Source organism: Bombyx mori, chromosome 10 (assembly GCF_030269925.1).
Source record: "Bombyx mori chromosome 10, ASM3026992v2".
Classification (NCBI taxonomy): domain Eukaryota; kingdom Metazoa; phylum Arthropoda; class Insecta; order Lepidoptera; family Bombycidae; genus Bombyx; species Bombyx mori.
Window position 1 is genome coordinate 8,538,818 of NC_085116.1, and position 252,497 is coordinate 8,791,314.

Genomic DNA, 252,497 nt, shown 5'->3' on the forward strand with positions numbered 1-252,497 from the left:
TATTTTATGATTGTTTTTCGTTACGTGTATTCAGCGTGAGAATGTAATAGCAGCAGAAACATAATTCTAAGATTTTAGTGCTAAAATGTATCCAAATAGTAGACACACAAAAAAAGAAATTGGTGTTGATAAATTAACACTTTGAAAAAGCGCAGATGGTATGTATATAACAGTCATTGTTTTTGAGTCTGCATTACACCGGAATAATGGTTAATTACTACTTACTACCAATTGCTACTAATTCGAATTGGAACCCATGATTGTTTTTGCGACACAAGTAAGAGGTAATGGCATTAGCAACTCCTTCCAGCTGATACGATCGACATAAGAAGTTAATTTGAAATCGCCGAGGCCTAAGAAATAAGGTGTCCAGTGTAATTGTATCAGATACCAAATTTTCAGATAACAATTTTTTAAGAAATATGTGCTTAATAGTATTCTCACGACTGACTTCGACGATGAATGAATAGCATTGTGTAATAAAAACACACACCCGCAAACATATAGGTAAATTTGCGTAATTATTTGTTATAAAATTGAGATATCGATTTCAAGGTAGGTGACGTAATTTACGTAGTCACGTTGTCACTACATTTGTGCACCAGCAAAAATAACAGGCACCCATTCACCCATTCACCCTTCCAAAACAATTTAATATAGAAAAGGAATATAATGTGAGTGATTTTTACTGGTGTTACCACCACCCTGCCTATTTCTGCCGTGAAGCAGTAATGTGTTTCGGTTTGAAGGGTGGGCCAGCCGTTATAACTATACTTGAGACCTTAGAACTTATATCTCAAGGAGGGTGGCGCATTTACGGCGTAGATGTCTATGGGCTCCAGTAACCACTCAACACCAGGTGGCCTGTGAGCTCATACAATCATCTTAGCAATAAAAAAAAAAAATTGGACGGATAATTTTAAGACAAATAAAAACAACTCGAGGAGAACGAGGCTGCGTGATCGTTTCTTCTGATGTGTTAAGCTGGAGAGACTTCGTGGAATCGTTTAGTCTAAAAACTACTTAGTACTTTTCCATAGAGTGAGTGTTAAAAACTTAATCAAAAATGTTAGTAAAATGTAAGTATTAGGACTTCGCAGCTGAGAAGAATTATAATATTATAGTATAACATTTATAGAGTTTGGTGTTTGATATTTTTTTTTAATTACTGACACCTCAAGGTTTTTTATGTAACACCTTTTATTTTCTACTAGCGACCCGCCCTCGCTTCGCTTCGGAAACATTAAAACACACATGAAACAAAAAATAAATAAAAAAGATATTAAAAAAAGTAGCCTATGTTCATCAGGGACAATGTCGGCTTCTAATGGAAAAAGAATTTTTCAAATAGGTCCAGTAGTTTCGGAGCCTATTCGAAACAAACAAACAAACAAATCTTTCCTCTTTATAATATTAGTATAGATTAAAATTTTTCTTGTAAAGGTATAAGACAACAGTTTCTAAATTATTTTGTTGATAAGATTGTCAATAGCTACTACAAAAAAGAATAAAAACGGTTGACAAGCAAAGGACAGGAGAGAGAGAGAGAGAGAGAGAGAGAGAGAGAATAACTCAAATATTTAAATAAAATTTTTTAGATGGAAAATGCTCTAAGGAATTAAGTATTCCTGACGATTTCTTCATCACAATCACACTACACACCACCGGAACAGAATTCACCCATACTATCCGGAGCCACTTTCCAGTTTCCAGAGATTTTTTTGACATGTACTATCTGTGATTAATATTCTTCCCTTACTGACATGAGTGTGATTCTTACGTTCTACTACTTACTATCAGATGGGCACAAATAAATGAAAAAATAGATTATTTTTTACCGTAAAATAGTAAAATGAACACGTTCAGCAAGTAATTATCAAGTAACTTCTTAAGACTAAATGCCACTTATTTATGAAACTTTGTAGTAAAGAGTCCGAGGTTATATGAACTCTATTCAAATATGTATCCGCAGTGCACGTTCTTAGTGTTTACGAGGTGTGAATGAGCGATTTACAACGTGAGTTCTTATTTAGCAATAATTGTCAACGTTTTGCAGCTTCAAGTTGCCGTTGTACAGCAAGGTTGTCGTAACAAAGCTCTTGATGTTGACGACCTAGGTGTAATGATTACTCAGGAATTTTTGTGTCATAAACAATGACTGATAATGAAAGAACTTAGTGATTATATGAAAAATTTGTATTCCCTAGTTAAGCTATTACAAGACTTATGAAATAATTATTACAATAATGGTTTGTAAGCGAACCGAAGTGTTGCGAACCCGTGTGGGTTTGTTCTATAAAGCTACCATTTATGCCGCGAAGTTCATCATGTACTGCGGTCTGAAGGGCGGGATAGTTTTCTTCATAGTTCAAGCTTTGTTTTAATGTGTCAAGCTTAAGACTTAGATAAGACGCAATGTATTTCGTATCATAGGATACGATTTTTTAATATTCAGATTTCGAAGGCAGGTAATAATTTTGCCATTGTCATACGTTTCTAGTAGTCTACCTGTTGACGGCTTACATTCACATTGACGGGTTTTTTTCCTACCTATGCTGATAGCCTTGAGAAGCTATATCAGCTTCTCCTTGACGTGTAGGTAGGTAGGTAGGTAGGTGTAGCTCACGGGGCTCAAGCCGGGTGTGTTGCTAACACGCCCTAACAAGAGCAGTGCTTCGCGGAATCTACCCCCGGATCGGAAACGCGACCCACTGGAAAGATCTGGCGAGAAACTCAGTGGGCTGTGTCTATGGGTTAATTTACTTGTCGAGCCCATCGTCGCAAGCAACGAGTTCGACGAGGACGGTGACCCGTGCTTGTGGTACCTAAAGCACCGTTAATGGATCGGGAGGATCCGTAATGACGTGTTTAGGGCGACGTCGATAATTCAAGATGGATAGCGTTGTTCACCATGCATGTAACCAAAGCGTGCCTCGATTCAAATCAACTGACCTTCTATTTTCAATGAGGACACGCGAAATATATTTTTTTATAATGAAAAATCTGTGTTCTTAGTCTAGTAAATAAATAAGTATTGTTTTTTGTTACCATTATAGTTTTTCGCTTTAAGTAAGGTTCTGCTCTATTCTGTATCTTTGAGATTTGTTCAAAAGTCAGTTAACAATATCTCTATATTTGTTAATAAACTTGATGTTAATATGTTTTTCTTCTATGTCTTTCTAAATTTCTATTATGACTAGTTCTTTCTAAATGAGGAATTTACAATTAATAATAAAGGCTTTTCTTAAAGTGGAGACATCATGAATTAATGTTCTTGCTTTAAATTGACTTGATTATCGTTTTTTTATGGCACATTTGAGATATGGTAGGTATAGTAACAATCTTCAAATAGTTTCACAAAAACACAAAGTTGATTCATAGTTAAATGATGACTGTATCATTCCTTGGTAATTTAAGTTGAAATCTGTTATGGAAGAAAATTATTTACAAGTTTCCATAATTTCAAATAACACCTCCACAAAATAATATGAATCACTCGTCTTTTTACATTTACAAATGATCATTGAATTTATAATTAATCCGGTTAATAAATTTTGGTCCAAAAGTAGAAAAGTCGATTACCTTGATATGTAGAAGAGAATCTTTCAAAATGTCACAGAGCAGTTGCGTTGTTACATGAACAGTTTTGGCGGCAGGGCTAAAGTTTTGCGACTCACGAAGTATTACAACATGCAGAGAAAGTTGTCTGGCGAAATCACACCCACATGTGCCCAATACTCTAGAATAACCCACACAGCTTATACGGACCGTTCAATTGAAAGGACTGTATACATTTAAGCTCTTTGAAACAACAACGATGACGTCATTATTGACATATCACACACTACCAAGACACTACCAAGACGAAAATAAATTTTAAAGCGTAATTTCTAGGCTTTGTTACAAAAACCAACATTTTGTTTTTAAATGAATAATTAAAACTGCTTCGACCTTTATCAATTGTAGATATTATTTTGATGACGTGATAACTTATAATGACGGGACGTTAGCCGACATGGCATAATGTTACGTGTAGACACGTATGCGATGCAACCTTGCGCGATGGCGGGCCATGATTGCGATGCCAGGCCGACCATGACACTGACGTTGTGTATGATAACACTAGCTCGTGTGCGAACTATTGTTGAATTTCTAGTAAGAGCGACGCGTTCGGTACTGGCTGTTTGCCCTCCGAGTGTGAGTACTTTGATAACCGTTACCTGGTCACCGCTACGCCGGCGTCGCTTCGCATGCCACCGATCTGGCACCGTGGAAAATATTACATTCAAAAAGTTAAATACTTGGAACAAGAGCTATTCTCTTTTCATAGAACCGAGGTCCACTTAAGTTCGACTGTATCCGGGAATGAACATTTAAATATGTTTCACAGTGTACCAATACCTTCATGCTTATATTTTTACATATATTTTTTTGCGTGCTTAGGTTAACAAGCTCACGGTCCGCTTGGTCTGAAATTACCGGATAAAATATCGTAAAACCAATACAATAAAGTAATCTTTTAGTTTTGTCTGTCAATACGTAATAATATAAAACAGAAATGCCAATGATTTTTAACGTATAATTAGTGGAATGCCTAATTAAACGTTAATCATTTGTTTATTAAAATACAATGGAAAAATTCTGCGCTGACTTAAAAGCAAACTAAAAACTTTCTGGTCGATTCTATCGTGACTGTTCGGTTCTCGAGGTCTCGCTCTCCTCTCTCTTGGCTATTTACTGCATCAGTCACGTGCGTGACACTCGTTATTTTAAACAACCTACGGTACACAGAAAGTATCGGCAAAGAGACAGTATTTTAAAACTTTGTGATCATTTTTCACTTAAGTTTAAATGCAGCTCTAAGTTTTTATTTTCTTTTTCTTTTTATTGCATAGATATGTGGACGAGCTCACAGCCCACCTGGTGCTAAGTGGTTACTAGAGCCCATAAACAACTACAACGTAAATGCGCCACTCACCTTGAGATATAAGTTCTAAGGCCTCAGTATAGTTACAACGGCTACCCCAACCTTCAGACCGAAACGCACTACTGCTTCACGGCAGAAATAGGCAGGGTGGTGGTACCTACCGGTGTGGACTTACAAGAGGTCCTAACTCCAGTAGATTGATTTCGCCTTTTCCGAGAGTCTTAACGGTGTATGGATTCAAATAATATTGTAGTAACTACGTCCTGTTACATGTTTGTGACCCGCCCTGCTACCGTTAGTTCCGTAAATTTATAAATTTTGCAACTTTCATTTGAATCACACTATAGTGTAACGTTTTTTTATATTAGATTAAGAACTCTTTTCTTCTTAACAAGACATTTTAAGGAATAAATATAAAATGACAGTATTGTAAAAATACGTTATATTATTATGTACGGTTTTTGTGTAAGGGTTGAAAATATTATGTTTGTCTGTTTGGGATATTATAAGGGGCTATCGGGGAGGGAATATGTTAGTTCCATAATAATATTACAGAAATAACCAGAATGGCATTTCTTTCTCGTGAAAGCAAGTTATGTTGGGTACGTTTTAAAAAAAATGGGAACCTGTTAGTGCAATTACAAACCGGCATAGTTTTTTTTTTAATGTTTGAGAAGTTACTGGTGGCCCGGAGGCCTTTCCAGTTTTACCAGGGCAGGTACGCGAGAAAAGGCTCAGCCAGGAGAACTGGCATAGTATTTTCACTTGATACGAACACATCAGGTATCTTATCTATCAGGCCATGGCTATTTCTTCATTATGCAGAAATGATAAAAAGTGTAAAAAAAAATATAATTAAAAAAATAAACAGGATTCCTCAAAAGGATGCCCCAACCTAATATTCCCTGTGTTATGGGTACCTGAGATATACATACAAAAAAAAATTATCGCTAATAAATTAATAGCGTCATTATCTCCGCTTCTTCTATATTTTTGTTTTATGGTGGAATCTATCGCTGTACAGGAGAAACTTTCAAAATTTGAACTGTACCAGCAATAACTTTAATATATTTTGATTTTTTCTTCAGAAATAATTGTAACTGTATAAACGCGCTAAAATAGAGAGCGATCTGATATGAAAAAAAAAAGCGATTAAAATTATTATTAGAGCAAGAGTTATCAGATTTTACATCAATGCAACGCACAAGGTCCGCGCGTTGATGTCTAATACAGGGAACATTATTACAGCTTCAACGGTGTTCCCATTACATCAAACAATTTAATAACTTCAAATTTAAATAAAATTAGTTATACGTCGTGAGATTAGATAAAGCTTGTTGGACGTAAAATACTTTTAGCAGATATTTTTATAGACTAGTTTTCTAGTAGTAAGGTTAAGTTCGCAAGTCAGTTCGTCATATAGCCGTTCAGTCTTTGTGGACCGTTAAACTATCAGGATTTTATGGTAAGCAGCGGCTTGGCTCTGCCCCTGGCATTGCTGAAGTCCATGGGCGACGGTAACCACTTACCATCAGGTGGGCCGTATGCTCGTCTGCCTACAAAGGCAATAAAAAAAATAGTATAATAAATGGTATTTCAGGGTAATTCAAACTGAACATCATGTCCCAAAGTTGCTAAAAAAAACTTTTAAAATTATTGGAATCTCCACGAATACTAGAACCAATTCTGTTATTTATCTTCGTATTTCTTTCTCTTTTACACTCGTTGTAGAGAGTTAGCTATAGAGTTCTTCGCCACGGTCTGACTATTCAGACTGACTGACCAGATAAATGAAATACACACAATTAATGAATTTTGGTTTTCCACCACCAGCCTTGGTGGTAAAACCTTCCCCGAAGTCCAGTCAACTGTACAAAATTTTAGCATAATCTGCTGCGTAGACACATAGAGTTCAAGTATAGCAGATTATTTAAATATTTAAGAAAACAAATTAAATATATGACATTATATTATGTACATTGTATTTATATATAAATGTAAATATGTATTAGTGTACATATTTTTGTATGTATGTAGAATTAAATTTAATTAAAATCTAGCTATCATGTGTTTAGGATTCACACTTTTATTTACATTACAATATTATTTTAAACCTTTCTACTAGATTCAATATGTCATAATATGGTGTCTCTACAAAAGCGGTATTTGTAAGCAGATCTAGTGACTGGTTAATACGTCAGTTTATTGTATTATAGAAATCAGCAATTACCATCCAGACATTTTTTACTGTACAATTGGCTGAACAAGTTCTCTGCCCACATGATTTAAATGGCTACTGGATCCCATAGACACCACAACGTGAAATGCACCCCCACCTTGAGGCTTGGGATTGAATTCTCAAATGCATTATATTTTATAAACGCTTCAAACCGGAACGTATAACTGCTTCGCGGTAGAAACAGGAAGGACAGTGTCTATTAGCACGGGCTCACAAATACCGCGTACAGATATTTTCTTACTTTATTTCGAAGTTTGATTATATGGATATGAATTACCAGTGATGGCAATTGTGAAGGGAGTAAAAGTTGTTTCTTTATTGTTGAAACCTTCACAAAGCTTTAAAGCATAAAGCCCTCACGACTAATAAAATAAAAATATTTCCAATCTTTACTTTACTTTTTCGAGTCGTTTAGTATTTATTGTTGCTGTTATATTCTATTCAATTGAACATCGACGCCGACGCTGCCCCTTCGTACAATCGAATTGTAGAGCTATTACTACGATTGTATTTTTTCAATAGACTTACAAAAATAGATGTGGTCGTAATTGGTGATGAGAAAAAAAACGAAAAGCACTTATTGAACCCCGAGTCGGTGCGACTGCGCTCTCGAGCATGAGTTGTTAATAACCACACAGAAGCTGCGTTTTTATGCTGTAGAAATGAATTCATCAGCACGTATGTATGTATGTATGTATGTATGTACATATATCAACATCAACAATCGGTACAGCGTTCGATATTTTAATGATGGTAAACAATATTTATTCATATGGATTATATTGGTATCAACGAGCGAGGTTAAATATATTACTTTGTTTTGTAAAGAATAGTGATTATCTTATATTTTCAAGAACTCCATTTATGTAACAGTAAATGTGAATTGCAAAACATTAAGATCGATTACAGTATTGTGGTTTTGGAATAATGTAATCCACGAAAATTCACGTTTATTTCATTATGGCCAATGGTAAAACTGGTTTTGTTTCAATTGTTCTTGGCGTTTTAGTTTTTGGTATAGATCGGACAGGGCTTGCAAAAGCTTTCGACCGACGGGAAACACGTCCGAGGGTGAAGATGTGGCGGAGCGAGGGGCGCGAGAAGTCAGGCGGGTAGGGGAGAGGGGAGGTGCGGGGCGCTGCACTGCGCAACCTGCGCGGCCGCCGCCAAAGCCTGCGACTACGCGTTCAGTCATTGTCCGACCAACATTTCGGTCGCACATCCAACGTCGACCGGCTTTGTCGCTACCACAGTTGTCGTTCGAGTGTCCGCTGAACGAACGGTGAACTCTGATCTTTGGAGTATAGTTGTAGTGTTGAGTGATAGTGTGTTTTTAGCCATACAATTGCAAGTGTATTGCTAACAAGTATTACTATCGACGGTGTGTGGCGAATTCCTCGGAATTACCTAACGGCTGTTCGCCTGACAGCGAGGGAAGGCGGATCGTCGTTGCTATCGGGAGGAATGAGCCCCGTACATTACCGTTCCCGCACTCACCGATGATCTCAAGGTTGGTATTTCCTCAGCTATCGCTCCGCTTGTCTTCTGTCGTGTAGAGTGCAGTTGCACAACGACAACTATACACGACTTGACCCCACGATTGCGCTCGCATTTTACGTACACCTTGTTCTGATCTCATTACATTCATTTTCACTGACCAATACTGGCCAGCCGTTCACTTCCTTCTGTGCTGCAAAATTAACTTAAAATTGAATTATCATCAATGGAATATTCTAATTAGATTTTAAGTTATAACCTATTTTAAGTTTTTCCGTAGTTTTTGCTGACAATTTTTAATATAATATTGTATGTTATGTAATATTATATTGTATTAAAATACTGTATATAACAAATCAGTAATTCATAAAGGAAATATTTCACGATTAGCCTGATAGTTGTGTTATAAATTATAATTGTGAATGTCTATATCCTGTTTGACAGGGTCTACAAGACAAGCATTATAAAGCCAAGAAAATATTCTTTAAGCATCTAACGGTATACTGAAAGCAATATTTATTGTCGGTATGCTTTATTAAACTTGATTTGTGGAAAATTAAATATACAAAATTCTGAACTACCAAAAATTGGAGTTCTCATGAAGTTATCGATTTCGTAGTCACCGGTCATCGAGTCCTAAAAAAGATGGTTTAAGTACTGAAAAAGGAAATTTTAGTTAGTCATCAGATTGAAAGTCATGTCGGACAAAAAGTAGCCGGTTACGAAGCAGTTCTCAGTATGAAAAGGAGGGGTTATGTAACGTATGAGCTGGACCAGTTTATATTTTGTTAAAATTAATTTATACAAAATACTTGGAAGTCGTGTACATACTTTTGCATGTATCGATATTGCAAATTTTCTAGTCTTGACATCCCTAATTTGTGGCATGTGATGTCATTTTGTACTAGATTAAAAAGATACAATTAGTTGAAGATAGTTCTTCCCATTTGTTTCCATGTTAATAATCGCGGCCCTTTTCTTCAGTTTGTTGACTGTCTCTCTTTATGAGTAGACCTTCGGTAGAACTCAACTAGTTTGATGTTTATTATTCTGTTAGTATGTAAAAACAAGAAAATCTCTAATTATGATGGCGGTAAAGTTTTTGTAAGCGATGACCTTAAATTAAAACAAACGAAAACGTATAGGTAAAATTATGAAACGTATTGTTACAATTTTGTTATATCTATTTTATCATTTATACATGCTATGATATATTCCTTATTAAATCATATAAGCGATTTATGCCTTGACGAATTATGATTTCAGGAACCGATTTATTCGTGTCTTTATTTAAAAAAAATGTTCCGTGACAGGTGCTCCGGCCGTTATTCGATTAGAGTAATGGTTTGAGGCCAGAGAACTCGATATAAAAGCTTAAAAGCGTTTTGTTGTTGTAAAAATTTAGATTTCATTTGTCACTGAAATAAATGTAGGTATTTTGTAGCGTATGTTCCATGGGGAGTGCTCTGAGGAATTGTTGAGATGATACCGTCATCTCGTTTTTACCATCGCACCGCCCGCCACCGAAGTAGAGTTTATCCATACTACCTGGAGCCACTGCGGTCATCCACAGTGCGTTTCCAGAGGTCTTTTTTGCCACGTACCATCCTGCTATGGAATGAGCTCCCCTCCACGTTGTTTCCCGTGTGCTATGACATGTCCTTCTTCAAACGAGGCGTGTGGAGAGTATTAAGCGGTAGGCAGCGGCTTGGCTCTGCCTCTGGTATTGCTGAAGTCCATGGACGACGGTAACCACTCACCATCAGGTGGGTCGTATGCTCGTCTGCCTACAAGGGCAATAAAAAAATGTATGTATGTTTTCTACATTTTTTAAATGATCTTTGAAAGCAGATGTGTCTACTGCTAATGGATCGCAACTAGCCACTGTCGCTTAAGGACGTTGACAGGCATAAGGTCACCGTCGAGCAACTACCAAGTAATTCTAGTATTATATTATCGTGTTAGACGGCATGCACTCAGCAAACAAGGGGAGCTATTTACAGAGCGAGGTGATAAATGGCAAAAATGATTTCTAGAAATATTGATAAAACAGGAGGTTCCTTGAACTATACTTGAGATCTTTAGAACTTTATATCTCATGGTGGGTGGCGCATTTACGTTGTAGATGTCTATGGGCTCTGGCAACCACTTAACACCAGGTGGGCTGTGAGCTCGTCCACCCATCTAAGCAATAAAAATAAATAAAAAAAAGTACGGGTCAGAGCTTAGATAAATATTGAAAGGAAATAAATTACGAAAAACACTGTTTCGATAAAAAAAAATACATGAGTGCAATTCACACGTGGTAGAAGTGAAACCTTCCAAAATTAAAATACAATTATCCTAAACGTCTTAAGTATATGTAAAATTTTGTCATTAGGAAATAATTGTAAGGTAGCGCCCTCTGTTAATTGATATTTTAATTTCACGTATAATCCTAAATTAAAATTCACTACAAGAGCTTTCATACACACGTTAGTATTAAAAAATCTCACAGATGGCGCTGTATTAAATAGTATGTATATTTCTGTCTCATTCTTTGCTGGCTTCATCCTACACATTTTTGTATTTGTGTCTCTTACCTGTCGTTTTTTCCGTTGCATCCGGTTTGAAATCAGAACGAATCTAAAGAAGTATTCACTTCAAAAAAAAAATTAAATGCTAACTCGTACGAGCATTGTTTTTTAAGGGAAAATCATCATGCCGATCCGGATGCCGATAAATTAACAAAATTTATGTTCGAAAGCGTCCAGTTAAAAGTTGAAATTTAGTACGGTGTTAAATTTTTTTCTGTATTAAATATAAACAACTGAGTTTACAGATGACTATTATACATTTACAGAATTTGTTACAGTCCTAGTTCGTTGTTATAATTTTGCTCGGCTTGAATAATACACTTTGATGCTACTCGTAAAGAAAACATTAGAAAATATGTACAAAATCGGGAACAAATAACATGATCATCTAACCCTAAACAAGAATTCTCTTTATTCTGCGAATCGGAGACTGATATGCATACATATATACCTTTAAATGTGTATATGCATTTATAGATATTAAGCGCCCAGAAACTGACCAAGCCTCTTTCTCATACGAATATTACTCCCAAGTGAGAATCGAAACTATGCCTCTTGGACCAGCAGTCAAGGGCATTAACCACTGTGCCACCAAGTCAGTCAAATCTAATATATGTTTTATAAGCAATCATAAAAAGTTATCTGCTAGAGCTGCTAGATCGATGGTCATCTTAAACACATTCCTGAAAGAAAAAGAAAAAAAAACGCGTAACAAAAATTAGTCTAAAATATTTAAAAACCAATTTGAATAAAAAAATACATTTCATAGAATATTAACATAGTAACCAAACGTTAGCTCTGTATTTGTGAAACCAGGACAGGCAGTAATTACACGATAAACGTTTGAAACCAGCGAAAAGTCAGCCAAGGCAGTTCATTTGTAAGATGGTATTGTAGCTTTACTCAAACGAGTAGGTGTTCGAATATCTACAAAACGATAAGTGTGTGGGCAAAACTAATATATATTCAGACACCAATTGCTCAAGTAACGTTACATAGTTGAGGCGCTAAAATCACTGCGACACAAATGACGTGGTCGTTAGCCTTGGTTATTCTTTACTGTATTTGAATATTTAGTTGGAAATGTCACATTATTCTATATAGTCTAGTATTTAACGTGTTTGGAAACAATTCAATTGTTTCGATTTATGTGCTTCGTTAAAATGTAGGTAATTAGTAAAATAGTTGCTATGGTAGTTAATGTCTTGGAATCCAATGCATGTTTATACATCCTAGTGACACATCCTATATGAGAAAGTCTTCGAAGAGAATTCTATTCTTTGAAAACCTCTTTTTTCCTATAATATTATTCGGATGGGTTAATGTATGGTAGCCATTTTAAATTATAGTATACAAAGTTGGAAGCTCACCTGTTTAATATAAATCCAAGTTAAAAATACATTGATCCACTGTTATGTGTTTTTGTGTCACTTTTGGCTTCAGATGTTCACTGACGTAATCGAATAAGTTGTACAGCAATCTTTGTTCATTAGCAAATTCGAATTACTATGTAGCGTTTATGTGTTGATTATTGTTAACCAGACTTACTTTAGCATGAGTTGAAGAGACTGCACCCAACCGTGGCGGTAGTACCAAGGCCCCTTTGTTCTTAATGCAATCTATTCCCACACAGTATTTATTGTGAACAATGTACAGAGGAGTTTTTTTACCGTTTCGAAATATACACGATTCTTTAATTTACGTTCATTCGCACAGCGTACGTCCTGTAATAAAATATACAATTAGGTTGAGGCAACATAGACTTCATAAAGTAGACGGTGAAAGTGATGCACTCAATGTTTGCAAATTATGATTTAAAGTATGACTAAAATGATGCTACAGAATTGCAAAATTTAAATACCAATAGCAGTAGCTGCTTTGTTCTGCTATTTGCAGTTTTATTGTGTGGTTTTTGTTTTACAGGTAAATACGAATCCGTATAAATACGTTTCAAGTTGTTTTATATTTTATAATAATGAAATTTTATCGATAACGCCATATTTGTTTAATCCAGGTAGTAGTAAGACGTACCCTCGCACTCACACCTGTCGATTTCTTATTAGTCACTAATCCTCATATACTAAGTACGAGTATAAATTATTCATTTGTCATTTAAGCATCTATCACACGACAGATGTCAACTTACGTAGTTTTCAATGAAGTAACTATTATTGAAAGATATTAAATTTTATTGATAGGGCAAAATAGTTAATGGCTCGATGTGTGTACGCGTAAATGTCTCCAGTTTTAGTAAAGTCCCAGTTTTGTACGTTAGCAAGCTAACACATTGTCGAGCTAGTTGATTCTCGTTAATTTGACGAATGTGGTGCTCGTGCATGGTTCAACAGAAGTAAATAAAAAAAACGAATATGGTTAAAAGCGTCGTTTTTTCTCTGTACACGGACATCGTGCCCGTTCTACTTGTTCCCTCGAGTCAACATTTACATTAAGGATTATTTAATATTCGTGACACACCACCAGCACTCGGCGGTCGCGACGGTTAGTCGCCGTCACCGGAACTTGGTGCTGCATAAGCCACTGGCTCCTTCCACTTTAGTAAATGCTGCCATTGCCATATTTTGTTAGAAATTACTTTGTTATAAATGCCGTTGCTATCACTGCAAGGCGAATTATTTGTATTAAGGTGATGTCAGCAATTAAACAAAAAAAATTTAAGCAAAATTTATATTTCTGTATGAAAATTATTCGTTTATTTGGTACTTATTTAACTGTTAACGTAAAAGAAACGCTCGAGTGCTCCAGTGAATGTGCATATTCTCAGGCGAAGCATTATTCAAATGGCAACATTGTGAATTTCTTACCGTTGATTTGTACAGTATTTCAATTCAGTCAGTAGAACTGCATGTAGATGAATGTCTCATGTGAGCTAATGTTCAATACAATAGCACTATATAAATCCGCTATTATTGTTGAAACAGTTGGATTGTACCGCTAACATTACTACTGGTCCCGTTCTCAATGACACGCCCGACACGCCAATCGATTATTATCTACCAATGCAATTCTATTCTCGACCATCAGAAAGTAATTGTACCTACGCAACACCAACCCATAGCTTAAGGATCGATGTGTGATCGAGATCTATACTAATAATAAATCTACAGTGGTTTTTACGGATGTTCCGTTATAACTACTGAACAGTGTATCCCATTAACTTGAAACTTGGTATCCATGTAGAAAATACATGTACTTAATGGATAGGCTAATATTTATATGAGTGTTGGACTCCCTACACCAATTGCGGGGGCGTTAATGATGAGAATCTTTGTAGGGGTGAAAATAATAATGTTTATTTTAAATGCCCAGCGAAGCGGACGGACACAGCTATTATGAATATAATATGGTTTCTCGATAAACGAAAAAGAGAATTTTTGCGAAATCTAATTTTGAAGTCGTTATATCCTAAAGTACTTTACACGTAGTTTAGATTAACGTATCTAGGGACGCAATTTTGTTCACAAACGATAGCAAGGATGTATGAATAAAATTGTTGAATAAATATCGAAAACTGTAAAGACTTGTAAACTTGGGTATCCATTGGAAGAGTATGTAGGTAGTCCAGTCATACGTTTCGGTTTTAAGACTGGGATAGTGATTCTACATTACAATTGAAACTTTTAACATCCATCCAACGTGTCTCCATACACGTTATTATAACTGTGAATTTGCTAACACAAGAAGGATTATGAACTAGCTAAAATGTTCATAAAAAGTCTTCATTTGTTGGATTTCTAAGATGACCTTACAACAAGATTTCCGCAAATTCCACAAAAACGTATAAACTATTTTTCCTCATAGAATCATCGTATATTATAATTATTGTTTATTATCATGTTACAAGTCTGATATAATATTTAATTTACAAAGTTGCACAACATGAGATACATGTACAAGTCTTAAAGTGATAAAAATTTAAAGAAAATATTTAAATTGTTGACATTTAATTTAAGTCAACTCCTGAAGCTTATAGTATTAAATCTATTTAAGACTATTTAAGATTATTAAGTCTATTTTAACGAGTAGTAAACGATATTTATACAGGTTTAAAAATGCAGAAAATTGTAATATTAATGAATAAAAGCAATAAAAATCTAATTGAAATATTATTTTCCTTTCAAAGGCCACGTCAGTTGTCCCGCTAAATTATGAGTAAGAAAAATTTCCCAGGAAATCGCTACTTATGTACAGCAGTCACGTCAGTTTTATTTTTTCTAGACGGCAAGCATCCGCCAATATATTGAGTTATTGATTTTTAGTTATTCAATAAAACTAAATTAATTACCCATTCTATGAACGTTTATGTGTCCATGGAGCATAATGTGATGTACTGGACGATTCGAGTCTACTAGTACGTCTAGTGAATGAAAGACGGAATTTATATTATTATTTATTAGGCCGAGAGAAGTCGAAGAATAATATAAAATAAGCATATACACATTATTATAGTTTCCATGGTATTTTGAAAGCTTCAACTCTAAATTTCTCACATTAGTAACGGCTAATGATGTTGCAAATATTGTCAGTGAAGTGAATTCAATTCTTTATGAGATCGCGTTACAATTCATGTGATGGATTCAAAACATTTTAATATTCAAACAAAGCATTATCTCGATAGGCCGCCAGACCTAAAGCTTTTTTAATGCTTAAATCACAATTGGAATAATAGTATTAAATTATTACTGAAGACCGCGTTCAAATTAAGTAGGCACGATTGTTTTGTATAATTTACATAATGATGGGTTTATTGAATTGACTTGTATAAATTGATCATTTTCAACGGGCCCTTTATGTTAGTGATATATTGTGAAAGCAGCAGCAGAATTTTTAAATTAAGACCAGGTCTAAGTCTTAAATGGTTTAACGGCTCTCGTAATCCTTCAAACCAGAAAGCATGATCGCTTTGCGACAGAAATGAGCTGGGTAGTGGTACCTGCAGGTGCGGGTTTATAATTCACCCTTAGAGCGGGAAAAAAATTTAGAACCGCCTAAAATAAATGTAATTTATCACGTAAGGCTTTATATTAGGCCGGAAATCAATGAGTAAAGTAGGGATGTTCATGTACATACGGCATAATTGTGACCTTAATGAGTCAGCTCAATGACACTGTGATAAACATGTGTTTTTGTTACAGGCTCATGTTATAATTTATGTAACATCTCGTTTGCTATGTCAGTACAGGTGTCGATGTTTTATAGCTATAATAATATGCTTTATTATCGCTTCGTACTGTACTTTCAGTTGTAGGTGGGTTATGAGGTATAGCATACAATAAAGACTGGGGAATAATTCCCAAGAGAGAAACCGGCATGTGGGCATTGTTCGCAGCCTACTTTCCGTGTAAGCGAAGTGTGCAGCGGCATCGAGCGAACGCGACGTGAAAGTGAATGGCGCAACGCGAACATGCTCGCATGGACTCGTGGACGCGTTTTACGGGCGATTTGATACCACATTCGCACACGCGAGTATTTTTATATCGGAGTACGTACAAACGGACAGCTCATGACGTAAGACCCATTACTGAAGCTCTGCAGTGATATCGGACCTGTGGGTGGATTTATCCATTGGTAAAGTGTGAGTGCTAAGTCTGAGTTTTTTTTACGAATACATAATCTCTGCTTCTTTATAAAGCAAGTTATTTTAGAGTATTCATTTAATTAATTAACTGAAGCCTAAGATCTGGTCAGAGGATCTTAAATGATAATAATTGTATGTCCGATTATTTAAAAAAACTGCGGCCCTAGTCAGTTTCGAATTCCCTAAAATGCGCCTGTATTTTTTGTTAATTTTTATTTATTTATTTTTTACTGTCTAGGTGGGTGGAGGAGCTCACGGCTCACCTGGTGTTAAATGGTTACCGGAGCCTATATACATCTAAATAGAAATAGATAATAGAAGAAATAGACAAGGTGCTAGTACCTACCCGTGCGGACTCACAAGAGGTCCTACCACCTGCAACACTGTTTTGCCGTCAACCAATATGATCTTATATGTATATATGTAAAAATATATTTGTTGTATGTTTTCAGACGAACTAAAGTGATTAGTGTTTTGATATAAAAAAATACCAAGAAAATATTAAAATTCTGTTTAAGTATCCGTAAAGTATATTTATAATTAAATAAAATTTGTTGTATTTTTATTAGTTAAATAATAAAGCGTGGAACTTTGATTTTGAATTTAACATTTCTTAACGATATTTAAAAATACCATGCCAAACTAATGGCGAGTCTCTACGAGGCCGTTTCACCTGTGTGAAAACCTGCACTGTATAATGTGTAAGAATTAACAATGGCAATCTTCTGACTTGCATTTATTGCGTTTATTACCCTAATAATAATTACTTGTAGGATCTTATGTAAGTTTCTGTGTATGGTTAAGTGACATCAATACTATACTTTAATATTATAAAGCCGAAGAGTTTGTTTGTTTGAAAGTGCTAATCTCAGGAATTACAGGTTCGATTTGAAAAATTCTTTCAGAGTTAGATAGCCCATTTACTGAGGAAGGCTATAAGCTATATAACATGACGACATAAGATAAGATAAGAGCTCCAATAAAGAATGTTTCAAAATCGAGGTTTAAACAGCTCCTTAGCATTCTATAATTCAAAAATATTTTCTTTCTACGTAAATGAAGTGGGGGGTAAAATTTAGCGTTATGCCAAAGTAACTATTCCACGCGGACGGAGTCGCGGGCAAAAACTAGTATTATAATAATTATTATAATTAATACCTATGTACAACATTTTTGAGTGGCGGTCACGCACCGGAAAATGTAGCGTGGGTAGACCTCTTACAAGTGGACCCACGACCCATTGAGGTCCGCGGGGATCCGCTGGATGCAGGCAGCGCAAGACCGGTCGTTGTGGCGAGTTTTGGTGGAGGGCTAAGTCCGGCAGTGGACGTCCGTGAGCTGAAATATAGAAGACAAGCGGCTCGCTCCGGCTTCGCTCGGGTCTCTAACAAAAATTTCAACGATATTTGCCGTTGTTTTATTATTTTAAATAAAAGAACACTTATTGCGGCATAACTATAATAGTTAGACGTATGCTGTCGTGTCACTTTTTGTAAATAATCATGTGTTCTACAAAGTTGTAGTACATTATTTTATTCTATCATCAATAGTTTTCGCAGGGCGCGCGATGTAAAAAATATTTTAGGTAATTTTTTGACACCTTGGGTTACATTGTTGGAGATTTAGTAAAGATCCCTCATTTTTTTCAAAAAAGATTATAGCCTATGTCACTCGGGAATAGTGTAGCTTCCAAACAGTGAAAGAATTTTTCAAATCGGATCCGTAGTTTCAGAGCCTATTCAATACAAACAAACAAACAAATCTTTCCTCTTTATAATATTAGTATAGATAGATAGACGATAGATAAAAGATAGATGTACAATAGTTTGCTAATGTATCAATGAGCATGAAACGAAAGAAATAAATGAAACCTAAAAAGATTCAAAACTACAAATCAATAAACATTTAAAATCTAATCAGAAGCAAACGAAACGATTAATCGGAATGAGGACAAGTGTTCTTTTGCAGCACGTAAAATAACTTTATTAGTTATAGCTATTGCATGGGCTTCGTGCACGTTTGAACCATTACCGAGACGTTTAGATAAAGATTACAAAATGCGGGTTTAAATGTTAACGGACAAGAAGTTTTATTTTGTATTAACGTAAAGACAATATTTGAACGTTTACAGAAATTACGGTAATTTTTTCTGTTAATTGAAGAAAACTGTCATTAATTTCTTAATTTACTGGGAGTAGGCTGCTCATGAGCATCATGAGATCAATTTTGAAACCTGAGAAGTAAGATTAAGGTTTTTTTTTATTCCTTTGTTTGTTTAGATAGACGAGTTCACGCCTTTTATTAAGTGTTAGCACGTGTATCCGTTAGTTGCATTACAAAAGCTATCCTCTCATCTCGGAATGAAAATTGAATACGCGGACTCGTTTTAGTAAATTGGTGCCCAACTAGTTTGATATGACTGAAACCACCAGGTCTTTAATTTATGCTTTAAAAAAATATTGCTTAGGTGGGTGGAGCGCATTGCCCCCCTGGTGTTAAGTGGTTACTGGAGCCCATAGACATCTATAGCGTAAATGCGCCACCCACCTTGAGATATAAGTTCTAAGGTCTCGGTATAGTTACAACAGCTGCCCCACCCTTCAAACCGAAACGCATTACTGCTTCACGGCAGAAATAGGCGGGGCGGTGGTACCTGTACCTACCCGTGCGGTACTCACAAGAGGTCCTACCACCAGTAATTACGCAAATTATAATTTTGCGGGTTTGATTTTTATTACATGATGTTATTCCTTCACTGTGGGAGTCAATCGTGAACATTTGTTAAGTCATATTTCATTAGAAAAAATTGTACCCGCCTGTGGGATTCGAACACCGTTGCATCGCTAGATTCGAATGCACCGGACGTTTTATCCTTTAGAGCACGACGACTACAAATGTAATCTTAAATTATTACTGGGATCTTCTGTCAAGCATATCCTTCCAAGGTACCTGCGCCTTCAGATGTTAAGCCTATATTGTAGTTTATTTCTGAGATCACTTAAAAAGGAGACGATGTTTATTGTAATAAATTAAATGTATTGAACATTAATTGTAAGTATTTAGACTAAAATAGATACCAGCATTTTAGTAAGTAAAGTAGACGATCAATGTATGACTCAATATCAAAGGTGTCCAACGGCAGCTAAATGCTTTGATCTGACAAACTACTGTTATTGTTTATGTGAATACCCCTCCTCATTTTAAGATCTAAGCATGAAATAGCGACAGTGTAAAAAACGGATACAATAATTTTGAGATCCTTAAAAGAAAAGCAAGTAGGCACAGTTTGAAGAAAGATTCAAAAATCTTATAGATTTTAGTGAGTACAACAATTTAAGAATCCATTTCAAATTCAAATGGAAATAATCAAAAAATTAATCCAATTCTAATCAAAACGATAATGGTAGTGAAACTCATCGCTAATAGACTAATTATGTCAGTGACGTAATGAATATATGAAAAAATATTGGTTTATATTACTCATAGTTCGATTATAAAAATAGTTTCTAATTATTTCGTTAATGCTGTTAGCACTTCTAAACCGTACTACGGATTTTAATAATATTTGTATCATTTAATCATACTTTCTTCCGGACGATTTATCTAACATACATGCAAATTATATTCACGGAATCTATGTTCTGGATACCAGTTAATGAAATTACCTAGAAGAAATCGGCGTATGAAAAATGACACGCAAATGAAGTATAATAATATGAAATATAATGAAGACTCTTAGCTCGATATTTTTTATGAAGCCAAAGTAATATAAAAATTAAAATAATAATAAGTAAGCTCTATATAAATTTGTAAAGTAGGTAGGTGTTAGTTAGGTAGATTCTCGATTCTTTCAGACAAAGAGAATATCTTCTGCCAAGCAAGTGTCCCGTCGTCATAGTGTGAATAGCCCCTTAGATCAACATCGGATAGGTAGGGAAAAAAAGCGAGTGAAATTTCTCGGTAGAACGATAGTTCGAATATTCATATTCGGAATTTTTATATATGCGAGTTTATCTTGAAAATGTCGTTACCGCGATTCAGGCATCTTTCAAATATCTTCTATTCTATGATAGCTACCGCTATATGATACATCCGTGCAAAGCCTAGGCAGGCAGGTTAGTAGTTGCATATAAATTAATAATACGTTACCTTTCTTAAATAAACACAAGTACTTATATAGAAAAAACAGATACGCTTAGAATTTGTCTTTACGCGTAGCAAATTGATTATTGTAGTAGACTAATGAAATCACTGCTATTTTGCAATTCATGGATTTCCTACTATTGGCATTTCCTATTATGCTCAACAGAATACTCGCAATTATTGCACGCAATTAAATTAAAAACAACAAGAGAAAATCTGTAGCGTTAAATTTTCAATTGTATTAATTTCGGGGCTACATGCATTATTAATAAACATTTAACGGGTTCTTACCACGACTTTCGAACAGAGAGTTAGAAGTGCAACCTACCCCATAGATACAACCTACTGAGTTTTTCGCCGGATCTTATTAGTGGGTCGCGATTCCGATCCGGGGGTAGGTTCAGCGAAGTATCACTCTTGCTAAGGGCGAGTGTTAGAAATTGTCTGCCTGCCTGAGTACGTGAGCTCAACAGGCTCACCTACCCGATCGTGCCAAGCTGGAATAGCTCCTTAGGCTATCAGCGGCTAGATAAGGGAAAAAAAGCGCCCGCAGGATTAAGTAGTACAGCCAACGAAGGTTGGATTGTTCATTTTGCTTTCTTGTCTCGAGCCATCAGGTGGAGGCACTCACTTCACTACATCTAAAGGTTCCAGTAATGACAAATAATACGGTGATTAGATATCAGGTTTAAGTAATGCGAAAAAATAGTACATTGTGCACCAAGGGAGAAAAGTTGGACATTTCCTCCTGCGTGTAAAATGTAAAAAACACGCTGCAGGAAATGTCCAACTTTTCTCCCGCGGCGCACATACTACGCGGTGTCATCAGACAGTTCTTATTCAATTAGTAGTTTTTATTTATAAATTAAGAAACAGTTAAATTGTTTTTTATGAGTAAGGGGGGGCTCCCCCCTACCCCCGGCCAGGGCTTCGCCCCTGGACCCCGGCTCGGTACTCCACGAACTTTCGGCCTGGTAGGAGAAAAATAATATTTGGAAACCATTATAAAATGACGTTATATCTTATTACGTTTCATCTATCTGTCTATATAAATGTTTGTATGCACATATGTACATACATGTGGTCTCTATACGTTTCTAAATCTTTTTGAATTATGATGAAACGTGCTGCAGTTGTTGTTGGCAGTTCTAGAGAAGGTTTATGTTCTAGTTTTGTCGACGTATGATGTGGGGAGTACTTTCAAGAAATCGATGTTTTTCATACGATTAGCGGAGCGTGACTGGGCTTCACTAGTGTTTTATAAAAAAACATTTCGTTGGAGCACGTATGAGTAAATGATCATTAATTAATTACTCAATGCACTTAGTTTGTTGTGTATCCATAGCGCTTGGCTTGAAAAAAATCGAGTCAATCAATAAATCTTTTGAAAGGAAACCCACAGATTTTTTTTAGTTTTACTTTCACATAGCTATAAATTTGGTCGCTTCATATTATTTAAGTGAAGTTAACTTTTTTGTTAATTTTCAACTAAATTGACTTGTAAAGTATGCGAAAGGAGGGGGTCCTCGATTTGCTTGTAGGTATTTTTATGTTTGCTACTTCGAAATTTCGTCATTTATAAACCGGTTTGGAGGACTCATTTTATTATGTACATATTTAATAGTTTCAGATTGTCATTTGTTTTGTATTTTGGTTTTTAATCAAAATTAATAAATTTCTCTTTTGTTCCAGAGACCATGTATATAGACAGTCTACCGCTCGTGGTTTGGACGCTCTTAGTCACAACGACACATGTGAGTTAAATTTAGAATTTGATAATACCTAGTAGTTAGTTATTATTGAAATAAACTATTTGCCGTACGTTTGTTTAAAAAGTATCTACTATAGTATTAAATAATTTATTGAATATTTGTTTATCAACATTCTCCAACAAATAAACTCTTTAATTTTATATAAAAACTTTACGGAACTTATTACCTTTCTTTCTTTTCTTGCTGTCGATGATAGAAAATTAGGATAGCCAATTGATTTTAATTGGTTACCGACGCCCATGATCACCGCTAGTGCCGGGGTACAGCCAGACCGCTACTAGTCGTCCTCTATATTGCTTTAATATAGAAGATATATTTTAAATATTTCTTCCAAAAAGTATATTTGAAAAGAAACATGTCATAGTACTGAATACTACGGGGCGAATCATGGCAGAGTTCAAAAGTATGGAGAATAAATGACGAGGTAACCGTTATCCTATCTTTGATGGATACTTGCTCAAAATAGTTTTGAAGTTCACGGTGACATTTATGAATAAACCTAATATTTCAAATACTTTAATGATTTGTGTTTTCTGTATATGAGTCGTCTATTATCAAAGGTGGCAATCTGTGCATTTGGACAAAAAAAATTTATTGATATGTCAATACAGATTGATTTGAATATAATCGTCTCCTTCAAAGAATACGGTTCAAAACCTGCATTAAATAAAGGTTAATAGTTAACCTGTTATTTATCTAAGATGTCGTTCCGAAGAGTTTTGTGACTGCCGATGGAATACAAAGTCAATAATTCGTTTTTCTGATTTACCAATCATTGTCCAAAAGTCAGATTGCCGCCTTTGATAATAGTCGACTCACTTGTTCAGAATAGTTTTGAAGTTCACGGTGACCTTTGTGAATAAACCTAATATTTCAAATACTTTAATGATTAGTGTTTTCTGTATGTATATATAGGTAAACAGCAATGTTATCTTGGTGTCAATATTGATGGCCAAAGTTTTACGCAAATTTCTGGGTTGTATTACACTGCATTCTCTTTGATTCTCAGGTAGCGACACAAAGCCAGTATGGAATAGGCTTAGGAATAAAACGAGAAGTATTTTTCTTAAATTTAGAAGACGGCTACTTTGGTTGTCAAGTTAACGAATCAACACAAATTTTGCAATTATATGAACTATCGAAACTATGCGACGGTGTTACGGATTGTTACAAAGGCTCTGATGAGTTGAAGTCGGAGTTAAAATGTTCAGGTGAGAGCTTTTAGACTTTTTAGTTTCAGTCTGCCTGTTGAGTTTCATTGTTAAATTCAAATAAACAGCAAGAAATTTTTAATATGCCGTTTTTGTTAAAGACGATTGTACCAAAGAAGATGGCGCCCAGTGTGTGAACGGTGCCTGTCTAAACGGTGTGTGCCATTGTAATGACGGTTTCGGCGGCTGCAACTGCCAAGACCCCGGTAAGTAATTTTTACTTAGTTTCTCGTCGGATCTTCTCAGTTGCTCGCAATTCCGATCCGATGGTAGACTGCTCTTGCTAGGGCTAGTGTTAGCAAATTGTCTCAGGTTGAACCCCTGATCTCACCTAGCATACCTAGATCGCGTACCTGGAATAGCCCCTTAGGCTACCAACGAATAGACCGGAAAAAACAATGTCAAATAATACATAATTAGACCGTATTTGTATAATTGATTTCGATAGCCGCTTTAAAAAAAAAATCTAATGAGATAGGTACTTAACAAGTGCTCACGATTGACTTCCACGGTGAAGGAATAACATCGTGAAATGAAAATAAAAAAACCCCGCAAAATTATAATTTGCGTAATTACTGGTGGTAGGACCTCTTGTGAGTACCGCACGGGTAGGTACAGGTACCACCACCCTGCCTATTTCTGCCGTGAAGCAGTAATATCTTTCAGTTTGAAGGGTGGGGCAGGCGTTGTACCTATACTGAGAACTTAAAACTCATATTTCAAGGTGGGTGGTGGCAGTAGATGTCTATGGGCTCTAGAAACCACTTAACACCAGGTGGGCTGTGAGCTCGTCCAACCAGCTAAGCAATAAAAAAATAAAAATAAAAATTTAAATCGATACTTTGACATCATAAATTAAGAAGTGTGGTAGCATTCAGGTTGTATTGTCTATCGCCTTATCTAACAGTCCGTCCGTTCACTGGGTACAGACTATTAGATACTATCTCTATCTCGCGGGAACATTTCATTTTTTGTTAATTTTGTAAATTTTTTTCACAGATATAAATGAATGCAAAGACAGGCCCTGTGATGTTTTTGCACACTGTACAAACACCGTCGGCAGTTTTCAATGTTCTTGCTTTCCCGGTTATGAGGGCGACGGTTTTACTTGCAGAGGTAAGTTAGATTTATTCGACTTTAAAAGAATTTCGTGTCGAAATTGTAACTAATAAAAATATTTATATAGGAGCGTGCAACTGCGATTTCATATAGGTCGTAATATATTTATTATTATTGAAGAAATTAAATGAAACAAGAACTAGAAGTTAGCCAAAGTTTGTCTTAAAGCGCCACTGAACTGCATACGAATCGTATCAGCCATTGTGGAGTGTATTAATTTTAATAATTTTGATTCGGTTTCATTTGATTTGGTTTCATTTTGTTTGTTTATGTTTTTTAGTCATTCTGATAAATTGTAATTTTAATTTTATTGTAATTTGATTTAGATGTTATATAATTGTGTGTGAAATTTTATGGGCTTAAGTGGCCTGAAATAAACGAATTTCATTTAATTTCATTCATTATGCATAAACTGATAAAATAAGAAAATCAATTCTTTTAATACACGTTTTAGCCTTTAGTCTTGTTATTTATCAAAAAAATATTATTTATTTATTAAAAATTAGCCTATTTATTAAAAATAAATTTTGTACTTTAGTATATTCGTTTTAACATTTTGAACAGAATAATAAAATGTAATGGTTTTATAGATATAAACGAATGTGAAGACCCGGCTATAGCATCTCGTTGTGTTGAAAACGCGGAATGCTGTAATCTGCCAGCTCACTTTATCTGCAAATGCAACCGTGGCTTTGAAGGCGACGGCGAAGAAGAATGCAGAGGTAAATTTTGGATGAAAAATAAATAAATAAAAGATGTGTGGTGTCGTGGGACACCGGATAGGAACGAAGTTCCTTATTATATAATAAAAATATTAATTTTAAATTTTTTTCGAGGTATAAAGAAAATAATTATTCGTGTATACATTTTTTACTATGATTTTTTTATTGATAAAAAAAAACTACTTTACAAAGTTATCAACTTTATTTTATTGACAATGATTTATAAAAAATATATAATGATAATATACAAAGAAAAAGCTATTTATATGAATAATAATAATAGCCATCATACTAAGACTATAAATAAATAATAAAAAATTTACGTTACGGACGTTCTTTCCCGGTTAGGGTATCCCACCGCATCCGCTCCGCGGTAAGCTATGTTTTTTCTAACAAATTACATGTTTTTAGATATCGATGAATGTCGTCGACCTGGTGCTTGTGGAACGCATGCAATTTGTCGTAATTATCCTGGAAACTACACGTGCTCATGTCAAGCCGGCTACACTGGGAATCCATTCGATGGTGTACGTAATTCCTTTCGATTGTAATGTTTTTGTTAGTTTACTACTTTAACTTTATTCACAAAAAAATAATTCCTGTTGCGTTCCAAGAAATTTTATATTAATGTTTCGCGGAGAAGATATCTTAATAGACAGTTATAGTAAGACAATTTTTTCAAGTATAGGTATTTGTGGTATGGTATCTCTCACTATGTTAATTAAGATCGCTAAGTAGCTCTTGTGTTATCTATTGAAGCCCACTTACCACTTTTCTTATTTATTAGTGCGTTGATGTTGATGAATGCATCAATGAATCAACGTGTGGCGAAGTGGCCATTTGTCGCAACATAGACGGCGGCTACGAGTGCAGCTGTCCACCTGGCTACGAAGGCGATCCACGAGTCGCATGTCATGATCATGACGAGTGCGCTCGCGCTGCCTGCGGTCGCGGTGCTTTGTGTGAAAATCTTCCGGGAGCATACCGCTGCGTCTGCCCGCCAGGTTTTGATGGAAACCCCGATGTTCTCTGTTCCGGTAAGCTTAGCATCGTTACACGGCACTGGTGTGACGTCGCTATTTTATTCAGTGTGGACTAACGCTTCTTGACATTGTCTTTCGAGTGAAACGCGCTGAATCTAACTATTCGCGCTCAAACTACCGTTGAAAGACGCGCGGTAGCCTCACGCTTCTACTAATGTAACCAACTTTAACACTAATGAAATTAAAACCTTTGAACAGAGATGTCATTTTCAGCGACAGTCCACCTCGCTATCGTCGACCTTGAACAACTTCGGCGACTTTCGTTTTCATACTATCGTTTCGGTGAATCGTTTGGAAAGAAATGTTTCTTCTTCTGTTTCTTCCTGCTCACTATCGTCTGTGTGTCTTTGTTTTCTTCTTCGTAGTGGCTGTTCGTGTACGTATTGGATTTGATATACATAGATCCGCTTGCCAGCGGTATATTGAACTTGTCGTGCGTTGTTTGTTACACCAGACGTGGATGAATGTAAGAGTAGCGAGACTGTGTGCGGTGCACATGCTGTCTGCACGAACACGGCAGGCAGCTATGTGTGCACTTGCGCGCCTGAATACACCGGAGACGCATACGCGCAAGATGGTTGCCTGGACTTGGACGAATGTCAGACGCTAGAGAAGCCGTGTGGAACAAATGCTATTTGTGAAAACTCTGCGCCAGGCTACAATTGCGTCTGTCCTCAAGGATTCGCAGCACAACCAGACCCTCAAATTGCATGTGAACAGGTAAAATATGTAAAACTATATTTTTTATCAATTACGCCAGTAGTTCAATCGTGATGCAATAGTAATTTTGACTTAAACATAGTACAATAAACTCATAATACTTCATATATTAGGAGATAGGTATTGCGTACTAGATTAAAATATTTAAGAACATATAAACTTACTGATATAAGGCTAACTTCAATACCATGTTGAATACACCGGTTTTCGATCGGTTACCGAAGTCAAGCAATATCGGGCGTGGTCATTACTTGGATGGGTAACCGCCTGGGAACATTACGTGATGCTGCCTCTTTTTAAGTTCTGGTTTGGCTGTGCCCCTGGCCCATACCCATGAACGATGGTGGTGACCACCCAGGTGGGCCGCAAGCTCGACTGTCAACAATGTCAGTAAAAAGCCGGATGTATTACAAAGTTGTCATGCGTTCCTGATGCAAGTGTGGCATACCTAACCGTTAAAAAAGAAATGGGTCATAGAATTTATACTGTGGTATGTATGGGCTCCGACAAAGTTTTAATTTTAGACAGCTTTTAAGCTTGAAGAACAAATAAATGAAATGACGGTTTTCGTTAAAAATTCAATGATTTCCGTTTTAGTTTGAATCGTTAATTCCAACGTTAATTATTATTTTAGGTTGACGTCAATATTCTGTGCAAATCAAACTTTGATTGCACTAATAATGCCGAGTGTATTGATCATCAATGTTTCTGCAAGGAAGGCTTCAATGCCAAGGGCTCCATCTGCGAAGACGTTGATGAGTGTTCAAATAATAAATCAGTATGCGGTGAAAATGCTTTATGTATTAATATTCCCGGGGGCTACAATTGCCAATGTGCTGCGGGATTTGTTGGATCTCCGCCAAAGATTGGATGTCGTGCCCCTTGTGAAGATGTTAAATGTGGAAAACATGCTTATTGTAAGCCTGATGGAATGGAGGCGTATTGTGTTTGTGAAGATGGATGGACATTTAATCCCCATGATATAGCAGCTGGTTGTATTGATTTAGACGAATGCGACATATCACTGGGTCCAGTAGGCCGCTGTGGAAAAAATGCCATTTGCTCAAACACTCCTGGAAGTTTTTCATGTAATTGTCCCGAAGGATATACTGGTGATGCATACAAACAGTGTTCAGATATTGATGAATGTCAATTAGAAGGAGCATGTGGCTTAGGAGCCGATTGTTTGAATCGAGATGGATCTTATAGTTGCGAATGTCCCGACGGTACTATACCAGATCCAGACCCACACATACGATGCGCTGAAATTCTTGCTTGCAAAGGAGACAAGGACTGTCCTGGAAATGCAGTATGTGATTCTAATGCTAGGTGTTTGTGCCCCGAGCCCAATATCGGAAATGATTGCCGACGTAAGTATTCTTTTTTAATTGCTATTCCGCATTTATGCATACATATTTGTCAATTTAATATTTATATTTTTTTAACAGATCCTTGTGAATCTCTGCAATGTGGCACTAATTCAGAGTGCTTATTAAGTGATCAAGAAGCCCAATGTACTTGCAAGAGTGGATTCACAGGTGATCCATCTTCACTACTAGGGTGTCAGGATATGAATGAGTGTGATGAAAAACCATGCGGCGTAGGTGCTGTCTGTAAAAATCTACCAGGACGTTTTCAATGTGAATGTCCTGCGACGTTCACTGGAAATCCATACGTTGAAGGATGTAATCCTGGTAAAATACTAAGCGAGTGTAGCAACTTAAATCCTTGTCCAGAAGGTGAACAATGTATTTTACATGATGGTGGAAATGTTTGTATTTGCCCTCAAGGATTCACACGTAATTCTGAAACTGGATTATGTGAAGATATTAACGAATGTGTTCAACACGGACGTTCTCCATGTGGTTTAAATGCTATTTGTAAAAATCTACCTGGAAGCTATGAATGTAAATGTCCTCAGGATTATAGTGGTAACCCATATAAAATTTGCGAGCTTTGTGATGACATTTCATGCCAGTGTCAACCACCATATAAAATGATAGACGGAAGCTGTGTTCTTTCTGGTTGCGGTAAAGATAATAAATGTGGTACAGGCGCAGAATGCATTGTAATTTCTGATGAAGTTAGTTATTGTGCATGTCCAGCCGGTTACACGCAGACCAGTGACAGTACTTGTGAAGACATTAATGAATGCACCTCAGGCACACCTGTATGTGGATTTGGGGCAGAATGTATAAATACCGTGGGCTCTTTTGAATGTAAATGTCCTCCCGGATATAGTAAAGACAAGATCGAAGGACACTGTTCATTAAACCAAAAACGATGCATTAGTGATTCCGATTGTTTCCCTAACGAAAAATGCGTTCAACCAGGTAAATGTATGTGCCCTCCGCCGTTTTATTTAGATGTCACAGATGGGCAAAAGTGCAAAAGTCCTTGCGAACGTTTTACTTGTGGTATTAACGCTAAATGCACTCCAAGTGATCCACCGCGTTGCATGTGTATGGCTGGTTATGAAGGCGATCCTTACACCGGTTGCACGAAAAGAAACGAATGTCACAGTTCTCCTTGCGCATACGGAGCTATTTGTCATGATCAAAAAGGGGGTTATAAATGCGATTGTCCACCGAATATGATCGGAGATCCATACAGGAGTGGATGTGAGTATTTATTAATCTTTTATTTTTTGTATCAGCTTGAAATTATTTAAGTTAAATATTAATTTAAGACTTTTAAATTGCTAATAATAAGATATTATATTTCTGGAAACGATATTTAAATTGATTTTTTTAATATTTGCTTGGTTATTAAATTGTGCCTAGTAAATTGAATAAAGAATAAATAATAATTATCATAATCTTGTAGGCGTATTTGAAGAGGAACCAACACAAAAACATTTATGTAGCTCTGATGATCAATGCCCTAATACATTAGCATGCTTAAATCATACATGCATCTCACCATGTGCCACCATTTCTTGTGGACCAAATGCATTTTGTGAAGTTGAAAATCATGCAGCATGGTGTCGATGCGATCCAGGTTACACCAAACCTGAAGGTGGAAAATGTATTTCAGGTAATTTTGTTTTGTTTATCACTTAAATTAAATTATATTAATAATTAGTAGTATATATTTTAGTAATTGCTTGTTTTAAACGAGTAAAACATAAATTAAAAACCTAATTAAGGTAGAGATTTTATTTATTAAATTAAATTTAAAATATTATAATTAGAATAGGTATGTACACAAATTATTTAATGGCGTGAATTTAATCAAGTTTTATTAATTTTAGCATGTGACACATATAATTGTGCCCCAGGAGCTCAGTGTATTATTTCGAAAACGGGACCGACATGTGTTTGCGTTGAGGGCTTTGTAGGAAATCCGTTTCCTGGTGGTTCGTGCAGTAGAGACCAGTGTGGACCAGGGATTCCATGTGAAGATCCTTTGACCTGTGTGGCTGGACGTTGCAGACAACGATGTGAGGGAGTTCTTTGTGGTGTTGGCGCGACTTGTGACTCTCAAACCGGTAGATGTGTTTGTAATCCATTCTTCATTGGAAATCCGGATTTGTTGTGCATGCCACGTAAGTGATATCTTTCTTGTTTAGTTGTATCGAACAAAATATTTGTAAATTGTAAATATTATTACTGCAGTAGGTTATTTATTAGTAAATATTTTTATATTTCTTATTACAGCTGTCTCTCCACCAGCTTGTGAACCCAATTGTGGAACCAATGCACATTGCGTATATGGAAAAGACAACATTTGCAAATGCAATAAAGGTTTCACAGGAAATCCGTATAAAAAGTGTTTATCACGTAAACAAATAACATGCGCCACAGCCTCCTGCGGTCGAAATGCTGTGTGTCAACAAACGAAATCTTCCATAGAATGTTTATGTCCACCAGGTTATGTAGGGAATCCTAATATTCAATGTAAAGATATAGATGAATGTGGTACAAATCCATGTGGTGAGAACGCACTTTGTATTAATACGCCAGGAAGTTTTAGTTGTATATGTAGGAGCAGATACGTCGGTAACCCATATGAATTGTGCTCACAAGTTTCAGTTGCAAAATGCACTGATGGCGCTGTGTGTACTTGTTCACATAATACTACATGCCCTCATGGATTTGTTTGTGACAAATCTAAGTGTGTTGATCTTTGCGAGAAACTTGCGTGCGGACCTAAATCTGTTTGCGAAGAAGGCGTATGTCACTGTTTACCAAGTCATACTGGAGATCCTAATGACCTACGAAAAGGCTGCGTACCCGATGATAGCTGCCTAGTTGACGGAGATTGCAAAGATTCGGAAATCTGTTTTCAAGTAGCAAAAAACACTCGCAAGTGTGTTGACTCATGTAGTAAATTACAATGTGGACCAAATTCACTTTGTATTGGTGCCAACCATCAAGCCCATTGCATTTGTGCAGATGGATACATTGGAAAACCCACAGACGTTAAGGTTGGCTGTCATTTAGAACAAAGAGAGCCAAATGAATTCGAATGTAATGACAATAGCGATTGCAATGAGCCTTTTGTTTGTATGTCACTAGAAGGATCTACGAAAAGATGCATAGACTTATGTACCACCATAGCTTGTAGTGCAAATGAAGTTTGCAGAGTAGTTGCGGAAAGCGCTCGTTGTGAGTGTGATAATGGTTTTCTATGGAATCCTGTTACCTCGAATTGCGAACAACCTTCAACGCCAAATTGTCAAGAAGATGATGATTGCGATGATAATAAATCGTGTAATAAAGATGTTCTAGGTGTCAAAAAATGTGAGGATAGCTGCTCTGTTTTCAATTGTCCTGAAAATTCTAAATGTGTAACAAAAAATCATAAAAGTAAATGTGAATGTATTAATGGATTTATCGGAAATCCTAATGATCGTGATGGCTGTTTAGCGATAGATAAAAACGAGTGCTCAGATGACGCACAGTGCAGAGAAAGCGAAGTGTGTAGGACCTTTGGTGGTAATAAAAAGTGTGTATCGGCATGTCAAAACGTCGTGTGTGGTCCTAATGCTTTTTGTATTACTAAAAATCATATTGCCAGATGCCAATGTCCGTCTGGACCATTTACTGGAAGTCCTGATGATTTAGAAAAAGGATGCCAATCTGTACCATGTGTACATAATGATGATTGCTTGTCGCACCAATTGTGTAACCGTATGACATACACATGCATCAATGCTTGTACTGTAAATTCTTGTGGTGATAATGCAGTGTGTATAGCAGAAAATCATAAAATTATTTGCCAATGTCCTAATGGTTACAGTCCCGATCCGAAGCCTGAAGTAAGCTGCCAAAAAGACGATGCTTGTAATTCAAATCCTTGTCACCCGTCAGCGATTTGCGAGTCCAGCTTCTCTTCCTTTAGTTGTCAGTGTCCTAATGGATATGTAGGTGATCCAATCAAAGACGGCTGTCGAAAACAAGATATTTGTCTCAGAGATGGTGACTGTCCCAGAGAAGCTGTCTGTGTTGAAAATCGCTGCGTCAATACTTGTGATGGAGCATGCGGGCTCAATTCATTATGTCAAATTATCAATAGAAAGGCCGTTTGTATGTGTCCAGAGGGATATGAAAAAATACAAGACAATGCATGTAAAAAGAAGTTGTTGGCATGCTCGAGTGAAAAAGATTGCGGCGGAGACATTTGTAACAATGGCCAATGTTTTACGGCTTGTAAAAACTCAAGCCAGTGTGAATTTGGAGATATATGCAAAAATAACCTTTGTGTTGCTCAATGTAATAAGCATACACAATGTGGACATGGCCAGGCATGCATTGGCGGACAGTGTTTAATTGGTTGCAGAAATAATGAAGATTGTTTTTCCGAAGAAGCATGTGTAAACAACAAGTGTGTGAATCCCTGTCTGACAACAAAACCATGTGGTCCAAACGCTATTTGTTCCAGAATAAACCACAGTACAAATTGTGAATGCCCTCTAGGTTTTCAAGGTGCACCGACACCTCAACAAGGCTGCGTCCGAAAACCAAGTGTCTGTGATAGAACATCTGATTGCCCACCGGATCATATGTGCATAGGGTTTTTGTGTCAAGTACCATGCAAAGACAGTACTGGTTGTGCTATTGGAGAAAAATGTAGTGACAATAAATGTTTAAGAATTTGTCATTCGAGTACTAATTGCTTACACGGGGAACATTGCGATGCGGGCGTATGTGTACCGGGATGTAAATCAGATTTAGATTGCCTGAACAATCTAGTGTGCAATAACATGAAATGTCAATGTACTGCTGGATTCGAACTACGGAACGAAGAATGTACTAATTTAAACGAATGTTTGGAATATCCATGTCATCCATCAGCTCAATGTGTTGATACTCCAGGATCTTATAAATGTGTCTGCTCAGTAGGAGCTGCTGGTGATCCTTACAGAAGCGGTTGTTTACTGCCTAATCAATGCAGAAATGATGAACAGTGTGACAATTCATTAGCTTGTATACAAGGAAAATGTTCAAATCCCTGTCAAAACAACACTTGCGGCACAAATGCAGAATGTTCTGTTATGAATCATAATGTAATGTGTGCTTGCAAAAAAGGATATCTCGGAAATCCATTTGACAAAAACATAGGATGCTTTAAGGTGGAATGCGTGGATGATTCAGACTGCAATACTGAAAAATATTGTGATTTAAAATTCAATAAATGTTCAGGTTAGTTTTAATGCAACTTACACAAAGTTACTCAATTGTAAAAAAATTAACTATTGTTTACATGTCGTAATTATTTATAAGATCAGATGTAGGTACTTTAGTAAAACAATATATTTCAAAACATTCAAGCTTGTAAGCACAAAAACATGAAACTTATTCCTCAATTAATTTTTACAGACGTATGCGAACCGTCAATCTGCGATGGTGGCAACTGCAAAATAGAGAATCATAAAATGCTGTGTACCTGTCCAACAGGATATTTGTTCAAAGATAAAAAATGCGTAGACTTAAATGAATGTCTTAGCAGCCCATGTCCGCTTAATTCGAAGTGTTTTAATACACTCGGATCTTACAAATGCGAATGTGTAAATGGAACAGTACAAGATACAATCACGGGCAGCTGTAAGCTTCCAGGAGATTGTGTTACCGATGACGATTGTACTCAAGTAACAAAATGCTTCAACAACCATTGTGTCAATCCTTGCGAAAAATTGTCACCTTGTGGCGAAAATGCTAATTGTTTTGTAACAAAACATAAAGCTGAGTGTGAGTGTCCGTCTGATAGTCAAGGTGATCCCTACAAGAAATGCATTAAGTTTGAATGCACAAAAGACAACCACTGCCCACAAGAGGAGGCGTGTGTTAATAACAAATGCAAAAATGCATGCAGTTTGCCAAGGGCATGTGGCCGGAATGCGGATTGTTTCTCCAAAAGTCACGTTGGGAACTGTATCTGCTCGCCTGGTTATACCGGGGATCCTGTTCTTGGCTGTGTTCCAATTCAATACTGTACCACTGATGACAGATGCTCTTCAGGAACAAAATGCGTGGATAATTTATGCGTTGGTAAGTTTCGCATTTTTAGTAAGTCACATTTTTGGTAATTAATTTATGTTATCCATACTAATAGTTTAAATGTGAAGCGAAATCTGTTTGACTGTTCGTTTTTCACAACTCTACTTCTAAATTGTTATTGATGAGATTTGAGATCGGTATTCTTCGAAGGCTGAGGAGCCACACATGCTATTTTAAATTTTAATCATTACTCTTAAGGGTGATTCGGGTGAATGGTTGTACAGGAAAATAGTTTAAGTAGTCCGCTAAAAAGTATTGCAAAAAGGAATAAGGAATAAGGATACCAGCGTACTTATTTCCAATGCAAGTTTATTTAAGTCAACAACTTTATACATTTATTTTTTTCAGGCCTGTGTAAAAACTCCAGAGACTGTTTGAACAACCAAGTTTGTATAAAAAATACATGTCGAGTAAGTTGCAGTCTCAACGATACTTGTCCAGAATTTCAATATTGTTTAAATAGTATATGTACCAAAGAAGTTCAGTGCATATCTAACGATGATTGTCTGGATGACGAAAAGTGTTCGACGGGGAAAAATGGAATACCTCAATGTATTAAAGTTTGCGATAAACATCCATGCGGCCGACAGGCTGAATGTCTTGGAAAAAATCATCAACCAACTTGTTCTTGCGCTTTAGGATTCTTCGGTGATCCGTTGGAAGGATGCCAACGAAAAGAATGCGACACGGACACAGAATGCTCTGAAGATAAAGTATGTGATCGTAACATGTGTAAAATAGCCTGTCTAGTTAAAAACGAATGCCGCGAAAATTCTATTTGTTCATCAGAGAAGCATAAAAATGTATGCTATTGTCAACCTGGCTATACCGGTGATCCAATAAAAGGATGTACTGAAATAAATTGGTGTAAATTAAGCCCTTGTGCAAATGGAGCGGAATGTAAAAGTGCGCGAGACCGGGCAGAATGTACATGTCCAGCAAATACTGTGGGAAATCCGTACGAAGAAGGATGTCGGAAGGCTGAAGAGTGTAGGTTTAACCGAGATTGTCCAACTGCTGCACGTTGTACCGTTATCGATGGTACAAGGAAGTGTACAGGTAACTTTATATTGTATAAGATAAATAACAAAATTATTAATAGGATTAAATTTTTGGTCATCAAGTTCCTAAACGATATTTTCTTCGGTAGATGCCTGTGAAAATGTAAAATGTGGATTAAATGCAGAATGTTTCGCTTCGAGACATAGCGCTCAGTGCAGATGTAAAACTGGATTCATAGGAAACGCTAATAGTGAGAAAGGATGTCACCTACGTGAAATATCGTGTACTTCTAAATCGAACTGTCCCGATGATCAGTATTGCCACAAGGGAATTTGCAAAGGTAAAGATGTAAACAGTAGCGCAAATAAAAAAATTCCCTTTAAGCTGTCCATTTAGTTTAAGCAAATGCTGCAAACTTTTGTCAAGTGAATACTTTCCACCCATTCGGTAGATCGTTGGTTCCCAACTCTTGTTTGTTAAAAAATTATATGTAATTTTATAATTTGTATATGAAATTTTATTAAATTACTGCTAGTGTAATTTTAGTTTTTACTGACCGATGATACGCATACAATGCTACAAATTTAACGCACCTAAACTAAATTAGTAATATTTAACCGTATGAAATTCAACTCATCTAACGTATTCACTATTTTTTTAGCTTTATGCCTCCTGGACGAAGAATGTGCATCCAACGAGAAATGCTTCGGCGGACAGTGCCTTAATCCATGTCAGTTAGAAAAAACTTGTGGCTTAAATGCTATATGTCGGACTGATAACCACATTGTTCAATGCAGCTGTCCTCAAAGTTTTACAGGAAATCAAGACATGGAATGCATTCGAAGTAGGTGTTTCAGAATAATTTTGATATTAGGAGTGAACATTAAATATGTTGTAAATGGCTATTATTAGGATGGTCATATGTCAGCACATCAAGTGCGTTTTTCATTCGCTTGTTGAATATCCGAGAAATGTTTTCATTTTTGTTGAATTCCTCATTATTTGATTAAACTTTGTTATTATTATATTTAAAAAAAAAACTGAAATGATTTCCTATGATTTTAGTAAAGGCGTTCACGAGCACTCGTTTGTTTTTTTTTCATCGTATGGAATTAAAAAAAAAATTGTGATTGTTTCTAGTTCCGAGATTGTGCGGTTCAGCTGGTGATTGTGAAAATGGCCACATGTGCAAAGATTCCATGTGCATTCCTCGATGTAATATCGATGAAGAATGTGCTTTGAACGAAAGGTGCACGAAAGGTGGATGTTTATGTAAGTATATATTATAATTTAAAACGCATTATTATACAAAGTAGTTTGGAAATCAGGCTAAAATATTCCTTATTCACTAAAATTTGCGTTTTAATTTACAGTGACTTGTCGGGTTGATAATGATTGTTTCCCAGGACACATTTGTCTAGAACAAAGTTGTCAATATGGCTGTAGATACGACGATGATTGTGGGCCTGAAGAATTTTGCAAGAATGATGTTTGCAAAAATCCTTGTGATAGTGATGTGAATCCTTGTGGACCAAATGCTGTATGTTCAGTCTTGGAGAGAATAGCACATTGTTCGTGTATTGAGGGCTTGATACCGAATCCAACGCCAAATATTGGTTGTATCCGTGCTCCGTCATCAGAATGTCGTCAAAACACTGATTGTACAGATGGATGGACATGTGAGGACAGCCGATGCAGACCTGCATGCACAGCCGATGGCTCACAATGCTTGCAAGGAGAAAGGTGCGACGAAGGTGTCTGTCGTTATGCGTGTACCTCAGATGAACATTGTTCCGATGATGAAATATGTGACGGACGCTCATGCACCATAGGGTGCAGGTCGAATTCACATTGTTCAAGTAAATTAGCTTGTATATCAGGACAGTGTCGGGACCCATGCACCGAACCGGCAAGTTGTGGAATTAATGCGATCTGTGCCACGAAAGATCATCAACCTGTTTGTACATGTCCACGAAAGTTAGCAGGTGACCCTAAGTTAGTGTGCTCGCGAGTCACCACTTCTTGTGGTTCTAACCAAAACTGTCCAGATGGTTTTAGTTGTTATGGAGATACATGCCATCCGTCCTGCAGGAGGTGAGCGAATTTCTATGTTTTCACATAATTTTTTTTACACTTTTTTTCACTATATGTCTGCCTCTATGTAAGGTAATCATCAGGAACACTATTTGCAACTATAAGTAATGATCTTTTTTTTGGAAGATACAATAACGTTTAATAATTTTCAGCGATAATGTCTGTTTGTCTAACGAAAAATGTATACGAGGTATCTGCAGAACAATTTGTAATAGTGACACTGCCTGTAGTGAGGGTTACATTTGCGAGAATCGGATTTGTAAGCAGGGCTGTCGCGATGATAATGCTTGCGAAGAAACACATGCATGTGTCAAAGGACAATGCAAAGGTAAAATGCACAGAATATATTTTTATTTAATAATAAGTATAAAAATATTTTTATTTATTTCAAGATTACAAACCTTGGTTTCATAATCGTGGTAATTACTTGCACCCGACCAGAGCTAGCTAGCTAAAACGTCGTATTATCTCTTTCTGTCGAATCTATAAAACAAACGTACCTATTTATGTTTGTTCGTGTTTGGCTTAATATGTTTACGAGCTCTTTATACTATTAAAAGCATAAGTAGAACAGATGTTGTTTGCACCTCCGGGATAACACCAACCACCAGTTTAGGCTATTTAGAGCCTCAGATTTCTTTCAAGAAATTAGAAGCGGTAGACATCACCATGTGAATTCCCAGAACTCAGGTGTTTTTTGTGGCGTGTAGCCATCATACAACGCAAGATAATTGACAGATGCCTAAATCTCGCTTACGACATTTTCAAGATAAAGCGCATATATACAAGTTCCGAACAACAACATTCGGACCGTCGGTCTACCGAGCAATATCACCCGCTCGGTGGAAGATCTTCCCTTTCTCGTATATCTCTCCAAACTGGTGACCCCGACGTGATTTTGATATTGACGGGCCTATTTCATAAAACATTTCGCAACAACGTGTCCGAGTTTCGATAGTGATTAATGAATTTTTTTTTTCAGATCCATGTAGTCAAGGTGCATGTGGAATTTGTTCGGAATGTAAAGTTCAGAATCATCGTCCTCAGTGCAGCTGTGCCAGCAACTATACAGGCAACCCCCTTGTAGAGTGCCGAAGGAAAAAGACTTTGTGTGATGGTTTTTGTCCGTGCGATCAGAGTGGTTATTGTATTTCGTTATGCGATGAGAACTCGGACTGCCCTTGCGGTGATAAATGTATCGAAGGAGGATGCCTGACTCGATGCTCTCCTAGAAATAAATGTCCAGAGAGACAAATTTGTCAGCAAGGCGTTTGTACTCCTGGTTGTAACAACGACAAAGATTGCAGCGATGATATGTTTTGTTCTTCAAATTTATGCGTGAATGCATGCCAAGAGGAGTCTTGCGGCATAAATGCTCTTTGCCTTACTACAAGACATCGTGCTGTCTGCAGCTGTCCAAGTGGATATTCCGGTGATCCTTTAAAAGAATGTAATCAATTCGAATGCCAGAATAACGAAGACTGTGGCACCGATGAGGAGTGTTATACCGACGGCAAATGTAAAAATGTGTGTTCGGGGGCTTGTGGGCTCAATGCTTTATGTCGTTCAGTCGACCGATCACCTCAGTGTTCATGTCCACCTAATTATCAAGGTAACCCACAAATTGAGTGTACTAAACCAACAACAGGCAGTTGTCTACGTAATCCGTGCGGCGTAAATGCAAGATGTCGCGACCTGGACGACGGTAGTTATGAATGTACATGTCCACCGAATTGTGCTGGAAATCCACAGAGACAGTGTTTTTGTGGCAAAATGGAGCCGTGTGCATACAAACCGTGCGGTACTAATGCGCAATGTCGAGTGAATCGTATCGGCGAAGCACAATGCTATTGTCCCCGTAACTATCCAAATGGAGATCCCAATATTGAATGTGAGTGTTTTAGATATAACATAATTTTGCAAATTTATATCTGAAAAGTTTTCAATTCTAAGTTGAAAATATTTCCTCTTGTTCAGGTGCCCAAGAACGCAGTGTGATTGATTGTCGAACTACGGGCTGTGGTATTAATGGTGAATGTTTAAGGGAAGGTGCGGAATTTGTGTGTCGCTGCGTACCTGGAACCGAAGGTCAAGCCGATATCGAATGTCATACTAGTGAGTATTAATATAATTCGAAAACATCAACCGTTTTGACACTGTGTAAAAATGCACCGTTGTATTTAGTACCGTCTTTTAGGTACGAATACGTTCACGTCTAATTTTACAAACCAAAGTTGTGTACATAATTTCCATTCAAATATAAAAAGGCTTCTCAAACTGAGAAATTGAAGTAATCGTCGTACGTCTCTCATTTTATTTACAACGTATTTTGTTCGAGTCGTTGTAAAGAACTGTATTTTTAATGTAAAAAGTAAAATAAAAAAAACCTGTACTTTATGTAAAGTAGGAAGCATTCTCACCGTTCGTGCTTGAAGTTCAAATCGTCAGTAACATTTTGTTCGGCTTCATGTACATATTGCTTGTTTTATTTTCGTTATTTACATATTTCTGATCATAAACTATCAAAAAGCATGCACTGTCTCGTGAGAAAGTTTCCTCTTGGCGGCTGAAGGTACAGCTCTTTCGACTATGCTTTCTTCTTTCACATCTTCCTAGGTATCGAATGCACGAGTGACGTGGAATGCCCTGTCGATAAAGTGTGTCTGAGCTTACACTGTGTGGACCCGTGCACGCTGCGAGGCGCCTGTGGGGAAGATGCTCTTTGTGCACCACTGATGCACATGGCTCAATGCTCGTGTCCGCAATGTTATGTCGGCCAGCCAAGGATCTCTTGTAGACTCGATCCCAACTGCAAACCGACAACAGACTACAACTCAACATTCAGTTGTTCCGAAGATAAACCTTGTCCACCAAAACTAGCCTGTGATCTCAACAGTAATCAATGCCGAAATCCTTGTCTCGGTTATCAAAATTGTAAGCTAAATCAAAAATGTGAAGTAAGAGATCATAAGCCCGTATGTGTATGTCGTAATGGATTCGCCCTAAATGAAAAAGGTGAGCTAACATGTGCCCCAGAGCACGCAGAATGTACAAGAGATGACCAATGTCCATCAAATGCGGCCTGCCGTGATTACAAATGTGTGAATCCTTGTTTGACATCAAAAGAACCAATTTGTCCAAAAGGGAAACAGTGCGAAGTACTTGATCATCGTGCCATGTGTTTATGTGTACAAGACTGTAATCCATCCGTATCGATATGTCGGACAGACAAAGGGTGTCCAAACAATTTAGCTTGCAGAGATTATCAATGCAAGGATCCATGTAATGGTGCTTGCGGAGGTGCTCCGTGCACTGTAGAAGACCACCACCCTGTATGCAAGTTCTGTCCACATGGGTTCACACATGACGAAAAACATGGCTGTATCAAAGGTAATATTTAGTGAAAACAAAATACAATATTTAGATTTCTTTTTAGTATGAAAGTATCTGTACGACACTTAATAAACTTTTGTTCCTCATTATTACAGGAAAAATATATCAGTCTATATTCTATTTCTTGTGCAGCTCTTTCTGTTTCCTTTCTTTGTGTTCTGGCATGTTCGTATTTATCTTTTTCACAGTTTTGAACATCTACTGCAGCAGGTAGTTATAGACGTAATTTTGTACATAAATATTTTAATCATTCATAATACATGCATTTATTTCACACTGCTATTGGAAGTGCTAATCATAATTATTACTCTTACTACTAACGCTTTCCATGCTTTATCATTAATTTGAATGCAAAAAACCGCCACGAGACAGTTTGCAAAACTTATCATTAATGCCTTTATCAAAATTATTATTTACTCTTTTAAAAATAATATGGTATTGTTGGATTTGTTTTAGATTTAATTAATTCATTTTTGTTGTAGTATTTATTACTTTTGACTTCTTTGTTTTCTTTATTTGAGTATAGATTGTTTGTGAGCTCTCGAGTCAATGTCGCTATGACATGTTCTTCTCCAAACGAGGCTTGCGGAGAGTACTAAATGGTAGGCAGCGGCTTGGCTCTGCCCCGTGGCATTGCTGACGTCCATAAGCGACGGTGACCACTTAACATCAGGTGGGCCGTATGCTCGTCTGCCTACAAAGGCAATAAAAAATGATAATTACAAAACAAAATTGAATCTTGATAAATTTATTGCTAATTTGTTATATCTAAAGTAATAATGTACTTCAGAAATAGAGCTTTAATTTAATAATTGATTTAGAATTAAAAAAGTCTGGTAGATCGTGTAGTGCACAAAAGCAGAGAAATTAAATTTAATTAATGTCATAAAAGTATTACAATTTTAAAAAGGTTTAGTTGAAAATGTTAAAGCAATGTACTTTTGTGATAACCGAAGTTAAGTTTCGACGTTTTTAATATTGAGATTAAGTTTTATGTGTGTTGTTGAGATTTGTAGTGACATTCTTTTTCAATACAGCTGTAGAATGCAGCGATCACGAGCAGTGTCCCAGCAATATGGCGTGCATGGCTGATCGTTGCGCCGACCCTTGTTCTCAAGGTGGACCTTGCACTCCCGGGCAGTCTTGCACTGTTTTAAATCATCAGCCAGTATGTTCTAAAGGTAAATGAAAACTCAGTGTCATAGCTTTATAGAAGATATAGATCCTAAAAATACTATCTGAAAACGTTTCGTTAAATTTCTAGAGATATTGCAATTGACTTAGCAGATGGAATCATACTAATTAACAATTTTTTTATTGTTTAGTTTGTCAGTGTCAAACCTCATCGGATTGTGTCAGCTATTCAAATTCTGTCTGCGACGGCTGTAATTGTGTTCTGGGTAAGCATAAAATAAATTAAACAGAAATCAAAATAATTACAGTAAATAAATAATCACACAAAACTATGTAGGACACATGGGCAACTAGTATACCTCCTACTCCCACTCGATAGTCAAAATCAGTCTCTGCCTCAACGGATTTTGACTTCCAATAAACTTATTCGGTTCAATACAATATCCACTTTCATATATAACATAGTTAAGCTCTGATGTGGGAATCGAATTCACGATCTAGACCCAATAATCAAAATCGCTAATTACAATACCAGCGAATCAATCAAATTTTTTAGAGTAAAAAAGCGGAGTTAATAAATATATTACAGTTTAATCTCGTATTTTTCTTAAATATGTGTTCTTATGTACATTTTTTCATGAAGTTAATAGTTTTCTACAAAGCGACGTGCGAAGTCTTTTGATGAAGTCTTTGAATTATTGATAAATTTAATGCATATGCAATATTTTTGCAAAATAATTGACTTGATCAAACTTCAAACTCTGCTACATTCCTGGACATACGAAGCTGACTCCGTATTCAATCTGGAGAAACTTAATATATAGGCATTGAATTACTACCTTTACCACACGAGATCACAACATCTGACCGCTACATTTTTAACAGGCGATAAACCAAAGACGAACTGCGCTCATTGCAGACCAGGTGTTCCTTGCGATCCCTTCTCTGGAGCTTGTATGGAAAGTGAGTAACCACAAATAATACAGTTCTAATTAATAATTCATTCACTATTAATTAAATTTGTTTTTATATAATGAAAACTAAACAAACATAACAATCGTCGGTAAATGTAATAAGTATAATTTGTAAAGAATATGTAAATTGTATACTTTTATAAAGTTGCAGCCTTGTTTAATACACCTACAAATCGGTGTTTTATATATCATACATATTAAATGTATTGTGGAACTAGCAAAACTAACTCCAGATGAACTGGGCGTTGCTATTACTTAGTGTATATACCATTTGTCCGATAAAACGCCACAAAATACTGGCTCTGAATTTCTGGCAGACCCGAACTACGTACACACTTGTTTTACATTACATGGAAAACATTTCATGGTACCTTTCTACATTGAAACACTTTGAGACAGTGTAAGTTACTATTTCTTTTACGGTATGCAAAACATATTTAGTTAAAATGGCTTATTTAAAACAGAAATAAAATAAAATTATAAAAAATATTTATATTCTATAGACTTCAGCTGGACTATCCTATTATTTGTACATAGCATTTAGTTTATCTATCTTTTAGTTTTATACTCTGGTGTCGGCTTTTATATTCTATTCTGACATACTTGAAGTAGATTGATGTCTTACTCAAATGTTTATATCATTTAATTTATTTATTTATTATAATATCATATTGTTATGAGCTCAAGAATGCTTCAGATTATTAGTAATAGTTCAACTTAAAAATGGAATTTAATTTAATTTTGATGAAAACGCGTAATGTTTAACTATTTAAATTATTAGGAAGAATATAGAAACGTTGAATTATTAACCATGTTATTATTCCATTCCAATTAACAGATGATCAACCTAAAAATGTCCCACTAACTGATGTCACAAGTACTACAACGAGCGAAGACACCGAAACCTCTACAAAAGATGATTCTTTAAATTATCTTACGTACTCGACTAATATTGACGACGAACAAATTGATACGACATCATCCGACTTAAAACTGTCTACGGACTATCACAATATTATTACTGAAAAACCATCTACATTACATATTGACGATATAGCAACCAAAAGTACACTCGCCGATGATTTATCTACAACGGATTCGTTTGATGAAACTTATCTCACAAAAAGTATAACACGGTCAGGATTAAACGCTACGGCTGATACTAACATTTCCTTATTCAATTACACATCCACAAAGTTCCATACTACTGATAGTTTGTTAACTGACATCTACGATTTTCAAAATGTTACCGAAGCTGATCAAAAGAGCTACGCAACAATACCAATAAATACCGAAAAAATATACGACAGTGAAAAACCTGCGTTTACTACACAAAAATATATAGACACTACAATTAATGAGAAAACAACAATATTCTCCTCTTTAGTTAAAGAGCCAATTAGTAAACCACTTTATTTAGATAAAAGTGATGAACCTGTACAGAGTAGCAGTACAATTCATGAAGAAAGTACCCTTAAACCCAACGTTAAACAGACAACACAAGTTGCTGAAAAACCAATATCAATTGAAAATAAGAACACTAAAACTCCTGAAAATCAAAGAAAACTGAATGGTAATTACACAAACATTGCCGATGGATACGGTCCTGTATCACACTCGGTTAATGAGAAATCAGCAACGAAAATGACAACTCCACTACCAAAAACTAAGCCAACAAATCCATCGGAAATACCATTAACGGCTTCTGAAATTACGATCAATTATTATACAACAGAAGGTAGCAGCGTTGAGAGTACTCTTAGTGAAGAAATTACGTTGACAAATCAAGACACTGCAGCTACAAGTATGAAAACATTAACTTCAGGTATAGAAATGGATACAGGTGTCAATGCGGAAGAGAATAATAAAAGTACTAATTTTTATACTAGCACAATACAATATAGTACTCAAAATGACATGTCTGATAGCCATGAAACTGTTTCAACTGACTTTAAAGTTGCTACCACAACATCACCTACAGTTCACATCATTGACAATCAATCAGATCAGATCAATTATTCAGAAAAAAATGCCTATCAGACAACAAAAAACGCACCTAGCTTAAACCCAACTACAACAAACTATTATCATACTGTCATTACAATGGAAGAAAAATGGGATAGTTCGGAAAATGATTTAATTGAAACTACTACAGAAGCTCAGCTTAAACAAACAAATTATGAATTTAAATTAACAGACACAAATGACTTAAACAAACAAAACGATACTACAACAATACCTACCGGAGGTATAGTAGAATTTTTAACACATAAAGCAACAAAATCAGATGATACTATTGTTACTATTTCAACTGAACCCTATACAATATTCAATTCTAATGAAGAAACAACACATAAACCTGTTCAACCACTAAACAAACAGAAACCCACTCAATTTATAAAATATGAGACGACTACTGAATTTACGCAATCATCAAATGATGATATCAAACAGCTTTCTGAATATCCTAAAGAACAGTTTAATATTTTAAATGAAAGAATAACTACTGGTAGTTCACTGGCTTCTCAAACAGACGCCGAAGGTGTTGAGATTACTTCTTCACTAACGACAATGTCGAAATCAACAATATCAACTCTTGATATACATGAAACAATACCCAATTTAGGTCTATCTACACAATCTGGAAGCTATGAATTCACTTCATCAATACCACAAGTTTTCTCGACAACGAACTCTGACGTCATTTTAGATCAGGATAATTTATTTTTACACCCCAATATAGCCACAATCAACTATAAGGCGACTGATAAAAATGATAATCAAGAGACGACCTCACAATACAATGACAACGAAAACGAATTTCCTCTAACCTCTACGGTTACATATGACAATACTGGAAAATCAGAACCGGCAGAATCACAACATATGCACAGTTCGGATATTAATAAAGTCACGAATGGCAATGAAAATAATTTACTTTCAACCACCTATAGAGATGTCACTACGTCACAGTATGACAGCGAAACTGAGGATTCCAATTCAGAGTCACAAAGTATGCAGAGTGCAACCACTGACCAACCCATTAACATACAAACAAATGAAAATGAAAATAAATTACCATCAACCACATCTATCACTACGTCACATTATGACAGTGAAACTGAGGATTCCAATTCAAAATCACAAAGTACGCAGAGTGCAACCACTGACCAACTCACTAGCGTACAAATGAATGACAACGACAATAAATTACCATCAACCGTCTCTGTCACTACGTCACGTTATGACGGCGAAACTGAGAATTCCGTTTCAGAGTCACAAAGTGGGCAAAGTACAAACGTTAACCGAGCCACCAGCATGTATGCCAATGACAATGAAAATAATTTACCATCAACCACCTCTATCACTAGGTCACATTATGACAGCGAAACTGAGGATTCCAACTCAGAGTTACAAATAACACAAAGTACAACTACTACCCAAGCCACTAGCATACAACCTAATGACAATGAAAATAAATTACCATCAACCACTTTTATCACTACATCACATGATGACAGTGAAACTGAGGATTCTGATTCAGAATCACAAACAACACACAGCAGAACCACTAACCAAGCCACTAGCATGTATGCCAATGACAATGAAAACAAGTTACCATCAACCGCCTCTGTCACTACGGTACATTATGGCACTGAAACGGAGGATTATAATTCAGAATCACAAACTACGCAGAGTACAATCACTAACCAAGCCACTGGCATACAAACTAATGATAATGTAAACAAATTACCATCAACCGCTTATGGTACTACGTCACATTATGACAGTGAAACTGAGGATTCTATTTCAGAATCACAAAGTACTCAAAGTACAATCACTAACCAAGCCTCTAGCATTTATGCTAATGACAATAAAAATAAATTACCATCAACCGCCTCTGTCACTAAATCACATTATGATAGTGAAACCGAGGATTCTGATTCAGAATCACAAACAACGCACAGGAGAACCACTAACCAAGCCACTAGAATGTATGCCAATGACAATGAAAACAAATTACCATCAACCGCCTCTCCTACTACGTCATATTATGACACTGAAACGCAGGATTATAATTCGGAATCACAAAGTACACACAACGTAACCACTGATCAAGCCACTAGCATATATGCTAATGAAAACGAAAACAAGTTACCATCAACTGCCTCTATCGCTACGTCACACTATGACAGTGAAACTGAGGATTTCAATTTAGAATCACAAACTCCGCAAAGTACAATCACTAAACAAGCCACTAACACATATGCTAATGACAATGAAAATAAATTACCATCAACCGCCTCTGTCACTACATCACATTATGACAGTGAAACCGAGGAGTCTGATTCAGAATCACAAACAACGCACAGCAGAACCACTAACCAAGCCACTAGCATGTATGCCAATGACAATGAAAACAAATTACCATCAACCGCCTCTCCTACTACGTCACATTATGACACTGAAACGCAGGATTATAATTCGGAATCACAAAGTACACACAGCGTAACCACTGATCAAGCCACTAGCATATATGCTAATGAAAACGAAAACAAATTACCATCAACTGCCTCTATCGCTACGTCCCATTATGAAAGTGAAACTGAGGATTCCAATTTAGAATCACAAACTCCGCAAAGTACAATCACTAACCAAGCCACTAACACATATGCTAATGACAATGAAAATAATTTAACATCAACCGCCTCTGTCAATACGTCACATTATGACAGTGAAACTGACGATTCCAATTCAGAATCAAAAAGTACGCAACGTACAATCACTAATCAAGTGACTAGTATATATGCCAATGACAATGAAAACAAATTACCATCAACCGCCTCTGTCACTACGGTACATTATGACACTGAAACGCAAGACTATAATTCAGAATCACAAACTACGCAGAGTACAATCACTAACCAAGCCACTAGCATACAAACTAATGACAATGAAAACAAATTACCATCAACCGCCTCTGTCACTACGGTACATTATGACACTGAAACGCAGGATTATAATTCGAAATCACAAACTACGCAGAGTACAATCACTAACCAAGCCACTAGCATATATGCTAATGACAATGAAAATAATTTACCATCAACCGCCTTTGTCACTGCGTCACATTATGATAGTGAAACTGAGGATTCCAATTCAGAATCACAAACTACGCAACGTACAATCTCTAACCAAGTCACTAACATACATGCTAATGACAATGAAAACATATTAGCATCAACCGCTTCTGGTACTACGTCACATTATAACAGTGAAACTGAGGATTCTATTTCAGAATCACAAACTACGCAGAGTACAATCGCTAACCAAGCCACAAGCATACAAACTAATGACAATGAAAACAAATTACCATCAACCGCCTCTGTCACTACGGTACATTATGACACTGAAACGCAGGATTATAATTCGAAATCACAAACTACGCAGAGTACAATCACTAACCAAGCCACTAGCATATATGCTAATGACAATGAAAATAATTTACCATCAACCGCCTTTGTCACTGCGTCACATTATGATAGTGAAACTGAGGATTCCAATTCAGAATCACAAACTACGCAACGTACAATCTCTAACCAAGTCACTAACATACATGCTAATGACAATGAAAACATATTAGCATCAACCGCTTCTGGTACTACGTCACATTATAACAGTGAAACTGAGGATTCTATTTCAGAATCAAAAAGTACTCAAAGTACAATCACTAACCAAGCCACTAGCACTTATGCTAATGACAATGAAAATAAATTACTATCAACTGCCTCTGTCACTGCGTCACATTATGACAGTGAAACTGACGATTCTAATTCAGAATCACAAAGTACTCAAAGTAGAAACATTAACCGAGCCACTACCATATATGCTAATGAAAATGAAAATAATTTACCATCAACCGCCTTTGTCACTGCGTCACATTATGACAGTGAAACTGAGGATTCCATTTCAGAATCACAAACTCCGCAAAGTACAATCACTAACCAAGCCACTAGTGTACAAACTAATGACAATGAAAACATATTACCATCAACCGCCTCTGTCACTACGGTACATTATGACACTGAAACGCAAGACTATAATTCAGAATCAAAAAGTACTCAAAGTACAATCACTAACCAAGCCACTAGCATACAAACTAATGACAATGAAAACAAATTACCATCAACCGCCTCTGTCACTACGGTACATTATGACACTGAAACGCAAGACTATAATTCAGAATCACAAAGTACTCAAAGTACAATCACTAACCAAGCCACTAGCATATATGCTAATGACAATGAAAATAATTTACCATCAACCGCCTTTGTCACTGCGTCACATTATGACAGTGAAACTGAGGATTCCAATTCAGAATCACAAACTCCGCAAAGTACAATCACTAACCAAGCCACTAGCGTACAAACTAATGACAATGAAAACATATTACCATCAACCGCCTCTGTCACTACGGTACATTATGACACTGAAACGCAAGACTATAATTCAGAATCACAAAGTACTCAAAGTACAATCACTAACCAAGCCACTAGCATACAAACTAATGACAATGAAAACAAATTACCATCAACCGCCTCTGTCACCACGGTACATTATGACAGTGAAACTGACGATTCTAATTCAGAATCACAAACTCCGCAAAGTACAATCACTAACCAAGCCACTAGCATATATGCTAATGACAATGAAAATAATTTACCATCAACCGCCTTTGTCACTGCGTCACATTATGATAGTGAAACTGAGGATTCCAATTCAGAATCACAAACTACGCAACGTACAATCTCTAACCAAGTCACTAACATACATGCTAATGACAATGAAAACATATTACCATCAGCCGCCTCTGTCACTACGGTACATTATGACACTGAATCGCAAAATTCTAATTCAGAATCACAAACTACGCAAGTTACAATCACTAAACAAGCCACTAGCATACAAACTAATGACAATGAAAACAAATTACCATCAACCGCCTCTATCACTGCGTCATATTATGACAATGAAACTGAGAATTCCAATTTAGAATCACAAACTCCGCAAAATACAATCACTAACCAAGCCACTAGCACATATGCTAATGACAATGAAAACAAATTACCATCAACCGCATCTGTCACTACGGTACCTTATAACAATGAATCTGATGAGTTTAAAACAGGATCACAAAGTATCCATAGTACAGCTGCGAATCAACATTCAAGCATACAAACTAATGAAACTAGAATACCATTGACCACCCCGATCGTTGAGTCGTACCACAACACCGAAATTAAAGGTTCCCAAAGAGAATCACATAATACACAAAGTACTGATACAACGTATACAGAATCATATGACAGTAAATATGAATTGCCATTGACTACTGCTTTCACCACGTTATATTATAACAGCGAATCTGACCTTTCCCGGACAGAGTCTTTAGCTACGCAAAGAATAGCTACTGGAAAAGACACAAATATAGAATCTAATCAGGATCATTATCAGACAACAGTTGATGCTACAGAATCATTATCAACAGAAAACGTTGTTGATTCATTCACATCTACTGCAGTAACAAATTTAGCCACTTTGATCGACGAAAACGTTAACAAGTTTTCGGAGAGTCAACATTCTACAACTATATTAACAGCACAAGATGAAACCACCTTTAAACCGTATTCTGAAGTCGATTTCACTACAGTGTTTCATAATATTAAGACAGTTGAAAATGACTTTAATGCAGATAAAGATGATGATTATTTAACACAGGAAATATCTACTACAACAGAACCGTCAACGATTGATTACCTGAACGTAAATTATGAAAAAAATAATCCTCTAAGTACTATTCCACCTCCGACAGCAAAACATAGTACGATTTTGAAAAATTCGGAATACGGTCATACGGTAACATCTTCCATGTTGAATTTCAATAAAGAAAAGGTGTCTTCAACCCATACAAGTTCTTTGAGTACGGCAAAAAGTAGTAAACAAACTTCGAGTAGTTTGAGTACTTCGACAGAGAGCTTGTCATCGCGAAGAAAAAACGTTGACATTCCAGCTTGGACTGACTTATCAACTATAACAGATATAACAACTACGACGGAGTCAACTTTGACTGAAATGACGACTAGTACTGACATACCTTTTAATCTTAAATGTAGAGTAAATTCACATTGTCCGTTAAACATGACGTGTCAAGAGGGAACATGCCAGAACCCATGTGATTTGCCTGAGATGAAGTGTGCCCAGAATACTTCCTGTAAAGTTGTCAACCACGCTGCTGTTTGTGTTTGTGACTCAGCTGGAAACAACTGTGTAAGAGGTATGCTTTTGAGATGTTTTGCATACCACGTTTTACCAGACTTCTGTTATAATTAGTTGAGTAAGAGTCAATTGTGATCTAGTTCAAAGCATTATTTGAACTCGAATTTTTACAAATTGAAACTTCTAACTTATGTCTCTCGGTGGGCAACAGTATTAATATTTTCGCGTTATAGGTTCCGGTAACTGCTTCACATTAGAAGGACCGCGAGCTTGTCGATCCATAAAATATACGGTATTTAAACAAAAATACAAAAATTGTGATGGGTAAATTTTATTGAAAAGTGGCCATCTTATCGGACAAATGTGTAAATACAAAAGTAGTAATTTGTAAATAATTTGTAAAGAGTTTTTACTGTAAATAGCACTGTAACATACTAAATTTCATTAACATCTAACGCACTAGAATCATCTGGAACGCCAAAAGTACCAGAGCCGTGTCATTCCGATCGAGATTGTATAGAAATTGAAGCCTGTTTTATGGGACTATGTCAAGATCCATGTGAGTTTGATAATGTTTGTGGAATACAAGCAAACTGCCAGCGCGTAAAACACAGGCCTATGTGTTCCTGCCCTGCGGGCTACGATGGAGACCCTGCAATTAAATGTTCACCTAAAATATGTAAGCTTTAACTCATACTAATTTAAGCAATTACTTATTCATTTTATGTGTCATATGTCTAGAAATAATCTTAACAAAATAATAACGATTAAATTGTAAGTAAGAAGTCGTTGTAAATACTACTATCAGACGAAAATATTAAAAATATGATATTCATTTACTTCAAACATTAAATTACGTTATTTCAAACATAAATTTGCGCTTTCATTTCATTTAATTTTAAAAGTAAACCATATTTTACTGTATGTAGCAAATGTTTATAAGCTTTTGAATAGTACGAGTAAATGCACTATAGAATATTTGTTTTACATAGTTGGATGCACGCGAAACGACGACTGTCAATCTACAGAGGCTTGTATAAATAATGCATGTCAACACCCTTGTGCCATACACAACCCATGCGCACCTAATGCTGTATGTATAAACACAAACCATGGATCTGACTGTAGCTGTGTGGAAGGTTTTCAAGGCAACGGATACGTTGGTTGTGTACCAGGTAAATATAAAAACATACAAAAATGTGTCATGGATCGATCTAATCGAAAGTAACAAACTACGAATTGGAAATAATTCATTTAATTTTCTAGTTGTGGAATCTACATCAGTATGTCAATATAACGAGGATTGTCCACCTGAATTACTATGCGATAGATTAAATAGAAAATGCATTAATCCTTGTGCAATTAACAAATGTGGAGATAATGCTGAATGTTTACCTTCAAATCATGGTATACAATGTAAATGTGCCCCTGGTTTTACTGGTAATGCCTTCCTGGAATGCTATCAAGGTAACTATTGTTTTTGGAAAAAAATATGTAATTTCAATGATTCAGTAAAAGGCAGTGATAGAATTTAAACAGTTTTTTTTGTGTCATGCTTTAGTCTTGTTAAAGGTAGTGACTCATGGTCTACTCCGACCATGTGAAGAATATCATGTTTTAGGGGTACCGTATACCTGCCAGCTTACTTGTAAATGTCGTTGGCGTAATTTGGGCTACCGCCACAGTTTATTTCAATGTTTTTATTTATTAAAAGGCAAAATCAAGGCAAATTTTTTTTTTTTAATTAGAATTATATTGCAAACTATTCAGGCGTAATGCACGGTACATTGAATTTTCGTATGTTTCAGTTCAAGGCTGTCGTTCAGATAACGAGTGTGCCAATTCTGAAGCGTGTATAAATGGTAAATGTGGTTCTCCATGCCGTTGTGGTATAAACGCTGTCTGTGATGTAATTAACCATCGAGCATCTTGTAAATGTCTACAAGGATATACCGGTAATCCACAAATTGGTTGTGAACCACCAACAAATCCATGTAGTCCGAACCCTTGTGGAATAAATGCATTATGTGAAATCGACAACGGAAATCCAATTTGTTACTGTCCGAAAGGCTTAACCGGAAATCCTTTCAAGAATTGCAGTAAGTATAAATAATAATTTATGATGTTAAATTCTTAATCTTATTTGAAATATGTATTTATTTCGTTGAAATATTTTAGTCCCAGAAGGAAACGAATGTGAACCAAATCCATGTGGACCAAACTCAGGATGTCGACTAATAGATGATAAACCAGCCTGTTTCTGTCTACCAAATTACGAAGGGAGTCCGCCAAGAATGCCATGCAAATTACCAAACAATCCCTGTAATCCATCACCTTGCGGTCCTAACACTCAATGTACAGTACTGTCTAATGGATTTTCAAAGTGTTCTTGTTTACCTGGTTATGTCGAAAGCCCGAATACTGTTCGTGGATGTATTGAAGCACGAAACCCTTGCGAACCGAGTCCCTGCGGAGTCGGCGCTCGATGTGATCCAAACAAAACTCCATCTTGTTTCTGTCCAGAAAATACTGTTGGAAATCCATACAAATCATGCGACAGTAACCGTGGATATCTTCCACCAGTTGCGAATGTTCTCTGTCAGCCAGGACCATGTGGACCAAATGCGGATTGTTTTGTTAGTAGCAATAGAGAAGTGTGCTATTGCAAAACTGGTTTTAGTGGTGACCCATATCTGGGTTGCCAAAATCAAATAAGTCCTTGTGCTCCCAACGCTTGTGGACCACGAGCAATCTGTCAAGTAAAGTTTGATGGACAAGCCTTCTGTGTGTGTCCTGAAGGAAGTGTGGGTGATGCTTACAGCATTGAAGGCTGTATTTTACGGGAATGTGAGGTCGATGATGGCTGTCCCACAAATAAAGCATGTATTGGATATAGTTGCCAAGATCCCTGTCCTGGAGTATGTGGGTTGAATACCAAATGTCACGTAGAGGCTCATCGACCAGTATGTTTCTGTGAAGAAGGTTTCATCGGAAATCCATTAATATGTTGTCTTCCACCCGAAGATCAGAAATCAATATCACCATGTAACAAAATACAATGTGGTATTAACGCAATCTGTCAAGAAGTCGGAGATAGAGCCGTTTGCTCTTGTCCACTTGATTTCATTGGTGATCCAACAATAGAATGTAAGCCTGAATGTATGATGAACTCCGATTGTTCCTCGAACGAAGCTTGCATTAACAAAAAATGTATTGATCCTTGTGCATCTGCCAACATCTGTGGAATAAATGCTGTTTGCCTATGTTCAGATCATACTGTTTCTTGTCTGTGTCCCGATGGTTATATAGGAGATCCGTTAACTCAATGTATATACAAACGTAAGTTAATTTTTCCTACCATTAATTTTTGAAGGTGTTTTATATAATAGATTATAATTGTCTGACGTAATACTCAAAAACTTTACTATGGATAAACACATATTTAATTAAGTTTTCTTTTTTCAGCTATAATAATTGTACCAGATAATTCTACAGCGCAGCCTTGTTCACCAAATCCATGCGATCAAAATGCGCCTTGTGATACTTATGGTAACCAGTTTGCAATTTGCGACGCATGTGTTGGACTGAATTCTTTAAATAACCCATCGTGTAGACCGGAGTGCGTTTTGAATTCGGATTGTAGTTTTGATAAATCTTGCTTAAGAAACAAGTGCTTGAATCCTTGCCCTGGTTCTTGTGGTATAAATGCAGAGTGCACAGTTTATAATCACGATCCAGTTTGCCAGTGCGTTAATGGTTTCGAAGGGAATCCATACGAACATTGTAAACCAAGTGTCCGGCGTAAGTACATATTTTATAGCGTATTATTTCTTAGCTTATTATTCATACAACTTGCAGCTATATTAAACTAATAAATTTATGTTTGCAGCTATCACACATGAAACTTGCAACAATGTGCAATGCGGTGCAAATGCAATTTGTAGAGACTTCAATGGTGCTTTAGCTTGCCATTGTCTGCCCGACTTTTATGGAAATCCTTATATTTCGTGCCGACCGCAATGTGTTGTTAACAGCGACTGTTCACCGGAATTGGCTTGTTTCCACAATAAATGCGAAGACCCTTGTACAAATGTGTGTGGCATAGGAGCTTTGTGTAAAACAGTCAATCATCATGCCGTGTGCTATTGTGAATCTGGACAAATTGGAGATCCTTATGTTAGATGCCAAAACGCACCAGCGTTGCCTCCTTCTTTATCTGTATGTGATCCATCTCCTTGTGGGCCTTACAGTCGTTGTCTTGTTTCATCTAACGGTTTTGCAATGTGTTCCTGTTTACCAGGACATAAAGGGATAGCCCCTATGTGTCAACCAGAATGTGTCAGTAATGCAGATTGTCAACAGATGGAAACATGTGTTAATCAACGATGCATAAACCCTTGCCTCGGTAGTTGTGGTGTTAACGCTGACTGTGTTGTTGTTAATCACAACCCAATATGTACCTGTAGTCGAGGAAAATCTGGTGACCCCTTTGTAGCCTGTACTGATATAACAGAAGTGGTGCCTTCCGAAAGAAATCCATGTGTACCTTCTCCATGTGGGCCGAACTCCGTTTGTGAAATTAAGTCGAATCACCCAGTATGTTCATGTCGACCTAACTACTCTGGTACTCCACCGTACTGTAGACCTGAGTGTGTCATAAGTCAAGAATGTCCTTCTAACAAAGCTTGCATCAATGAAAAATGTTTAGACCCATGTACAGGGGCTTGTGGTAATAATGCCAAATGTGTTGTAATTAATCACACGCCGTTATGTAGCTGTTTAGATGGATATAAAGGCGATGCATTCGTAGGATGCAATGCAATTTCAAACGACGATACCGAGACTCTTTGTAATCCTTCACCATGCGGAGAGAACACAATCTGCAATGTAATAAACAATATTGCGCGCTGCTCATGTATTCCGCCCAACATAGGAAACCCGTATGCGGGGGGATGTCGACCAGAGTGTTCATTAAACTCAGATTGTCCGAATCATTTGGCTTGTCTGTCAAACCACTGCAGGGATCCATGTAAGGATCTATGTGGTGTTAATGCGGAATGTATAGTGACTAATCATGTACCTGTATGTACATGCTTTAGAGGTCACGAAGGAGACCCTTTTATTGCATGCAATCGTCAAGAACAAAAACCACGTAAGTCTAATTGAAAGCGAAACTTATTTTAAACTATGATAATTTTTCAAATGGAGTTCCATTCGATAACTTTGAATTTCAATTTAATCTTAAAATAGCAAGGAACATTATTCAGTCCAAATTTAATTAATGAAGACATTTTTCGTATCACAGGAAATCCAGAGAGTCCTTGTGAGCCTTCTCCGTGCGGAGCGAACAGTGACTGCCATATAGTGAGCGGTCGAGCGGCATGTTCTTGTCGTCCGGGCTACTTGGGCGCGCCACCAGCGTGTCGTCCTGAGTGTGCGGTCAACTCAGATTGTCCTGCTACTAGAGCGTGTATTAATCACAAATGCAAAGATCCATGCATAAATAGTTGCGGTATTGACGCTCGTTGCCATGTTGTTGGACACAATCCTATTTGTACGTGTCCCGAAAATCTCTCGGAAGGTGATCCATTCATTAAGTGCACCAGAAAAAGTGAGTCCTTATTATGCCTTAATTTCATGTTAATTTGAACCAATTTCAGCAATAAAATAATTTTGATCTTCTTACTGTTAAACTGGTAAATAATAGCAAAAACTCAAGAAACTGAAACAAATTTATTGATATTTTGAGATTTTCACATATTATTACCATACCCATTCAAATCGAATTACCATGTTCGTATTGCAGACAATAATTTAACATTCGCGGCCCATATTGTCCTATCCTTAGCTATTAATTATAAGATTTGGATACACGATTCTAGATGTTTCGAGTCACCAGAAATTTACTACAATATTCCGAATAAATGTTAAGTCCAATATCCGAAGGCCGAAATACTTATTAAACACGAGATCACACGAATTACTTCTACGATGAAGAAATAGCATCTTGTAAAAAGTAAAAGCCGTAAATATTTATAAATTTGCGTAATTATTGGTGGTAAAGCATATTTCATTTTGTTGAGCTAGCCTGATTGGTACCATACCAACTATTTTTGCCGCGAAGCAGTCACGCGTTTTGGTTTGAAGGATAGGACAGCCGTTATTCAATATAATACAAATTTGAGTGTTACAGCTCACGGACAGTGAAGGTATTAACGTGTTGCCTATGGGTTACGGTAAACACATAAATAACCATTAAAGTGAGCCGTATTGTTAGATCGACATCTCTTAATGCGTCTTAACACTAGATTTTTTTTTAGCCATTATGCCGACACATACTGATCCGTGCTTAATGTCACCGTGTGGACCTTACGCAACATGTAGAAATGAAGATGGACGTGCCATATGCGCATGTGAACCTGGAACTCTTGGAGCACCACCATCTTGCCGGCCACAATGTGTTATTAACCAAGATTGTCCTTTAGCGCTGGCTTGCCTCGGCGGTAATTGTGTAAATCCGTGCATTGGTTCATGCGGATTTAATGCCCGATGTTCTGTGCAAAATCATCGTCCAGTGTGTTCATGCGACGACGGATTCTCTGGTGACCCATTCGCTGGATGCAACCCAATTGAAAGTAAGTACATTTAGCAGCATGTTTAAATTATTTGTGTTATATCAAACTGCTTGCCTTTTTGTCTGTAAATCTTTTTGTACATATAAAATGCATGCTCAAATATTATTTCAGTTTCTAAAGAAGCACCTCGTCAACCTTGTCATCCTTCACCTTGCGGTGCTAATGCGATATGTCGAGAAAAGGATGGTGCTGGTTCTTGTACATGCTTAGATGATTTTTACGGTGACCCATATAGTGGTTGTCGCCCTGAGTGCCTTATGAATACAGACTGTGCTAGGGAAAAATCTTGTTTTAATAACAGATGTATAGACCCTTGTTCTGGGACTTGTGGACAAAACACTCAATGTAGAGTTGTAAATCATGCTCCTTCATGTTACTGCTTATCTGGATTTACGGGAAATCCTCTTCACGCATGTGTTCCTGTTAAACGTAAGAATATTTTTCTCTTCTTTATTTATGTACATTTTTATATTATTTTTCTATCTTTATATTCTATAATCTTTTTACCTTTTATTTCTTATGTAGCTTTTCCGGATAATCTGGATCCTTGTCACCCTTCGCCCTGTGGACCATATAGTAAATGCCGAATATCAAACGGTCATGCTGTATGCACATGTCTTGACATGTGTATCGGTTCTCCGCCTAATTGTCATCCGGAATGTATTGTTAGTTCTGATTGCCGCTCAGATAAAGCTTGTATAAATCAGAAATGTCAGGACCCTTGTTCTGGCATTTGTGGCATTAACGCGAAATGCCAAGTGGTGAATCACAATCCAATTTGCAGTTGCTTAAGTGATTATACTGGCGATCCGTTTGTCCGGTGTTATATTGATGACCGTAAGTCTTTTACTTTTTTAATTCCGTGATTAAATTCGTTTTTATTTAATATTTTTTTCCTAATGATTATGTTTTTGATAGGCCAAATGACGCCGATAAATAATTGTGTTCCAAGCCCTTGTGGTCCAAATTCACAATGTAAGGAAGTAGACGGAGTAGCAGTTTGCTCATGCATTGAAAATTATGTGGGTCGTCCCCCTAATTGTAGACCAGAATGCGTCATGAATGTTGAGTGCTCGGGGAATTTAGCATGTATAGCGGAAAGATGCAGCGATCCTTGTCCTGGTTCTTGTGGGTTCCATGCGATTTGTACTGTTGTGAATCATGTGCCGACGTGTACTTGTGATCATGGGTACACAGGTGACCCCTTCTCTGGATGTTCATCTATTCCTTGTGAGTTATATTTCAAAGCAATTCGATATTAAATTACAATGAAAAACAGCTCGCTTACTGAAACACATTTGAAATTTTAGCAATAGAACCTCAACCACAAAGTCTTTGTTCTCGTTCGCCGTGTGGAGCTAACGCAATATGTAAGGAAAGGAACGGAGTTGGATCATGTTCATGTTTACCTGATTATTACGGAGACCCATATATTGAATGTCGCCCTGAGTGTGTTTTGAACTCAGACTGTACTAAAGACAAGGCTTGTATTAACAACAAGTGTAAAGATCCATGCCCTGGTGTTTGTGGTATGAACGCCGAATGTCGCGTAAATAATCACGCGCCTTCATGTGCATGTCTACCTGGGTACGAAGGAAACCCATTTTCTTCATGTTACATAAGTAAGACATTTAATTAATATAGTAGTCGATTGAATCTATTGAATCGTGTCGGTTGAGTACATACAAAATTTAAATTTTAGGTACCTTCGAAGATCCAGTAAATCCTTGTGTACCGTCACCTTGTGGTCCTTACAGTTTATGTCGTGAAAATAACGGACACGCAATATGCTCTTGTCAGGAACATTACTTTGGTTCACCGCCTTTTTGCCGCCCCGAATGTATGGTCAGCAGCGATTGTATGCCAAATAAAGCTTGCATTAATAAAAAATGCGTGGATCCATGCTCAGGTGCATGTGGCAACAACGCTAAATGTACAGTCGTAAATCATAATCCGTTATGTAGCTGCCCAAAAGATTATACAGGCGATCCGTTTGTACACTGTTCTTATGAAACAAGTGAGTTTTTAAATGATCTTGATAAAAATAACAAAATAATCGTTTAATAAAACATAACTGTGTGATTTAATGAAATAATGCTTAGTAACAATTACAAAAGCTTCCACTTTAACTAGATGTACTCCAGATTTGGGAACAATACAATTTTCAAACACACATTTTAGGACCAGAACCAAAACCGTCAGGAAATCCGTGTATTCCTTCCCCTTGCGGACCTCACTCGCAATGTCGTGTAATAGGAGAGACGGCCGCTTGTTCTTGCCAACTCGGATTTATTGGTCGTGCTCCTAACTGTCGGCCTGAATGTATATTCGATGAAGAATGTCCTAGTAATCTAGCGTGTATCCGAGAAAAGTGTGCTAACCCTTGCGAAGGTTCATGTGGGTCAAACACTAATTGTGTTGTCATCAACCATAAAGCAGTCTGTCATTGTCGTGAGAGCTATACTGGCGATCCTTTCAGTGGATGTTACTTTATAGGTGAGTTCCTAGTAGAGAAAATATTGAAAATATAGAAAATATAAAAATATATTCGTAATTAGGTTTCATTGTGTAATTATAATAATCTGTTTATCCAGTAACCGTACCGAGTGAAGAAGAAACAAATCCATGTAATCCGTCACCATGTGGTCCAAACGCTCTATGTAAAGAACGAAATTCTGCTGGATCATGTACTTGTATACCTGATTACTTTGGAGATCCGTACTTAGGATGTAGACCCGAATGTGTCACAAATAACGACTGCACCTTCGACAAAGCCTGTTCGAATAACAAGTGCGTAGACCCGTGTCAAGGAGCTTGTGGCATAAACTCGCAATGTACAGTAGCACACCATAATCCAGTTTGTCTTTGCGTAGATGGTTATGAAGGCAATCCTGCGGTATCTTGTCATCCACAGCGTAAACGTAGGTTATTCGATATGATTTGAAGTTTAAATTATTAAATTGAAGTAACAGTTTAATTATGAGATTGATCTTCTATTTTAGCTCCACTTGCGGATACAAATCCTTGCATACCTTCGCCTTGTGGACCTTATAGTCATTGTAAAGTGGTCGATGACCACGGAGTGTGTTCATGCCAAGAGGGATATATTGGATCGCCTCCTGCATGTAGACCGGAGTGTGTAACAAGTACAGATTGTCCGCAAAATCAGGCATGCATTCGACAAAAGTGTAAGGATCCATGTCCTGGAACTTGCGGCACAAATGCACGATGCTTAGTGATAAACCATAATCCAATTTGTACGTGCAAACCTGGTTTTACTGGAGATCCGTTCAATTTCTGTCAATTAGAACAAAGTAAGAATCACCTCCACACACGCAAAAATAAAAATTTGAATAAAAAATTATTTGATTTATTTGATTTTACAAATACTATTTCAATTTTGCTTGTTTCATTATTTCAATCTATCTTGCCTGATTCATTTATTATTTTCTTTTATTTGTATATATGTATTTTCTGAACTTTATTGTTTTTCTTTCTTTCTTAGAACCTATCATAGAGGGGCCTAAAGGAAACCCATGCATTCCTTCGCCATGCGGTCCATATTCTCAATGTAAAATAATCGCAGATGCGCCTGCATGTTCATGCTTGCCCAATTATCTTGGTGTTGCACCAAACTGTAGACCTGAATGCTCGATAAATGCTGAATGTCCGGGTAGTCTTGCATGTCAAAATGAAAAATGTGTGGACCCATGTCCTGGGTCTTGTGGTTTTAACGCTGAATGCTCCGTAGCAAATCACGTAGCATTATGTAACTGTATACCCGGATACTCTGGTGATCCATTCAGTGGATGTTCATTATTTCAACGTAAGTTTTGTCAGATGTATATTAAATTTTCAATTTAATAGAATCTTAAAATTTTATGTGTATGGCATTTAAAAATTGGAAGAAACTTTTCTTATGTTTATGAAATGAAAAAATTGAAATCGATTCTACAAACAAAGCAAGGACATACTTTATTCATTTAAGTTCCAATAAAAATGTTCTTGCTGCATTCACGGGACTTTTTACATGTTTTTTTTGTGCTATTTTGATTTTACAAATCTTATTTTACTTTCACAGATATACCAGAACCCCCACCCAATCCATGCAGTCCTTCTCCATGTGGAGCTAATGCTATTTGCAAGGAAAGGAATGGAGTAGGCTCTTGTACTTGTTTACCAGAATATTTCGGAGATCCATACACTGGTTGTCGTCCAGAATGTGTTTCTAATTCTGACTGCGACCGTAATAAGGCTTGTTCAAATAACAGATGTAAAGATCCTTGCCCTGGTACTTGTGGTATTAACGCTGAATGTAGAACAGTAAACCATTCTCCAACCTGCTCTTGCTTAACGGGATACACCGGAGATCCTTTAGTGAAGTGTGACTTTGAAAGTAAGATCAAAAACTTAAGTTACTTTGTGTTTTCCTTTTTATAAAAATGTGAATTAAATAAATATTACTTAAAATCTTCAGCTATAACGGAAAAGAATGAACCAGTTCAGAATCCATGCAAACCATCGCCTTGCGGCCCCAACAGTCTTTGCAAAGTTGTGAACGGTCATAGCGTTTGCACTTGTGATACTGGTTATATTGGCACACCACCCTCTTGTCGTCCAGAATGTCTTGTGAGTGTGGAATGTTCCCAAGATAAAGCATGTATAGGGAAAAAATGTCTGGATCCGTGTCCCAATACCTGTGGCCTCAATGCTCGTTGTCAAGTAATCAATCACAATCCTGTATGCAGCTGTACGCCTGGATTTACGGGAGATCCGTTCACTAAGTGTAATCCTGAAGAACGTAAGTTTATTTTTAGTTACAAAAACACTAAAACTGGTCAATTCTACATTTATCATTTTTGTGCACTAGTTATATATTGCATATATGTATTGATACTAATATTTGATACTAATATTGATACTAATAAGCAACAATATTGTTATGGATTTACCATATTTTCAGGAATGGTACAATCAAATCCATGTCAACCATCACCATGCGGACCGAACGCAGAATGTCGAGTAATCGGTGATCAAGCAGCTTGTTCTTGTTTACCGAATTATATTGGAAGAGTACCAAACTGTAGACCTGAATGTACGATAGATGCTGAATGTCCTAGCAACGCGGCTTGTATCAATGAGCGTTGTAAAGATCCTTGCGAGCGTGCATGTGGTGTAAATGCCATGTGCTTAACTGTAAATCACAAACCGATTTGTTCTTGCCAGCAAGGTTTTACAGGTGACGCATCTATAAGTTGTGATCAACTTATCATATCATGTAGGTATCAATAAACAAATTTGAATGATGATGAGATGGTTTAGTAACAATAGAATTCATACTAAGCTAATGTTCTCTGTATTTTAGCAACCGAAATGACGCCGACATCAAGTCCATGTACTCCATCACCCTGCGGGCCTAATGCTGAATGCAGAGAACATAACGGAGCCGGAGCATGTGTTTGCTCCGAGGGCTATGAAGGAGATCCGTATAGTCCACAAGGATGTCGAAGGGAATGCGAGAGTAATGATGAATGTGCACCTAATCTAGCTTGCACCCGATATAAGTGCATTGACCCATGTCCAAGAACATGTGGACAGTTGGCGCAATGTATAGTAGAAAATCATGCACCAGTTTGCAGTTGTCCTCGTGGTTATACTGGAGATCCATTCTTCCAGTGCAAACAAATATTAATGGACCGTAAGTGTCTTTCAAACAAAAAAATTTACGTGATTTAATTTTAGAGTTCATTTAATAGAGTTTTGTCTATTCTAGCATCCCCTCCGAAGAACCCTTGTGAACCAACACCTTGCGGCCCCAACAGTCAATGTAGACAAGTAAACATGCAAGCTGTATGTTCTTGTCTTCCAAATTATATTGGATCTCCACCATCATGCAGACCACAATGTGTTGTAAACAGCGAATGTGACACATCGAAAGCTTGCATTAATCAAAAGTGTGACGATCCCTGTCCAAACACGTGCGGACTTAGAGCTCATTGTTTGGTTAAAAACCACAATCCGATATGTACTTGTCCAGTGGGAATGACAGGGGATCCATTTACACAATGTTATCGTGAGTATATTAATTGTTCAGAATTTACTATTTTATATTCTATCCATACTTTATCGGACTACTTAGTAGGACAATATAATCAATAATTTTTTTGCCCTTAGCACTTAAATTTTATGTAACTTGTTACTTTTATTATATTTTCAGAGATTCCGCCTACAACTGAACGACCTCCAACATGTACTCCATCTCCATGCGGACCACATTCTCGATGTCAGTTGCTAGCCAGTGGACCAGCCTGCTCTTGTTTACCAGGATATGTGGGTTCACCACCTTCGTGTCGTCCCGAATGTACAATTAATTCTGAATGTCCTGCTTCATTAGCTTGTGTGCGTCAGAAATGTGAAGATCCATGCCCTGGCTCATGTGGAGTAGATGCAAATTGCCATGTTCTAAATCACGTTGCCATATGTGTTTGCAATGAAGGTTTCACCGGTGATCCATTTTCAAGATGTCTACCAATAAGTGGAAGTGAGTATTCCAAATATAATTGGAAAATTTAGACATATCACACATTTATCATACACTGAATCATTTGATTTTAAGAATAAATCATGTTTTTCTGTATTGATGTAGTGTAATGTAGATTAAAGTAAATTTCATGGCATATCGTAAAATAAATGATAATTTTTTTACAATATCAAGTATTGTTTCAGCACCTACAACGCCAGAACCATCAGATCCATGTAATCCCTCACCATGCGGGCCAAATGCTCGTTGTGATAACGGATTCTGTACATGTTTACCAGACTATAGTGGAAACCCTTATGAATCATGCCGACCTGAATGTACCGGCAGTCAAGAATGTCCTAGGGATAAGGCCTGCTTTAGAAACAAATGTCGGGACCCCTGCCCTGGAGTGTGCGGGCTTAATGCTAAATGTGATGTTATAAACCACATTCCGACTTGTTCATGTATATCAGACTTTACTGGAAATCCATTTACACACTGTAACAGAATAGAAGGAAAACAAACTGATAAACCAAGAGACCCCTGCCATCCTTCGCCTTGTGGACCGAACAGTGTCTGTAAAACTGTTGATAACGCTGCAGTGTGCGCCTGTTTAGAATCTTTCCAAGGAACACCGCCAGCTTGTAGACCTGAATGTATTGTTAGTTCAGAATGTCCATCAACCAAAGCTTGTGTTAATCAAAAATGTATAAATCCCTGTATAAACGCTTGCGGCGTGTCAGCACGCTGTGAAGTTATAAATCATAGCCCTATATGCAGTTGCAGTCCTGAACAAACAGGAGATCCTTTCAAGAGCTGTTACGATGTTGTAAATACACCACCTGAACCAATCGATGCATGTAATCCTTCTCCTTGCGGACCAAATGCTCAGTGCATCCAACGTAACGAAAAAGCCAATTGTAGATGTTTGGAGAATTACATTGGCCAGCCTCCTAATTGTAGACCCGAATGTGTTATCAATCCTGACTGTCCATCTAATCAAGCATGCGTAAGAAATAAATGCATTGACCCGTGTCCAGGTTCTTGTGGTATTAATGCTGATTGTGTGATAGTAAGTCACACAGTTTCATGTATCTGTAGAGAAAAATATACTGGAAATCCCTTTATGCAATGTGTTCCACAAGAAGGTAAATATGAAATATCGGTTGACATAAATAATAATAAAAAATATACATAGTCATTAAATATATTTTTTAAATAACTCAACTTTTTTTCTAGAAATTGTCACGAAGCCTTGCGATCCCTCACCTTGTGGTGCTAATGCTCTGTGTACCCAAAGAGAAGGAGCTGGTTCCTGTTCATGTTTGGAAGGCTATCAAGGAAATCCTTACGAAGGCTGCCGTCCCGAGTGTGTGCTCAGCTCAGATTGTCCAGCTGATAAATCATGTATTAGAAATAAGTGTGCAGACCCATGCCCAGGAATTTGTGGTACTAATGCAGAATGTAACGTCATCAATCATGTACCAAGCTGCGCATGTCTTAAAGGATACTCTGGAAATCCATTTACCCAATGCTCTAAAGATGAACCTATAGAATTTAGTCGACCATGTCAACCATCACCATGTGGGCCTAATAGTGTCTGCAGAGAAAATGGAGGATTAGCATCTTGTGAATGTCTACCAGAATATATTGGTGCACCTCCAGACTGTCGACCAGAATGTACCGTTAGTAATGAATGTCCATCAGATCGCGCATGTCATAAACTGAAATGTGCGGATCCTTGCAGAGGTACATGCGGTATAGGTGCACATTGTCAAGTTGTTAATCATAGTCCATTATGCAGCTGCCCAGCTGGTACTTCTGGTGATCCCTTCAAGAGATGCTTTGAAACTGTACTTTATGAACCAGGACAGCCGGTGCAACCATGTCAACCAAATCCTTGTGGCCCATACAGTGAATGTCGTGCTCTTAATGAAAATCCATCATGCTCTTGTATGCAAGGATACGCAGGTGTACCTCCAAACTGTCACCCGGAATGTCTTGTGAATACGGACTGTCCTTCTCATCAAGCGTGCATCGCTGAAAAGTGCACAAATCCTTGTGAAGGATCATGTGGATTTAAAGCAGAATGCCGAGTGCAAGACCATATTCCGATTTGTAGTTGCCCAGTTGGATATTCCGGTGATCCATTCATCCAATGTTCTGAAGTTATAAGTAAGAAAACTAAAATATACTTGACATTTTAAAAAAGAACTCATTTTTAAAGCCATTTGAAGTTTAATAAATTTACTTTATTCATGTTTGGAAAATAAGTGAAGCTGTTAGGATTTTTTGTTATTGCATAAATGGGTGAACAGTTCAATTTCTTTTATTGCATCAATGGCCCATCTGATGGAAAGTGGTTACCGGAACCCATAGAAATCGCAACGTCAATGCCAACACCCATCTTGAGATATGAGGTCGTAGTTTCATTTTACTGTATAACAGCTGCCTGACTGCTTCGCGGTTGGAATAGGCCATCTGTTTATTATACATCCTTACGATCATTAAGTTACCTGAAAACGCTACCTGTTCAGATTTAAGTGTTAAATGTTTTTGCAGTTACACCAACACCTTCCCCAGAGCCTTGCAACCCATCACCTTGCGGAAGTAATGCTTTATGTAATGCTGGTCTCTGTACATGTGCACATGGTTATTTCGGAGATCCATACGTCGGTTGTAGGCTTGAATGCTCGACCAATGGTGAATGTTCACCTACGCGTACTTGTCAAGGAGGAAAATGTGTTGATCCATGCCCGGGAGCTTGCGGTACTAATGCTATCTGCTCAATCAACAATCATATCCCGTCTTGTACTTGCCCACCGAATACTTTCGGAGACCCGTTCACTTTCTGTACTGAAGTCGTTCACCAAGGTTGGTATTTTGCAATTTTATCAACTTCTGTATTTTTTTCCTTACCAAATGCTAGTAGATTCGAAGAAAAATTGTTAGCACTAGCCCTAGCAAGTGCAGTGCTTCACTGAATCCACCACCGGATATAAGTTGTAATAACAATCCTGATGATATTGGAGTCACCAACATCACAAGACCAATGGTGATTTGGAGCTCCAGTGTAATATCTGATAGAAACTTCGGAGAAATACTGTAGAACGAATACACATTTGACACCTTCCTCATTTTTAAGATGACCAGAGTTTCTCCTAATGTTAATTGCTCAACGGTATCCGTAACTAAATGCTGCTACCGAGATGATTTATTTCTGAAAACTATCATATTCCATTAATTTTCAGATACACCTACTTCGGCGTGTTCTCCTTCGCCATGTGGTCCATACAGTGAATGTTCCGTAAGCGCAAACGGTGCCGCTGCCTGCTCCTGTAAATCAGGTCATGTTGGGTCGCCTCCATCTTGTAGACCTGAATGCCTCGTTAGTGCGGAATGCAAACTTCAACAAGCTTGTATAGATCGCCGTTGCCGTGACCCTTGTGAAGGTGCTTGTGGCCGTGGTGCGCGCTGCCAAGTAATCGCACATTCCCCGATATGTACCTGTAATGATGGTTTTACCGGAGACCCATTCTCATATTGTTACCCGGCACCAGGTATTGTACCAAAAATGTTTAAGTTAAATAAAACAAAATTCGTTGCATACTTTAAATAAATAAAAATGTGATTTTTAGCCACCCCACCCACACCTATTGACCCTTGCCAACCATCACCATGTGGACCAAATTCGATGTGCGTTAATTCTGGTGAAACACCTGCGTGCAGTTGTCATCCAGGATTTATAGGAACGCCTCCAAACTGTCGACCTGAGTGTACAATTAGTGCAGAATGCCCTGCCACTCTGGCGTGTGTTGGACAAAAATGTAAAAACCCGTGTGAACAAGCTTGCGGTCCACGTGCTCTCTGTTCGGTGGTTGATCATCGTGCAACCTGCGCTTGTGAACCCGGATTAGAAGGTGACCCATTCCAGGGTTGTTCTCCAGCACGAGGTAAGATATTAAAATGTGAAAATATGATTTAATATTTTTTCGAGATTTAAGACCTACAGATAAAAAACAGAATTTCAAAACAAGGAGAGGACAGTTAAATTAATATGATATTTGCAAGAACTTATTTTGATTGTAAAAATGTACAATGAAGGTAAACAAAAAATAAATGTGACATTAATCCTAAAACATGTTACAAAAAAAGAATCGCATTTAACACTTAGCTTTGCAAAGCGTGATACAGGAAAATCAGGCTTGAAACATGTGCTTTTGTTAAACAAAATTAAATTGTAAAATCATGCCTCACCTGGTTACTAATTTTAATAGGCCTCCATGAATGTTATTACTTTAGGGCTTTGTGACGACCATGCCAGCCGCAGGGCCCAGTGGTTATTTCATGAATGTTGTGCCTATTTATGTGCTTCAAACATAAGGATTTTTGGAAAAATAATTACGGTTTTGTTACGATAATAAAAACGATATTTTCTTCGAAGAATTCAAACGGGTTGTAACACATTTTTAATTATATGACAAAATAATGCCTATGCTTGAGATCGGAGCACGCGGAGATAACCTAGCACTTACAGTAAGCTTGATCCATTCGTCGTGATGGTCGCTTTGGACAGTGCCGCTAGAGATAGTGACGCTGTTCCCGGACTTGGATAAGGAAGTTATTAAATGACGCCGAGCCCAGCCCAGCTTCAACTAACGCTTCGGATAAAGGAAGTGCTTCCACGGTGGTTAAAAATCTGGTAAGTGAATTTTGATTTACTTTTCAGCTCCGCCAAAGATTGAATATTTAAATCCTTGTGAACCTTCGCCTTGTGGCGCGAATGCAGTGTGTAAAATCCAAGGAAATGCCGGTTCGTGCACTTGTTTGCCTGAATATTTTGGTGATCCATATCAAGGATGTAGACCAGAATGCTTAACAGATTCTGATTGTCCACTGGTATCATCTTGCAGCAGAAACAAATGCATAAATCCTTGTCTCGGTGCATGTGGTGTTAATACTGAATGTTTCGTTAACAACCACAAGCCGATGTGCAACTGTAAGAGTGGTTTCACAGGAAATCCAATGACTATATGTTCCGCACTAAGAGGTGAGTTTCACACAAAAATTTGAGGAATACTATTTTGTATACGTTTCGTGATATCAAATGTGGCAATTTTCAGAAAATGATGTTTACATTGAAAATGTTTGTAATCCTTCACCGTGCGGTAACAATGCAATTTGTAAAAATATAAACGAACAGCCTGTGTGTTCCTGTTTGGCGAATTTCATTGGATCTCCGCCAAATTGTCGACCAGAATGTATTGTTAATTCGGAATGCAAACCTAGTAAAGCTTGTATAAATCAGAGGTGCATCAATCCGTGTCCAAAACCGTGCGGAAAGAACAGTGAATGTAAGGTAATCAACCACAGTCCCATATGCAGCTGCCGCCAAGGCTACAGTGGGAACCCATTCACAATGTGCAACCTAGTTCTTCGTAAGTATACTTTTATCATATAAACGTAAATATCTGATTCATATATTATTATAATTTTTACTGTTTTCAACGTAAAATAATACAATTCAAAATAATTTTCCATGTCTTAATTACTTAATTTTATACCTGTTATAAATGTGCATTAAATAAAATTACGCAAAAGAATGATGCTAGTTTTCATTATTTTCACAGAGACCTTACCAAGTGTAGTTGAAACGTCCAATCCATGCTCACCGTCGCCATGCGGCCCATACTCTGAATGCCGTAACAACAATGGATTAGCAAGCTGTTCTTGCTTATCAACCTACATTGGGTCTCCACCGTTTTGCAAACCAGAATGTGTTGTTAACTCGGATTGTCCGAGTAACTTGGGATGCATTTCAGAAAAATGTAGAGATCCTTGTGAGGGCTCATGCGGCTTATTTGCGAAATGCTTCGTAAATAACCACGTACCGGTTTGTTTATGCCCGGAAGGTTTTACGGGAGATCCATTCAGTCAATGTGTGGAAAAGCCTGTGAAAGGTGAGTCTTTAACTCACACCTTTCTATTCGTAACAAATTTTTTTATTGAAATCAGTTCATATAATGTATGTATTTTTAACAGAAATAACTCCAACTCTTCAATTAGACCCATGTCAACCAAGCCCTTGTGGACCTAATACTGAGTGTAGGAATGGCGTTTGTTCGTGTATAAATGGGTATCACGGAGATCCTAATTTAGGTTGCCGACCTGAATGCGTCTATAATGCCGACTGCCCCTCCGATAAAGGTTGCCAGAAAAATAAATGTATCAATCCATGTATTGGCACCTGCGGAGTGAATGCTATTTGTGATGTGATGAACCATATTCCAATGTGCTCTTGCCCCAAAGGAATGGTCGGAAATGCATTTGTGGAGTGTAGAGCTGTTGCAGGTAAAGTACACATTATTATGACTTAATATTACTGTTTCTTTTTAAATTAAAATTATTACTTGTTATCATCAAATGAGAAGTCGCTGGATCGAAAATTATCATTTTCATTTTTTTCTCAGCCTACGATAGTGGGTGTTATTATGAGATACGTGTTTTCGTATATTTCTGTTGATGACATGCTAACAATATTTTATTTAATAAGTTGCCAATATTTAATCTTAACATTAATATGTCCCTATATTATTTCAGTGACAGCTACAAGCCCGTGTAGTCCATCTCCTTGTGGACCTAATAGTCAATGTCAGCAAAGTAATGGACAAGCAGTATGTTCATGTGTACCTGGATATAAAGGCAGTCCGCCTACTTGTAGACCTGAATGCGTAGTCAGCCTGGAATGTCCTCTTAATCAAGCTTGCAACAACCAAAAATGTCTTAATCCTTGCATTGGAGCTTGTGGCGCTGGAGCTGTTTGTGATGTAATTAATCACAACCCAATATGCACCTGTCCTCCTTCGTTTACTGGAGACCCATTTGTTAGATGTTCAGTCATAGGTAATTATATTATTTACGAACGTAATTCATTTACTCTCGGCATAATTTGGTTGATCACTTTATTAATTTCTTTTGGTTATTTTCAGTTGCGGTAGAACCAACGGTAAACCCGTGTGAGCCGTCACCTTGTGGTCCTAACTCTATTTGTAAAATAAGTGGAGAGAATCCAATTTGTGCTTGTTTACAAGATTACAAAGGGACTCCTCCAAATTGTCGTCCAGAGTGTATCAGTAACAGTGAATGCGAGTATCATCTAGCCTGTCAAAATAAAAAATGCATTGATCCGTGTCTTGGTACCTGCGGGTCTAACGCAGAATGTAGAGTAGTTAGTCATGCCCCAAATTGTATCTGTCAAGTAGGATATACTGGAGACCCTTTTGCTTACTGTAGTATGTTAGCAGTAATGGATTACACAGAAATTCTGACACCGTGCAGTCCTAGTCCCTGTGGCGCTAACGCTATTTGTAGAGAACAAAAAGGAGTTGGATCATGTCAATGTTTGGACGGTTATTCGGGCAATCCCTATGAAGGTTGTCGACCAGAATGTGTCGTCAATTCCGATTGTCCTCTTAATAAAGCTTGTTCGAGGATGAAGTGCGTCGATCCTTGTCCAGGAGTATGTGGTTCAAATGCTTTATGCCTAGTTAACAATCATATGCCAACATGCATTTGTCAGCCGGGATATACCGGAAATCCGTTCGGATATTGTACTATTATGCAAGAACGTAAGTACCATTTTTTTATATTCTTCATATATTTTCTGACTTAATGGTTCTTTTGTAAATATAAAATTTAAAAAATATAGTTTTAGTATCAATAAAATCTGAAAATATTTTGCTTTATTTTCAGCTCAAGTATTGGAAACAAATCCTTGTAACCCTACGCCCTGTGGTGCCAACAGTCAGTGCAAAGAAATAAATGGACAAGCTGTATGTTCCTGTTTACCTTCATTTAGTGGTTCCCCACCGAACTGCCGACCAGAATGTGTTGTAAGCTCGGAATGCCCACCGGATTTGTCTTGCAGTTCACAAAAATGCATTAATCCCTGCGAAGGCGCATGTGGAGAAAACGCTCGCTGTAATGTTATTAATCACAGTCCTATTTGTGTATGCAAGCAAGGATTAACTGGAAATCCTTTCACAAGATGCTATCCAATAACAGGCATGTATAAATTTATTATAAAAATTATGAAATTGTTATAACAGGATAAAATTCTTGTTCCATTTTTGTTTGAAGTTTAAGTTTATGTTATTTTCTTACAGGTTCTAAACCGCCTCAAAATATACCAATACAAGATCCGTGCATCTCTTCGCCATGTGGACCATACGCAGAATGTAGAAATATAGAACATGCTCCATCTTGCGCTTGTAAATTGAATTATGTTGGAACTCCACCTAACTGTAGACCGGAGTGCACTATAAACTCTGAATGCTCTAGTAACCAAGCGTGTATTAATGAAAAGTGCCGCGACCCGTGTCTTGGTGCCTGTGGAATTAATGCTCAATGCTCTGTATTTAATCATGTCGCACAGTGTAGTTGCATTGAACAACACACTGGAGATCCTTTTACTCGTTGCTCACCTGCAATAGAACAAGACGGTGGGTGTTTTTTTTAATATGAAACCGTTAAAATACAAAATGTGAAATTTTGAAATGTTATAAAATGAAGCATGTTCGTTAATTTTGCGATATCAAACAAAATAATTGTATTGCTGAATATTTTTTCTAGAATTCTCGGAACCTGACCCATGCAACCCGTCGCCCTGTGGAGGAAACGCAGAATGCAATAATGGAATTTGTACATGTTTGCCTGATTACCAAGGTGACCCGTATTTTGGATGCAGGCCTGAATGTTTGCTCAACAACGACTGTCCTCAAGAAAAGGCTTGTGTGAAGAAAAAATGTGTGGACCCATGCTTTAATACGTGTGGCACAGACGCAATTTGCAACGTGTATAATCACTTGCCAATGTGCTCGTGTCCAAATGGATTTACAGGAAATGCTTTTCTACAATGTCGACCTATAAAGAATATTGAAGAAATAAACCCATGTAGTCCTTCGCCTTGTGGTCCAAATAGTCAGTGCCGAGAAGTTAACGGACAAGCGATTTGCTCCTGTTTCCCCGGATTTTTCGGAGCTCCTCCAACTTGCAGACCAGAATGCATATCGAGTGCTGAATGTGCATTGAACAAAGCTTGTTCTAATCAACGTTGTATTGATCCTTGCAAAGGAAATTGTGGTACAGCGGCCATATGTCAAGTTATTAACCACAATCCTATATGCTCTTGTCCACAACGATTCACCGGCGATCCATTTTCGAGATGTTCTGTTCAAGGTAGCCTTTGTTTATCAACAATATTTTTAGAGTTTGAATCACCAATAAACGCTTCAAATTTATACCTCAAGATCATTGCGTCATCATGGTGTAACACTGCAATGCCATGGATTGTAATTCGGCAAATATCTAACCGTGTAACCGCATCCAATAGCTCATTTGTTTATTTATTTATTTATTGATCTTGTCATAATATAACAATTTTTTTTGTCGCATTACAGAAGAAGAAATACCTCAATATGTAAATCCTTGTGAGCCATCACCTTGTGGACCGAACTCAATTTGCAAAGAAGTTGGTAACTCGCCATCTTGCGCATGCTTGGAAACATACTTAGGCCATCCACCAAATTGTCGACCAGAATGTATCGCAAATTCAGAATGTCCCAATAGTATGGCATGTATGAATCAAAAATGCAAGGATCCATGCCCCGGTTCTTGCGGATCTAATGCAGAATGTAAGGTTGTGAGTCACGCGCCGCAGTGTATTTGTTCCCCTGGTTATACAGGAGACCCATTCATAGCTTGTTTAGTGCAAGACATACCTTTGACGCCATGTCAACCTTCACCTTGTGGTCCGAATGCAATATGTAAGCAGCAAGGAAATGCCGGCGCTTGTGTATGTTTACCAGAATATTTAGGAAATCCATACGAGGGCTGTCGTCCAGAATGTATAGTTAATTCTGACTGTGCAACCAATCTAGCATGTATTCAAAACAAATGTAAAAATCCATGTAACAGCGCTTGTGGCCTCAACGCGATATGTAATGTCATAAATCATTCACCAAAATGTGAGTGTTTGCCGGGATTAACTGGAAATCCATACCAAAACTGCTATGAGCAAAGCGCAGGTTTGTGTTAATTGATTTTTCGTATTTGATGAATCGTACTCCATTTAAGTAGAGATTATTAAAACAATGTTTTCTTGACACAGATACTCCTTCGGTTACGAAAAATCCTTGTACGCCTTCGCGGTGTGGTCCCAACAGTATATGCAAGATTAATAATGAACAGGCTGTGTGCACTTGTCAACAAGATTTCATTGGAACACCACCATCATGCAAACCCGAATGCGTGGTCAGCTCTGAATGCTCGCAACAACAAGCTTGTATTAAAAAAAAATGCAGAAATCCTTGTGAAGGTGTTTGCGGACAGAACTCTGAGTGCAAAGTTATCAATCATAGTCCCATTTGCACATGTCGTGTACATTACACCGGCGATCCATTTAATGGTTGTTCTAAAATTGGTATGTGTTATTTTATTATAGTATAGAAAAAAATGTACTATAGTTGATAGGTTAAATATTCACGACAATTTTATTCATTTATTTTAGTTGCTGCTGAGATTATTCCTCTGCCAACAAATCCATGTCTACCATCTCCGTGTGGTCCATTTGCACAATGTCGTGATATAGGTGGATCGCCTTCATGTTCTTGTTTACCTCTTTATATTGGCCAACCTCCAAATTGTAGACCAGAATGTACTATCAACACCGATTGTCCTAGCGATAAATCGTGCATCAATGAAAGATGCATAGATCCGTGCCCTGGGTCGTGTGGAATCTACGCAGAATGCAGAGTTCAAAATCACGTTTCAATCTGCACATGTCTTGAGGGTTACACAGGAGATCCCTTTAATGCATGTATACTGAAACCACAAAAAGGCAAGTGTTTGATTCTATATACCTTTTCTTGTTTTTAACTTAGTTTTCTAAAAAAATTGTTGAATATTTCAATTTATTGTTTTTTTTTTTAAACAGACCCTGTTCCTTCTGATCTTTGTAATCCATCACCTTGTGGACCAAATGCCATTTGCAATGACGGGATATGTTCTTGTCTACCTGAATTCCAAGGTGACCCGTACTTTGAATGTCGTCCAGAGTGCACGATAAGTTCAGAATGTCCGATGAATAAAGCTTGTGTTAAAAATCATTGCGTGGATCCATGTCCGAATACATGTGGTACTAATGCCATTTGTCAAGCAATAAATCACATGGCAGTGTGTACATGTCCGGCAGGGATGTCTGGCAACGCATTTATACAATGCAACCCTATAAAAGGTAAAAATAATAGTTATTACAGTTCCACACTTAGTAGTGTCGTGTAAGATATAACAGAATTGTAAGTTTTTAACATGTGTAAAAAAAAAACATATTTTTCAGAATTTTCCATTGTAAACCCATGTCAACCAAGCCCGTGTGGAGCAAATAGTCAATGCCGAGAATTAAATGGTCAAGCAATATGTACATGTTTACCGGGATATCGCGGAACTGCGCCTTATTGTCGCCCAGAATGTGTGGCAAGCTCTGAATGCCCATCGGACAAAGCCTGTAGCAATCAGAAATGTATTAACCCATGCCAGGGAACTTGTGGTGTTGCAGCCCAATGTCAAGTAATACATCATAACCCCATTTGTACGTGTTCTACAGGTTTTACGGGAGATCCATTTACACGATGTACTGCTACGCGTAAGTAGTTAATTTTTTTTAAGTTTTCATTAAATTGAATAATGAAGAATAAGTGTGGTTGAAGTTGATGTTTTCTTATTTTAGCTCTCGAGTTACCTACGGCCCCTATAAATCCTTGTCAACCATCACCGTGTGGTCCTAATTCAATTTGTCAAGAAAACGGCAGCCAAATACCTTCTTGTCAGTGTATGCCCGAATACATTGGTGCACCGCCGAATTGTCGTCCTGAATGTCTCGCAAACAGTGAATGTGCTCCTCATTTAGCCTGTATCAATAAAAAATGCCAAAATCCATGTGAAAAAGCATGTGGTACAAACGCTGAGTGTCGAGTTGTGAGTCATACAGCGGTCTGCATTTGTCCAGAAGGATATAGCGGTGATGCAGCAATTCAGTGTTCACAAAATGCTGTTGTTCCATTCGAAACACTTTCAGCTTGTGAACCTTCGCCCTGTGGAGCAAACGCAGAGTGTATAGAACGGGCTAGTGCAGGTGCTTGCATTTGCCGAAAAGGATATATCGGAAATCCATATGATGGCTGTCATCCAGAATGTGTTGTAAGTTCGGACTGTCCGAGTAACAAGGCTTGCACAAGAAATAAGTGTATAGATCCATGTCCTGGTACATGTGCATCGAACGCTAATTGCCAAGTTGTTAACCATTCGCCTCTTTGTACATGTAAAACGGGATACATTGGAGATCCATTCACCGCATGCAAACTCGAACGTAAGTTGTAATATTTATAATATCAAGAGCAATTGCTTATTGGTATTTTTTTTATTTTCATTATTAAAATTAATAACATAATTGCAGCTCAACTCGATTTACCAGTTAATCCGTGTCAGCCATCTCCTTGTGGACCAAACAGTCAATGCAAGGTTTCGAATGGCCTGAGCATTTGCTCATGTTTACCAGAGTACAGCGGATCGCCTCCAAATTGTAGACCAGAATGTGTTGTGAGCGCAGAATGTCCTTCAGAAAAAACATGCAGAAACAAAAAATGTGTGTCACCATGTCCCGACCCTTGCGGTCAAAACACGAACTGCAAAGTTATTAATCACAGTCCAATATGCTCTTGCCAAAGCGGATACACTGGAGACCCATTCTCACGTTGTTACCGTGTAACTAGTAAGTATATTTTGAAACAATAAGTCGTTGATTGTGTATTTTCCTGATAATTTACTATAATACTAATATGTGTACTATTCTCACTTAACAACAATTATTTACCAGTATATAATAAATGTCTCGTTTCATTTTTAGTCACGGAACTTCCACCTCAACAACAAAGAGACCCTTGTGTGCCTTCCCCTTGTGGGCCGAACTCCTATTGTCAAGACCTAAGAGGTATTCCCTCGTGTTCTTGTTTACCCAACTTCGAAGGGAATCCGCCTAACTGCAGACCTGAGTGTACTATCAATGAAGACTGTGCCAGTAATTTAGCGTGCATAAATCAAAAATGTAAAGATCCATGCCCTGGTTCATGTGGTATTAATGCTAACTGTCAGACTCAAAATCATATAGCGATCTGTTCATGTATCGAAAGCTTTACCGGAGATGCTTTCACGCAATGCAAACCAATACCATTTATAGGTGAGTTTTATCAACTTTTTTTTTTAAATTCATGTTCAGATTATACACCTATTGATTTGAGATGAGATGAATTTTAATTTATTATAAAAAACAACAACAACACGTGTTTTCTTGCAGAAGAAAGTGATCCCTGTAATCCATCTCCATGTGGTATAAATGCTGAGTGCTCAAACGGAAAATGTACCTGCTTTGAGGAGTACCAAGGTGACCCATACACTGGTTGCCGACCGGAGTGCTTGGAAAGTTCAGAATGTGAACGGGATAAAGCTTGCATTAAAAATAAATGTAAAGATCCGTGTCCAGGAACCTGCGCGTCGAATGCTGAATGTAATGTCATCAATCACATACCTATGTGTAGCTGTCCTGAACGAATGACTGGCAATGCATTTGTAGAGTGCCGTCCAATAATAGGTATAACAATAACTTTGAGTTCGAACACTAATTTACTCTTTATTTATATAAAATATAATACTATTTATGAATATCTTTCACAGAAGCAGTTATAACGAATCCTTGTGAACCATCACCTTGCGGGCCTAATAGTCGCTGCAGAGATGTGAATAATCAAGCTGTTTGTTCATGTGCACCAAATAACATAGGTTCTCCGCCGTCATGTCGTCCTGAATGTACAATTAGTTCTGAATGTCCTCTCAATCAGGCCTGCAGTAATCAACGTTGTGTGGATCCTTGCATCGGTTCATGTGGTGTTAATGCAGAATGCAAAGTTGTAAATCATAATCCAATTTGTTCGTGTCCAACATTTTACACAGGAGACCCATTCTCAAGATGTATGAGGCAACGTGAGTAATCCAGTTTTACATATAAATGTAAATAAACATAATTATATTTTGCTGTTTATTCAATGAATTTTTAAACTTCCAGCTGAACGTCTTCCTGAGCCAACGAATCCGTGCGCACCATCACCATGTGGTCCAAACTCGGTTTGTCGAGAAGTAAACGGGGCGCCATCGTGTATTTGTTTAGAAGGATTCAAGGGTCAACCTCCCTATTGCAAGCCCGAATGTAGTAGTAATGAAGAATGTTCTCCACACTTGTCTTGTATTCGCAATAAATGTAAAAATCCCTGTGAAAACGTATGCGCTGTAAACGCTGAATGTAAAGTTGTGAGCCATTCGCCGGTTTGCGTGTGCCAATATGGTTTTACTGGGGACCCATTCTTCGAATGTATTCAAGAACCCTTATATACAGAACCTATCACATCTCCCTGTTCGCCATCACCTTGTGGAGCTAATGCTATCTGTAAAGAACGTGACAACGCAGGGTCCTGTTCATGTATCGATGGTTACATGGGTAATCCATATGAAGGATGTAGACCTGAATGTGTAGTTAATACTGATTGCCCGTCAAACAGAGCCTGTGTTAATTATAAATGCAATGATCCGTGTCCAGGAAGTTGTGGTACCAATGCGGAATGTCAGACTGTTAATCATGTGCCCTTATGTACTTGTATTAATGGCTATACTGGTGATCCATTTAGATACTGTGTTTATCAAGGTAAGCAATGTATTTTGTATTAGTATTTATTTATAGCCGCTGTAACCAAAGTGAGATATCGACCTCATGTCGGACAGCTCTATTGTCTACTAGCTCCAGTGACCTAAAACTACGCAGATGTACCTAATTAGGTCGATTTAAAGAAACCATGAACTTAATGATTTTCGAATATTTTCAGATTCTCCAGTACTAGCTCCGGTTGACGTATGTAACCCTTCGCCGTGTGGACCTAACAGCCAATGTAGAACTATTAACGGCCAAGCTGTGTGTTCCTGTTTGATAGAATATGTTGGATCTCCACCTAATTGTCGGCCAGAATGCATAGTCAGCTCTGAGTGTTCGCACGACAAAGCATGCGTCAACAATAAGTGTGTAAATCCTTGTCCTAAACCATGCGGAGTCAATGCTGACTGTAAAATGATTAATCACAGTCCAATTTGTTCATGTAAAAATGCTTACACTGGAGATCCATTTACTGTTTGCACCGCAATAAAACGTGAGTTAAAAAGTGATTGCCTACAACAGATACTTCAAAAATATTTATCATCGTTAACACATTTAATATTCAAAAATTATTTTTCAGATGAACCTGTACCAGATACGAGCGATCCTTGCGTACCCTCCCCATGTGGACCATATTCGCAGTGTCGAAACATTGGAAACAATCCGTCATGTTCTTGTCTTCCAACGTATACAGGCAGTCCACCTAACTGTAGACCAGAATGTATTATACATTCTGATTGCCCTGGTGATCGAGCATGTATTGGTTCCAAATGTCTAGATCCTTGTCCAGGATCATGTGGTATTTCAGCTACCTGTAACGTTCAAAATCACATACCAATTTGTACGTGCATTGAGGGATACATAGGTGATCCATTCACCGATTGTAAACCTAAACCCTTAGAAGGTAAAAACTTAAACCTTTCAATTATGACATATATATGTAATTCTCTTCTGCTTGTTTTCATTTTAATTTTAATTTTAATTTCAGTTGAACCAAGTGTGACAGATGCTTGTACAAACATAAGATGCGGTTCCAATGCTGAATGCATTAACGGTCAATGTCAATGCTTCCCGGAATACCACGGTGATCCTTACTTTAGTTGTCGACCAGAATGTGTGTTTAGTAGCGACTGTGATGAAACCAAAGCCTGTATACTAAAGAAATGTGTGGATCCTTGCATTGGAGCTTGCGGACAGAATGCTATTTGTCAAGTTTTCAATCACATTCCGATGTGTAGTTGTAATAATGGCTTCACTGGTAATGCGTTTGTCAGGTGCAATGCAGTCAGAGGTATTTTTTTGTTTTTACATATCACGTTGAAATTAAATTTTTGTATCAATAATTACATGCATAATGTAAATAAACAAAAAAATTGTTTTTTTAGAACCGACTATCAAACATCCTTGCAGTACAGCGGTATGTGGTCCAAATAGCCAATGCCGAGAGGTACACGATCAAGCAGTTTGTTCTTGTTTACCATCGTATTTGGGCACACCGCCCGCTTGCAGACCCGAATGTGTAGTTAACGCTGAATGCCCACAAAATCAAGCTTGTATGAAACAAAAATGTATTAACCCATGCGCTGGTACATGCGGTTCGAGAGCATCGTGCGATGTCATCAATCATAACCCCATTTGTACTTGTCCTGCTGGTTATTCTGGGGATCCATTTGTAGAATGCAAAGTTTTATACAGTAAGTATAATATTGGCTATACTCTTATTTAAATTTGTGCGATCTAAGTCTAAGTCTAGTCTAAGTGTTTCAGTGAATCTAACTGTTTCTTTTTATACAGATACACCGCCTGTTGTTATTGACCCATGTCAACCATCACCCTGCGGACCTAATTCTATTTGTGAAGTCAAAAATAACAATCCATCCTGTACATGCAAAGAAGAATACAATGGACAACCTCCATACTGTAAACCAGAATGTATAAGTAACAGCGAATGTGCACCACATCTTGCATGCATCAAACAAAAATGTAGAGATCCTTGTATAAAAGCGTGCGGAACAAACGCAGAGTGTCGTGTTGTCAGCCATTCGGCTATGTGTATTTGCCCACAAGGATATTTAGGTGACCCCTTCATTCAGTGTTCTGTTAAAATTGAAGATGAAATTCTTCCTCCATGTTCTCCATCACCTTGTGGACCTAATGCGATTTGCCGTGAACATCACAACATTGGTGCGTGCATTTGCAATGACGGCTACTTCGGTAATCCTTATGAAGGATGTCGTCCTGAATGTATTTCTAACTCCGACTGCCCAGGCGACAGAGCTTGTATCGGTAACAAATGTCAAGATCCATGTCCAGGAACGTGTGGTATTAACTCTGAATGCACAACAGTATATCATTCACCAACTTGCACATGTATTCAGGGTTACACTGGAGATGCTCTCCGTCGCTGCAATCCTATTTTGCGTAAGTTTTATTTTCTATTTTTAATTAGTTTTTGCCCGGTTATGAAAATTCGACCATATTTCCTGATTTATACATTTTCAGTATTTTCTGTTCTGTTTCATAAGTGAACGTTTGAGAAAAATACTGTTTCTAAATATTTTTATTTAATTAAGGTCGTTAAGCTTTATAAAATCGGTTGTCAAACAAAAGAAAATGGTATATAATATTTTATTTTTGCCTATTTAGGCATAATTGATCAGATTGAAACTTTAAACATTATTATTGGTACTTCTTGGAAAGTTTCTGGCGCCATATTTATGTATATATGTAATCACGATAGTCAGTACATAGCCATAGGATACAAATAGCAAAACTAGGCACTTTTTTGTATTATTTTTTTTTAGATAATTTATATAATTATATTTGTTTTTAGCTCAAGAAAATATTCAAGAAAACCTTTGTATTCCAAATCCATGTGGAGCACATAGTCAGTGTCGAGAAATTAACGGTCAGGCGGTTTGTAGCTGTTTGTCCAATTATATTGGAGAGCCCCCCTCATGCAAACCTGAATGCATTTTAAATTCAGATTGTAACTCAAACAAGGCCTGCGTTAATCATAAATGTATTAATCCTTGTCCGGGACCATGTGGCGAAAAAGCTGAATGCAAAGTGTTTAATCATAATCCTATCTGCAGCTGTCATTCAGGTTTCACAGGAGATCCTTTCACGCGATGCTATCCAAAACCAGGTAAGCTTGGGGCTGATTTATATTATGCTACGCTGGCTGATGAGCCAACGGCTTCTACACAGCTGTCATCTGTCAACACGTAAACATAATGACAGTGAACTATTCACATTATTAACATTTGATTAGCACCTTAGATTCCTTATAGTTTAGCGGTACGATGGTAATTTTATAAATATAATTGCCTCTGATCTTTTGGTTTTACTTTTATGCTTTTATATTGATACCTTTTCATTTTTACGGTGAATTGTTTTAGTAATACAAACCATATACGAGGAAAGAAACGACCCATGCGTACCTTCGCCTTGTGGTCCACTCTCAATATGTAGAAATGTCGGTGATCAACCTTCCTGTTCCTGTGCTCCCGGCTACATCGGTAGTCCTCCAAATTGTCGCCCTGAATGTGTTACAAATCAAGAATGTCAAAGTTCACTGGCTTGCATCAACGAAAAGTGCAAAGATCCTTGTCCAGGTTCTTGTGGTCAAAATGCGAAATGTTCAGTTATAGAACACGTATCTATTTGCACCTGTCTGGAAGGCTATAAGGGTGATCCGTTTACTTCGTGTGCACCGCAACCAATACAAGGTAGGTACTTTGAAAAGATTGTTTAAAATTAAATTATTTTTAAATGTGCTTAATATATCATTAAATTTCATATTTTTACAGACCTGGTTCCAGCTGATCTTTGTAATCCATCTCCTTGCGGATCAAATGCCGAATGCAATAACGGGGAATGCTCATGTTTACCCGATTACAGAGGTGATCCCTATCTGGGATGTCGACCTGAATGCACGATCAGTTCAGATTGTCAAAAGAATCAAATATGTGCTAAAAAGAAGTGTTTCAATCCGTGTCCTGACACGTGTGGTCAGAATGCTATTTGTGAAGTCATTAATCACGTGCCTATGTGCAGTTGCCCTGCAGGATTTACTGGAAACTCTTTTGTTACTTGCAATGCTATTCAAGGTATATATTAAAGCCCATTGTTCATTTTAACGTGTTATCATAAGTATTAGTATTAACAATGAAGACGCTAAATTATATTTTTTCTTTCTAGTACCCATAGCGATTAACCCTTGCAATCCAAGTCCTTGTGGACCGAACAGCCAGTGCAAAGAAATTAAGAATGTCGCTGTATGCTCTTGTATACCAGGCTTTTCAGGAAACCCACCTACTTGCAGGCCTGAGTGTACCACAAGTGCAGAGTGCTCTTTAGATAAAGCTTGCAATAACTATAAATGCATCAACCCATGTAATGGTGCTTGTGGCATTGGAGCATTTTGTCAAGTGGTAAATCACAATCCAATATGTTCGTGTCCAAACGAATATACGGGAGATCCATTTACTAGATGTGTACTGAAACGTAAGTATTGGCTCACTAGATTTACGGAAGATAAATGAACAATAAATAAAACATTAACTTTATAAATATTTTAGCTGCAGAAATACAACCGCAAGTTAATCCGTGCTCACCTTCGCCTTGTGGACCAAACTCAATATGCCAAAATAATAATGATTCTCCCTCATGTTCCTGCCTACCGGAATATACTGGAGTACCCCCGAATTGCCGTCCGGAATGTACAAGTAATAGTGAATGTGGAAACCATTTGGCGTGTATCAACAATAAATGTGGAGACCCTTGTGTCGGCGCTTGTGGACAAAATGCTGAATGCCGAGTAGTCAGCCACACGCCGAACTGTGTCTGCCCGTCAGGCTTTATTGGAGATCCATTTATACAATGTTCAATACAACAAATTTTACATGAAAATATCACTCCGTGTGTCCCGTCGCCTTGTGGAAGCAATGCTTTATGTAAAGAACGTAACAATGCTGGTTCGTGTGTTTGCTTACCTGGATATTTCGGGAATCCATATGAAGGATGCAGACCCGAATGCATAGTAAATACTGACTGTCCTTCGAATAGAATTTGTCAACAAAATAAATGTCAAGATCCATGTCCAGGAACATGCGCTGCAAATGCTCAGTGCAACACAGTGAACCACGCTCCGATATGCACTTGTTTACCTGGCTTCACTGGAAATCCTTTCCAAAGCTGTCTTATCATTCAAAGTAAGTATGATATTCTTTTCAACGTAAAACTGCATTATAAATTTTTTTTTATATTTTCATTAATATGTCTTTTGATTTCAGACATTGAAATTGAAACGAACCCTTGCTCACCAAATCCGTGCGGACCAAATAGTATATGTAAAGAAGTAAACGAACAAGCAGTTTGCACATGTTTGGCAGATTATCGCGGCGCTCCTCCAAATTGTAGGCCAGAATGTGTAGTCAGTGCTGAATGTCCAACAAATAAAGCTTGTGTCTCCTTGAAATGTCAAGATCCATGCATAGGACAGTGTGGTCTTAACACGAAATGTCAAGTTATAAATCATAGTCCTATATGTTCATGTATAGAAAGGTTTACAGGTGATCCTTTTAGCCGATGTTTTGCTTTAGTATCTAGCCCACCTACGCACGAGGAACAACCAAAGAATCCATGCTTACCATCGCCTTGTGGACCATTTAGTGAATGCAGAGATATCGGAGGTATATCCTCATGTATTTGTTTGCCTAATTACATTGGGGCCCCTCCAAATTGTCGCCCAGAGTGTACAATTAATGCTGATTGTCCTAGTAATTTGGCTTGTATGAACCAGAGATGCAAAGATCCTTGTCCAGGCTCTTGTGGTTTAAACGCTCAATGTTTTGTCAAGAAGCACATGCCGATTTGCACTTGTCTTGACAATTATGAAGGAGATGCATTTACTGAATGTAAACTTCAAGGTATCTATACATTTTGTCCTTTCGTCAATTTGGCATTATTATAAAAAAGTAATATATTTTAACTCTTTGAATTTTATTTCCACAGAACAAATTAATGATGAAATAGATTTGTGTAATCCATCACCCTGTGGTCCTAATGCCATTTGTAATAACGGAGAGTGTACATGCCTTCCTGAATACCAAGGAGATCCGTTCTTTGAATGCAGGCCTGAATGTGTTCTGAATTCCGATTGTCCCCAAGACAAAGCTTGCCAAAAGAATAAATGTACAAACCCATGTTTAAGCAACGCTTGTGCCGCTAATGCGATATGCGAAGTTTTCAATCATGTTGCCATGTGTAGATGCCCAGAACGTATGACAGGAAACGCATTTGTTCTATGCTCACACCTGGAAGGTACATTGATTTTATTGTAAAAATAGACTGTAAAATAATCACACTATTTAAATGATTTAATTCTTATAAGTGTATGGTATGAAACTGATGATTATTTTTTGGCTTTATTTCAGTTGTCAAACCACAGCCATGTCAACCAAGTCCTTGTGGTCCTAACAGTCAATGCCGTGAAATTAATGGGCAAGCTATATGTGCTTGTTTCATTGGATTTGTTGGAAGTCCTCCATCTTGTAGGCCTGAATGTACAGTGAGCACTGATTGTTCTCCCAACGAAGCCTGCAGCAATCAAAAATGTATCAACCCATGCCAAGGAACTTGTGGAGTGAACGCACAATGCCAAGTTATTAATCATAATCCTATTTGCTCATGTCCATCTTCTCTGACTGGAAATCCATTTGTAAGATGCTTTGTGCAAGAGTTTAAGCCTGAGTATAGTGATCCGTGCACACCATCACCTTGTGGACCAAACTCTATGTGCCAAGAAATTTCTGGAGCACCGTCATGTTCCTGTCTTGATGAATATATTGGAAAACCACCTTACTGTAAACCTGAATGTATCAGTAATACTGAATGCCCACTACACTTGGCTTGCATTAACCAGAAGTGTAAAGACCCTTGCCCAGGTTCTTGCGGATTAAACACGCAATGTCATGTAGTAAGTCACTCTCCAACCTGTTCTTGTGATTTAGAATATACAGGAAATCCATTCATAGAATGTCACCGCATACAAATAATATCTGAAGCAACAACTCCATGTCAACCTTCACCCTGTGGTGCAAATACTATTTGTAAAGAATTCAATGGTGCTGGTTCATGTGTGTGTTTGGAAGAATATTTTGGAAATCCTTATGAAGGTTGTAAACCAGAATGCATAATTAATACGGATTGTCCTTCAAACAAAGCTTGTCTGCAAAACAAATGTCAAGACCCTTGTCCAAGTGCATGCGCACCGAATGCAGTATGCCAAGTAGTGAACCATAACCCATCTTGCTCGTGCGAACGAGGATATACTGGAGATCCCTTCCGATACTGTACACCAGAACGTAAGTTATTTAAAACACATCCATTACTTTATAAATGCCATTAAAATTATTCACATGATTATGATGATTACATTGATGAACATAAATTTACAATTTTATGTTTTACCTATTAAATTTTGTAAAGTACCATAGATTGCAACTGGAATATTTGATTATTAAATTACAGAAATTTTGGAAACGCCAATTAACGTATGTCAGCCCTCACCGTGCGGGCCGAATAGTAGATGTCAAGAAGTCAACAAACAAGCTGTATGTTCTTGTCTACCAAATTACGTTGGGTCTCCTCCTGGTTGTCACCCCGAATGTGTAACTAATGGAGAATGTCCTAGAGACATGGCTTGCATTAATCAGAAATGCGGTAACCCCTGCCTGGATGCCTGTGGAATCAATGCAGAATGCAGGGTTATAAATCATAATCCAATCTGCCAATGCACAATGCATTATACTGGAGATCCATTCACAAGATGTAATCCTATACCCCGTAAGTTTATTATAATTTTTTTTTTGTTAATTTAATCAATTTTCAATAGTTGTTAATTATTCCACGTTGTCCTTTTAGCTCCAGTTGCTAATGCTGATTTAGAACCATACAGAAATCCCTGCGTTCCGTCACCCTGTGGGCCAAATTCCATATGTCACGAAATAGGAAACATTCCCTCCTGCGCTTGTATGGATAATTATATAGGAAATCCACCGAACTGTAGGCCAGAGTGTATAGTAAATTCGGAATGTCCAACATCATTAGCTTGTATACAACAAAAATGTAAAGACCCCTGTAAAGGATCATGCGGATTAGGTGCCATATGTACAGTTTCTCGTCATACACCGATTTGTGTGTGTCCTGATGGCTATATTGGAGATGCCTTTACCATATGCCAGCCAAAACCACCAGGTAATTATAATATAAAAAACTTATAAAGTGCTACCCTTAAAATATATGTTATTGGAGCAATTGCAAAAAAAATTCTAAACGAAATTATAATTACAATCTTCTTTTTAATTTTTAGAAGCAGATATTGTTGATAAATGCAATCCTTCACCATGCGGTTCAAATGCCATTTGTTCTGATGGTGTTTGTAGTTGCATAGAAGAACACCAAGGAGATCCATATATTGGATGCAGACCTGAATGTGTTCTTAGTACTGATTGTCCTAGAGATAAAGCTTGTGTTAAAAATAAATGCATAAATCCATGCGTAGACACATGTGCTTCTAATGCCATATGTGACGTGATAAACCACACGCCAATGTGCAGTTGTCCTCAAGGCATGACTGGAAATGCTTTCTACTCTTGTGATTTCATAAAAGGTATAATATCATATCAGTAAATAATCATTAAATATACAATGTACTTGATAATTTACATGTACTAAATTTTATGTCATTTCGTAGTGCCTGTTGTGACAAATCCTTGCCTTCCATCACCTTGTGGTCCGAACAGTCAATGTCGTGAAATAAATGGGCAGGCTGTATGTACCTGCATCCAAGGTTATATTGGCAGTCCTCCTTTATGTCGGCCAGAATGTGTTGTGAGTTCAGACTGTCCTTCTGACAAAGCGTGCAGCAACCAAAAATGTATTAACCCATGCGATGGATCTTGTGGAATAGAAGCAAAATGCATGGTAGTTAAACACAACCCAATTTGTACCTGTCCAAATAAATACACTGGAGATCCGTTTACAAGATGCGTGCCATTTAGTGAGTATATTCATGATTTAATGATTGGACGATAGTGTTAAAATTCACTATCCTCCAATCTTCAAAAATGTAGATATTTCGAAAAAATCAATACATTATCAACATATTAATAGCATCCAAGGTGTACTAAATTTTTTTTTTTAAAACAAACCAATTTCTAAAGCTCTGAAGTATTATAATATGAAATACTTTCCTACTAAGCTCTTCAAATACCTCTCTCTATCCTTTAAACCGTAATTGCTGTCGTCTAATATGTAATTTCTACAACAACTTATTTTAGGAGTACCTACAGCGGACGTGACGCCTTGTACGCCATCTCCATGTGGTCAAAATTCAATTTGCAAAGAAGTATCTGGAACTCCATCTTGCATGTGCATGCCAGATTTCTTTGGTACACCGCCATATTGCAAACCTGAATGCACTAGTAACAATGAATGTCCCGTTAACAAAGCTTGCATAAATCAAAAATGTGCTGATCCTTGTACCAGCGCATGTGGACTTAATGCTCTGTGTAGGACAATAAGTCATACGCCGACCTGTTTTTGTGATAACGGTTATACTGGTGATCCATTTACGAGATGCTTTATTGAAGAAATTTTATACGAACATTCGTCACCATGCGAACCCTCGCCGTGCGGACCTAATGCTTTATGCAAAGAACATAATTCAGCCGGATCGTGTGTTTGTTTACCCGATTATATTGGCAATCCGTATGAAGGTTGCAGACCAGAATGTACCATCAATACTGACTGTGAACCTAGTAAGAGTTGTATTCGCAACAAATGCCAAGACCCATGTCCAGGAACATGTGGAGCATTAGCAACGTGTGCCGTTGTAAATCATTTACCAACTTGCTCGTGTCTGGAAGGTTACACCGGAGATCCGTATAGAAGATGTGATATTATGCAAGGTATATTTAAAAAACTTTATATATATATTTTATTTATTTATTGCTTAGGTGGGTGGACGAGCTCACGGCCCACCTGTTGTTAATTGGTTACCAAAGCCCATAAACATCTACAACGTAAATGCCGCTACCTACCTTGAGATATGGTAGTTCTAAGGTCTCCGTTTTTATAGTACAACGGCTGCCCCACTCTTCAAACCGCAATGCATTACTGCTTCGCGACAGAAATAGGTAGTGTAGTGGTACGTACTCGTGCGCACTCACAAGACGTCCTACGCAAATTATAATTTTGCGGATTTAATTTTTATTACACGATGTTATTCCTTCACCGTGGAAATCAATTGTGAACATTTGTTATGTACGTATTTCATTAACAAAATTGGTACGTGCCTGCGGGAATCGAACACCGGTGCATCGCTAGATACGAATACATCGGGACGTCTTAGCCATTAGACCACGACGACTTCTTAAAATTTCTCTTCATTTGTTTTAATTTAAATTTTAAGCCACATTTATGATGTTTATAGGTCATAAATCTAATCTTAAATATATCTTCACTTATTTCAGTTCCAACAGCTATATCGATCACACCGTGCGTGCCTAATCCATGTGGCCCGAACAGTATCTGCCACACAGTTAATAATCAGAGCGCATGTTCATGTATGCCTGAATACGTGGGATCACCGCCTGGTTGCAGACCAGAATGTACAGTTAGCTCGGAATGTCCACAGAATAGAGCATGTATCAATTTAAAATGCGCAGACCCTTGTCCAAGTCATTGTGGAATAAATTCCCAATGTAAAGTCATAAACCATAGTCCTATTTGTACTTGTAAACTAGGATTTCTCGGAGACCCATTCACAAGATGTTATCCTCAACGTAAGTAGTGTACATATACTTATAAGATGTAAAACTGATAAGTCACAATTAACTAATTTACATACTTCATTATTACAGCTGAAGATATACCAGTTACTAAGAATCCGTGTTTGCCAAATCCTTGCGGTGATAACGCTATTTGTAGAGAAATAAACGGTTCGCCGTCTTGTGCATGCATACCGAATTTCCTAGGAATTCCACCAAATTGTCGACCAGAATGTGCTATAAATGAAGACTGTCCTTCTGACAAAGCCTGTTTCAATATGAAATGTGGAGATCCCTGTCCCGGAAGCTGTGGCCAAAACGCTGAGTGCTCAGTGTTCAATCATGTTCCATCCTGTGCTTGTATCCAAGGATATACCGGAAATCCATTTTCGGCTTGTTTCCTGATGAAACCTATTCAAGGTAAAGTATTGCAATTAATAAATTACGTATATATAACATAAGCTTACGTGATTTTTATTCTCACCATTGAACTAAATCAGTGAGACAGATTGATTGATTGGACTTTTTAGATTACTAAAAATAGGATAACGCTGCAACTAATGTCTTTGTATATTTCAGATGAAATACCAAAAGATCCTTGCTATCCGTCTCCGTGCGGATTCAATGCCCAATGCAATGATGGAATTTGTACATGTTTAGAAGAGTACTTCGGTGATCCTTACTTAGGTTGCAAGCCCGAATGCGTGATAAATTCAGATTGTCCCCTGAACAAAGTATGTTCAAAGAACAAATGTATGAATCCTTGTCCCGGAACATGTGCACCTACTGCCCAGTGCAGTGTTTATAACCACATACCAATTTGTACTTGTCCCGACGGTACAACGGGCAATGCTTTTGTGGAATGCCATACTATACAAGGTATTTATTTATACGTAAATGAAATATTTTTAACAACCTAGTTGATTATGAAATATACGATAAGATTTTTTTCCTATAAACTGATAATATTATTAGAGCGATCACACACAATGGTTTGTCATTGTGTCTTAACCTTTGCAATTCAAGAAGAGACGTCACATTTTCAATATAATTAGTCTATAATTTATAAATCACATTTACAGTTGTCCACGAGGAACCATGCAATCCGAGTCCGTGCGGACCAAGCAGTCAGTGTCGGTCTGTGAATAACCAAGCAGTATGCTCGTGCTTGCCATCATTCATTGGAACTCCTCCATCTTGTCGACCAGAATGCATAATTAGCGCTGAATGTCCTAGAAATGAAGCGTGTAACAACCATAAATGCATTAATCCCTGTCAAGGTAGCTGCGGATATGGAGCTAAATGTGAAGTTGTAAACCACAATCCCATATGTTCTTGTCCACCACAGTATACGGGTGATCCGTTTACAAACTGCCAGCCGATAGGTAAACTTAAAATTATAAATTTCGAAATGTATACTCTAAATATTGAATTAAATTGGATAATAAATGTTGCAATTGATTATTTACAGTGACAGCGCAATTACCTCCTGTTGATCCTTGCACGCCATCACCCTGCGGTCCATATTCTATATGTAAAGTAATCGCAGAATCACCTTCTTGCACCTGTCAGCCGGATTTCTCGGGAACGCCACCAAATTGCCGTCCAGAGTGTGTCAGTAACTCAGAGTGCCCAAGTAGTCAGGCTTGTATCAATCAGAAATGTAAAGATCCGTGTCCAGGTAGCTGTGGTTATAATGCTGACTGCAAAGTTATAAGTCATGCATTAGTTTGTTCTTGTCCAAATGGTCAAACAGGAGATCCACTTATTTCATGCAGTCCAATACGCGGTAAGTTATGATTTTAATGACCGGTTACTACGTAGCGTTGTTTTAGTAATTTAATGTTTATACTATTTATATTTTTTTATTATTATTTTAGAAACCTTCATTGAATACAGCACGCCGTGTGAGCCTTCGCCTTGCGGTCTAAACGCAGAATGCACGCAGAAAGATAACGCTGGCTCCTGTAAATGCATTGATGGCTATATGGGAAATCCATACGAAGGATGTAGGCCAGAGTGTGTTATTAATAGTGACTGCGCTCCTATGTTGGCTTGTATTCAAAACAAATGTAAAAATCCTTGTCCCGGAGTGTGTGCGCCAAACGCAATTTGTCAAGTGGTTAATCATCTGCCATCATGTCACTGTCCACCTGGCTTAGCGGGTAATGCGTATCAATACTGTGTTACTAAAGTTGAAGGTAAGAATTTACTTAAATTTATTAAAATAGAAATAAATAAAATTTTAACGAAATTGTCATTACTAATCATTCAATGACCTCTTTTTCTAGACGTTAAACCAACACCGTGTAGCCCATCGCCATGCGGTCCCAACAGTGAGTGTCGCGAAGTAAACTCACAAGCCGTATGTAGTTGTCAAGCTGATTTTATGGGAACTCCTCCAAACTGTCGCCCCGAGTGCACCATCAACAGTGAATGCTCTGTTGTGAAATCATGTATTAACCGAAAATGTGTTGATCCATGCATAGGACAATGTGGTAGAAATGCAAATTGTAGAGTTATTTCTCACAATCCGATTTGTTCTTGTCAAGATCGATTTACAGGAGATCCGTTCACTAATTGCGTCCCAAGTAAGTGTTTACAAATACGGTATTTTCCTAATTTTATATTGTGGAATTAATGTCCTTATTTTCTAACATTTTAGTTGCCATATCGAGTCTCGAAACGTATCCTGAAGTTAACCCGTGTATTCCATCACCCTGTGGACCTAATTCCATTTGTCAAGAAGTAAATGGAAATGCCCGTTGTACTTGTGTACCTAATTACAAAGGTTCTCCTCCCCGGTGCAGACCCGAGTGCACAATAAACTCCGAATGCAATGCAGCAACGGCTTGCATTAACAACATGTGCTTGGACCCCTGTCCTGGGGCATGTGGAAATAATGCTCAGTGTATTGTAAACAACCATTTGCCAATATGTTCGTGTTTGCCAGGATATACAGGAAATCCATTCAGTAGCTGTTTCCTGAAACAAGAAGGTAATTAAAAAATCTAATTTAAAAGCTGAGATTAGCTTACAAATTAATTTAAATGTACATCTATATGAAATTAATCGTGTTTTAATATACTTTATTTCAGAACATGTTGACCTATGTTCTCCCTCACCGTGCGGTTCAAATGCTATTTGCGAAGATGGACTGTGCACTTGTATACCAGAATATCATGGTGATCCGTATTTCGGATGTAAGCCAGAATGTGTCCTAAATTCGGACTGTGCTAGGGACAAGGCATGTATTAATAGTAAATGCAAAGATCCATGTATTGGAACTTGTGGAACAGACGCAATTTGTGAAACTATTAATCACATTCCCATGTGCTCATGTCCATCTGGTTTTACTGGTTCGCCTTTCAGTTATTGCACACAAATTTTAGGTAAGGGATAACAGATAATAGCATATGTATTTAAATTTGAAAATGAAGGATTTGAAGATTGAAGGATCTTGCATGATTAAAGTCGATCGAGTTTTTGAAGAACCGTGGTTTGTGGCTCTAGGTTGTACTTCCATATAAATCTTACTATTCATCTGTAACAGGAGCATTCTCTTAAGGATTACATACCTACCTGATCTCCCTACTGACATTCCTAAGTTTAAAAGAAACAACTCATATTGAAGTGGCATATGTGTATTTTTTCTAAATATCTGGATACGTATCATAGTCGTGTTTATTTTCTAAAAGTTAGTAGATTACATTTTATAATTTTTATAATCATTAAAACGTTTTCAGAGCTACCCACGCCTGTCAATCTTTGTGTACCGTCACCTTGCGGACCAAACAGTCAATGCAGAGAGTTGAATGGACATGCCGTGTGTGTTTGTGTGAGTGGCTATCTCGGAAGTCCTCCAAATTGTCGCCCGGAGTGCATATTGAGCTCTGATTGTAAATTAAATGAAGCCTGTTCCAACCAAAAATGCATAGACCCGTGTCCTGGAGCATGTGGTCGCAATACAAAATGCATTGTTGTCAATCATAACCCCATATGCACGTGTTCGCCTGGATTTTCTGGAGATCCATTCTCATCATGCCAAATTATCCGTAAGTATTACAAATCTATGTGCACGGTATTATTACAAACGATTGACAAAATAGATTGGAAAGTTTACAAATACCTCGCTTATCTTTTAGCTGCCACACCGCCTGCGAAGGTCACTCCGTGCCTACCTTCACCGTGTGGTCCAAATTCAGAATGTACAGAGAATGGTGAAAATGCAGAATGCAAATGTTTATTAGAATATATTGGCTCACCTCCTAATTGTCGACCGGAGTGTACAAGTAACACTGAATGTTCTCAAAATATGGCTTGTATTAACAGAAAATGTCAAAACCCCTGCGCAGGGGCATGTGGTATAAACGCTGAATGCAGGGTAGTAAGCCATACTCCCATATGCTTGTGTGAAAATGGATACTCAGGAGATCCATTCCTTAGCTGTAATATAATAGTATCATCCGCAGTGGTGGAACGTCCGACACCTTGTATACCATCACCATGTGGTGTTAATGCTGAATGCAGAGAACGGAATGGTGTTGGATCTTGTATTTGTTTACCTGACTATTTCGGAAACCCATACGAAGCGTGTAAGCCAGAATGCATTCAAAATTCTGACTGCCCTTCGAACCTTGCATGCTACAATAACAAATGCAAAGATCCATGCCCGGGCACTTGTGGAATTAACGCTCAGTGTAACGTCGTTAATCACAATCCTTCGTGTTCGTGTATTGAGAAATATCATGGAGATCCATACAAGATGTGCGCATTTAAAGCTGAATGTAAGTATAACTTGAATAAAATAAAATAGCTCCATTTCAATAAATAAAATAAAATATGCTACTATTGTTTTATCATTCTGTTTACACTAGCTCTTTATTATTTTATTTCCAAATTTGCAATCCTGTTTTTTTCACTTACAGCGGAAATTTTAGACCCTTGCGAACCTTCGCCGTGTGGACCTAACAGCCAATGTAAATCTCAAAACGGCTTGGCGATATGTACTTGCATGCTTGGCTATCAAGGAACACCACCTTCTTGTCGCCCAGAATGTATCACTAGTTCAGAGTGCTCTCTAGATAAAGTCTGTGAGAACTTTAAATGCAAATCGCCCTGTGAAAGAGCTTGTGGATTAAATACAGAATGTAAAGTGATAAACCACAATCCTATATGTGTGTGTAAACCAAAATACACAGGAGATCCATTCACAATATGTTATGCATTACCTGAGCAACAGCCACCCTTAATGGAACCAACAGATCCGTGTGTTCCTTCACCGTGTGGATTAAATGCGGAGTGTAGGGAAATCGGTGGAGTTCCGTCTTGTTCCTGTTTGAATGGATTTTTCGGAAGTCCACCTAACTGTAAACCAGAATGCATACTCAATTCGGATTGTAGTAATGACAAATCGTGCATAAATATGAAATGTCAAAATCCTTGCATTGGTTCATGTGGGCTAGACGCTTTGTGCAATGTTGTGAAGCACGTTCCTGTTTGCTCTTGTCCTAGTGGTTACGAAGGAGATCCATTTTCCATCTGTCACATCAAGCTTCCAGGTAATAATCATATTTTGCAACTTTAGTAAATAAGTTTTAATCTAACTACGCGAAGAATCGAAACCGATCGCTCTTTAACCAGAGAGATGTATTTATGCCAATTCTAAAATAAGTTTTCAATTGTCGGATTTGTTCATCAATCTGTTCAGTAGTTTTTGCATATTGCCCGAAAGAGCTAAAGATTAAACAAGCAGTCAATATAATAGTTTAATTTGGTATTAGATTAAAATATCTTAATTGACTAAAAAATAGTTTACTTTGAATTCAAGCCAAGTTATAGATTTATTTAATTTTGATTTACGAATCTACTGAAACTTTATTTTCTTTACTTTTAGAATTACCACAATCAGTAGATCCATGTCAGCCAACTCCATGTGGACCCAATGCTGTATGCCACAATGGCGTATGTTCCTGCTTACCAGAGTATCAAGGGGACCCCTATTTTGGCTGTCGGCCTGAATGTGTATTGAGCACCGATTGTCCTCTGGATAAGGCTTGTTTCCGTTCAAAGTGTGTTGATCCTTGTCGTGACATGTGCGGAGTCAATGCAGAATGTAATGTCTACAACCATGTCGCTATATGTAGCTGCCCAATGGGACATACCGGAGATGCATTTACCCATTGTAAAATAATTGAAAGTAAGTAAGACATGAAATCTATTCATTTTATTCAATTTTGGTAGTAATCACGTTCTAATGTTAATAGAATTTGTATCTACAGAACCTTATCTTATCTTATCTACAGCATTTATAATGAAATGTTTTATTACAGAACCAGCCAATAAACCTTGTGAGCCTTCGCCTTGTGGACCTAACAGTGTTTGCAGAGAAGTAAATGGACAGGCAATCTGCGCTTGCATCGAATCTTTTATTGGTAATCCGCCAAACTGCCGACCTGAGTGTATTCAAAGTACAGATTGCTCTCCCTCAAAAGCTTGTATAAATAGAAAGTGCCAAGATCCATGTCCAGGATCGTGTGGTCGAAACGCTATATGCATTGTTAACAAGCATAATCCTATATGCAGCTGTCCTGCAAAGTACACAGGATCTCCATTCACTTATTGTTACGGTAAATATGTTTTTATTCTTTAAAGTGCGTTTAAATAATCAGAATCTTAAAAGTATTTTCAAATAAGTTCACAATAAAATGCAGATACTTACCAGCTCAATATCCAATAACTAGTGTTATAACTACTGTTATAAAAAATACTCACTAATAAAAATAAGAAAACATAGCAATTTTAATCTTTTTAACAACGAAATTTTGTTTATTTTTAGTTCAATTAGAAGAAGAGCCACAGTCTAATCCATGCGTACCATCGCCTTGTGGACCAAATAGTCTATGTAAACCAACAGCTGACGGGAAATCTTATGTGTGCACATGCCAACCATCTTTTGAAGGAACTCCACCTCTATGTCGTCGCGAATGTACAACAAGTGATGATTGTTCGTCTGACAAAGCTTGCATTAATTACAAATGTTCGGATCCTTGCCCTGGCTCCTGCGGTTTGAACACGCTTTGCGTCGTTCGACTGCACACACCTATGTGCTCATGTGAAAACGGGTACACTGGAGATCCATTTTTATCATGCTATCTGATGCAGCCAGCACATGAACCAGTTGATCCTTGCAATCCTTCACCTTGTGGCGCCAATGCTCAATGCAAAGAAACACGTAGCGGCGCAGTTGCTTGTATTTGTGAAACTGGATATTTCGGAAATCCTTACGAATCTTGCCGACCAGAGTGTGTGGTTAATACTGATTGCCCATTTAACAAAGCGTGCCTAAGAAACAAGTGTGATGACCCGTGTCCCGGTGTTTGCGGCTCTACAGCAAATTGTGAAGTTATTAATCATGTACCATCTTGCACGTGCGCGCCAGGTTACACCGGAAATCCGTACACGTACTGTCATATCATCATTAATGAACCAGGTAATTGAACTGAATAGTAAATTTTGTTTATTGTTATTTAATTATATAACAAAATTCAAAACGCCATTAAAATGAGGCGCGAAACACATTTTGATTTACTAATCTTTTTTCAGTACCGAAACCGAAAAATCCTTGTTTACCGAACCTCTGTGGCAGTAATACTATATGTAACTACTCCAATGGCCAAGTATCGTGCTCATGTATGCCTGAGTTCTACGGCTCACCACCGAATTGTCGTCCAGAATGTACTGTCAATGCTGAATGTGATAAATCGAAAAGTTGCATAAGACAAAAATGTATTGATCCTTGCATTGGAGTGTGCGGACAAAATGCAGAATGTAGAGTTATTAACCACGCACCTATATGCTCGTGTAGTCTTGGATTTGAAGGTGATCCGTTTATTAGGTGCATGGAAAAGGAAAGTAAGTAAATTAAAACATCATAAATTTGTTAATGAATTTCTGTTATTTTTATTTTATTATACAATCAAATAGATCACAAAAATCATTTATATTAAATTGGTTTATTTAAATTTTAGAAACACCTACGCCAATTACCAATCCTTGTATACCATCTCCTTGTGGATCCAATTCTATTTGTCAAGCTGTAAATGAAATACCGATGTGTTCGTGTGTAGAAAAATATATTGGTTCGCCGCCGAACTGCAGAGCGGAATGTGTCATTAATTCTGATTGTCCAAGCACTGAAGCTTGCATTAACCAGAAATGTAGAGATCCATGCCCTGGCTCTTGTGGTCTTTACACAGAATGTCACGTTTATCAACATTCAGCCATATGTAGTTGCAATGAAGGGTACACCGGAAATCCTTTCCAGAGCTGTCAAATCAAGCAAAATATTGGTAAGAAGCATTGTTACTCTTTTGAAACATTCTTGCTGATGGAGGTAAAAAATCGAAAGAAGTATGACATTTTGTAATTTTTTCAGAACCTGTTCCAAGTACATATGATAATTGTAATCCAAATCCATGTGGCGCAAATGCTGATTGCAATGATGGAGTTTGTAAATGTAGAAATAATTACTTCGGTAATCCCTATCTTAGCTGCCGACCAGAATGTACTCACAGTTCGGAATGCGCAAAATCTTTAACATGTATTAACAACAAATGTACAAATCCATGTATTAATATATGTGGTGAAAATGCCTTGTGTGAAGTATACAATCATATGCCTATGTGTAGCTGCCCTCCAAATACAACTGGGAATGCATTTTTCTCGTGTACACCGATTAAAGGTAGGATATTATTGTGATTACTTTAAGTTACTTTCAGATGAACATGAAATTAATTTTATTATTAACAATTGATTACATTGTTTCAGTAGTAATCCAGGATACGAACCCTTGCCAACCATCTCCTTGTGGTCCAAACAGCGTATGCCGTGCACTTTCAGGACAAGTAATGTGCTCTTGTATAACTGGTTACATCGGTACGCCACCATCTTGTAGACCAGAATGTTTAGTGGATTCTGATTGCACGATTCTTTTGTCTTGTTCGAATCAAAAATGTGTAGATCCATGTCAAGGTTCATGTGGAATGAACGCTGAGTGTAGAGTTCACAACCACAAACCAATATGCTACTGTAGGAATGGACTTACTGGTGATCCTTTCTCTTACTGTAGAGTTATTCAAAGTAAGTTAAAAAATTATTTAAACATCTTAAAGTTCGTTATGATATAACTACAAACTTTAACTAAATTATCATTTTAGAAGAACCACCAAAAACCGCACCATGTGAACCATCGCCATGTGGACCAAACTCTGTTTGTAAATCAAACGGCGAAGAGCCACAGTGCCTATGTCAAACTGGATTTATTGGGTCTCCTCCATACTGTCGTCCAGAGTGTATTTCTAATAGCGAATGCAGCTTCAATAAGGCGTGCATCAACAATAAGTGCGACGATCCCTGTCTTGGAGCATGCGGTCCTAACGCTGAATGTCGAGTTATCAGTCATTCACCACAATGCACTTGCCAATCTGGCTATGAAGGAGATGCATTCAATTTGTGCCACCCTAAACGAGGTATTTATTATATTTTTTTGTGTGATTACTAAAAGACTCGAGATGAAGTTTAAAAGAGGAGAATATATGTGGGTGAAATCACACAGCCAAAAAACCTCCTAAAAGATATGGGAGGGTTTGGCCTATGTACATGTATATATGTAAATGCATTTGTATATAGAGAAACTTATATGTGTCTATAGAGAGAGAAAGAGAAATGTTATTTCCGCTACCAGTATATTTAGTACCTATTTTCTAAATATCTATTACTAAATATGATGAAAAAACTAAAATTTGAATCATGAATATCTGTCTCCGTTTTTAACTTTAATTATTGTTTTTTGTATCTTTAGACCACGAACCAGTCACACCTTCCGAACCTTGTGTTCCAAATCCCTGCGGTCCGAATGCTATCTGTCAAGAACGTTATAATATCGGCAGTTGTACTTGTGCGAATGGTTTCTTCGGTGATCCTTACGAAGGTTGCAGACCTGAATGTATTGTTAATTCTGATTGTGCCGAAAGCAGAGCTTGTATAAACAAAAAATGCCAAGATCCTTGCCCAGGGCTTTGTGGAGTAAACGCTCAATGCCAAACAACTAACCACGTTCCATCATGTACTTGTATACATGGATATGTGGGAAATGCTTACGAAAGCTGTATACTCAGAGAAGGTAGGTCGTATATACCTATGTAAATATTTATAGTCTCTTTTTAGGTACTTAAAAAAAAATAAAAATGTTATTATTTCTGGAATGCGCCAAAAAATATCTTTATAAATAGAAGATTCATTTTATAGAATATTATTATATATAATTATTATTATATAAAATATTCATTTAATCTTTTCTTTTAGAAAAACCGACAAACCCATGCTCACCGTCGCCTTGTGGTGCCTACAGTACTTGTAAAACTATAAGCAACCAGGCAGTTTGTACGTGCTTGCCAGATTACGTTGGAAATCCGCCAAGTTGTCGACCAGAATGTATCATTAGTTCGGAGTGTCCCTTGAATAAAGCATGCGTTCGTAAGAAATGTGTAGATCCATGCATAGGAACATGCGGGGAAAATTCAGAATGTCGCGTACATCAACACAGTCCCTATTGTACTTGTCTGCCAGGCTATGAAGGCGATCCCTTTATAAGATGCTCTAAAGAAATTTTATCCACTCCACCTGTTGCCTCACCTTGTGAACCGAGTCCGTGTGGGCCATTCGCAACATGCAGAGACATAAATGATTCCCCAATATGCAGCTGCAAGCCAGGATATATCGGTGCTCCACCTCGCTGTGCACCAGAGTGTACTATAAATGAAGATTGCCCTAACAACAAAGCGTGTGTTCGTGAAAAATGTGTAGATCCATGTCTTGGATCTTGCGGTACTCATACCGACTGTCGAGCAATGAACCACGTAGCTATTTGTACTTGTCTTTCCGGATATCGAGGCGATCCGTTTATTGGTTGTTCATACCAAGGTAAAAAAATTTACACCTTAATGAAATATAATTTAATTAAATTAATCCGCTGCCTGTGTCGTCGTGACTAGATTTACAATGAATAGTTTCTAATAAGAGTAAAAACACGGATGGGTGAGTGATACCATCCTGCCTATTTTTGCAATGAACAAATTTTGCATTTTTTGTTTTCTGAAGAGTAGGACAGCCTTTATACAATACAATCCTATGCCTCAAGGTCCCAATCATCCTTCTCCAGAGGCCACAATAGGCTTCACCGCCAGAAAATGCCGGTTGGCGATCACAGTATGTTTTTATAATACTCTGAAAGCTGAACGATGCGATTACTTTTTATGTGAAACCTTTAGTAGTCTTTTGTGACACTCAAGAGAAAATTTAGATTATCATGTGCAGTCAGGGTTGTACCGATGCAATTTTTATATCTCACCTTATGTCTCAAGATAGTGGCATTAATATGACAATGTATGAGTTCCGGTTTAGCTAGTAAAAATAATGTTTTTTTTTTCCAGACATTCAGCCACCGGTGTCATTCGACGCATGTATTCAATCACCGTGTGGTATTAACGCGGCGTGTGACAATGGAACGTGCACTTGCATTAGTGACTATCATGGCAATCCGTATATAGAATGTAGGCCGGAGTGCACTAGTGACAATGATTGCCAAAAACAACTAGCATGTGTCAACTATAAATGTATTAATCCTTGTAAAAATGCTTGCGGGATTAATGCGGTCTGTAATGTTTACAATCATATTGCAATTTGTGAATGTCCTACGCCACTTCAAGGAGACGCTTTTATATCCTGTCATCACGCGATTGGTATGTGTCTATTTATTTGTAAATGTTTTTACAGTAACTGTGTTTGGGTTTCTTATTAAGAGTTTTTGTATTTTTTACACAGAGCCATCAATATCAGATCCATGTACGCCTAACCCTTGCGGACCAAATAGTATTTGTCGTGCTGAAGGAATCGTAGCGCACTGTTCATGTCGGCCTCCAATGTTCGAAGATCCTCCAAGCTGTCGACCAGAATGTCGCGTAGATTCAGAGTGTCCACCTAACCGTGCTTGTAGAAACAACAGATGTCGCGACCCGTGTCCAGGATCATGTGGTGCTTCTGCAATTTGCCACATTCGATCACACTCACCTATATGTGTATGCCCAGCAAACTACGTTGGAGATCCGTTTATTCATTGTCTCCCAGGTATTTTATTAATGTTAAATTTTTCGTTGTGCCATGTCGTATTGAATTATTCCTAGTGGTCATTGCCTAAAGGACAAGACCTCCGGTGTACTCGTAACGAGTGATGCTACTATGCCGGGGTTCGAATCCCGCAGGCAGGCAAATAAAATGTAACACGTACATTACATACATTTATACATGTTTTCGAATGACTTCCACGATGAAAGTATATAACATTGTATGATAAAAATCAGATCTACAAAATTAATTTGCATAATTACCGGTGGTAGTGCACCACCACCACCTTCCCTATTTCTGCTACAAAGTACTCATGCGATCCCTGATTTGAAGGGTAGGGTTACCGATATACGAATCAATTGAGACTTAGACCTCATGTCTCTGGGTGGATGGCGGAATTCACGTCTAGGGGATCCGGTATCCACTTAATACTAGGTAGACCGTGAGCTCGTCACCCGTCTAAGCAATAAAAAAAACCAATTGGTCTTTATTTAAATTTTATTAATTATGTAAAAAAAAATATCGATGACTTAAGATATATTATATTACATTATCAAATCAACGTATGAATAATTAAATTTGAAATTATTCTCAGCGAAGCTATTATAGGAAATAAAATAAAAAATAGTTTTCACAATTTTTTTTTCATTAATTCTCTTCCACAGCTATTGAAGCAGAGCCTTCGACTCAAGCACCTCAATCTTGCACAAACTGTGGACCAAATTCGGACTGTATAAATGGGCTCTGTAGCTGTAAATCGGGCTACGTTGGAGCGCCACCCTATTGCCGCCACGAGTGTCTCAGTTCCAGCGACTGCGAATGGCACCTTATGTGTTTGAATCTGCGTTGTGTAGACCCATGCCGCGGAGCCTGTGGACAAGGCGCTCTTTGCGAATCTCTTGCTCATGAGCCTCATTGTACTTGTCCTTCCTCCACTACTGGAAATCCGTTCTTCGAATGTCGGCCCATCGTTACAACCCGTAAGATAAATTAAACAGGAAAATGCGTTTGCTTATTCTACGATGCCACAATAAATTTTCAAATAAAGATTTATTTTCAAAATATTATTTTCAAATATTTATGGTAAATCAGGTTCTCGCTCTTAAAGCTTAGGCATGGGTTTTATTGGCGAAACCTGGTGAGCCTATACGATTTCGCGGTGTTAAGATAATTTGTTTCGCTATTAAAGTGCTTGTTATGCTGAGTTTTAATATTCGCAGACGTTTGTTTCATAATTTCTTAACAAATTTTCAGAGAAAACTCCGAATGACCCTTGCAACCCATCACCATGTGGGCCTGGTGCTTTATGTAGCGCTAGGGGAGCGAGTGCGTCATGTGAATGTGAGCCTGGACTCTTCGGTGACCCATACAGTGGATGCCGCCCAGAATGTGTATCAGACTCGGACTGTTCACCTTCTCGTGCGTGCATGCGTTCTCATTGCCGGGATCCCTGTCAAGGAACTTGTGGTATAGGAGCTGACTGCGAAACTGTCAACCACATTCCTTTATGTTCTTGTCCAACAGGAACTAGAGGAAATGCTTTTGAAAAGTGTGAAAAGATTATTACAGGTACAGTATGACATAGCCTTAAAATTTATTTTTGCGTTAGTCGTATTAATAACAATTTATTATTTTACAATGATTAGTAGAAATTTATTCAATTGGAAATTGTCTCGTACAATATGATTGCATTACGTACTTAAGTTTTTCAACCCATAACTGTTGAAGATCTAGTATTTTGTGTATTAAAAAAATCTTATTCAATCATATGTAAAGAAAACAAAATCATTTAGTGTTACTTATTTTGTCATCAGCACCACCTTGCAACCCCTCACCGTGTGGACCAGGTGCTGTGTGCACTACATCAGGAAGCAGTGCCATATGTTCATGTCCAAGTGGAACTTATGGAGATGCTAAATCGACAGGATGCAGACCGGAATGTGTTGTTAGCTCTGAATGTCCACGTGATAGAGCATGTGTGCGCAACAAATGCATTGACCCATGTATTGGAACATGTGGAAATGGCGCGATGTGTCGAGTATTTGATCACGCACCAATTTGCTCTTGTCCACCGACTACTACCGGGAATCCATTTACAGAATGCACTTTAAAAGGTACAGAAATAATGAGTATTCGTCTCGATCTTCATCTTTCCTTTTGTTCGCTTCAATCAACGTTTCAAGTTACATCCAAGAATTTAAGTGTCCATTAGCAAAAAGTATTGTTTAGCTTCTAGCTTTACTTCTAATTATTTTCAGATGTCACTCCACCTACTTTTGACCCTTGCGACCCTAACCCTTGTGGAATTCATGGAACTTGCCGCGACGGACAATGCATATATCCAGAGTGTATCGTGAATGATGATTGTCCCGGTGACCGTGCGTGTATCAACAGGAAATGTGCCGATCCGTGTGTAAATGCTTGCGGTATAAACGCCATTTGTACGGGCATCAGACATACAGCGGTATGCTCTTGTCCATCTGGATATACGGGGTCTGCGTTTGTTCGATGCGAACGTATAATTATTGACCAGCCAACTCCACCGACACCTGAATGTGTAAATGATAATCAATGTGCTGATGATGCCGCTTGCGTTGATTCACGATGCTCACCAGTCTGCGGATCCAATAATTGTGGCATTAATGCCCGTTGCTTGGCTAAACAACACAGAGCACGTTGTACATGTTTACCGGGCTATGAAGGTGATGCTTACACTGGATGTTACTCGGGTAAGTATTTATTACATACCAAATTTATACATTTATATGGTAAATTAATAAACTTTTTTTTCATTTTCCTTTTTATATCTGCAGTGCAATGTCACAGCAACAACGATTGTCCAGAAGACGAAAGTTGTGAAGGCGCTTCATGTGTGAAGGTTTGTTCACGCGTTCGTTGCGGAATCGAAGCGCGATGCGTCGCAAGAGGTCACACCGCATCATGTGAATGTAACCCTAGCGCAAGAGGAGACCCTTGGACCGAATGTCACATAGCCGAATGTAATGCAAATGAAGATTGCCCATTATGGTTAGCCTGTAAAGCGAATAAGTGTAAGGATCCTTGTCCTGGAGCTTGTGCACCTGGAGCCGTTTGCACAGTACTACGACATCAACCAACATGCGAATGTCCTCGAGGAACAAATGGCAATCCTAAAATAGAATGTCGACAAGGTTTGATTTTGTCTACTTATTTTGTAGATTTCGTGTAAATTTTTAATTTTCTCTATGCTCTTATAATTAATAATTTTTAATTTCAGTGGCAAACGAAGAGGAATGCCAATACGATGCTGAATGTGGACCAGGTCTGGCATGTCTACAAGGAAACTGCAAAAATCCGTGCGAACCAACTTCGTGTGGAACACGAGCCGTCTGTCGCGTTGCTAATACTCTACCTTTCCGCACCCTGGTTTGCGAATGTCCGAAACCACTCACTGGGGACGCATCTCTACAATGCAATCCAAGTAACTATTCCGTTTCAGTAAAAAAAAAAATATTTCATAAAAGAATTGAAGAATAACTTAGCTTCACAAAAAATACAAGATTCGTAGATTACTGTTTTTTCAAATGAGTCTCATTATTTCTAGCAATTCCTCTGTTGCTAAACTGTCAAACAACTAGGTAAGGTAAACTTTCAATAGTTTATGTAGCACGTGTTAAATAAAATCACCATTTGTAAATTTGTACATAAAACAATTAGCCTGGTGCTTGAATCATAGATACACCAAGTAATTTATTTGTACAAAATATAAGTTTATTGTAAAGCTTCATTGTTACTTTTTTTAATTATTTAAAACTGTTTGATCGTTTAAATCTTGACAATACATTTAAATGGCACTAATACATTTCAGGAGGAGAATGTACGTCAAACGACGATTGTAGTTCAGAAGAGAGCTGCATAAACAAGCGTTGCGTGAACGTTTGTAGCAACGGCGCCTGCGGTGTAGGTGCTGAATGCCGCGCTCAGTCTCATAGAGCTAACTGTGTCTGCGTACCACCATTACAGGGTGACCCACGTGTAGCTTGTATGCCTAGTAAGTAAACTTGTGTTATTCTATTCATTCTTCTTCTTCTTTCTTCTTTCTTCTTTCTTCTTTCTTCTTTCTTCTTTCTTCTTTCTTCTTTCTTCTTTCTTCTTTCTTCTTTCTTCTTTCTTCTTTCTTCTTTCTTCTTTCTTCTTTCTTCTTTCTTCTTTCTTCTTTCTTCTTTCTTCTTTCTTCTTTCTTCTTTCTTCTTTCTTCTTTCTTCTTTCTTCTTTCTTCTTTCTTCTTTCTTCTTTCTTCTTTCTTCTTTCTTCTTTCTTCTTTCTTCTTTCTTCTTTCTTCTTTCTTCTTTCTTCTTTCTTCTTTCTTCTTTCTTCTTTCTTCTGTCTTCTGTCTTCTGTCTTCTGTCTTCTGTCTTGTTTCTTCTTTCTTCTTTCTAATTTCTTCTTTCTTCTTTCTTCTTTCTTCTTTCTAATTTCTTCTTTTTTTTTCTATTCATTCTAAACATTTACAACAAAAATATATTTTTTAAAATAATTTTCGAAATAGGTACCCCGACTGCAGAATGCGTCGTAGATTCAGATTGTGGTAGCGCCGAGGCATGTGTATCACGACGATGTGTTTCGGCATGTATTGGAGCTTGCGGGACGGGTGCATTGTGTGACGCTGCGCAGCATAGAGCACGCTGTCACTGTCCACCGGGGACTGCTGGAGATCCTGCAAGAATATGCTATACACGTATGTATTATATATTCATATATTTAAAATATAAAAATACATGCTAATCATTAATAGAACACACATTTTCATTGAACACTCGCCACTCTTTTACAGCTGAGTGTACATCTGATGACAACTGCCCATTCGATAAAACGTGTTTCAATGGATACTGCAAGGATCCTTGTGGTGTGGGCTCTCCGTGCGGACGCGACGCAAGCTGTGAGGTTGTAGCTCACGTCGCCACTTGTCGCTGTCCACCCGGTACGCAGGGCGACCCTCGTCGCGCCTGTATCTCAGCGGCCTGTCATTATAATGAAGACTGCGATGATTCACAACTCTGTAATCGTCTCAACCGCGTCTGCCAATCAGCGTGTACAGACAACTCTTGCGCTCCTGGTGCTTCATGTACAGGAGAGAATCACCGCCCCACCTGCAAGTGTATTCCTGGATATATTGGTGATCCATATCAACGTGGATGTACATTTGCCCAAGATACCACTGAATGTACAACGGATGCTGATTGCTCAGCGCCTTTAGCCTGTGTGGACGCACGCTGTATCGATCTCTGCCTGAATAATCCGTGCGATAGTGGTCTCATATGTAGAACAGTTGATGTGCTTCCTTTACGAGCAGTTGCTTGTGTATGCCCTGATGGAGGTCGAGCTGCACCGGATAGTGGCTGTCGCACACCACCAGAAGTAGAATGTTCCGTGGACTCGGATTGCGCTAGTAGTCAAATGTGCTTCCGTGGTAGTTGCGTCGAAGCCTGTAAAGCTGATCCATGTGGACAGAACGCCCTATGCGATTCGATTGATCATGCATCACGTTGCGTTTGTCCACCTGGATACAACGGAAACCCAAGATTTGAATGTAACACAGGTATTATATCGTAATTGTTATAATTTGATAATAGTTTTTTAGCCTGTTGTGGTTCTATTATCTATATGTTGTTTTCTCTTGTAGTGCCACAAGAACCAATAGTTTGGGAATGCTACGAAGACAACGAGTGTGGACCTGAACGCGCCTGTATCAAACGATCATGTGTCAATCCGTGTATTGATGGTTGTGGTATTGGAGCTCTATGTCGGGTGATTGATCATAAGCCACAGTGCTCTTGTCCAAACGGTTTTTCGGGCGATGCATACATTCGATGCTTACCACGTAAGTGAATATGATGTATTCGAAATTAATTTACATCATAATCTTATATAGTATGAGATAATACTTTTTTTTTTAATTTCAGCATCCGAGAAGTCTTTTATTCCACTTGGTTGCAAAGCTAATTCAGAATGCCCATTATCTCAAGCCTGTATTAATGGTGCTTGTGCCGACCCATGTGCTTGTGGCGCACAAGCTGATTGCTCAATTGTGAGACATCATCCAGTTTGTTACTGTAAACAAGGCTATTCTGGAAATCCCTATATTGGATGCACTAAAGGTAACTAATATAATAGTAATTAAATGTTTTTTTTAATAATTAGAAAATTATAAGTACCAGTAAATGTACATTTGTTTAAATCTAACACCATATTATCTAAATTTTCAGTTGGGTGCGACTCAGATTCTGAATGCTCGGACAGCGATTTATGTTACAACGGAGCTTGCCTTAATCCTTGCCTAATAGATACCCCGTGTGCTATTAGTGCTGAATGTTATGGCGTTAACCACCGTGCAAGTTGTCGTTGCCCATCTGGCACTGTTGGAAATCCATTCACGAGATGTATAGCAGCTGAATGCGAAACAGATAATGATTGCAATGATGATAGTGTTTGTGCGAAGGGAACGTGTTACAATGCTTGTTCTGTCAACGGCATTAGCTCTTGTGCAGATAATGCCGAATGTTTCTCGCGTAACCATGCGGCATCGTGTAGATGTCCACCAGCTTTCCCGATCGGAGATCCTTCTGTTCATTGCCAAAAAGCGACGGTATTAAACGAACCTGAGTGTATAATGGACGGTGATTGCCCCAGCGGTCACGCTTGTCTCAAGGATGAATGCCGTGAAGCTTGTTCCGAACTTAAGCCGTGCAAAGGAAATTCCCGTTGTTCAGTTTCAGACAGTATACCGTTCCGAACTCTGATTTGTCGTTGCCCAGAAGGCTTTGTACCTTCTGAAGATGGTAGCTGCAAGCCGGCCAATTTACCACCCCTTGGTTGCTCTTCGGATAATGACTGCACAGACCAAGAGTCTTGTGTTAACAGAAATTGCAGAAATCCATGTAACTGTGGTGATAACGCGGATTGTTTTGTTAAAGATCATAGACCTATTTGTTCATGCCGTAATGGATACGAAGGAGATCCTTACCGCACTTGTCGCGTTGTGGGTTGCCGTACAAATTCAGAGTGTGACACCCGAGAAGCTTGTATAAATGGAAATTGTATAAATCCTTGTTTAACAAACAGCACATGTGGACCAAATGCCGAATGCTTCGTTCAAAAGAACCAACCGCTGTGTCGTTGTCGTGTTGGATTTGAAGGAGACGCCTATTTAGGTTGTAATGCGATAGAATGTAGATCAAACGGAGATTGTCCACGTGATAAGCAATGTAAAGCTCACAGATGTATTAATCCTTGCTTCATTGACAATATATGCGGTACGCACTCTAATTGTCTGGTTCGTAATCATTTAGCAGTATGTAAATGCGACCAAGGATATGGCGGAAATCCATACATTGAATGTAAGCCGCAATTTGCTCAAGAATGCTACGTCGATGCTGATTGTCCGTCAAGAGCAGCCTGTTTGTCTTCCAGATGCGTTAACCCTTGCACGACATTAAAACCGTGCGCTAATCCTGCTACGTGTGAGGTCTCACCGACATTGCCAGTGCGTACAATGCTATGTACTTGCCCACCAGGTTTTGTGAGCAACGGTGGAGGCATATGTCGCCCAGTCATTGAATTCTTTGAATCGACTTGTGAAATTGATAGCAACTGTACATCGAACCATGCTTGTATATCATCTGTATGTAAAAATCCTTGTGATTGTGGACCAAACACTGACTGTATTATGAAAGATCACAAGCCTGTTTGTGCTTGTCGACAAGGCTTTATAGGGGATGCTTCGTCAGGTTGCTATGAAATACAATGCCAATCTGATTCTCATTGTGCTGACGACGAAACGTGTATAAATAGGCGTTGTGTCCCTGCTTGTTCGGTAAATGCTAATACGTGCGGGCAATCGGCTGAATGTTATGGATTAGAACATCGTGCATCCTGTCGCTGTAAGATCGGTACAGTTGGAAACCCATCTATAGCTTGCACTCCCATTGGCTGCAGAACTGACACAGATTGTCCATCTGATAAATCATGTATCAATTCCAAATGTGATACGCCCTGCAATGCAGATATTTGCCAGGAACCAGCTCAGTGCAAGGTACATTTACATCAAGCTCATTGCGCATGTCCTCCGGGATTCACCAATACAGGGAAAGAATGTAGAAAAACTGAAGGACCACAATGTATAAGTGATATAGACTGCCCTTCGGGAACAGGATGTCTTAATTATAGATGTGTCAACCCATGCCTGGTATCAAACCCATGTAGTGAAAATGCGCAGTGCAAGATTGTAGACACCATGCCTGTAAAAACCATGGTTTGTGAATGTTTGCCTGGATACAAAGGAAATGCATTACAAGAATGCAAGCCATATCGTAAGTATAAAATATATATATAAGTATATATTTCTTTTTTATATTTAAAAGAATTTATGTTTTCTTAATATATTTTAATTTTCAGAAACTGTTGCTAAATGCATCGAAGGTCAAGGATTAGACTTGTATGGTGAATGTATTCCTTGTCGACCAGCAGAAGGACGTATTATAGATTCTAGGGGTCGATGCGTTTGTGACTCGGAACGTGGTTTTATAATTCAAGGAGATAAATGCGTTGCTGGCGGCTGCCGCACTGACGACAATTGCGCAGATAATTCGCGATGCATTCGCGGTCAATGTGTAGATGCCTGCAAAGCTGAGCCTTGTGGTATTAACGCAACCTGTGATGCGGTGGGGCATCGCTCTCATTGCACTTGCATTGCCGGCTACACTGGAAATCCTAGAATTCAGTGTAATGCAACAACAACAATGTACCGAACCGATTTCCCAACACCAGATATTCAGGTAAATCAAGATGCATTGATTTATATTACTATTAATTAATTTCAATTTAATATTAAGAAAATCATATCATGTTATCATGCTTACTTTATGTTGTTGATTTAATACTTTTGTTTTCTTTAGGTCGAATGTTTGGCTGACGGAGTTAGAGTCCGACTTAAGATTAAAGATTTCAACGGCCTTTTGTACGTAAAAAGTTACAGTAAGGATGAGAGATGCAGGAAAGTTGTAGAGATGCCTAAAGACGAAGAAAGTTTTGTTTTCTTCACTGTACATTTCGGAGATTGCGGCCTTGTTCATGTCAATGTGAGCTCAACAGTTTTTGAAACTTAAAAGTCTAAAACGAAAATTTTATTATGTTTAATAATTATTTTTAATATTTTCATTATTCGCAGGGCTTAGCAAGCTTCGTTCTAGTAATGCAAACTCATCTGAAACTGGTAACATCAACCACAAAAGCATTCCACATCAAATGCATATACAAAACTGGTGAACAAAACGTAACTCTTGCATTCAATGTGTCCATGTTAACAACAGCAGGCACAATCGCCAATACCGGCCCTCCGCCTACTTGCTCCATGAGAATAATTTCACGTTCTGGAGACCAAGTCAGTTCCGCAGAAATAGGAGAGAACCTCGTTTTACAAGTTGATGTCCAACCATCTAGTAAGTCTAAGGGCTTTTATGAGTCTTTGAAGTAAATTCTTTGTTAATAGCGATTAATATCCACATTTTCCATTCGTAGGTATCTACGGAGGTTTTGCACGCAGCTGCGTTGCAAAAACAAGTGAAGTATCAACTAACGTAGAAAATGAGTATCTTGTAACAGACGAGGACGGTTGTGCTAAGGACCCCGCTATTTTCGGTGAATGGGAACGAAGCGAGGACGGCAGCGCGTTGCGTGCCGCTTTCAATGCTTTCAAGTTCCCCAGTAGTGACAATATACGATTCCAATGCAACATTCGCGTCTGCTTTGGAAAATGCGTACCGGTAAGATATCCATATATGTACCTATTTTAACTTTCCGTAAACAAATATGTAATGTGAATTAGCCATAGTTCCTACATAAATTGTATTGTGCAAATATAATATATTGACATTCTTATAGGTTAACTGTCGCGGTTCGGACGCATACGGTAAACGAAGAAAACGAGAAGTGACCGACGAAAGCACCGCTTTGACGATGCCGGTAGGTCAACTTCGAGAGGAGGTGACCGTCGAATCGAACCAAATACTAACGACGCAGCGACGCGAACCGTCACAAGTGGCTCGGCAGCGTGATGGTACTGGTGCAGAAGGTGCCAGTCAGAGCAGTGGAGAAGTGTGCGTGTCAGCAGCCGGACTCGCGGTCGCATTGGCGCTGACCGCATTACTGGCGTTAGTAGCCGTGGCGGCTGCGGTCGCTTGTTGGCTCGTAGCCTGGAGACGTGCACGTCCTCCTCCAGCACCGCTTCCACATCCGCCGGACTTCCCCAATCCGCTGTTCCAGCGTTGAAGTACGCCACGCACCTTCCTAGTCCCGTACCCCGCTCCTCCGTCGGCGCCGGGCGGTGTCGGCTCTTTTCTTCTTAATCCTCAGCTTTAATCATTGCGTGCTGTCGGAGGACCGCCGGGCGAGGACGTCGCGAGCGCTGCACACCTTCGGGTGGCCCCTCGCTCGCGCTCACGACGCCCTCCGTTTAAAATAATATAGTAATTATTCTAAGAATATAATTTTATATCGCCTCCTCTGAATTTTGTGATATTCATGATAAAAATGTTCGAAATCACCATAATTTTTGTAATATAAAATCGAATATTTTCTAAATATAAGCAATTAATAAAAATAAAAATATTTTTCTTTATCTCATTAAAACCACGGAACACGGTTACGGTGTTAGTCATAAATTCCCTACATCCATACTGACTCGTACGTGAGCCTAATAACTCGACTAGTAACTAACAATCTAGTTACATAATTAAACGGATTCATTCGCGAAGCAGCTGCACTTGAATAATTAGGTCTTCTCCGGTGGCGCTCGGGCAGTCGGACAAATCTCATCCCTCCTGGCAGAGCCCGTGCTCGCCCATCTGTCCTGGTGAAACTGGAAAGGCCTCCGAGCTGCCAGTAATTTCTCAAACATAAATAAAACTAAAAGCAATGCTATCGTTTAATAAAGTATAAGTTTTTTTTTTTATGATAGCTTTTTAAGATGGGTAGCCAGACTCGCGGCCCACCTGGGTTTTGGTGTTAAGTGGTTACCGGAGTCCATAGACCATAGGCAACCGTTGTAACTATACTTGAGACCTTAGAACTTATATCTCAAGGTGGGTGGCGCATTTAAGTTGTAGATGTCTATGGACCCCAGTAACCACTTAACACCAGGTGGGCTGTAAGCTCATCGACCCATCTTAATTTAGAATGAGAACAATAAATCGAACAGAGCTACTGTAAGATTTATTTTTTATTGCCTTTGGAGACAATTCTGGCTCACCTGATGTTGAGTCTTCACCATCACGGATATCAATAATTGTAGGGGCGAAGCCACACCCCTGACTATTGACTTTGACTCTCCTCATACTTCACTTAAAGAAGGAAATGTTATAAGGTCAAAGGGACACCGAGAAGGGATATTAATTTTAAAGCCGGACCTATGACCGAAACGGTCTTTGACGACACACAATGAATGACCGCTGTGGCTCTAGAAAATAAGAAGTGAATGACGTAATGGTATAGGAGTATATTACGGGTCATCGTAAAAAATCATAATATCACTCCTCAACGAACATACGGTTAAAGACTACAAAGAAAAGGATAATCCCTTCTACAGGTTTCAAACTAACCTATTTATGAGATCAAAGTTAGCGAGAATTCGAGTTCGAGATTGCCTTCTTTTGGTTTTTAATGTAAGTTTTAGTCTTTTAGGTCTCTTAGAAATAGGTTAATTCTCAGTATCGTTCGTATTCGTCTTTCCCAGAGTGTAAAAGATACTCTGGGGCCTTAGTAACAGATATCGACATAATTACTTCAGTGCACCACTTAGGGCATCGGTGACCTACATGGCAGTCAAAGGGTTAAAACATACTCAAGAGAGTCCCTTCCTCAATTAATTCTGCTTCTCCTAATTTGCCGGTGGCATCCTAATTATTATAAGTTTTTTTTTCCTACCGATACTGATAGCCTTCAGAGGCTATATCAGCTTCGCCCTAACGTGTAGGTGAGCTCACGGGGCTCAAACCAGAGTTGTGCTAACACTGGCCCTAGCAAGAGCAGTGCTTCGCAGAATCTACCACCAGATCGGAAACGCGACCTACTGAGAAGATCCGGCGAGAAACTCAGTGGGCTGTGTCAGTGGGTTAATTCGCTCGTCGAGTCCTTCGTCGCAAACGACGGGTTCCACGAGGATGATGATCGTTATAAGATATACGGCTGGGAGCTACTAACACTGCCACGCAGTAGGTATCTATGCGTCTCTATCTCAGGATAAGAGTACTCTTATTTCCATATGGTCGTGATTTTGTAATGTATGTAGGCTTATGTTAAATCCGATACACACCTAAGAGTTACAGTGGGGGAGGGGCTTTTTTGTGTTGATGTCGAGGCCAGATAAGGATGCACGTCATCGATAACCACAAATAAAAATATCAGATATCTACAAAATAATTCTGCTTTTTAGAAGATAGCTATAGCATATCTTGAGATGTGTATCCAATGCTAGGTTGGAAGACTGATCAACGTTAATAGTAATTCCCAAAACGTACGTAGTGGTTACTTAGTTCAGATAGTCATACTTAATATTTCTAGTAATTCACCTATTCATGTAAATGTGTACGAGTATTAGGTATTATAAAACCCTGCCGAAGAACCAAAATGTCTGTAATTTTCCTATTGTTTTCCATTATGTAAATTAAAATACAAGAGAAATGGTAAGTCAAAGCTGATCGTTCGTTTTAATGAACCCTGAACAGTACATTGAAGTTAGTAACGCAAGCGCAGAGCAACGTTTCATGGCCATCGCCTCGCATGCGCGAACTCCCCTCTTCCTGTCGACTTCCCCCACTACTGGTTGCCACAATCGCATTTTGTTTACCAATTGCTTTGCCTCGATTGACGAGTTAGTCAGGGCAGTCGGTCGAGTAACTATAACGACCTCGCTCGTTCTCGCGTACGTTCATAATTCACAGTCGCGCGTCGTCAGCGACGCACGCGACTTATAATCACCGCGTCATGACCCTGTGACGTGATATTATGAACAAAGCCGAATCTTCGACGGAAACCGCCGCGCCCAGCGTGGCGATCCACGTGGAACAGTATGACGACTGTCAGGACGTCGAAAGCTCAAAGCTTCTCAACCTGCAAGAACCGGCAGCTACAATTAATACCTCTGCACCAATGAGAAAAGTTAAGAGCTTTAGTGACACCCAAAAAATTCGTGATGTTGCCGCTGCTTCCGGAGCTGCTTCTGCAAGAAGTTTACGACCATATGAACAAGTGATTCCTTACCCTGAAGGATCCGAAAACGGAACTAACCAATATGGAGCGCCATCGGTTCGATCCCTCGCTTCAATCGGCATGGGCTGCACCGATGGTCGCAAAATGGTTATTAGACGAGTACCTACTTCGCCCACAGAATTGTTCCATCTAGTGCGTCCTCCTACGTGAGTACCTCTCGGAATAACACATCCTCTGACTTGCCATTATTCAATTGACTATATGGACATCTTTATAACTTTAATATCCATATGAGTATTTTCTATTGTCGTCCGGTCCCACGATCTTAGTAGTATGTTAGTGATAGATTCTTATTGCATGCTATTGAAGCATATTTGTTTAAATAAGTATTTTGATAAAACGATAAAACACATTCAGTATTACAAAAACATTATATCTATATCGGTCTTAATCTGATTAAAACAAATTATAATTAGGAATTGAAGCAACGTGCATTGCGCGAAGCATTCGTCGTTAATTTTATAAAGTTTGTTGTATGTTGATAGTTACCTAATCATTAAAATATCAATTGAATCGTTTGTACCCAAATAATTTTCAAAACTATTTCAATTTTGTCTTTTTATGTTGTGGTCGAAGATTGTGCATTTAACATTCAGGCGCTAAATTTATTTAAAATTTCCTCTGTCATTCGTTTCATTCAACTCTGTGATTCAACTGTTTCAATTATAGCAACATAGTTTTTCACAATTCTCGTATTTAGAACACTTACTAAAGGTATATATTAAAGTACATAGTCGTAAAAGTATATATACTATTCTTATGCATTTGGTTCCCGCATATGTATTTGCTAAACAAAACAATAGTTGCAACGTAAGAATTCATATCAGTGATAAATCAGATTTGTTCAATCACGGAGATCCATAAATCATTTTATCACAGAACTTACATAATGTTCACAACGTGCACCGGATTCAATACGCCATGAAATTATTTTTAATCAGAAATCAACTGAAGTCTTTCATTGAACATTGTACAGTACCTACTCAAAGAGTACCACCACACTATTGATAAAGATTTCTCTTTCATTAATCTATGTGTGAGACGAGCTGATGTTATTTAGGTATTGACTTGATATTAGATACACTGCAGAACATAAGGAACAAATTATTTTTTTATTATATACTATAACAGAATGATGATAATAGAATAAATTTGGATTAATTAAATTTGGAATGATTAATAACGTGAATTGTAAGCTTTTATTTTTATTTTTAATAATCAATATTTAATTTTAGTAATACATTTTCATAGGTTTTGTCAACATGTAATTAATTAATGATAACATATTGTTATTTCCTTTCCTGGACACAACGGGCTCAAGGAAATAGCAGAGACGTAAATATACAACATAAAAAGATGTGCATATTATTAAGTTCTAACACAACAAGGTGATTTTCCTAATATTTGATATTTGAAATTATTTTGTAACTAAAATACTTTGCAAAATAAAAAAGTCTGATTAATTTAGTTTTGATAGTCCGTAGAAAATGTTAGTGCTAATGAAAATCGAAGTGAAGTAATTATTTTGGCCAAATTGATTTATTTATTAAGGTTTTATTTGATAAAATAACATCTATTAACAACACAACAGTACAATTTATTTAATTGTTTTTTAAACAAACATGGATTCAGTTAAAGCTACGAATTTATCATTTGCAATACTATCGCTGATAAGCATAAATATCAACTCTGCAAAGATTAGGATTGAATTCCGTTATCATTTGCTAATCCGCCAACCGTGAACTTAATATTTATGACACATTCGAAAAATCATAATGAAAAAAAGAATTACAATTAAAAACAACGAATTTTAGTAAAGAATCAACATAAAGGAATTATCTGTTTTAGATTTATCTTTATTCGCCATTCTACAACAAAATTCATTTTATGTTTTCTACACATTCTTAAAATATATTAAAAAATTGTGTATAAAAATGTATACTTGCTAATGCGGTGACTTTAGGAACGGACACTAACAACATTTTAATGCTACATAAACGTTATAATCTCGCTTATTATTTCTACTTTGTTAGTTCGCGCACTATATTCTAATGACCAAACAAAAATTAACCATGTAAGTAATAAATAAGTATTTACATCGGTTTTTGTGATTCGTTATTACTACAGTAATTACTCAAATTCTTGTGTTCGACTTACGGGGGCCTATCTATATCGTCTTCTATCACTATGGTAATTCTATATTAATCATAAATTTAACCAATTATAAACAAAAGTAACACGAACACAAATCAATATAATTTATCTCAATGTCTGCCTACATGGAACCTCCATCAATCCCGATACTGAACTTGCATTAGGGTGTTTTTCCCCTTACCTATGCTGATAGCTTTGAGAGACTATTTCAGCTTCTCCTTGAAGTGTTGGTGACCACACGGGGCTCAAACCGGAGTGTTGCTAACACTGGCCCTAGCAAGAGCAGTGCTTCGTTAGAACCACCAGATCTGAAACGCGACCCACTGAGAAGATCTGGCGAGAAACTGTGGGCTGTGTCTATGGGTTAATTTACTCGTCGAGCCCTTGGTGCTCTCTTGAACGCGGTGAACTAATAAACATCATCTCTCCTGTATTATAGGAGTAGCGTAGAAGTGATATATTCAAGCGGTCCGCAAGACTTCAAAATCGATCACTTAATAAGGCCAATGTCCACTGCGTTTATTTAGTCCTTATACATTGCTATTAATAAACACGGTGTAATAAACACTGGCCTAGTATATATTTTGTCTCTTTCGACCTTATGTCAAATTGAATGGTAATGAAAAAGAAATGAATAATCTTTTATTACACAACGGCTATTTATTAACTATTACAGCCTAAGCGAAGGCCATAAACTTTCATAGTTTTACCCAACTCGAATACTATACAAAAGCCTAATTCAAAAGTAACTTCCATGATAGCAAAAACGTAGTCAACAACATTTATAAGTAAAACCTACATATTGATATCGGTTTATATCAGTCACACGATTTGATGCGCCATCCTTAATTCCTCTTCCACAAGGGAGATCCTAACTTCTAGAGTCGTTTTCCTCAAAGTTGTAAATTCCCTCATGGATCACTTTCTCTGTGACGAGGACGGCATCACGCTATCCAAGTCTGTTGTTTGCCATATTAAGTATATTAAAAATGCTATATTTTAGTAAAAGGATAACACGGAAACGGTGCAAAATACTGCAGACTCGTATGTGCTACTTAAGGTAGCTATTAATAGATATCTCAATCGAAATAATTGAATATAATTTAATTTAAAACGTTTTTGGATTATAAAAATGGAACAGAAGACTTTGCTTTTCCGTTACCGTGAAAGAAATATAAAAGAATAAACAAAATTATTTTACGACCATAATAAAGTGTTGAAAATTTAAGTGTCCTGCTTGTTTATTATTAATATTGAATGATCATTATTTCATATTTCTAAAGTCAGAGAATAATTTATAAGTACAATATTAATATGATAACAATGAAGGAGCATAATTAAATCAAGTTATAAGTTTTATCATTATAAGAGAGAATTGATTCGTTGTATGATGTGGGTTTTATGAAATGCTATAGAAGTTCCTAAATAGCTTTTTATTAAATTCGTAATTGATGACGCATATTAAAAAATTAAAATTTAAAATCTAAATTCTAACAAAATTTATTATCAACCTTGAAACTCTGATCCATTTATTATTGATTAAAAAGGAAGAGTAATGAAACTATTATAATATAATTGAAATTATATTATTCCATAAATATAGAATCGAAGCAAAATAATAATCATGTAGGTACTTCTGTTTCTATTAAGGCAGACAAAAGTACACAAGACTTACGTAAAAAATACTTTTCATTATCATAATCGAATTTCGGTATTTCATCCAAATAACAACAAAACTGAAAACCTTTATCTGATGTGTATTTTAAACTTTTGTGATCTTGAAATGATAGTGCATCGGTTCGTGTGCCAAAGAACGATAATCACTACATAGTATAAAACAAAGTCGCTTTCTCTGTCCCTATATCCCTATGTTTTCTTAAATCTTTAAAAGTATGCAACGGATTTTGATGCGGTTTTTTTTAATAGGTAGAGTGATTGAAGAGGAAGGTTTATATGTATAATAACATCCATTAAATAGTGGAGAAATCAATAATAAATTAGTTTCCGAAGCGAAGCGAGGGCGGGTCGCTAGTATATGTATAAATGAACTTATATGAATGCTTTGCCACGACCGTTTTACTCGTTCCGTTCCGGACAGGTAACATAACAAGTCCATTGTTTAAAAGCCGTGACGTCATCTCGCGGTAAGGCTTAGTGATAAAAGATTTTAAAAGTAAATGATGCATTTTACATTTATTTACATTAGTGTCAGATTCCAACATTCAAAACAAAAGGCTTACATTGATTAATTACTTTGTAATAAAATCGCTTCGATTCCTTACTTCGACATCCATTTTATGTCTTTAGTCCCAATAAAGACATTTTTGATCCGCATCAGTAATACATTATAACAACAATTCAAAACTTACAGTACGTTGAAGTCATTATTGAAATTATGTAAGTAGAGCCTTCGGTGACCGTGACCGGTGAAACATGTTTTAATATTTTGTTAATTCATATTTTTTTATTGCTCTTGTCAAGCATACGGCTGGCCCACCTAATGGTGAATTGTTACCGTCGCCCATGGACTTGAACAATGCCAGTGGCAGAGCCAAGCCACTGCCTACATATATTTATCTGTAAAAAAATTTACACACTTTTCAAAGGGGATAACCGTATTATATGAGTGTACAATTTTAATTTATTTTATATTTATTTGTGCAAGAGAAATGTCAACAAATATTTTATACTTGAAACTAGGATTTCCACTACTACTTCGGACTAACATAGTTGTTCCTATTTGCGAGACATTACTACCATTTCTTCTTTTCAGAAAGGTAGGATAGTAAATAATTAATAATTGCATATTTGCATAGTTCATTATTCTCTTTGCATTAATTGTAAGTCTAAATTGTTCATAAAGCCAAATTTTCGGAAATTATAAATGTTCTGAAGAAAAACACATGATTATGAAAAAAGGGGTTCCGGACAACGAAATTTTCGAATGGTTCGAAAATAAATAACTTTGTTATTTTGCTTCATAAGTCTCGGAATCGCGAAAGATTTAGTGCGTCCAACATTTTGACAGGGCTACTTGAGACAATCCTAAAATCCTGCGATGATTATGTTTACAAAGAGTTTTCGTCGTTTGACCTTCACGTTGAGACGATAACGCTGCAACCCAGCTATCTGCTCACACATATCTCGCATACGTCGTACGGATACAACGATTGATCGTGCGCCAGTACCGGTCGGCCTTATCACCGCCTACTTGATAATGATTTTAAAATACGTTTACGTACTTACGCGTTGACAGCTGAGGATTACTCCTGCTTTAAACTGTCTTCGCGTGTTTACGGTTTCGGTAAAAAACTTTCCTGAATACTCCAAAATATAATTAACGAACGCACATGACTATAACATACACGTCGTTTCTGAACGGCAATAAATATTTAAGACTAGCTGACCCGGCAGACTTCGTAGTGCCTAAACCTAAGCCTTTGTATAAAATAAACTTAAAACAAACAAAAGGAATCCGTCCGACGGGGGACACATCAAAGGAAAAACAAAATTGTTATTTTTATTTAATTCCGATCATTTTAATATTTATCTAACCTTTTTAAACCTTCCCTGGACTTCCACGAATAATTCAAGACCAAAATTAGCCAAATCGGTCCAGCCGTTCTCGAGTTTTAGCGAGACTAACGAACAGCAATTAATTTTTATATAATAATATAGAGAAGAAGAAGATATTACACTTTTGTTTTTAGCCAATGTTAAACAAACAGCCGTCTGTTGTTAAAGATTAGGTAGAATAAAGGCAACGCAAGACCAATTAAAATCATGACTGTATCGTATGATATCTTTATTGAATCTACACGAAGGTTAATTAAAAATGTTAATTGAGTTATCTATTATATTTTTATAAAAAGCAATAACTAGTGCTGCAGTTTGTTGACCTCGCATAGGGTCAACATCTTCCCAACGATTGTCATCGCCTTTCATTTGAAGTAAAACAGCAAGTGACATTCAATTTACGATTCCAACAGTTTACCGCCAGGAGAATATTGAACTCATAATCCAATAAAAATCAAACTGGCTTGATATAAATTTAAATTTTCCAAAAAGCTATGTACTGAATTCGACGTTTTTTTCAGTTTTATGTTTTAATTTGACCTTCACACAACCTTAAGCCGGCAAGTTTTTCTTTGCCTTTGCCATATACCATCCCGCCGTGGGATGAACTCCACGGTATTCCTTGAGAGTTATGACATGCGCTTCAATGAGAGTCCATAGCAATACGCAGCTTGGCTGTGCCTTCTGGAAATGCGGATGTTCATGAGTGGCAGGGACCACCCACCATTAGGTGCGTCGTTAGCTTGTCTGCCTTCGAAGACAGTATAAAATAAAAGAATTCAAACGATAATAAAAAATTGTAGATATTATAATATATTCTAAAAATCACTTCTTTGTTTTCAAAGCTTTTCCGCTTTAAAATTTCTAATTAAAATTTAAACTGTTAAATTTCACTGTTTAATTTACAAAGGTAGTCTTGTTTTATTTATTTATTTCCCAATTTCTATTGTAGTGATCAAATACAATACAATTAATACAATTTTGGTAATAATTGTGGCTTTATATATGTAATGCCGACCTTTATCTATAGCTCTATACATGTATGTACACATGTATACATACATATATGATATGGAATATTACAGAATGATATAATGAGGAAACAATAGGCTTATATAAGCCTATATATATAAGCCCTTAATCTCTTTCAAAATTAATATTTCAAACAGTAATATTATACTCTACGAAACTGAACTCTCTTTTCACTGAATGACACGACAGGTGAGCGATTCCGTCTAGGAAAAAACATTTTTTAAACTAAAGAGTTTAAAAAGGTTTTAAATGATCAAGGTTTTTTCTTTACACATATATACCTATATAAATATACACACATATCATTATTGTTCATATCCACATTAATCATATCCTTATAATAAACTTTATGAATGAAAATATATAGGATAAAAATTACAAACAAATCAAAATCAATATTCTCTTTATTTGTATATTTAAACGTAAGGTGTTTTCGAGGAGTATGATTATAATACATCTTAAAATGCTTAGAAACTATCACCTTATACAGTCTAGCCTTTGAGCCATTTCTGACGTCACGTTAATCTTCCGCTGCTGTAGATCATTCATCATTGATCAGACCAAACAGCTCACTTTCATCAAGGTCGTGGTGCGTAAAAAAACTAAAATTATTTTGATGATACTCAGTCAGAGGGTGGAATTTTATGCTTGCGTAAGTGACCAGATGATTATCATGGCAATACTTTTGCACAATACATATTTGAATTGTATTATGAGTAAATGCATAAAATAGGAGTTCAACGTAATGTAATGTAATACAAAGTTGAATACTCATAAACTATAAGTAATGTTTGCAATAATACCTTTTAACAAAAATCTTGAGTCGTGGGAAGGAAATAAACAACAGTACCGCTACTCTGAGGTTTTTCACCGGTAGTATCCAGTTAGCCTCTAAGACGCTATTGCCTATTCCGACATTGGTTTTCCCCCACCCTCGGTGGTAGCAGGATGCACCCCAAACCAACCATTACCACGTCAAAAAACGAATTTATCTACTACAATCAAATAGTGCTTAATCTCAATGACAGTAATTTTAAAATTAAATTAGTAGTTGGACATCGGTTCGCCTCTTTGGTCAAATGCTTAGTGGTTATCTTCCGGGCCTATTGTAATCTTCACCCAAGATTTCCTCGAGATAGTGCTGTAGTAGAAAGCGGTATTCGAGTATGAAGGCTAGCTTCGTGGGGTCTTCTCCTCGCAACTTAAGTCATTTACAAGTAATTGTTGCTCAGGCTGGAGCCTTTCAAAGGCATAACCGTCAGATTTGGTTATCTTCTCGAGAAAAAATGCAAAAATATACCTTGTCGTCGAGTGGTTACACGCTTCCCGCTAGGGTATCTTTCAGTCAGTTCACCAGTTTCACGATAACGTTACCAGACTGCAATAAACATACAGTGAAACAAATTCGAAATTAAATACTAGTTTTAAAATTGTAATTTGACACCCCTAAATGTCTAAAACCATTATTTTATTAATTAGAATTCAATTTACACCAAAGTTTAAAGCAGACTATTTCCACCTGCATTACAGCTTCCGAATTACATATTTTCGATAAACCAGTTTATAGAAAAAGTGTTTAAGATGAAGGGTGAAGATAAAAATTAAAACTTAAATTTAGAAAAACAAGTAATCTTCATTTCATGACAAAAATATAAATAGTTTGCACAATCAGAAAATAGAAACAATATAAATGGTCATAGATATGGCAATAATTAAATTTAAAAAATCGTTGATATTTACCACAATCTGGCTATCGAATTTTATACACATGACGTTTTATTCTGGAAGAACATTGACCGCCATACAAATAAATTTTCTTTAAATGCCGAACGTAAAAAAATATTCGTCACATTTTCAGCAGTCCATGAGGTTAGCCGGAGATTTGCGCGACAAGTGCAGATATTATTACATAGTATTCGCTTAGGCACATACCTACTTATAATACGTATTTGCTATTCTGTTACTATTTGTAAATCAAGTTAGCTGACGATGTCATCTGATCAATAATTGATTGACATAGCTACATACGACATATATATAGCAACGTGTCTATTATACATGTTCATTCGTTCTGTATCTTTAGTCCAGTCCATAACAACTTACCATGCTCTACCGAAGGTCTGTTTCATAAACATTTTACTAATTCGAAACCAACTAATGGAATGTGTTTTTTTTTTTTTTTTTTTTTTATTGCCTTTGTAGGCAGACGAGCATACGGCCCACCTGATGGTAAGTGGTCACCGTCGCTCATGGACGTCAGCAATGCCAGGGGCAGAGCCAAGCCGCTGCCTACCATAAAGAACTCTCCGCAAGCCTCGTTTGAAGAAGGACATGTCATAGCGCTCGGAAAACACCGTGGAGGGGAGTTCATTCCAAAGCCGGATGGTACGTGGCAAAAAAGATCTTTGGAAACGCACTGTCGATGAACGCAGCGGTTCCAGATAATATGGATGAACTCTGCTCCGATGGCGGGAGGTGCGATGATAGAAAGGAGATGAGGGAATCATCTCCATATAACGTGTTTACTGTAATTTATTACATTTAAATTATTTTATTTTGTTCTAATTATTCTCTTGGCTTCTTCAATGCGTCGCCTTATTGTCTTGGACCGATTTTGATCTTATTTTTTAAATGTGTGCAAGTGGATCTCTGGATGGTTTCTTAATAGGACCCAGTGGGTCGTACCACAATTGGATTCTAGCTATTTTTATTTTCGGAGCCAGACGAGGTGTCCACTCTTGTTTTATATAAATAATTTAATTTAAATTGTTTTCCCTTATTGTTTCCCTTGTTTAATATAATAAATTTCAAATAAATTGAGTTTTCTGTCCTACAAAATGACGAACAACTCGTTATCTATTAAGTTAGCTATGGCGCGTGTGCATTTGTATCTAATCTAATTTCATCAGCAAACACATCAGTTCATTAAAACACAATGTACTTACATAAATTACCTGAGACATATGGAATCCTTTACGGCTCAAATTATTTTTTAAACAAATATTTGCATTCCAAGTACAAATAATCTTCAGTTAATGTAATTTAAAATTATTCAGAATTCATTTTCGCTCCTTATACTCTAAACCGCGCTACTGTTACTTCTCGTGTGCATGTAATGAAATAGCAATCCTATTTTCAGACCCCCCGATGAAGATTCGGCATCCCACGAGAGTGACTGTGAAGAAGAAGAAGAAGATGCCGCAGTACATTTGAAACCCCGAAGGCCCTTTTGGGCTAACAAGATTCAGTTCGTGTTGGCATGCGTCGGATACTCCGTTGGCCTCGGCAATGTTTGGCGCTTTCCTTATCTCTGTTACAAAAGTGGAGGAGGTAACGTGATTCTCTGATATGTTTTTAACATCAAGTTCAAGGACGCATGTCACACTTTTCCATTAAATAAGGTCTGAATCAAAATTTCGTCGCAATAACGACATAGGCTGTATGGTAGATGCTCTACCACAAATAAATAACGTTATCTCGAGACCGTGACACGAAATTTCCCACTGAGTTTCTCGCCGGATATTCTCAGTGGATCGCGATTCCGATCCGGTGGTAGATTCTGTCAAACACAGCTTTTGCTAGGGCTAGTCTTAGCAAATTCTCTCAAGTTGAGCCCGTGAACTTAACTAACCATCCGGGCCTAATTGGAATATACCCTCATTCTACCAGCGAATAGGTAGGAAAAAAACAAAAAAAGCACGAAATTTCAAAGATCGCCATTGACTGTTGGAGTAGCGGCTTGACTGTACCCCTAGTGGCCGTACGATCATCTGCCTACAGCGACAATAAAGTAAAATACAATGACCAATAGGTTATGTTGTCGTTCAATAGCAGTTAGACTGAAGCCGTCTGTCTCTCCGTCCGTGCCAGTTAAACAAAAACTTATTTGAGCTTTCTCTTCAAACGATTTAAATTACTCTTCAATCGTAATTTCTAATCCTTGTGTAGGTATTTAACGAATTCGTCATAAGTTCATTTGATATATATTTTAATAAGGCCTTCTTAATTTTATATATAGAAAAGTACGCTTATTTACGGACTCATTCATGCGATTTTTTGTTTACGACTGCCATTGCTCCGAGTACATAACTAATGGGCAATATTAATTTTTTTAGCATTTTTTTAACAAGGTATTCTAAATTTAAAATATAAAAATTTGATAATATTTGATAAATTTAATAATGAACAATTCCAAATTATTTGTTGTTTACGATTCACATTATCTATTGATCCGAGCAACCAATCGACAATGTTACATTATATTAGAACTTAAGAGGTGTGAACAACGAGCATCGAATTCTACTTAACACGCCCACTTTATAATTCTTTCCTTCACACTTAAGATTTAGTTTCACCTGAATGTGTTATTCGGAATTTTGTTTAAAATTTTATTAATTAAGTTACGTGCTCTCCGACAACTGAATAATCTAAAACTTTGTCAATTATTAGAGACCGTTAGGAATAAAATTATTTAATTGTATGATTTTTTTAGTAAGCCATGTTTCGCCGGCCATCTTACAATCACCTGACCTTGAGCGGTCACCAGAGCCCTTAGTCCACAACGCGAATCCCTTCTCATACTTTTCCGGTTATTCTAGCTTCAAAGCAGACTGTATGATTCGCGTCTGAGTAGAAATACGGCGCCCGTCCAAGCGGTCTTGCAATCATCATGAATCAGAACGATAGCAAAGTTTTTAATTTTTAAAGCTCTAATTTTTGTTTCTTGGTCTTTTTACGTAATACTTTTGTGGAGATGTATAACAACGGAGGAAAGATTTTCTACCGAGCGGATGATATTGCTCGGTAGAAATCTCTGATGCTCGGTTGTCTTGAAAATGTCTTAAGCGAGATTAAGGCATCTGTCAAATATCTTGCGTTGTATGATGGCTACCCGCCACAAATTCGTATACATATTTTTTAAGCTAACACATTTGCACTCGGTTCGCTAATATAGAATCGTCTCGACACTCGGCCGGTGTAAATTAACTCATTAAGATGACAGAGAGATCGTGTCCGTCGTGACATTGCATTAAACTCAACTATTTAAGTGGCAATGGCGTTTGAAATTAAACAAGCACGAAAAATGATCCACAATCAGATTGACCATGAGGACATCGATTATCACAATTTTTTAGCAGAGCGTCAATTTAGAAACGTGATCAATAAAATTAACACACTAGTTGGAATCTAAAAACGAGAAAATACCTCATCTCAATTAACTGAAATGTGTAGATATAGTTTTGTTACGGCTTAACAATATCGAACAATTTGTCTCGAAGACAATGAAACGAAATCAAGCCGAAACTTTAATACATGACATTAAAACGGTTCTTCAATTGTCACATTTGGAATGTTCCACATCATGTCGTTATAAAGTTGCTAAATTAAACTACTAGCAGTTTTACTGCAACTAACAATTATATCTATTTGACAAACTTAATCGGTCCTTAAGGTGCTTACTACCTTTTTTCTGTAATTATATAAAAATACGAAGTAAAATGACGATCAGCCGTAAAAAAATCAGACAGACGCGACCATGTCACGAACACTACCATTATAAGTTCATTTGGACACACCCACAATCCAAATACACCAATATATGTATTTACAATCATTAACGAACAGCAAATACGTTATGTATATAAACCGCGCGAGATCGTGATCTGTGATGTTTGTGTCATCTGTCACTAATAGGAGCTATTGTCGGCGAGGTACCAACTCGAACCATCAACACGACAACACGGTGTGAATTACAGCTGATGCTTTCTGTAAACTGACTCTTCACAGTAAACAAGTTTTCAAGATATCAAATGATTTATCACAATTAACTAATTACGTGAGGTATAGGTGCCGGGCAAATATTAACAAGAATTTTTCTACGCTTTTCGCGTTAGTAAAAATTTACGAATATAGTGTTCAATTGTAAAATATGTTGTAAAATATAGTGTTCACTGGTGGTAGGACCTCTTTAGTCCGCGCGGGTAGGTACCACCGCCCTGCCTATTTCCGCCGTGAAGCAGTAATGCGTTTCGGTTCGAAGGGTGCGGTAGCCGTTGTAACTATACCTGAGATCTTAGAACTTATATCTCGAGGTGGGTGGCGCATTTACGTTGTAGATGTCTATGGGCTCCAGTAACCACTTAACACCAGGTGGGCTGTGAGATCGTCCATCCATCAAAGCAATAAAAAAAAAAAAATTTATATATATCTATAAACTCATGTATGCATGTTTTACCTATTAGAAAACGTATCAAATTTCGTACCGACAGTATCTACGTACATAATAACTGAAATTTAAAACTACCGATTTCTGAGCATAGAGATATTTTGTATTCCCGATTGTCCTCCTGCAGTTTGTCTAAAATATTTTTGTACTCGTAGCTTCCCTTCTTCATTTATCTTTTTTAATCAATCGTTCATATCAAAATCAAATACATTATCAGAATTACAGGAAAAATAGCTGAATCTATTAGTATCCGTACATTTATGAATTTTGAAGAAGTCGAACATGTTCATCTTACCGTTACCATTTTAGTGTGGTCACGACCACTGTATTAATTTATACTTAACCGCGTCATAATTATAGTTATGTAAAAATATTAATCAGTAATTTAATTGTATTAATATTTCAGAAATAATGTTCGAGGTTCAAAAGTTATAAATGAACCATTTTGAATATCTTTGCTAACTCAACACGGTTCAGTTTAGCGGATCATGCATGTTGTGCCTTTAATGTGTGAATTCATATATTCAAGGACTTGTACCACTATAATTTCACTTTTTTCTGAAAGTCATACCTAATTAACATAACGTAAAGTGTTCGCGAATGCTTACATTTTATTTTTAGACAAAACGCCTTTTTTTTTTTTACGCCTACTATACAGAATCTGTAAACAATGAAATTGACGTTCTTTATTCTACATTATGCAACGCAGACGTATGATATTCTCTAGTATAACGGTTAATTGGATTCGGGCAGAACATTCAGGCACTTGGATAAGAATATTATTTACTCGTTTTTACGTAAAACTTGGAAATTTAACAATCGATCTATAGTGTTGCTTGGTCCATATTTTAAAATAGTTTTCCTGCAGCTATAACGGATAAGACTTTTTTTGTTCTTTCTTATCAAAACAAAAAACTTATCAGCTTCCTGAATTAAAAAAAATAGCACCTCTATATTTTTTACTTCTTTGTGCATAACTTATCCATATTTCATATCATGCTGCATGCACCATGCATTGCTGTGACGGAAGTCACAGGCATCACTTAAGTTACCTTTGGTTGCAATTATTTTTCTGTTCGTTAGTATAAAACCTAGTACATAATTATACTCCATCTTCCAGAGTCAAATTATTATGATCAAATTCCTCGATACCTTATATGTGTAACATATAATTTACGATTTTAATGCAAGTGGCTTTTTCCTTTTTAATCACAAATTAAAGCTCGCTCGCAAATTAACGCTCATAAAATTTGTACTAAATTTTCATGATATTTTTAAACTAGTGTATTTACGTTATTAATAGCCATTAATCGATAAGAAAGCGGGGTAACAAATATATAAAAAATATGTAAAAAATATAATGTAACTATACTGAAATAAACTAACTGTTCTAAACTAAACTAAAAGTATGAGTAATCGCAAATAGACAATCTTATTACATTAATGTATATTACTTACTGATACATGAATGTAATAAGATATCTAAAAAAGATATCTAAAAAATCATAAAACTGAAACTTAAAATATTGAAATTGCGACTCGAGAGGCACCTACAATACCACGGATCTACGAACACTTAAGCCCTTTATCCTTTCAAGAATAGAGGTTAATTAGATAATGGTAATAATGGATTAAAGGCAATGGGTCATCTGCGAACGTAATTGAAAATAAATTGAACCTAAACTACATACCTTAATAGTGTAACTTAAATTAAAAATTCAAAAAACGTTAATGGCAAAAAAATCACGATAGATACAGCATCTAATCGTCTATGTGAATATTTTATATCTCTACCATCAAAACATTAGGAATAAAAAAAAAGTTGCAAAAGATTATACAGTATTTATCCATTTTCCGTCATTTTAGGCAAATTGACACAATTTCACGGAGGATCCTCCTTGTTAATATTTTATCCGACGATTAAGCAGAAGTACAAATTTACGTCCGCGGGCATTCAATCTACGCTTAACTACTTCCACATATTTCTTGTTTAGTAATAACATCGTCACCTTACTGTCCAAATCAAACACCCCACCAAATTATATCTTAAGAAGAATACTAAAATCAGTTTTACACAGACAGACAGTTTATAGTATCGTCTAGTGATGTAGTCATCAAATTATATGACATCGCTACGTGTTATGCCGAATCTTAATACTTACCATTTTTAATCTTCCACAGGTGCATTTTTGATACCTTACTTCATAATATTGTTAGTTTGCGGCGTCCCGATGCTCTTTATGGAACTGGCTATAGGGCAATACACAGCTCACGGACCTATAGGAGCTTTGTCGCAGATATGTCCACTTTTTAAAGGTATTTTTAATAGTATACGTACAATTCCTTGGCTTTAGTAATGTGTAATTAATGCTCAGACCTAATTCGAATCGAAACCCAAGAAGCTGAAATTTTAACTGTAGGACAACATTTTGATAGATACATATATTATATACAAGTCACCGTGACGTAGGTTCATATTGAATTCGTATGTAGCGATGCACCGGTGTTCGAATCCCGCAGGCGGGTACCAATTTTTCTAATGAAATACGTACTCAACAAATGTTCACGATTGTCTTCCACGGCGAAGGAATAACATCGTGTAATAAAAATCAAACCTGCAAAATTATGATTTGCGTAATCACTGGTGGTAGGACCTCTTGGGAGTCCACACGGGTAGGTACCACCACCCCGCCTATTTCCGCCAGAAGCAGTAATGCGTTTCGGTTCGAACGGTGGGGTAGCCGTTGTAACTATACTGAGACCTTAGAACTTATATCTCAAGATGGGTGGCGCATTTACGTTGTAGATGTCTATGGGCTCCAGTAACCACTTAACATCAGGTGGGCTGTGAGCTCATCCATCCATCTAAGCAATAAAAAAAATCGTTCACAGTTCACGCTTAAGTTGGGAGTAATGCGTGGGATTTTATTTCTAGTAAAAAAAAATATATATTACGGAGGCGATCTTACACCCCTCCAGGATAAGCCTATGCCTGGCTGCTGCCTCCGATCCAACAGTAATTCCTCCCTCCATTGCCTAGTTGAAGGAGCCCATATTGCGAGCGATATTATTGGAATGCGCTAAGCGCCACCTAACACTAAAATCACAATTATATTGAACCGGTATAACCTAAACACTTAGTTATTATTGAAAAATAGTAAAGTAGCAAGATTTCATTATTTTTGAAAATTCACCGTTACGATTAAGCAGGGTTGGCAAATTTAATTTTTGATAATGCCTGTACTGTTACGTTATTCTAGCAACGCATTATAGCCGACGCTCCAAATTTAATGCGAGTAATAAATACTGCGGTTTTTTTTATATTTACTGTGACTTCTTCTTTACTTTTACAAAAACGCTTTTTTCTATTAACAAAAATCGATGATGATGTAAATAAAAAATGGTGTTATGTGACATGGATGGTGGATGATGACAGTGGAATTTTTTACGACTAAATAATGTACAATTTTAGGTGCAGGTTTAGCGAGTGTGGTGATCTCATTTTTAATGTCCACATACTATGCTGTGATAATCGCGTGGGCAATTTATTATTTCTTCACGTCTTTCAAAACGGAAGTACCATGGGCCAGTTGTTCAAATCGATGGAACACGGATATGTGCTGGGTGCCAAACCATAACTACACAAAACCGAATGGATCTCAAACACCCACCGAACAATTCTTCGAGTAAGATTATATTTTAGGTACCAAACTAAACTGATTTTTAACCGGGATAATGGACGTTTATTAGAACTGCTTCCAATACATTTAACGCAATACCCGTTGCAATAATGAATCATTTACTTGCATGAATAAGTCATAATTAAATAACGAAAAATTAGATTATCATTAATCTTTGTATATTTTCAGGAAGAAGGTATTGAGTATGAGTGCCGGTATAGAATTTCCTGGTGGCATGCGGTGGGAATTGGCAGCTTGCTTGGTCTGTGCTTGGGTGTTAGTTTATTTCGCCCTGTGGAAAAGTATCAAGTCATCCGCCAAAGTTCGTTATATCACCACGACACTGCCTTTTCTGCTAATTTTAGTATTCTTAGGTAGATCTCTAACACTCGATGGGGCGGACAGAGGCTTGAGATTTTTCTTCAAACCAGAATGGGAACTTCTAAAACAATCCAGACCATGGGTTAACGCCGCTTCACAAATTTTCAATTCCATCGGCATAGCGTTCGGATCTATGATCATGTTCGCTTCATATAACAGATTCGACAACAATTTTCTACACGATACTGTGGCTGTAACATTGGTCAATGCAATAACCAGTCTCATAGTCGGAATATTCACCTTCGCTACTATTGGAAATATCGCATTTGAACAAAACACACCGGTCAAAGATGTTATCGCAGATAGTAAGTAAATCCTTATTAGTCATTAAGTCAATGCGGAAGGTTGAATTGAAAGATATACTTAATACATTTTTCAGTGAAATACTAAAATATGAAATGATTCACTTTTACTCCATTAAAGATTTTATATAAAATTTTCTGTCTCATAGGTCCCGGACTTTTATTCGTGGTTTATCCACAAGCAATTGCAAAGATGCCAGCTTCGCAACTTTGGGCAGTTTTATTTTTCTTTATGTTCCTGTGCCTTGGCCTGAACAGTCAGGTAAGTTTAATAAAATAAAATTTTAATTCAAACTTTATTTTTTCCCAAGAAAAATGACTATTATTACTTTGCATCATCTGTTACTAGTTATATTAATTGGCAACATTACGAATTAGATGGGTACCTACCCTTTTTTAGTAGTGTGAGGTTGAATTACCGGATCAGTAGGTGCCTCATGTGTTAGAGTAATATTTTGAAAAAAGCTCCAAAAATAATTACCTAAATAAGAAACCACGAAAACCAATAACAATAACAGCATCTTACAAAGGTCTAGAATAACACCACCCAACCCAAGACGTGGGCGTCGTAAAAGATTAAGGGATTTACAATAAAAATGGCAGCAGCGGTTTCTGTGTATAAGTAAACGTACTACGATCTTCAACTGCCATTTACTGGATGTACCTACAAACAATTCAGAGAACTCCTTATGAAAGTTACGGAAAGTTACAAAAGACAGAGAAAACCGAAGTCCGTTAGTTAGAGGTTCTAAACGATATATGAAAACGAGATTATCGGCAATCCAAATGGCCCTCTTGTATATGGAGAAGTAGCTAGTATTGCGAAGCCCCCGCCCAGAGATAAGAATCGACCAGTACTCGACGCGAGGCCAGACTTCTGCTTTATAAAAGCACAAGCGTGCAATATCGCTTCGCTTCACTCTAATGAGAACACCTAATATTTAAGAAGCGAGCTTACCTTTACCTTACCTTCTGAATGACTCTGATTCTGAACACTGCTCGTAATATCGACCTCGATAAGGTTGCAGGAATATTGATATGATATCCTTGGAATTACGGTTACATGACAAAGGGGTTCTTCTTCGCAATTAACGTACCAAGCTGCGCTTACAAAAAGGTAGAAAGATTGATGTCTATATAAGGTATAGACCGTCGGTCTGTTCTACATAATAAAACAAAAAAGGGCGTAAAGTAGTAGAATATACCAATATTAATATATTATCAAGAAACTGTACACTAACTACTACTACTAACTTTATACGTATACAAAAAAAAAAGTTAATTTTGTTTGTTTTTTTTTACAGTTTGCCATTGTGGAAGTTGTCGTTACTTCGATACAAGATGGTTTCCCAGATATGATCCGTAGGAAACTTGTCTATCATGAGCTCTTAGTATTATTGGTGTGCGCGGTGTCACTCGTATTCGGCCTACCACATATAATACATAGCGGCATATACATATTCCAATTAATGGACTACTATGCCGCTTCGCTCAGTATCACGTATCTTGCATTTTTCGAAGTTGTTGCCATAGCTTGGTTCTATGGAGTGGGGAGACTTTCTCGAAACATTAAACAGATGACAGGTAAGATTAAAAATACTAATATTGATGATTGATGATTTCTTCATTCGTCATTGTTATGTCATACCTATGGCAGGAACTATTTTTGTCACTGTAGACAGTATTAGTTATATTTCAAAATTAATATAGTTTTGAAACCAGGCTCGTATAATATCTACATACTTACATGTACATGTAAACAGTAATTTACCTATTTAAGTATACGACGTTACAGCATTTATACAACAATCTTTTGCTTACCGAGTAATCAGTTAATTAAAGAGACGAAACATCTATAAAAGCCATTGCCGGATGTCCCTTATAATGGGAATCACAACAATTTTTACATACATAATAACATGAACTCATTCATTTTTAAGCAATGTCATGAATCATTACTATTATCAAGATTGTTATTTAACACGCCCTAAAAAGTTTTATCTTTATATGATGTATTTAAGTATATAATAATTTAAAACTAAATCTGTTATTAGCTAAAACATAAGCAATATTTATTTTTGACATCAGCAAATAATCATGTGGTTAGTTTTTATTGTTGCTTGCATAAAACAGTGCTTAGTAATTTGATGATTCACAAGATGGACGTCACTTTTATCCTAACAACAGGAATCGAATTTAATAGTACGCCTAAAAATTAAAACCCTTCTGAAACTCCCTTTACATATATTTTATTTTTAAAACATATATTTAACACATGTATTTACTTTTACAGGTCGACGTCCGTCAATTTATTTCCGATTTTGTTGGCTGATTGCTACACCTGCTCTATTAATAGCACTATGGGTGGCAAGTCTCGTCGATTATACTCCCCCCAGCTACCGGCAGTACCAATATCCAGCATGGGCACAAGCAATTGGTTGGATTATCGCCTCCCTTTCCTTATTATGCATTCCTGTGTACGCTGTAATAGTCGTATTTAGAGCACCCGGGGAAAATTTACTTGAGGTTTGTCTATTAATAATAAATTAAACCCCTTAATGGTTTTAGTGCAGTGCAATAGTCATACTGTTTTATTGCAAGCTCTCTCTCTCTCTCTCTCTGATAATTATAGCAGTCATCTCCATGTCTTTACAACATGTATTTAATAGGACGCGATAAAAAGATTACTGGCACGATTATTTTACAAAAATGTCATATAGTTTACGATGTTCTAATCCTCAAAACGAAATGACGTGTATCGGTACGAACTGCCTAATGTACCTACCTACCAAACTTGCCAATCGCTTCCTACAATATTTATCGTAAAGATAAGGTTTGAATTTCCCATTTTTTTTTCTTACAGAAATTACGTTATTCCATTCGCCCGAGTTCTATTTGCGACTGTGGCGTGAATGGTTGTGATATATGCTGCTCGGAATCCGAAACTCCTGAAGATAAAACTGTTATAACTTAGTTTTTATTTTTATTTACTGAACATTGGAACTAAAAACATTACATGAGGTTGATCTACGCCAAATACCTACCTACCTACATAATTACGAGAATAGTCACTTGATATCTTTAGATAAACAAGGCAATAAGATAATAAAGACGGTCTTCCATCATTTATCATTTACAATGAGTAAGAAGTCAGCACTCGACCTAAAATAACAATTATCTGCCTATCTAACTTCACAGTCACTAGTGACACAGATATCGCACTTGAATGCCTGCTAAACACTTAACGATCAATTTTGCACAAAACACACAATCAATTACATTCAAAATGGGTACTCTATTAGCTAATTTTTTTCGAATACATAATTGTTTTATGGCTTTGTTTTGCTATAACTTTTTCAGCAATCAATCGAAAAAAACGTTATGTTACTACTGAATAATTCAACTAAACTAGTGATGAAGCGTATTACAAACTAGATACTACTGCCCTGAAACTATTTCTACAAAATATCAATCATGGGTTCCGGTTTGAAAGGTTTAACAGTCTTGATACAAAAATGATTAACTTCGACCTCATGTCTGAAATATCAATTTTTAAATACAAAAAGCAGTATTACACATAAATCGAATGATTTACAAGTTATATAGCTTTATAAAACATGTAAGTACAATAATAATTCTAACATAAGTTTCATAATTTTTCATCCTGTTGTTCTCTTAGTTATATATAATATGTAATTAAGGGCTGCATTTCCAAAACATTCCATAAACACAATCCAACGAAAGTAAGTCATTTTTAGTTTTTAATAAACTTAATATTGTGTTCTTAAAACACGGTGAAGGAATATAACATCGTGTAATAAAAATCAAACCCGCAAAGTTATAGTTTGCATAATTACTGGTGGTAGGACGTCTTGTGAGTCCGCACGGGTAGGTACCACCACCCTGCCTAGTTCTGCCGTGAAGCAGTAATGCGTTTCGGTTTGAAGGGTGGGGCAGCCGTTGTACTGTTTAAAGTGAGACCTTACAACTCATGACTCAAAGGTGGGTGGTGGCATTTACGTTGTAGATGTCTATGGGCTCCGGTAACCACTTAACCCGAGAAGGCCGTGAGCTCGTCCTAAAAATAATAATTGAATCATTGCTATTGTTTGTATTTATTTTAATCATTGACATTAAATTAAAATGACTGTCTAAATTATTTATCTGCAGTGTGGTTGTCCAACCATTCCATTGGAATTTTTATGTAAAATTGTATTTTCGCATGTGAGATTAAATATTGAATACATATCGACCAGTATTTGTATTTTGAATAAGTTAATGTAAATAATGTTACCAATAGGTACTATCAAGTGTTATAATATAATAAATGTAATTAAATAAAAATGGTATTTTTTTTATTCTTTCTTAGTACGCCATTATATACGTCCAGTTAAACTACTACTGAAAAATAATATAAGACACAGTGCTTCATCTTTGCCCTTTGGTTTCTCAATTCTATTGAATAACAGCAACTCTACAAGCCAAAATGCATAGTTACATGCATGCACAAATGTGATGGTAATACCTTTATGGGTTTAGATCTACCTTGATTACAATTTATAGACGCTCAGCTCTGACGAACATATAGTCCTACTTACAATGCACCGTTGCACCATGCCCCATATTGGCTTGTATGAAGACTATGAAGAAGGTATCTAGATTGCTAACCACAATGAAATCGAAAAGCGCACAAAAATCTTAAACAGACTACAGACCCAATTAAAAACTTTACCTGGTCTAGCATATTATAACTGAAGGTGTATTAACTAGTATTTCTCAATAGCAAATAGAAAAGTCCAGTATATACGTGTCATTCCGATAGAGGCACCCGTCACGTGCGGACGTGCTCATCGTCCACTCGATCGCCCGGTCTTTGTTCGCCCGGCTTTTGTTAGCCCGGCCATTGTTCGCGCGGCCTGTGTTTGTGGTACATCTGCCGACTAAGTGCTCTTTCTGGAATTTTTTATTTGTTTTGTTTCCTTTTGTTGTTTCTGTGTTCGTGGTACATCTGCCGACAAAGTGGTTTCCTGCAAGTATTTATTTGTTTTGTTTCTTTTCGTAATTTCTGTTTTGTTGTGCTTTTTCTTTGTCCTGTAGTAATCGCGCCGCATTGCCACCTGTGTTCAATAGAACCGCTCAGGTCCGAGAAGTTGGGGCCTCGCCGCAAGGCGAGTGTTTTCAAGACCCGGGGCCGCCCCACCTGGGTACTCAGCGATCATGGACGCTGTATTCGCGGAATTCCTCCGACTTCGCCACCCACAGCTCGCCTCGGAGTTTTTGGCCTTCAAGGCCAATCACACTGCGAGCCCTCTCGAGGACTCCGCCGCGCTCGCTGCTCCTGCGTCGCCTGTACCTGCGTGCAGAGCTTCTGCATTGAGCACCGCAGCCTCTGTCGTGCCTGCCGCTCCCGTGTCGCCTATACTGGCGAGAAAAGCTGCTGCGTCGTCCGCCGTGACCATCGTTTCAGCTGAGCGATCATCCGCGGCCTCCGTCGCGCCCTCTAAAACACCTACACTTGCTCGTAGGTCGCCTGCAGCCGCCTCCTCGTGCTCCGACTCTGACTCGGACATGGAGGTCGACCTCGCCCCCGCCTCATCGACGGATGGATTCACCCTGGTACAGAAGGGTAAGAAGCGTGCCGCGGAGTCTCGAGCTCCCGCGGCCGCTAAAATTAGCAAAGCCGTGAACGCGTCGCGCCCCCGCCCTCAGACTCCCGTTGCGCCCCCAGCCCGTGCCACTCCGTCGCCGCGTCCGGTGGCACAAAATAAAACCCAGACCCCTCCCCCGGTTATCCTTCAGGAGAAGGCAGCTTGGGATCGAGTTTGCCTGGCCCTTAAGGCCAAAAATATAAATTTCACGAATGCCCGTAACCTCGCGAACGGCATTCAAATTAAGGTTCAAACACCCGACGACCATAGGGCCCTCTCTTCTTACCTCCGTAAGGAGCGTATAAGTTTCCATACGTATACGCTCCAGGAGGAGCGCGAACTCCGCGTTGTAATACGCGGAATCCCTAAAGAGTTAGATTTAGAGCTCGTAAAAGCCGACCTGTTAGAACAAGGCCTACCAGTGAATTCTGTGCACCGTATGCACACCGGTCGCGGTAGGGAGCCATATAATATGGTTCTAGTCGCTCTCCAGCCTACCCCCGAGGGTAAGAAAATCTTTAACACACAGACCGTCTGTAGGCTCTCTGGTATCGCTGTCGAAGCCCCCCATAAAAAAGGCACTCCTAGCCAGTGCCATAACTGTCAATTGTACGGGCACTCTTCCCGTAACTGTCACGCGCGCCCCCGATGTGTTAAGTGTTTGGGCGATCACGCCACGGCCCTCTGCGCTCGCGACCAAAAAACCGCGACGGAACCGCCTAGCTGCGTCCTGTGTCGAACACAGGGTCACCCCGCGAATTACCGTGGTTGCCCCCGAGCCCCTAAAATAAATCGCCGCGTCGCCCGCCAAAACCGCCTCCGAGCTTCCGGCCCAGACATCAAAGCCTCGGCACCCTCTGCGTCGCAGGCTAAGCCAGCGTTCGTTCCGGCGGCGGTGCCCAGTGTCTCGGCCTGGGCAAAACCGCTGCCGTACACGAACACGGCTACAACTCCCTCCTCCGCGATTCGTCCCGCCCCCGCGACTCGTCCCTCTCCCGCGACTTGCCCTCCGACCGCGTCCGACAATCTCGCTTTAGCGATCGACTTCTTTCAGTCGATCAACTTTGAGCGCGTTAACGCTTTGGGCGACGCCATTCGCGCTGCCTCCACTGCACAACACTTTATCGCCGTTGTGCAGGAATACGCCGACGTATACGCGTCATTAAATACGTACGTCCTCCCCTCACTCCGCCGGTAATCAATGGCGTATATAAGTAGAATAAAGCCCCTATCCGTAACGATAGGATTTTTTAACGCTTACGGTCTCGCAAATCAACGTGATCAGGTTTCTGACTTTTTGCGTGACCACCAAATTGATATCTTTTTAGTGCAGGAGACCCTACTTAAGCCCGCGCGCCGTGACCCTAAAATCGCGAATTATAACATGGTCAGGAACGACAGGCTCTCTGCCCGTGGTGGTGGTACCGTCATTTACTATAGAAGAGCCCTGCATTGCGTCCCGCTCGATCCTCCCGCGCTCGCTAATATCGAAGCATCAGTGTGCCGAATCTCACTGACGGGACACGCGCCGATCGTTATCGCGTCCGTTTATCTTCCACCGGATAAGATCGTTCTAAGCAGTGATATCGAGGCGCTGCTCGGTATGGGGAGCTCTGTCATTCTGGCGGGCGACCTAAATTGTAAACACATCAGGTGGAACTCACACACCACAACCCCGAATGGCAGGCGGCTTGACGCGTTAGTCGATGATCTCGCCTTCGATATCGTCGCTCCGCTAACCCCGACTCACTACCCGCTAAATATCGCGCATCGCCCGGATATACTCGACATAGCGTTATTAAAAAACGTAACTCTGCGCTTACACTCGATCGAAGTAGTTTCAGAGTTAGATTCAGACCACCGTCCCGTCGTTATGAAGCTCGGTCGCGCTCCCGATTCCGTTCCCGTCACGAGGACTGTGGTGGATTGGCACACGCTGGGCATCAGCCTGGCTGAATCTGATCCACCATCGCTTCCGTTTAGTCCGGACTCTATCCCGTCTCCTCAGGATACCGCTGAAGCCATAGACATCGTAACGTCACACATCACCTCGACATTAGATAGGTCATCGAAGCAAGTTGTAGCGGAGGACTTCCTTCACCGCTTCAAATTGCCCGACGATATTAGGGAACTCCTTAGAGCTAAGAACGCCTCGATCCGTGCGTACGATAGGTATCCTACCGCGGAAAATCGTATTCGAATGCGTGCCCTACAACGCGACGTAAAGTCTCGCATCACCGAAATCCGAGATGCCAGATGGTCTGATTACTTAGAAGGACTCGCGCCCTCTCAAAGGTCTTACTACCGCTTAGCTCGTACTCTCAAATCGGATACGGTAGTAACTATGCCCCCCCTCGTAGGCCCCTCAGGCCGACTCGCGGCGTTCGATGATGACGAAAAAGCAGAGCTGCTGGCCGATACATTGCAAACCCAGTGCACGCCCAGCACTCAATCCGTGGACCCTGTTCATGTAGAATTAGTAGACAGTGAGGTAGAACGCAGAGCCTCCTTGCCACCCTCTGATGCGTTACCACCCGTCACCCCGATGGAAGTTAAAGACTTGATCAAAGACCTACGTCCTCGCAAGGCTCCCGGTTCCGACGGTATATCCAACCGCGTTATTAAACTTCTACCCGTCCAACTCATCGTGATGTTGGCATCTATTTTCAATGCCGCTATGGCGAACTGTATCTTTCCCGCGGTGTGGAAAGAAGCGGACGTTATCGGCATACATAAACCCGGTAAACCAAAAAATCATCCGACGAGCTACCGCCCGATTAGCCTCCTCATGTCTCTAGGCAAACTGTATGAGCGTCTGCTCTACAAACGCCTCAGAGACTTCGTCTCATCCAAGGGCATTCTTATCGATGAACAATTCGGATTCCGTACAAATCACTCATGCGTTCAACAGGTGCACCGCCTCACGGAGCACATTCTTGTGGGGCTTAATCGACCAAAACCGTTATACACGGGAGCTCTCTTCTTCGACGTCGCAAAAGCGTTCGACAAAGTCTGGCACAATGGTTTGATTTTCAAACTATTCAACATGGGCGTGCCGGATAGTCTCGTGCTCATCATACGGGACTTCTTGTCGAACCGCTCTTTTCGATATCGAGTCGAGGGAACCCGCTCCTCCCCACGACCTCTCACAGCTGGAGTCCCGCAAGGCTCTGTCCTCTCACCCCTCCTATTTAGCTTATTCGTTAACGATATTCCCCGGTCGCCGCCGACCCATTTAGCTTTATTCGCCGACGACACGACTGTTTACTATTCTAGTAGAAATAAGTCCCTAATCGCGAAGAAGCTTCAGAGCGCAGCCCTAGCCCTAGGACAGTGGTTCCGAAAATGGCGCATAGACATCAACCCAGCGAAAAGTACTGCGGTGCTATTTCAGAGGGGAAGCTCCACACGGATTTCCTCCCGGATTAGGAGGAGGAATCTCACACCCCCGATTACTCTCTTTAGACAACCCATACCCTGGGCCAGGAAGGTCAAGTACCTGGGCGTTACCCTGGATGCATCGATGACATTCCGCCCGCATATAAAATCAGTCCGTGACCGTGCCGCGTTTATTCTCGGTAGACTCTACCCCATGATCTGTAAGCGGAGTAAAATGTCCCTTCGGAACAAGGTGACACTTTACAAAACTTGCATAAGGCCCGTCATGACTTACGCGAGTGTGGTGTTCGCTCACGCGGCCCGCACACACATAGACACCCTCCAATCCCTACAATCCCGCTTTTGCAGGTTAGCTGTCGGGGCTCCGTGGTTCGTGAGGAACGTTGACCTACACGACGACCTGGGCCTCGAATCAATTCGGAAATACATGAAGTCAGCGTCGGAACGATACTTCGATAAGGCTATGCGTCATGATAATCGCCTTATCGTTGCCGCCGCTGACTACTCCCCGAATCCTGATCATGCAGGAGCCAGTCACCGTCGACGCCCTAGACACGTCCTTACGGATCCATCAGATCCAATAACCTTTGCATTAGATGCCTTCAGCTCTAATACTAGGGGCAGGCTTAGGGACCCCGGTAACCGTACTCGTCGAACTCGACAAAGAGGTCGACGTGCAACCTAACCCATGCATCAGCCCGCTGAGTTTCTCGCCGGATCTTCTCAGCGGGTCGCGATTCCGATCCGGTAGTAGATTCATTCGCGAAACAATTGCTCTTGAGTTGTTAGGTCTCCTTCGGAGGCGCTCGGGCAGTTGTTAGCAAATCCCACCCCTCTTGGCTGAGCCTTTGCTCGCCCACCTGTCCTGGTGAAACTGGAAAGGCCTTCGGGCCACCAGTAAACTTTCAATCATAAAAAAAAAAAAAAAAAAAAAAAAAAAGTATATACGTGTATTATATAATATTATAATATCTACATATTATCGCTTTTTTTTTCCCTACCTATGCTGATAGTCTTGAGAGGCTATTTCAGCTTCGCCGTAACGTTTGTAGGTGAGCTCACGGGGCTCAAACCGGAGAGTTGCTAACACTGACCCTAGCAAGAGCAGTGCTTAGCAGAATCTACCACTGGGTCGGAAACGCGACCCACTGAGAAGATCCGGCGAGAAACTCAGTGGGCTGTGTCTGTGGGTTAGTTTACTCGTCGAGCCCTTCGTCGCAAGCGACGGGTTCGACGAGGACGGTGACCGGTGCTTGTGGTGCCTAAAAGCACCGTTAATGGATCAGGAGGATCCGTAATGACGTGCTTTGGGCGGCGTCGACGGTTCACCATTCGGTCTACTGGGTCGGGTATGTAGTTTCCAGCGGCCACGATGAGAGGGTTCTCATGTCGTGCCGCCTTCTCAAAATGGCGCAGCGATGCCGACTGTAGATACTTACTAACTGAATCGAGCTCCAGGTCATCGTGGAGCTCACCGTTCGATCACCGACGGCTGTCCTGCAGAATCGGGATTGAATAACCTGAAGGCATTTCAAGTGGGTGCGGGCTACGTGAGCGAACACTACGCTTGCATACGCCATGACGGGGCGTATACAACAGAGAGTTACCTTATTACGGAGGGACAATTTGCTTCGACTACAAAGCATTGGGTAGAGTCGTCCTAGTATAAACGCGGCACGGTCGCGTACCGTTTTAATGTGGGGACGGAATATCATCCCTCTGTCAAGGGTGACGCCTAGGTATTTGACCTTCGAGGCCCACGGTATGGGCTGGCCAAGGAGAGTGATGGGGCTAACGGCGGAGGTGTTTGAGCGCCTATTAAGGAGTGGGATGCTCGATGTGGTATTCGGAGGGCGACCCCTTTTGAAGAGCACCGCTGTGCTTTTCGTGGGGTTGATGTCGATTGGCCATTTCCGGAACCACTGTCCCATGGTGGCTACTGCGATCTGGAGTCGCCGATGAAGCAACGACATCTTCCTACACGAATAGTAGATAACCGTGTCATCGGTGAAGAGCGCTAGATGGGTCTCCGGAGACCGGGGTATATCATTGATATACAAACTAAATAATAACGGGGAGAGCGCAGAGCCTTGCGGGACTACGGCAGTCAGATGACGGGGACGAGAGCGAGTTCCCTCTACTCGATATCGAAACGAACGGTTCGACAAGAAGTCTCGTATGATGAGCACGAGTCTGTCTGACACACCCATGTTGTACAGTTTGTAGATCAAACCGTTATGCCAGACTTTGTCGAACGCCTTCGCGATATCGAAGAAGAGGGCGCCGGTCGGGATTTGTTTACGCCTATTTAGCCCTATTAGGATGTGCTCAGTGAGGCGGTGCACTTGTTGTACGCACGAGTGTTTAGCGCGGAATCCAAACTGCTCGTCTATAAGAATTTTATTCGCGGAAACGAAGTCCCAGAGGCGTTTCCGAAGGAGCCGTTCGTAAATTTTGCCTATCGTCGGGAGGAGACTAATCGGACGGTAACTAGCGGTTTCGTTTTTCGGTTGCCCGGCTTATGTATACCGATAACGTCCGCTTCTTTCTACACCGCGGGAAAGATGCAGTGCGTCATAGCGGCATTTAAAATGGTAGCCAACATTGCTATCAGTTGGACTGGTAAGAGTTTTAGCGCGCGGTTGCGGATGCCGTCGGAGCCGGGTGCCTTCTTAGGTTGGAGGTATTGGATCGCGTCTCTTAACTTCGTCAGTGGTAATGGAGGGTAACGCGTCCGAGGACGGCAGGGAAGCTCTGCGCTCGACCTCCCTGTCGACTAACTCGGTGTGTTCGGGGTCCGCGTGTTGCGTGTGTGCACTGCTCTTGCAGTGCATCGGCCAGCAGCTCAGCCTTGTCATCGTCATCGAAAGCCGGTGGTTGGCCTGAAGGGCGTACGAGGGGGGGCATAGTAGCGGTAATTCCGGATTTGAGAGTCCTAGCTAGTTGCCAATAAGCTTGGTGAGAGGGCGCGAGTTCTTCTAAATAACTTCAATGTTCACGATTGACTTCCACGGTGAAGGAATAACATCGTGTAATAAAAATCAAACCCGCAAAATTATAATTTGCGTAATTACTGGTGGTAGGACCACTTGTGAGTCCGCGCGGATAGGTACCACCGCCCTGCTTATTTCTGCCGTGAAGCAGTAATAATGCGTTTCGGTTTGAAGGGTGGGGTAGCCGTAGTAACTATACTGAGACTTTAGAACTTGTATCTCAAGGTGGGTGGCGCGTCTACGTTGTAGATGACTATGGGCTCCAGTAACCACTTAAGATCAGGTGGGCTGTGAGCTCGTCCACCCATTTAAGCAATAAAAAAAAAGTCCTTCATTTATGAACAGTTAGCAAATTTATCAATAAATGTCAAAATAAATAGTATAAAGGTACATCTTGTCAACAACTTTTGTTGAGTACTTATTCCATTAGAAAAATTGGTACCCGCCCGCGGGATTCGAACACAGTCGCATTTTTTTTTTTTTTTTTTCCTACCTAAGCTGATAGCCCTAGGGGCTATGTCAGCGTAACCCTAACTTTATTAGGTGAGCTCACGGGGCTCAAACCTGGTGACGTTGCTAACACGAACCCTAGCAAGAGCCATCCTTCGCAGAATCTACCACCGGATCGCGACCCACTGAGAAGATCCGGCGAGAAACTCAGTGGGCTGTGTCTAAGAGTTAATTTACTCGTCGAGCCCTTCGTCGCAAGCGACGGGTTCGCCGAGAACGGTGACCGGTGCTTGAGGTACCTAGAAGCACCGTTAGTGGATCGGGAGGATCCGAGATGACGTGTTTTGGGCGACGTCGACTGCTTTCCATTCTGTCCGCAGGATCGGGAATGTAGTTACCGGCGGCCACGATGAGAGGGTTCTCATGTCGTGCCGCTTTATCGAAGTGGCGCATCGACACCGACTGTAGATACTTACTGATGGACTCTAAGTCCAGGTCGTCATGGAGGTCGACGTTCCTGACGAACCACGGGGCTCTGACGGCTATCCTGCAAAAACGGGATTAAATAATTTGAAATGATTTTAAGTGTATGCGGGCCGCGTGAGCGAACACTACACTTGCATAGGTCATGACGGGGCGTATCAAGTTTTGTAGAGTGTCACCTTATTTCTAAGGGACATTTTACTTCGCCTACATATCATCGGGTAGAGACGTCCTAGAATGAAGGCGGCACGGTCGCGTACCGTCTTGATGTGAGGGCGGAATGTCATCCTACTGTCGAGGGTGACGCCTAAATATTTGACCTTCGGGGCCCACGGTATGGGCTGGTCGAACATCGTGATTGGGCGAATGGCGGGGGCGGAGGTGTTGACGCGCCTAGTCGGGAGGGGTCCGTCGCATCGCTTCAACACGAATGCACCGGACGTCTTATCCTTTAGGCCACGACGACTTCACTTATGACAGTTCATGACTTTTAAATATATAATACAACATACCGTGCTCTGTGTTGTTGTTGTTTAGTTATCTAAATCTATGAAGAAAACATTAATCTATTAAAACTACTACGACAGGTGTAGACTGCTTTAATGAAAACATAGTAAGCAACAACTGCACAAAATCTGAAGTCCATCTGATAAAAGACACTTGATTGCATGGATAACATTCATTTAAGCTAAATCATTTTATATTACAATGTATTTATTATATGAAAAATTTAAAATTATATGCAGTCATTTTATTGATTGGGTTTCATTAATTTTAGAGAGAAGTTAATCTTTTATCTTTTGGACCCTCTTAGTTGAACTTCACAAGTCACATGTATTTATAAAAACTTCAAAAGGTGTGATGACTTCAGGTCATTAAATGTATGGAATCCAGTATCAGGCTTATTTATCAAAAACAAATTACTTTCATAGCACCCTGAAACAACTATAGAGACCATGTAGACAATTGTTAACCAACCTCAAAAAAGAAGGTTATCAAATATTTTTTTGTGTGCTCAGAACTTTTTTCTAAATGAACTTCTGATACTTCTCATGTGGTCCCATTTAAATTTTAACAAGATTAGATCTTTTGTTATCCTTAATAAAGCATATTTAACTGATTTCATTGATGATATTCTCATTTTAATTTGTTGACCAGTGTTTTTTTGTTAAAATTTTGTTTGTTACAAAAAGTCACCTACAAAAAATTTATCTCATTTCTCATTAGGGAAAAAATAATTGGATATTGAATAATTGGATAAAAATAATTGGCAAAATATGCTTGAAATTTGTTCAAGCATATTTTGGATAAATGCTTTAGTTTTAAATTAAATTTTAATTATTTTAGTAGCAAAAGCTTAGTCTTATGTCAGTAACTATGACCCTGGTAGCTTGCCATTTATCCCGAAAAACAATCAAGATAGTGTGATGTAAATAAAACAGGTTATGTTTTATTCAAAATTGGTTTGTACTAAATTTTATTTTCTAGTTTTTTTAGGGCTTATAGGTGGTTGGTCATCATCAGTTGAGCAGTATTCATCTTCAACCATTTCATTGTTACCTGTAACATTCAGTTATCATATAGTATTCTCATTAATACTCTTCAAATAAATACTTAGATTAATGGAATCAACTGTGCGCTTCATACAAAATAGAATTTCACAGGCTTTTCACGTATCAAGTGCTTTATTAATTTCTTTATATGGATAGCTCAGCTCTCAGCCGACCTGCTAATTAATTACTACTGTAGCACTACATAAAAATATTTAGAATAATGGGGCCTACTATCAGTAAAATGTAATAATTTGATGTTCTTAAATCGCAATTAATTTTGTATTCATTTTAAAATAAACTAGGGTTTTTAAGCCATATTATGCTAACCTGAGTGAAGAAGATCTCCTATCATCTTCGTAAGTAATAAATTGACATCTTTTTGAAATTCTTGTAAGGCGTTTACATTATTTTGGCCTGATTTGATTTCATTGGTCAGTGTATGCAATATTGTATCATTTATGCTGACGACTAATTGCATTTCAGATATCATGGTACGCTCTCTATGTGTGAAACAGACAAATTTGCAGCTAAATAATGTTTATTTTTATTTACCTACTCCCTTCCACAAGTATAAATCATAGATTATACACTTAATATATTTGGTATAAATGACCTATTTTTTAAAGGATTTTATGACCCGGTAACTAAGACCTTTAGGTTAAGTCTTATTTTAATATAGATTCTTAATTTTTATGAAAAATGATAATATGGAATGAAATGAAAAGAAGTTGATTAATATGAAACACGGTATGAAATGAAATGAAATGAGACGAGACAAGACGGTGGTCATTTACTGAGACTTTTTAGTGGACTTTTTGGAAAATCTTTACACATACACCCGGGCCTTTTTTATATTGTTAGGTGAAAAATGATAGCTCTAGTTGATTTACACACTGACACTGTAATTAATTGGAATGAGATTAAATGAAACGAGATGATATAGGATGATCATTCATCCCATATCACTTCGTTTTATTTAATTTAATATCAATTCATGAACGTCTCATATTAATCAACTTCATTTGATTTTGGTCCATATCATTTTTCATACAACAGAATATTCAAAGAATAGGCAGAATAGTGTGCCACCTTCGCCTCTTCCTTTAGAAAAATGGAACTACTATTCTAATCAGCTGATTGGTAAATCTATGTGTACGGTATGTAATGTAATCTTGCATGTTCACAATTTTTTGAATGATTTTAGATTTTTCGTAAAAGAAAATAGTGGATAAATTATAAATCATTAATTTCAATTACCGTACAATGCAGTGTTTAGTTTATTTTTAATAATATGACTGAATTTGGGAGGTTCGGCCCTTTAATTGGTGCTATCGATGAGGGAACTTCAAACGTAAAATTTATGGTAAAAACTCTTTTTTCCTTCATGCCTTTATACCCCTAGGGATCAATATAAGATACACCTACGTCGTAATTTCATTTAGCTTAACTTATAAACGGGATATCAATATGAAAATTACAAGAGAGTATTAAATTAGCAGGTAGATAATATAGAGATACATGACTTCTAGCAATGCACAATTGGAAAGTGATTGCTTAGCTTAAAGTTGCCGCATCTTCAGTTCTGATTAATAGCTAAATGATCTATTATTACTTATAATTCTCATACTTTGTGATCATTGAATTTAAAAACATACATGCATACAATACATAACTACTGTTTTGAAACACTTTTCCTTCATGTAACAAGATTTTAATCTTCTTAGGTTTTTGCAGCAAAGACGTCAGAAGTACTCACATATCATCAAATTTCTTTAAAGAGATTTAGTCCGCAAGAAGGATGGGTTGAACAGGATCCACTGGAAATATTAAATGCGGTAAATGAATGTATAGAGGTAAACACATTAAAATTTAAAATAAAACTGTTACAACCAATTCAACTCAGCTCAAATTTACAGTCAAAATAGGCTTGCATTCATTAAAGCTATTGTTTTGTTATTCCTTAACAGTATTATTTTCTGGAGTACCTAATACTAATAAGTAAAGAGTATTTTCTTAGAATCTTACACATTTTAAATGTAGTGTTGTTCATTATTGCCTACATTTGAATATAAATTAAGGAAATAAGATTAAGCCATAATTTCATAAAATTTTCTACCATTTTGGCTAACATTATAACCAAATACTTCATTCTAAAAAATTTGAAACTAAGTTGCTACCTGTTTCCAATTGCTGTGAAATTAAAACAGTATAAAAATAATTACAACTGTATTGTTAAGAATTTTAATGTATTAAAATCTACTTAATGTCAATTCATTTTCCAGGTAACTGTGGATAATTTACGAAAACTTGATATTAACCCAGCAGATGTTGTTGGTATTGGCATAACAAATCAAAGGGAAACTACAATTGTGTGGAATTCTATGACAGGTCAACCTTTGTATAGTGCAATAGGTAAATACCTAAATCACTCTTTTTAATACGATATTTTAGAAATTTAATTGAAAGTTTCTATTTACTCCATCTATTTTGAAATTTTATACATTTACAGTGTGGTTAGATGTAAGGACATCAAAAATAGTTGATGAACTGACAAAACAAAAGGGAACACAAAGTGTTAATGCTGTAACACAAGCAAGTGGCTTACCACTGTCTACATACTTTTCTTCTGTGAAACTTAGATGGCTGTTAAAAAATGTGATTGCTGTCAAAGATGCTATTGCTTCTAATAAATGCCTAGCAGGAACAGTAGACTCTTGGTTAATATGGGTAATGTATTACAATCAATATGTATATTCAATTACTATATGATATAAGATTATAATTATGTAGTAAATGATAGAACATAAACATATGTTGATAAATGAATACGTGAATGTAGACAAATATTATTTCAGAATCTTACTGGTGGTGTCCATGGAGGAGTCCATATAACAGATGTCACAAATGCTTCACGCACACAGCTTATGTCACTTAGGACTTTACAATGGGATAAAAGACTACTGCGTTTTTTTGATGTACCCATTGAAATTTTACCAAAGATAAAAAGCTCTGCAGAGATCTATGGCTACATATCTGTTGGTTCTCTTTTGGGAGTTCCAATAGCAGGGGTAAAATTAGTTTAAAACATTTTGTGCCGATTGTAGACTCTCAGTGATTTTATTACATTATTAATTGAAATTTTAGTGTTTAGGAGATCAACAAGCAGCATTAGTTGGACAGGGATGTATGAGATTTGGCCAAGTCAAATGTACTTTTGGAACTGGATGTTTTTTGTTGTATAATACAGGTAAATGTAAACTTTTTTTTATTGCTTAGATGGGTGGACGATCTCACAGCCAACCTGGTGTTAAGTGGTTACTGGAGCCCATAGACATCTACAACGTAAATGCGCCACCCACATTGAGATATAAGTTCTAAGGTCTCAAGTATAGTTACAACGGCTGCCCCACCCTTCAAATTGAAATGCATTACTGCTTCACGGCAGAAATAAGCAGGGTGGTGGTACCTACCCATGCGGACTCACAAGAGGTCCTACCACCTGTAAAGACTTTTACTACTTTCTTAACTTATACTACTATCTCATTATTATTAATTATTATTAATTTTATTATAAATCGATGCCTCCAATGAACACTACTCTAATTGAAAATTTTTAAATTTTCGCTTTTCACGCAAATCGCTTCACTATGTTAAAAGTATTACAATTAATCATTATTGATGGGGTTCGAAGCAAGAGTAAATCACCTAGTTACACAAAAAAACCATAAATATATCTGCAATAATAAAGATTTTATCAACTTTTTTCGTTTAAACGCTCCTCCTGTAAACCTACGAATTTGGGGTTAGCGTAGTGTTCATTGGAGGCATCGAAATATCATAAATATCAATGAAATATTATAAATATCCCAATTATTAATTTCAGATATGAAACGATTGAATAGTCTTTTGAAAGGTGATGTGAGCTTCAGCATAAACTTTCAAATATGTAATAGAAAAATATAATGTTTGAGTGTATCGTGGCAAAACATTAAAACAGTCACTTTTTTGACAAAGGAGACATTATCAATTTATTGAGAAATATATTCAATTTTTTTTATATTTCAATTGTTATCGGCGTAAATAGGCAGAGATTTATGACAGTTTTTACTATCATCGGGATATACTGCAAGTCTGCAGCCCTTCTTCAAAGAAGTCGCGCGACTTGATGATTCTCTTATCACGGTTACTTCAAATTAAATACTCGCTACCGGTCACCAGTCTCGTCGGACTCATCGAATGCTTTGCGTTGAGAACCGAAACTTAACGCACAGACACTAGCTACGTAATTTCTTGCTGGATCTTCTCCGTAGGTGGCGATTCCGATTCGGTGGTATACTTAGAGAAACACTCAAGCTAGGGCAGATGTTAGTAAATTCTGTCAGGCTTAAAACTCGCCCACTGATCAAGGTGACGCTAGAATAACCCCTTGAGGCTACTGGCAGTTATATACGCAAATAAAAAGCAAGCCCGCACGGATTCATCATTCTGCTTTTAATGATGAGCCGTCTCATATAATAACATGAGCAATTCATACAGGCTGAATTTCCAATTGTGCGTATGAGGTGATCTCCGACCCAAGAGGTAAAATTTAATTTGATTTTCTGCTTGCTTATAGGCGATTCAATTGTTCATTCGCAGCACGGACTTCTAACTACGGTTGCTTACAAAATGGGACCTGACTCGCCACCAGCATACGCATTAGAAGGATCTGTAGCTATAGCCGGTAAATATACAAATGGAAAGCAATACATACTCACGAAAACCAAATTTCAAACATTTAGACATTAGATGCTTCGATTTAAATGACCCCTCTACTCTGCTATCTGCAAGAGATCGCTCTTAGCGATAAGACCGCCAATCGTACTTTTTGTATTTAATGTATCGCGTTGTTTATTTATTTTTTTGGTGTACAATAAAGAATACTCTTGTGGCGAGTGAGCAAGTCAACTCGCACATCTCAACGCAACACCGAAATCATACGATTTTACGTCACATCAGGTGATCCGAGTGCCGTGTGCAGACTGTTAAACCACGCCCCCTGCAACATGTCGCCGGCGCATCTTATTTGTCGAAGTCGTAAAGACACAAGATGGCCACGCTTTGATCTATTGTTCTTCAGGCGGAGGACATGTTGAAAGGGGGCGGCAACTCCTGCGCAAATTATTATTGACTACAAGTTATAGTTATAGTTTTGGTTTTTACTATAAATACGATTGTGCCGTAATTGTGACACAGACTATCTGGAATAATTCACTCTCTCTCTCTCGTGACTCATGTGTCATATATTTTGGTACATCATACATATTTAATTGCATAGACTGGTATACAGTCCACCAAGTTTTAAGTGATTACTGCAAATCATGGAAATCATAAGATGAGTACCGCTAGCGACCACGGAAGGTTGGGTAGGCATTAGGTAGGATAAGAACTCTAGGCCATGTCTTAATATGATACTTGACACTACAGTAAGATCCACCTGTTCATCTGAAATCATTTAAAAACTGTAGAATAGAATTTAAAGATAATGAAAAATATGCCAAAATCGTAGTAATTGCTTATTTCTAATAGAAAATATATTATTAATTTTCAATAATAAGTAATATGTATGTAGGGGACACATTACAGTGGCTTCGTGATAGCTTGGGGATCATAAGTGAAGTGAAAGATTCCGAAGCCCTGGCAGCTCAGGTCGGTGATGGAGATGAAGGCAGTATTAGTTTTGTACCTGCATTTAATGGCCTTTATTCGCCATATTGGAGAAAAGACGCCAGGGGGCAAGTTGCATTAATTTACATAAAATTATAGTAATAAAGTCGTCGTAGCCTAAAGGATAAGACGTTCGGTGCATTCTTATCTAGCGATGCAACCCAGTTCGCCAAGGTACCAATTTTTGTAATGAAATACGTACTTAACGCTGTTCGTGTTGTAACGTGTTCACGATTGACTTCCGCGGCTAAGGAATAACATCGTGTAATAAAAATCAAACCCGCAAAACTATAATTTGCGTAGTCACTGGTCGTAAGATGTTTTGTGAGTCCGCACGGGTGGTACAACCACCCTGTCTATTTCTGCCATTTAACTTGTGGCAACACACATATGTTTAAATTTTCATTTGAAAACAGATTCGTTAGTTGTACAGAGGTCTAAACAATTTTGTTTCTACCGAACCAGGATCAAAAATCAGTTTTTAAAGCATCAAAACATTACCGACATATTTTCAGAGTGATGTGCGGTTTGAGCGAAAGGACTCGACGTCAGCATATTGTCAGGGCCGCGCTGGAGGCCGTGTGTCACCAGACGCGCGCCGTGGCGGACGCGATGGCTGCAGACTGCGCGCCCCTGAGGCAACTCCTCGCCGACGGAGGGATGGCGCAGAACTCAGTTCTGATGCAGATGCAGGCTGATTTACTGGGTATACCAGTCGTAAGTGTTCTTCTTCTATATATCGTTCCCTCACTACTGAGGATCGCGACCACATGTGACGTTCTTCCACTGTGCTCGATCATGGGTGGCATGGGCTGCATGGTACAGACTACCAAGTGCTTCTCTTGCTATATCTGACCATCTGGCTGGTGTTCTGCCGTAAGTATTACGTGTCATTAAATCATATCACACGTTCAGTCTACCAATTTTTATTATTTTATAACAAACAGTTGGTATTAATTAGACATTGTTATAAATCAACGTGATAAAAGCAAAATTTCAAAGCCCTAACAAATGACATTAACAAAATGAAATAGCCGTTTGACTTATACTATTAAAAAGCCAGCACTAACTAACCACCACTTAAACCTGAACAAATAACAACTTAATTAGTAAAATAAAATACTCATATTACTTCGCGCTTCTCATTCCCGCCCACTAGTCCACGAAACAGCTTCACATACTTACGTTTCCGGTAATTTAAAAAACAGCTGCTGATATTTAATTTTGCTATATTTAATATTGATGCATTCTGCCTCCGCCGCCACTCGGCCGTGAGGATCGGATATAACTGTGACACTTTTTACATTGTCATTCAAGTGTTTAATTATAATAATAAAAAAACACGCAGACTTAATTTTGAAATCCATATAATAATATAGTACCTATATGATGTAGTTATATGTGTTGAATATTAAAAAATAAATATATATATGCTGGCAAGAGCTGGATAAGGAAAGCCGAGTATTGTGCTCAGTGGCGTGCGATTGGAAAGGCCTATATCCAGCAGTGGACTGCTATAGGCTGATGATAATAGTAGTAGTAAGAGATATTTCGATAATAATTAGAAAGACGCGAGCTATCTTTAAATATATTGCATTTCGTATTTTAAGGTATTTTTTTAATGGATTACTGATGATGTGTTCACACATCATCAGCCCACAGTCATCCACTGTTGGCCATAGGCCTCTCCCAATACACACCACTGAACCCGGTCTTCGGCTCTCCATTAATTAATTATTCGTCTTTTAGCTCACTATCACTCAATTCAAAATGTAATACATACTGTATTATTTACATTCCTACTATAGTTTCTCTTGTTCTTATTACCTAATCCAGATTTTTTTCTTCAGGCTGAAAACGTCTGCCTTTATTTAATTTTTTGTCGGTGTTACAGATTCGTCCCCTCATGATGGAAAGTACAGCCCTGGGGGCGGCCATTGTCGCAGGTCGCGCAATGCGTGTGTGGCCCACGACAATACCCAGCCCACCGGCCGATACATTCCTGCCGGCTCTTACCAATGAAGGTAATCAAATCTCAAAAACGTAGTACAAACAATATGAAAAATTGAAATACCTAGGCATTGGACTTTATGCTATTATTACCAGAAAAAAAATGCATTTGAAAATCAAATTATCACGATAATTATTTTCTGCAGAACGAGAAATGCGGCGAGTTCGTTGGGAAGAAGCCTTGAATAAATGCATGGGATGGACCGATACTAAAAATGAACATGTCAACGCAGGTAATTTCTTCTTCTACTTACTTATTATGTGACTAACAAAATTATCGGAATTATCAAAATAAAATTATCTTATCTATTTATCCGAAACAGAAGCTAAAATGCTATTTTCTTGTGAAACATCGTATTTATCGAACAAGGTTTTAAAACTGCACAAAATAAAAATGAGGATCCTTATCACGAATATTTTTCTATTTCAATAATATATTAATAACAGGTCGACGAATATCAAATTTTACTACTAGAACTACCCGCATGGGTGAGCATTACCATCCTGTCGAGTTCTGTCACGAAGCAGTCCTGCGTTCCGGCTTTTAGGGCAGGACAACCGTAATACAATACAATTGAGATTTCAACCGCACATCTAGAGGTTGGCGGCTTTTAACGTCATACCTATGGGCTTCGATAATCGCTTAACACTAGGTGGGCCGTGAACTTGTCCACTACTAAACGATCAATTAACCAGACAAGTATTACAAAATACTAAACAGAAAATTACGTGCACTACCGCATAGAGCAGTAAGTGTAGGAAGGAGCGTGACGCGCATCAATATCATAGTATATTAATTAAACTAAACTACTTATAAAATCATGTCCTCGCGCTCAATTCATACTCAGGGTCATATAATTGTTTGATCTGCCATCTTACAATAGGTATTGAGTAATATAAAAACAAAACAAAGAATTTAAGTAAAATTGTTATACTTTTTTGGGGAATTTAAAGTGTTTGGCAAACGTTACTGATGACGAAAAGTTAAAATTTACATTAATCTTTGAAACATCTGTAAATGAACCCCAAGGCTTATGATTGAAAAAAAACAGTTCTTGTATACGTTTAACACCTGGTAACCTGGAAATCGGCCGTAGCCCAAGCTAGCAAGTATGCACAACACACTGAAAGTATATAGAAATACTACTTTATTTTATATTGTAGTTGAGAAAATAAAGAATGCGTAGGAGCCTTTGGTTTCTTGCATAATGGTAAAAAAAACAAATCCAGTTTTCTAAAGAGAAAAGATCTTTAAGAGGTGATTATTATTGATAAAACTTTCTTTTACAGAAGAATCAGATAGAACTACTGCAGTTTTGCCGCCGGGACTTTTTTTCCTCGGAACCGCCCTACTAGTGATTATTGCAGACAAATTAAAATCTATGTAGTATGCTGTTGTTAAATCAACTATTGTTAGTCATTAGAAAATAAATATACCTCCAAAGCTAGTTTATATTTTAAAAAAGTATTAATTTATTTATAGCTCTGTTATAACAATGTTGTGATCATTAAATAAAAGCGTTTATTATTATACAATTTTGTTTCCTTACAGGAAAATTAAATAAGCCCTTTAACATAGAATATAAATCTGCAATTCGAAGTGATTTTTGTATTTTATTTTTTAAGAAGCTCCAGCAAACTAAATATTTAATTTTTTTTATTGCATAGATGGGTAGACGAGCTCAGTCCACCTGGTGTTAAGTGGTTACCGAAGCCCATAGACATCTACATCGTAAATACCGCCACCCACCTAGATATATGAGTTCCAAGGTCTGGTGTAGTTAATCGTATAGCAATATTTCAGATTAAGGTTTTAACATTTGTATTTGTGATTTTGAAAAACATGAATGAAATAGAAAAACTGCATGTTTTAAATACAAACAGACGAAATTTTATTATTAGGAATAAATTTTTTCATGGTGCTTATTTCAACTGATTTGTTGTTGTACTTTACAAATTCTTCACAAGTTTTTAGGAAATCCATTACATATTATTATAGTATAATTAGATAATTCAATCAATATATGAACTGTCTTAACAGTTTTTAAAAAGAATGATAATTAATAATCACATTAGGAAAGTGAGTTCATCCTTTTATAACTGCAATTGGTCTTAATTTAACAGTTTTTTTGCTAATACCAGCAGCATGACATGTATCTACGACATCTGTTACATTCTTGTATGACTCTGGTGCCTCTTCCATTACTAGTTTTGGAGATGCAACTCTAATGGAAATACCCATAGTTTCAAGTTTGTTTAGAACTTCTTTGTAGTCTATGTTTCTTCTAGACTTGGCTCTAGACAGAGCTCGACCCTGTAACAGAAAAAAAATCAGTAGTGAGAAAAAAATCTTGGGTTTTTTTTAGTTGCAATCCATAAATTGACAATATATCCACTTTTTTCTGAGATTCTTTTGTTTCATTTGCAGTAATGGGTCCTCACACCTATTAATTGTTATTTATTGGATGTAGTACTGCTAAACTGTAAGGATTTTTTTAAATTATAGCCTTAATTTTTTTTCACTGTACTACCAACAACAGAGCACTCAATTCCTGCAACCTGGAATCACTGATTACATGCACAGTATCTTGTTACCACATACAAACTAGAATAAAGTATTTTTTTAATAACTAAATAACAATATTAAATATTACATTCTTTCAGAGGAGAACAGGCCGACCAAACTCTTGGTTTTGATAATGCTTACTCCAGTGTCGCTAACTATTTACTGTCATGTGGACCTTAGTTTTATCCATTTTCACTGGCAACACTAAAGATAAGCAATCTGATGAAAGCTATACTTACAGCACCATGGCATGTGGATCCAAACGTTTCTGTCATTCCTTGATGAGTACCAGTTAGTACATAACTGCAGGTTCCCATTGTACCACCAATAAGTACAGGCTGACCAGTTAGTTGATAATCCACAGGTATTAATGGATGATTTGGTGGGAATGCTCTAGTTGAGCCCTGTAATGAAATATAAAATTTAAAAAATATTATTCAGCCTTAATATTGGATGAATTGTAGAATCTAAATTCACCCTACCTTCCTATGTACTAGTAGAGTTTTCAATTTCCCATCTACTACATGTTCTTCAACCTTGGCAATATTATGAGACACATCATATATGACATGCATGTCAAGATCATCAGGTGCCATTTTAAATTGCTTCGCAAAAGCTTGACGGGTCAAGAATGTCATTGAGCTACGGTTCACCCAAGCAAAATTGGCAGCAGCAGACATAGCTTTAAGATAATCTTGACCTTCAACAGATTTTATCCTGGCACATGCAAGTTGTCTATCATTAGTTTCTATGTTATCTCTCTTCATAGCTTTCTCCATTTGCACTAAAGCATCAGTTGCTACTTGATGCCCAAAACCACGACTTCCAGAGTGAATCATCACACAAACTTGACCAATACTTTCAATACCCATTTTTCCAGCAGCATATTTATCAAATATTTCATCAACAACTTGAATCTCTGCATAATGATTTCCAGCTCCTAGTGTGCCCAGTTGAGGTAGACCTCTTTTCTTTGCTCTGAGACTGACTTTTGATGGATCAGCATTCAACATTCTTCCATATTCTTCACAGTGTTCCTTATCTTCGGCCCAAACATAACCTTCCCTTAGAGACCAGTCCATACCCATTTCTAATGCTTCTTCCAAATCACGTGCATTCATTGGAATAATACCCTTGGAGCCAACTCCAACAGGTATATGGTCAAACAAGCTCTGAGCTAATTGTTCCTAGATAAAAAATTTAATTAAATAAAGTGTTACTTCTTTTATTGAATATAATTTTATGGTTAAAATAGAAAATATTACCTTAATAGGTAGAACATCCTTCTCATGTAAATTTGTTCTCAATAAACGAACACCACAGTTTATATCGAATCCTACGCCTCCTGGAGATACTATAGATTTGGGATCATCCATATCAAAAGCTGCCATATTTCCTAGTAGTAGAAAATTGAATTGATTTTTCATTGTAGCATCCATTTTAAAGTTGAATATTTCAATTTAAAAAAAATAATATTATTTTCTATATATTATAGTATAGTATAATTCTAATAATTGCATAATATATTTTTTTATTACTCACCTATAGCGAACCCATATCCAGAATGAACATCAGGCAATCCCACTGACCGGCCTACAATTCCCGGTAAAGCTGCAACATTAGCTATCTGTTTTACACCAGGAAGGAATCCACCTGACATACCAGGTCTACAACAATTCCTAAGCTCCTCCAACATTAGTTTCTCAAGTGTACTGTTAACGTAAAACACTCCTTCAACATTCATATTTGGTTGGAAGCCTTTTTTAATTCTCCAACAATATGGATTAATTTTTTCCAAATATTTAATTTCTTCATTATACTGCCTTACAACCATTATTTTGCACTACTTGTGTATCGAAAAGGTGTGTTAATGCTATTTAAACCTACTGGATAGGTTTGAAAAACGTAGGTAAATGGCAATTGAAAACTTAGTTGAAAATTGAAAGAAGCGTTCAGAGAAGTGCACAGAACACTATTACTCTCTAATATATTAAGTGTATAATCTATGACTATTACTTCTAGCGAAGTGCAAGCTCGAATATAATAAGCGTATAATCTATGAGTGCAAGTGTATTATCTATGGAGAAGTGTTTGCATGTTTTACCATGGACTTTTTAGCGGGAACGCGAGGTCTGAAGTTGTGTGATTTGTTTTATTTTGTCTGTTTAGTGTTTCTTCAGGTTCAAATGTGTCATAGCGGTGGTTTATTAACTGCTTAATATCGCCACCATTTTACTTAGATTATATTTCATCTCATCTCATTTAATTTAATTTCATCCCAGTTGATTAAGGCCTCAAATTAATCATCCTCATTTCATTTCATTTCTGTTGGACGGTTAAATTTGAGGGGACTGGGTTCTGTAGGTGATGAGGGGCTATTTAAAAACGCTCTGCTTCATGGTTAATATAATTATATTGCAAATACTTTGTACACTATAACACCAATATAATATTTAATTTTTATAAAACTCTTAAATGTTGCTCTGACCGTGTCTAGATGAGAAGTCATTGTCTTCACTGAAGAGAGGACAATTATTTGTTTTAAACATTTATATACGGTACGCATTCCAATATTCGAAATCTGTAACCTTACATGTGTCAAGTGTTGCCTGCCATTACTTTCATATTCAAACTCCGACAATTTCATTTCATTTCACTCCATATTAACATTTTTCATAAAAATAAGAATATAAATTAAAATAAGACATGACTTATAGGTCTTAGTTATCAGGTCATAAAATCCCGTTTAATAATGTATTGTATTTATACCATAATTAATATACTTTAATGTCCGTAGAGATATTTTTGTTTTTTTCACTGTTTAATAACACAGTTTTAGTGTTTGAACATCCTAAACGGTTCTATTTGAGGGGCTGGGCTCTGGAGGTGAGGAGTAGACATGTGTAAGTAATGCGAGTGATATTACTCGGGTAATATTACTCTACGATGTAATGCAACATCACACATTACGCGAAGGAAACAAACATCACACTATCACCCAACATGTTTCTTTCTTTGTCGTGTAATGTTGCTTAATACATGAACGGAACCGAGCGAGCGAGACAGACCGATCGACGCAAAATAAATGAGCAAGCGACACGGAATTATTCCTAGTGATTTTGAACCGTATGTCCTGGCCGCTAGGTACATTTTTATTTTTCCGTCGGCTGGGCGTCCTTGGGGTGAGCCGCGCCGTCTGGTTGTAGTGTTGACCGCGGTAGCCCCCCTACCTCATCCGGGTTCTGACCTCGGAGGGGATCGGACGTCGGGTGTAAGAGTGCAGAGGAGTCGTTTAGTGGGTGGGCTCTAAAATCCTTGGGCCCGCGGTCTGCTCACAACACCATGCAGATCGTTGAGTCTCACATACCCCGCGCGCCCCTTTTGCGCGGGGACCTCGTAGGAGGTTCGGCCCTCTACCCGAAAAAAAAAAAAAAAAAAAAAAAAAAAAAAAAAAAAAAAAAAAAAAAAAAAAAAAAAGTACATTTTTATACCTATGGTACGTCTGAATTTTAATATAGGTATTTGTGTTTATATTTTTCATGCGGCCAGCCGGTAGCTCCCCGCAAGTACTTACTTAATTTTTTATTCGCAACTTTTGTAAAATCGCTAGTCGCTCGTAATTGTTTAGTAATATTTCATATTAATTTTTGTGTTTGATTTGAATTACTTAAGCACTTGTTTGAAGATAGTTTTATTATTTGTTTTAATGCGTGTTTAATAAGTGAAAAAAATAACGGCGTCTAAATGAAAGTACAGTCCTCCTTGGATGCACTTTGAGGATATCGCGCCGAAACAATGCATCTACTGCTCTCGTATATTAACATTATTGTCGAGCTCAATTTGCAGTCTAAGTCGCCATATGAAATCCGTTCATCCCACAATAAATTATATTAAGTAAAAAATATAATTATTATATTATTAAGTAAGTCAATCTCTGTCAATTATTATAACAGTGTATTACAATACAAAGTTCATACTTTGTATTGTAATACACTACTGTAATGACACACCCGAATCAATCATTACCTAAGTGATGTGTATCAACACATCACTTAGGTAATGATTCGGGTGTATAGATACAATGTATTCGTCGTCACAGTATCTATTGAACGCACCGAGTAATGTTAAGAGTGATGTGTAATGTTTTCGAGTAATATCACCTATCTGTAAAAGTGATGTCATCTCACATTACATTGGGAAGTGATGTTTTGCGCAAGTCTAGTGAGGAGTTATTTTAAAACACTGACTTCATGGTTAATTTGAATTACGAACATTACGCTATTAAACATTTACAATATTTTATGTTTATATAACCCTAATATGTTTTACTGTCCGTGTCTAGATGAGAAGTCAATTGTCATAACAGAAGACAATCAACTGTTTTAACCACGTTTTAACATTTAATTATATCTACCTCACTGAAGTAGGAAACCTATGGAAATGAAATGTCAACAAAAATTCGTGCCACTGTGACGTCATCTGACCACAAAACATGGCGGTTTTAGTGCTGTACAAAAGATTTCAATGTATCAGGTTTTATCGATAAACGTTCTTGGCTCATTTTATTTTAAATATTGTTGAGTATTATTTATTTGTAGAATTTATACTTTAATGGGAAGTAAGTAGGTATATTGTTATGTGCAAATATGATATAATTTAGATGTGTGAAATCTAAGACAAGTTCATCCTTCGAATTTGCCAAGTAAACGATATGATGATTTTTAAAAGTTGCTACACTGATTTTATAAAGTTGTCGTTTGCCGCAAAACATAAAGATATGGCGTAGTACAGTGCCATCTGCCCATTTCTAGCATGCTGAATGTTATCGTGTTTTGAGTACGTGTTTTTCTTAGACTATTACTATCTATTTTAATTGTTTTGCTGACTCTTAAGTCCGTAACACACTACCGCAGCGCACCTCAAGAAAGGTGCGCTGCGGTCACTTCACTTAAGTGACAAGTGTTGTCTGCCATTACCATGGAGTTAATAAGTACCTACAAGCCATTACCTACTTAAACATTCAAACTCCCACAGAATGTGATAGGAATCAAGTGGTCTTTTTTCAATTACAGATTTACAATTTCCGTTGTAAAAAGCTGGCATTCGTTTCCATCCATCCGTATGGCTACATATTGTTACTAATAGTACATATTGTTGCCGTATTAAATAGTATTATTTAATTGAATTGTGTACTATTAGTAAAATAAGTATTAAGTATACCCATTAAAGGGATCTTTAGGGCGTAGATGAAACTATTGTAGAACGTAAAACTACATGTTATGTCTATGCATGTCTACGGACTTAGAAAAAATACGACAAATCTACTGCGGCGTGGTTCAAGGCAATAATTAGTGTCTTAATCTGAGACCCGAACAAAGATTAAGTAGTGTCCTTAATCATCTGTGAAAATCCTTGATCATTTTGAAAACTATAAGAAACCTAAAGGTCTGGTGATCAATGGCCGTAAACAAATCGTGGAAAAAGAGTAAATTTTCTTGATTTCATAACCAATTGGCCAATATTATATGTATTGTCAGATAAATATAATTTAAAAGTAATAAGAACAGTTCAATCAGTGAATTTGAGGATAGTAGTCTTTAGAATGGCCGCTTTGATAAAACTACGCCATATGCCCTTAGTGCAAAGAAGCGTTTGGAATCATTTCAACAAAGTAAGTCGGAATATTTCCACCTCTAAAAAGAACAGCGACACCGCCACAACTGCTTGTGAGACCAAAACAGAAGATAAGAACTGGGTTAGCTACGGTTTTGACTATACGAGCAAAGAAGAAGACACTAATGCCCATCACGCCACCTTTTTCTTTTCTGTAACATTATGTATTGTTTTTGGTGGTGTCTGTTGGGCCTATTCTCCCGATGTACACATGAGGGACTGGGCTCAGCGTGAAGCATTTTTGGAATTAAGACGTCGTGAAAAAGCAGGTCTTCCACCGATCAGTCCCAACTTTATTGATCCCAAACTTATAAAGCTGCCTGATGAATCCGAGTTGTGTGATGTTGAAATAATCATCTAAATATAATCACTCTATCCAATACATATGGCATATGTAGAAGAATTCAGTACATAGTAAAGTTATGTTAACAGTTTGTTGTTTTTAATTTAGCCATATTAAAAAAAAACAGATTGTAAATACCTAAGATTGCTATACATTTAGTATTACTTATACTTATAGAAAATTTGTGTAAATATTTCAGGATGAATTAAATTTAATATATACGAAAGTCATGTTTGTATATATGAGTCGACTATTATCAAAGCCGGCAATGTGACTTTTGGACAATTATTGGTAAATCAGAAAAACAAATTATTGACTTTGTATTCTATTGGCAGTTACAAAACTCTTCTGAACGACATTTTAGATAAATAACAGGTTAAGTATTAACCTTTATTTAATGCAGGTTTTGAACCGTATTCTTTGAAGGAGACGATTAAATTCAAATCAATCTGTATTGACATATCAATAACATTTTTTTGTCCAAATGCACAGAATGCCACCTTTGATAATAGACAACTCATATGTTCCTTGTAGAGTTTTTTGATATACATTATAGTGATCACGACTGCTCTGAAAAATCTAAACAACTAATATATGAAGTCGTCCTGTCTCAAAGGTGTAATCATATTGAGTTATAGTGTCTAGATTGATGTTTAAATCTGACAGCGAGGTACCAATTTTCCATATGATACATGTACCTAACACATGTTCGCAATAAAATTTCAGGGTGGAGAAAAAACATCTTGTAACAAAAACCAACCAGATTACTGGTGATAATTAGACACTTTCTTGAGAGTCTATGTGGCTAGGTACCACCAACCAGTGTATTTCTGCATTGAAGTGATGTGTTTCAGTTTGAAGGATGGAGCAATTGAACTATAAAGACGATTTAGAACTCATATGCCAACGTGGGTGATGACATTTACTTTGTTGATATCTATGGGTTCTGGTAATTACTCACAGTAATCACTGAGCTTATTGACCAATCTAAGCAACAAAAAAGGCAACACAAAGATAATCAAATTCAAAGGTATAACTGTAATATGATGCAGCTTTGTTGTTAATTAAATTTTTTTAGTTATTCTCCAATTGTGGAACATTTCCTGGTATTGTATTAGGTTAACTAGATCTTAACTGATTTATCCATTTCGCCAAAGCCCTTTTACCGCGATAAAAGTGAAAAGTCCTATTTCTCAAGGTCATGTTTTCAAATCTATCTTTCTGGTTCCACTCTAGTAGAAGATAATTTTGCATTTCAAACTATAATTTGTCAGAAGAAATTACCTTTATTTATGGTAAACCAGGAAGAACAGTTTTTTATTTGCAAAATTGGAACCAAAGAAATCCTAAAAATCCGAATTAAAGGATAAAAACAATACAAATAATTTTTAATATTGCCCTACAACAAAATTTATTTAAAAAATCATGAAATATAATATATTCTCACTAACATTACAATTCCTGTGGTGTGAAAATAGTCGAGTCTAGAACTTAAAGCTCCCCGTGCACTAGGCGGACGGCCTGCGGCAGCCAGACGAACATAAGGCGTTGCATGGGAGCCAGCCCACTCCCGACTAGGCGCGTTCACACCTCTGCCTCTGCCATTCGCCCAATCATGATGTACGATCAACCCATAACATGGGCCCCGAAGGTCAAATACTTAGGCGTCACCCTCGACAGAGGGAAGACATTCCGCCGCCACTTAAAGACGGTACGCGACCGTGCCACCTTCATACTAGGACGCCTCTACCCGATGATTTGCAGGCGAAGTAAATTGTCCCTTAGAAATAAGGTGACACTACAAAGTTTGCATACGCCCCGTCATGACCTATGCAAGTGTAGTGTTCGCTCACTCGGCCCGCACTATCTTAAAATCACTCCAAATTATTCAATCCCGTTTTTGCAGGATAGCCGTCAGAGCCCCGTGGTTCGTCAGGAACGTCGACCTCCATGACGACTTGGACTTAGAGTCCATCAGTAAGTATCTACAGTCGGCATCGATGCGCCACTTCGACAATGCTGCACGACACGAGAACCCCCTAATCGTGGCCGCTGGTAACTACATGCCCGATCCTGCAGACAGAATGGAAAGCAGTGGACGTCGATGTCACTAACGCTGCTTTTAGGTACCTCAAGCACCGGTCATCGTTCTCGTCGAACCCATCGCTTGCGACGAAGGGCTCGACGAGTAAATTAACCCACAGACACAGCCCATTGAGTTTCTCGCCGGATCTTCTCAGTGGGTCGCGTTTCCGATCCGGTGGTAGATTCTGCGAAGCACGGCTCTTGCTAGGGTTCGTGTTAGCAACGTCGTCAGGTTTGATCCCCGTGAGCTCACCTACTAATTAAGGTTACGCTGATATAACCTCTCGAGACTATCAGTTTAGGTAGGAAAAAAAGGGAGCCAGCGCACATAGTAGCCCCGAAATCTTCGTAGCCATTACAACGCGCCTGTTGCACGGCAGGTCATTGGCTGCGTGCTGCCAGAACGAGTGTTGGCAAATGTGGTTGCTGTCAGTCTCCGCGCACTTTTAGCAGTCAATGCATATTTGTTTTGCCATTCAAATCATTAACAAAAGAGTCCGCAAATAAATCCCTATAAGATGCTGATGATCAGCTCCTATTTGAGGGACCTGGGGCTACTTCCAATTTTGGTGGAACGTACAGTGTGTCTTTAAATTTATACCCGTCTCTTTTACGCACTTAGTTATGTAACGCACAGCATGCTTGTACAAACTCGTGTAGTTAAAAAGCGGTCTGGGTATGTACGAACATCTTTAAAATAGGTATAGAATTATACCGCTCGGCGAAAGGATCACAAATGGCTGTCGATTGGCTGCCATAACTGGTTGCGCAGCTAGGCTGCCTAGTGCGCGGGGAGTGGTACTAACAATATTATTAATTTCGTATCAGTAACAAAATAATCAGTTTACAGTTTACTCCCAAAGTATGTTCTAAATTATTAAAAAGAAAACTTTTTTATATCATGCATTCTAACTATGCACTCTCTAACTATGCATTCATCAAAACTATCTTTCCATCTGCAATTGCAGCATAAACATTATTCAAATTACTAGACAGTGAATTAACGCAAGCTCCGAGATTCACTTCACCCGCTGCCTCCAGCTTATCACTTACTATCTTCCACCTCCTGACAAAACCATCCCACCCTGCAGTCCAAACGTAGTCTCCTGTCACAGCTATGCTGGTAACTATCATGTCACTTACCTGTGATATAAGATACTCATTAAATGCTACGTACAAATGTCAAATAATTTCATATCTAAACTGCGATTCTGATTCTCAGAAATACCGTATAAACTTATCATTTATTCGTAGCGTATAAATTGCCGATCTATTTGTCGATATTTTATTGACAACATGATTTGTGCGTTTTTCGTTAGATTTAAATAATTATTAGTGTAGATCCGAGAGCAAATACGTGATGTAAGCTATTACTAACTAGACTTCTCATAACGCAATTGACAAAACCATTACTTAGATTTTGTGAATATCGACCAAAGTAGATAATCTATTCATTTTTTTTATTGAAAACTCATTTATTTAGAGAGTTCAAGTAGAAATTTATGTGATTCCATTACATCGAGAGGTACAAGGAATAACATTGTACTCAGTTTTAGTTAAATATGATTTATAATGTTATTCCTTGCATGTATCGATATAATGTATCATCATCAGCTTCAGCTAAAAACCGTTACTGTTTTAAAGACATAGGTCTCTTCCAAGATTCACTGTAATAACCGGTCTTTCGGTACCAGCATTCAGCGAATTGCTGCAACCTTTAACATCTCGGCAGTCCTCCCTGACACATGTAGCGCCTTCTGGTGCAAGCAAAACCACATTATGAGAGAAACATTTAGTGCTCCGAAAAATAATATGACAGACCTTTATTTCGTGTAACAGTTTGAAACCTGTATCAAAAGAGCTGTCATGTAATCTGAGGCTATTGCCACCTCTAGCCACAACTAAAAGCTTTGATCCTACTACTCTTAATGGTGCACGACCTTCCATTGTACGACGCGTGATAAAACGCGTTTTAGATTCGTCTGAAACAAACACAAAATTTTTAAACATGTTTCGTAAGTATTCTTTATGTTGGGAATTCTCATTTGGGGACAATCTTGGAGACCCAAGTACCATTGATTAGACACTAGTTCGACTAGGGGAAACTGTGTCTCAGCCCTAGTATTAGAGCACAGAGAATCCAATCTGTTTTGGAGAAATCCTGTATCGTGTAGCATATGGATCGTAGATGTAAGGAAAATCATCTCATATGGAAAGTTAAAAACTTGTAAACGTGTCCAGCTGTATGCTATAAATAATACTTCAACAACTTCTCACAATCGCGCTAGTGCAGACAAAGGGTAAGGTATGAACGTAGTAATTGCAGTCAATGTTATGACTGCTTTCTGAAAATAAATTATTTTTTAGCGAAAAACAATGTTTTAGTACGTCAATTGATTAAAGGTTTCGGTGTTTTACTAACAAAAAATATAGGTGCAGAAATTGAATGCTTTTATGGGATTTTTTTTATTTTCGTTTTCTTTTTCATGATCTTTTGAACTCTAATTTTAAATGTACTTATTCATCTGTTTATTTCATTATATTTATTTATTTCCTATGCCACAATTCTTTCTTCTTATTAATATATTTATTTTTTAATATTCACAAATAGTTATATGATACGTGAAAAATCATAAAATGTTGTTTTCTAATTTAGGTGGATTTTGAAAAGCGCGCCATAATTTAGCGGAAGTTTTTCTTTTCTTGTTTATTTCTCAAACCTACTCTAACAGCCTGGCCACGGGACATTCGCCGATACGAATATTCGCGCGGTGCGTACGGCGAAGCGTCTAGCGACTAAAATAAGCGCATAGAAATGTACCTAACAAGCCACGCGCACCGGCGACCGGCGAAATGTATTGAGCGAATCGCGCGATGCGGCGGGCGAGCAAAACAAATGCATGAATACGGACGGCGCGTGCCACGGAGTCGAGCGGTAGTCGCGGCGAATAGTACAGTGATTAAATGAGTTTAGTTGTTTTCGCCGCGAAAAATTAACGCCGAAATTTTTATATTTTTTATTTATTTTTTATTTTATATTTTTAAAGTCGTCGTGGCCTAACGGACGTCCGGTGCAATCGTGTTGAGCGATGCACCGGTGTTCGAATATCAGGCGGGTACCAATTTTTGTAATGAAATACGTACTCAACAAAATAAATGTTCACGATTGATTTCAACGGTGAAGGAATAACATCGTGTAATAAAAATGAAATCCTCAAAATTATAATTTGTGTAATTACTGGTGGTAGGACCTCTTGTGAGTCCACACGGGTGGGTACTACCACCCTGCCTATTTCTGCCGTGAAGTAGTAATGCGTTTCGGTTTGAAGGGTGAGGCAGCCATTATAACTATACTTGAGACCTTAGAACTTATATCTCAAGGTGGGTGGCGCATTTACGTTGTGGATGTCTATGGGCTCCAGTAGGAGTGGGTGATATAAATCGTATATAGATTCAATATCTATATATCGCAGCAATATCGTTGAATCCGATATCGCCCCGCACGAAATCTATATATCGATATCAGCCGATACACGATATTGCTCGATGTGATGCGCATCGCCATATCGTACCGATTCGTGAATCGAAATCTATATTTCGATATCAGCCGATACACGATATTGCTCGATGTGATGCGCATCGGCATATCGTACCGATTCGTTAATATCAGCAATATTCGTTTGGTTCGTATCAAATCGGCCAGAGTGAGTGAGCGCACGATAGGGATATCATGTGATGAATGAAACAGAAACAGGCATTATCCATACAATTGTAAACCTTATATTTAAGTCCATATGTCTGTAGATTATTCTTAGCGTATCAGCAGGATACAATTAAGGAAAGAAGTTTCAACTTTCGACCCTAACTTGAATGCAGTATAGCCTATTTGCATCGTTGAATTTAATTTCACGCGCTTTGACCTTGAACTTTAATTTTTGGACAAGTGTTTATAAATACTTAAAAGTTTTTTGTGTTTGATTTTTAAAGTACACATTTTTCCATTTTTAGTTGAATCCAAATAATTGAGTTTATTTCTTGTGTTTGTATTAAACTTTTGAAATCTACACTCTTTTGGTATATTTTGTAATTTTAAATTAAGACACAAAATACTAAAAACTGAAAATAATGTAGCCAGTCCTAAGCCTGGTAAAAGCATGAAGGAAAGTTTTTTTGATATTTTTATTTTCATGTTCTTTTTATTACTTTAAGATCATATTATAAATTGATATCAGAAAACCAACCGTATAACGTTGACTTAAATCTATATCTACTATGATATTATATCAGCGTATCGTTTCAAATCTCAAATATCATGAATCGAGAAAATCTACTAGCATCCATCAATATATAGATTCAGAAAATATATAGATTCAATATCCGATATTGATCCTCGATATATAGATACGATTCGATACGCGGCAAAACCGATATTACCCACTCCTAGGCTCCAGTAACACAAGGTGGGCTGTGAGCTCGTCCAACCATCTAAGCAATAAAAAAAAAATAGCTGAAATACTAGCTAGACCAGCTATTTGGAAGTCTAGCCACCCAAAGTATTTCTCGTACTTCTTGTGGAATTCTCCATCTATAGGTATACTCCGATTCTTATTCAAATCATGTACTTCACAATATTTTCCAAATAATAGGTCCTGAACCAAAAAACTATTAATTTGTAAGCAATATCGAGATAATTTCGATATAGACATTTCGCTGTCGGACTTCCTTACTAGTCGCGGCGGCGAACGTGAGTACCCGTGGCCTGCAAACGGTGCTGCGCAAATGGTCGCCTCGTCCACCGCTTCGCTGTTCGCACCGCCGATCCCCGTGGCCAGGCCGTAATACCCTGTTTTCCAATTACAGCACAAGAGCACATTATGCGGCATAATGCTCAACGTTGAATGTTTCAACTACAGCAACGCTTCGCACAATCGAGCACTCTCAAAAGTAATGCTCTCGCGTGATACTCGCAATCGATACCGACTCGATTGTGCGAAGCGTTGCTGTAGTTGAAACATTCAACGTTGAGCATTATGCCGCATAATGCGCTCTTGTGCTGTAATTGGAAAACAGGGATAATATTTGGCGCTTCTTTGAAAAATTTACCCTGATGCTAAGGTGGCGCCACCCTAATTTAATACATTTCGACGCACACTTTTCATATACACAGTTGATTCTCCTTACCTCTACCCCCCATAGCGTAGGGGAAAGATAGTTGACATCGGAGTGTCAATCGCGAGAACAGGGCAGGACAAATTCTAAGCTTCATGCTTCGGATAAACTCCGCCAAACTTTTTTCATTAGCGTAGTTGTATAAACGAACGGCTTCCCTAATGTTGAGCCACGTTTTGAGATATTACCCGGTCGGCGGTGTATCGCGTTCCGACCCGGCAGGCTAGTTCTGGCCCAGCGGGATGTCCCGGAACACCAGCGGCATCGCCCGGGCGGCCTGGTAGGGCCGCCGTACCGCGGAGACCGGCGTCGTTGGTCGTCGACTATCGCCTCGACGACCTGTCGGTCGGGCGTCCTCGGGGTGTCGCCGCGTGTCTGGTTTTAGTGTTGACCGCGAGAACCCCCTTACTCTGACCGGGCTCTGACCCCAGACGGAGATCGGACGTCGGGTGTAAGAGTGCAGGGGAGTTCTTTAGTGCGGGCCCTAAAATTCCTTGGGCCTTGGTCTGCTCCCAACTCCTTGCAGATCGTCAAGTCCTACATACCCCGTGCGCGCGCGCCCCCTAGGCGCGGGGACCTCGTAGGAGGTTCAGCCCTCGGCCAGAAAAAAAAAGTTTTAAAATATTAGATTCTTCTTCTTTTTCTCCACCTTATCCCACTAAGTGACCAATACCGGTTTCTTTGTTTTGGAATGTAGGATTGCTGGGTTCCAGTTTCACCAAGACAGGACAGGGCGAGCAAAGGTAGGTACAGCCAGGAGGGAAGGTATTTGCTAAGCTGTCCGAGCGCCTTTAAAGGAGACCTAACAACTCAAGGGCAGCTGCTTCGCGAATGAATTTACTAAGGGATCAGAATCGCAACCGGCTGAGAAGATCCTGCGAAAACTCAGCGGGCTTATGTATGGGTTAGGAATGCCGGTAACATACTATACCAGCTAAAACTATCTATTCAGATAATCTGACCCACGATGCTATTATTATTTTTATTTATCTTAGTAATCGGTCACATAAGTCACCGGGAAATCGAACTACTAAAATACCAAGGAAAAGTCTCACCTGGTTTTATTTCAGTAACTGTCACATCTAAATCTCTAACAGTAAATAAATAAGGTGCATCGAACCATAGATCTTTTACTTCCTCTAAAACATTATATTTCGCTTTTTCAACGTCATTTTCATAAACCACAATCTGCAACAAGATTTCAATTGAAGTCAGAACCCGAAAAGTGGTAGCTTCATTTAATAAAATAAAATGTAAGCTATAACCAATCCTATATAATTGTAGGGCGAGCTATTAATAACCCCGGGTAGCTTTTGGTGATTTTTTTTGTTATTGCCCGTATAGGCAGAGGAACATACGGCCCACCTGATGGTGAGTGGTTACCGACGACCACGGACGTCAGCAATACGAGGGGCAGAGCCAAGCCGCTGCCTACAGTTTAAAATATTCATAGATTAGAATAATCAAAGATCGATTTTTTTCTATTAGGTACACTAGTGTTTCTATACTGTAGGCCAAGTAACAAAATGTAAATAAATAAGCTTCCTGTGACAATAGGTTCGAGACATCCAGATATTGACTTCGTTCGTTTTAGATTAGGTGTGTGTTCACGACATATTATGTATATTTTAATGCTTATTTAAGGCATATTATAATGCTGATCTTAGAAAAAGTATATTGATGCTGATGATTAAGACTCTAAGACACTCAACAGAAAAATCGAGGGATGTAACTATAAGGGCTCCAAACATATGGGAGGTAGTTTCATAACTGCGTCTCAAGGAAGCAGCATTCATGTAGTGATAGGAATCAAATATCGCTTCTCGGCTTCATTAACGTATGTGACCCGAAGAGGAATATCTGAATGTATTTTTGAAGTTGTCGTGTCCTGAAAGCTAAGACACACGGTGCATTTGTAATATGCGAAGCGACTGTGCCGGTGTTCAAATCCCACAAGTAGGTACCATTACTTGTAATGAAATACATAGTTAACAAATGCTTAGGAAGGAAGTGAAGTGAAGACAGTGGAGGAATAACATCGTATAATTAAATAAAACCCTCAAAAATTATAATTTGCGTAAGTACTGGCAGTGGACGTATTGTGAGTCTGCACGGGTAGGTACCACCACCCTGCCTATTTCTGGCGTGAAGCAGTAATGCGTTTCGGTTTGATGGGTGGGGCAACCGTTGTACTGTAAAAACTTAACTCAGAAATCAAGTTCTTGCGGTATTTACGTTGTTGATCTCTATGGGATTCGGTAACTAATTAACGCCAGGAGGGCTGTTAGATCATCCACTCAGCTAAGCAATAAAAAATATAATAAAAATATACATGGAATTTTATATGATTATCTATCTATCTCTATCTCTTAGGTTTATGGCGTTTCCTTTTAGATTTCGCCAATGTCAATATATGATTATTGTAGTACAATTTTTAACTGACAACATGTCGACGACCTGGCTGTCAGGAAATCATAGACAGTATAAAATATATTAGGAAGATGATGACCGAAATTTAAAAGTGAAAGGATTTTGTTCTAAATCACTGTAAACTACTTAAGAATTAAATACTAAAATATTGTTCTTCTTTGGCATTTGCCCGTATATTTATATGAAAGTATTTAAAAATTTTCAAGATTGTTGGACTGAATTATTATATGGTAGATACCTACATTCCCAATTTCATCTCCAGCAAAGACCTGCTTCCCAAAAACACGCAACACACCGACATCCCCTCCGTTCAAAGGGAATTCTTTAATTTTTTCGCCATCTGAATTCCATACTCTGATACATCCATCGTTAGAAGAAGAATAAATATTTCCTTCCCCAGCTGCCAACGCAAACAATTGGACGGAATGCGCTGGCCATGATGTATTTGAAGACAGATCAGCGCTGTAAGACTGAATTTGCGAACTGAATATAATAAGACTGAAATTTATTTTGTACAACTTAATCTAATCGACCTAATATTATGAAAAAGCGAAGTGTAATCTTATGAAGGACAGGAAAAGTCTTTCTGTAGGAAAACAAAGTATTTTTTTAACTTTTAAATTTAAATTAAATATGATATTAAACTTTTAAAGTTATTTAAAAAATATATTATCCAGGACTTATGATTTTACATTGTAATATTAGTTATTTTGGTTCCGGTTACAAAGGACAGGCCAACGGATATAAAACACAGTTATAAATGCTATTGAGACTTCAGTCTTATGACTCGAGATGTCTAATCACCATTATGGACTCCGATGAACTGTAGTCAATCTCTCAAGCACTAAAAATAAAAGTTAGCTAGTTAGTAGCAAAAATAAATCTAGGTATCGTAATACTTATTATTATAGACATAAATGGTTGCTTATTAAGGAAATAGCACTATCTCGTTAATGTATGACTCTGTTTTACCTCAAAAGAAAACAAAAAGGAAACTTACGTATATGTGACCGCTTTCTGTACCTACAAACAATTTTTCATCCCAAGCGAGAACATACGGTACAGAATCAACTTTAGTTTCAGCTTCAATTTTTATACTCATATTTTATTATTATTTAGTACTTTAGATGGAAATACTAGTAAATTACGGCTACGCGTACGATGCTGAGGGCAAATTATAGATTATACAATAATTAATATAAAGAGCAAACTCCGCGCAGGCAAGCATACGAAAGCAACTGTTCACTAAAATAGATCGCGGAGGCGGTAGTGATCTTTATGAAGTATGTTTTTAGATCAATAGTTACAGATGCATGTTTTATCCACATTCACATTTTGTTTGTAAAAATGATCGGCACCAGATACTTAGTTACAAAAAGATGACAAACTGTGACATAGCATAAAACAAACGGTTTCAAAACTGCGCTTGTTTTTTAAAGAAATGCTAAATTTGTATCAAGAATAGCAAAAACCGACCGGTCGCGTCGGTTGCGACCGAGTGTTAAACAATGGACACTGCATTAGAGTTCCGTAGCCAAATGGTAAAATCCAGAAACTTACAATTTCGTTCTATTTACCTGTCTGCCCGTTCGCATATCACAGTTAATTTAACTACTGGTTTTATTCGAAGTTTATTTGCACTAAGTCGGGGATTTTTCATCGGTACGGAAACTGATTAATGTTTGAAAGAAGTAATAGAATTGATTGATTAAAGCGATTGTCAAACGCCTACGGCTTTATAACAAAAAACATTACTTTTATTATTATTAAATATAACCTAAAAACTGTTACCAGGTTGCTTATTATCATAATTACAACGTGTAGAGAAAGAGCATCTATCTCGTTACCTTTTCCCGTTCTCCAAGGTGAGCTTGGCAGGACCCAAAATACTTACTAGATCCAGACCAAGCTGGAATCACTCTTCATGCCCCCTACCTATCCACAAATTCGAGATAAAGGAACTTTTTCTCTGTCGCACCTCTATCCTTTTGCGCAGTGGACCCGCAAAAGTCAAGCAACGCCCACTACGACCCGTCAGCAATAGCCGAATTATGTATGATCAATTACAACTCCTACGTAGTGTAAGGGGCACATTGCGCATTCCTCTACCAACAAGAAGTTTGCCTTGAAGACGATGCGATAATTTGAATCAGTGTGCTTCCCGATATCATAAGTCCCTTTTTTTGATAGCCTTGAGAGGCTATTTCAGCTTCGCCCTAATATGTAGGTTAGCTCACGAGGCTCAAACCGGAGTGTTGCTAACACTGAAACGCGACCCACTGAGAAGATCCGGCGAAAAACTCAGTGGGCTGTGTCTGTGGGTTGAAGTCACTTAAAACTCAAATTTGTATGGAGTTGGAACGCCTAGATTTGCCACTAGGGGCGCTGTTCCAACTGCATTTATATTTGAGTTAAATTTAACGCTATCGAGAATGTTAAAAAACTTGCACTAAGCACACAGAGAGGCGTCGAACCTTCTATTTTGACATTTATCAATGATTTTAACACAAGGTATAATTCGGTTACACGCTTTAACTGTGAGTAGCCCGACAAAAATATGGCCTGTTTTACCTTTCATTAAGGCGATATACATGATTCAATCACAAATACCACCTTTGCGGAAGAGTCCACTCGCGAAAGTGAAAATGTTGAATTGTCGAGTACCTATCGTGAGACACTTTGTTCCATTGTATGTACAGAAGTAAGTATATCATAATTGTTCGTATTACATCATAATACAACGACACACATTATGGCCACAATGCGTTGGCTATCAATTTCACAAGAGTATAATGTAATGTAGTAGACCACTTTTAACAACACAGTATAAAAAAGCTAGAATACTGTTTTAGCTAAGTATCAAATGTTTGTAAAACATCATTAATAAAATTTTATATGTAGCGACTATTTTTCTAGATCACAACGATCACCATAGTGCTAGCCAAGACTTTTGCTTTACAAAGCACAAGTCCCGCCTCGCGTGGAGTACTGGATGGTACCTCTGGGCCGGGTCTCCCAAATACCAGCTACTTCCGTTTGACTCCATACAGGAGAAGGCCGTTCGGATTGACGATAATCCCATGCTCACGGATCGTTTGGAACCTCTGGCTCTGCGAAGGAACTTCGGTTCTTTCTGTATTTTGTACAGGGGGTGCTCTGAGGAACTGCTTGTGATGATCCCATCGTCTCGTTTTTACCATCTCACCGCCTGCCACCGGAGTGGAGTTCGTCAATATTGCATGGAACCGCTGCGTGGGCCGTGTGCTCGTCTGCCTACAAGCGCAAATAAGAAAAAAGTAGTAACCCCTCACTGTTTTGTTATACAATGGATAGGTACCTACTTTGATGTCATGTTTTAAGGTGCGCGACGGCATTTGTGACAGCTATGGTTCCGGTAGTCCGGTAAGAAGAGATAAATCCATGAATGTCTTTTAACCATAATTCTAAGCATGTTAGCAACTATCGACGACTATCGTTATCATTGCTTACCATACTATGTATATAATTTACTATACCATTTATTGTTATTAAAAATTACGCAAAACATATTTTGCAAAAATAACTATTGTGTAATAAGAATTTCAGTTTTCTTTGTCATTCACAGGTTTTCGATTTTAGCACAACGTTATTAACCAGGGGCTCCCTATTTAACTATTTAGCGCTTTTTACGCAACAAGTTTCACAAAGCTGAAGTGACTTAATTCCGTGAAGGCTTTATGTATTATATTAAACATTTAAAATACTTTAGTGTAAATCACATTGTATGCAATGTAAATGGTAAATAAAATAAACTTGCAAATATAAAGAGTGTCTAATCGCCTTGAATGGTTAATGTCACTGATCATATGTAGGGGTTAAAGTATGAAATTGCCGATTTGTACTGAAAAATTGAAATTCGTTTTTTTTTTCATTTAACATATTTGCTTAATCAAATATCTACCATTATTATCTATACATTGCTGCCATCTTAAAAAGTTAATAATAAATTATTAATTATAATTTTAATTAAACTTAGGTAATAAAAGAAGCCAAAAACCGAAGGAAATGGAAGCTGATGGTACAAAGAGCCACGAAGGGCTTTCAGGGACACAACCTTCAGCAATGAAGTATGCGACTAACAAGAAGAAGAAGAAGCTGCCATCTAATAGGAAGGTCATTTATGTATTTGCGGTCTTGCGTTATCATGGAGCAATAATGGTGAAGATCGATTCATAAGTCGGGGCTGTTTCACTGCAAGTTTTGTTGTCATTGTTCAGCACAGTAGAGATATGCCGTTATTGCTTGACCAGATCGGAGACAGCTATAGTGAATAACACCATGCTGAGACCACCGAAAGCTACCATTACTTTTTTATTGGTAAGCTTTGCTTTAGGACACTGTTGCGGCGTTTGACCTGGGGTCAGTCATTTCATTTTTCGCTTACAGCTATCGTAAAGAATCCACTTTTCATCACATGTCACAATTCGATCCAATATTCCTTCATTTCTGTGTCGATTCAACAAGGTAACACAAGTTTCAACACACGTTTCTTTCTGCAGATCAGTCAAATTATGAAGCACCCATTTTTCACATTTTTTTACTTTATTGATTTGACGCAAATGAGTCAATATTGTTGGTAAGGTAACGTTAAACCATGCCGCTAATTCCTAGGTAGTTTGGCTCGGATCGGCTTCCACCATCTCTTTCAATTTATTGTTATTCACATGTGTGGGCGGTCTTCCACGTGGTTCGTTCTTCAAATCAAAATTTCCATCACGAAAGAGTTTAAACCAAAATCGCACGGTGCGTTCACCAGCAGTCCCTTCTCCAAAGGCGAGCTGTTTCTGCAGCGTTAGTTCCACGTCGGAACTCGTATTCAAAAATCCATCTTTATCCATCCATCCATCTTTCTTGTCTAAGCTGAATAAAAAAAACAACTGGAAGTCGATAATCGAATGTCGCACCTTTTTTAAAAGAAGAACCTCATAAGTACCATTTGAAAAAAGTTTCAAACCATGAAGGTTCTATGTCAATTCGAAGTACCTATTCCAATAAAACGGCAATTTCATACTTAACCCCTATTATATTACCCGGTCCGTATAGGAACCCAGGTCGGAGTCAGTGTTTTTGAAAAATAGTTTGGTATTCACTGGTGCACCCGCACAAGAATTGTTCTTGTATGTGTTTCCGGTATCAACAACACAAGAGAAAATCCTACTTTGGAACCGAGAAATACGGTGTATTGCGGAATTAACAACAGCGATGTTAAATTTGTAAAATTTAAGTTACTTAATTTTATAGTTTTAGTTATGTAAGAGATGGTACCCGTTCCCTCGATATCACATATCTATATTGAGATAAATAATATTTAATCTAAGTAGGTATATGAACTTAAAAAAAAGATTTTTCTTTATATTTGTTGATTGTACTTGATTGTAGAAAAACTTAGTTTGATTAATAAGTTTTCAATGTAATTCTTACGAATTGTTTTTTTTCATAAATGTCGATATCTTAACTCACCATTATTTATATTTCCGGATCTACAGCGGTATTTATGATCAATTAATCTATTTGATTTTTGTTGTCCTTTTTACTCAAAAAAACTCAATTTCAAGAAATTGAAATTAATTTTAAAACAGTATTTTATTTACTCATTCTTAAAACGGTTGACGGACTTTGCTGACGTATAATAAAACCAGATGCTTAATAATAAAACTTTAATCATATAAAAAAGTAACATATTTACAAAAATCGACATCAATTTGATGCAATACTAACGAGAAAGTGCAACACTTTATGGCATTTTGCCAGACCCTTACCTGTATCCGTCTACTTTATCTGCTTTTTTAAGCTAATACAGAACCTGTCTTCTGCTGATGAGTTATTTTCGTGAAATAGAGGTCGCGTCTATCAAGTTGACATTTTTATTGTTTTAGTTTTAGAATAGGTAAAAAAATGACATTTCTACTATTCTAAATGCTTAAATTTGACGCTTTTAAACATATTTACTAAGAAATTGTGTTTTGTAAATCTAAAGAACTATGAAGTTGCTTGAGCATTTAACCGAAATCAATTAACTTCAATCATTGGAAATTATTTTACTACAAAGATTGTATTAGTGGGAAAAATTGATCAGTTATGGCATTGAGCTACAGTTTATAGGTACTTAGGTCTGTCAATTTAGATTCATGGAGCTCCATATTCTGACGAGGGGGCCGAAGCAGGGGGTCCATACTCAGGTTTCGGGGGTGCTGCCGCCGGGTACCCTTCTTGTTTCTGTAAATAAAAGAAAATAAATAAAGATGTCTGTGCTATTTATTTAATGAATTCATGGAAAAATAATTCACGGAGGACCCAAAACCTGATGTCTGAGGACATATTTTAATTTAATTTAGTTAATAATTATTTGCTGTGTTATTTGTAAGTATAATGTTCTACCTATAGGTAACATTTATCATGTACTTTAATGGGTACAGTTATAAATATCCATTCTGTATTACTATTCACATAACTACTATTATTTAAAAAAATAGTACCAATAATAGAATCGTACTAATAAAACACACACAATAAAAAAAACATGCGCTTACTTTTAATAGTAGACGGTAATTATTTGTTTGGATATTTAACAAAGAAAAACTTACCTACCTTCGTTTTAGCGTTTATCATTTGCATATTAGGTGAAAAACAAAATAACTCTGAGTATTATACATTATATTATATCCTCAGTCTAATTTTACTAAGAAATTTACTGTGTACCGGGCTACTGTCAATTTAATGTTAAAAACATAATTACTTTACTAATTCCAAAGGACCGACAAACACCATTTGCTATTAACAATGGCCGTCGTCAATTAAATTGGTGACTACTATTGTGAACAGCAACATTATATTATTGTCCCATGCTTCGATCGATGAAATATAATGGACACTGGGTAAATCAAGTAACAAACCGACATCTCATATATTGTCTTATTACGAATAATTATTGAATCGTTTCTATCTATCGATCTATTATTGACAATAAAAGATAAAGATCGAATTTTTATCATAACTATAGACTATAGATATGCCCGCTGTTTTGATTTAAATTTAATTTTTTATTATACTAAATAAAGACTTGCTAGTCATTCCCTACACAAATTCTTGCTTTATAAATAGCTCTTTCTATGTAAAGAATCTGTTCGATCTATTTCTCTGTGACAGATAAACAAAACTAAAAACACATATCGGCATTTACTTAGAATATTGTTATTATTATAATGACATCAGCGCGATAATAAATTATGCAACTGCCCTGTGTGAAAAAAGTTGAAACTGTTTCTTATACACACACACATTCCCCTCGTTGTGTTGTTTATAAAGACCATCAATTATAATGCTATTAGAACGAAATAACTGATATGTATACTGTAACATCTTACGCAACAGCTTTTTATTTTTTTAAATCATAATTCAGTCACGTTTTATTTTTATGTACAATAATAACCGTTCGTATGTTCAACAAGATTGTTGGAATAAATAAATTTGACAGAATAATATCCATTGGAGTGGCTTTCTAACAGTATTGAATCTTAACCACTTCTTAATTATATCCAAACGACAATGGATAATAACACATTCGAAATTATTTATTTTATAAAAAACAGCATCCACTCTAACAATAAAAAAATGTTTGGTTTCATTACTTCCTGTTCTAGAGAAGTAGACCGAATGCTGTGGGAGCTCATTTTTATTGGCTTTTCAGGTAATCGATATACGCTTGTCGAATCAGTTATGGTCTTTGAAAAGTTAAGTCGAGGTCAGATATCGCCTCATGACGTATCGTTATCCCTTCTGCTGACTTGTAGGATGTTATGGAACATCCACTACTACCGGGGTCGTCGTACCCCCTTACGGGTGTCGGGTGCACGAGACGGTCCTCGCTGTGACCCCATTACCAGGCCAAAGGAACATCCAAAATTTTAACGGTCCATTATATATGCAACCGCTCGCGAACTCTACTCCATGTTGCACAACAAGGCCTGCTTTCAAATATACGCCTCTTGGCACGGTGTCTACAAACAATTTTAAAAATCCCTTTTGTAAAGTCAGTCCTTATTTATCCCAAGAATTCTTCTCCAGCATCATATTTCTTAAGAGCTATTTCGATTTAGATATTTACATAGATATTTTTCGATTTCGTTTATCCAAATAGTTTCTTGAATTAATCGAGAAAATTCGTCACGATTTTCAACCTTTTCAATTTCATCTGGGTAGCCGTTATTAAAGATTAATGCGTCCAAGTAAACTTTAAATAGAACTAACTACACTATAACGCTAATCACCGAAAATAATAAAAAAGAAATTGTGAGTATCCATTAAGAAATTTTATAGTAAAATGGATACTTTAATTCGGGAATAAATAATAATAACATAAAATGTAATTGATTGCGTAAAGCGAACGGCAATGAATAGGGATGACAATTCAGCAAAACGAGATCCTGAAATCAGGACGGGATCCAGTATAATCTTATAATTGTGATCGGTAAATCTGAGATGGAGTAATTTCATTAAAGACTGATTACTATTATAATTACCTCAGATAAAATTTTAAAGCAATATTTTTAGATTAAATAGAGTACAAAGATTACAAAGTTACCATAAATTGATGTTTTTGTAATTTTTATTATTAAATAAGTAGTTAAATTGTAAAATAATTAGCCAATGAGGTGTAAGTAACCAATCTTGGTAATAATTCAAATTCAAATTTTTTTTTCACTATACTTTAATGAATAAATAATTCTTAATGAAAATTGTAAAGAATTTTTTTTTTCTTGTTTAATAAGGCTACCCGATCTCAGATAGTTTGAACATTTAATCTAGTAGGATTTTGTATACGTTTAGGCCCTCATTTAAGGGAATTGTCCAGTGCAACAAGTAGTCCACACATATATTGTAACGTGGTCATTTTCTATCCCACAGCAAAATTGGAACCGAGCAGCTTTATATTACGAACGATAAGATATTGTAAAAATGATGAATAATTAATCTTACCTGTGTTTTGTATCTGATGAAGTAGACTTCAGGCTTCGAAGGTTGGGTTGGCGCTGGCGTCGGGATGACGATTTCAGGCTGTTCCTCTGGTTTCTTAACTAACACATACACGAGAGTTTTCTCTTCGTTCTGAGGTTGCACAGGAATAACAGGTGCGGTCGGTGTTGGAGGTGTAGGTGCTTTAATGAATACTATCTTATAGTGTTTCTGTGGAGGAGGAACATAGATCTGCTTGGGAGGTGCCGGGATCTCGTTATCTGGCGGTGGCACATGCACGTATACATGTTTATGCACTATTGGCTGTTGTGGGGGACCATATTGTGGGGCTGGGGGACCATAAGACCGCGATGGAGCCCCATAGGATGTGGAAGGAGGGCCGTATGATGATGGTGGTTCAGGACGAGCGGCTACGCATACCACAGCCGCCGCCACCAGTATCGATCTCAGTACCTGAACAAATAAATCATCTCTAAATAAGACAAATAATACTTCTAAATGTAATTACCCACTTTATATTCATTTAGGAAATACTTCTATTTAGCACTCAAATCACGAGAAATACTGAGCTATATAAATATCACTGAATCCTCAGAGCACAATTCAAGTAAAAATTCTAAAACGTTCACTTTGTTTTAACAACCTACCATTTTTTCACACATTCTGGATCCGCGGATTGACACAGCCTTAGAGAGTGTAATGTCCAGCAATCAGGAGTCACCTGTGCTTATAAATGATGTACGCTCCATATCCAAAGGAGGGGACACTTTCGATGCTTGTTGTGCCTTGCGCAATGAGATGGTGCTCACGCGGCGCCCTCCTACCGGCGGACGCATCAAACGCTTTTTGTTGGAGGGCAACTATGCGAACGCAAACAAAAAAAAACGAAATCATTTTAATAACAACGTTCAAGCAACATCGAAAGACGACTAGTACGATTTATAAAACGTTATATCTTTTACATAATTTTAAGTTTTAGTGCGAAGACTAATGAAGGAGGCTCTACATGTCTTCAATTCTTATATTTTAGATAAAAACGCGCTATGGTATTAAAAAATCATGACTATAACCTATTTTCATTCAGAAATAGTTAAATATCGTTTATTTTGTATATTTTGGAATGTACCAGTAGTCACATGACGTAGTAATATATTCCCAGGTTTATATTAATTTACGTTATCACACTACACAATGTTAGTGGCGGTCGCTTATACATAATTATGTATCTTCCAGACATCGGATGTGGGAAAATTCACCAATTGAGTGCTCACACTTGTTTGATGACAACAATGTTTGATGTTTCCAAATAAATTTGTTACCACTGCAACAACACGAGGGCAGTGTTAAATGTTAGTATAAGATGTTGTGTGGTGATAATAGTTATATGACTTTATAACAAAGTGCGTACCTACTACTTGCAGTTTTTCACAAATCTAAGTTTACTAAAGTAAATGTTAACAAAAATTGATAATCAAATAACTTTTGTTTTTTTCTTCTTCTTCAAAGTTTAAGCAATTTACTCGAAGTAGTTAACTTTAAAATTTCAATCATTACTTGTTTACCTACAATGTGCATACTACAATTGTACATTGATTCGCACATGCCAATTGAAGTACATGATCAAATGCCCTCAATACTAAGTACGTTATATGAAAGTAAAATAAATAAACATTTAAGAATGTGGTGAATGTATGTATTAGTTGTTACTTAATACGACGTATACATTCACACCTGTAGAAACATGCATAGTTAATTGTTTTAAGTTTCCGAAAAACTCTAGTCTAATGAGAAAATTAGTAAATTTCTGATTGCGATGCAATTGTCTTAATCTTAAATTATTATATAAGAGTAATACTCTGCCGAAATCAGAACAATTTTATTTTAACTATTCACGGTAAACATTTTGTTTATGCTTATCTTTATCTTATTATGAAAACAATAATTTCATACAAAGTTCACCTATTTGAAAGATTTACTATTACCAGAATATGACTTTCTAATACCCATTTTTAAATTTCGTAAAATAGCACAGCATCATTGTTTTTCTTTTTTATGTAAACAATAATAATTGACCTTCTCTTGACCTGATGCAAATCCGGTGTGGTAATATAGAAACATACGAAGTTAAGGGTGATTTATATTAGTGGATACTATGAAGGAATAAGATCAAAACCACAAAATTTATAAGTTTGGTTTAACTGGTAATATGAGTCTGACCCCGAGTATTTACCATGACACAAATCTGTCTATTTGGGCTGCAAACAATTGTTTGCTGCCCAAATACAGGTTACAGGAGCACATAATTATGCGCATAATCATGCGCTCCTGTAATCACTATACATACAACTAAGATTTCGACCTAAGGTCTCAAGATGGGTGGCGACTTTCACTTCGTAATCGCATAAGGATTCCAGTAACCATTTAACACCAGCTGGACCATGAGTTCGTCTACCAATCTAGTGCAATAAACAAATATAAAGTAATAAATAACGTTGTTTAAAAAGATTAAATACCTAAATATATTAAAGATTTTTAAAGATAAAATTGTGCTAGGTTTGAGGTCAACTACAAACGAGGAAGGAAGTTCGATTGAAGGCGATAAAAGTTATAAAATAATCAGCTTATCATAGGGTTCGAACATTGGACGAAAATCGGTAAGAGATTGCGCTGTAGGTATAAGTTATCCACCGCTGAGAAGGGTGGAGATAATTGAGGTAGGAGTCTTGGAAATATACATAATCAGGCTTGCCCTACGGCTTAGTTGTCTAAAGCTAAACAATTATGAACTATAACACGTAAGGAAGAAATGTTAATTTAGGAATGGATCGAATATTTTTTTATTATTAATTAAGTTTTTTAAGCATTAAATATATTAAACTTTTAGATCAATTTTAATAAATTAATACGATTAATATTACATATCACTTTAATATTACACATTTTTAAATGAATCACTTTTTACAAGCACCGCTAGAATTTGTACATCCCTTAAATAAAAACGTTGACCTAAGAAACTTGTATGTGACGCTATTGTTAGCAATCGGGTTATAGTTTACTTACGCTCTCACGTTCTGTCGACTCCTTAGAAATAATGAATCTAATCAATTAATTATCCATCCTCGTATTTCAAAAGCTAAAAAATTTAAACTTGAATGAAATTGATTGAAAACTAATACCCATATTTTTTCCGCTACTTTATTTTATTATCAAAGCAGGCAACTGACCTACCTGATTGGATGTATGTGATTTGATCCCTTGCTTACAAATATCAGGAACACAGTGGATAGACAAGCAGCAGTACACAAGGAAAAATGTAGCATCGTGGTTAGCAGCCATAGCAGCGAGAGTTAGATGAACGGACGTGATAAAAATGTTTTTAAAAAATATTTTACGGTTGTCCCTCGGTATACAGGTACTGAAAAATCATCACGTACTGCTAAAATAGCTTTTCGCAAACGGAAAACACTAGATTTTCTGCCATTTAGAGAGATAATATAACCTAATGAAACATATAAAATTTTCACGAATGATACTCATTCCTATAGAACCTTTTAATGATTTAATTCCCTGCTTATTTTACCCATTTCTATTGCAATCCTATCCTGAAAGTTTTTGTTTTTACGAAAGATTGAAAACTATCTGAAAAATATTACATTGCTATAAATAAATTAAGTATAATTTAATACAAGATTTTTTGCCTTTTAACCTTTGTAATTGTTTGTAATGATTTTCCACTTTTAAATGGAAATTATTGAACGTGCATAAGATCCTTCAGTTCTTTCGATTATTTTACTTCAGCTTGACGCATTGCAAAAATTTTGCACAGTTATCGACGAACACCGTTTTTAATTAAAACCGTAGGAAGCTTCGATCAATAATACTATTGATCGAAGGTAGGAAGTTTACAAAAGGCAAATTCGAGAAATTATAATAATCACTTGGATAGCACAGTGTGAGTTAGTAATTTGTAATTGTCACAACATAACAGCATCCACAGAACGCTTCGGACGCTTGTCTCAATCACAGACAAAAAAGACCACATGTTGACATTAAGTGTTAATTGTTTCTTTTGTTTTTGAAATAATAAAAAGAAAAAGATGACAGCGGCACTCAAATATTTCTGGCCTTTCGAAGAAAAACATAAGGTAGGATTTATTTAATTGTTTTTTTTTTTGTTATGTTATTTATTTTAATAAAAATCTTTTGTTTTTATTTGAATACAATTTAAATAAAAAATCATAAATTTATATCATAAAATTTCGCACGCTTGCAATAATCTACATTATTAATGTTTCTTATCGAGACTACTAATATGAATTAATTAACATTTGATTAGGTATACTTATACGGCCGAATGACCGTCTGTCCACAATTTTAAAACTTTAGAAATGTTTTTTAAATATAAAATGTAAATAATACAAGATTCAACCGCAAGTACGAGTTTGAAAGACCTCCGAAACCACTATTATTTTTCTTTTATGCAAAGCAGAGCTATAACAAAATTATTGCTAAAATACTTTTTCAAATTTCCTTATATATTTGACTTTAATTGCCAATTATGTTTTGGATTTTCATCTAAGAAAAATACCGGTTTTCTTGTTTTGAATGCTTAATGTTCGAAAATGAAATTTTGAAATCTTATGTATTTTCTTTGCTTCTTAAGGATTTAAATCCTTTTAAAGTAAGGTATGAGATTCTAACGATCCTACTGAAAGCTAGTTTACTTTTATAAGACCTAGACTAATTTTTTAGTAATTAAAAACAAATATAATTATTAAATCTATAGAATTTTTAAGCAAATTTATAAACTAAGCTAAATTCATTGTTTTATTAGAATGCTTAAGTGACCTCGAAGAATACTGATATTTGTGAACACGTTCAGCATTCAATAACATTTTACCGCACATTCCAAATTTACTCTTACGAAATTTTAGTCAAGGATGAGTTTGAATTGCAATATCTTATGGTAATAGAAAAACTAAAAAATCAACCCGGCTCGTATAATTAGCCGTTACACGATATAACCTCTGACTCTCTGACGTATAGGCACGCCATCCACGAATAGCTACTTTCGAAATAAAAAATTTTGCAGGTGCAATACATTTTAACTGAGTTAATCAAATCCATTCTGCTTTCACATTGAACCTTCCAATTTCCTAAAAAACAATGATATGAGGCCTATAAAATCAAAGGCAGCTAAACGCCATAATGTTTTTTTTTTTTTTTTTTTATTGCCTTTGTAGGCAGACGGGCATACGGCCCACCTGATGGTGAGTGGTTACCGTCGCCCATGGACTTCAGCAATGCCAGGGGCAGAGCCAAGCCGCTGCCTACAAAATGTCGTAAAATGTATTAACAATGGCGCTATCTTATTTAGTTAGTTGAACACGCTTTAGTGTTTTCATGTTATAACAAATGCAGCTAAATCTCTAACAAATTCGGTTCAAAAAAGTTAAGTTTACTGTGTAATAAGTACTAATAAACGAAGTTTTATCATTTAAAATTCAGATTATTAGTAATATTCTCATTCTTTATAAATCTGCTTTAAAATAAAGAATATCGTAGCTATCCGAACAAAGTTATTTCAGTTTCTCAAGCCGGGAGTGTTGCTAACACGCCCTAGCAAGAGCAGTAAGTACTTCGATGGATCGGGAGGATCCGTAATGAAGTGTTTAGGGCCGATTTTTGTAGTTAACCTGAATATTTGACAGACTTGGATTAAGCTGCCTTTGATTTTATAGGCCTCATATTTACTTATTAATTAAATAATTCATTACTAACGAACCAAATAAACGTTCTTAAAAAGCGTGTGATTAAAGTCGTGACTCGTGATCCCATTATGCAACGATGTTATAGTTAGAGATAGTTAGATTTCTATAATTCTGTGGTATGTATCACACAAACATTTCCAAACCGGAACTCATTACTACTTTGCTGCATAAATATGCTGAATGGCGGGACCAAATACCCGACACATTGACAGCTCACAAGTTACAACATCACGAGCGAGAATGTAATAATAGTTTAACCTACCTTAAAATTAAAATCTATTGTTTAAATAATTCGATGTGAATATTCTCGTCCTCATGAAATAGCATTGAGCTATTCAATTCGGAACCATCCGGCTTACGGAAGCTAAAACAAGAAATTAACTGGCTCAATCCAATATTGTTGAATTATTTATGTGTTGTTTGTGTACAATAATTAATACAAAATAAATATATCGATGCAGTTAAAGTAATTCGATGCGTATCTTTATGGTTAATTTCAACCTTATACTTCCAATTACTCTTACTGCTCGCTTGTTAGTTACCTACGAGAAAATAACGTTTTGAATAGGTACAGGCGTGTTATTATTATTCATACGACAATCATTAACTATCGTTCAGATTACTAGTAATTATAATTTTAATATAATATTATTATTTAATTGTTTTCAATTAACTGATATGTTCAATAGTAAGTAATTGGGTGTTAAAAAGATATAAACGTTAAATGATAATTTGCAAGAGAAATAGCTGACATTACGACTGCTGCAAAATATTAAAAATACAATTAAACACTTGGATGAAATTGAAACCAATCTTTTAATTGAGAGAACACTAATCTTACGGATCTGCCCACTCGACAATTATGCAATTAAGACGATGCATGGCTCGGCCATCAAAATGATTGATTGATTGAATACTTTTTTATAAGGTACTAGCTTTTGCCCGCGACTTCGTCCGCGTGGAATAGTTACTTTGGCATAACGCTAAAGTTAACCCGCCTCTTCATTTACGTACTTAATTTAAACTTAAACTTTAACCGTTTCCGCAACGCACGCAGTGGAAGTTCTCAAATGGGATTAAAACCCCGATTTCGAAACATTCTTTATTGGGGCTCCGCTTGCATTGGTCTTAGCGCGGTGTTATATAGTCTATAGCCTTCCTCGATAAATGGGCTATCTAACAATGAAAGAATTTTTCAAATCGGACCAGTAGTTCCTGAGATTAGCGCGTTCAAACAAACTCTTCAGCTTTATAATACTATAAGTATATAAGTATAGATATAGTTCATACCATAACTGTTTTAAAAAAGAATTTTTACTTCACGTAACATAAGCATGCATTTCCATTATGTTCCAATAATATTTACTTTTTTTGAGCACTACACTAATGATGTAATTAAATATCCAATATTTAGAATGGCAAAGGGAATAACCATTTCATTTATAAACATTAAAAACTAAAATGAATCTGACAAAACTACTGAACATATTAATTTACAGATTACCTACTTTTTTTTCGCCTGGATTTCATGTCAACTGTGTACTGTAAGAGCTCTACCAGAATTTACTCAACAAACCAACAACGATACCATAATTGCCTCAATCTGGGACAATGTGGCCTCTGCCAACGATTTATTCCACTGGGAAGACTACAGTGTACTGGCTGCTATGGTTTTTGTTTCTTGTGCTATTGGAGTTTACTATGGGTATTTCGGAGAAAATCAAATGACAGGAGATGATTTTCTTCTCGGAGGATCGTCAATGGGAACATTTCCTACTGCTTTAAGCTTAGCCGCAAGGTAGGTAGAATTATATAACATAATGAAATAATTATTGTGGAATAGACCCTTTATCTTAGAGCAGGTTGGTAAAATAAAAATTGATGACCCAATATGATAATGAGTCTTCTTTAAACGGTGATTGCATTCATGTACTTAAATTAAAAATTATTTTCAGTTTCATCACAGCGATTGAGTTGTTAGGAAACCCGGCGGAGATGTACATGGCAGGCGGTCAATTCTGGATGATTTGTATAGCGTTTATACTTGTTGTGCCGATTACTAGTCGATTGTACCTACCAGTGTTCATGAGACTTCGGCTAACTTCTTGCTATGAGTACCTGGTAAATATGTCCAAAAAATAATTTACAGTTTAAAAACGAATAATTCACATTTAATTAAAATAAATTGCCTTTGAATTTTTGTAAACAACAGTGTGAATATCACAACGGTAAGTCATATCATTTTATTATTTCATGATCAAATTTTTTAACGTTTGTTTTACTTTTAGGAAGTACGTTTCTGTAAAACGATCCGTATTTACGCGAGCGGTTTATATATGATGCAGATGATATTATATACTGCGGTAGCTGTTTATGCGCCGGCACTGGCACTTTCTGATGGTAAATAACTCTTACATAATTATACGCGATTTGATATATAGGTACTCTAGTCAGTCCGCACGGGTAGAGGTACCTCCACCCTGCTTATTTCTGCCGTGAAGCAGTAATGCGTTTCGGTTTGAAGGATGGGGCAGGCGTTGTAAATATATTGAGACCTTGGAGCTCATATCTCGAGATGGGGCGGCATTTGCGTTTTAGATGTCAATGGGACCCAGTAACTACTTAACACCAGGTGGGCTGTGAGCTTGTCCACCCCACTATACAATAAAAAAATAATAAAGCAATATCTTAATGTCAGTTAATGAGTCGAAAATAAAATTATAGACCAATCCGCTCTACAATACTGTGTCAAATTGTACTTGTTATATATTGTTACGCGCTTAGCGTAATAATAATTAATATCACATATTCAGTAAATGTATGTTAACATTGTTAGAGCGCATTGTAAGCTCGACCGATTAGTTGCCGATGTATTTCTACTTCGAAGCGATCATTCGTTTCCGTTTAAGCTGGGGCAACAGCTACAATATAAAAATTTGATGGCAATAAAAACGGTGCCATTGCAAAAAGCCGCTAACGGAATCCTCTCAAATAATTACCTACTCAAAGCGCTCGTCACGAAACAAACGGATAGAACCAAAATTTTGTACATGAACCAAATAGTTCCAATCGATCTTATTGACTCTGGTTCAGAGATGGAACCAGTAATTTACGTGAGATCGAACTTCATTAGTCTCGGATCAAGACGGCGCCCACCATTTTGAACACTAATTCGAATATACAAACATTTAGAATTTCAAAGTCAATGTTCTAATTTCTTAGTTTCCTTTCGCTGTTTTAAAGTCTCATGACAGTAACATAATTATCATAATTACTTTTTATTAAGTCCCATTTGCAAATCGCGTAAATACATGCTGTGCAACCCGCCGCTACACACATTTTACATATTCATATAAGTAATAAAATTTCAATAATTACATAATTTCGTTCTTTAGATTACGATGCCTTAACGTTACACTTAACATCTGTATTACGCACGATGCAATTCTTGAACCTAATGTTATATTGGACAAGAAAATATTTCTATGGAACCACATAATGGGGCTATTATGAAACTACGTTTGTATTCTAATTTCATTTCTATTCAATGTCGATTTAGCAACATTCGCGTGACCAAATATGCGACCAATTTTAGGTATGCGCACAGGTTCAATATTCAATGTCATTTTGAATATCAAACACTTTTCACATTGATTACGCAAGTCTTTCTTTAACATGTTACGTGATCATACATTGCCCTCCGTTTATCCATTCCATCACTTTTCAACACGTTTCCACTTATAGTAATTTTTATAATGATAGTTCTTGTTTTGAAAAGCAAAAATATTCAAGAGCGATTACATAATGTATCTTCTATGTGTAATGTCTTTGTTATGTATTTTACAACATGTGACTTTCGTGTTTTTATCGAAATAGTTTGAATTAACACTACGTAACATCTCTGTGCAACGCAATACTGCCCTCTGTCGATCTTCCTGGCGAATATGTACGCTATCAAAATAGCAATAAAATAAAACAGGATGTGAGCGATGTCCAAGTTGCCCTTAACTCGTTGACTGCTATATACACCACAGGTGCCTTCGTCGCGCACTGAAGTGATTAGGTATATCAATTTCTGTTACTAAGCGCCTGGTTTACCTAACTTTGCCTTCTTTTGCTTGTTAATGTATGTTTTATAGTCTTGTCTTTCCAAGAGTCTACTAAATATTCCCGGTACCTTAGTAAGAAGATCGTAGAGAGAAATCGCCATAATTACTTCAGTGCGCTACGTAGGGCACTAGTGACCTAAAGGGCAATCAAGATGTTAAGACAATGGGCCTACCAAAAAAAGTCAGAACCGACATTCGGGTATACACAGACACTAGTAAACTGGGTTAAGACAATAATGTGAATCTAGTTCGAGTACCTGAATATGTTAGTGTAGTGAGAAATGAGAAAGCTGATGTGTTAGCATAAATAGGCTCTGATAAAGACATGTCCTGAACCGTGTATAAGAATTTCAGTATAGGTGATGCATATTGCACTGATGGACAATTTAAAAATCAAGTTCACCATGGATTAGGGCTCGGGCAGCTCGGAGCTGTGATCTATCAAACAACTACCAAACAAACTGGTGGTAGGACCTCTTGTGAGTCCGGACGGGTAGGTATCACCATCTTGACTATTTTCTTCCGTGAAGCAGTAATACGTTTCGGTTTGAAGGGTGGGGCAGCCGTTGCCGCGTTGTAACTATACTTGTGACTTTAAAACTTATATCTTAAGGTGGGTGGCACATTTACGTTGTAGATGTCTATGGGCTCCAGTAACCACTTAACACCTTTTTTATTATCTGACGACGCAACCGCAGTTGAATCTGCAAGGCGGAAGTGGAAACAATGCATTCTCCCCTTTTTGAGTGAAACCTTCTAGAAAGTGAACTTTGGTCGTAGTTATCCAGACTAAGATGTGTATAGGCTTTCAGTCCCAAAAGCTATTGTAGAATTCATATGAATGGTCATTTGAAATGAGAAATAGATAACGGGGAAATAAAACAAAATATATCAAGAGACGAAATGTCGGGTAACTGTTTGCCTACCTCAAATAACTAAACCCACAATCTCAATTTCACTTCCGTATCAGCTGTGTTGGGGATCTGATAATTGATAGCTATGTTATTAATCACTTCTCCATAGCTAAACACAAGTAGTTGTCGAAGTTGTTGAGTAAAGTAGAAAGACGTTTTTGATTTCTATTAGAAAAGTTTAAAGAAACCACGGCTATCCTTAGCCAGCGCGTTCCAATTTGAAGGATGAGACAGCCGTTATATTGAGACTTCGGCGTTTTGATGGACTCTGTGGTCATGTAGACAAATAAAATAAATATAAAATATGTAAATAATTTTTATTTTATCGCAGACTAGCTGACCAGGCAGACTTCGTAGTGCCTCAATCGATAAAAAAAGACCTAAACTTGTGTATAAAATAAACTTAAAACAAACAAAAGGAATCCGTCCGACGGGGGGACACAAGGAAAAACAACATTGTATTTTTTATTTAATTCCGAGAATTTTCATACTTATCTACCTTTTAAACCTTCTCTGGACTTCCACAAATAATTCAAGATCAAAATTAGCCAAATCGGTCCAGCCGTTCTCGAGTTTTAGCGAGACTAACGAACAGCAATTCATTTTTATTTTTCTTTTATCACAGATGAATAATTACATGGTAAGGAATTTAAATACAATATAACTAATGACTCCGTTTAGTAGTTTAATAGTTCTTAGGAGTATTTCACTGACGTCGTAAAAGTCAACAAGATACTTAAAATCATGATATCAAAATATCAATAAGATACAGTAGACAAAACATAAATGTGAGAACTATTGAATGGATATATTGAAATAATTTTTATGCGGCCTTAAAATACCATCACACCTTCGCACCATCCTTAACCAGTACAGAGCTAGAATTGACTTGGTCTGGCCCTTACCGGTCACCATCAAAAACATTACTATCGCTTATTACAACATTACATTACACCATATTTTCGATCGACATCGGTTGGGAATAATGACAGTTAATTGGTAATAAAAAGTAATTGTTTGAGATAATCTAATGATGTAGCTACCGGTTCATAATCAAGAAACAGAGCGGCAATGCTAACTGCACTTGCTAAAGATAAAGTCAACGTTCCTTATAAACGTTCAACCTGGATACGTTACGTGACGTAATCAATACAGTTGAAATGTGATGATGAGTATTCTGTTCAGATTTTATTTGACACATAATGTATTTTATGGCGTAGATTAGTTAATATTTCATAACGTTACATACTCAGTATTCAATGAAGGCTGCTATTGCAGTACATTTTACGACTTCAACCATACTTGTTGGATGGACGAGAATGTTTTAGTTCCAACTTTGCGCAGTACATATTGTAAAATTCTACCAATAACATCTTTAACCTATTGCAAAAATCATAGACAATTCGTTTGAAGAACACCGAGAAAACTTAAAACTTATTGCCATCTTTATCTTGTTTTATTTATTAAATGAGAAAAACGATTATTTCATTAATAAAATAGAGATAATTTAAAATAGGGAGTATAATTAATAATTCCTAAGATACTTTATATCGATTATTTTTAGATTATTAACGTAATCATGACAGGAATTAGAACATTTTTTTTTAAATAAGATATGTACTTCAAACCGGTCTTTAATATTCGATAGGTCAAGCCTCTTTCGAGGTGTGAGTTCAAATTTATTCAATTGAACAAACACCTAGATTTAAAGTGTATATTGAGTATTCAATGTTACATTTAGGGCGGCTTGTTTATTACACGTATAACTAAGGGCATTTATGTAATAACAAATACAATATATCTACAGAAAAGGTCCTCCAAATTAAAAATATTATTAACGTCAACATCAACAAAACTAATAAAGAAAAACGTCACAAAATCTAATGTATTTTCAACGCCTACATATAAAAAAATATAGGGCTCTCAACACGAAGGATAAATTTTAATTTATATATTTATATTTCGAAGAATATTTAGATAAAAATATTCTATTATTTATGATTTTATTTATTCTACAGTAACGGGTCTAAATACATATCTAGCAGTATCATTGGTGTATGTCGTATGCATTTTCTACGCATCACAGGTAAGTAATTAATATCTCAGTAATTATCTAAGTAATTATATAGTATCAGTATTTTACCTTCAATAAGTTATTATTATTATATTAAAATCTAAGATTAAAAACATAAGCTAAACTATGCATGATAAAGTTCGAATTTTAATTTGAAGCATGAAAGTTAGAAAATATCAGAAGTCCTTTCCTGCGATGCGGCTCAAAGTTACTGTACAAAATATTAAAAAGCATGCATGTTTTTAGGGTGGCATGAAAGCAGTCATCATGACAGACTCATTTCAGTCAGCAGTATTGGTAGGATCTCTAGCCACGGTGTTGGCGATGGGTGCTTCGAGGGTTGGAGGCTTAGAAGCAGTTTGGAAACACGCTAGCCTCACGGACAGACTCCACTTTTTTGAGTAAAGAGCTTTTTTATGTGCTATTAGCGCTTAATATAAATTTAAAAGTTAAAAATAAATACATGGTACAATAAGTATCTATATAAATATATTGTTTGCCTAGATTCTTTGTTGATATATTCGTTATTATCTAGAGCATTTTTTTCCTACCTATGCTGATATATTTCAGCTTTGCCTTGACGTGTAGGTGAGGTCACGGGGCTCAAACCGGAAGTGTTGCTAACACTGGCCCTAGCAAGAGCAGTTGTTCGCAGAATCTACCACCGGGTCGGAAACGAAACCCACTGAGAAGATCCGGAAATTCATTGGGCTGTGTCTATGGGTTAATTTACTCGTCGAGCCCTTCGTCGCAAGCGACGGGTTCGGCGAGGACGGTGACCGGCCTAGAGCAATGATTCCCAGCATGTGATACGCGTACCACTGCGGGAACGCAGGGTCCCGTAAGGTGTACGATAAAATTATATACGTAATGGCGGAAATACTGAGTAGTTAAAACAGTTCACTTAAATAAACATTATTATAATATATTATCTACAGTATATAGTTTAAAAAGAACTTTATAACCAATAACGAACTTAATAGAAAACGACGGACCGATAGACCTCAAAAGAAATGATATATATTTTAAGTGTAGTTATGGAGTTATCAGAGAATGGGTACTCATAAATGAAATTTTTTGGGTACGGGAACGAAAAAGGTTGGGGAGCGCTTAAGACGTTAAGACGCCGGGTGTAGGTAGGTACTCGTAACAAAATTCGTGTATTGAATATGCCGGTCTTCAAATCCCGCAACTAAGAAAATACGTACTTAACACGTGTTCACGAACGACTTCCACGATGAAGGAATAACGTCTAATAAACATCAAATACGCATATATTTTTTACGTAAATACTGGCAGGTCTTACATAATCCCGCATTTATAGCTACCACTGTCCTATTAATGTCCTGAAGTAGCCATGCGTTCCGATAGTAAGCTGTTACAATACAATTGAAGCTTCAACCTCATGTCTACAGGTGGGTGGTAGGGTTCATGTTGTTCTATCTATTCGGTAGGCTGTGAGCTCGTTTACTCTTATATGCAGTAAAAAAAGGACCCGAATTACTATTAAATAAACAACACTATTTTCAAAGTTCTACGTACATCGTTACTAGCTTCATCGTTTTCTTCATTGTACTTTTCCGACATTTAAACGTTCGTTCGTGTTAAGAAATAATAACATTTTAAAGAACTACTTACATTATGAAATAAAAAACATTAAATTTCGTAGGTTCCGAAATTGTGAAAGGCATACTTTGCTTTTGTGTCAGGTAAAGTAAAACTTGAGGTCATAGGTTACATAACATGTTCATATCCGTAAGTTAGTAGACATTGTTTCAGGCTACATAATTAAACAACAGGATCTTACATGATAATAGTGTTTTTCAATGATTAAATAAGAACGAAATTAATATATTGTATATTTTATATGCGACTGGACCAATTGTAACTATACTACTTTCCAACTATCCGTTCATAACAGAGGCGGATTATCCGTAAGGCAAACTAGGCACGTGCCTAGGGGCGTATAGTTACAAGGACGCGCGAGCTCAGAATTTTTAAATAAATAAAGAAAGTAACATATCGACGATTAAGAACTAAATGCTGATCTATAATCTAAATCTATAATAGATTATATTGCTTAAGCATCGATATACTCGTATTATGCAATATTGCGGGCTGTTGTTATTGTAATATGTTCGTTCTGTCGTCCCTCTTGAATTCTTCACAGTTATAAGTACAAGGGTCCTGGTCTACTAAAGTCTAGGTTAGTACAACGTCATCGTAATTGCAAAAACAACTAGTTGAAATTTCTAGTATTATGATGGCAATTTATGGCCAGTACAGGGGCGCCGATTAAAGGTCCAGAGCGCCCTAGGCAATCCCTAGGACGCTCTGGACATTTAATCCGCCACTGGTTTATAATAACAAATGAAGGTAATGTCTTACCTTTATTTACTTAAGACCGAACTTCGAAGCCAAGATTTGAAATTAGATTTTTAAAAATTGTTCGTTGGATCTCTGGAAATACCGTCTGTCCTACAATTGGCAATTTTCGAGGGATTCAAAATCTTATCATTAGCCATTCGTGTTTGAAAAGACTGTGTCGTCAGCCAGGGTAGGGTATGGAGAGAAATACAAATAGACAAGTACACAAATTTAAGGTCCTGATTTATCGTAAATATCTATAATTTGAAAATCCAAATCTTATCATTTTCTTGAACATTTGGATACGCATTGTTAAGCAATTTAATAAAATTCAAAAACGTATTTTGAATTTGAACCATCAGAAATGACCATGAACTAAGTAATTTGCTGTACAATTAATTCGCACTTATATTCCCAATCAAGAGAAATCGGATTACGAGATACATTTATAAAATAATTGCTTCGCTAGTAAATTTTAATAAACACGATGAATGTTGCACAACGTTGTGCTGAACATCAAAAAACTTTCGTTTTCGTTTATATTAACAACGAAACAATAATTTAATTATATTTATCGCAAAGCAAACAAATAAATAAATAATATTTAATACTTTTTTAGCATGAGCCCAGACCCTACAATTCGACACTCGTTTTGGTCGGTTGTCGTCGGTGGAACTATATATTGGACGAGCATGTTTTGTGCTAACCAGGCTTCAGTCCAAAAGTATCTCTCAGTAGAAAGAATATCTCAAGTTCGCGTGGCTCTCTGGGTATCAGCATTAAGCCTGATAGCCGTATTTTCGGTGAATTTCATCACTGGCGCCGTCCTTGCCCTACACTACGCGAATTGTGATCCGATACAGGTAACGAAATTAAATTACTGAACGTCTTCATTGAATATTCTAAAATCATTTTATGTTGCAACGCGGTTTGTTTGTGATATGCTTAACGAGAAACGATTACGTGGTGCTTAAAGTTTTAATTAGAAAATAATGTGTATATATATAGACATAATAGGTTGGGGAAAAGTTTCGTCGCATTTTTTAAGAAAATTCACAACATTTTTAAATATAATTTATTTACATTTAACTAAAGTATGTAGGTACCATTTTGTTCGATAACTTTTTGCCATCTTGTAGGTAGGGACATGATCCTATTGCTATAGAAATTTTGGGGCTTCTGATCAAAATACCGCGACAATTGGTTTTGGCAGTCCTCTCGTGATGTTAACCTGACACTGCCTAAGGAATTCTGAAGAGACCGAAACAGGTGGAAATCTGAAGGTGCAAGGTCAGGACTAGGCGGATGCATTAACAATTCCCAGCCAAGCTCTCTTAATTTTTGCTGAGTGACTAAATATGTGTGAGGTCTAGCGTTATCATGATGAAAAACCACACCCCTTCTGTTGATTAATTTCGGCCGCTTTCTCTCAACTTCTCGCTTTAATCTCATCAGTTGTTCGCATTAGAGTTCAGAATCGATGGTCCTGCCTGGTAGTAACAGCTCATAATGAATAATGCGAGTTAATCCGGGTTTTGCCTCAGTCTGTGAAGTCTGACCGGCCTTTGACCACGACTTTTTTCGCACGTTTTTGTCATACGTGATCGACTTTTCATCACCAGCTATCAGCTTTTTCAAAAATGGTTCGGTTTCATTACGTCGTAATAAAGAATCACAAATGAGTACACGGTTCATTAGGTTTCGTTCAGTGAGCTCGTGAGGTACCCAAATATCGAGCTTTTTTGTGTACCCAGTTTTTTCAATTGCGCCAAAACTGTTTTGTGGTCAATTCCCATTTCTTCAACTACGTCGCAATTACTGATATGCCGATCTTGCTGCACTTTTTCAAAAATGGCATCCATTTTATCCGTAATCCATAAATAGGCGACCAGAGCGACGTGCATCTTTGACATCAAAATTTCCGGATTAAAAACGCTTAAACCAAATTTGTTCTACTCTCACAGACACTGCACTAGGTCCATAAACATCGCAAATTTTTTTCGCGGCTTGCGTTGCATTTTTACCTTTTTTGGAGTAAAATTTTAAAATGTATCGAATTTCTTCATTAGATTCATTCATCTTGACAGTACGAAAAACGAATAAAAATCACACATTTTCCTAATTTTAATTTGGAATTATCTTCTTTATAATTTAAACTTTTAACGATACCAAAACCAGCCAGATACAAATAGTATAGCCAAAGAGATTTTATCACAAGTTCATACATACTATAATGCGAAAAGACTTTTTCAACCTATTATGATAATACTGTTTATAGAGCACTCTTGCTCAAAATAATACGACACTTCAAACGAGGTTTGAATAGTCTTATGCAGTTGGCAGCAGATTTGTCCATACCTTTGGCATTGCGGGTAGATATACACATAGGAGGACGCTATCACCATATAGGCATTTGTCGTTCATGGCAACAATATAATTCATTTGTAAAATACTTTTATTTATTAAAACATTTTTTTTTACTTAGGCTGGTGCAATCAACGGTCCCGATCGTCTTCTACCTTTGTATGTAGTGCGAGACCTCGGTGACTCTCATGGTGTGCCAGGGTTTTTCGTTGCTGGAATATTTGCAGCAAGCCTCGGGTGAATTTTTTTAAATAATGCTTTTTTTAGAGGTGCCATATTAATTAATGACCATAACACGTTAGATTATAATTCAACGACAAAAAAATAATAACACTAGCGATCTAAAATAATTTGATAGGTCTAAAATAATTTGAATCTCATGAAACATTTGCTTAGTCTGGCCATAAATATTGTTACAATTAAAAATAAACAAAATATTACATTTGAATTTGGAATCTGTCATTTTTATATGATTGCTCATTGAGTTTTCTCATTTTGGCGCCAATACCTACATTGTACAATATTTTGCGGTATTAAAATGGAGTGGGGTGATAAAGAGAACCGAATCGCTGTGATTGCATTACACAAAGTAGGTATGGAGCCAAATGCAATTTTTAAAACTCTCCATAGGCTTGGTATTAGTAAAATGTTTGTGTACCGGGCTATTAATAGGTGCAATAAGACCTCCTCTGTTTGTGACAGAAAAAGATCTGGCCATCCACGTAGTGTTCGTATGAAAAAGGTGGTCAAACCAGTAAGGGAAAAAATTCGAAGAAATCCTGTCCGAAAGCAAAAGATTTTATCTCGGAAGATGAGGATAGCACTTAGAACCTAGATGACTTAGGACTTGCAGCCTATAAGAGACATACTGTTCATTTCTTAACTGATAATTTAAAAGAGACTAGGGTGGTAAAATCGAAACAACTACTGAAGCGGTACGCAAAGGGACGTCATAGAAAATTTTTGTTTACGGATGAGAAAATTTTTACAATTGAGCAACATTTTAACAAACAAAATGACCGTATTTATGCTAAAAGCTCTAAGGAAGCTTCCCAATTAGTCGACAGAGTGCAACGTGGGCACTATCCGACTTCAGTGATGGTTTGGTGGGGTATTAGCTATGAAGGAGTGACTGAGCCATACTTTTGTGAATCATTCCGATAGAGGCACCCGTCACGTGCGGACGTGCCCATCGACCACTCGATCGCCCGGCCTTTGTTCGCCCGGCTTTTGTTAGCCCGGCCATTGTTCGCGCGGAGTGTGTTCGTGGTACATCTGCCGACCAAGTGTTTTTTCCTGGAAGTTTTTATTTGTTTTGTTTCCTTTCGTTATTTCTGTGTTCGTGGTACATCTGCCGACAAACTGCTTTCCTGGAAGTGTTTAATTGTTTTGTTTCTTTTTGTTATTTCCGTTTTGTTGTGTTTTTTCTTTGTCCTGTAGTAATCGTGCCGCATCGCCACCTGTGTTCAATAGAACCACTCAGGTCCGAGAAGTTGGGGCCTCGCCGCAAGGCGAGTGTCTTCAAGACCCGGGGCCGCCCCACCTGGGCACTCAGCGATCATGGACGCTGTGTTCGCGGAATTCCTCCGACTTCGTCATCCACAGCTCGCCTCAGAGTTTCTGGCTTTCAAGGCCAATCACACTGCGAGCTCTCTCGAAGACTCCGCCGTGCTCGCTGCTCCTGCGTCGCCTGTACCTGCGTGCAAAGCTTCTACATCGAGCACCGCAACCTCCGTCGTGCCTGCCGTTCCCGCGTCGCCTATACTGGCGAGTAAAACTGCTGCGTCGTCCGCCGTGGCCACCGTTCCAGCTGTGCGATCATCCGCGGCCTCCGTCGCGCCCTCCAAAACACCTGCTCGTAGGTCACCGGCGTCCGCCTCCTCGTCCTCCGACTCTGACTCGGAGATGGAGGTCGACCTCGCCCCCGCCTCATCGACGGATGGATTTACCCTGGTACAAAAGGGTAAGAAGCGTGCCGCGGAGTCTCGAGCTCCCGCGGCCGCTAAAATAAGCAAAGCCGCGAACGCGTCGCGCCCCCGCCCCCAGACTCCCGTTGCGCCTCCAGCCCGTGCCAGTCCGTCGCCGCGTCCGGTGGCACAAAATAAAACCCAGTCCCCTCCTCCGGTAATCCTTCAAGAGAAGGCAGCTTGGGATCGAGTTTCCCTGGCCCTTAAGGCCAAAAATATCAATTTCACGAATGCCCGTAACCTCGCGAACGGCATCCAAATAAAGGTGCATTCATCTGATGACCATAGGGCCCTCACCTCTTACCTCCGTAAGGAGCGTATAAGCTTCCACACTTATACGCTTCAGGAGGAGCGCGAACTCCGCGTTGTAATACGCGGAATCCCTAAAGAGTTAGATGTAGAGCTCGTAAAAGCCGACCTGTTAGAACAAGGCCTACCAGTGAATTCTGTGCACCGTATGCACACCGGTCGCGGTAGGGAGCCATATAATATGGTTCTAGTCGCTCTCCAGCCTACCCCCGAGGGTAAGAAAATCTTTAACACACAGACCGTCTGTAGGCTCTCTGGTATCGCTGTCGAAGCCCCCCATAAAAAAGGCACTCCTAGCCAGTGCCATAACTGTCAATTGTATGGGCACTCTTCCCGTAACTGTCACGCGCGCCCCCGATGCGTCAAATGTTTAGGCGATCACGCCACGGCCCTATGCACTCGCGATCAAAAAACCGCGACGGAACCGCCTAGCTGCGTCCTGTGTCGAACACAGGGTCACCCCGCAAATTACCGCGGATGCCCCCGAGCTCCGAAAATAAATCGCCGCGTCGCCCGCCAAAACCGCCTCCGAGCTTCCGGCCCAGACATCAAAGCCTCGGCACCCTCTGCGTCGCAGGCTAAGCCAGCGTTCGTTACGGCGGCGGTGCCCAGTGTCTCGGCCTGGGCGAAACCGCTGCCGTACACGAACACGGGTACAACTCCCTCCTCCGCGATTCGTCCTGCCCCCGCGACTCGTCCCTCTCCCGCGACTTGCCCTCCGACCGCGTCCGAAAATCTCGCTTTAGCGATCGACTTCTTTCAGTCGATCAACTTTGAGCGCGTTAACGCTTTGGGCGACGCCATTCGCGCTGCCTCCACTGCACAACACTTTATCGCCGTTGTGCAGGAATACGCCGACGTATACGCGTCATTAAATACGTACGTCCTCCCCTCACTCCGCCGGTAATCAATGGCGTATATAAGTAGAATAAAGCCCCTATCCGTGACGATAGGATTTTTTAACGCTTACGGTCTCGCAAATCAACGTGATCAGGTTTCTGACTTTTTGCGTGACCATCAAATTGATATCTTTTTAGTGCAGGAGACCCTACTTAAGCCCGCGCGCCGTGACCCTAAAATCGCGAACTATAACATGGTCAGGAACGACAGGCTCTCTGCCCGTGGTGGTGGTACCGTCATTTACTATAGAAGAGCCCTGCATTGCGTCCCGCTCGATCCTCCCGCGCTCGCTAATATCGAAGCATCAGTGTGCCGAATCTCACTGACGGGACACGCGCCGATCGTTATCGCGTCCGTTTATCTTCCACCGGATAAGATCGTTCTAAGCAGTGATATCGAGGCGCTGCTCGGTATGGGGAGCTCTGTCATTCTGGCGGGCGACCTAAATTGTAAACACATCAGGTGGAACTCACACACCACAACCCCGAATGGCAGGCGGCTTGACGCGTTAGTCGATGATCTCGCCTTCGATATCGTCGCTCCGCTAACACCGACTCACTACCCGCTAAATATCGCGCATCGCCCGGATATACTCGACATAGCGTTATTAAAAAACGTAACTCTGCGCTTACACTCGATCGAAGTAGTTTCAGAGTTAGATTCAGACCACCGTCCCGTCGTTATGAAGCTCGGTCGCGCTCCCGATTCCGTTCCCGTTACGAGGACTGTGGTGGATTGGCACACGCTGGGCATCAGCCTGGCTGAATCTGATCCACCATCGCTCCCGTTTAACCCGGACTCTATCCCGTCTCCTCAGGATACCGCTGAAGCCATAGACATCTTAACGTCACACATCACCTCGACATTAGATAGGTCATCGAAACAAGTTGTAGCGGAGGACTTCCTTCACCGCTTCAAATTGTCCGACGATATTAGGGAACTCCTTAGAGCTAAGAACGCCTCGATACGCGCCTACGACAGGTATCCTACCGCGGAAAATCGTATTCGAATGCGTGCCCTACAACGCGACGTAAAGTCTCGCATCGCCAAAGTCCGAGATGCCAGATGGTCTGATTTCTTAGAAGGACTCGCGCCCTCCCAAAGGTCTTACTACCGCTTAGCTCGTACTCTCAAATCGGATACGGTAGTAACCATGCCCCCCCTCGTAGGCCCCTCAGGCCGACTCGCGGCGTTCGATGATGACGAAAAAGCAGAGCTGCTAGCCGATACATTGCAAACCCAGTGCACGCCCAGCACTCAATCCGTGGACCCTGTTCATGTAGAATTAGTAGACAGTGAGGTAGAACGCAGAGCCTCCTTGCCACCCTCGGATGCGTTACCACCAGTCACCCCGATGGAAGTTAAAGACTTGATCAAAGACCTACGTCCTCGCAAGGCTCCCGGTTCCGACGGTATATCCAACCGCGTTATTAAACTTCTACCCGTCCAACTCATTGTGATGTTGGCATCTATTTTCAATGCCGCTATGGCGAACTGTATCTTTCCCGCTGTGTGGAAAGAAGCGGACGTTATCGGCATACATAAACCCGGTAAACCAAAAAATCATCCGACGAGCTACCGCCCGATCAGCCTCCTCATGTCTCTAGGCAAACTGTATGAGCGTCTGCTCTACAAACGCCTCAGAGACTTCGTCTCATCCAAGGGCATTCTCATCGATGAACAATTCGGATTCCGTACAAATCACTCATGCGTTCAACAGGTGCACCGCCTCACGGAGCACATTCTTGTGGGGCTTAATCGACCAAAACCGTTATACACGGGAGCTCTCTTCTTCGACGTCGCAAAAGCGTTCGACAAAGTCTGGCACAACGGTTTGATTTTCAAACTATTCAACATGGGTGTGCCGGATAGTCTCGTGCTCATCATACGGGACTTCTTGTCGAACCGCTCTTTTCGATATCGAGTCGAGGGGTCCCGCTCCTCCCCACGACCTCTCACAGCTGGAGTCCCGCAAGGCTCTGTCCTCTCACCCCTCCTATTTAGCTTATTCGTTAACGATATTCCCCGGTCGCCGCCGACCCATTTAGCTTTATTCGCCGACGACACGACTGTTTACTATTCCAGTAGAAACAAGTCCCTAATCGCAAAGAAGCTTCAGAGCGCAGCCCTAGCCCTAGGACAGTGGTTCCGAAAATGGCGCATAGACATCAACCCAGCGAAAAGTACTGCGGTGCTATTTCAGAGGGGAAGCTCCACACGGATTTCCTCCCGTATTAGGAGGAGGAATCTCACACCCCCGATTACTCTCTTTAGTCAATCCATACCCTGGGCCAGGAAGGTCAAGTACCTGGGCGTTACCCTGGATGCATCGATGACATTCCGCCCGCATATAAAATCAGTCCGTGACCGTGCCGCGTTCATTCTCGGTAGACTCTACCCCATGATCTGTAAGCGGAGTAAAATGTCCCTTCGGAACAAGGTGACACTTTACAAAACTTGCATAAGGCCCGTCATGACTTACGCGAGTGTGGTGTTCGCTCACGCGGCCCGCACACACATAGACACCCTCCAATCCCTACAATCCCGCTTTTGCAGGTTAGCTGTCGGGGCTCCGTGGTTCGTGAGGAACGTTGACCTACACGACGACCTGGGCCTCGAATCAATTCGGAAATACATGAAGTCAGCGTCGGAACGATACTTCGATAAGGCTATGCGTCATGATAATCGCCTTATCGTTGCCGCCGCTGACTACTCCCCGAATCCTGATCATGCAGGAGCCAGTCACCGTCGACGCCCTAGACACGTCCTTACGGATCCATCAGATCCAATAACCTTTGCATTAGATGCCTTCAGCTCTAATACTAGGGGCAGGCTTAGGGACCCCGGTAACCGTACTCGTCGAACTCGACAAAGAGGTCGACGTGCAACCTAACCCATGCATCAGCCCGCTGAGTTTCTCGCCGGATCTTCTCAGCGGGTCGCGATTCCGATCCGGTAGTAGATTCATTCGCGAAACAATTGCTCTTGAGTTGTTAGGTCTCCTTCGGAGGCGCTCGGGCAGTTGTTAGCAAATCCCACCCCTCTTGGCTGAGCCTTTGCTCGCCCACCTGTCCTGGTGAAACTGGAAAGGCCTTCGGGCTACCAGTAAACTTTCAATCATAAAAAAAAAAAAAAAAAAAAAAAAAAAAAAACTTTTGTGAAAAAGGTATCAAAACATCGGCACAAGTGTATCAAGATACCATTCTTGAGAAGTTAGTAAATCCCCTTAACAACACCATGTTCCTTCCAATGAAGGAATGGTCCTTCCAGCAAGACTCGGCGCCAGGTCATAAAGCTTGGTCTACGCAGTCTTGGTTGAAAACGAACGTTTCGGACTTCATCAGAGCTGAAGACTGGCCGTCGTCTAGTCCCGATCTTAATCCGCTGGATTATGATTTATCCTCAGTTTTAGAGAGTACGGCTTGCTCTAAACGCCATGATAATTTGGAATCCCTAAAACAATCCGTACGATTGGCAGTAAAAAAAATTCCCATGAAAATAGTGCGTGCTTCTATTGACAACTGGCCTCAACGTTTAAAGGACTGTATTGCAGCAAATGGAGACCACTTCGAATAAGCTTTTTATACTTTAAATTGTTTTATATTTATGTCTTAAACTAACACACTGTAAAAGTAATAAATGTTATTTGCAATAGATTTTTTTTTCCTTTGTCTCAGTATTTATAGCAAGACTAGGTATATTATACTACATATCGTATAATAAAAATCAAATCCGCAAAATTAAAATTTGCGTAATGCTGGTGGTAGAACATCTTGTGAGTCCCCACGTGTAAGTAACACCACCCTGCCTATTTCTGAAGCAGTAATGCGTTTCGGTTTAAAGGGTGGAACAGCTGTTGTGCCTTAAGGTGGGTGGCGTCATTTACGTCTATAGACTCTGTTTACCATTTAACACCAGGTGGGCCGTGAGCTTGTCCACCCATCAAAGGTATTAATTTTTTTTAATTATAAATCTAGATGATCAATTTTAATAAGTAGCAGAGAGAAATCTATAATTTTCATAACAATTTCCTATTGCAGAACAGTGGCGACAACATTAAATTCCTTATCTGCGATTGCTTGTCAAGATTTCGTAACAGCATTACTGGGGATAAGATTACCTGAAAATAAAGGAGCTCTAGTTCGTATAATATTTCATTATTAGAATTAAAAGGCAGAAGTACTAATAATTTTCGCAACGTTAACTTTTGGTTTATAAGCTTTATGGACATAAACCTAGATAATACACTCATGGATATAAGGTTTATGGACGCCGAAACGAACTCACGGTATGCCCATAAAATCGTCTTCCATCTAAGCATAAGAGTTTGAAGTTTAATTTTTAATTAATAACGACTACTTCCTTTCTTTTAAAACCAAACCTCGTGATTGCTACTCGACAGAACAAGGCATATATTGTATCTACTCGTGCGGACTCACAATAATCTCTACAAACACCAAATACCCACAAATTCAACTGTAATTTGTCGAAATGATCATACTTTTGTGCACTCACCTTGAAAAAGGGAGTTCGAAGTTTTCTATTATTCCAAGTCTCAAGAACGGATTCTAAGGTTCTACACCAGATCCACCTAATGTTACCACTTCCAATAGTATAATTGTTAGTTTTCACACATCTATCTTCAAACGAAGTTTGAATCGAATACTCCACTCCACTTTCTGATGGAATATACACTTATCTCGAATGCGATACGACTGCAGACCCGTATTTTTTATTAATAGTCCTACTAGCCATTCAAATTCAAAATTAGATCAAGTTGGCAGCCAATGTGTCTTGTCAATATCAAAGCAAATTTTCTCAATAACATTAAAATGCTCCGGAGCTCCAAGTTACAAATAGTACCTACTTACTTCAGGAGCACGTGCACAATAGCATTTCCTACTCTACCGTATTTAATTCCAAGTAGATGCCTAAGTTGTGAAGTTAATGTTGAATTTATAAAACATGAAGAAAATATTGGTAAGTTAATTTAATGTTTCTTTGACAGATAGCCCGATGGGTGTGCCTGATTTGTGGGGCCTTATCGTTTATATTAGTATTTGCAGTAGAACGATTGGGCCCTGTTCTGCAACTCGCTCTCTCTTTTAATGGAATGACCGGAGGCGTCTCACTCGGACTCTTCTCTCTCGGCATGTTATTTCCATGGGCTAATGCTAAAGTTTGTATTTCTATTATACTCTTTCGTGCTTTTCTATCCATTAACATATACTAAGTAGGATTTACACATGATTCGATTAGCCAGCTTATTTTCCATTGCGGTGTTTTAAAAGATTTTATTTGGAATCATACTACAACATTAATACTTAACGGTAATAAGGATTTTTTAAACAAAATGTCTGAATTGTATAGGGAGCTGTAGCAGGAGGTATTTTCGGGCTACTTGTGGTTCTTGTCGCTGGAGGTGGAGCTCAATTCGTACAAGTGCCGTTAAATAGACTCCCCGCTTCTACAGATGGATGTCCCGCAACTTATAATAGTTCGCAAATAACTCACCTAAGGTAATTTTATTTGTATTTAAATGCTGTAAGTCAATTTCCGACCAACACGAATTTTCTTACATGCCTACTGTTCATATCTATCATATGATTCACAGAAAGCTTAACGGGGTGTGTGAGTGTTTAACACCCTGATAACTCTCGAATATGTAAATATTCTATACTTAAGCTGAAGAGTTTGTTTGTTTGAATGCGCTAATCTCAGGAACTATTGGTCCGATTTCAAAATTATTTCAGTGTCAGATAGCTCATTTATTGAGGAAGGATATAGGCTATAACATCACGCTAAGACCAATGCAACGGAGCACCAATAAAGGATGTTTCAAAATCGGGGTATTTTTCCCTTTTGAGAGGTTCCGCTGCGTGCGCTGCGGAAACGGTTAAAGTTACGCTAAAATAATGTTTGACAAAATTGCTCCCTTTCAAAAGTTTAAGAAAAAAGTCCGCGACAGCATATGTCTATATTTAAAGGTTGGCTCACTATAACGTTTTTTATACTAACCAAATTTGTTCTAAAATAAAGCATTATTTGTGAAAGTGTTTTTATAATGATTATATTAATCCCTATCCAAACAAATACGTGATGAATATTACAACATTGAAAGACCCAAATCACTTCAAGATAGACTTTGACAGTTATAATTTTTTTTGGATTTCTCCAGGATCCCATCATCAAATCTTGATGATTACAGGACCATTCGGGAAGTCTACCCTTTCGAACAAAAAAAAAGAAAAAGAATTATCAGAATCGGTTCTAGCATTCTCGAGAAATCGGTAAACATACATAGATAAAAAATTATGGTATAATTCATAACTTCCTTTTTTGAAGTCGGTTAAAAAGCGTGATTTTGGTACCTTCAATAGCTCCTTAACATTCTCTATTATTCAAAAATATTTTCACTTTCTACGTAAATGAAGATGCGCGTAAAAATTAGCGTTATGCCAAAGTAAAGTAAATTAAACAACAAGTAATGTAGATGTAGTCGTCGTGGCCTAACGGATAAGACGTCCGGTGCATTCGTGTTGAAGCGATGCACCGGTGTTCGAATCCCGCAGGCGGGTACCAATTTTTCTAATGAAATACGTACTCAACAAATGTTCACGATTGACTTCCACGGTGAGGGAATAACATCGTGTAATAAAAATGAAACCCGCAAAATTATAATTTGCATAATTACTGGTGGTAGGACCTCTTGTGAGTCCGCGCGGGTGGGTACCACCACCCTGCCTATTTCTGCCGTGAAGCAGTAATGCGTTTCGGTTTGAAGGGTAGGGCAGCCGTTGTAACTATACTTGAGACCTTAGAACTTATATCTCAAGGTGGGTGGCGCATTTACGTTGTAGATGTCTATGGGCTCCAGTAACCACTTAACACCAGGTGCGCTGTGAGTTCGTCCACCCATCTAAGCAATAAAAAAAAAACTATTGCACGCTGACGAAGTCGCGAGCAAAAGCTAGTGCTTAATATTATTTGAAGTAATTTTATTCGTTGTTAAACTTGAGATGCCTGTAACCTTTTGCAGAGTTTTTTTTTATGATTGAGGGTTTACTGGTGGCCCGGAGGCCTTCTCAGTTTCACAAGGACAGGTGGGCGAGCAAGGGCTCAACCACGGGACGGGATTTGCTAACAGCTACCGAGCGCCTCCAAGGGTAACCTAACAACTCAATTGTAGCTACTTCGCGAATGAATCTACTACCGGATCGGAATCGCGAACCGCTGAGAAGATCCGGCGAGAAACTCAACGGGCTGATCTTTAGGTTGGGTTGCACGTCGAATTCTTTGCCGAGTTCGACGAGTACGGTTACCGGGGTCCTATTGTTAGAGTTGAAGGCGTCTAATGCAAAGATTATTGTATCTGATGGATCCGTAAGGACGTGTCTAGGGCGTCGACGGTGACTGGCTCCTGCGTGCTTTTGCAGAGCTCTGTCATATCTATAGATCAAGTCTTCAAATGGGTACATAGTAATAAATTTGTATTTGTAATGTCATGTTATATTATTTTGTATAATAAAAAATAAAATAAAAACATTTCAATAAATATAATAAATCTGTTTTCAGTGACAACGATGATCCGGTATTTTGGTTGTTTCGTTTATCATATCTTTGGTACTCGGGATTGGGATGCGCTGCAACCCTGGTAGTTGGCCTGGCAGTTTCGATCATCACTGGAGTGACAGATCCAGCAAACGTCCCTATAGATCTAATATCACCACCAGTAATCACTTGCCTAAATTCGCTGCCAAACACACTGAAGGTATCTGTGTATTGACACTATATTGAGATAAAACCGCTGCAGTGCTGGGGAAACGTTTTCTAAAGCTATAATTCTTTTTATGATATGTTTTTGTTTCATGATACGCCTGAAAGAAGGCTTTTGCTTTTAAATTTCATTGAAAAATCAGCACTTTCTAACTATAGGTAATTTTATTAATATACTAATTTGAACTGTTCATATTTTTTTCCAAAAATAGTGTGGTACGGTATACTATTTTTCTCATTATAAGTACATTTTTAAAGTTTGTTGTTTTGTAGGTTTTTTTTAATTTCCTAAAATTTACCGCCAGCCTGAATAAATTGAAGCTTTGATTGATTTTAGGAGCAGCTTTTTATTTACCTTAAAGAAATTTAAATGTTCTGGCATACGTAAATGTATCAAGAACGTATAATTATATAAGCAATTTAACATATCATATGTTTCACGACTTATATAGGTTTTGAGAACTATATCCAATTTTAGAAGTAGGTAAGGGCGGCATTATTTGAATAGGCTACTAGCGGCAAATGTGTAAATCCGCCACTGCCAAAAACATTAAGGCTTCAACTCAAGTCGTTGGTGACATACACAATTTGGTGTCAATGAGCTTTGATAAAAACCCAGTAGTGACATTGACCATAAGCGCAACTACTCATAAAAACGAATGAAAAAAAACATAAATCCTTTGCAGAGAGCGTTACGTGTACCTTTGCGTGTTGAATCTCAAAGGCGACGTAGTTCGAGTGTTCGACCTCCAACCATGGGCGATGATAAAGATACAAGACGCCGTCGCAGATTATCCGAGTTGGCGGGTGGAGTGTTCTACAGTGACGCACCAACACTCACCCACGGCCACGAAAACTACGCTTTAGACTTGGAGAATCCATCGCCAGATGAACATAAACAAGCTATGATTAAACTAGAAGATAGTGATGGATTTAATACACAATCATCTGTATGTTAATTCATAATTGTAGCTATAGGTACGACTTAACGAGAAAAAATTAAGTACCCATTTTTGTAAATATTATTAAAAATTAGTTTATAAGTCATATTATTCTGATGTTAATAGCTGTGCCAATTTTTTTAAATTAAACATTTTATTAACATTCGTTATTTGTACTTAGCCTCGTTAGTGCCTTGGAAAATTTGAACTGATAATTTTTATAGCTTCCGTGGCTAATCTATAAACAAACAAACAAATCAAATACTACTCGTAGTAACAATCTTATCTAGGAAACAGTTACGATGTCTTAAAATTAAACACAATATTAAATCTGTTTTACTTGTTTTTTCATAGGTTATCAAACGAACAAACGCATTTTCAATAATAGCTTGTAATTGGTTGGGTTATATATACTTAACGGGTTACTAATTTTGAGCATCCTGACCACGTCACCCGAAATACCCCCATATGATCTCCATAAAATCTCGATAACCCGATCTCGGACTTACAACCCCTCATTAATAATAATGTGTATGTGCCTAGTGATTGTTGAGGTTGAGGAAAAATGGATTTGTTTGATTTTTTTTAAGTCTTTAAATTCGCGCATCATTAATCAGATTGTGTCTTAGCGTTGGTTTTTGGATTGAACCATAAAAGCACGATGGACGGCATGTAAACCCCTTTTGCTTGTACTAGTTTTAATTATAAGTATTGTATCTTTTTTCCTTGCCTAACAGCGGGTAGCCTTAGGGGCTATTCGAGCTAGGCACGGTTTGGTGTGTAAGCTCACCGGACTCAAGCTGGGTGACTGTGATAACATTAACCATAGCAAGAGCAGTACTTCGTTGAAATCAACACCTAAACAATCGCGACCTACTGAGAAGATCCGGCGAGAAACACAGTGAGTTTTGGGCAACGGGCTAGGTTGCACATCGAACGCTTTTTTGCATTCGACGTGTTCAACGAGATCAATGAACGGTGCTTGGGGTAACCAAAATACCGAGAGTAGATCGGGAGGATCCGATAAGTTGAGCTTAATGCGACGACAGCTTTACGTTGCTCCGTCGTCTGTGTCAGATGTAATTCGAGACAGCCATGATAAGAGGATGAACGTGCCTCGCCACTTTCTCGAAGAAATATTGAACCAACCGTTTCATGTGTCATAGATAGTTTAATAAAATATTATATTAACTATTATATTAATAAAATATTATCACTTAATTCTTTTCGTCCGCTGCCAAATCAACTGTAAGGTGATGTGAAACACTTACGGGACAAGAGCCTCACGATATTCTTCATCCCACTATCGGGATTCCGTGTAGAAAAGGAACTATCTCAAGCATCGTCGCATCTGTCTGAGATGGTGGGCTCGCTGCGTTCAGCAATTACTAATAATTCAATATTCTAGATTTCGTACAAAATCAGGAGTCCATTTGCACTGCATTTCCAATGCTTTAGCGAATATTCGTACAATTTCGAGGAGATATAGGGTTTTGAGAATGGAAAAGACTTGTCAATAATACTTTTTTTTACCTTAATTCTAATAAATATGAAACTCAATGAAACCATTGGAATGTTTGCATTATGTTTAATTCTCATTTTTATTAAATAATCCATAATGGTAAGGCAAAAAACATAATATATTAAGACATTAAGCCTTGAGGTTCCCTTTTACTATCATCTATCTATTAAGATACAATTTGTAACAATACATTGGCAAATTAAACTGTCTAGCATTCTTTGAACATTTCATCAATTTTATAAAATAAATGTCATTTAAGGCCAGTAAGTGAATTCTGCTTAAAATACGTAACATAAATAAACTAACAATTTTTCATGATAATAAGTCTTGCTTTTGGTGTAATGATTGTTGCTGGTGAATTTCTTGTATAGTTGAAACGGGAAGTGTAGCACTAACTGTTATAGAAGGCATACCTGGTAATGAGACAGGTGTTACAACTGATACTCCTGTTGAAATTGGAGGTGGTTGTATTGGTGTTGCAGCAAAATTGCTCATGTCAAATGTAGGTACTAGATTTGGTGCAGTTGTAGGGAAAGCAGCTGGAGTCACAGAAGCCTGAGACTGACTATAATTTGGCATCATTGGTATGTATGGCTGAGGCTGATTCATCGGCATACCAGGCAGACTGGGCAGTGGTGCTGGAGGCTGCATACTAGATACTGATGGTATGCTTCCAAGTTGAGTCAATGTTGCATCTGCAAAATCTTCAGACAAGATTTCATCTTAATAAAGTATCTTTTATAATAAAAACAAACAATATGAAAATTTAATTACTTACTACTAGAATATGCAGCCATGTTAGATACCATAGACTGTGCAGAGGAGGATGGTGACTGTTGGGTTGGCTGCTCTACAATGTTTTCGATAGAGTTTTGCTGTGGATACTGCAAATATTGTTCATTAAACTTATTCGGAGATGGGAAATTTCCAGGGGTAACCATTGGTACTCCGGTCAAAAATGGTGGAGGGGGATTCTGTTGTTCCCCTTCAGCATTCGCGTTAATAACAGGGCTGGCTTTCTCATCATTTACAGTTAGTTTTTGGTTTTGAGATACTGTATTTTGTGGAATATAAGTTTGTTGAGACACCTGAAAGACAACATTATTATTATTAACAACAACAGTTTTTCTTTCAATTACAATTTTTTTCAAACTAAAGATTTCTACATTATTATTAAGTTCCAATAAAAAATTAGTACATTAAATAAAGCTAGTAATTCATACTTAAAAAATATGATAGTAAATTAATTATTTATTTTAAATATTCACATACAATGGATCCCCGGTAATCTGGCCCTTGTCTAATCTGGCACCCTTTATATTGACTCCAATATTTTTTGAGAATTTTCGCTAATATAGATAATGCATGATTGAACAGATTACAAATTGTATGTGCCACCACTATTGTACTAGACATGTAGGTATCTTTTTGATTCGAATTGCTTAATTTGAATTTGAATTGTATATGATAGTGGTGAAGCCTAGATCGCGTTCATTATTTAATGTGTACTAGCTGACCCGGCAGACTTCAGACAGAAATCGTTGGATTAGAAGTTACACGTGTAAACAAAAATGTAGATTATAAGGGTTCTTAGGCAGTCAAAATAAGCCGACAAATTTATTAGTTCGACACTGGCCTACAAAACATTTATCAGATTACCAGGAGTCCGCTGTATTAAAAAGTTTTACTGAAATAATTTATTTATAAATTTTTACCTGCTTTACATGAAATAATTGATTTTTCATAGTTTAGCATAATCATATAAAAGAAATTAAATCAAAATTTAAAGAAAAAAAACATTACATACCATTCCTGGATTGTACAGTTGCTGTGGAGAGTTAGTAGGAGGACTATGCCTTATGGGAATTCTATGCAAGTAGCCATACCCTATGCCACATCCCAAGCTACCATCCCCTCCCCAGTTATGGTTTGGTGTTATGAGAACCTCACGACATGTATCATCATTTGCATTATATACATACAACTTTAGAGCTCTTCCTTCATGAGCCTCTATGAGAGTGAATAAGTCTTCACTTTCATGCAAAATAGAATCTGAACCTATTATATAATCAGAGAATGGTCTAAGGCCAGCTAGTTCTGCTGGAGATGATGGATGTACTTCCTGAAAAACAATATTAAGCATCCAAATTGTTACAATTCATTTACCAATTAAATTGTTGAAATGGATTTTTTGATTGATATGTTACACTTACCAATACATGCCACACATTTTCATTGGCGCCTTCGAAGGAGCAAAATCTGATACTAACACCAAGCAATCCTTGGCCACCCCAGTTAGCACTTGGTGTGATCATTACCTCTCTTACTGATTGTGTCTTACTGCTGTATATAAGCATTTTGATAGGTTTATCAACGTTGTTTTTTAACAATTCTTTTAATGTGTCATTGTCTTGGTCTAATCTGGTAGTCTCAATTGCTAAAATGAAGTCAAAAAATGCTTCAAGATTAGCTTTTTGGCCGGGTGAACCCTCTTGAACCTATAATAATAAATAATATAATGATTGGCGTGTAAATAATACTCTTATGAACCAGAGTAATTAAAGTAATATCGTTAAAAAACAAACCCGTAAAACATGATATCCCTCAGTTCCACCTCCAGGAACTTCAGTGCTGTGTGAGGAGCCCATTGAGATCCGTATATCACTTAGTTATTATACGAGGGATGTTTGGATATAGTTATACTGGCCTCAAGTTATTTGTCTATTTCAAAATATAATAAACACCCTAACTTTATCGTCTATCGTTCAGTTCAATTTTGGTTTTGCTTTTTGACATTGACTGCTGGTTTTGACGTGGCACTATGCACCGGTGTATAATTCTGTGTTATCTATGCCCAAAGGTATAAAATCAGTGCGGAGAAAGGGCGGGAACGTCAAAATAAATAGGCGCTTTTTTCAAGTTAATTTTAATTTATTTGGTTTTAGCCCTTTTTTACGACATTGTTTCTTAATTTTTCACTGTGTTAGAGTTTAAAATTATATTCCATAAGTGTGTTCCGTATTAATGGACGATGACGACAGGGGTGAGGGCTTCAGCTCCGCCCCTGTGTCCGCTCCCAAAATAATGGGAAAACGAAGATTGACCTCATCTGAATACGACGAAAGCCGCAAAATAAAAATGACTTTCATTAAAAATAAGCGCGGTCTTTTTAAAGACCACCATGCTCTTTATGAAGACCTTACAAAAAAAGAATACCCAGTGCTTCTTCAGTCAAGCCTCTCGCAACCAAATAACAGAGTCCCAATGGATCTGTTAAGAATAAACAAATCTTTAAAAAATGTTCAAGGGGTACAGTATGTCAAAGCTGCTGGAAACTTTTTTGCTAAAGTTTACTTTGGCTGTGCTCGGGATGCCAACACTTTTTTATTAGATGTAAGCTTTATGGAGTTAAATAATTGGACAGCAAAAATACCTTACGATAGCATTGAGAGTCAAGGAATTATTCGAGCTCCTGTGGAATTAGATGAAGAATCTCTTTTAGTAAATTTAAAAGCTTCATGCACAATACTCGGAGTAAAAAGATTTTTCAAAAAACAAGAGAATGGAAGTGACAAGCCACTGCAAACTGTGCTGGTTACATTTTTGGCGTCTAGCCATCCTGATCACGTCACATACGAGCATATTTGGATGCCTGTTTCGGATTATATTAGACCTGTGTTACAGTGCTTCAAATGCTACAAATTCGGACATGGAAGTGGTGCCTGTAAAGCCACTCAAGTTTGCTCTATTTGTTCAGGCAATCATTTTTATAAGGAGTGCAGCACTCCCAACATCTTCAAGTGCTCCAACTGCAGTGGGCCACATTCTGCAGTTTCTTACTCTTGCTCAGTAAAGGCAGCCAAGGTTGCTGAAGTTAAAAATAAGATCATCGGCAAGCAAACATCATATGCAGCCATACTAAAGACTCCTGTTATTAAGAACCCCGTGACCTCTTCTGACATACCTATATCTGCGAAGACCCCTCAAGGTAGGGCTTTAATTTCAGACATTATCAATTCAGAAATTGTCATCAGAACCATTACAAAAACTTTAATAGAATTGTTAAAGAAAAAGGATTCTAAATCCCCTTCTGGACCTATATCTACTCAATTAATTAAAGAAATGCTAGTAACGAATTTTACATCATAAATTATGGATAGTTCTACTCAATCTTATATGCATAATTCTGTTGGTCAGTTTAATATCATTCATTGGAACTCTAGAAGTTTATTTCCTAAATTAGATCAACTTAAAGATTTCCTCAGTAAACTTGACAAGTGTGTTGATATGATTTTATTCAATGAAACCTGGTTAACTTCACATAAAATCATCAAATTACCTGGATTTAATGTTATAAGAAGAGATTCCAACCACCCACATGGTGGGGTTGCTATTGCATTACGCTCTAAGTATAAATTTAAAATAATAGACACAATTTCTCAATATCATTTTCAAAATATTTTAATTACAGTTTACATTAATAATTTTTCTTTTGACATTCTATGTGTTTACATTCCTCCACCACCAAATGGTAAGTTCACTATTAATTTATTGAAAGATTCATGTTCTAAATTTGTTTCAAATAATTATTTAATAATTGGTGACTTCAATGCACATCATGCTTCCTGGAGTTCAAGAGTCAATGATAGAAGAGGTAAAGCCCTTCATGATTATGTGGAAAGTTCTGAGTTAGTTTGTTTAAATGATGACACAATCACAACCTTTGCTCCATTTGGTCAACAAGGAAATGTATTGGATCTAGTATTCGCTTCCCCTGCTCTTAGCTCTAGTTGCACAGTTTCTGTCCTTGATGATTTGCTCAGTAGTAATCATTTCCCACTACTTATTGAAGTCTTTAACGATGCTTTTCTTCCTTCCCATCCTTCCTTTGGCCCGACCACCTCTTCAATAAATCAAGTTGATACACTAGATAATACCTCTTTAGCTAACATAAATTTTAATAAGATTGACTGGTCAAAATTTAATAACTTATGTGAAAGTGAGTTTTCAAGTTTTAGCTTCGCTGATAACCCTCTTGAAAATTATAATATGTTTTTGAGTATTTTACATGACATATTAATGACTTTTGACAAAAAGTGTTACTCGCACAAAAAACGGAATTGTTCCAAAGCTGTTCCTTGGTGGAATGCTGATTGTGACCGCGTAGTTTTACAAGCCAAAGTTGCTTTATTATCGTAGAAGCATTATCCAAATATGGAAAACTATATTATTTTCAAAAAGCTGGACGCTTTGAAGAAAAGAACTTTATATGAAATAAAACGTTCAAGCTGGATGAATCTTTGCTCATCATTCAATCGATTGACTTCGAGTAAAATTATTTGGGATCACATTCGTAGATTTAAACACGCTAAACCCAATTATATTTCTTCGTCTTCAAGTTTTTTTCAAAATCCCGCTAATGCATCTTTGTTTTTGGACTCGATAACTGGTTCTGAGAATGAAATTTCTGAATCTAAGTTACAAGATTTTTTTAACAGCCACGGAAAACCGGAGGCTCAATGGATGGTAGATCCATTCTCTATGGGCGAATTTGCGACTGCGTTAGAAAATAAAAAGGAAACCTCCCCTGGTCCTGATTTCATCCCTTATAAAGTAATCAAAAATCTTCCCCAGTATGCTAAGGAAATTTTATGGCAAATATTTAATGATCTTTGGCAAAACAACTGTATTCCTTCGAATTGGAAAACTCAACATGTAGTACCGATTTTAAAGCTCTACAAGGATCCCAACTGTATCAATTCTCACAGACCCATTTCATTAACTTCTTGTTTTTCGAAAATTTTCGAAACTATGTTAAAAAACAGGTTAGAGTGGTTTACTGAAAATAACAACTTAATACCAAGTACTCAATACGGATTTCGTAAAGGTAAAAGTACGATAGATAACTTAAGCTGTTTGATTGGCGATATTAAAAATAACTTCCATAATAATCAATTTACATTAGCGGTATTTTTAGATATTAAAGGGGCTTTTGATAATATAGATCATTCCTACCTTATTGAAAGTCTACATTCTTTAGGCTTTCCAGGACATGTTCTGTTCTGGCTGTACAATTTTCTGAACAAGCGCTCTATGTTTTTGAAAATTAAATCTAGTTTATTTGGTCCTAAAATTTCTACTAAAGGTACTCCTCAAGGTTGCGTTTTATCACCTCTCATATTCATACTTAGTTTAGTACGTTTCATAAAGAAAATTCCAAATTCTGTTAAACATTTATTTTTTGCTGACGATCTTGTTCTCTATGTAAACTGTAATGATATTAAAAGTGGTGAATCGGTTATGAATAGTTGTTTGCGTAATATTTACGATTTACTTACTAATTCCCTAAAGCTTGAGGTCAATATTTCCAAAAGTTCTGCAATTTTATTTTCCCAAAATGGATTGCATTACCCTAAAGTTTTATACAATTATGATATTATTCCTGCTCAATCTTTCGTAAAATATGTTGGTCTTTCTCTAGATTTTGATCTTTCGTGGAAAACTCATATTGATGTTATTTGTAAAAGAGCTGAATTAGGTTTGAATATATTAAAATCGCTAACTGGAGTAAAATGGGGAGCTGATCCCAAAGTTTTAAAAACTATTTACATTGCAACAATCCGAAGCCATTTCGATTATGGCAGTATGTTCTTTTCGGACGCGAATTTTTCTATTCTTAGGAAATTAGATATTGTGCAAAATAGAGCATTACGAATAATTACTGGTGCTATGATGTCGTCTCCAATTAATTCCTTGGAAGTTGAGGCTGGTATTGTTCCTCTATACATACGAAGAAGTTTTATAATAGATAATTATTGCCTTAAGCTTATTAGCCGTGATAATCAAGTAACTTACAGGTATTTGAAGTATGCAAATATTCCAAATTATAATTTAATTCCGCTTCCTAATTCTTCATCCATATCCAGTGCCATAACGTACTTGAATTTTGTATTTCAGGATGTGGTATTTTGGTCTACCCTATTGCCTTGTTTCGAATATAACTTTCATGACATGTTGAGAGATGTGGCTATTGATCTAATCAAGTTTAAATCTAAAAATGATTTTCTGGAGTTCCTTGAAGATAAGACTTATTTTGTTAAAGTGTATACAGATGGCTCTAAAACTAAAGATAGAACTAGTTTTGCATTTTTTGATTCGTCCATGAACATAGGATCAGTTTATAAATGTAGCAATTTTTTCTCTGTTTTTTCGGCTGAAGTACTAGGCATTATATATGCTTTAGAGCACATTCGAGTAAATTACTCTGCAGGGGACAAAATTTTAATTCTATCTGATTCAATGAGCGCCTTGCAAGCTCTTAAAAATAAATGTATTAGTGCATCTGTAAATTATTTAATTTATAAGTTAAGAAGTTGTTTGAGTTTTTTGTATTTCAGAAATATATTTGTTGAATTTTGTTGGGTGCCAGGTCACTCTGGTATTGTGGGTAATGAATTTGTTGATAAATTAGCGAAATCTACAAAAGATATAAATATTTCCGATTTTAAAGTTCCGTACTCAGATTTAGTTTATTCAATTAAACAAAATATGATGAAACGTTGGTCTAATTACTTGTCTAAGTCCAGAGAAACGAAAGGTAAATGGTTAGCTGAAATAGTCCCAGTACCTAGTACTAAATCTTGGTTTGATAATTTTAGATTCTTCCCGGGAAGAGCCTTTATATCGATTATTTGTAGATTACGTATAGGCCACGGCCATTTTCCTGCGCATCTTTTTAGATTAAAGTTAAGTGAATCAGCTGCATGTACTTATTGTAACTCTGGCATGTGTGATCTAGATCATATTTTTTTTAATTGTCCTGAATTCAATCAACAGAGATTATTGTTTAATGCATTATGTAAAGACACAGGCTTAAAATCTATTCCTAATTCCATTCAAGGTATTTTAAAGCTTCCACAACTATTCTCAATAGTGTATAATTTTGTACTTCACACTATAGAACGACTATGAATGTATAATTCATGAATGTATCATAGGTCTCCTGCTTATGTGCAAGTTTAATTATTTTTTTATAACGACTCATGTTCTTTTTTGTTGTTTGTTGAAAGAAAACTTGTATTTTTTTATAGTAAGTTCTTGCAATTCATTTTGTCATTAATTTGTTGTTTTCAATTATTTGTAATTGTTTCTTGGTTTGGTTTGTTTCGTTTATTTGTGTTTTTATTGTAAGTTCTAGTTCATGTTCTATTTTTTTGTAAAATTAGCTTAAGCTGATGGCCGTGTTGCCAATGCTTTCAATAAATTAAAAAAAAAAAAAAAAAAAAATAAAATCAGTGCAATTCACAACCAATCACAGATCTTGATGTATACATAATAACAATTTTGATTGGATCATGTGACACAGCTGTTTAAGGGCTTGCCACAAATTACTAATCTGTGCTACAAAATCAATAGCTTATTGGGACTTTTTGACGGGAACGCGTGGAGTGAAGTTATGTGATTTGTTTTATTTTGCCTATTTAGTGTTTCTTCAGGTTTAAATGTGTAATAGCGCTGGTTTATCAACTGTTTAGTGTCTGTGAAAGCGCACAAATATGGGAAAATGAAACAACGCCGCTGAACGTAATTTCTCGGGATCCTCCAAAAAGTCCACTGAAAAAATCTCAGTAAATGACAATTTTACTGAGATTATATTTCACCCCTTAACATTTCATTCATTTTAATCAACCTCATTTCATTTCATTCATATCATTTTTCATTTATAAAAGTTTTCAATAAAATTAAAATAAGACTTGACCTAAAGGTCTTAGTTACCAAGTCATAAAATGTCTTAAAAATAAAATAAAAAATACATAGTATCGCATAGATTAAACACTTATATTAGGTACCGGTAAAATGGGGCGTTTAGGGATTGAGAGGCGAATCGGGAAAAAACCGGAAAAATCTTTCGACGCTCAATATAAGTTTTATATTCGTTGCAAAATCTTCCATTTTTTGTAGTTTAATAGTAGAATGTTGAAAGTTCACAAAACAACTCTGAATATGCATGATAATAGCTGCTAACTTATAAAAAATCGCGTTTCAAATTAACTTCCTGTGGTGGTAATTATTTTAGTGCTAGAAACTTTGCTCTCTTTTATTTATTTGATAATAATAGAAGACGACTATGATTTATAAACGTTATTTAGTGTTTGAACCAGCATATATATTAAAGGTAAGTCTCAGTTGTTATTGGTTTTAATGTATTTGATTAAATAAAAATACATGTAAAAATCTGTTGTTTTTGGGGATATTAGGGACGTCTTAGGTACAAATAACAACGAAAAAGGGGTCAATTGGGATGAGAATACGTGAAATGGAAACGACCTAAGTATAAATAGGTACAGGTTTGTAGGGTTGTCTATGTAGTTATAACAATATTTTTTTAAATTTGTTGTTAAAAATCTGGTTTATTCGAAGCGAAATTGGGAATAAGTCTTTAGTTGAAATAGATAAGCAATTTAATATAAGTAAGTCGATTTTGCAGAGACATGTAACAAGATCAATGAAATCTCAAGGTGGACAAAAATGTCTAAGTAATACTTAATAAAATATTAAATATTTGTTCAGAGTGGGGGTATTCATCTGATTAATCCATGGAATAACCGACACACCTAATCTCTTAACCCAGATAGAAATATCAGCACTGTCGATTGCACCTATAATTGAGGTGATGTCTGCCATGTACTTTTGTCAGTTTTTAAATTTTTTTTATTGATGATCATTTTGTTGGTGCAACTAAATAAATAAATTAATTAAAACTATATATAAAAATAAAAGTAGTGCCAACCCTAGCCAATTTCTCATTTCATCCCAATTAACCGCAATTTTCGGGTAAATAGGGATTACACCTATTTTTGCATTTTTTGCTTAAACTGGAATGCTAGTTGCATAATTTTAAATTGGACAACAAAGATGCCCCCAAGACTCAATCATTTTGATCCTGATATAGCATTATATAATATTAAGTGTATAATCTATGATTATATACATCAACAACTACCTTAAGATTAATGTCGAGGAAAGCGCGGGAAACTTCGTTTATGGTAGACGTATTTTTCACGGTGGTGAAAATTTAATTTAATTTTATAGTTAAAACGCGGAGGATAAGCTGGTAGTGTAAGTTTTAGTAATATATGTAATCTTTGTATCATATTTGTGTATAGTGTCATCGTATAGTTGGTAAGTTTTTATAATTTTTGTAAATATTGTATGAACGAGCCCCCCGATCTCGATCGGGGGGATGATGGCTATGTTGGCCTGAATCTCCCCGTGGGATCATATGTAACTGTTGTTTCACAAGATGAATTTGATAAAATGGATACGGATTGTTCCTTATCATCTCAGACAGGTGAAGGAAGTCGTAAACGAACACGTTATCTACGCCTTTGTCGGCAGTGTACGAAAAGGAGAAATAAGAAAGGTGGTTCTAGCGGTGATTACTGTCAGTGCGAAAGTTTATGCAATATGGAAGATGAGTCAATTTTAATAAAAAAGATTACTTCTAAAAGTTCTAAACCTATATCTCAATCGACGTCATCTTCACACTCGCAAAATAATAATAATTCACATAAAACGTCCTCTCAACCATCAACATCTTATACGGAAAATTCAAATATCTCTCAAGACTCTAACGCGGGAAATTCAAATATCTCTCAAGACTCTAACGCGGGAAATTCAAATAACACGAAAACTACAGTAACCAATACAGACTCCCGTTGGATCGGCCGGACTGAATATGTTCTTACTGATGTTTCCCCTTATTTGATACACGTTCAACGTATACAAAGTTCACCTGATGACGGGACCGTTCTCCATCCTATAACTTTTGGCAATTTTTTAAAACAGAACAAATTTGAAAATATTATTCCCGGTAGTGTAAAACGTATAGGAAGAAATAGGTGCGTAGTTGGCTTTTCCGATTACAAAGACGCCAATAACTTTCTTAACTGTAATCTTTTAGAAACGAAAAAGTTAAAAGCCTTCATTCCGACTTTCAACGTAACAAGGATGGGGCTAGTTCGTGGGGTCCCTGTAGATTGGAGTGTAGAGGAAGTTCAACGAAATGTATCCGTTCCTTTAGGCTGCGGCAAAATACTTAAAATAAGACGTTTGAATCGCAAGGTGAAAATTAATGACTCGGTTTCTTGGAAACCCTCTGAATCCGTTGTAATAACGTTTGATGGGCAAGTTTTACCAAAACGGATTTTTATGTGCTATAATGCTCTTCCAGTAGAGATATATATTTTTCCTACAATACAATGCTATAAATGCTGTCGTTATGGTCATACCAAAGTACAATGTCGTTCTAAGACTCCAATATGTTATAACTGTGGAGGTCAACATGCAGGTGTCTCATGTGACAGGTCAGATGAAGATCCTCTATACTGTGTAATGTGTAAAGTTGAAGGGTCTCATGCAGCGATAGACAAGTCATGTCCAGAGTTTGTGAGACAGACAGAAATCAAACTTAAAATGGCTCAGAGCTGCATGTCTTACGCAGAAGCCAGTAAATGTTTTCCTTCTGTTAAGCCTTCATACGCAGATGCACTAAGCTCAACAATTCCAGAAGTACCGAAACCTGCATATGTTCCCACACCGAAGTCTGCATCTCGTAACAATTTTATTAATTCATCTTATAAAAAGACAGTATTTTTAAAACCTCGCTCTCCTCCTAAGCATCAATATGGTTATGATCGTGTTGTTCATAAAAATTTATTAAAAGATTTCCAGGTTTCAGAGCCTAAAAATGGCTGTGCTCTGGTAGATAAAAGTAAAGAGGAAGAAAACTCTGATGTCTTAGAAATGATACTAGCTTTATTAAGTACTTTAATAAACTCAAACTTACTAAAACCGTCCCACGTTGCCTCTATTAATGAAAAAATAAAATCAATTAATGTTAATAAAAATAATGGATTGCAAAATAATTCAATGGAATTGCAGGAGTATTGTTCCAAAGAAACATGATTTAATATATTTGTTAAATAAACATTCTCCTGTTGTTGTCGCATTATCCGAGACGTGGTTAAAGCCAGGATACCTATTTAAGGTCCCTGGATATACCTGCTTACGTGATGATAGATACGATGGCTATGGTGGTGTAGCATTACTCGTCAGGAACTCAATTGATTTTTCTAGAATATCGTTTTCTTCATTAATCTCTAATGATGCCATTAATATTGTCGGCATCAAAATTTATAATATTTCTATAGTTTCCATTTATCTCGCTCGTTCCTCTTTTATTATTCTCAATAGCATTAATAATTTACTCTCTTCACTTAGTGATCCATTCCTACTATTAGGTGACTTTAACTGTCATCACCAAATGTTTGGTTGTGGCACCACTGACACCAATGGTGTACATTTAGTAGAAATATTAGATTTACAAAACTTGTGTTTACTTAATACTGGCTCACCAACCAGACGCACAAAGCCTAATGAGAAGCCTAGTGCAGTTGACTTATCAATTTGTACTCCAGATCTTGCTTCTTCTCATTCTTGGTACACCTCATCATCTACTTTTGGCAGTGATCATTTCCCGATTATCATATCCTCTCCTATTAGACGCCCTCCTTATCAAAAACGAGAACCTCGTGTGAAATATAAATTAAATAATGCTGATTGGTCTGCATTTAAGAACCTTGTCGAATCTAAAATAAAAGATTTGCCTGAATTAGTTAGCGGTGGTGAGACCAATTCTTCTAGAGCTTTGGCTACATGTTTAATAGAATCTGCCGATCAGATTTTTTCTGTTAAACGAAATCCATCTAATAAGATTCCATATCCTCCATGGTGGGATAGAGAATGTATGGATGCTGTAAGTAAAAGAAAGGTAGCTGAGAGAGTCTATGCTGCGGACATGTCCAATGAAAACTTAGATATTCTCAATGAAGTTATTTGTATTACACGTAAATTCCTCAGAGATAAAAAGCAGGAAGGCTGGAAAACATTTTGTACTTCTTTATCTCCTTCTACGTGCCCTACAGAAGTTTGGCGCAGTATTAAACGATTTCGGTCTGCTTTCAAAGAATCTTTATCATCATCTTCACTTCCCCCTTCTTTAACAAATGCCTTTTTAGACAGATTAGCTCCTCCATCAGTTGCTGAATCGATCTACTTTCCTTTAGAATCATCTTTGACAGATGACTCTTCCTCTTTAAACTCTCCTTTTTCACTACATGAATTAAAAGGTGTGCTTTCACATGTTAAAGATTCATCTCCAGGTCAGGATGGTATTATGTACTCATTTTTATCTCATCTTGGTAATAGTGCTTTAATGTATTTTTTAAATTTAATAAATTCAGTCATGGTCACAGGTAATATTCCTGAAACATGGAAGTCTCAAGAAGTTATAGCGATTAAAAAACCTAACAAACCTACCAATGATGTTGCCTCATATAGGCCTATTGCGCTGTCCTCTGTTTTAACTAAGGTTGCTGAACATCTTGTGAAGAATCGTTTGGAATGGTTTATTGAAAACAATAATTTCATAGCCAATAGTCAATACGGTTTCCGGAAGTCAAAATCTACAATAGACAATTTAGCTATATTAACCACAGATATTCGCTTAGCTTTTTCGCGCGATGAAGATATTGTAGCTGCCTTTTTGGACATCGCTGCCGCTTATGATAATGTGAACATTTCTATTTTACAACGCAAATTATTAGAGCTACAGGTTCCTACATTATTAATTCATTTTATCATCAATTTACTATCCTGCAGATACATATCATTATTCGTTCAGAAAGACGGTAATACTACTGAGTTAAAGCGTACAGTTTTTAAAGGCCTTCCCCAAGGTTCAGTACTTAGCCCACTTTTATATAACATTTATACATATGATTTAGAATCATCTTTATATTCCCACATAAATGTGTTACAATATGCAGATGATTTGCTTTTTTATTCCGTAAATAAATCTATAGATATCGCTTGCAATTTCATGTCTAATTCACTTAATAGTTTAAATGTGTGGTTAGTTAAAAATGACTTAAATTTATCCGTATCCAAAAGTTCAATAGTTGTATTTTCTAAAAAACGTACAACTCCTGTCATAAATGTGACCTTCAATGGTCAATCTCTGCCATATCAAACAAAAATTAAATTTTTAGGAGTTATATTAGATTCAAAATTGTCTGGACTTGCCCATTATGAACATATTGATATGAAATGTGCACAGCTACTTAATATCATGAAATGCCTCTCAGGTGTATGGTGGGGTGCTCATCCGTTTTCTATGAAACTTGTGTATAACGCTCTTGTAAGATCTGTTCTAGATTATGGCACATTTCTATTAGATGGTGGAAGTGTCTTGGGGAGTAAAAAACTTGATGTCATTCAGTCAAAAGCTTTGAGAATTGTGACAGGAGTGATGAAATCTTGCCCAACCAATGCATTACAAGTAGAATGCTGCGATCCTCCTTTAAAATTAAGAAGGCAATTTCTAAGCGATCGATACTTGTTCAAATCTATGCAGTTTTCTGACCATACTCTTCATGGAAAACTGCATGAATTGAACAATATTATTCAGACATCCCGTTATTGGCGTCACAAATCATTACCATGTCTAATAAAAAGCTTTCGTAAATTTTTAACAATACACAGCCACATTCATCGATCTCCATCATTATCCATATTTATGACACAATTCAATTCTTTAATTCTAGCTCCGGATATAAGATATGATATAGGTGTCGGTAAACAAGATATTCTGGAGACAAATATTCGTTTCATGAGTAGCGTTGAGGAACAAAATTGGAGTGGATGGGATTATATTTTTACAGATGCCTCTAAAATCTCTATTGATGATTGTGTTGGAGTCGGTCTAGTTCATTGGCAACATAAAATAATACAAAAGATTAAACTTCCTCCTGAATCCTCTGTTTTTACTGGAGAGTGTTTTGCTCTTTTAAAAGCTGTAGAACTAGTTATTTTATTAAAATCTAAAAGAACAATCATATTTTCAGACTCAAAAAGTGCACTACGAACTATTGAAAAATTTCCATTCCAAATGAAACCTTGTTATCCTATTATTTGCGAAATACGTGATAAGCTTTTGATATGTTCTCAAAGAAATCACACCATTATCTTTGCATGGATTCCAAGTCACTGTGGGATTAAAGGGAACGAGAAAGCCGATCAGCTTGCCAAAGAAGCTATAAAGGATGGAGACTTAGTCCCATACATTAATTATTGTCATGATTTGACTGCTCTTCCCAAAACCTATCTTTGGGAGTCATGGAATGATGTTTGGTTGAGAAGCAGCAAGTTCAAAGGCAAACTTTATGCTGAAATTCAACCCTCGATCTCCAGTAAACCATGGTTCTTTAAAGCTAAAAGTTCTAAAATTGTCACTTCTATCATTTCCAGAATGCGTTTAGGACATGTATGTACACCTCATCATTTAGCAAGGCTTCGTATTGTTGATAGCAATATTTGTGAGTGTGGAGAAGATATTGGTGATCTCGACCATATTTTCTTTTCTTGTTCCCAATATGACCGCACCTCCTTTATGAATTCCTTACAATTATTACAGGTTCCGTTTCCGACTAAAATCTCCTGCCTTTTGCTTTATCCTTTATTGTATTATAATGTATTATCCTCTTTCATAATCAATAATAATATTAAGATTTAATATATTTAATTTATTTTTATTAATTTATTTCCATATCTTGTTTTTAACTAGCTTATCCTTTTGTTTCCTTTTGACGACTTTGTCGCGTGTAGTTTCCCTACCTTTCACTTGAAACTGGCATAAAGTTAAAACTATTGCCATAAAGGAAAAAAAAAAAAAAAAAAAAAAAAAGATTAATGTCTAAGTAGGTGTAGGTAAAAAAAACGCGGGAAACCTTTGAATTTGGCGGGCGCGGTTTTTGTTTGAATTTGTTGAAAAATATTTTTTTTTAATCTATTAAGTGATCAGAATAGTTAAAACTTGTATATATTTGTAATTTTTATTATTATTTAAATTTTTTTGTATTTTATTCTTTTTTTCTTCGAGTTGGGGTAAGTTTTTTATATTTATATGAACGAGCCTCCGGACCCGGGGGGCACAGCGCCCCCCGCGGTTGCATTTGTCACAATCTCCAACGAATCCGGAATGGATTCTGACTGCTCTTTGGTGTCTAAAAGGAAGCTGAAGCGTAACCAGCTCCACAAAATTTGTAAAAATTGTAACAAAAGGAAAAGAAAAAATAATACAGAAACATTTAAACAATCGGACTGTCAATGCAAAGACGAATTTACTGAGAGCACTATTGATTTGCCTGCACCTGGTCCTTGCACTGATACATCTTCAAAGCCCGTTCCTCCCACTGATATGTCTCATAAAGCCTCCACACAAATTGGTAGGGCTAGTTATGATGCCAATGACCACGGCCCGTTTGTGGTACACGTGCAGAAAATACAGTCTGCTGATGATGATGGTACAACATTACACCCAGTTGTGTTTGGCAGATTTTTAAAAAAAAATTTTTTCAAAAATATTGTTAATGGAAGTTTGAAACGTATTGGCCGAAATAAAATGACACTTTCTTTTAATAATTATACAGACGCTAACAGCTTTGTCACTTCAAACTGCTTAGCTACAAACAACATGAAGGCTTTTATCCCAACTTTTAACATTACGAGGATGGGTTTAGTTAGGGGAGTCCCAACTGAGTGGTCCCCTGAAGATATTATGCAGAACACTAATGTACCCATTGGGTGTGGGGAAATTCTGAAAATTAGAAGACTAAACTATAAAGTCATGATAAACAACACACCCACATGGAAACCTTCGCAAACAGTCGTGTTTACATTTGATGGACAAGTTTTGCCCAAACGTGTATTTATGTGTTATAATTCTATGCCTGTTAAATTGTATATATACCCAACCATCCAGTGCTTTAATTGTTGCCGCTTTGGGCACACCAAGGTCCAATGTAGGTCAAAGCCCAGGTGCTTCAAGTGTGGTCAGGGCCACACTGGAGATACTTGTAATGTGGAGGAAGACTGTGTATCTTGCTGCTTATGTTCTGGGCTGCACTTTGCTTCGAGCAAAAAGTGTCCATGAGACAAACAGATATTAAAGTAACAATGGCAGAGAATAGCTTATCCTATATTGAAGCGTCAAAATTACATCCCCCCATTTCTAAATCATTTGCTGATATTGTATCCTCTCTCCCAACTAAATCTGTTCCTGGTGGAAATACAGTATTGCCTGGTTCACCATCCTCACGTACAATATCTTATAAAAAAACAGTCTTCACTAAACCCAGAACTCCTCCTCAACACAGTAAAGGTTTTGATCATGTAGCACATGAGTCTCTTGTAAGGGACTACAATATGCCAGAGCCTTCTAATGGATGTGCATTACCATCCTCGTCTAATGCAAATTCACAACAGACAATAGCAGAGTTAATTACTATATTGATCAAATTACTTTCTGAACCCAATTTATCTATACCGTCCCACGCTGCTAATTTAATTCGTACTTATACTAATATTAATAATGGCCAACATGGACAAGTTAGTTCAATGGAATTGCCGCAGTATTATAAACAAAAAGCATGAAATTATACATATTATAAATACTTTTAATCCTTTTATATTTTCTCTATCTGAAACCTGGCTAAAGCCAGATTTTGTATTCAAAATCCCTGGTTATTCGTGCTTAAGAGAAGACAGGGCTGATGGATATGGTGGTGTATGCCTACTCATCAGAAACTCTAGCACCTTTTCTTCCTTCCCTCTCCCTTCACATAGTAACTGCTTTTCTGTCATTGCAGCTATTGTTGATGGTATCTGTTTTGTCTCTATCTATGTCCCTCATCCCTCCTTGCAAATCTTCAATGAAATTAAAAACTTAATTTCAGTTCTTCCTCGGCCTTTCATGATTCTGGGTGATTTCAACTCTCATCACACATCTTGGGGTAGTTCAGTATCTAATAGTTATGGTTATGAATTATTAGATATCTTAGACATGTATAGCCTGTGCATTTTAAACTCGGGTTCTCCTACTCGCCTCACAAAGCCTGGTGAAGTAATTAGTGCCATTGACCTGTCCATTTGTACTCCCCAGTTAGCATCTTCTCTATCTTGGTCTACTTTGTGTTCCACTTATAATAGTGATCACTATCCCATAATCATTTCATTTCCCTGTAAAAAAAAGGATACAATGTGTATTCAAAACTCTCGCCTCAAACACAAAATCATAGACTCTAAATGGAGTCAATACACGTTATTAATAGAAGAGAAAATTAATAATTGCTCAGAAGTTAATGTCATAGATAATAATTATTTCAAAGCTATTTTGTTAGAATCGGCTGATAATGTTTTTCCAAAGAAAAAGCCGCGTAGTAATAAGTTGTCATCTCCACCGTGGTGGGATGAAGAATGTACCAATGCTATACAGAAACGCAAGGCAGCAGAGCGTAATTATCGCAATAATATGTCTATGAAAAACTACGAGGCATTAATGACTATAATGAAAGAGGTTAGAAAACTATTTAAAAAAAAGAAATTTGACGGGTGGAGGAAATTTTGTAGCACTATATCACCTGAAACACATGCTACTGTCATATGGCGAAATATCAAAAGATTTAGATCAGCTGTCAATCCTTCTAACGCATTGTTGCTGCCTATAGAATTAGCAGATCAATTCCTTGATCGTTTGGCTCCTCCTTCTGCTCCACTCAACGATCCTATCCTGTCTTATAAGCAATATAACTCTGATGCCCCTTCTCTAAATCTAACTTTTACGTTAGTGGAGTTAAAAGGTGTATTAAATCACGTCAAAGACAGTGCTCCAGGGGAAGATGGGATTCCATATTCCTTTTTGTCTCACCTTGGCGAAAAAGGATTAAATTACTTTTTAAATTTAATAAATAAAATTTTACTGACAGGTGACATTCCACCGTCATGGCGAAGTCAAATAGTATTGCCATTTTTAAAGCCGTCTAAGGTACAATCTGATATCAAATCATATCGTCCGATAGTTTTGTCATCGGTGATCACAAAAGTTGTTGAACATTTAATTAAAAATCGGCTTGAATGGTATATAGAAAATAACGAATATCTGTCCCAAACTCAGTTTGGATTTCGAAAAGGTAAAAGTGTGGGGGACAATTTAGGCATATTAGTTACGGATATTCGTAATGCTTTCTCAGATAAAAAGTCAGTAGTTGCTGCTTTTTTGGATATTAATTCGGCTTATGATAACGTTCTATTACATATTCTAAAAAGTAAATTAGATAAATTAAAGGTTCCCTATTTTTTAACTAATTCCATTGTAAATCTTCTTTCGGAGAGGAAAATTATTTTAGATGTTGGCGGCCCTTATAAGCCTAGTAGGCTGGTATGGAGAGGTTTGCCACAGGGGTCTGTTCTGAGTCCTTTATTGTACAATATTTATACATATGATCTAGAAGGTTCAGTCGGAGATTCAGCAAGTTTATTACAGTATGCCGATGACTTGGTTATTTATGCCTCTGATATGTCTGTAAGTACTGCTGAACGATATGTTTCCTCCTCTTTATCTTTGCTAAAAATCTGGATGGATGCAAATGGCCTTGATCTGTCTCCCTCAAAAAGTACTGTTGTACTTTTCACCAAATCCCGTACTCCTTGCTCACTTAATATAACATATGATGGGGATATATTACCCATTAGGAATCAAGTTAAGTTCTTAGGAGCTATTCTTGATTCTAAACTAACGGGTCAACCACACTGCGAATTTGTGGTTAGTAAATGTGAGCGAAACTTGAACATGCTGAGATGTCTCGGTGGGGTTTGGTGGGGTGCTCACCCGGCTACACTGAGGTTGGTGTATAATGCTGTCATTAGAAGTGTACTGGATTTTGGGACCTTTTTCTTAGACCCAGGTAATGTGGCTGGCTTTAGAAAACTAGATCTCATACAGTCTAGGGCTTTGAGGATTGTTTCTGGTGCCATGAAATCGAGTCCGGTTAATGCTCTGCAAATAGAATGTTGTGACCCTCCTTTAAACTTAAGACGTCAATATCTGTCCGATAGATTCATTTTTAGAATTGTTCAGTTCCATAATCATCCCCTCATTTCGAAACTAGAGTTTCTTTCTAAAAAAGTACCCTCTTCACATAAACCTTTACCTTGTCTGTTAAAAAGTTTCCTGAAATTCAAACAATTACAAGCCCCAACTCATTCTTTTCAGGTGCTTCCTTTATTTGGCGCTTCTTATGATTCTCTCTTACTTTCTCCAGTGATTTGCTTTTCTCTTGGCATTGAAAAATCTGATTTTAATGCCAATGAAAATTTTAATTGCAATGTCAATAGTAAATGGCCTAACTGGCATCAAATTTATACAGATGCATCTAAACACTCCAGTGGGTGTGTTGGTGTTGGAGTGTATCACAAACAGTACAACATAGTTCAGAAAATTAAATTACCTCCGGAATCATCGGTCTTTACCGGTGAATGTTTTGGACTATTAAAAGCTCTTGAATATGTGCTGTCTTTCAAACTAAAAAAAACCGTTGTATTTACTGATTCCTTAAGTGCATTACAGAGCTTAGCAAAATTTTCACTAAAACTTAACCCTTTTTTTCATGTAATATTTGAATGTAAGAGAAAGCTGTTGCACTGCCAATCACACAACTATTTAGTATCATTTTGTTGGGTACCTAGTCACTGTGGCATATCTGGAAATGTGAAAGCTGACAGTTTGGCCAACAGTGCTACTGTGACCGGTGACGTATACCCGTACAAGAATTTTGGCCATGATCTTGCTGCTTTGCCCGGCATATGCCTCCACAAATCGTGGAATATGTGTTGGGAAGAGAGCGGCCGGATTAAGGGTCGTTTCTTGTATGCTATACAGTCTTCCGTTCCCAGGAAGCCATGGTTTGCCAAATTGTCGTTTGGTAAAACCGCCACTTCTACTATAATTCGTATGCGTCTGGGACATAACAGCCTTCCAGTTCATTTGCACAAACTTGGTATCGTAACTGGTACCGCCTGTGAGTGTGGCGAGAGTTATTGTGACCTGAATCATATTTTCTTTGCTTGTTCTTTATATGATCATTCTTCCTTATATACTTCTTTAGTATCTGTCTCTGTTCCCCTTCCTACTAATATTTCTTTACTTCTTCGAGATTTTAATCCCCTTGTATATAGTATTTTAAGTAGGTTTATTTTAAATAATAACATTAAACTATAATTTTGATTTATTTTCCCTGTTATATAATTATTCTGATTTTTTTTGTAAATTCAATTCGTTCTAAATCATTTATGTTTTGTTGCGATAAGTTTCCTTCGTTTTTTATTATTTATAAACTGTAAATAAATAAAACGGCGAATTATAAAAACATTATTACTTGACGCTGGCTAATGCACAAAACGTGCCAGAGCCAAAAATAAAGAAGAAGAAGAACTACCTTAAAATTGCTCATAAAGTTGGAATTTGTCCCTAATCGCCCCATTTTACGGTACCTATTGCATGTAAATCTTTGGTCAAAATTCGTTTAAATAATGTTTGGTTTATAAATATTAATAAATAATATAATTTTAACTTTAAAATTACTCTGAGTTATTGGTTAATTTAGAACAAGTATTTAAATAAAAAAATATGTAAGTGTGCAAAGCAAATGATCATGATTTGTACAATAATTCACAATAATAATGTTTTAAAGGCACTTTTCATAAAATTATAGTACACTCTTTTTTTTCAGATGCTTGCACAAGATAAAATTAGATTAATTATATAGGTACATGCAAAAAAGAATCATTAGAACGTTAATCACAAACTTTGGAAACGCTTGTGTTTGGAAAGTCTTCTTTTATCTACAGAAATGTCTGAGTGGAAGCATCTAATAACTGAATGGCTGAATGAATACACATCTTTGCAAGAAAATGAAGTTCAAAGTTTTGCAGCAGAACATGAACATAATCATGAAATTGCTACAGCCATCTTTAATTTATTTTACTGTGAAGATGAAACTGTAACATATAATTGTGAACTCGAAAATGACGCTCAGCTTGTACAGGTAATTGTTCATCGGTATTGCAATTTTTGATGAAATAGAAATATGGGTAATATGCATATTTAACCAATAGAAGTGGATATAAAAAAAAATAACAAAATTAAAAAAATATTATTTAAATGATTGATCATTTAAATAAAACCAGTGTAAATATAGGTAAATGCACATAGCTTTTATGACTACTCTATAACTATATGATGTTTTCTGCTCATTTTTGTACAAAAGCTGTTCAATTCTTACCTTGTTAATAGAAACGTGAATTTAAAGTAGTGAACTCAATAAAAATAATGCTATCCTTTATCTATTAATAACTCCATAGAACCTGACTGCACACTCAAAATTTGTAGCATTTGTAACAGTACATTGTTAAAATAATAAAATCAAACCCAAAATGTTTTTATTCCAGCAGGTCTTTGCTACAGGTGCTTTGAAATAGTCATACTTTCACTGGCTTGCCTCCAAGTTTCACTGCTGACAGAATTGAAAACTTCTTTTGTTAAACTTCAAACTTCCTTTGTTAAAATTTATAAATTCCAATATCAAATAAAAAAATACAAAAGTTTGAAATGAAATCCTATTTGTAAAAATTATGTAAATTTGGTAAAATTCTCAGTATGAAAAATAGCTTTGTCTTATTTCATAAATGTTATTGTTACAGATATTAGAGAATGTTTGTACACAACTATTTAGTTTCTATAGATCAAAAGAAATACAACTTCAAAGATTTACGTTACAATTCATTCCCACTCTTATATATAATTATTTGAGCTCTGTGGCACAAGGTAAAAAAAAAACATATAGGTGCATAGAAACATTGCTAATTGGTAAGTCAAATTTTTTTGTGTGAAATCACAATTACTGCCTAACAAATCAAAACATTTGTAGTGATTGTTTTTCAGGCATATACAACTTTGAAGTTGTAGATGAAAATGGAAAACCGAAGGTTGTGTCATTCAGACTTCCATCTTTAGCTCAATCATCAATATATCATGAGGTGAATAATTTTTTTGTTATATTATGATGATTTTGTGTAAAGTCATGACATACTAGGCTGCACTAAAAGTATCGGGAATGGAATATTTCCACTGTTCCTGTCATATTAAAATCTTTTTAATTGAAAAATCCTTGGTTTTAAAAATCGAATACCATTTATTTATTTAAAAAAAGATTCTCGGTCTTGTCACAAGGTTTTGTCAAACTTGTTTAGTTGTTGAGAAAATGGAATTGACTCGAGAAAATTCAAGAGCGATGATTTATTATGACTTTCGAAGTGGTTTAACACAAAAACAGTGTGTTGACTGGATAATTTCTGCATTTGGCAATGAAGCCCCATCCAAAACCATAATTTATCGCTGGTTTGCTGAGTTTCAACGTGGACGTGTCAAGCTCAGTGATGATCCCCGTCAAAGTCGTCCAAAAACTGCAGTCACACAAGAAAACGTTGATGCTGTGCGTAAGCTGATTGAGGAAGATCGACATGTAACATACCGCGAAATTCAGGCAACTTTAGACATTGGCATGAGTCAAATACAAATAATCTTGCATGAACAATTAGGTGTAATAAAGTTGTTTTCCCGATGGATACCGCATTCGCTCTGTGAAGAGCAAAAAGCGACTCGCGTTACTTGGTGCGTCAGAACTCTCGAAAAAATCCACGCAGGATCCTAAAATGCTGTATACAACATTGTATCAGGTGACGAATCCTGGATATACGCGTACGAATCCGAAACAAAAAACCAGTCACGAGTTTGGGTGTTCGAAAATGAGTTAAAGCCAACAAAAATTGTTCGTTCACTGAGTGTTGCAAAAAAAATGGTGGCCACGTTTGTCTCCAAAACCGGCCATGTTACGACTATTCCTCTTGAAGGACAAAGAACGGTTAATGCGGAATGGTATGCTAGCATTTGTTTGCCACAGGTCGTTTCTGAACTCCGTAAAGAGAACTGCAACCGCCGCATCATCCTCCATCACGACAATGCGAGTTCTCACACCGCGCACAGAACAAAAGAGTTTTTAGAGCAAGAAAACATAGAATTATTAGACTATCCGCCGTACAGCCCCGACCTAAGCCCTAATGATTTCTATACTTTCCCTAAAATAAAGAATAAATTGCGTGGACAGAGATTTTCATCACCTGAAGAGGCTGTGGACTCCTACAAAACGGCCATTTTGGAAACCCCAACTTCCGAATGGAATGGTTGCTTCAATGATTGGTTCCATCGTATGGAAAAATGTGTCAATTTCGCGGAGAATACTTCGAAAAGCAATAAATACATTTTTAAATAGTAATGTTGTGTCACTTCGTTAATTCCCGAAATTTTCAGTGCCGCCCTCGTATGCTACATATAAATAAAGGAAAAATTGAAAAATGTATACTATATGCTGATTTAATTACATCTAAAACTCCTGTAATCTGAAAAAAATACTCAGTACTCTTCACATGATGAATCTGAAATGTTATTGCATACTAAAATGTAATTTTTTTAAATCTATTTCAGCCTCTTTCTTTAGGGGCTCAGTTTTTGACTGAAAGTGCACTGCGTAGATGGGAAGAATGTAATACGAAATTGGTAAATTGGGGCCCGTTGCCACAAGTCGATGTCATCAATGCTCAGAATAGATTGAAAATTGTATCAGCACTTTTATTTGTATACAATCGCCAACTGAGTCTTCTACCTAAACTTTCTTTACGACATTTATGCATTGCAGCTTCAAGGTATTTCAGAAATTTGTATTGTACATGATTGAAAACATTTTATACTAACTTTTTTTTATATTTCTAGAATTGTGACCCATGGTTTTGAAAAAAAGCAAGGAAATGATTCAAAACGTGTTCCAAGAATAGCAGTATCTCCTAGTTTCTTACTAGAGTTGATTGCAGGTGCATACTTTGCTATGTTTAATGAATTCTATACTCTTGCCTTGCAAGCAGTGAAAGATGTCGATCAGAGAGCTCAATATGAATTATTCCCTGAGGTGATGATTGTAACTAGTGCTGTGATAAATTCACTGAAGAATAATGCTTCTGGTACGTAGTATTATACAAAATATCAAAGAACTTTAATGCTTTCACAAACTTCCGCTTTCACCAAAAACGTCTGACATCACATTAAAAACCTCAATTATGATACCTAACCTTTAACTAGTAGGAATTTATTAGTTACTACATTATTGTAGATGTTATATTCCTCCGACACAGTCAAGTCTAGCTTTGCTAAGTTTATTGATGATATGTACCTATTACTGTTAATACATTTTTAATTTAATAATTTGAAAACTTTACAGGACAACCATTTGATGGGCCAATGGGTATTAGTGTTGCATTGTCACCAGCAACTACAACGGTTACCATGTCCAAATCTATGATAACAAATGCATCATTCCGCACTAAGAAACTGCCAGGTGAGAACTTAACATCACCAAGAAAAAATCTGTTCATTGTTATATACAATAATTGAATAGTTGGAACCGATACGTAAGTGTCTTAAGGTAGCGTCAGAACGCTACTTCTACAAAGCAGCGCGACATGATAGCCCTCTTATCGTAGCCGCCTAATCACATATCCGACCCAGGCGACGTGGCAAGGCAAAGCCAGCCTCGCGCGAACTATGTCTTGTCGGATCCCTCGGATCTACACTATGTACTTATAGGCTCTTCAAAAGTTGGACGACACAGCCCAATAAGTTTCTCGCCGGATGTTCTCAGTGGGTCGCGTTTCTCATCCGATGGTAGCAAATTCTCTCAGGTTGAGTCCGTGAGCCCACATACCCGTCCAGGCGTAGCTATAATAATAGCCCCTTAAGCTACGCGAATAAGTAGGAAAAAATACTGAATAGCAATAACCTTGTACACACTGGCTGTTTTTTTAAATTTGTTCCTTTTAAACTAGAAACTCCATAAGTAATCAATAATTCATCATAAATTATGTATTTTTTTATGCACAAAGTTATTTGTCCAAGAAGACTACAGTACTGTCATGCCTTTTTTACTGTGTACCAAACTGGCTCCTTTAAAAACAATAAAGCAATTATTAGTGTCTCAATAATCTATATAAATTGCATCGTAATTTTTATGTTTCTTGTCTCTTTTTGATTGCATAGAACAAGCTCGCTGCCTGTCACTAAGTTGTTATCAAAGCCTGAAAATGAAATAATTTCGCCGCGTACCTTTGGACAAAACGTCCAAGTCTTTAATTATATGAGGGCTGTTTCACCCTTTAAACCGAAACTCATGATTAAGTGTAGTCTTGCAGTGGCGCGTCTTGCTTTTTAGGCTTTGTATTTCATCCTAAATTTGAAACTCGTATGATATCATTTGTGGATTAAAGCCAGCAATATATTTGTAAAATAAGATCACAAAAAAATTACCATATAAATCATAAATGATTGATTACAATTTTTTTTTTGTTTTTATCCAAAACAAATATTATAATAGAGGTAAAAACTATATTATTTTGCAATATCTTTTGCTCATTATTTTTAATTTCATTATTTTGACTTGTTTGTATGCAGATGAATCAAAATATTTGCTGCCAAATACTTGTACATGAGAAAATTAAACAATTTGGAACACAGTGCATGGACAAGCGTATCTAATTATTATTTTTCCTTCATGTAACAAATATCAACTTTGTTTTCGACAAATTTAACGAAAATCACAGTTCACAATAAACCTTACTGACTTTTAAAATCACAAGTATACCTATATAGGGTACTAAATTATATTTTGTAGACATAGCAAACCATAAGAAAGGTTTATTTGAATATTTATGTCACACTGCACCCTAAACACGTCACAAAAAAAAGAAAATTTAGATAATACATACTTTAATCAAACTTTATTATTGATCATGACTTTTGCACTTGCAACACATCGAGATTTGAAAGCATCCCTTATATTATTATTTATTGTCGTTCAGTTCCAACACAGGCGGATTATCCGTAAGGCAAACTAGGCACGTGCCTAGGAGCGTGTAGTTACAATGGGCGAGCGAGCTCAGAATTTTTAAATAAATAAAGAAAATAACATATCGACGATTAAGAACTAAATGCTGATCTACAATCTAAATCAATAAATGGATTATTCCTATTCGGCCTATTTCCCAGAGCAGAGAGGAATCATGAATTTCGATGTTCGTTCTGTCGTCCCGCTTGATTTCTTCACCGTCATATTTCATTCACGCATTAGCGTTAGTACAAGAGTCCTGGTCTACTAAAGTCTAGGGTTTGATGATACAACGTCATCGTAATTGCAAAAACAACTAGTTAAAATTTATAGTATTATGATGGCCATTTATGGCCGGTACAGGGGCGCCGATAAAGTGATTGTCTAAGGCGCTCTGGGCCTTTAATCCGCCACTGAGTACCAAACAATAATTTATACACCATTGTAATAAACTTACAGATCGAATGGATGCTTAATCATAGAAATGACAAACTCATATTGTATTTAATAATTTCAGTCCTAACAGGTATGCAGTATCTTTGTGAATACCAATTGTCACTTATTTAATAGATAAACACAGCTCAGCACGTGTCACGTTCAAGTAGCAATTACCTTATTATTTAGTAGAACGTGCAGCTTAAAACAAAATTATACTTTCAGACGATATTCCAATACAAGCCGGACAAGCGACAACAGCCGAGTCCACCGATGTGCTGACTTCAATTACCGAGGAAGGCGAATCGGAAACTGCTCCGATACAACGCGGCATAATTGCTCGAAATTCGAAAGCCAAACTATCTTCTTTCCCAGTATTAGGCAAAAAAACAAAGGATACTAAAGATAAGGGTAACGAAAAGAAAGTGATACTGAAGGAATCCTCAAAAGGCATATGGAATTCTCTCAGTGGAGGCAGTGGAGACATGGTGGACGGCTTACAAAAAACAGCAGATAGCTCTGTTGAAACCAATGGAACCTCAAAGGATGAAAAGATATCTATGACATCAGTACATAATAGTTCAGAAAACTCGGACACGCGTTCACATATTACACCAGACTCATTAGATATTGATACTACTCCACGCTTTGCTGCCATGCAAGTTAGTTCAGTGTAATTTGAGTAAACCAATCCGCTGGTAATTATTAAAGGGTTGTATTAAGTTTGGTTAAAATTGTTATTGTTATGCTCATTTTAATATAACTTTATTATCAAACTGTGATTAAAGGGAGATTTCTGGCAATGTCAAAAGTATAATTTAATGAATAATTATTTATTGGATGTTATTGTTTTCTTAATTGCTGTGATGTCAACTATTAAAATGATTACATATAAATTTATTCTATGTTATAGTAAAGAAAATAAATTATGTCATCCAGATTTGGTGGTTTAATTTATTTTTAATAAAATTGAAGTTCGCCTGCTAACAAGCTAGAGTCTGCCGAAGGGAAGCGATCTCGGGTAGGTTCTGGGGGTGGGTGGCAGATTGTTAACATCCCTATTAGGACTTGGACTTGTGGGGACAACACTAGGTAGGCAGCTTCATTATCGATTTGGTGCCTAACCTTCGATATGTATGTGACCGTGGTCTGCACGATAATACGCCCGGTGTACTCCAATTGAGCGATCTGACAATGACGGTGTTCAATTACACAGACAGGTGTCATTTTTTCTAAGATAACAAATACCACGTGAGTATACATGACGCGTTTTATACATATTTTTTAAAGTTACAGCTGCATACATTTTAACTGTTTCTAGGACACCTACAAATAGGTAATGTTCGTTGCTTTTAATATTATAATAGTATTTCCTTAATTTTAGATTAGATTTTTTCTGTTATTAATTATTATCCTGAATAAAAGGATAAAATTTAATACTTAGTGTTACGTATTGGATGCCGGATAGTGTTTACATTATTATTTTTAATTTTCCTCTTCGGCGTTACAAAAATTTTTTGGCTTTGCTCCGATGGTTGAAAAATGGCCGAATGATCACCAAAGGCTTGCGTTCTGAAGCTGTTCATTTTTATAATCTTTTGCAATTTTTCTATTGTTTTAGATTGTTCATCTCGTTCCATTTCATTAATCAATATTGGTAAATTTGCGCAACATATCCATAAATAAAACATTCCCACTGAAACAATGTCATATTAATAACTTATAATCTATTTATTTATACATAATATAGACAATTCAATGTGTGTATGTAAGACCCTTTTCGATGGAATTTTCAGGAAATCTTCAGATTTGCCTAGCGAAAGAAAAAAAGCTATATCAAAATAAAAACTAGAATATTACCAAAGTAATCATCGAATTCTATTAAATAATAATATGAATTATTAAGGATAACACAAAAACTACTGGTTACATCTCTATAAAATATAAATGGGACCAATTTGAAGCACCAATTTTCTAATAGGTAAAAAAGAATCATCAGAATCGTTTCACCTAGAAAAAGTTCTGAGGTAATACACAAAAATAAAGTCGAATCGAAAACCTCCTACTTCTTTGCAGTCGGTTAAAAATCATGAATGCTTTGTGGGTTAAAACACCGACTATAGGTATTACTATTCTGGGGAATGGGTTTTATTTCGCACAGCTATGCTCTTTCTTTACTATGCTATTAGTTCGTGAACATAATACTGTTACGTTGGTAAGAGTAACGCCGTATGTATATCGCCGAATAGCCGAACGGATATCGAAGGTACTAGTAAAATCGAGAAGTACACCGCCATCTATTGTCAGATAGCAAAAACACATGGAAGCTACTCGACTTGCCCAGAATGTTCTCGATATATCTAGGGATGTCGTATCGACTATAGCAGCAGCAGAGATGGCACGAATGCAGTCAGTAATCGGCACTACTCGAAGCGAAACAGCGAACGAATCACCTGAAGCGAAGCGGGAGAAGTGAATTAAGAATTTTAAAGTGTTCTGTGAGTGTTTTAAGTGTTAACACAGTGTTAATTTGCACTTCGGTAGAATTTTTATTTCTCCCGAACCCCAGCGCGTAACAATATATTCAGAATTAATATGTAAAAAATTATGCCTACTAACCACCACAGTCGCGTGACGAGTGCACCCCATTTGCATCTAAGTAAGCCAAGGACACATGGTAATGACATTAATTGCAAAAAACAGTTATTATTTAAGTTGCAAATGTAAGCTTTAGCAGTATCTAAGTGAATATTAGTAAACGTCTATTTCACTATAAAAATAGAACTCACACAATAAAAAACCGCCGAAAACACTAGCTCCAATTAGAACACCAATATCCATCGTATTTTGTTTCAGTATTAACAGCCCAGTAGCAACAAGGGTCGAAAGCATAACGAGTCTTAACAATTCAAGTAATATAAAGGAAACCATGAGGATATTATTTCGCTGAAAAGGAGAACAATCCAGTAGTGCGATATTTTATTGTGATAGTTTTGTCGCCTAACTACTTAACACTTATTATAAATATTAAAAATGATAACAAGTACATCCGTCAGGTCCTCGTTACAGCACACTTCGGGGCAACCCCCTCTGCTCAGGCTCAGTGTGCTTAGTTCGAGTTTTTGACATTCTCGATAGCGTAAAAGTTAAATCAAAGCGGTGAAACGTTTCCCTTCATTTGCCGCTAGGGGCGCTGGTTCAACTGCATACCAATTTGAGTTAAATTTTACGCTATCGAGAACGTTAAAAAACTCGCACTAAGCACACTGATCCGGTGTGCTACTTAAAATATATTTGTGAATTTCGAGAGTTTCTTGCGTTGCTTAGAGAAGTATCGTCACAATTCAGTGCGGAAATAAAGAGGCGATTGCCACTTTCTTCGCTTGTCTTTCTGTTTTCCCTGCATATATGATAGTGCCGTGTATTCGTCGTAACATTACGGTAGGTTGATAAATGGTAGTGAACGAAAAGCGATGCCCGGCCTCTGCGAATTCACCATATCGCAGAAAGAGGCGGCGGAGCTTTTCTCCACTGAAACGCGGCCGCCGAGGTTACGGCAAAAGCAGGCCGAACAATACAGATTGCTACGGACCATGTCCTTGGGAAATCGTAACGCCATAAAAATCTTGGATACTTATTAATTACCTAACTCACCACAAAAGCTCCGTATATAAACATTATGCATATAAAAATGTAAAAACATGATAATGTCACAGTAAACGAAATATACTTGACTGGATCTGAAAAAAAAGAAAATCTTTTATTTTCACATAAAAACAATTGTTTTTTTTTTTTGTAGAGAACACTCACCTTCGCTGACGTTAATTAAATAATCTTCGGCGTAAATAAGATTGTAGTTGTTGATCCATTCGGTGATTTCATCCTCCAAAGTGTTCGCGTAAGTGTAACCCAAACAACACAATATGAGTATGAAAATTGCCTGAAACTAGAGTTTCTTAATAGTAAGAATATTCTATATATAATTTAGATAGATAGAAAAAGGTTGCGTGTACTTATGTACGCGCGTAAGAAGTTATACTTTATTTTTATTAAATTTATTTCTTTTTTTTTATTTAAAAGTTTAATCAATTTGAAAAAAAATCGAATAAACAACATCCTCAAACACGCATATTGGACATCCCTTTTCTTGACATCGTATAAATTCGGTAATTCTCGGTACGGTTCGGAAAGTTCACCTGCGGTTATATTCAGACTCGCCAAGTTACGTCGGTGGTATTGTAATGAGCGATTTAGTGGACAACTTCATTCTGTTAATATTGTGTCACGGTGTGCGCGCATCGTAGAATTTCACTGTCATCAATTTTTCATAACGCGCCTAAAGAAGTATAACTTCAATAAAATAGAATAGTCTATTGCTATTTGTTTGCTTTGAAAGATTATCATATTTTATTTTTTAATCTTTATTTTTTATTGCTTTGATGGGTGGACGAGCTCAGCCCACCTGGTGTTAAGTGGTCACTGGAGCCCATAGACATCTACAACGTAAATGCGCCACTCACCTTGAGATATAAGTTCTAAGGTCTCAAATATAGTTATAACGGCTGCTCCACCCTTCAAACCGAAAGACATTACTGCTTCACGGCAGAAAGGCAGGGTGGTGGTACCTTTTTTTTTATTGCCCTTGTAGGCAGACGAGCACACGGCTCACCTGATGGTGAATGGTTACCGTCGCCCATGCACTTCAGCAATGCCAGGGGCAGAGCCAAGCCGCTGCCTACCGAAACCGCGCGGACTCACAAGACGTCCTACCACCAGTAGATCACCCGTAATCAGACCACCAGTAATCATAATTATGTATTTAGTTTTATTAGGTATATAACGTAACGTTACTGACGCGTTAGCTAGCTAGCAACCGTTTTCCCGCTCTCATTCTAGTACCTACAACTGAGAATTTGATTGCACATCTCGCCCTAGGTAGAGGTTTTTGTTTTATTATACGTATATAGGCTCTATTGCTTAATATTAACGATTTATTCAAAACAGGAACTCACCAAGCAAAAAAGTCCGATTAAAATTCCACCTAGTCTTAAAGAAAACCAAAAACAACAACTGTAAACTAATGCCATTTTTTTTCCAAAGAACTATTAAGCGCCTACTTTTCATATTAAACTTATTTCATTTTTAATACTTAAAATACAATAATTGTCTGGCCTGATTTCTGGGATTGAAAACTACAAATGCCGTGGTTGCGTGAACACCTGCCATTGTCCAATGTAAAATGTAAATGTAGGATGTATACCTGCCATTCATGACACATATACGTGATTCTATAACTTTTTGTTACGTTAATTGCTTAGTATTGATTCACTAGATTTTAAAGATTGATAACGTGGACAATGTGAGTTTTTTAATATACCTACTGCTACACTAAAAGTAAACAAACATATGTCCAAATCAGTCCAATTATCAAAATATAAAAAGATCTAAAATCAGTCCGGTGCATTCGTATTGAGCGATGCACCGGTGTTCGAATCTCAGGCGGGTACCAATTTTTCTAATGAAATACGTACTAATCAAATGTTCACGATTGACTTCCACGGTGAAGGAATAACATCTATACTATACTAATATTATAAAGAGGAAAGATTTGTTTGTTTGTTTGTTTCGAATAGGCTCCGAAACTACTGGACCGATTTGAAAAATTCTTTTTCCATTAGAAGCCGACATTGTCCCTGATGAACATAGGCTACTTTTTTTATTTTTTGTTTCATGTGTGTTTTAATGTTTCCGAAGCGAAGCGAGGGCGGGTCGCTAGTCGTGTAATAAAAATCAAACCCGCAAAATTATAATTTGCGTAATTACTGGTGATAGGACCTCTTGTGAGTCAGCGCGGGTAGGTACCAACACCCTGCCTATTTCTGCCGTGAAGCATTAATGCGTTTCGTTTTGAAGGATGAGGCAACCGTTGTAACTATACTTGAGACCTTAGAACTTATATCAAATCAAATCAAAAATTTTTTATTCAACATAAATGAAAGTACATACTTGTTGAACGTCAAAAGAACTACCGCCAATTCACAAGAACTAGCCTCCGTCCTGAGAAGAATTGGCAAGAAACTCAGCGGGCATGTCTTTTTTTTTACATATAAAATTATTATTTATTTATTTTTTAATATTAGATTTTTTTAAATATGAATTTTTTACACTGAGTATTATAACGTAACAATTACTACAATATTGAAATGCCTGGAGCGAGCAACTCATTCCCACTTTGTGCAATCTTCTAGATAATCATTGACTTTATAGTAAGCTTTATTGCACTGATGTTCTTTAATAGTTTTCTTAAACCTATGTATATGTAGGTTCTGAACATCATGTGCGATTTTGTTGTACAGGCGCACAGACAAACACCCGAATGAATTTCGTATCTTATGTAACCTACTCATCGGCACAACAATATCTCAAGGTGGGTAGCGCATTTACGTTGTAGATGTCTATGGGCTCCAGTAACCACTTAACACCAGGTGGGCTGTAAGCTCGTCCACCCATCTAAGCAATAAAAAAAAGGTGATTCTCGTCTAAAACTTATTTTAACATTTCCATATAAATTGTCAACATGATGTGTATAAGCGACTAAAAGTTTTTAATTATATACCTACTATTTGTATTTTTTAATAAAATAGGTAGCAATCTACTGCAATATGTCCCTTATTTTTTTTACCGAAATCAGCTAAAGGAAGGATATTTCAAATAGTAGCATAATAGCTTAATCTTTCCTCAGTAATGCTCAATAAACAATGAACAATTCGAATACTTGTGACATTAATTATCTTCAGTTGTGTTGATTGGTTCCCAAATTATTAGTCTATTGTATGGTATACATTAACTCCATAGATACCGTAAAACACTTAATATTTGAGAACTCCTTGGAAAGCATCGACTCAGACCACTGAGTGTCGTCATGCAGCTCGGTCGCCCGCTCAACTATGCACCAATCACGAGGACCATGGTGGATTGGAAGAAGCTGGGCACGTGCTTAGCCGATGCCACTCCACCAATCCTCCCCTGCGAACCGGATTCAACTCCATCCCCGAGGACACAGTCGAATCCATAAACATCTTTACCGAACACGTCCCTACCGCGATCATAAGGTCTTCTAAACAAGTCGATGTGGAGAACTGTTTCCACCGCATCAGACTTTCCCCCGAGCTTAGGGATCTCTTAAGAGTTAGGAACGCGGCAATCCAGGCCTAGGATCGATATCCTACGGATTCAAACCAGATTCGGATGCGTCGTCTACAGCGGGAGATCAAATCCTGCCTAAGCGACGCTCGAAATGAAAAATGGGATAGTTACTTAGAAGAACTCGCGCCCACTCACCAAGCATACTGGCGACTAGCTAGGACACTCAAGTCCGAAACTATCGTCACTATGCCGCCTCTAGTACGCCCCTCAAGCCAACCACCGACTTACGATGACGATGACAAGGCAGAGCTGCTGGCCGATGCACAAGACCAGTGCACCACCAGCACTCAATACGCGGACCCCAAACACACCGAGTTAGTCGACAGGGAGGTCGAGCGCAGAGCTTCCCTGCCGCCCTCGGACGCGTTACCCCCCATTACCACTTCCGAGGTTAAGGAGGCGATCGCTAACCTGCAACCACGGAAAGCTCCCGGCTCCGATATCATTCGCAATCGCGCGCTAAAAATGTTACCAGCCCTACTGATAACAATGTTGGCCACCACCTTAAATGCTGCTATGATGAACTGCATCTTTCCCGCGGCGTGGAAAGAAGCTGACGTTATCGGCATACACAAGCCGGGCAAACCGAAGAACGATACCGCGAGTTACCGCGCCATCAGCCTCCTCCCGGCGATAGGCAAACTATACGAACGACTCCTTCGTAAACGCCTCTGGGACTTCGTCGCGTCCAACAAAATATTGACCGACGAGCAGTTTGGGTTCCGCGCCAAACACTCATGCGTCCACCAAGTGCACCGCCTCATGGAGCACATCTTATTAGTTCTGAATAGGCGGAAACCCATCTCGACAGGAGCCACCTTCTTCGATATAACGAAGGCGTTCGACAAAGTCTGGCACAACGGTTTGTTACACAAACTGTATAACATGGGAGTGCCAGACAGACTCGTGCTCATCATACAAGACTACTTGTCGAACCGTTCGTTACTGTTCAGTTTGTATATCAATGATATACCCCGGTCTCCGAAGACCCATCTGGCGCTCTTCGCCGATGACTCGGCTATCTACTACTCGTGTAGGAAGAAGTCATTGTTACATCTGCGACTCCAGACCGGAGCTACCACCATGGGACAGGGGGGAAGTGGTGCATCGTCATCAACCCCACGAAAAGCAACACCACATTGAGCATCCCACTCCAGACTAGGCGTGTCAACACCTCCGCCTCCGCCATTCGCCCAATCATGATGTACGACCAACCCATACCGTGGGCCCCGAAGGCGTTATGACATTCCGCCCCCACATAAAGACGGTACGCGACCGTGTCACCTTCATACTAGGAGGCCTCTACCCGATGATACGCAGGCAAAGTAAAAAGTCCCTTAGAAATAAGGTAACACTCTACAAAACTTGCATACGCCCCGTCATGACCTATGCAAATGTAGTGTTCGCTCACGCGGCCCGCACTCACTTAAAATCATTCCAAGTCATTCAATCCCGTTTTTGCAGGATAGTCGTCGGAGCCTCGTGGTTCGTCAGGAACGTCGACCTCCATGACGACCTGGACTTAGAGTCCACACTGATGCAGATACTTCGGTCGGCGTCGATGCGCCACTTCGACAAAGCGGCACGACACGAGAACCCTCTCGTCGTGGCCGCCGGTGACTACATTTCCGATCCTGCGGAAAGAATGAAAAACAGTCGACGTCCCGTCCCGATCCACTAACGGTGCTTTTAGGCACCTCAATCACCGGTCACCATTCTCGTTGAACCCGTCGCTTGCGACGAAGGGCTAGACGCGTACATTAACCCTCAGACACAGCCCAGTGAGTTTCTCGCCGGATCTTTTCAGTGGGTCGCGTTTCCGATCCGGTGGTAGATTCTGCGAAGCACGACTCTTGCTAGGGTTCGTGTTAGCAACGTCATTAGGTTTGAGCCCCGTGAGCTCACTTACTAGTTAAGGTTACGCTGATATAGCCTCTCAAGGCTCTCAGCTTAGGTAAGTTAACAAAAAAAAAAAGGAAAGCAAACGATAACCTGCTGTCAGTGTCAAAAGATCTAAGATCTAAGCATAGAGTTACTATTCTAACTGGAGTGCTTACTTCGTTTTACATAAAAGCTAAAAATATACTTTATCTCTATGGCTTAAAGTTTATTTTTAAATAGCAAAAGATGTAAGGAAAAACGGTCTGAAAAGAGAATGATTATTAAGTGGTGGTGTCCCTCTCGCACATTTTACAAACAAAAAGCAGTGTTGCTAGCTTATAGGATTTTCCACAAAATCTCGTAATTTGGACCCCTGTCTTAGTTATCAAAAATGGCTTTTAGTGGTTAGTGGATTTTTTAGTAGCTTGGGCGTTATTGAAAATTATCGAAAAGGTTAAAATCAATCCACCTTATAGGATTTTAAACATTTTATGACAATAATATATCTAAATACATATTATTTAAACGATGTGACTTAAACTTAACTAGAAAATGTTGCGACAATTTAGAATTTCCATCAACGTCAAAAATTAAATTGGTTCAAAAGAAACGTACAAAGTTATGGTGAAATTAGTTTCTGATGATGACAATTTAATAAAATAAAAGAAGTATTGATTATATGGTATATATTGATTTTTAATAGAACATCATATAATAATAAAGCTCCTTAACAAAAAAATAATTGTTCTATATTAATAAGAACTCTGTTTAATGGTAGGTACGTAGATTTCTGATGGTTTTCATGTTGAATTTGGTGGGAAGCCAGATTAATTGTTGGCATCACCGAAAAAGAGCTATGAATGAATTAAAAGAAAAATGGCGTCTATTTACGTTTGTAGTTCGAAGTTAAAAGGGCACTGATACAGCTTGTGGCTTGTTTTTTTTCGAAAATTGTTAAAGTTTCCGTGTAATCATAGTGAACACTTGTATTGTAAGTGGTTTTAAGCGAGAATCCTCTCCAGTTTGTGGAATATCCTTCCATATGTCAGATTCATTGATAAATTTTTACTAGTGTGAGCATATATTTTTAAAATGTGAAATATTTTTTCTCATTATAATATTTAATACCATTTGTCTTGTAAATTGTACTTAATCTATGTCATATACTAAATTTGAAAAAACAATCGTGAAAAGTATAATTTTGCAATGTATTTTTCATATTATAAGAACCATCACGTGGTATTTTTTGAACTTTTTTTATTGTATTGAATAGCGTCGCACGCAAGCATGTATATCATTTGCCTGACGTTAAGCGAACGAGGAGGATCTTCTAGTAAATATGACGTTGGAATTTCTGGAAAATGTCCTATATAAAGGTCAAACAAGAGGAATCATGTACTCAAACGCAAGAAATAAAAAATACCCCAAGAAAAGCAAAATTACGACAAGATGTTAAGGTATTCAAACAAAAACTTAAAAGTCGCGAAATAGTGATTGTAAATATAAAGTCGATTTTAGATTTCTTAAAGAAAAATGGCGATTTTTAATTGAATTGAAATTTAAATTGCGAAATTTTAATGATACTCATGGTCCACTTAGATATTGATTAAAATAAATTATGTATTTCGTTGAAAAAAAAGAATTTACATAAAATAGAGGAAATGTTATATTATCAGACTACAGAAAATTAACTGAACTTAATAATAATAATATAACTAATATTTTGTAAATAGAGATCAAGTACTATGTGTATTGTGTTATGTGTATTGACTTGTCATTTAAGAGTTATTTAATTGTCCACATGTAACAAATAAATTATGAATTTCAATTCATTTCATTTTATTACCCATTGTGTTTTATTTCCTAAAATGTAACTAGTAGACTTAATATACACGTGTCATGAACATAGCACAGAAGTAA

At 37.4% G+C, this 252,497-nt stretch overlaps 12 protein-coding genes and 5 long non-coding RNA genes across 35 annotated transcripts; 7 read left to right on the forward strand and 10 right to left on the reverse strand.

The window, feature by feature from the left end:
* Positions 1 to 8,348: 8,348 nt before the first annotated feature.
* LOC692894 (notch-like protein) lies at positions 8,349 to 113,568 on the forward strand. Of its 2 annotated transcripts, XM_021347059.3 has the most exons (134): positions 8,349 to 8,676; positions 22,671 to 22,732; positions 23,760 to 23,961; positions 24,063 to 24,167; positions 24,961 to 25,077; positions 25,671 to 25,802; positions 26,214 to 26,329; positions 26,590 to 26,839; positions 27,300 to 27,565; positions 28,200 to 28,935; positions 29,014 to 30,186; positions 30,392 to 30,601; positions 30,819 to 31,112; positions 31,225 to 34,212; positions 34,390 to 35,058; positions 35,416 to 36,126; positions 36,218 to 36,409; positions 36,731 to 36,913; positions 37,210 to 37,341; positions 37,443 to 38,163; positions 38,316 to 38,491; positions 39,146 to 40,054; positions 40,141 to 40,278; positions 40,780 to 41,553; positions 42,594 to 42,737; positions 42,882 to 42,956; positions 43,576 to 43,653; positions 52,934 to 53,116; positions 53,208 to 53,408; positions 53,750 to 54,040; positions 54,120 to 55,280; positions 55,407 to 55,742; positions 55,831 to 57,093; positions 57,247 to 57,552; positions 58,262 to 58,576; positions 58,688 to 59,005; positions 59,102 to 59,413; positions 59,495 to 59,806; positions 59,887 to 60,198; positions 60,279 to 60,593; positions 60,758 to 61,072; positions 61,171 to 61,497; positions 61,579 to 61,890; positions 62,082 to 62,402; positions 62,658 to 62,972; positions 63,054 to 63,377; positions 63,540 to 63,854; positions 63,942 to 64,274; positions 64,350 to 64,649; positions 64,794 to 65,117; positions 65,303 to 66,244; positions 66,336 to 67,271; positions 67,659 to 67,970; positions 68,348 to 68,656; positions 68,735 to 69,049; positions 69,826 to 70,146; positions 70,220 to 70,534; positions 70,727 to 71,056; positions 71,139 to 71,447; positions 71,697 to 71,999; positions 72,086 to 72,724; positions 72,849 to 73,160; positions 73,262 to 73,597; positions 73,728 to 74,333; positions 74,555 to 75,181; positions 75,265 to 75,576; positions 75,664 to 75,993; positions 76,090 to 76,389; positions 76,492 to 76,797; positions 76,882 to 77,520; positions 77,608 to 77,922; positions 78,058 to 78,387; positions 78,505 to 78,798; positions 78,882 to 79,187; positions 79,270 to 79,902; positions 80,081 to 80,398; positions 80,486 to 80,809; positions 80,894 to 81,196; positions 81,291 to 81,599; positions 81,700 to 82,326; positions 82,739 to 83,053; positions 83,307 to 83,636; positions 83,718 to 84,017; positions 84,109 to 84,414; positions 84,489 to 85,121; positions 85,203 to 85,838; positions 85,924 to 86,232; positions 86,346 to 87,275; positions 87,442 to 87,756; positions 87,835 to 88,167; positions 88,283 to 88,582; positions 88,667 to 88,972; positions 89,253 to 89,882; positions 90,447 to 90,758; positions 90,837 to 91,163; positions 91,323 to 91,622; positions 91,826 to 92,128; positions 92,215 to 92,532; positions 92,624 to 92,944; positions 93,035 to 93,334; positions 93,409 to 93,741; positions 93,842 to 94,135; positions 94,490 to 94,798; positions 94,889 to 95,530; positions 95,672 to 96,304; positions 96,640 to 96,942; positions 97,076 to 97,372; positions 97,582 to 98,235; positions 98,349 to 98,657; positions 98,774 to 99,094; positions 99,181 to 99,486; positions 99,573 to 99,884; positions 99,962 to 100,273; positions 100,606 to 100,926; positions 101,109 to 101,726; positions 102,236 to 102,544; positions 102,627 to 102,929; positions 103,592 to 103,906; positions 104,181 to 104,495; positions 104,741 to 105,040; positions 105,185 to 105,655; positions 105,740 to 106,096; positions 106,183 to 106,386; positions 106,774 to 106,956; positions 107,455 to 107,643; positions 107,740 to 108,504; positions 108,589 to 108,786; positions 108,869 to 109,063; positions 109,172 to 111,274; positions 111,360 to 111,739; positions 111,860 to 112,042; positions 112,132 to 112,402; positions 112,482 to 112,726; positions 112,845 to 113,568. In XM_021347059.3, the coding sequence occupies exons 2-134, from the start codon at positions 22,676 to 22,678 to the stop codon at positions 113,229 to 113,231; spliced, it is 54,378 nt and encodes an 18,125-aa protein (XP_021202734.2). In that variant the 5' UTR covers positions 8,349 to 8,676; positions 22,671 to 22,675; the 3' UTR covers positions 113,232 to 113,568.
* Positions 42,289 to 51,614, reverse strand: LOC134199519 (uncharacterized). 2 transcript variants are annotated; one of them, XR_009974039.1, is made up of 2 exons: positions 51,483 to 51,614; positions 42,289 to 42,731 (listed from the first exon to the last, which is right to left on the reverse strand). It is a non-coding gene; the product is annotated as an uncharacterized LOC134199519 (long non-coding RNA). The 2 variants fall into 2 exon arrangements; XR_009974040.1 differs by lacking the exon at positions 51,483 to 51,614 and adding an exon at positions 43,530 to 43,999.
* LOC134199520 (uncharacterized) lies at positions 101,744 to 102,269 on the reverse strand. The gene is made up of 2 exons (XR_009974041.1): positions 102,154 to 102,269; positions 101,744 to 102,036 (listed from the first exon to the last, which is right to left on the reverse strand). It is a non-coding gene; the product is annotated as an uncharacterized LOC134199520 (long non-coding RNA).
* Positions 113,569 to 115,111: 1,543 nt separating the features above from the next.
* Positions 115,112 to 137,923, forward strand: LOC101739258 (sodium- and chloride-dependent GABA transporter ine). 2 transcript variants are annotated; one of them, XM_004924781.4, is made up of 9 exons: positions 115,112 to 116,374; positions 126,130 to 126,320; positions 131,398 to 131,532; positions 132,689 to 132,902; positions 133,086 to 133,582; positions 133,729 to 133,841; positions 134,884 to 135,163; positions 135,873 to 136,105; positions 136,443 to 137,923. In XM_004924781.4, the coding sequence occupies exons 1-9, from the start codon at positions 115,965 to 115,967 to the stop codon at positions 136,551 to 136,553; spliced, it is 2,184 nt and encodes a 727-aa protein (XP_004924838.1). In that variant the 5' UTR covers positions 115,112 to 115,964; the 3' UTR covers positions 136,554 to 137,923. The 2 variants fall into 2 exon arrangements, with proteins under 2 accessions (XP_004924838.1, XP_037869253.1); XM_038013325.2 differs by lacking the exon at positions 115,112 to 116,374 and adding an exon at positions 124,984 to 125,108.
* LOC134199521 (uncharacterized) lies at positions 122,171 to 125,010 on the reverse strand. Its single transcript, XR_009974043.1, has 2 exons — positions 124,731 to 125,010; positions 122,171 to 124,368 (listed from the first exon to the last, which is right to left on the reverse strand). It is a non-coding gene; the product is annotated as an uncharacterized LOC134199521 (long non-coding RNA).
* Positions 137,924 to 147,995: 10,072 nt separating the features above from the next.
* Positions 147,996 to 148,975, reverse strand: LOC101739496 (uncharacterized). Its single transcript, XR_209691.4, has 2 exons — positions 148,433 to 148,975; positions 147,996 to 148,112 (listed from the first exon to the last, which is right to left on the reverse strand). It is a non-coding gene; the product is annotated as an uncharacterized LOC101739496 (long non-coding RNA).
* A 153-nt stretch (positions 148,976 to 149,128) lies between these two features.
* Positions 149,129 to 157,354, forward strand: Gk-2 (Glycerol kinase-2). 2 transcript variants are annotated; one of them, XM_021347036.3, is made up of 12 exons: positions 149,129 to 149,262; positions 149,830 to 149,958; positions 150,388 to 150,517; positions 150,615 to 150,832; positions 150,961 to 151,173; positions 151,250 to 151,352; positions 152,721 to 152,828; positions 153,717 to 153,879; positions 154,327 to 154,528; positions 155,706 to 155,835; positions 155,968 to 156,054; positions 157,112 to 157,354. In XM_021347036.3, exons 1-12 carry the CDS (start codon positions 149,254 to 149,256, stop codon positions 157,207 to 157,209), a joined length of 1,590 nt encoding a protein of 529 aa, XP_021202711.1. In that variant the 5' UTR covers positions 149,129 to 149,253; the 3' UTR covers positions 157,210 to 157,354.
* A 335-nt stretch (positions 157,355 to 157,689) lies between these two features.
* LOC101739631 (RNA-splicing ligase RtcB homolog) lies at positions 157,690 to 160,418 on the reverse strand. The gene is made up of 5 exons (XM_004924783.5): positions 159,930 to 160,418; positions 159,653 to 159,783; positions 158,870 to 159,574; positions 158,627 to 158,791; positions 157,690 to 158,135 (listed from the first exon to the last, which is right to left on the reverse strand). Exons 1-5 carry the CDS (start codon positions 160,219 to 160,221, stop codon positions 157,908 to 157,910), a joined length of 1,521 nt encoding a protein of 506 aa, XP_004924840.1. The 5' UTR covers positions 160,222 to 160,418; the 3' UTR covers positions 157,690 to 157,907.
* Positions 160,419 to 163,716: 3,298 nt separating this feature from the next.
* On the forward strand, positions 163,717 to 164,494 carry LOC101739775 (NADH dehydrogenase [ubiquinone] 1 beta subcomplex subunit 11, mitochondrial). The gene has a single exon (XM_004924784.3). It carries the CDS (start codon positions 163,990 to 163,992, stop codon positions 164,419 to 164,421), a length of 432 nt encoding a protein of 143 aa, XP_004924841.1. The 5' UTR covers positions 163,717 to 163,989; the 3' UTR covers positions 164,422 to 164,494.
* Positions 164,495 to 165,788: 1,294 nt separating this feature from the next.
* On the reverse strand, positions 165,789 to 175,592 carry LOC101739912 (uncharacterized). The gene is made up of 5 exons (XM_004924785.5): positions 175,088 to 175,592; positions 174,330 to 174,557; positions 172,713 to 172,845; positions 168,310 to 168,470; positions 165,789 to 167,631 (listed from the first exon to the last, which is right to left on the reverse strand). Exons 1-5 carry the CDS (start codon positions 175,187 to 175,189, stop codon positions 167,416 to 167,418), a joined length of 840 nt encoding a protein of 279 aa, XP_004924842.1. The 5' UTR covers positions 175,190 to 175,592; the 3' UTR covers positions 165,789 to 167,415.
* A 4,595-nt stretch (positions 175,593 to 180,187) lies between these two features.
* CPT4 (cuticular protein tweedle motif 4) lies at positions 180,188 to 183,803 on the reverse strand. The gene is made up of 3 exons (NM_001173156.1): positions 183,747 to 183,803; positions 183,103 to 183,552; positions 180,188 to 180,342 (listed from the first exon to the last, which is right to left on the reverse strand). The coding sequence occupies exons 1-3, from the start codon at positions 183,759 to 183,761 to the stop codon at positions 180,253 to 180,255; spliced, it is 555 nt and encodes a 184-aa protein (NP_001166627.1). The 5' UTR covers positions 183,762 to 183,803; the 3' UTR covers positions 180,188 to 180,252.
* Positions 183,804 to 187,098: 3,295 nt separating this feature from the next.
* LOC101740048 (sodium-coupled monocarboxylate transporter 1) lies at positions 187,099 to 212,754 on the forward strand. The gene is made up of 13 exons (XM_038013537.2): positions 187,099 to 187,244; positions 190,370 to 190,668; positions 190,826 to 190,991; positions 191,159 to 191,270; positions 195,912 to 195,979; positions 196,214 to 196,368; positions 198,954 to 199,197; positions 200,820 to 200,935; positions 207,915 to 208,014; positions 208,883 to 209,053; positions 209,245 to 209,393; positions 211,450 to 211,645; positions 212,337 to 212,754. The coding sequence occupies exons 1-13, from the start codon at positions 187,197 to 187,199 to the stop codon at positions 212,607 to 212,609; spliced, it is 2,097 nt and encodes a 698-aa protein (XP_037869465.1). The 5' UTR covers positions 187,099 to 187,196; the 3' UTR covers positions 212,610 to 212,754.
* Positions 212,755 to 214,164: 1,410 nt separating this feature from the next.
* On the reverse strand, positions 214,165 to 216,954 carry LOC101740181 (Golgi reassembly-stacking protein 2). Its single transcript, XM_004924787.5, has 5 exons — positions 216,699 to 216,954; positions 216,327 to 216,611; positions 215,921 to 216,235; positions 214,892 to 215,201; positions 214,165 to 214,817 (listed from the first exon to the last, which is right to left on the reverse strand). Exons 1-5 carry the CDS (start codon positions 216,759 to 216,761, stop codon positions 214,426 to 214,428), a joined length of 1,365 nt encoding a protein of 454 aa, XP_004924844.1. The 5' UTR covers positions 216,762 to 216,954; the 3' UTR covers positions 214,165 to 214,425.
* Positions 216,955 to 222,500: 5,546 nt separating this feature from the next.
* LOC101740317 (hyccin) lies at positions 222,501 to 242,430 on the forward strand. 12 transcript variants are annotated; one of them, XM_062670588.1, is made up of 9 exons: positions 222,539 to 222,696; positions 223,075 to 223,288; positions 235,800 to 236,114; positions 236,770 to 236,935; positions 237,011 to 237,105; positions 238,610 to 238,827; positions 238,895 to 239,139; positions 239,397 to 239,513; positions 241,716 to 242,430. In XM_062670588.1, exons 3-9 carry the CDS (start codon positions 235,920 to 235,922, stop codon positions 242,165 to 242,167), a joined length of 1,488 nt encoding a protein of 495 aa, XP_062526572.1. In that variant the 5' UTR covers positions 222,539 to 222,696; positions 223,075 to 223,288; positions 235,800 to 235,919; the 3' UTR covers positions 242,168 to 242,430. The 12 variants fall into 12 exon arrangements, 11 of the variants coding, with proteins under 11 accessions (XP_062526571.1, XP_062526570.1, XP_062526572.1 ...); XM_062670593.1 differs by having other exon boundaries at positions 222,540 to 222,696; positions 235,918 to 236,114; XM_062670590.1 differs by having other exon boundaries at positions 222,540 to 222,696; positions 223,190 to 223,288.
* On the forward strand, positions 224,339 to 231,957 carry LOC119629044 (RNA-directed DNA polymerase from mobile element jockey). 4 transcript variants are annotated; one of them, XR_009974045.1, is made up of 2 exons: positions 224,339 to 228,373; positions 228,780 to 228,988. XR_009974045.1 is itself a non-coding variant. In XM_038013543.2 (2 exons), the coding sequence occupies exon 2, from the start codon at positions 228,845 to 228,847 to the stop codon at positions 229,745 to 229,747; it is 903 nt and encodes a 300-aa protein (XP_037869471.1). In that variant the 5' UTR covers positions 224,356 to 228,327; positions 228,780 to 228,844; the 3' UTR covers positions 229,748 to 231,957. The 4 variants fall into 4 exon arrangements, 3 of the variants coding, with proteins under 3 accessions (XP_037869471.1, XP_037869470.1, XP_062526578.1); XM_038013543.2 differs by having other exon boundaries at positions 224,356 to 228,327; positions 228,780 to 231,957; XM_038013542.2 differs by having other exon boundaries at positions 224,358 to 228,373; positions 228,780 to 231,957.
* On the reverse strand, positions 235,284 to 236,555 carry LOC134199522 (uncharacterized). The gene is made up of 2 exons (XR_009974046.1): positions 236,352 to 236,555; positions 235,284 to 235,404 (listed from the first exon to the last, which is right to left on the reverse strand). It is a non-coding gene; the product is annotated as an uncharacterized LOC134199522 (long non-coding RNA).
* On the reverse strand, positions 242,283 to 246,693 carry LOC105841429 (uncharacterized). The gene is made up of 5 exons (XM_021347070.3): positions 246,503 to 246,693; positions 245,301 to 245,436; positions 245,145 to 245,230; positions 244,280 to 244,436; positions 242,283 to 243,186 (listed from the first exon to the last, which is right to left on the reverse strand). Exons 1-5 carry the CDS (start codon positions 246,575 to 246,577, stop codon positions 242,924 to 242,926), a joined length of 717 nt encoding a protein of 238 aa, XP_021202745.2. The 5' UTR covers positions 246,578 to 246,693; the 3' UTR covers positions 242,283 to 242,923.
* Between the last annotated feature and the right edge of the window lie 5,804 nt (positions 246,694 to 252,497).

What these genes read in the sequence shown, in the direction of transcription:
- LOC101739912 (XM_004924785.5), bottom strand. Translation starts at nt 175,189, where the DNA reads ATGAGTATAAAAATTGAAGCTGAAACTAAAGTTGATTCTGTACCGTAT. An exon ending in CAGAAAGCGGTCACATATAC is followed by an intron (nt 174,558 to 175,087) that starts GTAAGTTTCCTT and finishes TCGCAAATTCAG; the next exon opens with TCTTACAGCGCTGATCTGTC. An exon ending in AGTTACTGAAATAAAACCAG is followed by an intron (nt 168,471 to 172,712) that starts GTGAGACTTTTC and finishes TGTTTGTTTCAG; the next exon opens with ACGAATCTAAAACGCGTTTT.
- LOC101739258 (XM_004924781.4), top strand. Translation starts at nt 115,965, where the DNA reads ATGAACAAAGCCGAATCTTCGACGGAAACCGCCGCGCCCAGCGTGGCG. An exon ending in GCCTTGGCCTGAACAGTCAG is followed by an intron (nt 133,842 to 134,883) that starts GTAAGTTTAATA and finishes TTTTTTTTACAG; the next exon opens with TTTGCCATTGTGGAAGTTGT. An exon ending in AAACATTAAACAGATGACAG is followed by an intron (nt 135,164 to 135,872) that starts GTAAGATTAAAA and finishes TTACTTTTACAG; the next exon opens with GTCGACGTCCGTCAATTTAT.
- LOC692894 (XM_021347059.3), top strand. Translation starts at nt 22,676, where the DNA reads ATGTATATAGACAGTCTACCGCTCGTGGTTTGGACGCTCTTAGTCACA. An exon ending in TCGTCAAGAACAAAAACCAC is followed by an intron (nt 57,094 to 57,246) that starts GTAAGTCTAATT and finishes TTCGTATCACAG; the next exon opens with GAAATCCAGAGAGTCCTTGT. An exon ending in CTCAAGATGTATGAGGCAAC is followed by an intron (nt 79,188 to 79,269) that starts GTGAGTAATCCA and finishes TTAAACTTCCAG; the next exon opens with CTGAACGTCTTCCTGAGCCA.
- LOC101740048 (XM_038013537.2), top strand. Translation starts at nt 187,197, where the DNA reads ATGACAGCGGCACTCAAATATTTCTGGCCTTTCGAAGAAAAACATAAG. An exon ending in GCTTTAAGCTTAGCCGCAAG is followed by an intron (nt 190,669 to 190,825) that starts GTAGGTAGAATT and finishes AATTATTTTCAG; the next exon opens with TTTCATCACAGCGATTGAGT. An exon ending in ATATTTGCAGCAAGCCTCGG is followed by an intron (nt 200,936 to 207,914) that starts GTGAATTTTTTT and finishes TTCCTATTGCAG; the next exon opens with AACAGTGGCGACAACATTAA.
- LOC101740317 (XM_062670587.1), top strand. Translation starts at nt 235,920, where the DNA reads ATGTCTGAGTGGAAGCATCTAATAACTGAATGGCTGAATGAATACACA. An exon ending in TTATGCATTGCAGCTTCAAG is followed by an intron (nt 238,828 to 238,894) that starts GTATTTCAGAAA and finishes TTATATTTCTAG; the next exon opens with AATTGTGACCCATGGTTTTG. An exon ending in ACTGAAGAATAATGCTTCTG is followed by an intron (nt 239,140 to 239,396) that starts GTACGTAGTATT and finishes AAAACTTTACAG; the next exon opens with GACAACCATTTGATGGGCCA.
- Gk-2 (XM_021347036.3), top strand. An exon ending in CGGTAAATGAATGTATAGAG is followed by an intron (nt 149,959 to 150,387) that starts GTAAACACATTA and finishes TTCATTTTCCAG; the next exon opens with GTAACTGTGGATAATTTACG. An exon ending in AAATGAACATGTCAACGCAG is followed by an intron (nt 156,055 to 157,111) that starts GTAATTTCTTCT and finishes TTTCTTTTACAG; the next exon opens with AAGAATCAGATAGAACTACT.
- LOC119629044 (XM_062670594.1), top strand. Translation starts at nt 226,010, where the DNA reads ATGTTAATAAAAATAATGGATTGCAAAATAATTCAATGGAATTGCAGG.
- LOC101739631 (XM_004924783.5), bottom strand. Translation starts at nt 160,221, where the DNA reads ATGGTTGTAAGGCAGTATAATGAAGAAATTAAATATTTGGAAAAAATT. An exon ending in TGGATATGGGTTCGCTATAG is followed by an intron (nt 159,784 to 159,929) that starts GTGAGTAATAAA and finishes TTCTACTACTAG; the next exon opens with GAAATATGGCAGCTTTTGAT. An exon ending in GATCCACATGCCATGGTGCT is followed by an intron (nt 158,136 to 158,626) that starts GTAAGTATAGCT and finishes TTTCTGTTACAG; the next exon opens with GGTCGAGCTCTGTCTAGAGC.
- LOC101739775 (XM_004924784.3), top strand. Translation starts at nt 163,990, where the DNA reads ATGGCCGCTTTGATAAAACTACGCCATATGCCCTTAGTGCAAAGAAGC.
- LOC105841429 (XM_021347070.3), bottom strand. Translation starts at nt 246,577, where the DNA reads ATGGCATTAGTTTACAGTTGTTGTTTTTGGTTTTCTTTAAGACTAGGT. An exon ending in TAATCGGACTTTTTTGCTTG is followed by an intron (nt 245,437 to 246,502) that starts GTGAGTTCCTGT and finishes AAGAAACTCTAG; the next exon opens with TTTCAGGCAATTTTCATACT. An exon ending in TTATATACGGAGCTTTTGTG is followed by an intron (nt 244,437 to 245,144) that starts GTGAGTTAGGTA and finishes TCTCCTTTTCAG; the next exon opens with CGAAATAATATCCTCATGGT.
- LOC101740181 (XM_004924787.5), bottom strand. Translation starts at nt 216,761, where the DNA reads ATGGGCTCCTCACACAGCACTGAAGTTCCTGGAGGTGGAACTGAGGGA. An exon ending in AGGGATATCATGTTTTACGG is followed by an intron (nt 216,612 to 216,698) that starts GTTTGTTTTTTA and finishes TTATTATTATAG; the next exon opens with GTTCAAGAGGGTTCACCCGG. An exon ending in CATGGCTGCATATTCTAGTA is followed by an intron (nt 214,818 to 214,891) that starts GTAAGTAATTAA and finishes TCTTGTCTGAAG; the next exon opens with ATTTTGCAGATGCAACATTG.
- CPT4 (NM_001173156.1), bottom strand. An exon ending in TCATCAGATACAAAACACAG is followed by an intron (nt 180,343 to 183,102) that starts GTAAGATTAATT and finishes TTTTATTTACAG; the next exon opens with AAACAAGAAGGGTACCCGGC.